Source organism: Metopolophium dirhodum, chromosome 2 (genome assembly GCF_019925205.1).
Source record: "Metopolophium dirhodum isolate CAU chromosome 2, ASM1992520v1, whole genome shotgun sequence".
Classification (NCBI taxonomy): Eukaryota; Metazoa; Arthropoda; class Insecta; order Hemiptera; family Aphididae; genus Metopolophium; species Metopolophium dirhodum.
In genome coordinates, this window is record NC_083561.1 from 42,162,177 (window position 1) to 42,375,815 (window position 213,639).

General features: G+C 28.5%; 8 protein-coding genes across 18 annotated transcripts; 3 read left to right on the forward strand and 5 right to left on the reverse strand.

Moving 5' to 3' along the window:
* Positions 1-64,372: 64,372 nt before the first annotated feature.
* Positions 64,373-106,390, reverse strand: LOC132938480 (zinc finger CCCH domain-containing protein 13-like). 2 transcript variants are annotated; one of them, XM_061005339.1, is made up of 7 exons: positions 105,915-106,390; positions 104,019-104,313; positions 101,870-102,054; positions 101,572-101,808; positions 101,337-101,508; positions 95,625-98,688; positions 64,373-71,525 (listed from the first exon to the last, which is right to left on the reverse strand). In XM_061005339.1, exons 4-6 carry the CDS (start codon positions 101,799-101,801, stop codon positions 98,545-98,547), a joined length of 546 nt encoding a protein of 181 aa, XP_060861322.1. In that variant the 5' UTR covers positions 101,802-101,808; positions 101,870-102,054; positions 104,019-104,313; positions 105,915-106,390; the 3' UTR covers positions 64,373-71,525; positions 95,625-98,544. The 2 variants fall into 2 exon arrangements, with proteins under 2 accessions (XP_060861322.1, XP_060861321.1); XM_061005338.1 differs by lacking the exon at positions 104,019-104,313.
* A 2,449-nt stretch (positions 106,391-108,839) lies between these two features.
* LOC132938725 (F-box only protein 25) lies at positions 108,840-128,028 on the reverse strand. 2 transcript variants are annotated; one of them, XM_061005732.1, is made up of 8 exons: positions 127,705-128,028; positions 127,197-127,250; positions 115,627-115,712; positions 112,914-112,966; positions 112,542-112,728; positions 112,293-112,465; positions 111,967-112,223; positions 108,840-111,879 (listed from the first exon to the last, which is right to left on the reverse strand). In XM_061005732.1, the coding sequence occupies exons 1-8, from the start codon at positions 127,833-127,835 to the stop codon at positions 111,681-111,683; spliced, it is 1,140 nt and encodes a 379-aa protein (XP_060861715.1). In that variant the 5' UTR covers positions 127,836-128,028; the 3' UTR covers positions 108,840-111,680. The 2 variants fall into 2 exon arrangements, with proteins under 2 accessions (XP_060861715.1, XP_060861713.1); XM_061005730.1 differs by having other exon boundaries at positions 115,621-115,712.
* LOC132938724 (piggyBac transposable element-derived protein 3-like) lies at positions 117,803-120,758 on the reverse strand. Of its 2 annotated transcripts, XM_061005728.1 has the most exons (3): positions 120,467-120,758; positions 119,939-120,140; positions 117,803-119,874 (listed from the first exon to the last, which is right to left on the reverse strand). In XM_061005728.1, exons 2-3 carry the CDS (start codon positions 120,128-120,130, stop codon positions 118,669-118,671), a joined length of 1,398 nt encoding a protein of 465 aa, XP_060861711.1. In that variant the 5' UTR covers positions 120,131-120,140; positions 120,467-120,758; the 3' UTR covers positions 117,803-118,668. The 2 variants fall into 2 exon arrangements, with proteins under 2 accessions (XP_060861711.1, XP_060861712.1); XM_061005729.1 differs by lacking the exon at positions 120,467-120,758 and having other exon boundaries at positions 119,939-120,252.
* A 6,530-nt stretch (positions 128,029-134,558) lies between the features above and the next one.
* LOC132938205 (nuclear receptor coactivator 5) lies at positions 134,559-139,659 on the reverse strand. Its single transcript, XM_061004905.1, has 9 exons — positions 138,945-139,659; positions 138,771-138,878; positions 138,587-138,674; positions 137,992-138,021; positions 137,048-137,140; positions 136,688-136,887; positions 135,438-135,655; positions 135,159-135,234; positions 134,559-134,968 (listed from the first exon to the last, which is right to left on the reverse strand). Exons 1-9 carry the CDS (start codon positions 139,075-139,077, stop codon positions 134,733-134,735), a joined length of 1,182 nt encoding a protein of 393 aa, XP_060860888.1. The 5' UTR covers positions 139,078-139,659; the 3' UTR covers positions 134,559-134,732.
* Positions 139,660-139,876: 217 nt separating this feature from the next.
* LOC132938203 (puromycin-sensitive aminopeptidase) lies at positions 139,877-158,834 on the forward strand. 4 transcript variants are annotated; one of them, XR_009663884.1, is made up of 12 exons: positions 139,877-140,108; positions 140,723-140,897; positions 153,770-154,008; positions 154,085-154,250; positions 154,508-154,799; positions 154,862-155,280; positions 155,343-155,583; positions 155,642-156,345; positions 156,424-156,531; positions 156,586-156,708; positions 156,815-157,092; positions 158,681-158,834. XR_009663884.1 is itself a non-coding variant. In XM_061004904.1 (12 exons), the coding sequence occupies exons 1-11, from the start codon at positions 140,548-140,550 to the stop codon at positions 157,031-157,033; spliced, it is 2,727 nt and encodes a 908-aa protein (XP_060860887.1). In that variant the 5' UTR covers positions 140,322-140,547; the 3' UTR covers positions 157,034-157,079; positions 158,681-158,834. The 4 variants fall into 4 exon arrangements, 1 of the variants encoding a protein (XP_060860887.1); XM_061004904.1 differs by lacking the exon at positions 139,877-140,108 and adding an exon at positions 140,322-140,588 and having other exon boundaries at positions 156,815-157,079; XR_009663882.1 differs by lacking the exon at positions 139,877-140,108 and adding an exon at positions 140,327-140,588.
* A 4,671-nt stretch (positions 158,835-163,505) lies between these two features.
* On the forward strand, positions 163,506-171,845 carry LOC132938708 (protein LSM14 homolog car-1). Of its 3 annotated transcripts, none has more exons than XM_061005703.1 (9): positions 163,506-163,893; positions 166,728-166,879; positions 166,944-167,157; positions 169,009-169,213; positions 169,283-169,382; positions 169,456-169,741; positions 170,341-170,593; positions 170,661-170,989; positions 171,078-171,845. In XM_061005703.1, the coding sequence occupies exons 1-9, from the start codon at positions 163,779-163,781 to the stop codon at positions 171,080-171,082; spliced, it is 1,659 nt and encodes a 552-aa protein (XP_060861686.1). In that variant the 5' UTR covers positions 163,506-163,778; the 3' UTR covers positions 171,083-171,845. The 3 variants fall into 3 exon arrangements, with proteins under 3 accessions (XP_060861686.1, XP_060861685.1, XP_060861687.1); XM_061005702.1 differs by having other exon boundaries at positions 163,507-163,893; positions 171,075-171,845; XM_061005704.1 differs by having other exon boundaries at positions 163,507-163,893; positions 166,944-167,088; positions 171,075-171,845.
* Positions 171,846-176,713: 4,868 nt separating this feature from the next.
* LOC132939744 (inositol polyphosphate 5-phosphatase K-like) lies at positions 176,714-181,700 on the forward strand. The gene is made up of 9 exons (XM_061007083.1): positions 176,714-177,468; positions 177,561-177,674; positions 179,301-179,378; positions 179,453-179,600; positions 179,663-179,835; positions 180,203-180,457; positions 180,524-180,671; positions 180,749-180,895; positions 180,951-181,700. Exons 1-9 carry the CDS (start codon positions 177,455-177,457, stop codon positions 181,269-181,271), a joined length of 1,398 nt encoding a protein of 465 aa, XP_060863066.1. The 5' UTR covers positions 176,714-177,454; the 3' UTR covers positions 181,272-181,700.
* A 128-nt stretch (positions 181,701-181,828) lies between these two features.
* On the reverse strand, positions 181,829-209,734 carry LOC132939742 (phosphatase and actin regulator 4-B-like). 3 transcript variants are annotated; one of them, XM_061007081.1, is made up of 14 exons: positions 208,791-209,734; positions 204,976-205,152; positions 204,801-204,908; positions 203,406-203,531; positions 185,407-185,661; positions 185,061-185,318; positions 184,702-185,002; positions 184,492-184,524; positions 184,288-184,430; positions 184,023-184,179; positions 183,861-183,916; positions 183,689-183,792; positions 183,448-183,620; positions 181,829-182,651 (listed from the first exon to the last, which is right to left on the reverse strand). In XM_061007081.1, exons 1-14 carry the CDS (start codon positions 209,059-209,061, stop codon positions 182,636-182,638), a joined length of 2,178 nt encoding a protein of 725 aa, XP_060863064.1. In that variant the 5' UTR covers positions 209,062-209,734; the 3' UTR covers positions 181,829-182,635. The 3 variants fall into 3 exon arrangements, with proteins under 3 accessions (XP_060863064.1, XP_060863063.1, XP_060863065.1); XM_061007080.1 differs by having other exon boundaries at positions 184,492-184,527; XM_061007082.1 differs by lacking the exon at positions 184,492-184,524 and having other exon boundaries at positions 208,791-209,733.
* Between the last annotated feature and the right edge of the window lie 3,905 nt (positions 209,735-213,639).

The following is a 213,639-nucleotide window of genomic DNA, read 5'->3' on the forward strand; positions in this document are numbered from 1 at the left end:
TATCGATTTACAATAATCTATAGTGATATCCATAAGTCACTGATTAAGTACATACTGGGATAGACAACATATTATACGTCGTATGTGATCTATCTCAAAGCGTACATCCAGTATTAAATAATTAATAATTGTAAACACTTTTTTAATGAGTATTTTATATAATATGTCAAAATAATATTATTATATTATATAATATAACATAGTGTAATGGCAAAATTATCTTTCAAAGTTTCAAATGGTCTTAATTTATTATAGACACGGTTGCTTGACGGTTGCACGACGAATGACGATATTATGGTCATTTTGTATTATGAACGTCGTATATTATAACCTTAGATCATATAGTATATCATCTATACCATATTGTATATCATATTGTATATGATCTAAGATTATAACAAGGTAGATGACAGATAACAATATGATATAATAAATTAGATAAGTTGGTAGGTGCCTACAACAGTACTAGTGTACTACCTATGCAATATATCACTTGATATAATGTAAGATATACAATCATTTATAAAATAATTTTCTAACGATGGGTGACAAACTATATAGCATAGTCAAATTCTATGAAAAACAATTTACAATTAAAAAATGTTTTGCTTGAAATTCATAAGATGTATATTATAATATATAGTAGTTACTGCTCATATTAAATAGATTTATTCTGAATTATAATTATTATAATTATTAAAAATTGGAAATTAAGTAATAAAACATGATACTGTAAAATATCTATAGGTAGGTACCTAGTTACATAACAACAAATCGGAATAGATATTGTACAGTGGTATAGGTACTTATAATTAGCATTATAATAATTAATTAATAGTATCAATATGACATTTTAAAATCAGTTGTAAAACATAATCCTTAAAAACACTTTTAACTATTTTTATTAGAAAAATATTATGCAATATTGCAATCTATATGCATTAATTTTCTTTCAATAACAATATTGCGTAGGAATGTAATGGTTTTACAATAATGTTTATTTCTTTTTTATTCTGTAAACACTTTTTCTCTCTCTAAACTTGCTCAAAAGTATCAAGTATAGCATATTTTCTGAAAGGTAATGTTCTTGAGCTGATACTTTAAAAGAAGTCATTTTTCGATTTTCGAAACGCTACTCGAAATAAAAGCGGTTAAAAAAGAAAAACGTATGATTTCACGATTTTATAATATTAAATAATTACGGGCGACGTTTTCTACCAGAAATATTGCTTCAAATGAAATATGACAAGAGATATTTTTCGTTGTATTTTGGATTTTGTTCCTTACGGTTTAAAATTTGGGAAATTTAAGCCATTTTTGAGCTATTTATAGACATTTTAATTTTGGGAGTTTTTTTTGTTGTAATTCGGTTGAAAACATTCGTAAAAACTTGAAATTTGGGTTGTTTACTTATATTAGCCTTACCTAGACGACATTTTGAGCGACTTATGAGCTTTTTCTTTTATTTTATATTTTTTATCATTTTTATGATATTTCCTAATTATAAATTATAATTATAATTTTATAAATTACCTATTTATATAAATCGTTCTTAAGCTGTTCTTAAAACGCTTTGTTTATCACCATAGAAACGAATAAAATTAAATAAAAAAGATTCCCTCGTCCGCTCAGAATCGCTTTTTATCGAATGCAATCATTGTATTCAAATCGAATACAGTAAAATTACACTATCCAGTCCGAGGCCCGAAGGGACGATGGACAAACATCCACCACCAAAATGCGCTGACCTACTTTTTTTTTTTAATTTAAAATTTTTTTAAATATTATCATATTAACATAGTCTGTGTACACAATAAGTAGTCGCAATAATGCTTCGATTTACAACTTCAGTATCTTGTTCGATGACAAAGTAAATCTAGTTGGTGCATTGAGAGGGTCAACATTTTAACAAAAAAAAATTAGATATGTACATATTATGAGTAAGTAACAAAATATAATAATTGTCATGAAAACGAGTTCTTCAGCTTATTATAATGTAAGGATAAATAATTTAAAGGACATCGTAAAAGGTTAGTTGGAAATTCGTAATCGAAAATGCGGAAGAAAAATTTAAAAAAAAACGAATACTTACTTACAAAAATATATGCATTTTAAGAGTTTATATTAATATACTAATACTAATTTATATTATATTATTTTTTAGTTTATACTAATATATTGTTTTAGTAAATACTTTTAAAAATACAAATTTAACTAAACGAGCGATAGTATTTAACGTGATTTAAATATTTTTAAAATCAAATTAGTTAGTTTTTAAAATTGAATTTCAAGTATTTTACTCCTACATAAAATATTATTTTAAATTATTTCCTTGTGCTTATACCACAACAACATAACTCATATATATTACTAATATTTATTCATATATTCATGCAATTAAGATCAAATGAACACGAAATTAATTTTAAAAAGACAGAATTGTAAAAACCAAATCATATAACGTTATATCGTTGCTACTTACCGACTATTATTAATGTCTATTATAGAGCCGTGCCAAGGCATTCGGAGGACGTGCCACTCGTCACGGATCGTAGTCGTCAACATTTTTCTCCACTAGTAAAAGAACTCTTGGTAAATCGACACGATTTAATACTGAAAAAGACTTGTACATTTCTTCACTTCATATATTATTGATTTATGATGTATACATATTATTGTTAATGTTAATCAACGTGCTATAGTAGGTATTTATATAGTTATATAAGGGTATTCTCTAAAAAAAAAAAAAAACAATCGTCATTCAATATTTCAATAAATAATGTATTTATTTTTGAAAGCTGTTATAAGCCCTACTCATACAATTAATTATTTACTTAACATTTATATAATATACATTTACCCGTATGTATGTAATATAATATCACTTATCTTATGCAGGTACGAGAATATAAATGAATATACAATTCGTAATTATGTCGGTACAACATGGGGTACCTACATATGATGTCCTTATATGAAGAAATTGTTAATATTATTTGTCTACTTCGGTGATTATATATATAGGTAGATCGAACGTATATATACTATCGCATATAGTATTGGGTGTAACACTTCAGTAATATATGTAAATTGCCTATACCAAGATAGTAACTGCTGATGAATTTGTATTTTCATTAAATTTTCTCAGTTGACCGCCTAAAGAAAATGGGTTAATGGTTGAGCGATTTTCTTGCAATATATAGATTTACTTTACCGTGAAAAAATTCTATTTTTTTTAAATATGCTTTTTTCTACACTTAAAACATATATCTGAATAATAATTATTAATTATCTTTAAATGTCCCTATCTAGAAAAAATAAATCGTTTCATAAATCAAAATTTACATATACCTACTATATATTGTAGTACCTATATGTCCTACACGGTTTAGGTATAAATCGGTAAGTGCCTAATACATATATAATGCACATCATGAGTTATGACTAACACGTGCGTTTCATCATGTCGTTTCACGTGTAAATCAAACTTGAAACCGGTAATATTATGTATATTATGTAGGTCTCGGCTGCCTCTCATTTGCATTATTATCTATTTTTTCCCACGAATAAAAATTACTTAATTAATAAATAGGTAGGTATATGAAATATAATTTATACTAGTTTCATGAAATCAATGTGATCATACTTCGGGTGACCATCATATTACCATATTAATAATATCATATATGTACCGACACTTAAATTATAGGTTTTTGTTGCTACAGTACTGCTTATTCGTAATATCCTATACAAAATTGTGATAACATCGAACTAATAATATTTGCTTGAGCTGGAACAACATAATATTCAACATGCAGTGGTGAGGTACAGCCTACGAAATGGAAGTTGATAGATAAAATGCGTAGATAAATAAGTGTTAATGTGGCACAAACAGAATTGGACGAATTTTGGGAAAATTTAAAGCAAAAAGAAAATGGGTTAAAGATAAACGGTTTTTACAAAATATCTGACAAGGAAAAAAAGTAAGGATAATTGTATACCTAACAATAGTAATGCTAGATGTGATGTAACAATAATAATTAGGTAAATGTATAATAAGTAATAGTTATGTATGACTTATGAGTAAACTATATTTTGTTTTAAATAATTGTACCTATAAGGCTATAACCTGGGTACGAAATAATAATAATAGCAAATAATAAAATATATTATTTGTTTCTCTGACTTCAATTGGGTTGTTTTACCGAACCTTTTTCCTTGGCCTCCCCCCCCCCCCCCACCATTTTTACCTCCGTGCATAATAATTTTATATAAATAATTTTATTATTCTATAATTGTACTTACTGGTTATAATTTTTAGGTAGGTTTATTCATTTTTAACTTTTGATTACAATATATTATGTACTTAGGCACCTACATACTTTAAAATCGACCAAACCAAAGACAATCGAAATTGGTGGTAATCACCGGTGGGTCGATCGTTGTGTTATAAGCTTGGCAGATAATCAATAGTCAATACTTAATTATTAACTACATAAAATAATAATTGTATTAACTACGATCTACGACCAGATCTAGCTGCTATGCAACGTAGGTTAAAGATAAGGTTTTAGAACTTTTATAACAACGATCGTCGATCACTCATTTCAGACCATGGTTGTATTATGGTAGTATTTAGTAGGTACCTATATACATAAATAATATTATAGTATTATACCATAGAGTAAGAAAATAGTCGGTAAAAAACACTGTTATATTATTTTCATGATTCACGAATATTTCCATATCACTATAAGTTTGATATCCATGTGAAAAATAGAAAAGTTCATTTTTTTTAAATTTACTTGTGCTTTTAGTTTTTACTAATATTAGTTTGGTAATTAATTCAAATAAAACCTTAACTGTAATTACTACGGATGTGTAATAATTATGATAATGAAAGAAAAATTAAATGTGCGGCAATAACTAATATTATTTTTATGATGTAAAAATTATATGAAATCGATTATAATTTGTTTAAATGGAATTCATATTGTATTATAGATACATTAAAATTTTCATTTCCGTAAGTATTTTAATTGGATTATATACTATCATGAATTGTTAAACTTTGTTAATTATTTAAACAATTAGTGCCTATACTGATTCATATTTCTCGGAACGAATTTTGATTACAATATATTATTATGAATTATGATAATAAAATATTTTGTTTTTATATATACGCACAAAAAACGTGTACCTATAATATAGTATATAAAAGTAAAATTATCTTATTTTAAATCATTTTGATAATGTGTAATGATTAAATTGCATGATACATTTATACTACAAGTACTATGCCTACCTGTATACAAGTGACTAAGTAAGCAATTATTTTTTTCTCGTGTAAAAACATTTTATTATGATTTAACGGTTGATAAGGAATATACTTAAAAAACAATATAAAATAGTATGAAACATTAATATTGAAATATTTTCCTGATAGTCCAGAATATTGTCTATTAATGTTTGGACATTCGAAAAATTACTAAGCTCATAAGATAAATAACGACCAATGAAAATAAAACCGATTATTTACTCGTCAAGTAAGTATGTTACTACAATAATCGCATTGCTAGGTACTCGTACGGTCTTCACTCTACGATAGTTATGTTTAAAGTTGGATCCGACGTACCAAATCTAATCGAAATCGGTAGTAGAAATGGTTCGGACTTCACTTTCTAATCGTAATGCCAAAATCAAAATGACAAAATTAAATAAGATTAGCTATATAATCTTTTCTTACTGAAGAATAAAATATAAAATTAAATAAATTGTGATGTTTTAACCTAACTTATCTAAACTTTTACGAATAGTTATTACATCACTGGCCTACCTATATCTAGTTATATCACTTATAAGTTATATGTATTTGGAAATTAGCTCAGAAATTTGCGAATGCAGTTCCTCGGCAATGCGCGTAAAATAATGACATTATGATACCTACTAGTATATGTTATAAAATACTAAAATAGGTTTAATAATTCATTTAAATTTAAAAATATCTGCATATTTCCATTGAAAGAATTATAGATATATGTTGATTTAATGGTAATATACTCGGGGGTGCGGGGGTTGAGCCCCTTTATGTTTCACTTTGTCCGGTAAAATACTATACAGCCCACCTAAATTCTACCAAATTTCCATCTATACTGAAATTTTGCCTAAAAAGAAAGGTAAATATTATTTATTAAATATGTAAGTATGTTTGACTAAAAGTTCTAAACTTATATTTGTTCATAATTTCTATAATTATATTTTCTTATGTGTCGTTAAGTTTCATTTAAATTAAAACTGTAACACAAACTCCATTTATTAATTTTGTTTTGTCTAGTGTATCTACATTTAATTTCAATAATTAAATGTTTCGTTACCATGTTTCTCAACAATTTTTATTTCGTCCAATACATAAATATAAAAAAATTAATTTCATATTACAAGAACAATTAATGAAGTAATTACACTTGGTTAGGTCCACAATGCATAAATAGTTAACCCTTTACTCACAGCTTACTGTCTGGTCTCGGTGAAAATCCTACTTATAGACTATTATAGTATTACTTATCAAGCGATTATTATTACTATTAGGACTCAGATTTCGATGCGTTTGCGTCTTTATTCTGGAATGCTTGAAACTATGATTTCCAAGATACAAATGTGTTTACAGTAATCACTATGCTTACAACGAATTAGTTGGGTATTTTTTTTGCATTTTTCGATGTTTTTGATGTTTAAGTGCATTTTCAAATGTTGTTAGGGCATTGTTAACCTATTTCTAGTAATATATATAGAAAATTAAATTAAAAAATAATATATAAATACACATTGTACTAAAACAATATAAAGTACTCCGGTTTTTAAATAAAATAATTCACAAATTTATCTTGATTTCTAAAGAAATCCTGGGAATTTTTTTTTAGTATTTTTAAGTTATAAATGCATTTTTTATGGGCATTTTTCGATACTTCATAGAACTTTTAAATCCGAACGTAAAATATTCACGACGTATATAGCGTATTTAACGTATTAAACGTGAGGAAAAAAATGTCTGTTACGACTAAAAATTGTCGGGAAGAGAAAATATGTCCTTTTAACAGCCATCGTCGATACTCGAGTGAATATTACAGTATTCCACCTAGTTACAAGGTAATCATCGTAGACGTCGTACACAGGCTACTGCGTGCGAACGCTTATCACAATATTATTCCGCTGAACGCGTTTATATTTCTATAGACGGCGGGCAATGAGAACTATTAATTCCGGAATGCACTGTTCAGTTTTTTGTTATCGACGGTTTTTTTGGAATTTGCTTTTTGATATTCCCGCAGGACACCACATAATAATGTTATGATAATTATTGTTGCTATACAGAATGTATAATGTTATTATGTTTATACGTAATATAATATTTTATTATGTTTGTTCCCGCTGCTTCCCACACATACGCAGACGTTGAATAATCTTATATTATTATTGAGTTTGGGAAAATATTTGACTCTGAAATGTGTTTTACGTGGTATAATAAGCCGACAGATAAGAGTATAAGACCACGTGTCGAGCGTAAAATGAAATAAAATACACACTCACACAAAGAAAAGGGTCATGCACATGCGATTCGTTCTGGCGCAGTAGAAATATATTATGATAATAATGCGAGTAAATAATGGATTCGAGATGAAAAATCTGGTAAAACCTATTAAGTTAATGCGTAGTTGTAGTCACTATTATATATATGCCTTGTCGAATCGTCTACCCGCGCCTATGAAAATATATTATTTTTTTTTTTCCCATTTCCTCTTCCTCGGTCGCTCCCCATCGCCATTAACATAATATATCATTAAATCTCTCCGTCTCCATCACGATGCATATCTCTCTCTCCTCTCTCTCGCTTTTTATCGCTCTCTTGCTCTCGCTCTCCCTCCGCGTAGGCTCTCTCCGTACCTGTTGCAGCTGCATAATTTTATATAGGCATGATGGTAGTTAAGTAAATCATTCTTCCTCTACATGAACGCTCACACGCACACAGCCCACAGCCCACAGGTGCTTCTGACCGTGACGGGCGGTAAAGTGCGGTCCGTCCAAATGGAGGCGGGGCACCAACCGGAGCCCGCAGGCGTATCGAAGATCCCATCAGCTGCCTCTCCCGGACGATTCTGCGTCCGCCGCCGACTTGTTCGGCTGGGTCGCCCGCCGCCCCGCCGCCCACCGCGCCCGAGCCCCAACAACCCTATTCAACCAGAACCATGGCCGCACCTGGTTACTCCGCATGCAACATGTCATTATTGTTGCTATACGGCCAATGATCATATTTTATTCATCCCCTTTTTTTTTTTTTTTTGGGTATTAGTTTTTTTTTTTTTCATAATCGTTTTCTCTTCGCCGACCGACAGTTGAAACATTTTATATTTATTACTATTATACGTGATATTATTGAATTCCCACGACGTGTTCAAAATATGCGCATTGGCTTTACAAGTTTTATTACTTTCTATAATACTACATCACTATACCTATATGTATAATACGATGTAGGCACATTGCCTGCATTGTCAAACGTTTTTCAAAAGGTATAAGCCGCGTCGCATGCCCTGCAGGGCGCGCGTTATTTCAATGGACGTCGCTTATACTACAATATAGTTACTATATATATATATAGTATAATACATTATATTTTCAAATAATAATAGGTACAACTGCTCCAGGCTCCTAAGCATCAGGTGAAGAATAGTTTATGACGTTCTAAAGAAAAATATTATTAAAGGTACATTTTCAAATAATGGTTTAAATCGTAACAATATAATGAAATTATATTATAATCTCTTAACGGATAGGTTAGGTTTTAAAATATGAATTATACCTGCATGTTAGGGAAACAACGATGCAATACGCGATAAATGTACCAAAATTATTATTATATTTTTGCGACGGTGTATATAATAAAACATTAAAATACTGGTCATTGCCCATTGGTTAGTTACATTTTCGCAGATAAGTACATAATATTTCGTATTTTAATATTTTCCTATTCACAGACATAATATTGACAGTAATCATTATTCTGCGGGAAAACTAATGTTCAATTTGTCGTAAATCGTAATAAATTAGATAAAATAGGTAAACGATATTTAATATCGCCATATAATAATATGTTATAGGAACTATTAATCAATTGTTCTAGTGACTGGTTGATCTAGTTAATTTATTTGTTTTTCGATTTAGTACTTTTCTTTTTTATATGGCATAAATTTTAAAAATGTATGTTGAATAAAAAAAATTTGTTAAATATTTCATGTTTTTTAATACTTATTTTGGAAAAAATAAAAACATTCATATTTACATATTTTGACCTTTTCATTACCTATATACATAAAAAACTGTGCCCCATATGCCCCTATTAAATATTAATAACTATATATTGCTTAGTTTTATAATAGTTGTGTTAAATGTTCATGATTATAGCCTAATACATGCAGCCTCTAAATTAATTATTTACCTAAAACGTTTTCTAGAAAAGAAAGTTTGGCTTAACTATAAAAATATATACATATAATAATAATATACATTACAATATTACATCAGCCCGTATCGCCTGTGTGAGAATATAGACAATCGTGATAATATTATGTAGTCGATATCGATATTTTATCAGTTAAATAATAATGAACATCGCAGTTATAACTATAAGTAATAACTAAAAAATATTGTGTATGTATCTTCTATAATCACTTCAATAAACACTATTAAAACAAAAGTTAAATTACCATCATTTTTTTCGAAAAAAATCAACAAAAGTCGAAAAGACACGATATAAAATGATCAAAAACAAATTAAACATTGTCATAACGAGTTTCGAAATCGGAAGGAGGCGCGTGGTAGTGGCGTACGCAGTGGTAGGGTTCTGGGGGTCTGACTCCCTGAAATTTATTTTTTCTACAAAAAATCTTATTTACCACCATTTTAATACACAGATTAGATTGATTTTTATTTTGAATAGATATAAAATAAATTGTTAAATATGACAAAGCCGCAGTGGTGCATTTAGAGGAGAGTGAAAGGGACAAATGCCCCAAGCAGAACATTTTTGGGGGTGGCAAAAAATGATAGCTTTTGCTAATGATGTAGTGTTTATGATTTTTTAATTTTTAACATGTTTGGTATTGTTATATGTATTTAAAATACGCATACCTAAAAATTTTGTATTTTCAAAAATATTGTTGAGCATCTATAATTAGAAATTAAAAATTATACGATATCTAGGTAAAAGGTACCTATATTATATTATATATATTATACAACAAGATGTAATATTTTCGTTCAATGGTCATAATAATTAGGTAATAACTAATAATTTTTAGACAAAAGCTAACTTTTATCTGTAGGACCTCGAATTTGGCGATCGGACCTGGTAGGTATAGCGAGCGAGTAACGACTATACAGACTACATGTCATACTTTGTTATAGTATATTAGTATACTAATAAACTATATTATTATGTGCTGTTCTTAACTCGTTGAAATATGAAGGATCTTAAAATCAAAATTTATTCAAGGTGCTGGTGCGTGCGGTAGCGAACAGCAACGTTATGTGCATACGTAATAACAGAAAATTGCCTACTTCAGAAGGATATAACTTCCAAAATAATGATTTCCGCAAGTTGTTTTTCTTTCCCCCCCCCCATCATTCTTAACTCGTTGAAATACATATTTCAAAAACAAAAAAAAAAACAGAAAAACGCGTGGAAACTAAAGTGAATGTGTTCCTTTATTTAAAATACAAGTAATGTTTTATAATTGTATATAGATAGATATTTATAATTTTTATTTTTAACACTGGACATCACCCTCCCCTCTGCCGACCAAAAAGAGAGGCGGAATTTTATGAGTGCCCCGGGGCGCATAGTTTCTCTATACGGTCTTCCAAAGACGTCGATAATCATAGTTTCAGTTTTTTTGGCTGATTTAGAACATATTGCTAAACGTCTGCCATAATTGTCATAATATAGTGTATCATCTGCGGTCGCTACACCTTGAAAATAAGGGGTGCGTGGGTATAATAACATAAAATATTGAAATATGTTCATTATTAATCACAGATTATATTGGTTGATACCTTAATATTTACTAATATTGTCAATTAAAATATGATAATATGTATAAAATAATAAAATGTTGAGTTCGTAAGGGGGTGGGTGGGTTGGTAAAATTATTTCTTGCTACACCTGAAAAATATATTTGTGTATCATCATGAATTATCGTTTATATTATCACATTTATTATGACCAGAAGATACTCTAAATAGATGACCAGGTTATACACTCTAAATTTAGACTAAATTTGAGACTGACTATAATTTGTTATAACTTATAACCAATTACATAAAAACTGTTTAGAAAAAAATAATGTAAACTCGGGTAAAATCCTAACTGAACTAAAATCCTGCGAACGCTATTGCGTACACCTAATAATAATGCATTATTCGTCATGACGAACATATATGTAACATAAAAATATATCAAAATTTAATGAAGTACAATAATTGATATCAAACTTTCAATAGTGTTCATTTAAGAGGACGCTACCCGTGCGTTTGTTGTCTCAATGTCTCCGTCTTACAAACGTACGACATTCGTTCACTAGTTTTAACAGTGTGCAGTTAGTTTTGATATTATAGAGTGAGCTGGCCTATTATAAACATTTTAGGTAAGAACATTATCTGTGCTTAAGAATCGGGTGAAATTTCCTATATTTTAATTTTCAAGCAAGAATTGGGTATGTGAAATATCACAAATTAAAAATGCTCATATCTCGCTTGAAAATTAAAACATTGAATAAAAGCCGTCGTTTAAGCACAGGCATGTATTAGCGTCCTCTTAATCTATAGGTAATCAATAATTATATATAATATATAGATACACTAAAATCTAAAAATAGCGAAGCATTTCTGGGTCAGCTAGTATAATTATATATTTTATTAAAACGAACAATTTTTATAGATTCTTGTCGACTTTTTTGTTGTTCTTGGTAGGGTAGTCAATTACTAAATTTTTAACTATTTAGTTTTTACCATAGCTGAAAAAATTATGTTTTATTTGTATTTTGAAATGTCATACCTTATAATAGCATGCACACCCGCGTGCGTGTTGTTTGCATCCGTCTAATCTTACATACACACGACTGGCCTAAGAATTAAAATATATTAAAAAACCAACGAGAGAACACAGAAAATATGACGTTCTTAGTACCTACTTACCTACTTCTGATAGTTTGAAAAATTGTATAGTTTTATATTTTACATTGGTCAACTCACTACACTAACATGAAATTGTAATTGCTGAACGTTAATTGATTATGGTATGTTAAATGTGTATAGACAGTAAAACGGATTTACGGATACAACATTGGTCCAGGCCATGTTACATGTCTACACATCAATATCTGAGCACCTATATTATATTAAAGAAAAATATATAACATATTTTTGTTTATAATACTGTTTGCACAATTAAAATATTTTGTAAGAATTTAGTAAATATTGGAATGGCAAATGTAAACTCGGCCCGTTAATATATAATATAATATTAAATATATATATATATATATATATATATCAGGTAATCAAAAGGTCGATTGTAAATTTACTCTGTTAATTTTATTGTACAAACACGACCTTATTTAACATGCATGCAACAAAAAACATTGCTTCTTATTAGATTCAATTGTAGATTCAATCGTATTCAAAGTTGAATATTTCAGGAAACCACGCTTAAATATTCGGTATTAGTGAAATATAAGTTGATGAATATAGCATTACAGATTTACACTATTACCTCCGGTAGGTATGGGTATAAAATAAACTACTTGGCGGGCTTACTTTTTAAAAGTTAATAATTAAAAAATTAATTTTGAAAAAAACAAATTATTCGTTTAAACGATAGTTTTCCTAATCGTTGTGTTTTCTCTGGCTAATGATATATAATTTTTAAAAATAAGACAGTTCAAACTCAAACCTACAATTTTACTTTATTAAAATAAAAAAAGCTGTCTATAATACCTAGTTATATAGTTATATAATTACAATACTGTATAATATAACTATGTACGTTTGCGACTTCACGTGTACAGTGTACGAATTTGATACGATGCATTGACAATTCGGGTGATTGTAAATTGCACTCACATTGAACAGGTGTTAGTAATAATACAAAATAGTAAAATGCGCCGGCATTTTTCTATTTATAAAATAGGGAATTATAGTAAATTGCGCTATAGTATCCATAAAGTGACCCTAAATTCATCGATATCTATTTTGAACACTGTTGTACATTTATTGGTGTAAACAATTTATTTTATATCATTATTTACCCTATACATTATTAAACTAACAAATATTTTTTTAACAACGGAAATAGGTATATAAAGTATATTTTAAATTCTGAGCGAAGCGATGAATATATTGATTTTACAATGATGTGTGTTTTTTTTAAAAATTTTTTTTGTGTCTGTCATCAACTTTTAGGATAGAGTAAAAGTGCTTGGATTTTCTTCAACATAACCTTTTCTGATAGGAAAGTGAATCTAGTTGGTACTTTGAGGGGGTCAAAAGTATAAATTACCCAGTAGTTTTCAAACGTGGCGTGAAAAACAAAAGAAAAATTAAGGACAAACGGGTATTTTTACGCAAAGACTGTTTTTGAGAAAATCGATTTTGGTTTTTGGTGCAACTCTAAAACAAATGATCGTAGATACATGAAATTTTGACTGAATGTTTATATTAGCATTTTCTATACACCATAACATTTTGACTTTTTTTGAGCTGTTTACGGACATTTTCAGTTTCCATTTTTTTTAGTTTTTTTTTCTATAAATATCTATAAAATTTTATTTGTTGGTTAAAAAAGCTTGAAAATTTAATAGAAGGCTTCTAGGTTATTGTTTCAAAGGCAGATGAAAAAAATTAAAACTCCTTAGTCACAGTTTTTATTTATAAGCATTTAAAGTTCAAATCTTGACGAAATACGGAAAAATCACGTAAATTATTAAATTATTTTGAGTTGAGAATTCATAAAAATTTTTCTTTTTAAATCTAAGATTTAAAAATGTAATACAAGCTTGTCCATAAGTTTATCTACCTTTATCAAAAAAAAATGTCTACAAAAAAATCAAATTAAATTTTTATGAGCGTTTGAAATTCATATTTTTAGAACATTTGATATTCACTCGATTTCTCATATAACTATTTTCTTATTTTGTTGTTATTCAAAAACGAATAACTGTAGATACTTGAAAATTTCACTGAATGTTTGTATTAACATATTCTATACACGATAAAACTTTGAAAATAATTTGACTCTTTTTGAGCTGTTTACGGACATTGTTTTTTATTAATTTTTTAGTTTTTTTTTCTATAAGCAGTTCCCGCGGCGCCGTCGGTTATAAACTGAAAAAAAAAAAAGTTTTTTTTTCTATAAATATCATTAAAATTTTATTTGTGGGGTAAAAAAGCGTGAAAATTTAATATAAGGCTCCTGATATATCGTTCTAATAGCACTTAAAAAATATTAAAAATACATAGGCACAATTTTTTTTTATAAGCACTTAAAGTTCAAATTTTGACAAAATTTATGAAATTTATAATGTAATAATTATTTTGTAGTTAAAAATTTATAAAATGTTCAACTTTTATAGCTAAGGATTGAAAATTTAAAACAAGGCTCCACGTAAATAGGTTATATATAAATTACTTTATTTACAATAATATCATCAAATATACTTGGTAATATCATATGTTGACTGTCCGTTTTCGCTCAGAATCGTATTTCTTATACAATGATATTATATCATTGCATTCAAATTTAACACCATCCATTACAGTGACCCACTTGTAACCTACTGTACAGCAGAGCGACATCCACTTATCCACCTTTTTTTATTTTAAATTACATTATTCCATTTTTTTTATTAATTTCTTTATTTTAACTAATCCAAAAAATCATTTTTGGAGGACAGTGACAGTTGCCTCCTCGTGGTGCCCTCGAGATAATGCTAAATGGCCATCATACGAATAATATTATATACTTATATAATATTAATAGTCTCTGCCGGGCTCAATTTACTACACAAAAACATATACCTGAAAGGTATTGGACGCCACTAACGATGTTTGTCCGACAATAATTCGGATGCGTTCGTATTGTAGCGATCGAACAGATTTAAAAACGTTTTATTCTAATTTTCCGATATTGAAATCGCGTGTCTACATAGCATGTTAGGTTTGTGTGTGTGTGTGTGTGTGTGATAAGAATCTCGCTGTTTAAATTACATAATCAGGTGCTGCAACAATCGATAATGTAATATTATTATTATTATTACTTTGAGGTCATAATTTTTTATAACTGATTTACGTCACGTGATTTTCGGGATATGGCCAGTGGTCTCATCACAACATGCACAGAATCCCAACCATATATCATATCGTCTCAGTATACGTATAATATTGTTATAATAGATTATTATAAATTCCCCAATAATATTTTTTCTCGGAACTTGATATCTGCTCATGCGTGACTGTCCGTTTCGATTGCAACGGCCTGGGATGAATGCGTTATTTCCGCCGGCGGGCGTTAAAATATTATGATTTGTGCATTGGAAAAAAGGTCTTCCGGTTTTCTTCCATATTCGTAATAAATGTATTATTACACAATAGCGAAGCGCGAGTCCTTGAATATTGAAATCTTTCGTTTAATAATCAGAATACTGTACCCATATAATATGTCTATAGTATTATTATATAGATACCTCATTATCGTGCAGGTGTTCTTATTGCAGAGATTGCAGTAAAACACGCACAAACACGCGTACTATTACATTTTATAGTTCATTTTTTTATTTACATTTAAACGTAAATACAAATTACAAGACATCATCAATGAAACGCGCAATTTAACATTCTGTAAAACAGCGACAGCGCAGTAAGGTATATAATACGTGTTTTGGGTTTTGCGATCTATCGTCGCGTAGTAAATCTACCGCTGCAGTGCGGTGGCGAATTGGCATATTTTCATTATTTCAATATCAAACAAATATAAAAATTGTATTTTTTATTTTTCGGATAACGCATTTATCTGTCTTACGCCATCACTGCTCATCTCTGGCTGCTGAAGTGGTATAATATTTTGTAAAACCTCCGGTGAAATGTTTTCTTCGGCTTGGGACGAGCAACGAAAAAAACTTGTCAATAATTTTGTCCATGCGCGCGGTAACCCAACGAATATTCTTTAAACTGCCTTAGATGGATTTGTGCGAAGTCTGCACATTTATAATAGGTAGGTGTTCTGAGAAATGTAAAAAAAAAAAATGATAAAACTGGATCAATTACCTATACCCACTTGATAAAAAAAAAATGTTTGAATAGGCGTTTTATAAATGGCGATGACTGGGTAATAACGGAAGGGCTAAGTATGGAAAGCGAAATGGAATTATTGTTTCTAAGAATGAATGAAGAATGCACTCGATGAGTATGGCGAGTTTTTGTCACTAGAATATGCTCGGAATGTAAAGCGGTTCGTATAGGTACTTGGTCGGTTGTACCTACAAAACACGTCATAAAGACACAACCGTTGAATGCCGGAAGGTCCCTGCAGCAATAATAACGACAACGGCACTCCATGCGAACTGATATCCTATATATGCGCCACTGTACGTTCGAGGCTGTAGGTGAATTGGGTCCACGATTATTTGTGAACATTTTGAATGCGATAAATTGAGTCCTGGGGAAAAAAAAGGTATAGTAGGTAATAGTTGGGCCCTGACTTCAAACCCACTGGTTAGGTTAGCTACCAACGTTTATACCGCATACTCATACAATTTTACATCAAATAAAGATTAAGTATAAATCGCATAAAAATTAAATTTATTTTTTAATATATATTAGTTTTTACGATAAGATTTTTTTTAATTTATACAATGTATGCACCATAAGATTTATAAAATTGATATACCATAATTATAAAATTTGACTTCTAATAAAAACCATTTTAGACTTAAAAGAAATGTGGTGAACGACCAAACCTTTTTTTCGGAACTCTTCTTACTTATTTGCTACCTTTTTTCCCGGGACGCAATTTACTGAGAAAAGGTCATTTAGGATCCTATTTACCAATCCCGGTGCGTCGTTATGCGTATAACATGTGCGACCGACTGCATCAAAAAACGTCGACGGAAAATGATAAATTACATGTACCTACGGCGGTGTATAACCTAACTATATTTTGCCGCGCGTTTGTGCATGGTCATCAGAATTATATTGCGCGGTGTCTATAACAAGTTGGCTGATGTAATGCAAACACACATTTTATAATAGACTCGTTACAGGTTTATATATATATATATATATATATATATCGATATCGTTAAGAAGATCTGTGCTCCATACGTTTACGGTTTACAAGTCGTCGACTGAGTATAGGTTTCTTATAATAATATTATAAAGTACCTATCGAAAAACGTTAAATTGTACATAGGTATAATGTAGGTATATACCTACCGGCCAGGTCTATAATATGCGATACTCCTAATTTCGTGCACACTGTATAATTTGTTTTTCATTATAAATACAAGGCCTCGGCCGCATTGGTCATTGGCCGCTATTAGTGCGTGTTACGTATTGGCTTTTAGTACCTACATCATAAGAATACAAGTTTTATTTTTATATACCATCGAATAAGTAAAGATGAGTAATACAATCAAAAATTTAAAATACATAGATATTATGTATCCGGATTCGGCTGGTAAAATCAGTGGGTTAGGCGTAACCGAGGTTTAAACTATGATTGTAAAACGGGCCCTTAGTCGCTTAAACTTGGGTATGTATGCGATACTCCTGATGTCTTGTACATCTGTAATAAATATCCATTCGACGGGTTGAGGCTGAACAGGACTCTGTGTAGAATATATTGGTATAATATTATACTAATTTACGAACATTATAAGTTGTTACGAGCAATACATTTTGTAAAAATAAATTTACAACAAAATACTACAGTGACTATAATATCGTTATTTAATTAATAAATAATTTATACATATTATCATACTGCATCGACGACCATCATAACATTATAACTGCAGCATGAATTGGCAGCAATATACAATGCGTAGGTACATAATAATATGTATACAAAGCGTTGAGCGGTACCGCTTTGTATGTAATGTACCTACGCAACAGTAATAATTACCGTCACTACATCATAATATAATAATACGATGTATACTATGGTATAGTGTCATCCATGATGTGTGTATATTCATAGTTCTTATTATTAATATGCTATTAAACGTCTGCAATAAATGTTGACGTATTAGACCAGATTATGATATATTATATTACGTAAAATCCTAGGGACGAGCGTCATAATTCGTATACTCGTGTATATATTATGTATTAGTCGTTTTAATTTATAGGTATTAAAAAATAATGGCGAGTACCTAATTTATTAATTTTGATTTAAATTTGGATTATATTCTAAGCACTGCAGCTATTGCAAAAAACACGTTTTATGAATCAATTCCAATGAATAATATCATACGCATATATCTGGTATATTATGACGAACTAAAACGTAGATATATCACATTGTGACCAAATACCCAAAACACACCGAAGCACAAAAAATCCTTATTAACCCAGCTGCACTCCAACGACATGTGCACTTGACAAAAAAAAAAAAAACACGGAAGCAATATTATACACGTTTGTTTTTCCATGACGTAAATTTAAGTCAAAAATTTGAAATAATTGAATTTCGTTTTACTTAACCAGCTGCAAATCTATAAATAGGGTAATAAATCATAACACTCGTCGTCGTTAAAGCCTTAACAGATAATGGTAATAAAAAAAAAAAAGACAAAACCTAGGTATCATATTATATTAATTGGTAACATAATGAAATAGATTCAAAAAACTATACGCGTAGACGTACCTCGTCGTTGAGTTGCTGGAAAAAAAAACGGATACAACCATTTATGGGGACACCGTGGACAACGACGTTGTAAGCGATACAATAATAATTATATTATTATCGGCCGATAAAACTTAAACGATGGCCATTTAAGATTTAACACACGTGTTTTCCGCATGGAAGTCGTGTAAATACTATAATATAGTGTAGTGGACATTGTATAATATATAGGTCATGACGAACTGAATGAATTATTTTTCTCGTTCAAAATAACTATACAAGATCGGTGTATCGGGTGTTATGTATATTATGTACAATTGTGTAAGGCAGATAATACAGTGTTCATCGTAGGTATGCTCTAAAGTCGAGAACGGCTGGTCCGATCGGAATGATTTTTTTTTTTTTACCACGTTTGGTGAATGCCAAGGAATTAGGTTGAAGGGTATATTTTATTATCTACTGTTTAGGTAGTCGCAGAGGTCAGCTATGTCGTATGTACCTATACATAACATCATATATACATAGGCGTATTATACACTGCAATAATGTTGCGTTTGTCGCGGTTTAAATTTTCGTGGCGTATAGCGTTCGTTCTATATGCGTTTTCGTCCGTGAAATATTTGGAATAAATACGAAATAAAGTTAAGAGTGAATATAGGTTCTACGAATATCTCCCACACCGGAATAATATCGTTAATTTAACCGATATTGTCAGCCGCGTACTATAAATTACGGATTATAAGTCGTACCCATATGATATATTATTATGATTATTTTTTTTTTTTTAGCGTGACAACTGACAAATATAATATATACAGGATATGAAAACTTGTGAAGAGTAGCTATATATTATAATATAATATGTATAATGTTTATTATACATTATCGGCGGCGGCGGCGGCGGCGGAGACTATTGGTTGACGTATAGTGATGGTGATGGTGGCGGTGGCGGTGCAACCCAGCAGAAACACTCGGACGTTTGTAGATATTATTAGGTATAATATTATAATATTATAGTACGCGAACATATTATGACTCAGGGAGATATTATTACCTATGATATATTATTATGTTATAGATAATTGTTATTAGTTCAGAATTATTAGTAATTATAATCGTTATGTCGTAAAGAAAAGCATGCCTAATCATTTTGTTAAATGACTGCTTCAGTGATTGATCTTTATCATATTTTATTATTCGTGTCATTAATTATGACATCATAATATAATATTATTGTACATATAAAGGTATCGACGATCGTTGACCGATGATTTTTTGCCAAACGACAATCTGTGATTATTTAATCACGCTAAATAGGTGCTTAGCGATGAGGTCGCCGGGTCGGCTTTTCATTAATCTCAATATCCCGTGAGTCATGGACGTACGATACATCCAAACAATATAATGCTTATGGATATGTAAATTTGTTCAAAACAAATACAAATATTTAGAACAAAAACGATTTACCATTATACCTAATGTTTTAATGGTTATAGCAGTATAAATACGCCAAACCGATAATTTATAGTCTTTGTCTTTTATAGGTACTTTTTATACTATAAGTAGACTTGTATAACGAGTTATGACTACTGTTCCTGTAGCGAGTACACTTTACAATATTAATATTGAAGATTTTAGGCGTATTCTGTCAGACATTTGTTTTATTATAGAATTCCGCCAGTACCTACCGGTATTAACATTATAAAATATAAGCTTCCCGAAACAAAAAGTTATTAAGTCGTAAATTTTATAAATGTTCTTAAACTGTCATAGATACCTACTACTGATAATATTATATAGGCTTTATTGGTTTAAATCTATAACCTAAAACTGACTATTTAAATTTGACTTTTTGAAAAAATAATTTATAACAAATGTATACCACTACCACATGACGTATTATCGTTTATATTTTATAATATTACAATATTGTTTATTTCATTTATATTTTAATACATAAATGATTAGTACTTAACTTACTTCTTGTTTTGTAAATTATTAATATTTTATTTTTAAACTATTATTATACATGTACATTTTGGTTAGAAATAAGTACCATGTTTATGTACCTAGACGTAAGAAATTATTTTCAAACATTTAAATTTACGTTTGATATTCCATCATTATGTTTGCCAGAAATGTTTATAGAAATGAAAAATTATATTATTCCATTAACGTTAAATATAAATATTATTTAAAGTTAAGGAGTAACTCGGGTAAATAGGTTGTTTTAAAACTACTCATAGATTAAAAAGAGCCAAAATATTTTTTTTTAATTTAACTACGTCCAGAAAACACTAATAATATAAATATTTGATGATAATTTCAAGCACCTGCCTATCTATTTATTTTGTTATTATTTGTTTAAATATTACCTACAGTAAATTGACCAAAGCTAAAAATATCTCGTCTCTTGTTATAGTTGACTATACAAATATTGTATTAAAAACATATTTTCTGCTTATAAAATACCTACATTAAAACAAAAAAAATATGATAGGTTGTTTATTAAGTGGTATAAATATGAAACAATTAAAAGACTTTTAAGCTCAAACTGTATTATAGGTACCCAAGTCCTAGATATATTGATTATACATATTATGAACAAAACGTGGACATAAACGAAATACAGTAACAGTAGACTAGTTTAATTAGGTAAAATTGTCATGAATAATATATATTTTAACGGAGCTAATTAAACAAGTATATTAAATTTTTTTACGGGATATCTCTGATTATATTAATTGAATATGGAGAATTGGTAAATACGGTAATATTGTACAGTGGAACGTATAATCATATTTTTAGTGACAAAAATATAAATGTATTGTATAGTGAGTGATTGTATACTTTAAATTTTACTACTCGCGATGACCAATAAGCATATATTTTCTTATAATGGTATATTAATGTACCCAATACAACGTTATACTACAGTTTTATAGATGATAATATATTAAAAAATATACATGTTATAGTCGGATATTAGACAACGATTGATCGGTTATAAATGCAACGTATTTAACATGGTAACATAAATACGCAGCTATGAATTTGTATACAACGTATATTACATTTTCGTGTCTGTATAGATAATAGAACCACGTCGAACAACGATTTTTATCCATCACCTGCAAAATAGAGGCGGGACCATGGCAGAGTAGCAGCTGCAGCTGCATATTATAATAATGCAGCCTCCTCTTCCATTTCCAAGAGGGCCGGTTCGACCGGGTCGACAAAAAAATGTTAGATATATACTTAATGTTTAAGCCTATGGTATTTGGGCGATACGGTCTGTTAATTTATTTTCTTATTATATTTTATGTACCTAATATATTATTATTATGGTAGATACCCCGTCACGTATAAACCAGCCATCGGCCATTGCAACGAGCTGGCTGGTAAAAGATTTTCGTTCTGACAGTTTCATACCGCACGTATACCAGTCACAGTGCAATCAGTGCATTATTATTGTTGTTATTATTATCATCATCATAATTATTATTATTACTTATGTACTACAACAATATTGTCCCAAGCATGCTGCATACTATACGCAAATGTTACAAACAGAGATAAGACTAATAAATGTAATCGGTACCTATACAACTATACAAGTGTACCTATACTATGAGCTAAGATAATCTTATCTTAGTTTATCTTAGTTCATGACCTATACCAGACATATTGTTATACTGATCACTGGCATCTGGTACATAGTTGAGATTACATTTTTTGATGTGGTACAGTGGTCATTTTGGTGTTATCTATTGGTAAGACCACGCAAAACGAAGATATTTCGTCTCAATATCTTTAAATGACTCGGACATGACTCTATTATACGCCTGTCGGTTTAAGCGACGTTTGTACTCATAATATATAATTTAGTTATATAAAATAGTTATATATAAATTATGCTTCATATAAAAATAACTATAGGTACTTAAACCATTCTAATTGCTCCTTCTCAATATTTCAGTCATAGCTACACTTAAATCAGTAATTTATAAATTAATCAATATAGAAAAAAAATAACAATGTTGTCTAAATTTCAGTTTACATAGAGAGTTGATCGTTTCTATATACCTAATTTGTTTTTAATATTTGATTTGACTCCAAACATATAAGTTCAAACTTTAATAGTTATTATACTAGTTAACAGAAAATAATAAACTATATTAAAAATAAATACATAATTGTTGCAAATGATTTTTACAGTAAAGTTAGGTTACATTTTTATTATTAAGTTACGATCTTCATTTTATAGGTATTTCCGCATTACACAAAGAATTGATTCAACCGATTACAAAATTCACATGCAAAAATAATAGTTAATAGCCAATTGTTATAAGATTAGTACACAATAATTTAGGTATAGTCCTTTTTTAGATTCTGAAATAATTTTTAAAATATTTCAAACAAATCTATAAAACATTTTATACATATAATCCATTATTTAATAGCATATAGGTGTGCCATTGAACAAAAAATTGTAACTTCTTAGATAGTTATTGTTTCTTAAAACCTAATCATATTATATTGTAGGACAATTCAAACCTACTGACTTATAAATCGTGTAGGTTCTGATAAATAATTCATTAAATTGTTCAAATATATTATGGTTTTGTCCGAGTGTCTGACAATGGTATGAAATGTAATTAACCCGACGTGACGTACGGTAGTCAATATCAAATATTTTAATAAACACGAAACATGCATAGTAAATTTGATTTTTAATCACATTTTAGGATGTACGTTTTATATAATATATATATATAGTCTTCAATTGCTTTCCAATTAAACAACTGCGCAGTTACCATATTCCATCGTGCCGTTTTCGTGTGTTAAATATTTACCAAAAGATATGAATATATGATTAACTATCATAATTTGAACATCTTATTTATTAATTGGCGTTAATAATTAATACAGTCGACTTTTTAACAATTGTTGTAGGTATATTATTATTTAGTAAATACCATAATCTGATAAAATTATTAAGGTCCGTGTGGTGTTCTTTGGAAACTACGAAAATGTTACGCAATGACTTAACATTTACTATTTATTTTTTTATTATTAATTAACCCGCGGCAACTATTAGGCCATTGGGTGGTTTTTAACTGTGTGGGAGGGTATACTGTAGGTTTAAACACGTTTACACAGTTTGGTAGATTTTTTTTTTAGTGGGCACCTGTAAGTATATCTGCTATGCCCGGGTGGAGGATTGCGGCACTTCTCTCCGGACACCGTGACTTGCCCGAAGAAAAATGCCGCCCGCGGCCGAGGTTTTAAACCGGCGTCGGCGCGAGTCGCAACCGACGCCTTAGTACGCTCGGCCACTCCGTCCCCCAATTTATACTATTTGTTGTTTACCAAAAATCAAAATGGGTTTTTTCTTAAATCAATATATTATAATGGAAACCAATATGATCTGATGTATGAATGACAGTGTGCCACTATATATGCCATACTGTAATCAGTAATTACTGATTAGTAAGATTATATTGTTTATAAAATTAAATATTTCTATTTTATTTTTAGGACTTAAAACCTAAAGGCACATTCTTATAGTGTAGTTAATTTTTATACTAGAGTACCTAATAGTTTAGTCATTTTAAGCGGTTCCAATATCAAATTGTAGCTTGATATATTATACAATGTATCTACCAGATAGTTATTACCAGGGCTCGATACATTTCATATACATACACTTATATTACCGAAAAATTAACAAAATATGGTTTAATTTTTAATGACTCACATTTTAAATGAACGTATAAATATTACATGTTTTAATACAAAATTATTTCAAAAGCTGGAAATGGTAGTTTGCTCTCGAATTCAGGTATCTGATTGCGTCCCAAATATAAGTGTAACACACTTGCATGGCTCATAAAATAACGTTTATAATTATTTCATTTTTTTTTTATACAATACAACATAGAATATCAGCTTTTAAATATTAGTCAGATTAGATAGTTACAAATAAACATAACAATAATACTAATACAGTCAACTCTAAAGTCTGAACTCATAAATATAGTATATCCGTATAGGTAATACAATTATAATAATGGTCGATAATTTTCGAAAGTTTTAAATGCATTTTTTATAAAACAGAGTTATAACATATAAGATATAAATATTAAAATATCTTATGGTACAGGTTATAGGTACATATAGTCAAATTACTATAAAAGGCATAAATTAATAAACTAAAAACAATGCATTTATTATGTTCTATTAATTATCAGTGATATGTTGGTTTTTTATGACTTATTTATTTTTTGACCTTTCCATAATAGTCTGGGAGCCTATTTTCGAATTTAATAGAACGATATTCGTATACCTGTATACATAAACCGTTCTGCTGGTCGTTGTTTTACTATACTAACGAAAAACTGTATACTAAATTCTTGAATGCCAATAATCAATATAATAGTGAGTAGTAGAACTTACTGTTCGTGCACAAAATATATTATAAGAATGGCACGGAACAGCAACATAGCAATGCCGTCCATTCATTGGTCAAAATGTGTATGTGCACGCACAATTATTAGTAAAAATTCAAAATAATTATTAAATAGTTTAATGCTCATAATATTGTCTTATCACTACGGTTGGTACCCATATAGTATGGACCGTTCAAATTAAAATATATTGTTTTTTCCGTATTTTCTTAGCCCTTTTGTCTCTTAGATTTAATTTCGCTTGATGGTGAAGAGGACGTCTTTACATCATCAAGAAAAGAAGCTTTGGTGAAATTTATGGAAAACCACTATGAAAGGCAAGTTTTTCATACAGTTCGTCATCGCGGCCACGTCCAAACAAACGTGGGAAGAATGTCGAGATTTTTTAAACGGTATCCCTTGGACCAGCCAAATAATGACGAAAAGTAATAATTGATATTTACTATTTTAAGTTTATAATAAATTAAATCAAAATATTGATGAAACAAACTGAAATTTCAAAGAAAGATATAAATGTAATATCTGAAATAAAATAAAAAATAAATACGTACCTCACTACCTCAATATAATTCAAATTTTTTTAGAAATGTTTAAGAAAATAACATTTGTCTTAATTTCAATATACCTAATTAACTCAAACATTTTAAAATCTACCTAAAACAATATTTATATTAGGCAATTCTGTATTGGAATATTTACAAATACTGAAATACCTATTTAACGAATTGAATCATATTAAGTTTTAAAAGTAATTGTCATAGGTAGTCGTACTTTGATGTTTGTAGTAACTAGTTCATTCACCGGTACTATTATAGGGACTTTGGCTTTATAAATATTAATAATTATAAAACGCAATGTCCTATTAGTATTTGTAATTATTTTGTTTTACAAAGAATGCGTTGAATAATGAGTAAATGTTTAAACTGGTACAGTATGATATACTAATTATGTATTACTAATTTAATAAATAATCGAAAAAACAAAATTCTAATGTTCAAACCAAGCACTTAGCACACTTATAGTTATATTCCTAGAACGGTGGACTAAATATACATAATTTAAATTATCACAGTATATATAACACTTACATTTATGATAAGGACATTTGTGGTGTACCGAGTACTAATGAAAATGATGATTCAATTCAATACAACTTCTAACTTTTATTTCAACTTGAATAAACTTGTATAACATGACATATTAACGTGGTGTGCGAACTGCGAAGACTATTACATGCGAGTAAAACATAGTTAAGTATTACAACATAACCTAAATCTACACCATTTTCACGGAACAAATAACATACGTCACAACATTGAATTGTAAACATTTTCTAACACATTCAATTAAATTTTTATCACCTTCATTAGTAAGTAGTAACTAATTAGGTAATTCTCATATAGTTAATTTTTTAGTTATTCATTTGTCTTATTACATTGTTCATATTACTATATTTGTGTAAATATATTTAATTTAGATTACATTGTAAATATTTTTAGCAGTTATGTTGACAATGTTTAACCAACTCATAGATATTATAAGACTTATAATATCTATGAACTAACTATAATAATGTCTATAAACATACAATAATAATTAGGTATTATAATATGTTATAAGTTATAGCTATTATAAGGGCGGTGATCGAGGGACTGTAGCATACATGTCACACGACAAAATACATGTTTTGGACTATTTCAATATATATAGCTACTCCGCTATACTTTAAATGTATATTATATATTTTGCATATTACATATTGCGTAGGTAATTTTACAATAATATGTCAACCATTGTAAAGTCTCTCAGAATTACCCTCAGTCGCGTATGAACTATATAGGTAGCTTTGCAATCTTGCAGTTCATCTGCTTTTTTATCTCTAATGGACTAGAAACCACCATTCGAACTAAATACTGTAAGCTCGTGTCAATGCGCTATCGGAATATTAAATAATATTTAGTTTTAATAACCACTGAAAACTGAAATTCCTTCCTACGCTGTAGTTTGTACCGGCCGTTACCGGGATGTCTGTCGGGTTTTAATAACCACTGAAAACAGTATTTCATACCTACTTTGTAGTTTTGTGAGGGTCACAAGCGGGATTTGACAAAGGAAAAAAGGTCACTTTAGGACGCATTCGGCCGATCCCCAGCGACGAATATTTGTACGAAACACAATGACGGGTGCAGTAACAATGGCGTGCGCAGGGTGGGTCCCGGATGTGCCTTGGGGTACTGAAAGCAATAATCTCATGATTCAGGTACCAGATCTTTTGTTGCACGCACGTTTTCTAAAAACATGTAAGATTATAAATAAGAAATAACATAGTCCCCAGACCCCAGTTATTGTATACGTTTTTGCAGGTGAAAACTTAAAATATCTTGGTAACCGATGGAATTTACTTGACCCTGAAATTGAAGACCACCCGAAAACTGGTGGAATTCATATGCGCCCAAAATTCGCTTATGGTGTTATCTTTGTAGTTCTACGTTCAGCATACTATAGTATAATATAACATAATGTAATATATGTAATGGAGTGAGTTAACATGTATAATGCATGTTACCACTGTAATATGCGCGTTATAATTACTACCTAATCATTATTATTGCAATCGTCTGTTATATTGTTTGTATAAGACCTATATGTGTTTAGTGCGCGTACGTGTGTATGTAATTATTATGAAAGAAGACCAATCGAAGTATAATTATTGATGCACGCCAGCACACTTTTTATTATGTATTATTATTTATTAACATTGTATAATATATCTCTATATATATATATATGTATATAATATGTACTTAGGATGTAATTAATGATGCACGTTAATTGGGTCAAAGTCAAAATATAGATATGATACAATGTATACTATAGTGAACTGTATCGAAATCTAATATACGTGCTCTTGGCGTGGGAGTCAAAGACTGCTGTTCGTTCGATTACAAGTTATAGCCGTAAAAAGACGTGTTCTCGAGTCATTAACTTTCCGTTAACCGGAATAGGTAGACAGTATCGTCTCAACACGATGATCAGAGTCCGATTCGTTTGATTTACATTATTTACATTTAGAAGTACCTACTTATAACTAATCTAGCCGTATTAGGTGTGAGTGTGTGACGCACTACTAATTAACATCGAAGTACGGTTGGTTTAAAAACTAATAACTTGTAACTTTGTAAGTAATAACCTATATAGGTAATCCAGTAAGTGTAACAAATACACGAAATCGGGGAGACTTATTAACTAAGCAATTTTGTTTAAACGAACTATCGAGGGGCTCTGGTATTAACCGAATTATCTGCCAATAGCCATTTTATGTATTTCGTTAAGTGTTTAGGAAAAGAACCCTTTCATACAAAAAAATTATTTGAAACTAGGCCCCGCAGATCCTCGAGCCGGCTACTGCACATAATATGTACCTACAATTTACTTTCTTGAAAATATTTACCTATTATATTATACACAATTATAATTAATAAACATGTATGCATACAAGTATACACACTTGGACTTTGGTCTACCCTTCCCCAACCCACCTACCGATCCACTGATACGTTCATTCATCGTTGGTAATTCGTGTTTTTTATTCTACATAGTATAATTTAATATTACTCAACGATTGTATAATATACGCTTTTGTTTTATAATACTACTATGTGTTTTTCTTTTTTTTGTTTCGAAAAATATTTACTAACAGAATACGTCACTATGTTTTATGCATATGTGTGTATATATGTATATACATATGACCGTCACCGATAAACATGATAACCTATACGTGCAAAAAAAAAATAAATAATTTAGTCGATTAAAAATAGTAAGCTAATATTGTAAGTTAATTGTTACAAGTCATCATCATTCATCTTGTACGAATAAAAATAAAGTGAAATTGATGACTTATATTTTTTAATTCACATTTTAATCGGTAGGTACAACAAACTGACGTGTACATTTAAGTAGGTTCATGCATAATATGATATATTAAATAACGTGGCTTACCGTCTCATCTGCAGTTATATATTTAAACTTCGCTGTATAGACTATAAAATTAACAAATCCGCATAGTATATTTATTATTTACTATTCAATAATTTCATATTACAAGTCATTGAATGAATATTTTTCCTGCAATTAAGTGCAATGGTTTGCAATTTTCATATAATAAATACATTGAAGTTCGAATAACCGTATGCATAGGTAGCTGCTATAATGAATGAATACAAGATATATTATATTGTTAAAACATTATTTTATAAAAAAAAAAAAATCGTAAACTTAGAAAATATTAAAAATTAAAATAATATGAAATCCTGTTTATTGAGGATAATATACTATTTTTGTTTTCTGCAGACTCCAGGAAAATGTATAATAGGCACTTGTACATGGAAATAAGCAATTTTGATCAAATTATGTTTTTTTTTTATTATTATTATATTTACAATCTATACTGCAGGTATAATGATTAAGTGTGGTGACATACAATTATCTATGGATGTACGATTCGTAAAGCTACTAGGTTATAGGTAGGTTTATAACATATTATAGGGTTTCAACTATCAAAACGCATATAAAAGTAAGATGTATTATACCTACTTAAAATAATTATAATATTATATTTTTTTTATTTATTTCTTTAGAGTTTTGTACTTGCAGGCGGGGAACCACCCGGTATATTTTTTTCCACAAATGTCTATACTTAGAATACCTAGGTACTTAACATTCGTCCAGCCTTATGCCTAGGTAGTACACGAATTGGAACCATCGTATATTTGTATAATAAACAATAACTGCAGTAACTATTTACTAAGCAACCATCGTTTTACTATAATAAAATAACTTTAAATATTAAAAACAATTTGTTTGGTGAGTACAGTTGGAATGCGGGTAGAAAAAATGATTTATTATGATGACTAGTCTCCGTGCAAAGTCTTGGCCTTTGTCAATTTTGTAATGTTCATTTCAATTTCAAATTAATTGGATTTTCACAACTATTCAGATTGGAGGTTGATTTAATAATAATAATCTTTAAGACTGTTATAAATAGGCATACCTTAAAATTGTCACTTAATTTTTTTACAGATTTTAAAATACTGAGAAAATAAGAAAAATGTTTTTTTTTACTTGATGTAATCATATTACACTTGTTATTGATGGAAGACATTTTGTATCAGTTGTGTGTCTATTATTTAGACATAGTTAAAAATTTACTGAACTCAGATACTATGATAGTTAGGTCAAGAATAAATAAATCAAGAATATCATGATTTATGTCTACGTTTCGAGTCGAACGGTTGGTATATACCATCTCCATGCGAACGGGCTTGGTTCCTCATTGGCTTGTTATTTGTTGAGTGCTGCAGATAAAACGTACATATATATCTATATTTTATTATGTTTTACACTGTTTAATTTAGAATCTAATATTATGATACTAATATTTAAAATGAACCTACATGATATGAAAGTGAATGTTTTAAATTATTTCCTCGCGTCACAATTTATATGACACCATAAATCAAAATGCATAATAATAATACAGAGTCGATCGCTGCTGTATAGTAGGTTTTAAGTGTGAGTAATGTATAAATCATTTCACACAAAAAAAAACGATTCTGAGCGGAGAATGTGTCAGCCTCCATTTCTATGGATATTTTATTTATATTACTATTTGTAATTTATTTTTCTCTGCCTTGCACGCCAACCCCCTGGGATTCAAGACCACCCGTCGGCACACACCGACCACCATGGGGGTTTCTATTCTACGATCAAATAAACACCACTCTTTGCACCTTGAAGTGTAATATCTGTAATTTAAAATACTTCTTTAAAAATAAAATCAGTGGTAGACCAAATATAGGTATGCAGAACTTTTTTAAATAATTTAGAGAACTTAAGAATTTAATATATGATGATAATTATTATTTATTCATTTTTTGGTCTCCGTAACAATAATATATATTGTTGAAGATGAAATCCAACAAAAACCTAACCGTGAAAAAAAGCCCCTAGTCCCAAACCCGTTCCCAAAAATGTAGTGATATCTACATTGCGGCAAAGTCTGCTATTTCTTTGGTCAATAACCTATTAATATACAAATACATTAATTTACAACAAATCTCTTTTAATTTTATTATTTATCAATTGGCTAGTTTCCGATTTTGATTCTGGCGTTATTGACGTCTGAAATAAATTACAACTATCCATTAGGTATTTTTCTATATCTATTTTTTTTAAATTATTTTTTTGTGTCTGTTTTCTGATAATTTTATATCACTTTTTAAAGCAGTATGAATATGCTTAAATCATCAGCTTTGATAAAAAAAGTAAAAATTAAACGAAGGGCAGGAGCCCTTGATAAGACAAAAAACGCAAAACCAGTTTTCAGCAAAATTGATTTTGTTATTTTGTTGAAATTCAAAAACCAATAATCATCGTAGATACTTAAAATTTGCATATTAAAATTTTCTTGATAAGGTATAATTTTCAAAGTATTGTCTTTATGAGCTATTTATAGACATTGAAAATAAATTGTTATTTGTAGTTTTGTCCTAAAATAAAAATATTATACGGAGTCAAAAAGCTTAAAAATGTAATCTTTATTGTAAATCTCCAATGTTGTACGTGCGTTTGAAGTTAGAATTTTAACGAAATTCGATATTCATATACCTATCAAATATTAATTTCTGATCAACGATTTTAGTTAATTAAAAAGTATTAAAACTAATAATACAAAAATAAAATAATATAAAATATTATATAAGTATATACTATTGTAATAATTAATTATAAAATAAATAAAATGTTTTAGTAACAAAAATAATTCGACTTACCATGTAGGTATTAGTAAGTAATAGTGAAATTAATTACTGTATCATTTTTCCTGAACAAAAGTACATAACCAATAGAAAATAAATAAATTATACATAACTCAAATTGTAATTTACTAAACTAATACTACTAAAAAAATAACGTCAAATATCTTGGTATTATTCTAGATCAGCTCCTAAAATGGGATTTTCAAATTAATAACATCAAAATCTCGCAACCCTAATATAACTTGACTACGAAAACTAAATCATTTCTACCTAACAGCGAGAACATTTTTGAATAATTATGTACTTAAATAACATATTACAACATTTAGCAAAATCGATAATACAAATTACAATATGGCACCATAGCTTTGGGTGGTTTAAGTATTACATTGAATAATAAACTATTATAATAACGCAAAAAAATACAATTAAAATAATTCCAAAAAAGCCTAAAACTTATCCATCCGATAAATTATTTTAAGATTTTAATTTACCTACATAATATACAACATTTGTACTATTACAATTCCTTCGATACCTAATATTTAAACATAAAAGAAAAATTATACACACAATAATTACAATGTACGCTCCAAAAATAATTTAATAATATCACGAATACACTCCAGTAAAGTGAATATCGTAGTTATATTCCATGTTGACTCAAATTACTTAGTAAAGTTATATAATATCATATAAGAAGCTGTAAACAATATATTTATTTAAAAAAATATTAAAACAGTGATTATATACGTTACTTGAATTAAATACCTACCTCATATTAAAACAAATCATATTGGTTTAAAATTGTATATGCGTTTTTATATCATACAAATTTTTATTTTAGAATTTATACATAATTACTTCATATCACCAACATTTATATTCTATTATTTATCTTTGTTTATATTATATTCCACATTTATATCACTTTATTTTACTTTTGTAAATTGCACACAATCTAACATCAATTATTATCCAGGTAATTAATATATTAATTTTTTTTTAAGTTCAGATTAGTTTCTCCTATATCTCCAAAATTATTGTAAAAAAAAAAATGACTTGGCTGAAAATATAAATGTATTATTATTATTATTATATTTAGGTTATTGCAATTTAAATACACCTATTATAAAATATTCTATAGGCCTAACAAGACTATAATAATAATATATAATAATAAAATATGTTACTCTCCTTGCCGCAATCGTATAATAATTTATTATTATGAAAAGTTATGATGTGTGTTGTAGTATAAGGCCGTGGCCGTCTCTGCTCAGAATCGTTTTTCGAATGCAATTATTTATCATTGAATTCAAATTTAACACCACAACCATTACAGTGACCTTACTCAATGACGTGGTATACTCGACACCTACAAACTGCAGGGCTAGCAGGTTAGTAACGGGCAAATACCGCTTTTGATTATTTTTTTAAATTATTATTTCAATTTGATTATCCCGAAGAAGAACCGCGATGGCACTTCTCGGTGGAATATTATACATTTTTTATTTCCGTAAATGGTGTATATTATTTTATTTAAATGGCTGAGGATGTCATCGGCGTTTCGTCGGAGGAAGATAAGTGGCTATGATGTGTGTTGTAAAATATTTTTTTCTACGGTGCACGTGATAGGTACGTAACTGTAAATTATTTGTATATCCTCTAATTATTAGTAAAATATGCAGTCTTACTAAATGAAAAACATTATGATAAAATACGAAGGCATCGAGTTAAAAATTGTTATTAGTAATCACTTAAACTGCATTATCTAAAAAATAATTTTTTTTACCGAATAAACCTTGAAACTCGAGTTTTCATTAACAATCAATTATTTTGAAATTATAAGATTTAATTATGCCATTAACATAAACCACAATAAATTCATTAATGTAAATTCGAAATAATATTTATAAAATGTTCGTTCTCCACTGGTAATATTCTTCGAAGAACAGCAGACTGACAGACAATGGGTTTTCAGTGATTATAATAATATACTGTATGGATATAAAAAACTAAATATTATAAAGTTACCACAATTCATTGGTGAATTACCGTAAATGTTCCGGTATCAACAATCAGTTATAACAGTGTTGTTCAAATTTTACTGTAAATTTGAAAATATCCTGACACCCACTGCAGCATTCGACAAAATATTTATAAACATTTTCAAGATTCAGCACAATCACAATACACATTATTATAATGTGTTATAATAATTGGAAGAAATAATTTTCTCATAATCTCATCGATGTTCTGAATGAACACGTTTGTATTATTATATTGTTTAATTATTATATTTATTAATTATTGTAGTATAATATGAATACAATATACGTTCTTTCATTCTTTGTATAATTTTCACATATATTTAATATTATATTGTAAACATCGTTATCTTTTTTATTATAGCTACGCCGGTGGGAATCGGGATTCGGGAATCGGGATATCGGGTTCGTATACAAATAATAATTAGAGGCGATCCCGTTTATGGCTGGTGAGAAAAATATTCTGAATAATATTGATGTTGAAGACATGATTGACGTTGTTTAAAGATAAAAGTATTTTATCAAGCAAAAAAAACCACATTTACATTTCTTTTTTAAATTTAATATTATATTAGTTTTCCAAAAAATGAGTAATATTTTTAGTATTTATTATTTATAAAACTTCAAAACAACCATGCATTTATACCCCGCACAAAGACGACTAAATATATTATGCAAGACGAAACAAATTTGGAGGTCAGTAAAATACATTTTTTTTTTAAAAAATAGTTCTTAACTACCTACATGAACACATTATTTAACAAACGTTGTATATTAGTTTTAAAAATAATTTGTTTTGTAATTTTTATAAATATATTATTATTTTTAAATTTAGTATATTGCATGCTTTTACAATTCAACTATAATGATAAGTTGTTAAGCGTCGAGATATAAGAATTTTAATGTATAAATGTCAGTAAAGGAAAAAAAATTAAAATGTTATAAATATATTGTAAGTATTTTAATTGTTAATTCATTATTGATATTAAATCTCTCGTGCAAGTATTAAACATAATATTACGTAATGTTTGCATAATTGCTTATTAAGATTTGGCTATTCATAGTTTTGCTTTGGAGCAATCTTTCGTCTACTTCTTGTCAGATAATTGTTGTTTATCAGTATACCTACATTTTTCGATCTCACCTTTCTATAAAATTAAATAGATAGAACTAAAATTATCTAATTTTTATTTTTTGTTAAGAAATGCCAGGTCTAATTAACGGGATAATGATTTAGAAATTACATATTGGTGCTATCAATTTTTTTTTATATAATTAATTCATGAACATAATAAAATCTAATATCAAATTATAAGTAAAAGTAGGATATTAATCATAATGTCTTAATTAAAGACCTTTTATCAAATTTCAATAAACGGAAGTAATAAATTAAAATAAATACGTACACTACGTTGTCGAAAATGTAGCCGAACGAATACGAATTTATTATTACTTACTGTTTGTTAATTTTCCCACATGTTCTCTTCACAGTAAAAAAATATTTTCTTACATTTGTTTTTATTAAAATATATATAGTTAATTGTCACACATAAAAAAACACACATTTACAATCATTAGATCATACTATATTATGTTAACTTTTTAAATATTTAATATGATATGTACATAATAATTGTAAAAGGTATATAGTACTACTTATACAAAATACAAAATTTTTAAATCTAAACAATGAAATCGGGGAACTCGGTATATGTTGTAAATGGGATGTCGAGTGTACTTCGTTATGTTCAGTGATAAATCATTGTAAACGAAGAAAAAGGATACTGAACGGAGAATGTATATCACCCAATATTTTATTATATTATATTACTATATTGCTAGTAATTATCTATTGTTCCGTAAGTAATACGGTAGGTTGAGATAATTTTTGTTAACTACAAATCACATAGGTATCTATATATAGTATATATTTAAGAATATACCCTGACTAATTAATCAACGTAGCCAAACTGCCAAAATATTATGGCAGGCAGCTATAGATCAGGTGTGAACTAAAAAAGGATTTTTAAAAATGCATGTTTTAAAGATGGGTCTTTCAATCCACAGTGATTTTATTTCGACTCACAGTAATCGAATATTATTTTTTTATAAATTGGGTTGCCATTATATTATAGTTACAGATAATAAAATAGTTATTATGATTGGATATAATTGTCTCATGTCTGTATTATATTTTGTCATTTAGATTAATTGTTGTTCTATATAAATTTGAAATTGAGTAACAGCTACTATATATTTAGGTATAAAAGTCAAAGTTTATGGTATTGAGGTTTTAATAGGTACTAAAAAAGCACTCGGCCGATTTTGATAAAAATAAATAAACAATTGAAAAAAACTGGCTATGATGGATGGTTTGTTACAGGAAGTCGACTAATACAGATATTATAAGTTGCGACTCGGGGGTTATATATAAATGTTACATATTTTATGCAAATCCACAAATTTTAACCAATTTCCACTAAATTGTGCACACATATTATTTTGGATCCCGGACGTAAGTGTATGAGAATAAAAGCTACGGGTAACGGGTATATAATATTATTATAGAAAAATTAAGTTCTCGACCGATTTTGACGATTCAATGAAGGCACGGGTAATAGATAAATGGATTGAACCAGTTATTTTAGGATGGCTTGCCGAACTATGGTAATTATATGAAAAACATAACCACGTGTTCGTTTATTTTTGTTTGCGATTGGTTATAAGCACGTAAAAAAAAGTTACTTTTTAGTTGTAACTATCCGCCGATTGTGAATTACCCACTTCAATTATTATTTATTACCGGTAATTGCCGGTAATACATGCAGATAGTATTATATAGGTAGTAATATTATTATTCCATATAATATTTATATACTAGCTATTATTAACGTATAAGTAAATAGACTTCAGACTTGGGTGCTATAGAAATATATAATGAAATATATATATATGTACCTTATAGGTTCACCGTAGCTTAAAATGTATTTAATATAAATATTTTAAATATTTCATCGAATATATTATAGTAAATAATAATATACGTAATGGTGGAAAGCTTAATATGTCTACAAATAATATTTTTTAAATTATTACAAAATAACCAAAATCACCTGTTGTTAAATATCCTATAATCCATCGATAAAAAAAAATATATAGGTATCTATGAATTATATAAAGTTGTGTTTTTGAGATTTTTAGTGTTCTACAAGAACAAATTATAAGAAACGTAGAATTACATTTTCGAGCCTTACTGATTAAAAAAAATAATTTTATACATTTTAAACTACCAAAATAGTGTTCAAATTTTCATGATTTTGAACAATTTTGTCTACATATTATGAACTAGAAAAACGTAAAAAAAACTGTACTTATAATTAATATTTTAATAATTTTAAACTGCTGTAAGAACAACAGTGCGGGGTCTTGTGCCTATCAAAAATTGAAAATGTTTATAAATAGAAAAAAATATGCACCATTGTAAAATCAATTCATTCTTTGCCGCACTCAAAATCTAAAATGTGTAAGTACCTGTAAGGTAACACTGCATTACTGCATAAGTATTCCAATTATTTATTTGAATAATTCGCATATATATAATTTAATACTCACTTATTATAGGTACTTTATTTCACGTAATGACCTATATAGTTATAGTTTATTAATAATAATTATATGTAAATACCATACCTTGTAATATGCAAATCGCCAGTGGATTGTAAGACCGATTTGACAGCATTAATACTTGATGTCCAACTGTCCAAGGTATGCTAGTGAAAAAATCAGATGACTGTTATGTTGGGGTTCTCAGATTGCGGCCCAAAGTGACCTTTTTTCTTTTTTCATGTCCTAATAATGCTACAAGGTATAGGTCCATACAAAGGTTGGTAGAAATACTGTATGAGTAGACATTTATAAATACCTAAAACCTTATTTCTTCTAAGACTCAACTTACGTAGGTACTAGGTACCTTTTTTCCCGGGATCCAACTAATCGAGAAAAGGTAATTTGGGACCAAATTAACCAATGATAGGACGCAATCTTCAGTATTTGGGACTTTGCAACCATAGGGTTAACTGAATTCGGGTCACAATCGGCCGGCATCTCTGGTTATGTGTAGGTACCTTTAATAAATCCCTTGAATTGAAAATATAGACCATATAGGAAAATACCTACTATTGTCAACATCGACATAAAACTAGATGAAACGTAGGTAGGTAGGTTAGGTTAGGTCGTACCTACTTACAAAACACGTGTCACTGATTTGGATAATACCGGATGGTAGGTACCTATATAGGTAGGTATATCGGTAAAAAAAAAATTCGCGTGTCTATTGGTCGATCTCTGGTAAAACGCTCTAAGCGTACTTGTGGATGTGGGACGAGTCATCGAGTGCATTTCATTTTAAAGCACGACCATGGTCACGTAGCAGCAGTGGCATAATATTATTATATAGAAGAAAATAACATACCTGCAGTTGTGTGTTTATTATTGTATAATTATATTATATGTAACATTATGCAGTTTCGTTCCATACAATTTGACTACTCTTAGGTACCTACAATAATGCTATACAATTTAGTAGGTAGCCATAATATAGACACTTTTTAAATTGTATATTTACTGAATAGGTAGTGTGGTAGGTATAGCTTTAACAATAAATCATTTGTGTTCTTCGACGTTCATTATTAAATATACCCTATATCGTCTCTGTCTTCTGGACAATAACCGCGTATAGATAATATGACAAAAAAAAGTCGATACATCCATTCGCAGTTATATTTTAATATTTGATATATTCACCCATGGCATTATTAATGTTATCCTGAGTCCGACGAGAACGTCAATGATATAGGTAGTAAAAATATGTTAAGTGTGTTAAAATATTATGTCTATTAATATTGTTTCCACTGAGTTTCAAAAAAAAAAAAAAAAAACTGAAATACTGATTCAAAAATACTGATTTAATAATCAAGAGCGGTCTGATCAAATCGAGTCAGTATTTTAGAGATATTTTGTATACAATGAACATTTTACACGAATAACGTCATATTATACTCATATCTGTATATTATATTCCACAGGTTCGCCGCACACACACATATTACAGACTTTATTATTATGACATTTTTAACATGGTTTTTTTCACTTATTGGTATCCCGTGCTAAGACTGTTAACAATTGAAAACTTTTTAAGGTGAATAATACTATAATAATATATAGTAATTAATAAGTAATAACTATTAATAATTACAGTCACTCACATATTTTTACTTATTATAGGTTTGTAATAGGTTTGGGAAATTATAGAAACTTCATTACCTACCTAAATAATACAAATTTATTTAGGTCTTTATTTATTTACATGGAAAATAATACTAATAATACAACGAAAGAATGCATAATATAGTAGAAAAGGTGGATAAGTGGGTACCGCTCCGCTGTACAGTAATTGTCGAGCATGTCATTGTAATGCATGTGTTATATTTGAGTTCAATGATAAATCATTGCATTAGCGTTTTTTGGAAAAACAGAAGTTCTTATTACCACTGCAGGGCACTACTTAATTAGTACAAAAAACAAAAACAATTCAAACATTTAAAAAAAAAAGTCTGAGTACATTATTTAAAAATTCTAAAATCAGAATTTGAATATTTTCATTATCAAATTAAAAAATGGGAATGAGAGCATGCTTGGCTAATCGCCCTGTATATAGACATATTTATATGTGTTTAGTTTAAGCTGCGACGGGAAGTCAAATGTTTTATACCGTTTTAATGAAGCTATAGTAGCCTTGCTTTACTACATATAACACTAAAGACTAAATAAATGATGTGCGCAGTTTTATCATTGTATTCACCTATATAACTATGTGAGTATTAATTATTATTACATTAAAAATATGAAGTCATTGGTGGTTTCATTACGTGGGCAATACACAGGAATCATTAAGTATGTATAGGATAGATATTTTATGTGGTGTCTATAATACTTTCATTGATTAGGTACGTAGTTATAAACTATTTTGTTACACAGGTAATAACCAGTGTTCAATAATTATTCTATTTAACAGATATACTGTAAGTGATTTCAAATAAGTCAAGATAATTAAGATGAAAAAAAAAGATTTTAACCGTTAAAAATATAAACCGGTTCTGTGGTAACCAGTGTCAAGGTCCGGTACAAAAAAAAAAAAGTAAAAGTATTACAAACTACAAATTACATCAAACGTTCATAATATAACTCATTCAATAAATGTCCAATGAATGAATCGGAAGTAAAATTGTATGTTTCATATTATAATACAACAGTGAAATGGCAAAGAGCCTAAACGCCAGTGCGTACAATGGTTCTTATTGTACGCATAACTAAACAAGTTAATTAATTTAAGGCTGGATGACGAACATGCTATTTTTTTCATTTTATATACTTGAATATTTCCATTTTCAACCACTATAGAAGTTTGAATATGGTAGAAAATTCCTGTATGGTAATAGTTCATTGCCAGTTTATTTTTTTTTTTTTAATTCATGTTATAAAACAATAACTTCTACTGATCGTATCGAACTCAGTGGATGTTGTCACAAAATGTGTATTTTTAATGCCAGCTGTCGGATGTCTTATATTATGTTAATTAATTGATTATTTTTTTTTATATACTTAAATTTTTATTTCACAATCTGTTGCAATAATATTATAATGAACAATAAGTGAGTGTAATATCCATGAAGAAAAAATACACGTTTCGCGGAATGAAGAATTGTCATACTCAAGGAACTTTGAATAATATGTTGAATTTAAAATAAAAATATTCAATTTTGTTGGTTCTTATGGACACGATCATTATTGTGTGAGGTTTGAACAAAAATTACATCTGTAAAATATTCGTTTCATTACTGTATGAGTAGAAAATAGGTAATTCAATTATAAAACATAAAAACAAATTCTATGGAATATAACTCATAAGTTATAACTTAAAATAGCGTCAGCGCTCAAACTTTTTGCCAAGTGTAAGGGCCTTAATGGCATTTTATACCATAATGGCAGAATATGATAAAATTACGAATCGTATTCATTTGAATGTATAGTATAATTGTAAGATAATTATTTATTGTTTAACTAAATAATAATTCGTAACATACTTTCAAATTAATTTAAAAAAATATTTGATTACTGATTCAGAAATTGATAGACATGTTGAATTTATATAAAATAATTGGCACAACGATGATATTATTAAACTTAACCTTATTAAAATTTCACTTTAATAATATAATCATTAATGATATAATATTATTATTAAATAGATGATTATAAATGTCTTTCAGGTATTTGGTTATGACTTTGCTAGTATCTAATCAAAAACAATAATAATAATAGTATTAAGGTAGATAAATGAAGATGATTATTTAAGTATACATCAAATGAGATTATACATCTTATAATACATTTAAGTATGTAACGGAAAATAATTTTTTTCAATATTATATGAGTAAACCTATATGGCGTATGACGCGTTAAGTCATTTTTTTAATCAATATTTGTTTAATAGTTATGCAATTTAAAATTAATATTAAAAAAGTATTAAATTAAGTTAAAAAAATGTGTAATCGCAGGGTTAAATCAAAATAGCATGTTTCTAGATATTTTTCTACTGCAAGGAAAATTGAGGAATCATAGATATGTTTTTGGGTTTAGTGGACAAAATATATAGTAGCATGTTACATTTTCAATAGTCAATAGTCAAAAGTAAATAATTCCCAATAGTTTTCAAAAGCATTGGGAAAAAAAAATTAGGGAATGAAATTTATACGCAAAGCCAGTTTTTGATAAAACCGATTTTTGGAATAACTCTAAATACTTAAACACGACACTTTCATCGAATGTTTATATTAGCACTTTATATCAATTTTCAAAATATTTCGACTCGTTTTGAGCTATTTATATAGAATTTTTCAATTTCAATTTTTTTTTTATGAATGTCAATACTTAAAATTTTTTCGTTTTCTAAAAAAACTTGAAAATTTAATACAAGGTTCTTCTTAAGTTGCTATAATAGCAGTTGAAAAATATTAAAGATAAGGATTAACGAATAATATTTTTAAATTACAACAAAATAATGATTTTAGTTATTAAAAATAAATAAATAACTTTAATACTTAATCACAATAATATGATAAAATATCATATGTACTTATAGTAAATTAGTAATATTATAGGCTGACAGACAGCTTTCGCTGAGTTTTAATGAATTCAAATTTAACACATCCATTACAGTGACTTCCCTAGACACCTATAATGTACAGTACTATAGTATGCGTTAACCCCATTTTTTAAATATTAAAATATAATTTACATTGCATATATAAATGTTAATTGCATATTATTATTGCTATATACTTAAAAGAAAAAATTATTTAATTTTTAAATTATTTTTATTTTTCATATCATTATGGTGACCAACTAACGACATCGGCAGTGGTACAGAGTAAAAATTATGATGCATTATTTTTAATTATCGATCCTATTTTAAATAAATGTAGGTACCTACTCTATGTCTCTATTACAGTAATTCGTGTTAGGAAAATTATTTTGGCGGAAGCGATAGTACCGGTGGAAATGGGGAAAGTACAATTTTGGTGGAAACGATACGGCGGCCTGAATGCCGTTTCTGCATAGGGATTTTACACGAGTAAGTATTATAATGCTACTCACTAGTGTATTATACTAACCTAACCTATAACCTTTTTATAGTAAGAACTTTTGTTTGAAAACAAACAGCGTTCAGAAATATTTATTTTATTTTATTTGATATTAATATTTTGTTGTTAGGCAATACGAAATCTGCGATTTTCTCAAAGGACCGTGACGACGATCCTGTAGCCAGGGAAAAAAGGATAATAAATAAGGATGTTGGCATTTGGTCGCCGCGGGTGGGTCGGATGCGAAACGAAAATTATCATTGTCGATCGTTCGTGATGCGGTCGGAGAACATTGCTGCGTGTACGTAATAATAATGTGTGCACAATACGCTCGCGTGCGCGCGCACACACACACACACACATACGCACGTGTAGTATGTACCATATATACCTTATTACCTACGCATCGCGTCGTAAGTATACCACGTGCGGTCATTCAGGTGTATTTCTAGATATACATAATATATATTATGAACCCTGGTGGAATACGTGATGGCGACCACGGCGAGAGTAAGAGATGTGTCGTTAACGTCGTACCGCATAATGATGACGTGCTTAGTCACGCGTCATAACGTTATAGCCGAAGCTGTTTTGCTTGGTTTTTTTTGTTTTTTTAATCAGAGTGAATAGACCTACAAGAACATCACAAGGATGTTATTATCGGAGGCCCTAGGCGTTTTGTGATATTTTCATTTCGAAGAGGGTTATATCATGAGCATTTTGTAAATTGTCTATTTTTGGTAGATGTCGAAATGCTCGTAACTATAGTTCCAAAATTAAAATATCATAAAAACCCTGCGTATAGGGCTCTATAGCTAATGGTATCGCAATAATTCACTATATTTACTCTGACATTGCAAATAACAGTGTAAGACGGATTCGAGTTTGCTAAAACGGAGACAACACTATAGTCCTCCTCTAAACGGCGTAACTAGTACCTCATATACCTTACCTATACTCGATGCTCAAACGCGCACACACACACACACCACACACACACACACACACACACACACTCACACTCACACGACTCGTGTGACTCACGGGCTATTTGTTTGGATTCGCCGAACGCTTGAATGTTACACCGTGCCCGCGTTAATTATATTAATAATAATATATTATGCGTACAGTGCTGGTTCGTTGGCGGCGCCTCTCACTCTCTCCGTCACTCCATTCATTGACCGCCTAGAAATATTTTTACCAACTACGACGTAGTAGTAAATGTCGCTGGCACGGCTGGTACGAGTTTATCGTCGTCGTCGTCGTCGTCGTCATTATTATATATATATACATCAACAATAATAGTAACATGATTTTTTTGTTTTCCTGACCGCCGTACGCCGGTCTGGCCTGGTGTCGGTCAGTGGCGGCCGGGCAGGAAGCCGACGAAAAAAATATGACCGTAAATAATTAATTACGCGTCGCGCGCATGCCAACGATATTATTATTGTGTCGCGCCCGCGACATTATATTATTATGCGAAAAAAACCGACCCACCATGACGTACGCGATACGACGCGATATTAATTGGCTCCCGGACCGCGATATTAATGAGCACGGCGAAAACCCGGCAAATCGACACGGCGAAAAAGAATACTATTATTATAATGTCGCGATAAAACTGTACGCGCGTCGGCGGTCGTGTACGCGACACCGTAACTGTTATTTTCTGTAAAAGTAGAGCGTATATACGCGTGATGCCCCTGCGTATGAAAATAATTATTATTTCATCGCCAAGTCGTTATAATCATTATTATTATTATTATTTGAAAACCAGACGTCATAATAATAATTTACATAATTACATTATATTATGCATAAATATTATATACGTTTTCAAGTTTTCAACACAATGTTCCGATTTGCCAGAAAACTGTACGACAAAGGCCGCGTTCATATTTTGATTTCCACATAATATTATTAAAACGTCTGTGTAAGTCTGTGTATAAGTCTGCCAACCATGACACGATATTTTAACAATATTATCGCCAGCCAAACGCAGATTTCTTCAACACGCAGTGCAGTTGACGGCAAATATTACCGAAAAACAGAAAAAAGTATTTTTTATGCGCATTGATGTGGTACATTATGTTCTGTCATAGGTGTATTATCTTTTAGGATATAGACCAAGGCTGGGCATTAACGAGTTACAAAGTTAAAGTTAAGTTAAAAAGTTAATTTTATTTTAACTTTTTAACTTAACTAGTTACTTTTGGCTTTTCATTAACTTAACTGTTAACTTATTAAATTTCTTTCTTAATTAACGTGCAATTAACGAGTTAATTTTTCATTTTAAGAAGTAAGTTAAGTTAATTTATTTTGTTTTTAATTTTATAATATTTCACTATTTCAATCTATTTCGTTTTCATGTCAAAAAATATGTATTGTAAATTGTTTAAAGTTAAAAATTTATATCATTCGAATCTTACTTATATGGAAATCTGTATGAAGTATTAACACTATATCCAATAATTTAGTTTTGGGTTGGAAAAAAATTAAGTACGTTAGCGTTGTATAAACAAATTAACTTTTTTTTTAACTTAATAAAAAGTTAACAAAAAATGTGTATTAACTTTTAACTTAACTGAGTTAACCTATAGTTAAATTAACTTTTAACTTTTAACTTTTTGTTATTGGTGCATATTAACTTAACTTAACTGAGTTAAAAAAAATCATTAACTTGCCCAGCCTTGATATAGACCACCGAAAAGTATGAGTTAAAAAAATACAGTACCCGTATAATTAGATAAAAGGAAAAAGTACCAATTAGTGTTAATATAAATTTTACTTATTATAATATTAATTGTATTATAATATATCGGACTATTTATGCTTAAGACGTTTTTACTCTGATTTTTTTTTTTCTAGGAATTTTTTACCTCGGACTTTTTTTTACCACGATTCATTATTTAGAGGGTACAAAATAGTTACTCGCGATAATCGCGATGTGCACTGCCTATGTGCGATGTATGTAATTGAAATGATATACCTATTATACATATTTAAATATTTTATATATATTATCAATACAATAAATGGCGGACGTGTGCAGCGGTGTGCAGCCTAATGTTTTTGAAACTTTTAGAATTTTTCCAAAAATGATGTACCTAATGCTTTTTATGGGCATACGGAAACAGGGCCCAAACGACCTTATTTTTGTAAACTTTTTATCTATAATATCACAGAAATTATATTTGTCTAATAAACCAAAAATCAAAATACCAACACGGAAACACATTATCGAATTACTATTGCAATAATACGACAATTGATAGTTATCACTATATTCAGCATAAGTCTGCTAGTACCTATCGTACAACTCATCCAAATTATTTTGTGTTTATAGAAAAGTTAAGAAAAAATTAAAATAGAAACGTATTACATAAAATTAAATAGTAAAAATGAACTCTTTGAACATCAAAATTCTAAAACAAAAAAAAAAAACTTGAAAAGTTACAAAGTTTAATTAACAAATATAATAGGGGTGAAACTCCAGTTTATGAATATGTATCAACAACATATAACTATATAATTTGTCCTATTATTGTACTTTTTAAAATTATATTTATTTTTTAATTACTAATTTTATTCTATTTATTATTCATGATATTATATGTCTGTAACGAATTAAGTATTAAGTATTGTAGATTTTTGAGATTTTTAAGATTTATTATATTGTTTGATTTTGTAAAAATATACCTATACATAGATTTTTAAATTTTTACCCGGGCACAGTTTACCTTTTTTACACTTAATAAGAACGGCGCAGCTCACACGTGTGATTTTGTGTTTACCTATACCTTGAGTGCAGTCTAGAATCGCCGCTATTTATTTTAGATTCGGTGGAACGATGAATGTATTGATTTTACAATAATGTGTGTTTGTTTTTTATTTTTTATTTTTGTGTCTGTCATCACCTTTTAGGACAGTAAAAGTGCTTGGATTTTCTTCAACAGTAACTTTTCTGATAGGAAAGTTAGGTAGTTATCAAAAGCGCCGTGAAAACAAAAGAAAAATTAAGGAAAAACGGGAATTTTTACGCAAAATTTGTTTTCAAGAAAATCGATTTTGGTTTTTGGTGCAAGTCTAAAACATATGACCGTAGGTACATGAAATTTTGACTGAATGTTTATATTAGCATTTACCATACACCATAACATTTTGACTCTTTTTGAGCTGTTTACGGACATTGAAATGTCAGTTTTCAATTTTTTTAGCTTTTTTTCCTATAAATATCAATAAAATTGTATTTGTTGGGTAAAAAAAAGCGTGAAAATCTAATGCAAGGTTACTAATATATTGTTACAACAGCAGTTTAAAAATATTAAAAATACATAGGCATAATTTTTTTTAATAACATTTAAAGTTCAAATGTTGACAAAATTTATCACATTTAAAATTTAATAATTATTTTGTAGTAAAAAATGTATAAAATGTCCAACTTTTATAGCTAATGATTGAACATTTAAAACAAGATTCCACACGAATAAGTAAATATATCAATTACTTTATTCACAATAATATCATCAAATATACTTAGTAATACACTAATATCATAGGCTGACTTACCGTTTCCGCTCTGCAGATTCGTTTTTCTTATACAAATAAATACAATGACATTATATCATTGAATTCAAATTTAACACCATCCATTACAGTGACCCACTTGTAACCTACTGTATATCAGAGCGACATCCACTTACCCGCTTTTTTAAGTATCATTATTATTTGTCGACATCGCAATGAACGCGCTTGATGGACATTTGGACGCCATTTGGACCTGCAGGTCTGTAAAACGACTTTAATATATATATATATATATATATATATTATAACGTCTACATCGGACTTTTAGAAATCATTTTTCTCCTCTCTTTACGTCATAATCTTAAATATATAAACCAACATAAAAACTCACGGTGATGTACGTTTATTATAGCCGCCAGAATATAATAATATATTTATTTGTGCGTGTCATTGTGTGTTTGTGTGTGTGTGTACGTGATGATTGAATGATGACGATAATATAAGTGACTTTGGCAGTAGTAAATGTTGTGCTTACTTTGGACCTTGACAGTAGATAGACTCCTTATTCCAAAATATAATATATTAATATATATACAGCGTTTAAGCGTCATTTCTTTCGTTATAACCCATTATATTCGGCCATTATAACCATTATATTATATTGATAATAATATGTATAATAATTCAATAAGATATGGGCCACGCGTATATTCATCACTTTATTATCACTTTTTCGCAATAGATATTTCAATGTTTTGAAAACCATTTTAGGTTTTTCTCAAGGATGCAGAAGTCATCCTAACACGTTTTTAAAAATAAACGACCATCATAAAATTATTATTATATAGGAATTTGATTCTTTGCTATACTACAGTTTGTATATGCGTCAATTATTAATTGTCAACTACATATTATAATATTATTATAATTTGTAGAAACCTATCGTGCCTATACATTACAGTGCCTACTGCTACGAGTGCAATTGTGTAATACCTATTATACCTGGGTACCTAGATATAATAATATCGGAATTACCGAAAATAGTGATCGTGATGTTATGAACATACTGTTCTCCGTGCAAACAATGGCATATGATAAATTGTTTTTCGAAATTCTGGTTTGATTTTTTTTTTTTTAATACTTTTACCGTACATAAATGTTTTAAATGAATCAATTAGCAATAGGTACTCATTCTGCAGATTTCATGCTACGACGTTATTATGTTTCAATTGATATTTTATAAGTTCTAATATTCCGTTCGCATAATTAAATTATAATTTAAGTAATTTGACTGATTTTACAATAGTCATCGCTATACCAATATATTTTTTTAAATATAAAATTGTTTAATGTATTGTTGAAAGCTGGTTATACAATAATTATATTATAATATAACTCATAGTGTTAACTTTGGTTTTCGACATTATAAATTGTAATCAATATTTAATTTTTAGGAAATAGTTTAAATAGTTTAGTCACTTTTAAGTGCCTACCTAGCTTATTGACATGCAAGTAATTTTCAACTGCAGCATATTACTGCAGTAGGTACACATTTTCCGGGCGTTAATTGAATACCACACGTCCACACCTATATAATATCAATATGTTTAAGTTTAGCTGTACTAGATATTGTACTACACGATGTCGTTTGACTTTGAAATTATAACAGTAAATATACGATACAAGGATAATAATATTCGTTTATACTACGTGTGTGATACAAAAAAAGGAAAAATTTCATCATGCTCTGGCCGGAAGTCGTTACTCGTTTGATATAATATATACATGGTTTATACATACAAGTATTATACACGTTTACACAATGTAAGTATACATATATATATAGTATAGACCATTAGACCCGGCACCATTATGATATTTTACACATGGTCTCCAACCGCTGCGTTTACGGGCTTACATATTATTATTTATTATTATATTTTACCGTGAAGGGGAGTGAGCGTGGTGGTGTTCGTGTAAGGACGAGGGAGAACGCCTCGAGAAGAGCTATACCGTCGTGGTCCTTCGACAAGGGGTGCGTGCTATGTATATAATATTATATGCCTACATATATATAGTAAATTATGACCTATAGGCTGGTTGGGACACGATCGACGTCATTGTTAACTGAAAAATAATAAATCATGTGCTGCAGAGCGTGTGTGTGCGAGTATATACCTACTAGGTATATAGAAGTATATATGATACGTACACACATATATTACTATATACGTAATACATGTATATGTATGTAGACGGTATGAGGACACGGCCGATGTGATACGACCGGCAAGAATGTGGCGTCTAAAAATAATACGCTCAGACATACAGACAAAAAAAAAAATTGTGACCCGTCATCGCGCGAGCTAGTGCCCCACACATCGGGATTTGTCCGTCGTCGCCAGGTAGCCTATATTTAAAGAGAGAGAGAGAGAGAGAGAGAGAGTGACAGAGAAAGAGAAAAAAAGTGGCTGACGAAACACCTTCGGAACATTGCATGAGATGCAATCCCGCGGTGCATTGTATATTATTATATTCATTCACTTGGAGGCGGTGCCGCGAGACCCCAACGCGGTTCACCCCGTGTACAATGAACGCACTTTTATTATTAAATAACAACGCCGACCAATACATAATATACCTTCCTATTATGTAGGTGCATAGCGAATACAAACGTATTATTATATTATATATTATATTATGTATTATTACACTGTATAGGTATAATACTATAATATTATACAGGTAACCTACCATTTTATATCGAATACGTTCCTTACCTTTTAACGAATATAATATGTAGGCGCGACGAAAATACAGCAATTTGAAATTATTTATTATATTATGAACCCAAGTTGTTCTCACGAAACACCCGCTCTTTTGTAATTAATTATAAACACAATATATGTACACCATTATATATATATATATTAAGAGGCAGCTACAGTGCGTTTTCTACCATGTTTTCCTTTTCCAATTGCATCATGTACCTTTAGGTATTGTTGTACAATGTGCACTGCAATTGCAACTTAATGTGTTTCTTTGTAACCGATTTTTGATTTGTAAGGAAGATTCAATTGTTGAGTTTTAGATATATCACTGTACCTATACTATGTGTCAATGTAATATGTATAGGTACATTAGTAAATAATTATAGATATTATTACGAGTGTTATAAATGAATGTATGTATCTTTAAATCCATATTATGTCAATGATTGACACTTTAATAACTGCAAGAATACCTATAGGTACTATTATCACTTTAACAGCTACAACGAAACTCGCAACATTTCTTTCTGCTGTTGTACGCACACGGTCGTCTGTCACGCTGATGGATTATAGTTATAAAATAACTAAAACTACACTTACTCATTATAATAATTATTTATATATATCTACGGCTATATATTATGATTATAAACGCATATTGCACATAATAACATAATGTATACCTAATATATTTTTTATAGATACTACTATATTATATTAATAAAGTAGTTATAGTGGATAAGACAAAATAGTGACGCGCAGTAAACGAAAGCTATATTATCATATAGACGCAGTATACTTTTCAAACTTTCACAGTCCACATTACAATATGGGTAGTTATAGGTACCTACAAATAGTTAATAATGATTTTATTGAGATTTTATAATACGTAAATAAGTAATAACCTTATAAGACATCACTCGCGCAATAAATGTGTAGTCTTCTTAGAAATGATACAACTTATTCATTTATAAATACCCATACCTACATTTGTGAATATTTATATTATATTATTATATCACGATGTCAGGTTAACGATGTATAATGTTCTGTTAATTTAATAAAATAATATAAAAAAAAAGAATATTATATTCTCTCGGTATAGGCAGGCAGGCATCGAAATTATGATTTTATACTAACGTAGTTCTGTTAAAACTACGCAATTTACGCTAATTGTTCCAATTAAAAAGAAGAAAACGGTTTATGAACACAATTGATTAAAATATTAAATAAAATACCTACTTCTAAAATTCTGAGTATTAGCCAAAATAAATGCCGAAGACCTTTACCATCGACTTTTATATCACAATATTATAATATATACGTTATTTGTAGTTTCCGGCTAAGATAATAATAATATATTGTTTTATTCGTATATTTATCATAATATATACCTATAAAACATTATAGCGTTTAAACGTTACAATATTAATCATTCATATTATATACGTATTAATGTGTTATACAAACCACAAACCATATTATATTGTACTCAAAGTTTACAAACGAAATACAATACTTAATAACTACATATATAGAAATAATGTCGACATAATAAATAGGTGAATCGTACATGATATGACATGAGCAATTTTAATCAAAATACACGTGAATTCCCCGGTATACTAAAATTTTTAACTTGTAAAAATAAACGAATAATGATCCACTAATATTTTAAGACCATTTTAATTATAATTTTAGACTCGGAGCGAAGCGATGAGTGTATTGATTTCACAATGATACGTAGTATGTGATTTTTTTTGTTTGTCTGTAAAAAAACTCTTATCTGGTAGGAAAGTGCTTAGGGGTACTCTGGGAGGCATGAGAAATTTTCGATTTTTTTTAGTTTTTTTTTTCAATTATTGTCGATAAATATTTTTTTGCTCGGTTTAACAGTTGGTCAATTCAATGCAATGTTCCTCATATGTGTGAAGAAATTTATTAAAAATCGAGAAAATTTGTAAATTATATTTTATTCACAAAAAATTTTATTGGTACGTAAGTTTTTCTACTTTCAACAAAATAAAAAATTTACCGAAAAGTCAAGTTAATTTTTGTTTTGTGTTTTAATTTCAAGGTTTTACGACATTGGATATATTCACCAGAAAAACTATTTCTGATAAGAAATTTATGTTTTCAATTGATATATTTTGAATCTTTTAGATTCTGAGCGGAGCGAGGTACTTTTAAGACGTCATTTTTCAATTTTCTCAATAGTTATTTAATGCCACGAGAAAAACTACTGACAAATTACGAAAAACCACTTAAAATGGGATTTTAATATCTAACGATTTGTGTATCACCGTAGCAACGAATAAAAAATCATAATATTATAATATTAATTCTACTTAAAGGCTATAATAAATAATAAAAATTTAAAAAATCCAGACTGATAAACCGTTTCCGCTCAGAATCGTTTTTCTTACACAATGATATTATATCATTGAATTCAAGTTTAATACAATCCGTTATACATTGACCCACTATTGTAACCTACTGTTCAGCAGAGCGACATCCACTTACCCGCTTTTTTTTGGTTATTTATAGACCTATTTAAATATTTTCGATGTTTCATTTTATTTTCTACTAATGTTGATTAAAAATGATAGATCCGTAAAAATGCTTGAAATTGTAATACAATTTATAAGTTTTAAGTATAGGCAATAAAAATATTGAAAATACATAATATGCTGCAAGCATTTTTGTGACAAACATTTGAAGTTAAAATTTTGATTAAATTCGTCAATCCAGGATAACTAGCAAATTATTTTGTAGTTAAAAACTTATAAAAATGATCATTTTTATATCTCAACCTTAAAAATTTAAAACAAGTTTCCTCATAAGTAGTTTATAGTTTATATTAAAACCAAAAATTTTAAAAGATTAACATTCACAATTTTTCTTTATAGACATTTGAAGTTTAAATTTGGACGAAATGACATATTTGGAGAAAGAATAACGATATCATTAGTATAGGTACTTATAGTTATATTTTTGTAATTTAAAAACATTTTAGTATTCATAGGGACTTAAATACAGGAACAGGACTACAACTACGCTGTAATGTAATTTTTTAACATTGCAGATTGTTCAGTGTTTTACGGCAAAGTGATATTGGCTCAAAAGCTGATAACAATATTATTATGACATAATGCACTATTAATTATTATAATAATATCTAAATATTAATAAAATAATAAATAGAATGTTATCTGCAAACATTAAATAAACCATCGTAATACTAGTTGTAAAATAAATTAATCTGCAGATATCAATATCAAAAAAGGTAGGCAAGTGGGAACCGTTCCGCTGTACATTAATTGTCGTGTGCAGGGTCACTGTTATGGATGTGTTCAATTTGAATTCAATGATTTAAAATCTTTGTATACAAAAACGATTTTGAGCAAAGACAAGTCTATCAGTCTATATTACTACCTAGGTATATTTTACGATATTGTTCTTATTGCTATTAAACGTTTTTTTTTATATAAATATCGTTAAATACATTTTTAGAAAAAAAACTAGTTTCAAATGTCTATAACTAGATCAAAAAGAGTCAAACTTATATCATGATTAGATAATGATAAAATAAACATTTCGTGAAAATGTCAAGTATCTACGGATATTTGTTTTTAAATTACAATAAAATAAAAAAATCGTTTGACGAGAAATTGGGTGAATGTCATAAAATTTAAACGCTCATAAAAAATTAATGTGACTTTCCGGTAAATAATAAGCACAATTATATTTATATGGCTTTAAAGTTCAAATTTTTACAAAATCTCAAAAATTTAAAAATTATTTTTCAGTTGGAAATTAATAAAAAATGTTCTACCTTTAACAACAGAAAAAAGTTTACCGGTTAATAAATTTTATATACCTAAGCGTTTGAGTTTAAAATTACGTTATGTGTATACTTAGCGGTAAATTAATAAATTCCCATTAAGCGATTTTTGTTATTTTTTTTGTCATGAGAAATTTTTTAAATTTTGTAAATTGTTTTTAGTTAGAAATTCATAACAGTTTCGTTTTTATAGCTAACATTAGAAATTTTAATAGGAAGTTCCCCACAAATTATTTACAAAAATTATTCACATACATTTAACAAAAAAAAAAAGTTTACTGGAAAGTCACGCAATTTATTGCAATGAGATATTTTAGATTTTTATTAATTTTCCGAAATTTTGAAATTTTATTATGTGCACAAGTATGCAAGGGTGACACAATAGTACACAACGTCTCCCCTCAAAATCGTTTTTCTTATGCAATATTCAGTCCCTAAGATTGTGTGACACACTTTGTGTAGTACGAAATTTAAATGTGTGTTATTCTAATTAATAATTATAATTAATAATTCTTTATAGTAATATTATTTATAATTGTATATCTAATCTTCACATTTTTTTTTATATTTTAATGGTTTTTTTCCAAACCACGTTTTAATTATTATCTGCTACACAGACGCACAGTAAACACTATTTTGTGTTGTTACGTCTTTACTATTATTATAGTTAATAGTTATTATTATTCATTGTTATTGAGAGTAGCTATTTTTATTATTATCATTTATCAGCTTAGAGGTGAACTGTGGTATATAGTATACTATAGTGTTTATCTAGAAATAATTTAGATTTGACCGATTTGAGACTATGTGTGTAGCAGTGGCATATTTACGGGGGGGATATGGTGGGATAGATACCCCCCTTGACCCTTTTTTTTTTTGTTAAGTTAATTTTTTTTATTTTCTGTATTCCTCGATATGATATCACTTTTGATAGTATCTCTGTTTTCTAAATGTTCTAGGCGTGGTAATCTTACCGCTCTGATATACTATACGCCACTAGTCATTCACGGCATATACGTGACAACATATTATATTGGACAACAAAAACATATACCTCTATGGTAGTAATGATGTGCTATATTTTTTAATTTTCTGCGAATTATTTTTCAAAACATAGTTGGTAAATAAAACAAAATTGCCATGAAGACTGTATAGATTTGCCACGGGGCGTGGGTTTATTTTTAGATTTTTAGTGACTGAAAAATTTGTATTCACCTCTGGGTTACATGCTTTAGATGTTTCTGATAAAGAGTTGTATCCAAATATTCATCAACTCTTGAAAATATTTTGTACTTTGCCTATTATCAACTGCTACACCTGAACGACGTTTTTCAAGTTTTTATTAAGTCTTATCTAATAAATAGTATGACAGAAGAAAATATTTTATCGATTTCCCTATCTGATATTAAATAATAACTAGAAATTAAGTTGTAATTATTATATACTTTGTTTATTAGAACCTACTCAGGGCCCGCTTTACGATCATAGTTTGAACCTCGGTTACGCTCAGCCCATTTTACCGGTCGAATTCCGCGGTTTAACATTAGTTTAACTATTGTGTTGGCTTTATTGGCATGTCAGTACAATAATCATGCCAGATGAAGTTATCGATGAACTGGGCATCCAAAAAAAAAAAATAGAAAATTGGATTTTGTATTATAACTATTTTCTTTTTGTTTATCGTATTAAACACTTAGTATGAATTTATAATAAATGCTATTAGGTACTATACAATTTGTGTTAATTCTTGTTTCGACTTGATCCACACTAACTTCAACAAAATAGGGGATTTTAATAATGTATATTATGTACGTATTTATGGATGTACCTATTATTATATATATCATCCCCCCCCAGAAAAATTCCTAAATACGCCACTACAGGTGTGTAGTACGAAAATTTGGATATTTTAGGGACCGGCAATATTGTTTATAATTGAATTCAAATATAACACATCCATTGACAATTTTTTGTTTATAACGAACATATTCGTCGAAAATGTTCTGTAAATTCAGTTTTTTCCAGTTTTTAATATTTTTTATAACTATGAAGTACATGTAGACACATTACACGTACGTTTTTTTAATGATACTAATTTACTAACTGTGTGTAGTTCTTATAATATATTATATTATTATACATTATAGATTAATGTAAACAAATATTTTAGAGAACTATTCCTTTCAAAAATTAAAAAAATATAGCATTGTAAAAAATTTAGGTAACTATATATTCCGATTTCTGACCATTCGGAATTCTACTTATGACCTATACAATTACAACTTAATGTATGTCCTTCTATATTCAATTTTTCCAATGAAATAGAAACTTTAAAATAACTCTTGGTATATTAGGTATACTAGGTAAGTGTATATTATAGTTAATCAAAGAACATATTAAATTCCTCTAAAATTTATTACAGACGGAATGTGGTAGACTATCTGTATTATTAAATAATCAAAATTAAGTAGTCTATTAAAGAAAACACATGTTTCAAATTCAAGTGGCACATTATGCATGTTTCTGATTAGAAAAATATGTTAATTTTGTTTTTTGATCAAATATAAATTCACGTAGTATTTATCGTATAAATACTATATACTTAAGTAACTATTATTTTTTTGATTTATGACTTATAATATACGACTAGGAAAGTGTGTACAGATTTGTGTACAATAATAATTATAATTTGCAAACCCTCACTCTTAAATTGAAAGTACATTTCAAAATCAAATTTCGTAATATTCTAATAATTTGTACCTATAACCCACAAACTAAAATATTACTCTGAAATTGAGGCCAATTACGGGCACAGATCAAAATATAGCAAAACAACAAAAACTAAAGAACATTTACTCATTTTTCCTTTTATTTAATATTTACGTAGTTCACATATTATATATAACTTCGATAATTTGATACGACTGTTTAGAAACTTCTAACATTAGAAATTATGTTGAACAAACAGAATATTAGGTAGGTACTTATTAGATATTACCTATAACAAATGTATGGCGACTTTCTTTATTTAAGTTATAATGGTTATTATATATTAGATTCTGAGCAGAACAGATTTTACAATGATGTATTTTTTTATTTTTTGTATCGTGTACACGACAAGTAGTCGAAAAAATGCTTGATTTTCAACTTCAGTGTCATTTTCGGTGGCAGAGTGAATCTAGTTGATGCATTTTCGGGAAGCCAAAGCTTAAAATAATAAATAAAAATTAAGAAAAAACGGCAAATTTCAAGCAAAATTAGTTTTCAGCAAAATCGATTTTGGTTTTTAGTGTAACTCTAAAAATATTTCTGTAGATATATGACATTTTTATTGAATGTTTATACTTCAACAGTACACACTATAAAATTAACAAAATATTTTGCCTCGTGTTGAGCTATTATAAGAGGCATATGAAATTTTCGATTTTTATTAGTTATTTTAAGTTCAAATTTGGACGAAATTAAATACATTACATTAATTACATGTAACCAAGAATAACGATTTTAGTTATTTTGCTGTAATTTAAAAATATTATTCGTGGGTAATTGAAATTTTTAGATTAGGTATATTATTATATTTTATACACACGCATTAGTAACAAAAATAACAATATTAACATTAGAATGCAATTTTTCGACAAAAATCAATTTAACATTTTTAGTACTAATGATGTCTAATATAGTAAAATAAAGTACTTTGATCACAATAATATCATAAAAATATCTCCCATCGTAATATCATAAGCTGACAGACCGTCTTCGCTCAGAATCGTTTTTCGTATACAATGATTTTATATCGTTGAATTCAAATTTAACACATCCATTACTGATTCTCTAAACACCGAATGTACAGCGGTAGTGTGTAACCCACTTAAGTACCAAGTAAGTAAGTACCCGTAAGTACTTATAGTCAAAATATTTTTATAATAATAAAAGTTTTTAGATTCTGAGCGGGGCGATGAATGTATTGATTTTACAACGACGTGTGTTTTATTAATTTTTTTATTTTTGTGTCTGTCATCACGGTTTGGGGCAGTAAAACTGCTTCGATTTTCTTCAACAGTATCTTGTTCGATGGGAAAGTGAATCTAGTTGGTGCATTCAAGGGGTCAACATTTAAAATTCCCAATAGTTTTCAAAAGCGTCGGGGAAAATAAAAAAAATTAAGAAAAACGGGAATTTTTACGCAAAAACAGTTTTTGACAAAATCGATTATGATTTTTGGTGTAACTCTTAAAAAAAAAATTAAGAATTACCGCCTTAAGACGGTAGACAGAAGTGAAAACTTTTACCTTTACATTTTTACAGAACTTGCCTACTCCTTGGTATAGTATATACTATGTATAAGACACGATTTAAGATATTATATACCTATAACATCCCATCGACTTGTGATAACAAAGCCAGTACAGCGAAAGTTCCGTGAAGTTAGCGGGAGACTAAAAAGCACTAATTACCGCTGCACCACCAATAGTTTTAGTGCTCAATTAGTGCTTTCATGATATAGAAAATTAAAAATTAGGCTCCAACCCACAATCGATTATCCACGATTATAAAAACGTCCCGCTAACTTCACGCTACGGGAACATGAAAAGTACTAATTCCCACTTTACTGCCAACTTTTAGTGCTCAATTAGTGCATTCGGGTTACACAAAAATAAAAATTAGTGCTACCTCCAAACCATATAGTTATCGCTACCGCAAAATTTCTTTCAACAATATAGAATACAAAAATGAATGATACATTTTTTAAATTTGTAGAAAAGAGCCACGGCGGAAATGGTTATTTTAAATGTTTGCGGAAACAGTACATGCCCGATATTTCATCAGCCGCGGTGTTTGGTCAGGTCAGGAATTTCAAGTTTTACGATTTAGTAAAATACAATTTAAATACAAGTTTAATCATTGGTCATAAAATATTACCTAATAACAAATAAACATTTTTAAGAATTTTAATTTAATTTTCAGCTTGCATATATTATAACTGCCTGTACATAACTATTGGCTATATATTTTATTAATATGTACATACCTATATATGTGTAACTACAAAGATTATCTCATGACATTACTACATTGGTATGACACTTAACTACTTCCTGTATTATATTATAATTTAGCTCGTGTACCAAACAGACGGATGTACAATGTACATGTATATACATTTATGTCAGCGTACTGTTTTCTCTCTCCAGATCAAGCGCACTTGGACATAATGTATTCACGCAATATCATTTTTTTTTATGATTTTGATTTAGAGTAAAATAACAGAGGGTAATATTTTTGAGGGTTTATCGATTTGTCCAAATATTGTCTCAAAACAATAAAGTGACTTTACCCTAAGGTAACTCAAATCAACTATTCATATTGATAATAGGTAATTAATAACAATATCAGTATTAAGTATAATATAAAATATTTTAAGCAGACAAACCGTCTCCTCTCAGAATCGTTTTTCATATAATACAATGTTATTATATCATTGAATTCAAATTTAACGCCATCCATTACAATGACTCACTTGTAACCTACTGTACAGCAAAGCGTCACCCACCCACCCGCTTTTTTATATTAGATTGAATTGACTTATCATTAAATTTAAAAATACGGAAATTGTCCTGGAGGCCCTCATAGAATCGTTTTGATATTTTAATTTTGGAGCAATTTATGAACATTTTAAAATGTACAAAAAGTTACAATTTACAATAAGCGAGAAAGTGGCTCAGCTGTACAGAATGTGTATATATCACGTCAGTGAGTGCCTAAGTCACTGTCATGTATGTCGTATGTACAAAATATGTACCTATGTTGAATTTGAATGAAAAGATAAATCGTTTGCATAAAAATAAAGATTGTAAGAGAAGACGGTCAGCAGTCAGCCTATAGGTACAATTAAGTATATTTTATGACATATTTATATTGTTATTAAAGTAATTTATTTTATTAGTAGTAATAGGGTAGGTTAAATTCATTTTTATCGAAAACTTTGATTTTGAAAATATTACTGCGTATAGGGAAATACAAGAATATGCGTAATAATTAATATACTACCTACTCAATTTATAAGACTATATCGACGTAACTACTTTGATGTATTGATTAAATTATGATGATAACAATTTATAAAATATTTTGAATTTAAATGGATTCTGTTACCATTTGTTGTCTGTTTTAAAAAGTGTTTTATAACCAACAATATGGTAAACCAATTCCTACAATATACAATTCGTAATGCATTCTAAATGCAATTTTAACTATCTACATTATTGAATTTTAATTTGATTTTAATTAATTGTACCTATATACATACTTAATATGTAGTTTGAGTATAACCTTCCTGATTACCTATACGGCTAAACTTACTGAATTACCAACTTAAATAGAATTATTATTTTTTTTTTCAAATGTATTTTAAGTTTATTTGCAATACTTTCATAAGATAATAATGTATGATTCATCGTAACGATATGGAATCTTTTTGACAGTTTCCAGGAATGGGGCCAACAAACCAAACTGCTGCAGTTGTCAGATCTTTGTTCGATAAAAAATCTTTTGTTGTGGAAAAGGAATTTATGAGTTTAATAGGACAAGTTATCAGGAATTGGGTTTTATAAGGTTACCCTCCCATTACAATAACATAACATATTTCATCCTGTGCGTCCTGAGTGGATAGCGTCAAAAAAAAAAAATATCGAACGTATAATATATTTTTATGGGCCTGTTCGAGTATTATGTATTAACTACCTATATAGTATTATTTTAACCCAACAACTTCAAACGTTAAAAACGACTAGGGAGGAGCGGAGGGACCGTCTCGCGTGTGTGTATAATATGATGCATAATATACATATATATTATAAAATATTACGCTATATATGCCTGTAGGCGTACTGTGGATACGCGATGCCCTTCATTTTTTAAAACCGTTGAGATCCCTCGAACTGACGTGTACCTCGTCGGTGTACCCGCTACAGTTTAATGGTCAATCCACGTGAATATAATATAGATAAAAAAAATCGAATAAAAATCCGGATTCCGAATGCCGCGACGGCACTGTGGCGGGGGGGGGGGGAGGATAATCAGTTTGGTGAATCACGTGGAAAAAGAACTCTAATCGACGCCGCCGTGTAATGTAATAATCACTACAATAACGTAGCACGTCCGTGCCGGTTATTTCTTGTAGACGACCGGTCGCAACAGGTATGCGGCTGTGGCGGCGAACAGGTTGTTTCATAAGTAATTGATCGAAGAAAAAACCGTACAGCCGACCAAATTAATAATATGTGTATTGTGTGTGCAATGCTATACAGCTGTATGCGATGATGTTTTGACAACTGAGTTAGTTAGTTCGTTCCGTTTTCACCTCGCGTCTGAAAGCTACCTAAATAGGTTGTTTTTTAACTATAATATATTCAGCCCACCCACCCGCCTCATACCTTTAATCCGCACTTTACGTGTATACACCGACATTTCACACAAGTTATTCATTCCGCCGTGACGTGATCGTAACTACAGCGTAGTAGACAGTAGTGTACCTATAGGTAAATGCTGCTCAGTTGCCCAGATAAAACGATCGAATGGCCGAGCATAATTTTATACGCTTGCAGCATCAACATATTTCAACTATTCAACTATAATAATTTTAATATTGTAAGATAATATAACGAAGTCATGGTAGGTATAGTCATTGCAATATTGCCTGTGTCAACTAAGACCATTTCGGGGTGTCTTGAGTCTATAGACGGATAGTGTTAATCTTGCAAACTTCACAAGTTCATCAGATCGATTTTATCCGTCGTCATCTTGATTCATTCGTCAGGACTAGGATTGAATCTCTTCTTTTACGTTACAGAAAAAAATCTTCACTCCATTGGTTAGGTTAACCGTGCACCAATCTTGTATTCACCAGATGTTGAAAAAACTGTGAGAAAATGCTCGAACCGGGTGTTTAAGTTTTCCACTTCTCGCGTATACCTCCTAGACGCGATTGGTACCCTTCGCAAAAATACCATATGCTCGACGATCCTAAGAGAACGCACACAAAGTATCCCCCCTCCCACGCGGTTTGTTTGAATCACAAATAAAGCAATATAGTAATAATATTATATACTCGGTATGAGTTGGGTATTAATGTATTATGCGTGTTTGATAATGAGTCTTGGTATAAAAGTTAAAATGTTCGGACAAAAAACAAAATGTCCGAAAAAAGTTAATTATGAAGATTAATAAAAAAACTCGACAATACAATATAGGGCCGGTAATCGGAATAAAATTCCCAGGAAAAAAATCCCCGACCCTAGGAAAAAAAATCCCCAGACTACAATATTACTCACAACCACGTGCAAATGGTAGAACAAATATTCTTTAAACGTTAATTAGTATCTATAATTACCATATTTTTAATATTTAATTACAAATAAACCGCGAACGTTTCGCCCTCGCTGTTTCGTCCCCATACAAAAAAATTAGCTCACAGAAGTTTCGTCCCCGTCTATTATTAAGATAGGACATTTGGCCTGCGGCAGTTCATATAATTACCGTCGTTGTCGTCGTCGTCTTTGTCGCCGAACAACTCAAACAAAATTGGTAATTTCACACGTTAGGAAATTCTCAAAAATAATATTTTGAAAAAAGTTATTGGTTTTAATAACAATATAATATTTATTAGATAAATAAATAAATATATGTAAAACCCCAAAGGGTAAGAGTATAGTATTGAAAGACTAAAATTATTGTTAATTTAACACATGAAGACAATAGTTGAAATAACTGAGAATAAATTAAACATCAATATTCAAATTATAAATGCAAGTTTTTAGCTTCGAGCAGGAATCGAAAAAAAATCAAAATTAGAAATCTTACTACAAGTTGTTGGTAGGCCATCTCCACATATTAATATAAATTATATTGAAATTATACGTTTTTTTTTTTTTTAAACAATTAAAATTTTAAATTAAAAAAAGCCATTTAAATGTAGTGATTTAAAATAAAAAAAACGTCCTATGGGTAGGTAAATAACATCACATAACTCCCGAGGGCCAAATGTCCTATCTTAATAATAGACGGGGACGAAACAACGGGGGCGAAACGTCCTTTTACCATTATAAATACGTATATTATATTATACCAGATACCTACTATATTATATCAATCATAAAAATTATATTTTATTTTAAATTGCGATGTTATTTTTTCGAAATTTATTTATAGTATTATATATTATATAAATTTTTTTAATGATATAATATAATATAATACCTATACATATTTGTAATTAAATATTAATAATGTGGTAAATATAGATACTATAATTAACATTTAAAAAATATATGTTCTACCATGTGGTTGTGAGCATGAGCGTCCGCGGGGGGGGGGGCAAGTAGTGGTAGTTGCCCCTCCCTTGGATTTTTCTAGGTTGATTAACATATATTATTATTGATGATTTTAATGATCTAAAAAAACTAAAAAAAATGCCCTAACAATTCTAAATAGTGCACTAAATTATTTATAATTTTAATTTTTAATATTAATGGTTTAATAATTTAAAACTACATAACAATTAATTAAAATTAATGCTGTAAGATTAAGTTTTAATTAACTATATACGTATAATTCATAAATATTTTTACTTTCTTTGTCTATATCAAAGAAAATATGTCACAAAAATACTTAATAACTAATAGGATAGTGAGACAAAAAATGTAAAAAGGAAAAATATTTTACCCTCCCCTTGACAAATTCCTGCTGGCGCCCTTCATTATGAGTAATATGGTAGTTTGGGGATTTTTTTCCCGGGGGTTTTATTCCGAAATTCAACATAGGTATCTAAAACGACATTTTGAAAACGCTATGACATATTGTAGGTATCTATTGTTGGCAGTGGCGCAGGAACTATTTTTCATAAGGGAGAGCAAAACCTAAGTTAGGTGACCTAACAACTATTAAATATTTATTTGTGATTTATAGCAGATTTAAAACCTTTCTTAATATTTTATTCTTTTAATGTTGATATAGGTAATATATTGTTATAGTATAAGAATTACATAAATGTGTTGATAAAATTATATAGTAATATAATACTATAGTATAAATATAAATACATAAATTTATATATTGAAACAAAACATAACACTTGGGTATTTAGTTTATATCCGAAGATATATTCAAAAGAAGTATACTTTTGCCCCTCCCCCCTCCCACTCCTCAGATTATATGTGAGGGGTAAATTTCCCCATTTGTCCACCCCCCCCCTTCTCCGACGCCACTGTCTATTGGGAGAATATAAATCGGGAGCGATTGTCATTAGCGATTTTTATCCCGATATGGTGATTTTGTACGGTGCATAAAAGGGCGAGACCGTTTTCGACCAAAAACGTACCCTTCCCTTTTCGGCCGATTCACTTTTCGACCAAAACAAAAAGTTTTGTAATATGATAATATGTAGAATAAATAATTTATATATAATTTTTGTAAAATAGAATACCCATATATTAAAATTTTTTTTTTTTTATTACGATTATTACGATGTATTATATACGATCGGTGATCGTCGACTGTGATGGTTACTACCATAATATATAGTTATATCAGTATATGTAGTATGTACCTGCAAGACTGATCGTTATACGTATTGTAGAAAGTCACTATATCTTTCTTAATATTATATTATACACATTACTATTAGACTTAATAATTATTGACAACAATTGTATATTATTATGTTATTCTTTTTATAAAATATTATGCACGGTGTGACATATTAACACAAAACTAATGTTAATAATATAATAGGTGTTTTTATGTTTAATTTTTTTTTAATATTTTATTTTACAATACTTTATTTTACAACATTTTATGTAACTTATACTTTAAATAATTTTTAAAATTATAATCGCCACAATTTTACAAAAATTATATACCAATTATTTTATTTATTTTACATATCATATTACAAAACGTATTGTTTTGGTCGAAAAGTGAATCGGCCGAAAAGGGAAGGGTACGTTTTTGGTCGAAAACAGCTATGCCCGTATAAAAAGATCGTTCGAGATCGGTCTGTCTATATACTGCATAGTGCATGCACGTGTTGCATCACTCGTCGTCGTATTAATACCGTCGGTTTTTTTCTTCTCCGGTTTTTTGGCGGGAAAAGTTCCCGGAGTCGTCGAGTAACGCATTCGGCCAAATTAAAAACCACCGCGCTCGCTGATCAAGATGACGTACGTGCAACTCGAAATACATCTGTCGAAAGTAGTGTTGTTGTCAGTGCACACGCACGTCGCGTCATAAGCATGTAACTATATTGTGTACATTTTATTATTATATGCGTCGTCGTTTATTTCAAGTCATAACGCAGCGCACAATGAGGGCACATGTGGTGTCGGCGTGACGGCGTCGTCGTCGTCGTCGTCGTCGTCGCCGTCGGCGGTGGTCCTCGTCAGAAAGGGGGGGAGACCCGCGTTCCGAGAAAACGGGACGCCGCGGCCGCCCGTAAGGTCTTCCGCTCCCCGGTGACAACTGCGGACGGGCCGATAATCATTTTTTTTTTATTATTATTATTATGGCGCGCATTCCGCACGGCGTTAGTCACACGTCGCACGCACGCAACTCGTGGCCGGTACGTGTGAATCACGTGCACGGTGTACCGGTGTGCAGTCGCCGCCGCCGCCGCCGCCGCCGCCGCTCAAAGGGCCCGACCGGCTTTTCGTGTCGCTGGCACCCGACCGCGATGAGTCGTCGACGCCGCCGGGGTCCTCGACCGAGTGCGAGCCGACAGTCTAGACTACAATATTAGGAGGCGTACATTATCTCATACGGTTGCGTTATATTGTTAAATAATTATCAAGTGTTTGAAATATTTTTTTTCCCCCCCGAGTCGAACACGCACCGAATAATAATAATAATAATGATATGTCATTATAATATCTTGTACGTCTCTACGGACGATCACCTGCACAATCGCCCGCAGAGTTTGTTATAGCCGTGCAATGTACTCGACTCGCTCGTCGGATCCTCCAGACATCGGCTTCGTTACACATTTACGTCGCTTACACGACATTATCACGTCGCGTTTCACTGATGCTTCGGTACATTTAAATATGAATACAAAAATTCTTTGAAAAAAACCCAAGTGGATAGTTATTATTGAAATATTAAGTAGGTGCATCACTCCCTCCGTCGCCGTTAGGGTTATTACAGGTCTAAATGTCCAACCCCGTACTGTTACATGACAATTATTCGGAATTATAAGTATAGTTATGAGAGTGTAATTGGTGAATATATATATATATATATAATATAATACAATACTATAATAATACTTCCTATACCTAAATTACTTGTTTACCTATTCGTAGCACGGTTTATTGCCAATTTATTTAACATGCACATAATATATATTGTAATAGATATGCGTAAGTAAATTAAAATGAAGACAAAAATAGAATTACAGTAGACATAAACTTTAGCATACCAAATAGATAATGCTAAATGTCAAAAACGAGAACTAAATATTTCGTACAGAAATACCAAGAAAAGTATTTAAAAAACGCCTCATTGCTAGGTCATTAATAAAATTTAAAAACCAACTTATTAGCTCAAAAACTTTTAACTAATATTTAAGTTATTTAAAATAGGTACTCTCGAGTTCTGATTATTGTTCTGTACAAATAACACAAAATATACAGAATCGGAAAATTAAAAAAAGTTTTTAAAATTGTAATACTTTACGAGTATAATTATTTACTAAGACTAAGTCTCGAAAATTAAAAATTGTTCATTTTATAAAATAACGTATAAAGCAATGTCTTGACTCTAGTGATGGGCAAACCAAGACCAAGACCAAGACTATGGCGGTCTTGTTCTTGCAGACTCAGTCTTGGTCTTGCACTTCAAGTCTTGGTCTTGCTGCAAGACTCTTGCAATATTAAAAAAAAAAAAATCTCTATTTATGCTGTGATTTTGTAGAATTTGTTAATTGGTTATTATCTCTAAGGTAGAACTATATTGTACAATATATACATATTATATATAGAGATTACGTATATATATATAAATAATCTCTCTCTCTATGTATATATATATAAATATATAATTAAATAAATATTGCCGTTTATATAATATATACCGTATCGCCCGTACTGGTGACTGGTGTTATTATTATAATATTTGTATGTGCTCACTGCTCGCACATCAACGTTTGTGTCATATTCGGCATCTAAAAATAATTCCATTAAATGTCTGTATTGCAGCTATTTGTTACAAAACCACTTTATACCGTTTATTATAGTGGTGCCCGTAGACATATATATTCTATTATAATATGTCTATGGTGGTACCCAATTATTTCTTATCTTGTTTTCAATAATTCAATAATTTTTTATTTCCTCAATTCCTGGAACGTGTTGTACGTCAAATACAATATTAAAATTGCATTATATACCTAATAAATTATTCCATTTAACCTACACTAAATGACGTGTTTTCTGAGAACATTTTCAAAAAAAAAATTACAATAAATATTGCAAGACTACAAGACTCTTGCAGTGTGAGTCTTGTTTTGGTCTTGGTCTTGCAGACTCAGTCTTGGTCTTGGTCTTGCAAAGCAATTCGTAGTCTTGGTCTTGGTCTTGCAGCAAGACCAAGACCAACACTGCAAAACCAAGATAATTTTGCCCATCACTACTTGACTCTTCAGCAGTTAGTGGTGGCATGACGTAGTACATAGAAGAGGGCATTGGCACGAGATGAACGAGACTGAACTTAACCTAACTTAACTTATAGTTAATAGTATTATATCAGTAGCACAAATATTACAAAAATATATAATATATCAAAATATTTTTTAAATTGTATTAATTTTTATTTATTTATACGAATAGTAAAAATTACCAAAGGGGAGGGGTTGGACGACCCACCCCCCCCCCCTACCGTGTATACACTCATTATCTAACTACTGCATTATCTGCTACTGTTATTGTGTTTTTGCAAAGCTTTCCTTAAGATTTCGATACATCCGTCACCGTTGTCTGTAAAATCAATAAAATAAATATTTTTCATAGTAAATATGTAAGTCGTAAATCGTAATTCGTAAATATCATAAAAAAACCAAATTGATCTACTTATAAAATAAATAATATAATAGTCGGACTATAATATAGACTATATATATAGACTATACTGTTATAATACAATAATTATGGCCATTAAATTAGTTGTTCATAAAAATAGTTATAATAATATGCTAAAATAGTCATAAGATAAGATTTTAATGTTATCAATGTATGAGGATTTTAATTTTCATCATTATAGTGTTGCATTTTAAGTGTCATCACTGGGTGGCTGCTTTTATCAAGATTATTCATGTATTATTTGTATTTTTGTATTTCAGCTTAAACTCTTATTGTACACATGTGGTACAGATTGTGTATTTAACAATAAAGGAAACAAAAAAAAATCATTAGTGTTGCGAGTTTGTAGCAAAATGCTTTAATTTTAGCTTGTTGTAAATAATTTAAGCTTTTCTTTTAACACAAAGTTTGTAACTTTTATTTTTCATTTTTTTTTATTGATTTTTAAATTTTTGGTATTTTGAACTTAAATAAATTTAAAATGTTATCGTATTTAACAAGAAGTAAAAATTCATGTTCATAATTTTGTCAAGCAATTTCCCTGAAAAAAAATGTATTTATTTTGCATTAAGCACCCAATTAAAGGTCCCCACACACTGCAGCAGTGGGGTTAAATTCTATTGTCTTGGCTTTACCACCGCGGTGAGCGGTGAAATGTGTCCTGCAGCAATTAACCGCCACCGCTGCAGTGAGTGAAGAAGACCTTAAGTTGTTAAATTTATTTTGAATTATTTTAATACTGAAATATATATAAACGGTTATCAAATAAACGTTTTAACTAATTATGTAATTTTTTTTTATTATTCTTTAAATCCTTTTTTGTATATTTATTGAATATTAGATGGCATATTATTGTGATATTTTTTAGTGCATAAAAATGTACGCTCTGGACATAAATTTGACTGAATCACCTACTGCGGTGGTGGTTAACATATTCCTAAAACCGAATTAAACCATCCATTTTTAATGATGGTTGTTCTTAAAATATTGTGATTTTATTGCTGCCGATTCAATGCTTTCTGCATCTTAAAAACATTGTTTTTGAATACTCTCTATCTATAGCAAAATAAAAATAATATAAAGAATTTTTTTGTTTTTTTTTTTTTTATTATGTATAGTTTAACAATTAAATGTTATCTTTGCAGTTTTGTACACCTTAATAAAAAAAACATCATCATTGACATTTTAACAACTTATAGGCGTGCGCACAGGTGCAGCAAAATGTTTACGTACCTATATGTGCTGCATCTGCAACATTTGTTGAGCCTACATGTTTCGTCTATAGACCGTGGCATAGCAAATTATAGCCGCTTAGCGACAGTCGGCGGCCTCCTGGGAAAATTCCAGAGCTGGTGTTTTTTTTTTCATTTTTGAAAAAAACAAAAAAATGTATTTTTGTTTTAAACAGTATATTTAACAAAAAACTTAATTGTAATTTAATATATAATTTACTTATATGCCAATATGCCTTTCACTGTTTATTGATTACTTATTTTAAATCTTAAAAGCATTTCAAATGTATTTGAAATATTTTTTTTTATAAGTTGGTATCGTTTATTAGACACGTAACTACGTAAATACCTAGTTACTTGTATATTATGTTATTTATAGGTAGGTACGTAATTTGTTTTATATTACGAAAATTAATAATTGAATTTAAAATTTACTTTAACGTTCAAACGGTTTTTTTTTATTGTTACTAACATTCAATATAATAATTTATACCAATGCATACAGAAATTTGGCCTTTGGACTGCTTTATTTTATATTTTATACACAATTGGAAATAATTATTTCAAAGAATACAACATATTAAAATATACTTATGAACGGTAAATTACATTTTTCAGAAATCATTTTTCGAGCAATAATACAATAATATATTAGTTCCTTAAAAAAAAATTGTATTTCTTTAGCAGATAAGCATTTGAAAATAAAAACGGTTAAATTGGTTTATTAACATTACGAAACGCGATAATGATGTTTGAAACGATAAATGTATACACAAGTTGTATTATATACATCTAAGACTAACGCACTTAAACACACGTGCACGTACACCGTACACGTGAATATTTAGATCATCAATTTCATTAATAGTTTACCGACTACATTGAACTTGATCTCGTCCATTCATATACAATTTATTGATAGAGCATGCCACATTAAGCGAATGTTATATACAATAAATGCTACAACATAGTGTTTATACCATAGCGTGTACAACTAGTGTACTTACTGTACTTACTGTACACCGTGCCTGATAATAATATTTAATGCATTATGTATAATGCCACACACTAATGTATCATGTAAAATGTGTATAAGTATTATGACATTATGTCATTTACGTGACACGCTGGGCGTCGAATTTTCAGCACGAAGATATTAGATAATGTAGTTTACATTACACAGATTTCAGCTCAAGGGGAGGGGGCGGCGAATATTAAAACGCTGCGGAAGTCACCGGTGTGGGTGACTTGATTCCTGAGTTCACTTATAGGACGCATGAATTGATTTCCCCATCACCAGTGGCGTAATTGCGGGTGGGGGGGGCAAAAGTATCATTTTGCCCCTCAAAACAATCCACATTTAAAAAGTATTCTTAACTGTTAACATAATATATTATAATATTAAAATATTTTTTTCCTCAAATTACTTAATAAAAATTTATATTTATTTTAGGTTTTACTTGTTGAATAATATTATGTCGACGTAGGTATTGTCAGTGTTACCGTTATTGCAATAATCGCATTATTCGTGACTATTATTATCCGTGATTTGTGAACATGTTATTATCTTGAAATTTGCGATTATGACTACAGGAACACGAAGGGTTAATCTTTTTGCCCCCCCCCTAGATTTTTATCCAGTTACGCCAATGCCCATCGCAATATATATATGATATATAATTGATTCACAAACTTCAGCCTATTAGCGTTAGCCAGGAGACACCACGAGGAGGTTGGCCGGACGTCTCCCAACTTTTTTTTTAAATTATTAAATTTGGTCATCATAAATACTTCTTTTTCCTTGTTTTCTACTGACAACAAAAAAAAAGGGAATCAACAAATACACCTCCAAATTTCCCTGGAATCAATTATGCCAGGGTCTCCTGGTGAAACACCCTGTGAATTACCTTGTACGCCGCCAGGATTACCAAGTTACCAGGCCCGGATTACCGCAAGACAATGCAGACGGTACTGCACGTGAACTTCACCCCCAAAATTAAGAGGACTTAATTTTTTTATTGAATGCCTGTAATTTCAAATAGATATTAATTTTTTTTTTACAATTATTACAATTAGATAAGTGGTAAAGGCTCAATATTATCAGATTATAATTATATCTTATAAGTAAATCCTTTAAAGTACTTTAAATTTTTTCCCCTTATCCCCCACCCCTGACCCCTTGCCCCTACACTATATGACTGTATGACTGTACGAGTCACCAAAATATTTTGTAGGGTAAATAATGTCGTTTCGTTAATACCTTGTTCATACGACCATACCAGCCACTTAGGTATATGTAAAAAGAACAAGACACCAATTTAACTATAATAAAGTCCAATACTTATTAAATTAATGCCTTCGAATAATCAACTTGTAGTAGAATAGCACCAACTAATGAGCATACAAATGTATGCAATAAACACATCAATGAACATAATGTGATCCATATCATAATTTACTCATCCCAATTGGTCAATTAACATTTAGGGTACCTTTGCATATTATTGCGTGCGACTGTTTGCGTACAAATAATCTAAGTCTAACGCGTTTTTTTCCGTTGAATATTTATTGTTTTTATCCATTTTATATACCTATACGCCCAATTATAATCCATGGCAATATGGAATTCCTATCTTCTATATTATACTCATTAGGAGTGCGGTTGACTTCCGAGTTTCGATAACTATAAAAGTTCAATAGGAATGATAAAGAATTCAAATAATCTAGAAATTCGAGAGAAGTAACGAAAAATACAGTGAACACACAGCGTGAAAGAGATTATTTTCATTGTGATCCATCAAGAGTTATAACTAGGGCTCGGATTTATATGTATTTATTTAACCAAAATATGTATTTATACAACAAAAATATGTACATAAATATGTGCTAAAAAATGGATAATATGTATTATCAAAAAAAAAAAAAATAATAATAATAATAATTAATAATAGAATGAAATGTAATAAACTAATAAAAAAAAATATTTATCCAACTATCTGATTATTTTGGTTACAATTAATAATGACATGCATTTTTAAATTTTCGAATTCGAAAGATCGCCGATAATGTCGTAAAATTGATTTATATCGACTGAAAGATCTCTCAACTTCGACTGATGTTATTTTGTTGCTTTGCAAGTCTTAGATGATCGTACTTTCGGCATTATTGGTTACACGTAAATTAAGACGTTGTTTAATACACAGATTAAACCCACGAAATTAAAACACGGCCCGTTCGTTACTGTAGGTACACTGTCAGAACTGTCAGAACTTCAAACGCGGACACGTTTTAATAAATCGTTATCTTTATGAGGTCATAAATATCAAACATAATATATCGACAGTAGATTAGATTAAGTTTAAGAATTGGTATTATTTTGTTACTATTTTGTACTTTTGGAAACATGGGCAAGTCTGTATTAATAAATAATAAATAGTAAATGAAAAAATTGTCGAAATATGTAGGAAAAATGGAATTATTGAGAAATATGTAAAAACATGTACTTATGGCAAAATATGTAAAAATATGTAAAATCAAATATAGCTAATTTTATCAAAAATCTTGTGAAACGAATTCATCACTTGCCGAAATTAGTTTGTCATGTCTCAGAGAAAATATGTATTTACATATAAATCCGAGCCCTAGTTATAACTTATAAGTCATCGAGGTTCGAGTTACCTGCAATGTAACCGCCGATAATATTTATATTACATATTTTGATTTGTGTATAGCACTGCAGTCTAGCACTCGTTCTGAGGTGACTATATAGTTTATAGTGAATCGTGATCCATATACACTCTGGAGCTCTACGGGACCCCCCCCCCCCCCCCCAATGCACCGTGTGATGTTCCATATTTTAGTCTTAAATACAACTCACGTATTTAGTATTTATAATCCTAAAATATTTGTAGCAAATACAAAATGTATTTATCTTCCACGTGTTTATAAACTCTTTAAGTTAGTTTAGAGTTAATTTCATATTTTGTTTGAATCAATATTATTATTTTTATTCAATTATTATGTAGGTACGATGCCACTTTAACGTGTCTATACCGCGGTCTACTATACCTATACTTTATACACACAATAAATTGTTCTCGAATCTAATTTTACGCTTGCTCGGTCGATAAGTACATACAATTGTCGATATGTACTACGTAAACTGTTTTCAGATCATGCAGATTATCAATATGGAACATTTAGATACGATCATTATTGCGTATTTGCGTATAAAATGTTTACATACTGGTGTCGTATATATAGCCATATAGGTACCAGATGTGTACCTACTATTCACTACATAATATGTCTACATCGCTCTACATGGGTATCAGAAAACCATAAAGATGGGTTCGCATTGTGATGTAAACTTAATAAATTCATAACCGATAATAGTATAATATTACAAATTATGTGGTAAGAACGGACTAATTAACTCTGAAATTATCGATTGTGATAATGATTATCAATTTAATTACCTCCTAATTTTTATAATTATCCTACACGTCATTAATACTCATTAAATACGTATTTATTTATTTATTTTTAATTTTTAACTGTATATCACAATCTGTTTATAAATATAGATCAATAAGCGAATGGGATGATGAAATCATGTGAATAAAAAAGATATAATTCACAGAATGAAGAATCGTTACTGTATAATAATCTTAATTATTTCGGGAAAAAATATAAATTATAAGCCCCGTCCTAGTTCATGATAATGACACTCTTTAGCCATATATTTTAGGTTCGAAAGTAGAAATACTATATTGCATTCAGTAATGACTACAATATATATTTTTAATTAAACCAACTATAATAAATTATATTTAAAAAAAAAATAAGGCTGATAAACTTTTTTTTTTACATGATCAGTGTGCAGGTAATTTATATTTAAATTAAAAGATTACCTATAATATACAGGTTACATCATGTTAAAAAAAAAAACAGCTCTAATAACGAAAATTCAAAAAACACGTTTTCATTATAGTCATTATAGACGTATATCATAGTGAGTAGCTTATCAAATATCATAAATCATTCTTTTTTCTTCACCGACAACTATAAATCCTATGCCTACTTTCATTCGAAATAATTTTTATCTTATGGGTGGGTCTTGTTTCGAGGGAAACGATGCTCCGGGTAAAAACCTTATTTCCCATGTTTTCATAATATCGTCTATTCATTATACATACAGATAAATTATAATTATATATAGGCACATGTTACATAAATATTGTATGCCTATAAGACATTTATTTTTTCTAAATGTACCTATATGGTTTTCATAGAAAATAATGTCTGCTGCCTGCTCGCTCAATGGAAAGAACCTAGCGGTCAATAATGTATTCTTTCTTGTATTTAATATATTCAAACTACTAGTGTGTTTCCATTGGTGCAGCAGCCATGCAACAAGAATGGAATGGAAAGCCCTCGTAATGAATTCAGAACCATTAATGCAGCCGAACACCATAAAAACGTAATAATAAGGAAATGAAATGTGTTTTCATTTTTTATATGCCCATATTTTATACAGCAGGTATAATACAGGTACGACAAAAAAAAATATATTAGTATTCATAAGATTAAAATCTGGTATAATGACAAGCCTACGCCGTCAGTAAATTTAATAAAATACAACTTCCATCTAATCCATTAGTTTCCATCGTGCGTTCTATGAGAATAACTAAATAGGTACATTATTTCATCATCGAATACAAAATATAATACAAATCTAAGACTACGACTGACAATATTATATGTTCGCGAATCATTACAATAACACTTTTAACCGGAGCTCTTAAAATAATATGTATAGTTATATTTCATTTTATTTTATTTTACTTAGCACGTAGCATCAAATCCAATGTTTCATCACACAAATACACAATACACATTTCTTAAGTAATACCTATATTTTAATATCTTATATAGAATGTAATATTCAATATTATGCTTATCATTCGGCTCCAGATGTTGCACAGAGTTTGTGGTACCTAATTATATGGTGACTGACACAAGGTATTCGAACGGAAATATAATATAACCTACCTAATTAATAGGTATAATATCGTATATTATAATATCTAGCCTAGTACATAACAAGTGTGTATAACATACACACACTAATATAATAGGCACAGGTTTCTAATTTTTTCCAATGGTTATGTATACAAAGTTGGGCATTGACTGATTCAACTAGGTAGGTAAAAAGTTATTTTAGATTCTGAGCGGAGGGATGAATCTATTGGTTTTACAATGATGTGTAAGTATTATTTTCCTGTCAGTCATCACCGTTTTTTAAATTTTTAACTCAATCTGTTAGGTAAGCCGTTTATTTTCTATAGTTAAGATAATGAATCAACTGCTTTAATTTCCATCGTAAATTGTATTATAATAACTTAGCTACTTTCAGTTAAATGATCTTGTTTCCATACATATTTATAGGTAACAGTTTAGTTAAAAACCAAACATTTCATCCAATATTGTTTAATCACACATTTGAATACAATATGGCTTTAAATAAAAATAAACCAATAAATATAAGTGTTAATTAATATTAAATAATTACATTTTTATAACTTAATATTTGTCTCTGTGTTTATTTTAAGCTGATGTATTTTTTGACAACAATTAGCTTTGAATTCAACCTAACAACAATTGTAATAATAGTTGTTTTCTTTCGAAAACCGAAATTTTCAAGACATTTTTGATTTTGATTTTCCGTTAGCAAGTTTTGTAAGTGTACCTAATGGCTACCGCCTGCCGGCCACTACTTTATTGGTTTTGGCATAATGTTAATTTCCTTGCTATTAAGTAGGCGCAAGCATGTCAAAACCAAATAGTATAACCATGCTCGACCAGATCAATTTAAATAAGGGGCCCAATTTAGGAGTTTAAATTGGAACCATTCTCGTTTTATCGATAATTATTAATTTCATCGTATTACTGAGAAGGTCTTAAGGTCAAGCCTTACTGGAAACTGCTGAGGTTAATTATTTTTTAGATTACTTAACTGTAATACATATTATAATATTATACGGTATAATATGACTACAAACTACAAAGTATATACACCTATTTGCGATTGATTCAATATTTCAATGTGCACAGTATAATATGAATACATTATAATTTTCTGTTTAATTTAATGAGTCATTTATGCAAAAAGCTTTAGTTTTTTTCAACTTTCTAAAATGATTCAATTTTAAATATTATTGGAATCATAATAACATACGTATTATGTAAATATTTGGTAATATTTGTATTCACTATTGTAATTATTGTAGGTAATCGCTAATCAGTATGGCAATAAGTATAAAAATACAAAGTTAAATATGCAAGTTTATACACATCTTACTATATTATCTTAGTATATTCAAGCCGAATGTTTTCAAGGTTTTGAATCATATCTAAACATGCTGACTGGCCACATATTATGTTATAATCCCGTGGACACATCTACAGTTGAACATGTGTAGTAGTAATAATAATTGTTATATAGGTAATAGGAATATGCCGGAAATGGATATTATAATATAGTCGCCCAGAGGCTGGAGTAGTGGAATGTTTTTAAAACCATTTAATATAATGTCATCATGCGTTTAAAAACTCAAGGTCTTGGAAACGGATTCATGATTTTGTACCATTTCGAAAAGTCGCGCTCAACCGATCAAAAAATACAACATTATAATAGAGTACATATACTTTTAAGTGTATTCGAGTCATGATTTAAGTAGGTACGAAAAACTGCGTTTCTATTTAACGCGACAAGTGTCAATTATAGGTCACGACGAGGCTAGCCCGAGGTAGATGCGCCGTGCGCGGTTGATTGAAAAAAAAAAAAAAAAAAAAACCATTGAGATAAAGACGACAGCGATCAATATGATAACAATACAATATCAATATGTCATAATACATTATATCATGAATAATTGATTGTGCGTAATTGCCGATAATTGTCCATCCTAAACGGTCTAAACCTAACCAACGAGGCACGAGCATCATCGCGAACGCGCCGCGGAACCGCCGCCGATATGTATTCCACAACGTTTAAACAAACAACAATCACACACACGTGTCGGACTGCCGTTGCAGTTTCTCTGTGAGATAATAGAAAATGTGCATCGGTGGTGCACGAATCTATAACAATGCAAATGCAACAATGCAGAGTGACCAGGAAAACTACACGACACCACGAAGATACGCGTATTTTTATGATGCACTCGTGCTGCACCGAAAAGTAAAACACCTGTAATACCTTGAACGAAAAACGTTACGATTGTTACGGTCCCGACGTAACCACCTAACCTACTGCGAATTTATTATAATATACATTATACACATGATTATTGTATACAATGATTATTGTATAGGTACAATATCAATATCGCGTGCATAATAATATTGTCGTGCATATTATTATTATAATTATTATACCATAATAATACAACACGCGTCGTATTATGCACGGTAATCACACATTATTTTATTATCATTTACGATATTATGTTGTATACGCTATACGACTCAAAATCGAATAACCTTCTAGTGGTCGTTGAACTAGAGGAGCCCATAGTCTTGTGCGCGCGTGTATGCAACTATGTATAATAATATATAATATCTGTGCGTCCGTCCCGTATTGTATTTGATATTTTTACGAACGGCGAACAACATAATATTAATATTGTTTACGAATTTTGTCGACGGATGGGAAATTCTTCAACACGCGCGCACAACAGCTTTCGTTGCACACGATAATATTATTTATAATGGCTCGTGCGTCTTATTATGTGACAATAAACTACACCGGGAAAGGTTCGCGTGCACGGCGCGACGTGGAGGTATACATGCACTCTCCTCATTCATGAATCCTCACGGCCTATACGCGGCGAACCGAACGCATCGGCACGTAGTACGCAATTATTTTTCACGTGCACCGCGCGATGACATCGACGCCATAATATTGTCTGTTGGGATATACACTTAAATATCATTAATAATTGTATTCCCGTATTGTGCACGCTTCCTAATAGGCCATGTCGCCGGGTGCCTAGGCCGCGCGTTCGAGAAAAAGACGCAGGCCCCCGTGAGCGTCGACGAAAACCGTACAGGTATTAGGTGGTGGTACCCATAGATAATATAAGAATGGATAGGACATGCCTATACCAGTTCCATATGGGGCCGTGTGCTTTTTTGGGGGAGAGAGAACGTAAAGAGAGAAAGACGATATGGGGCTTTTTAAGGTTATGTGCAAAACTATTTTATTAAATAATAATGAATAACATGATAGTCAGTTATATTTAGATATTTGTCAGTTTGTATTTTGATTGTTGTACCACTTGTGCCTGGAAAATTACTCTAAGTTTTGTTAAATATTTAAAATATTAAAAATATTAATTATTATTTATCAATATTTGCCCCATATAACCTTAAAAATAGTATCACTAAAGTTTCATGTGATAAGTTCTTATGTTCTATCCATTCTTATATTATCTATGGTGGTACCTACCTATTACAGTGAAACTTCCATATAACGAACTTCCATTTAACGAAATTATCTGCTTAACGAAATATTTTTAAGAATTATATTATTATAACACGACGGGTGTTATTGTTATTATTATACCATTCGTGTGTACCTACTGATCGTACTACAATACTACATAGACATAATGTATGATATATATTTATATATTATGTAAAATTTAAATAATAAATGATTGGGTATTTATCATTATGGTTAATATACTGCAGTCGACATACCTACGTACACAAACGTTTTACCTAATTTACCTATATTATATACTTGCGTATTATATTATACAAGGCGTAACAGATAGAACTGACTTTTGGAATAACGTCTGTTCTAATCAATATTAAAATTGTTTTTTATATATATATAATTTATAGTCACTTGCGCTACACGTAAATTATACAAAAATTATTTTTATTTTTTAACACTGAAAATAAAAAAAATTGTAATTTAATTAAAATATTTTTGGATATATTCAAAATAGCCAATTCGTGAATCTGATTATAATAAGAACAATTTTGATAGTAAAATCATTTATCCAAGTCAAGTGCTTTATTTTTTAGAATTTTTTAAAATATCAATATTTTTTTGATTAAATTAATTTGGAACGTACCTAACAACTTTTTTCAAAATATTTTTTTTTTGGGAATTTGCTTACACGAGTAGGTATATTTCTTAAATTATTTACTAATCATATAATCTTAACAATTTTTGTCATACGTTTAAGTAGCATCATTTTTTTTTTCATCAGGTCTTTCTGTTACACCTTGTACGTTTGCGTCATAATGCAGGATAATTTGTACGCAATTTATATTATTATATCTACTAATATACCGGGTGATTCTTTTAAATCATTATTTTTAAGTATATTATATTATACACAATGTCTGTGGAAATATTTTTATAATATTATGTGATATGGAGTCATTAAAATCATCAATTTTGAAAATATGAATATTTTTCCTGTATTTATCGTTATCATTTTTTAGCAGAATACAAAATTCAAAATGAGTACATATTTTGATTCAAAAAGTAAAAAACCTGAAAATTATAACTTCAAATTATAAAACTTTTTCAAACGTTAATTTAATTGTTTGCTGTTAAAATTGTTAAAACAATCACCCGGTAATCTGTACACATTGGTACACACTACACATCACTGCGTCAGAGACTGATTATATATAATAATATATTGTATTATATTAGATACCTAAGTAGGTACACTATTATTATTGCAGCGTTATTATGACGATTCTAAAAATCCCGTGTAAATCCTTAAGTAGCACAGGTTCGAAACAGATATTATTTATTCATTTCATAACGTATCCCGTGTACAAACTTATTAAATACAATAAACTGTACTGTTAATGTAGTAAAATTGTTAATTTAAATGTACTTATGGTGTTGAGCTTTTGATTCAGTACCTATATACCATGTACAAGATGATTCACCAAACATACTCACCGCATTGGTCCCTTTAAGAATGAATTTATACAAATTCTGAATTTTAGGATTTTTCAGTATATTTAAGGACCATATTTTCAAATATTCAGATTTTAATGCCATTTAGATTAAGAAAGCAGTGTCATGTGATTAGACAACTTTGTTTTTAAATTATTTTTTTATGTAAATTGTTAAGCAGATAAATTTTTTGAAAATTTCGATATAACTAAATCAAAATTCCAACGAGTATTTTTTAAGTTAGGTATTTAACTTTTTAAACATATCAAGGATGAATAAGTTTTGAATATAATATTAATATTAATCTATTACCATTTTACAACTTATTAAAATTGCTTGAGTATAATAAGTACTAGGTTAAATATAACTTATACAATTTATATTTTCGTAAAACCATGTTTGAGGACTATTTTTCTTTGAATTTTATGCATTTTAAATTTTAACTCATAAAACTACTCGTTAAAATATTTTGATTTAGTTACATTAACTTTTCCAACAAAATCATCTGCTTAACAATTTACAATAGAGGAGGTTGGTTCTCATTTGAACAAAAAGGTTTGTATCGTCATAAGGCACTTCTTAAACGGAAAGTATAACACTTAAGTACTTAAAAAATATTTGATAAAAATTATTGGTCTGGAAAAATAATATCAACAAAAAATTTTACTTTAAATATAGTCCTTTAAAATATTTATTCTTTTAGTATAATGTGAACAAACTTATATAGGTAATACACATTATATTATTCATATAACTATATACTTTAACCTTTATATGAAATTTAAGATCAATTATATAGCAAATAGTAATAGGTACAGCGATTTGAATAAATTATTCTATTTCAACGACTAGTATATTTAATTATTATTTACTATATTAGTTTTCTTTAGTTGTATTATAATATATCATTTATATAACATATCTGTATAATTAAAATAACACGCAAATACACGTCATTCGCCATTAAATTTGTTATAATAGGTAATATTAGCTAAGATATAGCTATAGGATATAAGAGGAATAAGAAATATATAAGAAATCATGTACCTAGACATACATTATAATTTACGTTTGATTTAATCTTGTGATACATTAATATTTATGTGTTGGAATGCAATCCTATTTTAATGGTGTTACAACGGTGGATAATATGCACTATTCAACCAGATAATAGTTTGGTCAGTCATTAGTTGGATATATTATCTACGAGACTGCTACGCATAGTGTAAGTTGATATAAGATATTAAAATATTTAGATATGTACAGACATTACAGAAAAAGTTAATTTTTACACCTGCAATGGACTTTCTCTAATCTGCAGACCTTAATGAAACAAATAATCATTATAATTACTAATTAGGTATATAATATAAAATGTAATTTATTCATTAACGTTGTTCCATTAACGTAATTCGTATTTGTAAGAAATTAAAATTAAAATTTTTTTTGGTTATACATATTTGGTTCAAGTTATTGTACGAACAATATTATAGTATTAAAAACATAATAAAATATTATTTATTTATTAACTTTGGATAAGTTATAGAAGTAAAACACGTGTAGATGGTATTTGGTTTATATATTATATATATATATACAGAGTGATTCACCAAACTCATCATTATTTTAGATTCTGAGTGGAGCGATGAATGTATTGGTTTTAAAACTAATATATAATGTGTGTTTTTATTTTTTTATATTTGTGTCTGTCATTACCTTTTAGGGTAGTAAAAATGCTTGGATTTTAATCAACAACATCTTTTCTGATAGGAAAGTGACTCTATAGTTGGTACTTTGGGGCGTTAAAAGTAAAAAATTCCCAATAGTTTTCAAAAGCACAGGAAAAAATAAAATTTAAGGAAAAATGGTAATTTTTACGGAAATTCGGGTTTTGACAAAATCGAATTTTTTTTCTATAGATGTCAATACAGTTTTATTCGTTAGGTCAAAATACTTGCATATGTTATCAAGGCCCGTAATATATTGTTACAATGATAATTCAAAAATATTAAAAATATATAGTCACAATTTTTTATAAGCATTTCAAGTTTGAAGTTTGACAAATTATGTAAAACCCACGAAAATGCGCAAATTATCTTTAGTTGGAAATTCATAAAATATTTTCTTTTTAAATCTAAAAATGTATACTGAATATAAGATTCCTCATAAGTTTGTCTACCTTAATCAAAAAAAAAAAAATGTCAACAAGCAAATCAAATTTAATTTTTATTAACGTTTGAAATCCATATTTTTACAACATTGGATATTTACTGGATTTCTCATGTATATAGCGTTATTCTTATTTTGTTGTATTTAAATAACAAATAACCAAGATAATATATAGATATATAATGTTTATATTCATATAGATATTATAGTGATAAGGCCGCTTGTTTTGTTTATTATAGCTTAAAATGGTATAAGTAATAGCCTGCAGAGTATTGCGGCTTGAATTTAAATCGAAAAAAGAACTATCGTTTTAATATAGGATAGGTAAAACTTCCTAAATCAAAGCCATTCATTCCCTTATTTTTAGTCGTAAAGGTAATAATAAATTTTCCTAATAATTAGATTTTGATGGATTATTTTATATAGGTATAAGAGATGGCAATTTTCGATAAAATAAAGATATGTATAAAGATAATTATAGCACCACTGCAGGTAGCCGAAAATAGTGTTTGTAATTTTTATTAAAATGAGAATATATGTATTTGATTATCAAATATTATGTGTCATTAGCTTTTTATATATCAATATATTATACTTTACCATCGAAACCTGTACGTAGGTACTAATGTACTATCAAAGAATAATCGATTTGAATTTTGGTGCAAATTACAATTTCAATTTATCATTACATGGGATGGTGCAAATCGACTACAGCTTTTTTTTTAAGTATCTACCTACAAGTTAAAACTTAATTATTAAACAAATATGGTACCTATTTAGTAGCTAAAATATTGTACGGGTTAAAATAGGTATATTTTCTATATTTGTAAATTATATTATATTATTATGTGTATGTATGTATAATACAAATGCTGAATAGTTAATACACAGACTTTTTATATTCAATAACAATGGTCTATGGTAACCAGGCATATAACGAGAATAATATGTTGCATTATACAATAATAATATAATATGTTTTGTACTCATAAGGATATATAGGTAGGTACTGTATCGTGTGTATAAGCTAAATGAAATAAACTACAGGAATTACGTTTTAATGTTAAGTATTACACTGATGTAACAATATTCATAAAATTACTCATTATTCATTAAGAATAAGATAGGTTGGGCGAATAATGAATAAAGAGTAGGAATACACTGTGTGAAACATGAATTGGTTGTTACATTATGACGTATTGATGTAGGCACCTATTTTAAATATTAGTTATTAATACTAGCTATATAATTTAGCCAAACGAAAAAAAACATAGACTTGTATTTCTAGAAACCAACTGCGGCGTTAGTTCTAAATAAACAACAATGTTGTAAACTGTATTAATAAAAAAATTGAGAAATTTAAAGATACGAACAACCGTGTACGCACGACAGTCTTTTCGACGCTTTTAAAATATAATATTATAATAGTTTATAAACTTATGTATTGACATTTTATCTGTACAGAATAGATACATTTTAATGTAATTCAGACACATTCGTGAACCGTGCGTCAATTCAACAGATGTTTTGCTTTTATGTAGGAATCTATTGTATAGATGTGTTATATATGTGTACACAATATAATATGTTAGACCAATAGAATTCATGGGAATTGTGTATGCCTACGGTATGAATCTAATAATTTTTGTAATAAATCATTTGGTGGTTTGACGTACAATCTGATATATATATTATAATATGTGTACTGCGCAGTAAAAATATAAAAGAAAATTACTATGTATAGGGGACCTACCCTTCGAAAATAACCCATGCGAACGTTTCTTTGTTATATACCTACGATCATATATATAAATATAACTGTGTAACGTTTTATACTCAATAATTATAGAATATATTTCAATAGGTACGCGTTATATGATATATATCTACCTATATTATTTTCATAAAGCATCCAATGGCAGGTGCTTGAAATATTAAACTTATTGTGCATGCAGTTTTTTTTGAAACTAACCACCCATTTGAAACCTCTCTTCAACGTATTCGTTGAAAAAAAATGTTTATTTGGAAAATCAGGGATGCAGGAAATGAAAATCTAAAACACGCTGAATTTACGTTTAAAATGTTGTTATTTTTTTTTTGTTCTAGCAGTGTTTCATGCAATTGATAATATTGGGACATGTACAGTATAATAATAATATGCAGGTACTATGTATAGATATTATGTAAATACCTAAAAGGTATTAACAAACAAATAAAATAAAATTTAACAAGAAAAATAAATTTATATAATCCAAAGATTTTTGACACTGTACATAAACACAAAAAATCTTTTTATATTTTATTAGAGATTAGATAAGTATAGGCACTTACTAGTTTTATACATTTAATCAACTACCCTCCCCCCCTAAATAGGTATCGGGTAGTAGATCAGTGTAAAAGAATTATAATTAAGATGGAAACTAAAATATAAAATTTAATTTTCAAATTTTATAGAATTGCGGAAAATTTGAAAAATTGGAACCGGGCCCTTTTAAATGATGTTTGACCATGTATACACTCTGCGCAGCAGAGATTTATAATTTTAAATTTCCTAAGTCAAATACAATTTACAATACATCTGTAAAATTTAATATTTTAGTGGTTAGATAATTTTGTGTGTTATAGTGTGTGGCTTACATTATGAGTCTAGGTTTTATTGTATTATATTATTTATATTTATTACTTTTAAAAGTGATATGCCTACCTATTCCTACTAAAATATTTTTCTTGGAAGCATAAATTATTTTTTTTTTTTTTTTTAATATGGGGTTCATTGTGGGTAAAATATAGTATCTATTTCCAATTTTTTCCCTTGATTTTTTTGGCTAACAGCCATACTTGTCCACCCATAAATTTTGATTATCGAGGTTACTTAACCACGTAATATAATAGTTTTATTTTTGGTTTGATTTAAGCGTAAATTACACTTGAACATAAAATTATATACTAATAACTAAACTAATGATATATATCAATACTATAACCAATGTCTAGTTGGTATAATATGTTATTCTAAGAGGCAAGAATAAATAATTTTAATCAACTGTACCGAATATACGTCAATCATAAAAAAGAATCGTTATAAATGAATGAATAATATAATAATATTATAAAACATGTTTTATTCCATGAATTAAAATATGTATTATTTAATTTGTATACACATATGTATAATCATGTTTAAATACTATAAAAGTGCACTATAATACTACCTAAATAGTAATAAATAAATAAGTAAAATATTTTAATACTTATAATGAATCAAGATCATAATATTATTTAAATTATGTGAAACGAATAAAAAATGATTTTTTTTAATAGCTTTTAATTCGTATACATTGTATAGTAAGTAGTAACTACCTATAATAAGCACTACTGCAACTGGTATACATAAATCAATGCATCATCGTACAATTTAATATACGCATTAAGTAATTCTTAGTTCTTACAGTAAATTTACGTTGTGGTATACAATGTAGCTATAGTTACTACTTAATACTTATATTATGATTAATGAACTGACTTAGTTAGGATAAATATTTGATATTTAAATGGAATTCTGAGTACAATAACATAAAGAAACGAATACAAATTATTTTATTTCAGGTACTCGTGTAAATATTATAAATTTAAATGAAACCCGATGAGAACATTTTCTTATGATCCATGAATTCAATTGTATGGAACCGTAGGTCTTTAAATGAGTGCATAAAATACTACTAGAAATCAAAATGAGAACAATTAACATCATAATGTAACACGAGAACCGACAAAAAAAGGCATAAACTAATTAATATACAGCTCAGTTGTCTTTAATAGTGCCCACACATATAAGACATAATCGTATAAAGCGACAAAATGTATACTGCGTATTGCCAAATTGAATGATTTCGACCATCTGGAAGACGTATGTATATTCTAAACGAAGATATAGGTATAGGGACCGAAAAACGTCAAGATTGTGTGTTGCACAATCTACGTGATATATTTTAAATAAAAACTGCAGCGTGAACAATTGAAGGTTAATATTGATTATGTTAATAGTATACCTATATATCCGTTGCACGTACATAGTGTATTTTTTTATTTGCAGTCTACGAAAGATTTATAGTTATCATATTTGGAAATCAAACAAATTTTTTTCATGAGGAAAATGTTAAATTAAATTTAAAAAAAACGTAAAAACGTATAGGTACTTACGTATACCTAGCTAATGTTGGAAAAGTTATTGCTCAGTTAGTAACAAAAAAAAATCACTATTTAGGTATCATACATTTGAGACAATATACTTCTCTTCATCTATATATAGACGAGGTAACCAAGGGCGTCCGCGGGGGGGGGGAAGTAGGGGCAGTTATATACCCTTGCCTTTTTCTGGGTTGATTATCATATATTATTATTGATGATTTTATGTTCTAAAAAAACTTTAAAATGCCCTGACAATTCTAAACTATTTTTTATTTTTAATATTAAAGATATAAATTCTAATATACAGACTTTAAACCATATATTTATTATAAAAATCATGTAAACACATGTGTAAATTTTAAAATTTAGAAAAAACTTCAAAATGCTCCAAAAATCTGCAAAAAATGACCTTAAAATTTAAAACTGTCAAAAAATTCAATGTAGGTATGTTATGAACCGAGTATCGCGTAGCTAGATTTGTAAAACAATGCAAAGTGCATCGTAATCCCAACCTAATATAAAATATAAAATATCGCAAAATAAACTTTTTTTTTAAATTAAAAATAAAAACATTTATTTTTTTTTTCAGTGTGATTTTTATTACATTCGATTCAGAGTCAGAACTAAGAACGTTGCTTTTATAAATGATTAGATATAGTGGTGGGACCAAATGCAATACTGCAGTGTCAACCAAGTTTTTACTTTTTTGATAAAAAAATTAAATGTTCATAGATGTCATACAATAGGCACAACTTTTCAAGTTTGTGGTATCAATAACTGAATAAGGTAGAAATATTTAATTTTATAAATTACCTAAAATTATAAAATCAACGGTAGCATTTTATCTATTAAAAAATAATGTATTTGATAATTTTAAATGACATAACAATTAATTAAAATGAATGCTGTAAGATTAAGTTTTAACTAACTATGTACGTATAATTCATAAATATTTTTACATTCCTTGTCCATATGACTGAAAACATATCACAAAAATACTTTATAAAATTATAACTAATAGGATAGTGAGACGAATTATTTAAAAATATTGCCCTCCCCTTGACAAATTCCTGCAGACGCCCTTGGAGGTACCTATACTATATTATGTATAAAAATGTTCAATTCGATTCAAATATTACGTTATATTTTTTATGTAATACTATTAAATGTACAATATTACAATATATGTTTATAAAACAGGGTGCGGGCCTACCAGGACTACATGCTGTGTACGATAATACATACACAATAATACACATAAATGTGTGCTACGCACATTTTTTTTTAGTTTAATTAAAATTATTTGAATATTATTCAATAGCAAACATTTTAAAGATAATCGGAGAATAAAATTAAAATTTAACGGATGCCTATAACGTAAATAGCGTCTTTTAATAGTTGCATCTGTTATTTTTTCAAATATATTTTTTTAATTAGATTTGTTTCTAAGAATTTTTTGCTACCTATATATACTATACAACATACGAGTAATATATACCTACTATATAGTACCCATTATACAACTGTCTTACCAACAAGAAGCACAAGTACTCACATTACAATTATAATCAAAATATTTTTTAACGCAGGCTACTTTTTTTCAACATTTAATCAGAAATCAAAAATCTAAATGATCTTTTTTTTTGAAAAAATATTTTTCCTACGATTATGCATTGTGAAACGAACTGTGAAAGTTATCATAATATTTTGTTTATAGCAGAATATAATATACGAATATAAAGATGAATATTGTCAAATGATAACCATAATAGTATAGTAAACAATAACAATAATATAATATGTATTGTGTAATATTATGTATCCTGAAAATCCCACGATCATCGTCATCGATCGATAAAGACAATAATCATAGAAGTGTAGTAATATGATTGGTCGTTGTATACATCATATATTCATACTTATTGACGTCTTTGGTGTAACGTACAAAATACTAAGAAATTAAGAATGCACATCTATCATGATACTTAGATATTATATTATATTGTTATTGGGGAACAGATTTTATCGTAAATACATATTTTTATGCTGTGATAAAAAAAATGTGCATAGTTTAGATTATTATAATTACTACAATCAACCTATTATTTTATTTACATATTTTGGTATGAAAAGAAATAACCTATCTTATTTAGAAGTTGATACCATACTTAGAATCACAATATTAAGAAATTTCCAATTTTTTTTACAAAAAACATGTTCAAAATTTCCAAGATCATAATGCCTATTGGAAATGTATTAAAAAGAAAATTTTATAATACTTGTGAAAAAACTTCCTAAAATACATTAAAATAATTAGAGATAATAGGTACCTACCAACATTACCTTATATTAATTCTTTAACTAGATATCTTATAAATTTAAGAAACAACATAAAACGTATATTCAATATTATTGATTTTTTATTGTAATTTTGATCTATTTTTAGATGAAAATTTGAAAAAAAAATAAAACACATTTCAATAAGAATATTAATAATAATAATATCAACTCCACGTGCATCAACACTGTTCAAATAATATGTACAAAAAAGGATTGACGAGTCCAGGGGCAAACTTGACAGGTTGTGAGTGTGATATATATAGCTAACTGGGCCGGTTCAATTTGTGGGCCAGGCGGCTGCTGAACATTTAACAATATTACTTATTATTGAGTACTATATTAGTTTATCATTGTAGAATCCTGGCCCGCCTCTGTTGACAGCATTTTATTAATTGATTTTAAATACGATACCGCATAGTAGAATAATATGATTCATAGAAAAGTAATTTGCGTCAATATCGACGACCTCAAGCGTAACCCCAGCTTCCACAGAGCTCTCTATAATATATATTACATTATTATGACGTATTTCATATGTTTATGTGTATGTCAATGCGTGCGTTATTTTTTTTAAAGTGCGTTTTTGTACGTCCGATCGAATGAATTGTTATTATAGCAGGAAGATTATACGGATATTTACTACCTACGCAAAGACGTGGTTTCATATGCAGTCAGAACTTTTGATAACCCCACAATAATAACATGATATTAAAAAGGTACCATTATCGAGAGAGCCTTAGAGGTACGTGTCTAGAAAAAAATTCATGAACGGGAAACCAGCCAGGGGTTGTATACTAAATAATACATAGAAATTAAGTAGAAATATAGATATAATATAATTTTCGGTTATTCTATAATTCTATTATTGGAGTGTAATCGTAATTATTATACTTAGCTCAAAATAATATTAAAGATATTCAAAAATATTCAAGATACCTACTTAAGCTTCTTACAGCCATCGGCCACAATGGACTTAATGAAAATAGCTATTTTTTTGAAAACTTGAGTGTGTTGTCATAATTACGAAAGCACGTGGAACTTTGAAAAAACGAAAATTATTTCAGGTCTAGTAAATGCCAATATACCTATTATACCTACATTTTATAATAAATTGGTGAAAATTTCACATTTTGCGTAAAAATTGCCGTTTTTCCTTAATTTGTTTTTGTTTTTGTCTTACTTTGTATACTATGGACTTTTCCCTTTTGAACTTCCAATGTACCAAATAGATCCTAGAATTTTCTAATAGAAACCTCCTTCCAAATTAAAAATCCAAGCATTTTAACTACTCCAATAATAGATGGTGACAGATATACAAAAAAAAAACAAAACACATTTATCGCACTGCTCGTAAGCATTCTTGGTAAATCACCCTGTAGGCCCTGTAAGTATAAAATACGATTAGTACCTATGTTCATTTAAATTAAAACGTTTACAAAAACATTCAAACTGGTAGGATAATCGAAATTATCTTAAATTTCAATATTATCTTATAGAACTGTGTTGAAAAATGAAAATGTATTATTAAATTATTAGTTACTAATTAGTAACCTGATTGAAAAAAACGTATTCAGGTTGGAGGGATATAACTGATCCGTAATTGCCCTTTTCGGCAATATTTAATTATAATGATTATTACGAATAATGGTGCGATTATTAAGAGTGTGACGTCAATGCAAATAATCACTCTGATTTTATATAAAACCATATACCTACTGCTCCTTTGGGGTTAGTGGGTTAAGACCAAATAGTTGAAACGATAAAAGATTATTATTAACAAAAGTAAAAAAGAAAGATTTTACAACAGGTATTCGTACCATTATTGTTGTTATAAGTGTTATAAAAGACTAATAAAATTAATTAATTGATATAAATTATAATGATTTTTGTTTAATTTTTTACGGAAACCATAAATTGAACAAAGTCTAATATTTTGTATAAGTAACACATTACCGATTCTAAATGCAATTAAAAAACAAAAACAGGGGATTCCGACAGCTTGTTCCCTGCGGAATATATAACGCAGAAACGGATAGGTATAGGACACGCTCGAATCATCGAAACAATTCATTGCCATTCCCATTAATAATAAGGTGGGCAAGTGGGCACCGCTCTGCTATACATTAAATGTGGTGTGGGTCACTGTAATGGATGTGTTAAATTTGAATTTAATGATTTAAAATCACTGTGTACGAAAAAATATTAGAGTATAGACGTTCCATAGTTATCCTATAATTACGAAGTATATTTTATGATATTGTTCCTATTAAAGTATTTTATTTTACTATTAGCAATACGAGTAGGTTAAATTAACTTTAAATAACTTGCCAAAAACAATGCATTCTAAAATGTCATTACGATTTTTGTGTATAAAATATATTATTACGCTTTAAAAATTTCAAGTACCCGAGACTAATATTTTTAAATTACAACAAAATAAATAAAACCACTATTCATTATTTAAATATCTATGAAAAAAAAGTTTTCCCTAAATATTTTTTAGATTTTTTGGTTGAGATATGAACTAGCTTACGAGGAACTCTGTATTAAAATGTCAAGTTAAAGCTATATAAATTAAATAATTTATAAATTTTTTTGTGTGCGTTCATAAATGTTTTTAATTAAAAAAAATCATTGTTTATATGATAGATTCAACCTAATAATATTCAAACTAGAAATCGATTCATCTATCGGAGGCGATTCCAGATGATCAACTGCCTAAAATGGGAGGCAATTCAATAGAATGATATTTCTAAAATCGGAAGGCAATTAGAGAAGCTTTATATTAAAAGAAAAATGACCGGGAAGCAACTGGAGGGTCTAATGAGAGGCAATACAAGTGTGTCAGTATATCTAGTCATATAGATACCTAGAACCTACCTAACTGTTATTGCAATCATTATACCTAAAATAATCTACTCAAAGATATAGTTGTAATATAGTCAAACTTGGTTAATTCGAAGTTGAAGGATCAACAAACAAATTCAAGTTATCCAAGAATGTTTAACCAAAGTATAAATTAAAGAATATTAAAATTGAAATTTTAAAATACAGCGTATGCGTTTTCAAGTCGGTATTACTCACAAATTCACAAAAAAATAAAATCTTAAAAACACGTATATTTGAAACGCAACGGAGCGCTGAAGTCTCATACATGATACACGCGAGTGGATAACGAGTTGTTAACTAGTGGTAAACCTGTTAATAAACCACTTATCTGTAACAATGACTTTAATGACTTTATTTTCAATAGTAAAAGTATACATTTACAGGAATAACCCGTGTATCACTGATTTCAATAAAATTGGACTTAAGTTAAACACGATTTTTTTGCATTGCTAAATAGGAAATTCTAGGTATTGGAGAAAAAGTTCGAGTTATTGACGATTTCTATAGACTATAGTTAACCAAGTTCGACTGTAATACGTAATATAATAGGTTATAATATAAATAATATGATGTATATTACCTACGTATGAGTAGCAGAAAAAGTTACCCAAAAATGATTGTCGTGTTTGTGTACTTGTGTGCGGTATATAGGCCGACTTACGTAGCTGCAGTGACTTCCGCTGGCCAAATGTTTTACCCGATGTGTTTTATTCACGCTAACAACACGCCGAATCTGGGGATATTTCTTTTTATTTTTTTTTATTTTTACACATTAATTGTGTTCATCAAATGACGGCTATAAAAAATGTTTCTACAACCCTGCAGGGTTCAGCATTGAAATATATAAATCAAAATCCTGTATTTCTTAAGGTGCGTTCTATTAATATTTAGTCGTATTTATATTTTCAATCGTAAGTACTGATGAACTGATATTGATCTGACTAATGACTAAGTAGTCTGAAAAAATTTAAATCTACCGCACAAAGTAAAAAAAAATCAAGCTGTCCGCTTTTTTTTTAAATTTAAGTTCCCCAAAAATCAAATAGGCCGATTAAAGTATTTTCAGTGTTTAAATTAATTTTTGCATAATAGAATAAAAAATGTCAGATAGTCGTTCTTTTCGAGGAGGCTTTGTGGTGGATTCAATCCATTTTAAAAATATTTATGTCTATGGCATCACTCAACACTGTTAACGTACTCAGAGGGAGGCGTACTATTATAATACACCAGTACCCCCAGACCAGTCAGTAACGAGATTTTACGAAATTTCAATAAATTATTATAATAATGTTGGTATTATAATATTTAAATTATTATCACTGTTTCATAGAATTATACACAAAATTATAAAAATTTAACCATATTAGGTACAATATAAGAAAATCTATAACACAAATTACTAATTTTACCTATATTAAAACAAACTTATGAGGACTCCGCCACTCATAAGTCTACGCCATACTAACGTACAATAAACCAAATGTTCGTTTACCTAGGAGAACAAAATGTTGTATTGTTAGCTTTAAGAGTGAATTTTCCTATGATCAAACTTAATAGTAAGAACTAAGAACATTATCTGTGTTCTGGCGTTCACTCGCTGGTTTTTACGGTGTTTTAATTTTTCAGCTAGTTATGAATATTTTTATATTTTAAAATTTACACTCATGAACTATAGGTATAGGTACTTCAAAATTAAAACCATCATAAAAACCAATGAGAGAATACAGATAATGTTCTTACCTTTAAGTCTGATCATAAGTAAATTCACTCTAATAATATTAAAGGTAACCATACAAAATTGATTTTCGGTACGTTATATGGTTATAAGTCGAAGATAACACAATACACGCGTGTGTGTGGTATGCTTGGGGGATTCAATACAGACAGTTTTTAAGGAGTTCAATATAGGCAATATTATAAATGCGTATGACCATTTTGTGTTTATAGTATAATATAGATACTATATAGTATGATTATTAATTGTGACTGTAGCGTAAAATAAATAGCGGAACGCTTATGTGCACGCTTATGTCAATAACGCATTATCCCAGGCTAATGAAAGATATGATTGATTTTGTTTTTTTTTTAAGAGGGGTAAAAGTAACAATCTTTTTTCAAATGTAATAAGTAATAACAAACCAAGTTTCCAATAAAATTTCTGAAACCGAACTTCATTTTTAATTCAATTTCGATATTATGGTAAAAGGTTAGTATAATATTTAATAATAAAAACGATGAACTGTGGAGTGGGGACGTAAGTAACCTGGTTACAGTAGGAGTCGAGTGTACCTCATCATTGAGTAGTCAGTGTAGTATAATGCAAAGCTGGGCATTAACGAGTTAAAAAGTTAAAGTTAATTTTATTTTAACTTTTTAACTTAATTAGTTACTTTTGGCTTTTCATTAACTTAATATACTATATATCATTCGAATCTAACTTATAAGGAAATACTGTACAAAGTATAAACACTATAGTCTATAATATTTCGTTTTGGGATGGAAAAAAATTAAGTACGCTATTGTTGTATAAACAAATTAACTATTTTTTAACTTAATAAAAAGTTAACAAAAATTGTGTATTAACTTTTAACTTAACTGAGTTAATCTATAGTTAAATTAACTTATAACTTTTTGTTATTGGTGCATACTAACTTAACTTAACTAAGTTAAAAAAAATTATTAACTTGCCCAGGTATAATGACTATACCTAATGGATGTGTTAAATTTTAAATTTGTTGGTATACGACGAAAAACGATTCTGAGCGAAGATTGTTTTAATAATAATATTCAAATTTTAACAAATTTTCGTATTTTTTTTTAGTTTTCTTATAAAAATTATTAAACATTTTCAAATATTGGCCACTCAAAAAATACCAACCAAATCCAATTTGCTACCTCATCAAAGTTGATGATCAGATTTTTTAACTAAAAAGTGTCTTTCTATGAAAAATATTTAATAAAATAAAAAACTAGGAACATCGTAAAATCAATACATTCATCACTACGCTCATAATCTAATAATATTAACATTTCTTAATTCTTATTCAATATGGTAAATGGTTTAAGTCTTTAAAGAGTTAAATTTCAAAAAAGTGGAAAATTAATTTTTAAAAAAACTTTATGACGTATTCATTATTCTTGTAGTTATGTATTATTATGAAAACGAACAAAATCTTTGTAAAAAAAGGATCCGATTGCATATGACATATACAAATTTGTTGATGTAATTAAAATTGCGCCTATGTGTATAAGTATAATAAAAAAACTGAAAAACACCCTAAAGTGTTGAGCAAACGGTTCCCCAACTTCCCACACAAAAAATAGATTTTCCGGCCAAACGAATTAAAATAAATTGAATTATGTACCTTCTTAATTTTTGGAAGAAAAAATTTACAAAAAAGTTGTTGATGGAAGCTAGGGAAAAACGTACGTTAGAAAATAGTAACGAAATTGTCAAAAACTTTAGATAAGGCCCGTTAAAAAAAATTTTAGTTTGCGGTGATATTGTGATAATAATAAACAAATACATTTGGTTATTACCTGTTAATTAGTGTCCAATAAGATGACCTCCCGGCCGCCTGTGCGCTCGTAATGCGTATACTGTATATTATAATCATTACGATCTCCAATGGCCAATGAATATGAGATGCACAAGACATGCCAAAACTGTAGACGTGGCGATTTTCTTAACGTCGACAAGCCAACATCTTTTTTCAACCGAATACTTGTAATATTTTGATCCTCCTCTTCTAATCAGTAAAAAAACAGTACCGATTCATGATTTTCTTACAGACATTTGTAAATGACATTGAAATTTATACGCAAAATAGCGTACAAAAATAGACGAATGATTCCCTAAATCATGAGCTTTGTCGCATAGATGGTTTAATACTAATTATTAGTATTGAAATTGTATCAACATTATTGGTTAATCTAAAAATGGACGATAAATGTTTGTCCTATATCCCGTTAAAAACATTAGTTACAATAAATGACTGTCAACCAATTTATCATCAATGTCCATAAAAATGTTTCAAAATTCGAAACGGAAATTACAGGCATCAGTTTTAAAATCACAAATTGGTACAGTTTTATCTAACTAAAGGTATACAAAATAATAATTTTTGGTCAAGTTCCAAAATATTACTTGAATTGAGGCTGATCCACGATAAAAAAATCAGCCCGTATGGTTTATTTAAAAGTATATAACACGAGCTATAATTATTTATAAACAGTAACTATTATTTGTTATAAAGAAAGTTCTGTCTTTCAGTCTTATTTAGACTAGTTTTCTCAGTGAACGTTTACTATTGTTTTGGAATGGACTTTATAATATTTTAAGTTTTGATTTGAACTTATTAATTAGGTACCTAACAATTATTAAAACAAAAAACAATATAAATTCTGAATTCATATTGTATATAATTTTAGTGGATGTGTGTCCACCTAGGTCTTAGTGACAAATCTCAGCACATATACATGTGTTCCGAACCAACCGTACCCAACTACCCCCTTACAATAAAATCAGGCTAATAACCACGCAGTTGATGTCTTTAAATAAATAAATAATTTTAGTGGAGACAAAATTATTTTTATGCGTTACTTAAATTATTAACTCTGGATAGTTCGACAGTCTCTCTTTGAAAACAGATCAAATTCTTGAATTATATTTTTCTGAAACATGAGCCAAAAAGTCAAACATATTATTCATGTTTCTAGAAAAATATTACCCAATGCAAAAGTTAATAATTATAATTACAACTCTTGAAATTATAAATAAATAACTTTTATCTACTCATTATAACAATTTGTGGATCATCTCAATGTATATTATTTGTACACATTGTGATTACAACTTTCAATACTTTAGCAATGTTTATAAACTATAATATTTTAGTAGATAAAACAATTTTTTATGAAACTTTTTCATTAAATAATAAACAGACAGTGCAGTGATAAGTATATTGTAGTATAAGCTGCACATCTTCGTCTTTCTAATTATTCTGCAAACTTTTGATTTTCGCCAATACAGCACGTGTTATGTCTAGGTAAATTTATACCACAAAAAATAAAGTAAGTATTATGTATGGAGTATTTTGTATAATATTGAATAATATGTAAACATACCATAACAAAAATAAATGAATACATTATTTATACAGTAAAAATATAATAAAAATAAAATTGAGATCAAAATGGTTAGAAATAAATGTTATTTAATCCACAGTAAGTGAAAAATTATTGAGCAAAAATAAAATGTACAAAAGGTGAGAGAATATTAATTATGGTAGTGATAATTGATGTCTTAATTGAAAATGTAAAATAATAATAAAAAATAAAATTATACATAATAAACAATATAATTTGTTTAAATATTACTATTTGTAAACATTTTGAAATAGTCATGTTATCTAGAATTTGGACATTAAATTTTAAGCAATAATGATATTTTAAAATTATAGTGTTTTAAAGATTATTTAATTTAAATAAAAATTATAAATGTAACATTTATAAAATAATTTTTAGATCCAAGTTGTGTTTTTCTTCACATGTGCACTACGGAAAACGCCAAATGGCTTCATTTAACATCGTTCACATATTATGCTGAATAATGTCAATTGGCGTCATGTACCTTGTTATAAAATTCTCTACAATTTGGTCAGCGTTAAGATTAAATTATTCGTATTTTGTTAATGTCTCCTATAAAAATTATATCATAAATACATGAAACACGTCATTCATTGATTTTTTAATATTATGATACGCAGCGAATGTGTTAAAATAGGAATACCTATAGATATTGTTTTACTTTTGATAAATATTAATACCTTTAATTTAGATAAGTACCTTCTAATTTTCTATCAAAATTATTTGTAAAAAAATTAAAAAAAATATTTGTAACGTTCAACATGTTTGCTGTGTACGTCTTCTTGTGGTTCTCATTTCAATGCGTTTATAGAATAATAACTTGTGATGAATAAATGTATATTTTATGCCAAATGGTGTCGCTGAACAACCCTATGGATACTAATATGCATCAGAACACAATCAATGTGTTAAGCTGTTTAAGAATATTTAATTTAAATAATAATAATTATAATTTTAAGTTATTAACGTCCAAATTTCTAGTTACAATTGATAGTTAACAGTAATACAATGGTGTACTGTTAACAAAAACATTTAAATTTTTATAAGTTAATCTATTTATAACAACACACATTCTAATACAATTAATTAATTGTAAAATATTATGTAAAGTTTTAGTGTGATATCACATTTTTCATTTAAACTTAATACACACATAATTGTATAATGCATAATAAATAGTTATTTAAAAAAAACAAAAAATAAAAAACAATAATAATTTCAGTATGTTTTAACTTTCAAAATAAATGTTTGAAAATTTTTTTAGAAAATTGTATGAAAAAATAAAACTTAATTTTGATAAAATAAAAAAGTGTTAGCTATCATTCATAGTACCATTCATGACTTTTTTTATGGTACTATTGGTAACATCAATTTCGTGGAGTTCGACTGATAATATGTTGGAAAAACATACATGGTCACTTTCTATTGGTTCTCCACAACATTCACAATTTAATACCTACAAATATATATTAATTAATTGAAGATAAATTCAATATTGATACATTATTTTCTTTTAATATTTTTTAGTGAATGTCCTAGATAACAGGAAAACAAATTTTCTTTAGTAGCTATATAACTATAGTTAAAACTCAACCTGGCTCCTTAACTAACTTTCCGAAAGTTTGGGTTTTTAAAAATTACAATTTCAAAAAAAAATGCACCTAAAACAGAGAATGGTCTCATTTCCCATAATATTTACTATGTTTTAAACATTTTATTAACTATTTATTTGTAAGTTTTAAGAAAATAAAATAAATATTGCCCTACTTATTGTATTTCTCTTAAATCAAAATCTTTTTGTGATTGCGTAAATTTAAATTAAATAGAATAAAGAAATTACTAATAAATTATAATGACTAAATGACCAGATACACTCAAAACTATCAATGCAACAGAAACGAGTTCTGTGATTTTTCATAAATTTTAATTTATCAGAAACTCAATGTGATTTTTCTTAGCGATATATAAAGTTATTTAAATGTAGTAATAGTTGTCATTACTGTGACTTATTGCATTTGGTTAATAATTATGTATATATTCTTAAATTTAAATATAAGAACATTATTCATGGTATTTGTGCATAGGTTTCCATAATTTTTAATTTAGCAATTGAAATATTCTAAATAATAGATATACCAACGCAGATATTATTATTTATAAGTTTCAAATTTTTGATAATAGTCAATTCACTCTACTATTTAAGTCAACAAGATAAAATAATACCAGTAGTACATTATGATCTTGCAGTACCTAGTCAAAATCGATTGTTAAAAATAAGTGTACCTCCTTGCAATTTTTCTAATTATATGTTTGATATTATTATTGCATTCCACGGTTAAATACTGCCATTAAATGCATACTGAGGTTAAACATAATATGAGTAATCAAGTATATCAAAATCATAATTAAACAAGAGTTATCTTAATAGAATTGTATACAATTATACATACAAATGTGATACAATTTTATGAAAAACACTTTCAGTGTGTGTATATTATGTCAGAAACATGATTTTTTTGTACGTTTATCGTATTAGATAAGTTTTTTAAATGTTAAAAACGTTAAGTGGTGACTAGTGGGAGGATCAATTTCGAATGATGGCAGGTTTATTATGCATGAGTACACACAAAATTAGTTCTACTGAACGCATATTTACTATGTAGTATGCTTGTATGTTCATTATGACAGAGGTAGCGTATTATGCAGGTTATAGTGGTCCTTTAAAGTTTAAGAGGATGCCATACCCAAATGTATTGTCACAGTCTTACAGCTATACTACATAACAAAGTACAGCAGTTCCGATGTTGTATTATTCGTTTTAATATATTAGATTGAATTGACTAACTATCAAACCTAAAGGTCAGAACATTATCTGTATTTTTATTTACAATTTTATAATTTTAGCAATGTATATGCATTTTTAAATTATAATATTTCACATACTCATCAATCAACTTGTTTTAATCATTTGACTACTGCATTAAGTCTTATAATTCATTAATCATTTACATTATTGGACAGACTTTTTTTTTTGTGGAGATTTCCATTCTACAATGTCTCAAATAAAATCAACCACAGATTTTCAGTTAGACCATAATCAGCAATTTAATCAGTTTTTGTAGTCAGCTTTAATTTCTGACAATCAGCCAAACCTAAAAAATTGCTTTACTGTGTTAATCTTAGCAAAATGCAAGTTAGGCAATTATTAAAATAATAAAGAGACGCTCCAGAGAGAGCAGCACTTAGCACATGTTAGCCATACCCATTTCTACCTCCTTGTGCAGAAGCTCACCGCCTGGGGTTACTCTTAATTTAGACAGAGTATATACGTCACCGCAGGATGTCAGCAGTGTTTGGTGCTGTCGCGTACATGCCAACAGTAGTAGGGTTTACAAAATTATTCAATTTGGGTACTTTTCCGTTAAACCGACTACCAGCCGATGCCACGATTACTCAATTCTATTATCTTGACTACCACCCTAATACTATATCAGCCAGACTTTAGAGTTGAGACTTGTGGATGTCGAGATGACGGTAAAGTACCTTAATTTGAGATACTGTTATTTTTATAAATAAGAAGAAAGTGTATATGTGACAGCAGTAGTCAAAGGGTTAAGATTAAAATACCTATACTCTATTACAAATAAGATCAGGCTTCGGCGGCGACAAGTTTTCGTTTCGCGACGGTCAGAGGTCGTCCCCACTACTGCGGCGTGTCATGCGCTGTCACGCCCATGTGCACAACTCGACCGTCGAAGCCTGATCTTATTTGGAATAGAGTATAGGTAATAAAACAGATAATGATCTTACCTTTATATTTAATTATATGTAAATTCACTCTTATACTAATTACACCACAAAATTGTAGCAGCTGAACTCAAATTTAGTATGGAGTACATTTTCTGAGATTCTGTGTCCTTTTAAGGTGTTAAGGAGAATATTTAAAATATTAAAAATATTGAGAATGAATATGAGCTAACAGGGAAATTAACAGGTCAATTTAGGTGAATTTTTTCTTAAAATGATAATATTTATTTATGTGTTAACATTATGGATTATCAATACTTTTCTGACTACTGATATTATAAAACTAAAATATTGTACCTCTAGAGTATAAAAACTTTTTTGTCGAGCAATCCTTTTCAATATTCTATTTCTTGCACGTTCTTTAGCACGGAATTCAGGATCCATTCTTCTTTGACGTTGTCTTTCTTTATCTCTTTCTTTTTTTAATCGATTGAGATCTTCCAAATCTACATTAACTTCATTATCTAACCTAAAAATATAATATTATTAGTTGAAAAGTTAAAAAAATTATCTACTTATTTATATATCTTACAATGATGTGATTTTACAACAGTCAATATTAGCTTCTGAATATAATTTATCAATGTTATCACCATAAAGCCCTTTAGATCTAGATAGTCTTTTAGCAATCGTGTTTTTTCCTCGTTCAATTGCTCTTAACTCTGGATCCAAACGCCTTTTTCGTTGTCGTTCACGGTCACGTTCTAAGCGACGTTTCCTAGATTGTTCTCGTTGTTCATCTGTCAATGGTCTTCTGGGCATTTTTATGCTGTGTAAACATGAAAACATTTAACTTTAGTATAAATTATTATGTTAGTTTAAATACTTACAATCACATAACTATGTAGATGGATAATTTATATTGTATTTGTATAACATTTATATGGACTAGATTAAAAAGTACTGACTTCGTTTTTTGATATCAAATACAACAATGGCAAGGTTGTATTTAATTGTCATGACTAAATTTGTTTTAACATTCATAAATATTTATTCAGTCTTCATCAAAATTGTTCTGAAAAATATGAAAATGTATGCATTTAATTTAACATGAAAATTTGTTAAATTAAAAATTTTTTTATTTAACATTTTTCGTTAAACAAGACACCTATAAGTAGTTCTTGGGTGAACTTGCATATTAATAAAACGTACACTCCACAATGTCCCTCATCAGTCATCATAGTCAACACAGTGGTGCGCAACCTTTTTTGATCCACGACTCAAAATTATTTATTTTTCCCTCTTCCTACCAACATTATGTAAGTGTATAATATATATATACTTAATAGTTTTAGTGTATACAAAAATTTATATATTAGTATTTTGTATTCATATATTAAATCGTTAATTTTAGCCAATTTTTATATTTCTTTAATTTAACTAATCCAAAAAATACAAAAATACAAAATTAGTTTTATAAAATATAAAATCTAAAATTAATTAAATGACTGCAATTATTATAACTATAATCAACATTTTAGTATATTTTTTAAATTATAAAATTACTATTATATAATTTAATGAGAGACCTAAGCTTGCATTGTAGACATAATTGATTATAATGTTTGGTTTGATATTTGATACTGCTACTCTTAAATCTGATTAGACATTTAATCTGGAGCGATATTAGTTTTTATTATCGCTAGTGTTGAAAATGAGGTTTGGCATAAATAAGTTGATGCAAAAGAAAGTAAAATCGATATGGCTTGTTTTGATAATTCTGGATATTCAGACTTGATGGAAATTCAAAATGTATCACATGCATCACATGTATCTCAAGTCAATAATTTTTTTGCTTATTTTATTTCTTTGATACCTATTAAAGTTAAATGAATTTCTTATCCATGCTAGATTTTTTTCTAGAAAATCTTTAAACCGTGTGGCACCGTGAATTAAAATTTGTTTGTAAACTTATTAGAAGAGCAGTTATAATTTCTTTTATCCTATTAATATCAATACCGTTATCCCTAAAGAATTCTGATAAGCATGGAAACATTACAAATTTGTCATCGTCGATATAATTTTTCTACGGAAGTATTTTATTTTTAAAACCATCGATTTTGTAAGAAAAAAATACAAAATAAAAATTATATAAAATTATAAGCATTAATACAATTAACTCAACAGCTCGTACAGGCTAATACAACATAATAACCGTGAGATTAAATTAAATTTAAAAATAACCCATATACTGCAAGATTCAATAGAACTTGTCATCTAAAATATAAAATAATATACATAGTATATAATTTTATTATTTGGTGTTATAGTATTGTCAACCCTGCAACCCCCTAATAAATATTTTTGACTAAAATAGATCTAGGTAGCTGAATCTATTGATTCAGTGGCGTAGACGAGGGGGATGACTTGGGGGTCTGACCCACCCCTCCTGGCTTTTTATTACCTTGGTAAAAAGTTTTGAGAGGGTGGGGGATTCCCCTTCTATTTAGCTATGTCGTTTTTTTTTTTTATCCCTACCCTTTCAGAAATCACGTCTACGCCACTGTATTGATTATGATTTTATGAAAATCAATCAAAAAATGTGGATTTGGATGAGATTATACGTTTTAGGCATTTCATTTCATACAGTAGATATATTTATTAATTATGGCTGATCGTGTATTTCGTTGCCTGTGTTAAATTAAATAATGCCAGTATATTTACCCAGTCTTACACAATGTTAATACTATAGATATATATATAACAGTTATTTGGGTGGTTTTCACCGAATCAAGAAAAACTTCCATTTACTGTCACCTCTATAGGGACCTCAATGAAACGGTCAATTTTTTTAGTCCCGTTGAGTGTTATCCTAGTGTTGTCCTACCTCTATAGGACGGGCACCTCTAAATAGCGGTCATTATTTATAGTCCCTTCAGTGACTGCTATTTGGAAGTTCTACTGTACTATAATAATATTATATAAGCCAAATACCGCTCACTCACTCACTCATTTCTACATTTCAAAAACTACACATACCTATGAACTTGAAATTTGGAATAGTGGTTCCTCTAATGGTCTAGATGTGCAATAAGAAAGGATTTTCCGATACTCGTATTTCAAAGAGATGGTCAAACAGGGATCTTGAGATTCACGTTTTAAATTGAAACTTTTTTGTTTGTTTATAAATGGTTGCCATTGGTTGCAGATTATAATAGCAATAATAGAATAAATAATTATACAAGTATTTTTTTTTTTTTTGTATATAAATGGTTGTTATTGGTTACTTAGGCAGATCAGGTACAAGCATGCATCAAATTGTTGTGCTTATGGCCTAGAAATAAAGAAAGCATATCTTAAAACCAAATGTATGTGTGTAGCTAATATGCTCAAAAACTACTCAATTTAATTTGACGAAAAAAAGTTTAGAGAGTAAGTAGTTTAAACCACGTTAAAAAATATAGACGGTGCTAAATCTAATCCGCGACTTGTAGTTGCCCATCTAGGTTGAATTATTTCACAAAGCTGATTTGTCCGTGAACTGTACATTAAAATTGATATACACTCAGACAGAGATATACCTTCTAAATTAATAAATAGGATTCGCCACAAAAAAAACTACACACAGATATTCAGCTTGTATAAAATTAAGTTCTAATATATAGTTCTTATATACATATTATTATGAAAATTAATAACTATTTTATTTTATACAATCAATCACAACCCTAGACTAACAAAAAAATATATTTTGGGGGGCACATCCTCGGGTATAGGATTACCTATGTGGCTACGTACTAAATATTTTCAGAACCATAATATAGACTTGGCTGTGGATATTTACACTCACAATTCACACACCATTGCATTTTAATTAATATAGATTAGGGTTCAACTAAAATGTTAAATTTAATATTGAATCTTTTGCATAAGTACCTGTATTATTTACAATTTTGTAACCAAAGCGTCAAATGAAAAATATTTCACATATTATATTCCCATATGCACCTCTGCTGAACATTTAACAGAATTTCATAGTCTTTCTAGTTTAAACACCATTGATACAATAGCTTATCAAAATGACCCGAAACATTAGTATAATCCAACATCATGAAACATACTGACCTACTACTAAATAATTTTAGGATGAAATGTCTGATAGGTTAGGATCATTTGGATAGTGCTTGGAGTAATATCCATGTACCTAAGCAATTCTATGGTTTTGGATGAAATGTATTATGCTATGGTGCACGGAAATTGATTCAATTGTATGGTTCACTAAAATTTAATAGACCAATCGTGGGCCACTAAATTTTGTCAAAGGGACGACCATAGGCTCTCTCACGTATAGTGCAATCCGTTGCCATTAGTATTATAAATTATAATGGTACAAAACGTATAGAAGAACGGCAATGATTTGTAACCCAAAGCCATCTTCAGCTACCTCCTTCTACGTATAGGTGCATTGAAATTTGCAAACATAAGAATGAAAAGAAGCCTCAAGTACCGACAAATTACAAAACAACGAATCGCATATTCAATATTGTACTTATGCGTGTTATTTTCATTAAATCAACAATGGTGCTCATTGCCCGTTGGTCACAACCATGACAACGAAAGACGAACGGGCACAGCTGAAATGCTATACGCGACGAATAACAATAAAAGATATCGTTTAGCCAAGATTCTGACAAAATGACAAACACAAAAATATCGGTACGAATGCACGATCTGTGCGTCCTTATCGTTATTATAACGGCATGTTCGTCTCTTATTCGTCGGATTGCGTAATAAGTAATAAGAAAATGTACGACCTGTCAACCCGAACGGACCGAGACGTGGTAAGCCATGTCAAAGTTGTCAAGTGCGAATCACGTAGGAGGTGGTAGACGAAACGGATCTATATTCTATCTCTATGGTATAAACGTTAATTACCTGGCATTGGCCCAACGCGACATCACATCGTTTGACGTCGTCGGGGACCGGCATTGCGGAATCCGACGATAAATTTATTGCCTTACAGCGTCGCACACGTTACGAAAACGGCCGTAACGCGGCGTCGCGGAATGTCGGAATACCTACGAAGAAAGACGAGAAGTCGAGAATATAACTACTATAGTCACTCGACGACGACCGACGACGACGACATTAATAATTGCGGAATTATTGTATGCACATTGCACGCCGCCGCGTCGTCGCCACTCGTCACTGTCTCGCCTGCAGGCCGCAGTTTAGTTGAATTTACTATTTACATATTAATATTAAATATTTACCGATTTTCTACGCACAGGCATGCGTAAAAAAACTAACGTAATAATGATAATAATAATAACAACAACAACAACAACAATAAAATATATAATCTCTTTTGCCGACGCTCCGGGATTCGGGACTCGTGGTCCATGGACGGAGCATTACGATTACTGGTGGGCGGGGTTGGGTGGAGCGGTCACAACATTTGCTTACAGCGGCTACAGATTATATAATCTGTGTCTGTCACAGCCATCATAATAGCAGTGTCGTCATTTCCGACAACATAAAATATGTTTATTCGCATATTTATACAATATATTATTAAGACACAAAATTAAAAATGCATATTTTTAAAAAAAACATAATTTCCATAATGATTAATAAATAAATCATAAATTAATAATTCATTCAGAAACAATATAGTTGTTGTATATTATTCATCAATCCATTATCGTACAATAACATTGTTAAAACCCAATAACCGATCGCACAACCTGAAATTCTATCGCGCATGTGCGTAGTAAATAGTAATCGAGTAATAGTCGAACAGCGCACTCACGCCGCTGCATAGGGTATTGACTATTGAGTAACACCACAGAATATATGAAATTTCATATTCTGTGGTAAATTTCATATTCTGTGGTAACACTCTGTCACTCTAGGGCCACTAGAACCAGCCCATTACCACGATTAAAGATAGCTATCTATCTAAAAAAAATGGAAACTAAAAATGTCCGATTTTGGTTTTTTGTGTAACTCTAAAACAAATGACCGTAGGTACATGAAATTTTGATTGAATGTTTATAATTGCATTTCCTATACACCATAACATTTTCCAAATATTTTGACTTATTTTGAGCTGTTTACGGACATTGTCAATTTCCATTTTTTTTAGTTTTTTTTTCTATAAATATCGATAAAATTTTATCTGTTGGGTAAAAAAGTGTGAAAAATTAATATAAGGCTCCTGATATATCGTTCTAATAGCAATTGAAAAATATTAAAAATACAGGCATAATTTTTTTTTATAAGCATTTAAAGTTCAAATTTTGACAACATTTATCAAATTTATAATTTATTAATTATTTTGTAGTTGAAAATGTATAACATGTTTAACTTTTATGACTAAGGATTGAAAATTTAAAACAAGGCTCCACGTAAATAGTTTATATATAAATTACTTTATTCACAATAATATCATTAAATATACTTGGTAATATCATAGGCTGACTGACCGTTTTCGCTCAGAATCGTTTTTCTTATACAATGATATTATTTATTTTTTATAGATTCTGAGCGAAGCGATGAATGTATTGATTTTACAATGATGTGTTTTTTTTTTTTAAATTTTTGTGTCTGTCATCACCTTTTAGGACAGTAAAAGTGCTTGGATTTTCTTCAACAGTAACTTTTCTGATAGGAAAGTGAATCTAGTTGGTACTTGGGGGGGGGGGGGGGGGGGGTCAAAAGTAAAAATTTCCCAGTAGTTTTCAAACGTGACGTGAAAAACAAAAGAAAAATTAAGGAAAAACGGGAATTTTTACGCAAAATCTGTTTTCGAGAAAATCTATATATATATTAAGTTATTTATAAATTACTTTATTCACAATAATATCATCAAATATACTTGGTAATATCATAGGCTGACTGACCGTTTTCGCTCAGAATCGTTTTTCTTATACAATGATATTATAGCATTGAATTCAAATTTAACACCATCCATTACAGTGACCCACTTGTAACCTACTGTACAGCAGAGCGACATCCACTTATCCACCTTTTTTTTAGTTTTTTTTCTATACCTAAATATCAATAAAATTTTATTTGTTGGGTAAAAACCGTGAAAATTGTATGCAAGGCTCCCGATAGATTGTTACAATAACAGTTGAAAAATATTAAAAATGCATAGGCAAATTTTTTTTTATAAGCATTTAAAGTTCAAATTTTGATAAAATTTATCAAATTTAAAATTTAATAATTATTTTGTAGTTCAAAATTTATAAAATGTTAACTTTTATAGGTAAGGATTGAACATTTAAAACAAGGTTCCACGTAAATAGATTGTATATAAATTACTTTATTCACCTTAATATCTTCAAATATACTTTACTAGTAATATACTAATATCATAGGCTGACTGACCGTTTTTGCTCAGAATCGTTTTTCTTATACAATGATATTATATTATTGAATTCAAATATAACACCATCCATTACAGTAACCTACTGTACGGCAGAAAGACATCCACTTACCCACTTTTTTTAATTGTCATTCAGTCCAATATTCATAATCCATAATTTTTTATTTATGGTCATCAACACATGATATAACTTATGTAAGAGTTTGAGTTATTTCAAAATCTAAATTTCAACTTTAAATAAGAATTCTGAAATTTCTAATGAAGCAAATTTGTTATTCAGATGTGTAGAACAATTAATACTGCTGAGTGCTGAACAAAACATACACAAATATATTTTCATTTCAAATAAATCTCAAGGAAGCTGAAATTGTTGTTTTGTTTTACCCATAGCCTATAGGTCAAATGGCTATATGAATAAATAAAAACAAATTAAGTAGGTACTTTTAAGTCTAACAGTTAAAATCTAATTAAATCAGTTGGAAGCTATATTGAAAGTCTTAAACAAAATTAAATTCTATTAATGAACATGTTATTTCATTTCATAAGCTAACTTAATTTGTTTTTAACTATAAAATAATAACAAATTTAAATAACAATTTTAACAACAGCATAAAACAGTTGGTACCTATATAAATATAATACAATACAACTACAATTTGAAACTGTATAATATTTAGAAGCCTATTAATGTACCATTAACAATTAAACTTGTATTGTTTATTGTTCGCCATCTACATGTGTCTCAATCAATGTATAAACTATAAATTAACCAATTTATGAAACCGTTACTGAAGAACAAAAATAAAGACATCGTAAGAGAAAAAAAACACAAGTTATTAACATAATAAAAATAATATATGACTGCTAAATTAAGTCCCCATTAAATACAAAAAAAAATCACATACAACAGATAATAACTAAAATAAAATCACAAATCAAATGCATTTTCACAAAACAAAATATAAAAATGTTTCATTACAAAAAATTTATCTTAAAATAAATTCAAAAACAAAAATTAAATCTATATCACTTAACAAATTATAAATGTATGATATAAAACTTTTTGTATATACTTAGATAAACAATATGTCAATACCTAATCTAATTAGGAAAAGGGAAATTTATTGAAATTACTAGTTCAGTAGGTTCTAGTTACCTTGGCCTTCTAAGTATGTTAAATTAATAAGATTTATTTAAATTAAATCTGAAACACACTAAAAATAATCTACATATTAGTTTGTTTGAAATGCATTATTTACAAAAAATAAAAATCCCATCAATATAATATCAAGATTTTTAAGAAGAAAAATTAGATACTTATCGATACATAGTAGTTACTAACAGACTCATATCAAGGCATGACTCTGGCACAGGTCAGTACATTTCGCTAGTATATCGCACATGTAACTTCTAGAACCCTCAATTTTGAACCTTTATGTATTGATGCACTCTAATATCTTCCTTAAAAGTCTTGAATCTTTATGGGTGATTTAAGTTTAAATTCATAAGGCTTAAGAAATACAACGATAGTAACATAATATGAGTTTTTAAAATAATATTTCAGTACATAATATCCAATAATATATTATGATTTGACCTAATATCTAACTTAAAATATTTTGATTATATATATTATAATATAAGTTATATGATATTTTTAATTAAAAAATAAACAAATATTTTATTTTATTAAAAAAAAAAATCTTTTAGCTAGTAAATTTCAATGAATTTTACCTTTAAAGTGATTTTAGATTGATATATTTAATCATATACTTCATAGAAACTAAACAATTTATTACATAAATCATAATACTATAAAAATATATTTATTTCATATATAGCTATAACGGTGTGTAGTTAAAGTTTTGATAAAATAGAAACAATCAATAACATTATATATTGTTAAACAATGTAATTTAGAAAGATTAAAGGTCCTCTAATTCATAGTATGTTGCAAGGGTGTCCGCAGAGGGTACCTAGTGGGTGACAAGTAGGGACAGTTGCCCTTGGTTTTTTTCTGGGTAAATTATCATTATTATGTTAAATAAAAGACATAATTTGTATATCATTTTTACATTCCCTACCAATACGAAAAAACCCTACTTTATAACTAATCGGATAGTAATTTAAAAATTTAAAAATTAAAATATTCTGCCCTCTCTTGAAAAATTTCTGTAAACACCCTTGTTATGTTGACCTTTTAATGCAAAAAAAATAATGTATTCAAAATATCAGAACATTGACTCAATAAATCATTAAACAGTAGTCTGTTTAAAATATATATATATCACACATTTTATGTTAATATTTTATTAAAAATAAGGTTATCTATAATTATCACCAATGTGTACTTTTTATTTTGTATTTGCATTAATACTATTTGTAATATATTTTTTAATTTAACACTATTTACTTGGATAAAATAAAATAAAATTCTTTATTTTGAAAAATGAATTTAGTATTTGAAACATAATACCTATTATTCTAACTTTATATGACTTTGTTAAAATAATATTGGAATCTTGAATGTATTGTACTATTATTTAAAAAAAACTTAAAAATGTCTGAAGTGAAATGAATATTAATTGATATTATCTATATTTTATATTTAACAAATCAATATACATAAAGTTTGAATACTAATTTCAGCTCAGCTACACAATTAAGTAATGATTGTACATTTGTACCGCAATATGTTTACACTAAATAACATTTATTTAACTTTTAAGTATATTATTTGGTATTTAATTTCAAGACCTAACTAGTTTAAATGGAGGGAGCCACAATAATAATATACTAAAAAACTATGACTAGAAAATATCAGTTGTTTTTTCACAGAAAAAAAAGTAAAGGAAAATATTGAAAAATTGTAATTTTACTTTTATATTTTATTACTGAAAATTGAATATGTAACTATGCAATATTAAATATTTAAATTGTCATTAATGAACTCTGTGTGCTTTAAGATTGTCAAAAATATATACATTTCAAAAGTATATTATACACTATATTATTATCATGTGCATTTATTTTCTAGAAAAATAATTTTTATTTTTATTTTATAACTTTTAAATTTTAATACATAAATATATTTTGATTTATGTTTCAGTTTTTATTATAATCATGTTTAAATGTCATTATTTAATTTAATCTTACATTTTTAAACAATTTATAATACCTATACTTATTCTATAAGTTTGAAATTTCTATGAATAAAATTGTGCAAATAAAAAAATGTAATTATACTTCTAGTTACCATAGTCCATAATATTAATAAACTTGATTCAACTTCATTTTTATTTAAGATCTTAGAGTGAAAAAAATTTAAGAAAAGCTTGTGGTGGTATAGGTACATACAATGAATTTTTATCAACATCTTCAAGTTTTTCCATAAAATGAGGATCAGTGTCTGCAATACACGGATGTCCAATACTATGCCAAAACAAACATCTACAGTTTCGGCATAGCTGTATCATTTCAGCATATTCTTCTCGTAATCCATAACATCTAAAATTTAATTTTCGTAATTAAAATAAACCAAATCTTTTAAATAATATTAATAAAAATAAGAATATTGAAATATGATAAACATACTTTCTTAACTTGTGATATATTAGCTGCCAGTCTTCACTGGTACTTGGTGAGCTATCAATTACTGACTGTATTTGACGTGGACTAAAGTGAAATTGACATAATTCACGCCAAATACGTAATTCATCTACTAAACGTGCCATTACTCCCCATGCATGTGCTGAACGCTCCAGATCACGATGATCAGCTAACCTTAACAATACCTCACGAACACACTCCTCTGGAAGTTGATCAAATTGTGGTTCTTCATTATCACCAGGCTAAGTATACAATTAAACATTTATAATAACATTTATATTTTTTTAAATTACTATAAAAATGAATCTTACTTGACGAATTTCTATTTGATCAGCTATTTCATGAATACGATTAATAGTAGTTAAGTGTTGTTCCCATAAAATTGTTGATCCCAGTGGTCTGCCCCAACATGCACATTCAACAACCTCACGAAGTTGTCCTAAAAGACGGTCTAACATATGTTTGTTTTGTTGACTTTGAGATACTAAAAATCAGTTAAGTTAATTAAGATAGGTAATTAGGTACCTATATAGAAACAATCATTTTTAATAAATACTCACCTTGGTGAGCGACTTCTTCAATTATATTAAATAGAACCCTTTGAGCACAACCAGACAATGCATTTAGTCTATGAGACACTAGGAGATCAAGGAGTTTACAAATATAGTGAAAACGGCGGACATCGTGTACAGCAGAACGAAAGTCTAATCGTTTGAGTGCCTCACTTAAACCATTAAACCCTGCAATCTAAAATATTCAATAATTGTAAACCTACTTCAGTTTTATATAAACAGTCATAATATGTGAATAAAAGTTAAGATATTTTGAAATATTTAAGAAAATAAAATCATTGAAATGTTTAGAAAGATTTAAGTTTTTAATTTATATTACAGTAGGTAAGCGTAATACATATTAATTATTATCATTGTTACCTCTTTTGTACATTTTATTGTAATATGGCAATGAGGCTGGATAACACCATCATCTAAAAGACAATAATTGTATGTTATGTAGATTGTAGGTAATAATAAGTACATAATAAATAAATGTTGATATTTATACACAAATAGTTTTGCCCTCCTACTTCCAAAGCCACCGTAGGGGGGCAATGGAGCCGTTACCTCCCCTCCCCCCCATCACTTTAGATGATACTTTTTGTACTATTTACGTTATATATAAGTTATCTATTATCTATGGTAAAGATAAAATATCCCCCACCCCCGGAAGAAATTCCCTTATGCATAACTAAACTAGTATACACAACTGTAATATATCTCAATACAAATTAAAGACAAATTAGCACAATACCAGGTGATCCATTTAAGTGTCCTACACTCATTATTATGAGGTTTTATTTTTTTTGAACATTTTCAGTTTATATAATTTGATGTCATTTCAAAATAACATTTCTGAAAAACACACACGTGTGTTTTTGGTTTTGGCAGAATTTCAAGTTGGGACGTTGGGTACACGTAGGTTTCTGCTATGCCCAGTCGGTAGATGTCGGCCTCACTCTCTAGACAATTGCTTTCCCAGAGAGAGGAGCCGCCCGTGGTCGATATTCGAACCGGCGACGATACGCGTCGGAACCGACGCCGTAGTCCGCTCGGTCACTCCACCCCCCACTAAGTCATTACTTATTGGTATTGAGTTAATATTAGTGGAAAGTAGACGACATTTTCCGGGACTGTACCACTGTACTCCGCTCATCATAACTTTAAATGCTTATAAGTATCTTTCAACCGTATGTTCGCAAGAACGCGGTACATTCTAAAACTCAGTTACCTACATTACTCAGTACCCTATACATATTTTAGAATTCTTTCTACGGGAGATTGATAATCCAATAGTCTAGTTTCATGTATAAAAATAAATAACTATTAAACAAAAAAGTCAATATACGTACATCTTTGTAATGCCTAGGTATATTAAATGATTTGCCCAATTAATAAATAACCCCAAAAATGTAGTCTGCGAAAAAAACTCCCAAAAAATAACCCTATAATAAAAATTATGTGTACCTACCTAACACATATTCAAGATATTTCAATGACAGTCGATGTATGATTTCAAAAAAAATAGTTAATTTTTGTTTTAGACAAATTTGTTTTGAAATGTCAATAATGTATCATAAACATTTCCATAGGTGAAAATATAAAATTTCATTAAGACAGGCCAAATGATAAATATGAAAACAAATAAAAAGTAAAAATAAGTTTTGAATTTAAATTGTATTAAGTTAGTATGTTATCCAGTCAGTAATCAGTATATTAGGTCAGGCCATGGCTTGACTGGCCTGAATCGTAGTTTCACCTATGACAGTCCCTTTAAATCATTAATATCGTTTACAATAATTTATCATTGAATCCAAATTTAATATTATTTGTGGGGACATAATGATTTTACATAATATGTTATAAATTTTACTATACGCAATGACATACAAGTACCTATTTAGATTAATTTTATTTGTACGATAAGTCGGTAAGGTGGTATTGACTCAAAAGTTAACAATAATAATCATATAATATGATAGAAATATACACTATAATAATAATTAAATATTAACCATTGTCCCCATGACCACCTTGTTATAATTTTGCAAAATATCATTTGGGTTGTTTTTTCAGGGGGTTATTTATTCGGGGTTTTTTTTCACGGTAACATATTAAATAAAGTTATATTAAAATAATTATAATCAGTAGAAGAAATAAATGTGTTCTTAATTTATTTTGTTTACATTGGATGTAGTATTAAGATGATTAAAAAAAAAGGTGTTTAACTTATAAATATGGCTTGTTGCCCATAGGCGCAAATTGGCTAAATTTTTTGGGGGGACTCAAGCCCCCCTCCTCATAGGCCATATTGCTTAGTACCACGGAATATAAAAATTAGTACTAATTACTAGATTTTTAACTGGGGGGACTTGACCGACATTTGGGGGGACTTAGTCCCCCCCATATTTGCGCCAATGCTTGTTGGTAATTTGAGTTTGAGACTTCTGCCCTAGGCCTAGCATTCCTCAACCACAACCACAGGTAATGTCAATAGCCAATAAGACAACCTACAGTAACTGCGTCTAGTGTCTACTGAGTACTGATACAGACATACAATGATACCTATATTTATTCCTATATTTTCATAACTTGATTGTAAGTGCCCGGACTGACAGACACGTACGTAGTTGCTGAGAGAGTCTGTCAGGCCGCGGGGGCATAACATTGATGTTATAGTCGTAAACATTGTTTTATTTCAATAAACGATGGGAACTAGAGGAGAGTCTGTGTAATGCTAACGCGGTTCCTCCTCTGGCTCTAGATACAAATAAAAGGTACCTATATATATATATTTATATACTTTAGTCATAAAAAAGTTACACATAAATGATAAATATCTAACAAAAGCAGTAAGGTTTGCTAAACTATTGTTGGACTATGGCGGTATAAAGGTACCTAATCTTATTATTTTAAATTGTTTTTATAAAAAGAAAACAAAAATATATTCTATGAATACCACCATTAGGCCATTCGCCCAATGAGTCACTTTAGTAGTTTAGTACTCTACTTTGTGATTTAAAAACACATGTGGTTAAGGTAAAATAGCTCGAATCTATATTTTTTATATATAATATACACTTACACTGACTTTCACTGGAATATTTAGTTCTGGGACGTTTGAAATGGTTAGTAGAGCCTTTGTTTTCTTTTTCCTCGGAATTTTCATCTTCATTCCTAAAAAAATATACACAAATATTGAAATATAACAACAAAAATATGTGTATTTTTAAACGCACGTATTACCACGTAATAAAAAGTTTTATTAATCAATTAAAATAGCCTTGTGCCCTTGTATAACGGTTGAATAGACAGCAATAAACTACGACAATGATGAACCAATATAATATTCCATTGTGGAATATTACATTTATTATAGGTAATATTATAATTTATTTTAATCACATTAAATAAATAAGCCTAGTATTTAAATAACTTAAACAAATACCCATCAATTATGACTTTATATAATATAATTAATTATAAACCTACTATAATCATAAAACATAAGTTAAGTATATCCTTTTGTCTAGTCCAAGAATTTAATTTAATTTATTTATTATGATTAAACGGCCGAACCCAATTACAATAATAATATGGAAACATTAAATAACAGTATACAGTATAGAATATGTTGTGAGAGGTACAATACAATATAGATTTAAGAAAAATTAATGAAAATTATGAAGAGGTTATTAATTATTTTCATTGTAAATATTTAACTAACAGTATCATTTAATATATTATTATTCCTAAATGGCTCTTACGAACCATGTAAAATACATATTAATATTATAATTACAAAATAAATTAGAACCACTAAAAACGCTCAGTCACAAAATTATGTATAAATAAAATTTCTCTTAGCTGTTTCGTTTCAGCTAGGAAAATAGGAAGTTTTATAACTGGAGGAGTACTTAAAGTAACGTTTTGAATTTGATATAACATTGATTATAAATAATAGTAATAGTACAATGGTATTATATTATATATTCTATACAAAATTAAAGGTAATTGTAAAGCCCATTATTATAACTTGCAGATGAGAAATTTTGTTTAAATATTAAAAAAATATTTTAATTTCAAAAACAATTTATTTAATTTATTTTAATAATAATTTTTAATCGGACATTATAATGATAGTGATATCAAAACATACTAATAATAAAACATAGGCAACATGTTACCAGAAGTTAAAGCTTACCTACCTACAGTGAACAACTGAACAAAAGCTATTATAATTTACGACAAATGCGTAAGTACCTACTAGCATTGATTAGGTAAACTTAATCAATGGTACTAAGCAGTAAGCACTGCCAACCCATAGTGGTTAAATATAAAACCGTTCTTTATCACAAGTATTTGAAACTATATATTATTATAAAAAAAAAAAGAAGTTAGGTAAATAGTAATAGTTAGTAAACTAAGTCAGAGAGTGATACATTTAAAAAAAAAACGTCTATTGTAAAATAATAAATAGGCACAACAGATGTATACAACATTTACAAATTTATTATACCTAGTGGCGTAGCTTCGGTGAGGGGTGGATGGCCCCATTGGAATTTTTTATCGGGGATGTTTTAATAACGATTATAGTCTATATGAATAATAAAATTATGTAGAATTTAAATAGCCCCCCTCCCTTAATTTAGCTACAGCTACGCTACTGATTATACCTAATAATGCAATTACTGTTACAATATTTAAATATAATATAATATATCCCAGTAATTCGCTGTATTCACAATATTTACTAAGTACCTAGGTAACATAGTAAGTACTAACACAGAATAATAAATCAAAAATAATATTCAACGTATAAATATTTTCATTTTAACCCTTAACTTGGCAAGCATTAAAATATTAGAATGAAAATTTTAAAGTAGATATTTTCAAACTAATTTAAGGTCGCTGAATTCAAAAATGTTGTCAAAAAAAATATTGGACTTAAAAGTTCAAAGTTATGAATTGTATCTAAAAAGATACATAGCCATAAACTAATACTAATATTCATGTATCTAAAAGGATACATTGCCAGAAATCATGTACAAAAAACCAAGTATAAAATGATGTAATTTTAACAAAAAAGTACCTTTTATTATGTAAAATTTCAGTAACTTAAAACTTAAACTTTTAATATAACAATTCAGACTTGTCTTATTAAGAACAGTATTAATTATCACAGGAATTAGTTTTTAATTAATACTAACATAGGAATATTTAAAAATTAAAATTAAAATTACCAGTATGTAGATATAACAAATTACTACATCAAGTTCTTCTTGCCAAGTTAACAATAAAAATCATATAAAAATTAAAAAAATAACAGATATTATTCAGTTACAATAAAAATTCAACAAATCAAAATTAAAGTTATTAACATAATATAGATAAAATAACCAATTTCTATAGCAATTTCTTTTTGCCTAATTAACAATTAAAATAAAATAACAATTAAAAAGTAATGACAAGTAATTTTACTTTTCAGTCTTATACATAGGAACACAAATTTATTTTTTAGTATGAAAATCATTAAAACAGTCTCTTTTTTTCAGTGTACATAAACGTGTATCACATTTTGTACAGATGTAGACTGTTTGGCCTTTTTTACAATGGCGACATCGACCTTTTGATACACGCGTTGGAAAATGATCAAATCTATCGAATTTTACATCACTAATAGGTCTAGGAATCACAGTTCGTCTGATCTTTTGGATATGTTCCATATGATTATTTTTGTTAGATTTTCTACCCACTTTAGGTTTTTCTTTTGCAGATAGTGCTATGGCCACATGTATTCGAAACTCTTTTAAGCGCATAATCTTTTTTTCTTTTAATTGATTACAATCTCTTCGATATGTCAACCAGGCATTATTGACACAAATGTCAAGTAATTGGGAAAATACAGCCATATACCATTTATGTGTTTTTAGTCCTGTTCTATATAACGCTACCAACATGTCAGATAAGTCAACACCGCCCATGTGGGTATTATATTCTTCAACTATTTTTGGCATTGGTACATCAACTCTATTTTTCTTTTCTTTAGAATATCTTTTTATGGTCTTAATAGGGTCAGCAGATATATAAGAACTTATCAAACATACTGGTTTGTTATCTAACCATTTTAGAGTTAGAACTTTTTTTTTCTGTCACACTTGTAGCTAAAACTGCCTCTTCCTTGTTTTTTTAATTCTTTTTCATTCAATAATGGACATTCTCGAAGTCGATTTTGTTGAACAGTTCCTAGACTCAATATGCCATATTTTTCTCTCAAATAATAGATCAATTCAGGAGAGCTAAAAAAATTGTCAAAATAAACAACACTTAATATTTTGTCTGGTATTGTTGAAACTAGTGCAAGGATAACTTTTGGTCCAAGTCCAAAAAACTTGTTTTCATATTCACTAAAATGGTAATCATTAAATGTATTTTCTCCACAATAAGGAAAAAAATCATAAACTATACCGTTAATACCAGAGCGAACAAAAAATTTAAATCCCCATTTCTTCGGTTTTGATTTAATATATTGCCGTCGAGAACCAGCTTTTTTCCCTTTATAAGGTACCATCATTTCATCTATTGAGAAACGATTGCCTTGTTCTTGGTTCAAACAATTTCTACGAATAATGTCAATGATAGGTTTTACCTTATAAAATTTATCTTCTTCATTATACTCGTCGTTATTATTGAAATGTAAATTTTTAAGTATTTTTTGATATTTTTTGAGTGGCATTATGTTTGAAACTTTTTCATAACTCATTAGATGAGACCAGTAGTCAGTATAGGCTGGTAACTTAGCCACCCCCATCCACAATTCTATACTTAAAAAATCTTGAAGTTCACTAACAGTTAAATTAATTGACCTATCATTTTTTGTTACTGAATAGAGATTTGTTTGTTCTACAATAACTTCAAATAAATCATCAGAAAAAAACCGTTTAAAATATTCAACAGGAGTCAGTACATGCTCTTGTTGTGTATAAAATTCATACTCAGGAACATTAACTTCAAAGTTCATTTTTTTCCCATCTACCCATTTAAATTTCATATGTTCAACTTTTCTATTTTTTTTCTTTTGGTTAGGAGTTATACTAACATCCTCAATATCAGGTGACATACTTGGTAATGGAATTGGAGGTGTTTTTAAATTTCTCAACAAACGTTTAGACCTTCTTGCAGATCCAGGTGATGCAACTGTTTTCCTACTAACTTGTGGAGATATGTTAGACATAGTAGAAGTATGTGGCTCATAATTTACTGGTGTTTCTATTTCCACTATATCAGCAACAACATCATGACATGTGATAGAATGTACATCTTCAAAATCTCCTAAAAACTAAATATAAAATGTAAATCTAGCTATAGTATTTGGTACTGTATTACAATGTAAATAAAATAACCTCATCTAATGGATTTAACTCTATCTCTCTAAGAAGTTCATCTATATCGTTTTCAATTGCCTCTGCAGGTAACGGTGAATTACATATTTCTCCAATTAAATGATTTTCTATATCATCATCAGAACTTTCACTACTATATTTACCAGCTGGTGGAAGCATGGTTAAAATTTTTTCTGCTCTACGGCGTTGCATTTTTTTGGATCTAAAAAAATATGTATTATATAATACTTATTGCATAAGTTGATTAATATATAAATATGTATTCTATAATATTTATTGTATAAGTTGAATAATATATAAATATGTATTCTATAATACTTATTGTATAAATTGAATATGTAATTTCTAAATTACTAGCATAATAAAGAAATCAAGCAATGTATCTTTTTGGATCCATATACAATAATCATATTAAAAGATAATTCTAGCAATGTATCTTTTTGGATACATACTTTTAGAATTGATATAAAATAAGCATTATTGCATATATTATTAGATATTTTACATAAAAATGATAGTTATACTTACCTTAACTGAGTTTATGTGAAGTAGACTCTAGCAACACATTACAATTTGATGAACTTAGCAGTTGAAGTCAACGAGTTTGATCCAATTTAAATTTTCAAAAAATGATAACAAAAAACAGTTATTATCAATCCCAATCATCATAGAAACGTTATCAGAGTGTACTCACGTGGGAGATATGACATTTATCAGAGTGTACAAATAATAAAAATAAAAATATTGTACATCGGATTCCGTACAAAAATTCACAAACTTTGTGTATCCAAAAAGATACAACACCAAGTTAAGGGTTAAAATTAAATATTAGTTAATGCGGACATTTGTATCTTTTGTTCTAAATTTAAAATCAGATTACATAAACAACAATCAAAAACTTCTGACAATATAGTTTAATTTTATACAAAAACAAATCTTTGCATACTAGCTGGACATGTTTTTAAGTTTTGGAGGTCATCCAAATATTTTTATTACGTCTAAAAAACGCCATAGTTCAACAAATGGCTTCTAGCCAATTATACTTTAAATCAAAAGTGTAACCGCTAAAAGACTGTAAGTAACAGAAGTTATTTTTGGATACAAATTAGGTATTACGCTTTGAGTTAGTGAGTTACACATTTGCAAGCACTTTGAAAATAATTTTAATGTTTGATATTTAATTCTATAGTATTAGTGTATTTCCTATAGTTTATTATTGAATAAATGTAAATTCACATACAAATAAGCTATTTTAAGAGTAATTATTTTAAGAAAAATGGTGTATCGTGGTAATAGGCATTGTTGAATGTTAGTAAATATTTAAAATTGATTAATTATATTATATTGATATCAAAAAAAAAAGGATTACGTATCATTGATTTGTTAAAAAAGTTATCAAAAACAGAACAATATAAATTAGTACTTTTTCATTAGTTCATACATTTCGATTTCTATACTGTGAAAATAATATCTAAACATAATATTATCATTGTAATTTAAAATAAAATAAAATATAATTTTATAATTTAAAAAAAATATTACATGAATAATTTACACAATTATTATTTTACCTACAAACCAACAGTTACATAATTGGAACACTAACAATCTCTTATATGATATGTTTCAGTACTTATGTGAAATACAGAAATAGTAACATTATTGTACGTCGTATATGTGTAATAGTCTAATAAGTAATAACGGCTTGCGTGTATACTAAATGTATAATTCTACGGCAGGTATATAAGGTTATGTTACGTGTATCCATTTTCGTTACACATAGGTACCTATTTCTATTCTCGTTTTCACTATAATGTTTCCATTCTTTTTATGAATGCATATAAGAGATCACTAAATGGTGTAGAATATAATATATTATAGGAGTACATAACATACTTTAATACTTAGCATAGATAAATAGATTTATATAAGAACATAATATTAAGTACATTATATACTATTTTTTAGCAAATCACTAAATCAAATTTAAGGGATCATTAGCTTCACTATTCATTAATTGTCTAGTGTCTAGTGATTGTTTGTGCTTTATGCAACCCGGCATGACTTTATTTGATATATCAATATATATTAATATATTATATATATTTAATATATTAAAATGTCTTAAACGGATGTCAGTGCTGACTTGTCTCTCTCCGACTCACGCGCAATACTACAATGTGTAACAAAATTGCGTTCATCAAAACGAATATTTAATAATATTGTATTGTTATCTATAATACTACAGTGAAAAATGGTAACAAACTTTAAGTTAAGAAAATGATATGCATTTAAATGTTGGTTTTTTACGACATTTCCATTTTTTAGCAAGATAGTAAAGTATTACAATTTAAAAACATTTACATATCGAAGAAAAATTAAAATATCATAAAAAAAACTAAGGTACAATAACAGATTATGTTTTTAACTTCAAGTTTGATAATAGGTCAATTCACTAAATTTCATTTAACAAAAAAAGTTGTTTGGTAGAGATTGGGTGTTGCGCACTACTGCACTAGATTCGTCTTGCTTCAATCACTCCATACACAATTACACAAACCATTATTATTTGAATTTTGAAAGCAATAATAAATCATAACATAAAAAAAATATTAAGAACAGAGTATAGAAGATTAGTTTCCCCAAAAACAGTCAAATTTCTCTATGAAGGCTTTTTCAGCCAAAAAAAAAAGTTCAATAATAATTTATATTACCTAAATACTTCAGATCTTTATGTTATACATATAGAAAATTATTTATTATTTATTATAGGTATCTAAATTGTGTAAAAAAATATATAAATAAATATATAATAATTATTAAAATAGGTAATATGAAATTGTTGTTAATAATTATTAAACATAATGTTAATAATATATTATACACATTACTATTATATTAATTAATTACAACATTATATGACAACGCAATATTAATTATTGACAACAATTATAACTATTATTAATTTTAAATAAATAATAAAATAAATAAATTATTTATATTTTTTTTATGTAACTTAAGGGTAATATATATTTAGTCATTTTCTATAAGTATAACGTAAAGACCTAAAGTATATAATATTAATTATTATTATTATTTCGTTTTGGTCGAAAAGTGAATCGGCAGATAAGGGAAGCGTACGATTTTGATCGAAAAAGGAATCGACCACTTAGATAGTGATTAGTTAAGTACTTTAAAGTATGTATAGTTTCATACTAATCTAACATTTAAACACAGTAGATAACTATATCCCATACGGCCATACCGTATACGAGTATATAGACACTCACGACTCACTACAGTTAGTACTTAATAGTAACATAAGGTTAGGTACCTACTGCATTAGGTTACCTACCCACAACCCCTGTCTACCCTTAAACGATTTGAATTTAATGTATTAATTTTATCCATATTGAATTCTCAAATTCATATTTATTATTTATATATTGCATATAACATTTTTAAGAACACATAGTATACCTATAACAATAGAAATAAATTAAAACTAGCTACATTTGACTATATGCCTACGACAGATACATGGTGTCATCAAACATTTTCGCCACCATTGTCTTATTGTAATAAATAATTACAATAAAATATTTAATATTGTATGAATTTTAGAATTTTTAAATTTTTTTAATGACTAACTCAGCAATTACACGATTGAATTTTGTTTAAGATACATCTCAATTTTCGAATAAATCTATTGTTAACGACATACGCCTTATAGACAAAAATGTTTTTTCTCATTTGAAAAAGAGAAGTTTGTATACCGCTATAGTAGATTCCTTTTCCTTAAATGGTATAAAAAATATCAACCGTTGAAAATATTGTGCTAAATGTGTGAGCATGATTCTTGGTAAACGCCCTGTATATAGTATATTGTACATATAATTTGTATACATGCTATAATAGTGATTCTCAAGTTCTCAACCTGTGCTGGTGTGTGTAGTTTTTCGAATTGATTTTATGTATTATTTTTGCCTACATTTTTTTTTAAATATTAGTGAAAAAAAACTAATAAAGAATTATACCTAAGAAATTCAGGTTTTATCAATATTCAAGCAATTTTTGGGTAAGTCAAAACCGTTTTAAAAATTAAATTTTTAGTTAAATATGAAAAAAGACAACGCCTAACAAATAATACAATATAGGTATGCCATCGCGCCGATGTGTGAACATTTCAGAAATGGATTTTCAACAAAGTTGCGTCGTAGTGTCCTACTATGTATACGTAGGTACATAATTATGATTATCGTGATGTTTACCTAGATCAATATTTTTTGAAGGGTGTTAGAATAATTTATATTTATAACTTATTACAAAGATCATACTTATAACTTTCGCATATTATATTGTTTGATGGTTATTAATTTAGCTATTTAAAAACCGATGAGAATATAGAATATTTTGCTATTAAAAAAATTCTGTACAGTAATACCTATATCAAGTATATATTTGTATTAAAACGTAAGTGTATTTCCATTTATTATTTAACTCGTAATGTATGATCTTTTATAGATTTAATATTTCAGATTCCATGTGGAGGAAGGGTTTATAATAAATTGGTTCATTTTGTATTATGGCTGTCATTTTAAGGAAATTGCCAAGAATTGACACTATACTTGGAAGAAGTAAACATTTAGAATAAACTAGTAATTTTCAATATAATAACCATTAACTATGACAATTTTAAATTAACGACGAACCCGTTATGAATAAAATCTTTTTTAGTTATTTTAAATAAATTGTAAATAAAAAGAGGAAAGTAGGTGACCGCTCAGCTTTATAGTAGGTGATGAGTACAATACGTCATTGATAAAGCTGCACGGTAAATTGTAATGTCTCCTATCTATGTTAAATTTGAATTCAATGATATACCTATATCATTGCACAAGAGTCACGACTAACGATTCTGAGAGAAGAAGGATGGTATAATTATATTACTATTAAAGTTTTTTCTTTGCTATTAATAATACGGTACCCTAGATTGAATTAATTTTTGCCGAAAACATTGCATTATGCCATTGTGTGTATAAAATATAATTATATACGTTTAAATTTCAAGTTCCCAAGAATAATATATTTGAATTAAGATTTAAGATTCAAAATAAAATAACTATTATGCTCTTAGTTTACATATCTATTGTCGTCCAAACTTGAACTTCAAACATTTATAAAAAAAATTGTGCTTGTATATTTTTTAAATTTTTTGATTTCAATATAAAAAATAAACTTACGAAAACCTTGTAATACATTTTATAGCCTTTGATAAAAATAGAACATTTCATAGATTTTTAACTACAAATAAATTTGCACATTTTGATGAAAACAAAACGAAATGAAAAAACGAATTTTGTCAACATTTGAACAGTAAAACAAAAAACATATATAAAAAAAATCGAGCTTATGTATTTCGTTTTTTTTTTTTTTTTGACAAACAATCAGTACAAATGAGCACAATAAGTTTATATGATAATAGTAATATACCACATGAAAAGTATAATTAAAGTAGCCATCTATTAGTGAATCTTTAATATTTTTTAATAACATATAAAATTATGATTTTAAAGCTTTTTGACAAGTTCAAAAAATTTTTGTCGACACTTATAAAAGAAAAGATCGTGCATACTATAAATGCCAGGTTTCTAAACATACATTGTTAGTACTTATGATATACCAACAATCATAAGTATATGTCTAAATAAAGTAACTATACGGACAAATAACAATAAATTAATATCATCAAGAGTCATAAGTCATAACTAATTATATTATTTAGGTATTTATTGTACTGATAAATAACGAATGAACAGACGAATTCACGGACATAACGGTCATGGGGATAGGTATAAAGTGTTCTAAACGTATACTTATAAACCAAAAAATGTAATTTAAAATGTCTATACAGTTCTCAAAATATTTTAAAAAGTATACCATATATATAGAAAATGGTAGGCAATATAAAAATTTAGTGAAAATTTAAAATATCTCTACGATATTACGTTTTTCAAAGTAGGTATAGGTACACCAAAAAATATTTTTTTTCAAAAACTGTGGTTGCGTCAAAATTCGCATTTATCTTAATTTTTGTTGAATAAAATCACAGTGCACGTAAAACCTAAATGCACAAGCACAATTGCTATATAGGTATACCAGGTGCACCATTTCAGACTTCGGTTTATTTTAAGTGGATGCAAACATTATATGAAGCCCCCCCCCCCCTAAGGTATATTATTGTTAAATAAAAATTGCAAAATTGTATTAAAAAATGTTATCATCTAAATTAAACATAACTATATTGTATATACATATTTATACCTGTTTATACCTATGTATTATAATATAAAAGTGAAATTGGAATACATGCAAACTATGTCTAATATCTGTAAAATATGAATATTGTCATCAGAATGATAAAAATTTGGTCAGACTAGGTGGAAATCTGGGTTATAAAGTCAGTAAATATAATATACTATATACTGATGTCTAATACATAATACACAATTTATAATTTGTACAATAACAATTTAATATTTAACCCTTAATGCCAAATCCCTTTGGCATATCGATATTAACACCTAGGTCAACTATGGATAAAAATTGCACACACTGCCTTCCCAAAATGGCGTTCCTAAGGTATACGATCAATTTGTTTATATGTATTATACATCAACACAACGCGGCGTATTTATAAGGGGGCTAAGGGTGCGTATCTAGTTGTCGTAATATATTTCTATTTTCTGACCTTCCTATAAGAAAAAGTTCTAGCACAAATTACGAAAATTATCTTAATATGAATTTTGTTAGGTAACCAGTGATCGATCGTTTTAGACTTTTGAGCATAGGATAAAAACCGATTAGGTCAGCTATAATTTAAAAGATCGATTTTTTTTTTTAAATATTAAAATTAATTTATCGAATACCTATTATTATTATGTATAGTATTAATAGGTATATTTACTTATTGTTTAAAATACAGATTGTAAAAAAAAAATAACAGTCTTTATTATTAGTTATATTTACCTACTATTACCTACATAAAAATGATTGTATTTAATAATAATATTATTGTTATTTTTATTTAAATCATTTTAGAAATCATTTTGAGATAAGCACACATTTGAATAATAAACTGAAGTGTGGAGGTGTGGAGGACACAATTCGTAATTCGTATACCTTTCTATTAAATATTCAGGATATAGAATGTATATTTTTACTGTAGGTACTAGGTAGGTAAAATCAATTTTCTTACCAGTTATCTATATTATCAGCCTTCTCTTCATCAGAATGATCGGAAACAGAATATCTGAAACATAGTTGCCTATAGTAAACACTGTATGTCGAATTAAAAGAACATTATACAACTTATTAATAAGATAGATAATTGTATGTATTCATAATTTAAAAAAAAAAAACATATTAAGTAGCAGTTTGATTCAAACAATGTATCCAAGTGGCATGGCGTACACAATAAAGCTTTAAAGCTGTAGAGGAAAATTCTGTGAATTTTAATTCGAACAAAATTACAAAAGTAATGCAAAAATTAGTTCAGCGACGTCGTCGGTTCCAAAACGAAATAAAGTAAGTATAGTTATTAGCTACCTACCGTCCTAATTTAGACTATTATTTAATGCCGATATTATTACCGCATAATTGTTTGTAGAAATTTAACTATTGCTACTTGTACAAATGTACAATCATTAATTGTACCTATACCTACCTATACATTTAAGCTTTTGTAAACATACTACAATTTTTACCTGGTCAATAAATTATCTTGTTGTCCTAGTAAAAAATTGCAGCATTCCAGGATTTTCTTTTTTTCCCATCCTTCTTCTGTTTTCACCCATACTTCCCCTGGAGATCGCCAATCCTTCGATATAAATGGCATTATAATAATACTATGGACAAATGTATAATATTATTTTCAGGCGAGTGTGTAAAGAATTATGTAATACTATTATATTTGTATGCTAGGATTTAGGAATAAAGTTATTTAGTCGTTTAGAGGAAAAACAACTGAGAATGAACCGCAGGTGCATACACCAACACCGTACGGAATGAGAACAAAGACTGAAAAAAGAAAAAGAGTGACAAGAAACTCGAGAGTCGAGAGAACTGACAACGGCGCAGTATCAAAATAATAACAAAACATTATTTTGCACATGCGCAATGTACTTAATAACAAAAATATAAACATCATGAATCCCAGTGGTTCGTAAAATGACTAAAATGTTCTGATAACTACACAATACATAAACGCGGAGTACATTTTTTTTATTACTTACCAATCTCGATTTAAAAATTAAAATAATATACTTAGTACCATGATAGTACCTATACATGGCTTCTACGTAAATTGTATATTATCTTAAGCCATGCTTCCACATAAGTTAATAAAATATTATGATTAATTATGTTATATAGGTATAAATATAAAATACAATATTAATATTCTACATAATAATATTATAATGTATTAAATAACACTGATGTTAAATAATCTATGAGAAAGCCATCTTTCATCAGCGAGAGACGCGAGTGCGCTACATTGCTTATTTCGCTAATTACCTACTAATTATGATTTATATGATCCTGCAGTATTACTGATTAGTGATTAGTGATTACTGAACACAGAACAGTGAACACTACTTTTCTGCTGATTTTTGATTTGAATAATACCTATATGGCTATATAACAGTAGATAGATACTATTTACTGTTATATAATAGAAAAACTCAAAACATTTGTTGTTTACGAAATATAACATTTAAAAATAAAAGTAATAAACATTATTACAGTTATTTTGTTAAAAATGTGGCAATCGAAAAATATTTAAGCAACATTTGAATCAACTGCAGTTCTGTCAGTCTATTACATCATTATAATTTATAATGATTATCTACGTAAACAAATAAATGGGCAATTAAAAATATTTATAAAAGTTATACAATACAACCGTATAATATAATTAATAATATATTCTATGGTGAGACAAAGTAATTACATATATTATATTATAGTCTATATGTCTATATTATGTCTATTGTGTATATAATACAGCTGATTATTATTCACTATAATTTATATACGTCATAACAATTACAAAATAATGCAGCATACTAGCATAGGTGTATAAATTATACTTACTGTCTTACTTAGGTACCTATAGTGGCGTAATTACATGAGGGGATTTGGGTATCGTATCCCCCCATGATTTTTTTTAACTAGCGAACCAAATGTACCTACCTATGTACTTATATTATTTATTGTTACTAATAAGGTATATTTTATAGAAACAACAAATAAAAACTCAAATCCCCTATGGTAGCTGAAACTAAGATAATATTACTTCGTAGTTCGTAATAAACACTACCTAATCACTATATATTGCAAATTGAATATTGCACAAATATATTGAAATAATGCAGTTTAGCTCGATTTTTGTGAATTCTTTTCGGAAACCTATAAGTAATAGGTTATAGGTATCTATATTTCAACGCACAATGGTACAATCAGAATTTGTCGGTCAGAGTTCCAAGGTTATACAATTTTGATGTTCGGGATTTTGCATTTTTGCGTACCTATATTATGCATTTACGCATACGCAAATTAGTCCACGAATCTACATAGAAAATTCAGTTTAGCACCCAAACGATTTTTGGAAATCTATATATTTCAACGAGTTAAGTGCATGCATTTATACATGTACCCTTCTTACATTATACATGGTTAGTCTCAGGGGCGTAGGTAAGGGTGGGGGGTCAACCCCTCCCCCCTATTAAAAAAATCCCAATCAGTCAATATATAATAATAATAAACAGGAAAAAATTGCATGTAGATACTACAAGCAACAACAATTACTTTTAATATATTGCTAAATTATAATCAAGAGCGAAGATCAATATTTTTGTAATACAGTTTATAAGTACGCGTTAGTTACGAAAAATAATGATAATCAAAATAGATATCTAATGTTATATTCAATATTGTAATAGATTTATATATAAAATATTAACTACAAAATTGAGTTACTCGACGCCCGTATCTTATTTTGACCCACGACCACGGACTAAAATATATCTTAGTCCGTGCCCACGACGCATACGGCCGTACCAGAAATACTGCTAATAATAGTTTATTAATACTTAATAGTATAAGAATTTATCACCGTGTTTGATATTATACGTAATTACCGATTTACATCAGGTTATTTATCCTGGAGCTGTTGCGCATTGCAGTCGTCTCGGACCTCAGTTTGCGTGTAACTAAATATAAATACAATCAGAATTATTTATTTAAAATTGTTTTTCGTTTTGTCATTTATATTTAAAACGTTCACTGGCTCATAGTTGACGTTCGCGATCTTGCCACGGTGACCGACGTCAACACAGCACGTTTTTTACGCTATCCATGTTTACGTATTCATTATATTTTGGTTTTTTTATATTCCTATGATATTGATATAAAATTATTCCTTATTATCTGTGGGTTATAATGGTACATCGGGTTTATGTTACATTTTTATGGCCGTCACTTCTACGTTTTTTTTTTTAGTTTACTCGCGACACACGTATTTTATACGTTTACCGTTTCAAATAAAAATGTAGTTTAAGTCGAAATCTACCCTGTTTTATAGGTATACCTATACGACAATACATTTATACGACGTACAATTAATATACAATACATAGGTACTCAGTACTCACGTATCACATATTATAGATATCATCACAATATGTTCATAATATTAAAACATTATTGAATTATAAAACATAACATTTTGCAGTGATCATTTATATAATAGTTAATACCTCAACGGTTACCTCTACGGCTAGTATACGCCATACGGTACCTACCTACCTATCTACATTCTATGGGCCATGTAGCAGTCAGCAGACGGCGGTACTGTAGGTACTAGTGGCGTACTACTGCAGTAGCCTGTAGCCACTAGCCAGTACACTACGATCTATTATACATTTATGATTTATATTTAAGCACTGATCAAGCCATAGCTAATGTAACCAAAATGATCTATAGTACACTGGAAGAAGGAAACAAATGCGCAACTATTTATCTTGACCTGGCGAAAGCCTTCGATAATGTGGACCATGTAAAGCTTGAAGCTTCTAAAAAAATGCACGACATAGGTATTACTGGTTCGGCTCACTCACTATTCGAATCATATCTGGAAAAAAGGAAACAGAGGGTTAAAATAAATGATACCATCTCTTGTGAGCAAACTATTATATGTGGTGTTCCTCAGGGTACAACACTTTCTCCTGTACTCTTCAATATCGAAATGTGTCATGATATGAAATGGAAAAATCAAATTATTAATACTACCAATAAGTTGAGAAAGATGATTTTCATCAAGAAATCTCTACGTGAAATACTATATTGTAAAGACATAAAACTTATAAACTTAACTCTCTTTGAACCTTTAATCACATATGGCATAATTGGTTGGGGTAGCGCCTATGATAATATGCTATTACGACTTCAAAATACTATTATTAGAGTTACTTGTAACAAAAAATGGAGATATCCTACAAAACAATTATATGAAGAATTTAATATACTTAATATAAATAAGCTATACATAAAAACCTGTACCATTTTCCTAAATAAACATAACCTGTTATCCCCTGTAAATCACAAAGTCAGCACTAGATATGCTACTAATAACTATTCGCTAAAATTTCCAAAAAAAGCTGGATGTCGTAAAGTGTATGATTTTGTTGGGACACATATACATAATATAATGCCCAAAGAAGTGGCTAATACGTCTCTTTCTATTTTCAAAAAATACATTACTCATTGGCTTCACCATGAATACGATGCTTCGATATTGAAGTTTCAGGATTAATTTATTTTTTACTCTACCATTGTTTGCTTTTTTTTTTTACACATACAACTTATTTTTTTTTTTATATTAGCTGTTCAAACTTATACTCCTGTTTTTCTGTTGTTGTTTTTTTTTCTTTTCTTTTTTACTGTGTATTTGAGTAGCTATTTAAGGAGAAAAGGATAAATATAAATGTGTTGTATATAAGATAACTCCTAGGCCTCCACACGAGTTTTACTCAGTGAGGCCTAGTAATCTTTACCGATATTAAATAAAATAAAATAAATAAACAAATAATATTTATAATGTATACCTACCTATTCAAATACCTAAATTATAAATTATAAATAAATAATAATATATTGACGTACATACATTACATAGGTATATACCTATAATTTATCCATTCAATTCAGATCATCTAGTTCTATAGATTTCTTCTAGAAAATCTTAGATTTAAAAAGAAAAATTTTTAGGAATTTCTAACTTAAAATAATCTGCACATTTTTGTGATTTTTAAGCCTTTTGTCAAAATTCGAACTTATATAAATGCATGTAAAAAAAAAAATTGTGACTGGATTTTTAATATTTTTCAAATGTCATTGTAACAATATATTAAGAGCCTTGTATTAAATTTTCAAGGTTATTTAACCAATAAATAAAATTTTATTGACGTTCATGGAAAAAAAATTAAAGAAAGCCGGGAATTTTTACGCAAAATCAATTTTGGTTTTTGGTGTAATTCTAAAACAAATGACCAAAGATATATGACATTTTCACTGAATATTTATATTAGTATTTCTATAAACGAAAAAAATTTCAAAATATTTTGACTTGTTTTGAGTGGTTTACTGATATTTTAGTTTCCAATTTTTTTAGTTTTTTTTTCTATAAATGTAAATTAAATTTTATTTGTTTGTACACATTGTAAAATCAATACATTCATTGCTCCGCTCAGAATCTAAAATTGTTATGAATTTCAAACCAAAATAATTTTTGTGATTTTTACGTATTTTGTCAAAATATGAACTTTAAATGCATATAAAAAAATTGGTGACAGACGGTTATGACTTAAGGTTAGGATTACGTTTACATGTAGGTGTTTTTGTGAATAATAGTAACCATGACAACGAAAATCTTACAATAAATTGGTGAAAGCTGAAAAGTAAAAATATGTGTATTCAGCCAAAAACATATGTTAAAAAAATTGTGAGTATTTATTTTTAATAATTTTCAACTACTGAACTACCATCGTAACAATATATCCTAATATTCTTGTATTCAATTTTTAAGCTTTTTGACCTAACGAATAAAATTTTATTGAAGAAAATTGGAAACTGAAAATGTCCGCAAACAGCTCAAAACAAGTCAAAATATTTTGAAAATTGTATGGTGTATAGAAAATGCTAATATCAAAATTCAGTGAAAATGTCGTGTATCTACGGCCATTTGTTTTAGAATTACACCAACAATCAAAATCAATTTTTTCGAAAATCAATTTTTTGTAAAAATTCCTGTTTTTTTATGTTTTTCCGTGCGCTTTTAAAAACTTCTGAAAATACCTCACGAATGCACCAACTAGATTCACTTTCCCATCGAACAAGATACCGAAGTTGAAAATCAATGCATTATTTCGACTACTTATTAGTACACACACAAATAAAAAAGCGGGTAAGTGGATGTCGGGTTCTGCTATACCTACAGTGGGTCAATTTAACTCATACATTTCATTATCTTAATCATAAATGACGAGGTATACTCGACATCTACTGTGCACTAGAGTGGTTACCTGCTACCTCCTTTTTTTTTTGTTTTTCCCAATTTATTATTAAGAAAAGTATTAGTTATATTTTACTTAGATATCAAAGTTGAAGATTGGAAATTTTTTTTTAATAAAATTGTCATGAGTTAGGACCAAAAAAATTGCAAATTTAATACATTCATTGATCTGCTCGGAATCTTTAGTTCAAAATATGAAAATACTAAAATACAATTTTTGCACTTATACTATAAATTAAATGGGAGCTATAATCTTATAAAACCTAAATAAAAAATTATTAATATAAAATCTCTAGAAGACCTCAATAAACAAGGATATGAAATATTTAGTTTTGAATTTAAATACTCATGGAAAATATATTTAATAGTTTTCTCTTCAATTATGTTTAAACTATAAATACATTTAAAATAATGCGCTGGAATCCCTTGCTTAATACTAATTTAAACATTTCTCCCAACTTAAGACTCCTAAACAATTTACAGGGGATTGTAATTTATAACTGCATACCTTACTTATAGGTTATTAATTATATTTATATCTTATATGTTATCTTGTTCAACTAAATAAGAACTCTCAGGGATGAACATTTTCACCCCAATGGTAATTAATCATTTTTAATATCCATACAAATATAAGATCTATATTATCATTTACCTAATTAAGTAAAAACTTAGTTATTTAGTAAATGGTTATGAGCATTTAATTTGTATTTTTGAGAAAAGGTGAAATTTTGCTACTGCATATACTATATTAAACATTCATCGTTACACTGTTATGCTTACTGGTTATTAGTAATTAGTAAAGATGGCTTCTTATTATATTATACACGAGTCATGAATATAAGTATATATTAACTTTAACAGACACTTTATAGGTCTTTAAAAAGTTTTTATTATTTTGAAGTGACTGACATATTTAGAATTTTATAACTGCAGGGTACATTCCCCCTCTATAAATATCAAGTTTATACAAGATTGAACAAATAATTTAATTTAATAATATTTTATAATTTAATAATTTAATTGTTAAAATAATTAGCAAACTCATATAAACAGAAAGGCTATAAACAAAAAATTTCTACCCATGATAGATGTTTTGAAACGTGACAATAAATTAAAATTATTTATTTACAAGAACTATTTTTACATGCACATTAATATTTATTTTCTAAGTAACGAACCACCCTGAAATAAACTTTCTAATGCTTTTTTTACATTAGGTTCTTGAAGAATACTCGATGGCTCTTTTTCAGTTTGATTAGATTCAATGGGTTGTTGAGGTTGAGCACTAGTAGAAAGGGATGTATTCAAAATGTTCAAAATACGATTTTGTAATTCAGCTGCTTGCGGATTTTGAATGGCAGTGGCTGCTGGAAGAATTGGTATATCAGCTATAGCTAAAATGAATAATTAATTATTTATTATTGAAAAGTTACAATTATAACTACATACAATTTTCTTAATTTATAGTATATTTTTAAGCATCACAAAGGCTAAATATGTAAATAATAAAGAAACAAATGCATATAAACTAATTCATTATTAATATTAAAGATTATTTAACATGAAAAAAATTTATATATTTACTTGGTTTAAACGTTGGCAAGACTCCAACTTCCTCTTTGATATGTTCATCTTTTTTCTCTTTTAGATATTGTAGTATCTTAAAAAAAAATAATTAGAAATCCACATATTATTTATTTTTAATAAATATAAAAATAAAATTTTTTTTTTATTTACTAATTATAAAAATTGAAAAAATATTTATTCTTAGTTTTCAGATTTCAAATTTAATAAAAAAAATATTACTCAATTTTCATGAATAAATCAATTAAAAATCTACAATATTAAAAATTTAATTTTTACCATATCATACTGTAGTACTGTTATATCTCTTTGATCCTGTAATAAATTCAACAATGTGCTAATTCCTTCCGGATGTTTATCACCTAAAGGCAATCCACATTCAGATATAGGAATGCCTGAAAGTCCAGGTATAGGAGTCATTTTCTCTCCTCTAACATATGCATCAAAACTTTGAACAATAAATGCCAATGCGTCTTTATAAGGCATGTTTCTGTGTTCTGGAAAAATAAAAATAATAAATCAATATACATTGTAAAAATATATTTGTCTTACAAAACCACAAAAATAAGTATGTATAACTTTATATAACATTTTTTAACAAAAATGATTTGTTATTCATATACATTTTAATTTTGAGAAATAAAAATAAAATGTTTCAATGATTTTAAGTTGGTCTAAAACTGTTAAAATTTTTTTTGAGGAACAATACTTCTTTACTGGGCGGCCTTTATATTAGGATTTTCTTAAAGAACCTACATAAGAGGAAGCTACACAGCCATTTGTTGTCTTCGTCTTACAAGTGAATAACATGTTTAGCTCCGTTGTTTAAAAATTAGAGTGACTCGAGCTATTATGAAACTTGATGGTAAGTACATTATCTGTGTTTTTATGTAGGTTTTTTACAATAGTTAAATTTTTTAGTAAGTTATGCGTACATAATATGGCGTTAATTAAAAATAATCATAACTCACTTAAAAACTGAATTATCGTAAAAAACCCACTCAACAAAAACACAAATAATGTTCTTACCATCAAGTTTCATAATAAGTCGATTCACTCTAACTTTTAAACTAACTGAATTTAACGTGATCTGCTGAGTGTAAATTTGTTATGTTATGCACTTGTAAGACAGAGACCCAAAATATATATGTAGCGTCCTCTTAAAGAGTTCGGAATGTTGAGAATGATAGTGCGAAAAAAAAATTGGCAGAAATCTTAAGTTTATAAGTTAAAGCCTCTGAAGTTCCCGATGTTTTGTTTTTTATGCATGCCCGAAGTATTGTAACCTTGCAAGTTGAAGTATGACAAGTAATAAGTAGAAGCTTCAGTCTACTTCACAAACATGAATGAAAATATGTTGTCACAATAAAAAGTTAAAAATACTTTACTTATTAAATTATATGAGAACATTATTTTAAGATTAAAACTGACCAGGATGATAGATGTTTGGCATTAAAACAATCACCCTATACAAGCATATAATATATAATGCTATTTATGTATAGTCTAAAATACACATAATATATTACCTTCAGGTATACCATGAAGTATATCAACAGTAACGCTTCTATACAATTTATTTTCATCACGTACAACTAAAACATACAATGTCCCTCTTTGTGCTAAGGTACCAAGAACACGATTGATTGGTATATCAGGATTAGGAAATAACAAATCAACTTTCATATTCATTTTTTTTAAGTTCACTTCTAAAAACTCTGCATATTCTCTATAATATAAAAAATAAATAAAATAATTATATCACTATTATTTATTTTACTTACATATACAGTGGATTCCACTTAATGTGGACAAGTTGGGACCAAACTCATCTGACCACATTTGACGAAATTCACTGTATAATAAAATGTGAATGTTTTAAAACTTACGTTAAAGAATTATTAGTGACGACAATTTCACAATCATTAGGAGCATTTGGATTCATCACATTAGGATTGAGTCTGGCTGGTTTAAAATCATCACTAAAATTTAAAAAATAACATTATTAAACATGAATATCAAAGTTTTTACAAATTATGCTAAATAAATGCATTATGCATAATTTTAAAGCATAATACTTAAGTCTTCATTGGAATATTTACGAGAGGTAATAATAAAATATCATTCCCTAAATGTAATTGTCTATAACTCTAAATAAAGTGGTTCCTAACAAGTACAGGTTGCATTTTAAGCATTCTAGTTAACACTTGATTAATTTTTTCTTTAATTATGAATTCTGATACCAACTAGAAATTTGTTCATTTATTCCGGTACGCAAAATAATTACACCGGTATACTAAATCGGTGTATATCTGTATAGCAAGAAATTTTTAGGTACAAAATAATAAATACCAATAATATCCCCTCCATATTTAATTTTAGTTATCACTTGATTAGTTAAAACTGATAACCGATAACATTAAGAAACATTAAGAAATGAGGGGATTACACATTTATACTGGTACAACTGTTTTAACCCAGCTCGTGAGGTGGGTCAGAAAAATTCTACCGGTATAACAAATATTTTAAGCCGGTATCGCAAACAAATTTCATTACTTTATACCGGTATTCATTTTAAGGGGAAATTTATACCGGTATGGACCACTGAATTTCTGGTAAAATTCATTATTGAGGAAGTAATATACGTGGACTAAACAAAATTATGTCACTCACTGATAAAGTTCTTAGTTATAAATATATTTTTGATTCTTATTCCTTAGTAATCAAGATTTGGTTATACTCAAAATAAATATGTATTTACAAGAAATAGATTTGTCACATGTACTATAAAATATTGTGTATTACAAAAATAACAAAATAATGCTTTACTTACTAATCTCTTGGTTGATTTCGGTTGTCATTTCTGAAATTATCATGTTAAACAATAAAATCTTTAATAAATCTAGGAGGAAAAGATTAAAATAATATTCAAGTTCTAATTCACTTTTGTAATTAGTCAAATATAATCAATTTGATTGAATGCACTGTTTTTAAAACTACATACAAATTCAATTCCAGTTTAGCATTACATGATCCATTACTACTTGGCAAATTGTAAAACTTATTAAGTCACTGGAAATTTGTAGAACTATGAAGATTTGTACTTGCACATTTTTTAGGTACTATGTAGTATGTGAAGTATTTTATTTTCTGGTGGTGGTGGTGGAAGGAGGTGCTGAGCCAAGAGTAATAAGGTTATGTTAGGCCTTCTCATAAATTTCTTACTTAACTTAATCTTTGGAATAGCCAAAAAATTCATTTTTTAATATAATTGAGCCGCATAGATAGTACCATTGCTTTCAATTATCAGATGTCAAAACTTGTATGCAGTACGCAACTTACAAATGTGATTTGAAATTTTGAAAACAGTGCATTATATCAAATCGTTTCCATAAACTATATAATTTAATAAATCAAATATTATATACCTTTTTTCATTAGCATCAAAATTTGCCGCTCTTTCATTTTTTACTAATTCTCCATTTCTATAAAAGAAAGGTCTTACTGGTTTCACATCTGAATAAAAATTAGAAATAGTTGTCATAAAACTGGCTTAACAAATTGCAATGCATACAAATTTATTTTTAAACTAAATAAAAGTAGCATATATACCAAGTTTCTTGCTCATAATATAATCTGGAGGATTTTGAGCCAAGGCTTTGAGAGCAGAAGACTCTTCTACAAACTGAACAAAAACATGTCTAGTCTGTAGAGAAACATCTGAAAAAAAAATGTATTTTCTTACAAAATCATTGAACATATTAAAGTTATGGACAAACATCTTACTATCAATTTCGCCGTATTTGTGAAATACGGACACCACTTCCTTGCGAGTCATACCAGCCTGAGGTATATTCGCTACATATATGCGAGCCCTGGCTTTCAGTTCTTGTTCAGCTTGGTTTCTCGGCCTGTTCATGTTAGTGTTCTCGTTACTCGGTTATGGTGTTCACAACAAATCAATTAAAAACGTGTGAATCTAGTCGATGATAGTGGTAAGTAAAACACAAGTACACCAACTAGCGGTTGAGCAATGTACGCAGGAACAACAGTAGTTCAATGATCTCAGACAACTGGTTGATCGACAACCAGAACAATTATTTATTAGTGTTAAGTGTAGTTATTGTTATTATTGTCGTTATTCACTTTGCGTCTTTCGAATTTCGAGTGAATGACGATCGTTGCATGATAAATAAAAAATTATTATTTATTTTATCCCGGACGAGGATGATGAACAGTAAGTTGATTTGACAGTAACTAATAACTAACAACTTTACTATATAGTACCTATAATAATAAATAATAACTAATTTGTCAATACTGATGGGTAGCTGCCGCTGGTAGTATTATTATTTATTATTATTTGATTTCGCGTGCCCTTATCACAAGACCGGGAGAGTGTCGCCACATCGTATGCGTGTATCGGTGACGGACGTCTGCGTGGGGCCTACTATATAAAACTAAACTCGGTACTATGTGGAGCGGCTAATGGGTTGTGGCCCGACTGTTTGACGCCGACGACCAATGGAACGCTACGATATTGGATCGGAGAGAGAAGGACGGACAATCGGGCCGCGTTTTGTATTACGTTTTTCTTCCCTTCCACAGTTCCGCTTCCACTCTCCGCCATCCGGAATAGGCGAGTTATCCTGTACTCATTACGTATTTACGTGTTCCCTCGTCACTGCTCGGCGTTTATCTGTTAAAGTGTTAACTGTTAAGTGTTAACCGTGTGGTGTACTGGCGTGGTGGCGTGCTGTGGTAATGTGGTTTCATTGATTCATTCATTCTCGTCTCTCCTTCGCTCTAGTTGCCCGTGCTCAAAATTGATTGGGTTCTATCGTCATCCGATTAATTATCGCTACATATTATCCCGAAAAATATTGACGATATTAAAAAAATTTATAACAAATACCGACTATATAAATCAAATTAAACACCGTTTCAACAGTGAGTAAATTTTTCTAATTTTACACGTTTTTGTTTTCTCTGACAATAACTTTTCTCTCATAATAATATCACATTATTATTATTATTATTATTTTGTTTGAACGTGACGTTTTGTGTAAAGGCGTATGCAGTACCTATGTACTTTATGATTCACGAGATAAGTTCGGTGAAAAAACGCGTGATTTATCAATGTTATTGACCCTCGGGTTTCGGGTGGACAGAAATTCGATTGGATTTACCTTCCAAAACGCGTCTCCAATATTATATATTATTATTACGTCGTTTGCGAATTTGCGATTGATTCGCGTTTCGTGAACAACATTATTATATAGGTGGTGTTCACGAAGGATTTTTTTTATAGGCCTACTTTTTGAGCATAAAACCGGTTTCTGTTTATACGTATATAGGGACTTAAAAACAGCAAACTCGGTTTACCGTTATGTTCTGTTGGGGTATGAAGAGGAGGATACCTAGAATCGTGTTAGTGTGTTAATGTAATTGAAAACCGTATATGCGCGCGAGCGTGTTAGTGTATATAAACGCGAATCTGTGACATCATTGCGGAGAATATATAGTTTTTGTTGTTGGTGATTTATTTTGTTGTTGTTTTGTAGGTGTTTTCGATTGTTTTTTTCGAATTCGTTCTCGAAAAAATACTGTAAAATGGCCGGGGACAAGAAACCGTTTGGACGCCTACCAAAATCTGTAAAACCAGTGTTATATGATTTATTTTTGAAGCCGGATTTGCAAAAATTCACATTTGAAGGCAAAGAAACAATTTCCATTAACGTGAGTATAATAAAATCGTATATCATATATATTTTTAATTTTAATTTCCTGTCAAGGTTTACTTAAGTCAATAATAATGCGAGTAGTAATAATGTAATAATATAGGTACTTAATTATTGACTTAACTATTTTTATTAGACTACTCAATAGTACTTACTACCTACCTAATAAGTCATTTAGCAATTACTCTTATAAACTGCTTCCAATTATTAATACTTCCATCAATAGTATAAGGTAGAATTTAAATATAATAGTTTTTTTTAATTAGTGATGACTACTTACATTGACAGTACCCCGTATGTTTTGGACAAATAAAAGTACCTGTGTTATGCAAAATATGTAACATGTTTAAATATTAATCCTTTAGATTCTAATTACCTATACATATCTCGTATATAGAACTAGAATCTAGATACAAATATTTTTAACTAACCAATAACTTATAAAACCTAATTATTCTAACTTTGTTTATAATTTTAATTTGGAAACTTTTTTTACGTATACTTACATGTTATACAAAGAAACAACAAATTAAAATATATGATTCTTTAATTATTTAATAGTTGAAAAAAATAAACAACAGAAAGATCCCAAAGAAGTATTTTTCTTTGTGTATTTTAGATATCTAAAAAACAAAGGGTTATTGTGTATGAGTCATGTTTTAATTGTAAATTTATTCTTATAGAAGTACCTATATCATAACCTTGTACATATTAATAGTATGATCAAATAGTATTTTATTCTTCAAACTAAAGCAATATTATATTGCAGAGAGCGTATAAGATACTTAGGTCATTGTCACATCCTAAATATTATCTTAAGAAAAAAAATCTAAAATTACTTAAGATGCATTGTAAAAAGCCAACCGCATGAAATTACTCAACATTTAACTCTATATTCATCTATTGTTGGGTCTATTGTATTAGCCATACATTTTTCTAGATTCTGTTCTGTGAGATGTTATACAACAATTATGAATCATTGTATAAGGTCTTATTTAGTATATTAATACATGTTTCTGGTAAAATGAGATATCCATGAGCATAGCTGGCTTGAGGAGTGTGCAGGAAGTACAGCCACAAAGGACTTCGTGCTTAGTGAGACAACAAAGGGCCTTTGGGAAGGAGCCCAGTGCTTGAACTCAGGGGACCCTGCCGTTGCATAAAATTTACGCCCTCTCCCTAAAAAAATTGTAATGTAGTACCATTACCTATTTTTTTTAACATAATAATTCACATACTATTTGGTTCTTTTATTATAAGAAATTTGTGAAATTTGTTAATTATTTTCTCATTATGATGAGTTATGGTTAATTTCTTGTTTTTATTTCTATGTTCAAAATGTTAATATTATACTCTATTTACATCAAGAAGAAACCTCGGCGGCGACCAGTTTTTGTCAGGCAACACCTGTTTGTCACTCCTACCAATCAACCATCAGTATGATTAAGCCACGCAACTGCGCACAAAGGTTCCTTCTAAATGTGAATGGAGTATAGATAAATTTTCTTGTCCACACGAGTTTCTTACAAAATTCTTTATTAGTTTTAGTCTGAAAAAGATTCTTTTGCTTTAGCAGTCCAGCCACAGTTATTGCAGGTATTGTAATAAAAATAACGCAAGCACTTTAAACGTCTGTAAAACCACTTGAAAAATTATTATTCATAATCATACCTAACTATCCAGAATATGTTTTATTAGGTATTTGTAATTTTGTATCTTTAATAACAGTTTTTATACATAACATACCATTTTCTGTGGGAAGTTACAATTTATATCATCTAAATAAGTTGAAAAAATAATATGGTTTTAAAAAAAGAGGAAAGTAGGTAACACTGGACAGTAAATGTCAAGACATGTACCTCATCATTGGGCATGAATAAGTTACTGTAATGTCACCTATGTGTTAAATTTGAATTTAATGATACATCATTGCATACAAAAATCGATTCTGTATAAATACAGACCTTCTGTATTACTATGCACATTTTATGATGTCCCCATGTATCATTAGACTTCAATATTTGAAATTGCTATAACAACTACTTATAAAGAACCTTGTGGGTACTACATTTTAATACATTTTAACAGATAAACGACAATTTGTTGAAGTCTGAAGTAGGTGATTGTTAAATAAGGTTTGATAGTTTGTTTAATTTATTGTAAGAAAGGCAAGCAAGTGGATACTGTTCTGGTGTCGAGTGGGTCACTGTAATGTATATATTCAATTTTAATTCAATGATATTAAATCATTGTATACAAAAAACAGTTCTGAGCAAAGAAGCTGGTCTGTCAGCATATATTACTAAGTAATAAGTATATTTTATGATATTATTGCTATCAAAGTAATTTTTATACTATTAGTAATACATTTGGTTGAATTAATTTTTGCCGAAAACATTGCATTTGAAAATTGCATTATGTGCATAAAAAAAAATAACATGTATACTTTAAAAATAACCACAAATAATATTTTTAAAACAAAACAAAATAACTAAAATTGTTATTCATAGTTTAAATACCTCATTTTACCAAAAATGGTAAACTTTAATTTTACTAAAAAGGTAGAGTAATTTGTTGTTCACAGTATGAACTATTTATAAAAAGGCAAAAAGCCGAGTTTTAAGTTTCAATACTTAACTATAAAAAGGTGGGTAAGTGGATGTCGCTCTGCTGTACAGTAGGGTACAGGTGGGTCACTGTAATGGATGGTGTTAAATTTGAATTCAATGATATAATATCATTGTATAAGAAAAACGATTCTGAGCGAAAACGGTCAGTCAGCCTATGATATTACCAAGTATATTTGATGATATTGTGAATAAAGTAATTTATATATTATAACCTATTTACATGGAGCCTTGTTTTAAATTTTCAATTCTTAGCCAAAAAAGTTAAACATTTTATACATTTTTAACTACAAAATAATTAATAAATTATAAATTTGAGAAATGTTGTCAACATTTGAACTTTAAATGCTTATAAAAAAAAATTGTGCCTATGTATTTTTAAATTTTTCAACTGCTATTAGAATGATATATCAGGAGCCTTATATTAAATTGTCACGCTTTTTTACCCAACAAAAATTTTTTTATTGATATTTATAGAAAAAAAAACTAAAAAAAGGTGGGCAAGTGGATGTCGCTCTGCTGTACTGTAGGTTACAAGTGGGTCACTGTATAATGGATGGTATTAAATTTGAATTCAATGATATATCATTGTATAAGAAAAACGATTCTGAGTGGAGACGATATGTCAGTCTAGGTATAAGACATATTATACACTTATCTATGGTATTAAAAAAAAAATTGACCTATAATAAATTCCAAATTAATCATATCACAATATCCATTAGGTACATATAACGCGTTATACATCAACAACAAACCGTGATACTATCATCATAATATATCGATGAAAATATTACAAATTAGAAGTTTCAAGTGCCCACGAATAATATTATACAATCACAACAAAATAACTAAAATAGTTATTCTAGGTTTTTATGTAATTTCGTCCAAATTTGAACTTAAAATGACTATACAAATAAACTGTGCTTGTGTATTTTTTAGATTTTTTGGTAACCGAATTATCTATTTACATGGAATCTTGTTTTAAATTTTCAATCCTTAGCTATAAAAACTGAACATTTTATAATTTATTAATTACAATGGTTGATAATTTTCGAGATTTTGATAAATTCTGTCCAAATTTGATCTTTAAATGCTTATAAAAAAAAAACTGTGCCTATGTATTTTCAATATTTTTCAACTGCTATTGTAAAAATATATCAGGAGTCTTGTATTAAATTTTTACACTTTTTGGCCCAACAGATAAAACTTTATTGATATTTATAGAAAAAAAAACTAAAAAAATTGAAAACTGAAAATGCCCGTAAACAGCTCAAAAAGTGTCAAAATATTTTCAAAATTGTATGGTGTATAGGAAATGCTAATATAAACATTCAGTGAAATTTTCATGTATCTACAGTTATTCGTTTTTGAATTACAAGAAAATAAGGAAATCGGTACATGAGAAATCGAGTGAATATCTAATGTTGTGAAAATATGAATTTAAAACGCTCATAAAAATTTAATTTGACTTTCTTGTAGAAATTTTTTTTTTGATAAAGTTAGACAAACTTATGAGGAATCTTGTATTCGATTTTAAAATCTTAGATTTAAAAAGAAAATTTTTTATGAATTTCTAACTCAAAATAATTTGCAAATTTTCGTGATTTTTCCGTATTTTTTCAAGATTTGAACTTTAAACGTGTATAAAAAAAAACTGTGACTAAGGATTTTTAATTTTTTTCATCTGCCTTTGAAACAATAACCTAGGAGCCTTCTATTAAATTTTCAAGCTTTTTTACCCAACAAATAAAATTTTATTGATATTTATAGAAAAAAAATTTAAAAAAACTGAAAACTGACAATGTCCGTAAACAGTTCAAAAAAAGTTAAATTATTTTCAAAATTGTATTGTGTATAGAAAATGCAAATATAAACAACCAGTGAAAATTTCATGCATCTACGGTCATTTGTTTTAGAGTTACACCAATAACCAAAATCGATTTTGTTAAAAATCGATTTTGCGTAAAAATTCCCGTTTTTCCTTAATTTTTCTTTTGTTTTTCACATCGCTTTTGAAAACTACTGGGAAATTAAAATTTTGACCTCCCCAATGCACCAACGATATTCACTTTCCCATCGAACAAGATACTGAAGTCGAAAATCGAAGCATTATTTCGACTACTTATCGTGTACACAGACACAAAAATAAAAAAATAAAAAAAAAAACACACATCATTGTAAAATCAATACATTCATCGTTTCACTCAGAATCTAAAATTGAAAACTGACAATGTCCGTAAACCGCTCAAAAAGAGTCAAAATATTTTCAAAATTTTATGGCGTATAGAAAATGCTAATACAAACATTCAGTGAAATTTTCAAGTATCTATAGTCATTCGTTTTTTAATTACAATAAAATAAGAAAATTGTTACATGAGAAATCGAGTGAATATCAAATGTTGTAAAAATATAAATTTCAGACGCTCATAAAAATTTAATTTAAGTTTCTTCTAGACATTTTTTTTTTGATTAAAGTAGACAAACTTATGAGTAATCTTATATTACATTTTCAAATCTTAGATTTAAAAAGAAAAATTTTTATGAATTCTCAACTCAAAATAATTTGCTAATTTTCGTGATTTTTCCGTATTTTGTCAAAATTTGAACTAAGCATTTAAATGCTTATAAATAAAAACTGTGACTAAGGATTTTTAATTTTTTTCATCTGCCTTTGAAACAATAACCTAGGCGCATTCAATTAAATTTTCAAGCTTTCTTACTCAACAGATAAAATTTTATTGATATTTATAGAAAAAAAAACTAAAAATATTGAAAACTGACAATGTCCGTAAACAGCTCAAAAAGAGTCAAAATTTTTGGAAAATGTTATGGTGTATAGAAAATGAAAATATAAACATTCAGTCAAAATTTCATGTCCCTACAGTGATTTTTTTAGAATTACACCAAAAACCAAAATCGATTTTCTCGAAAACAGATGTTGCCTAAAAATGTCCGTTTTTCCTTAATTTTGGGTTAGGTTAGGTTAGGTTAGGTTAACCTAACCAAAAAAATTAGTAATTTTGAATCCACGACAATTTTATTTCTCTTATTACTTTAACATTATTATTAAAACGTTAGGTACATACTTTGATTAAATTATTATTTCGACAAAAATGTCATGAGAATAAATGATGAATTTTTATATTATTATTTACCTTCTGTTATACCTATTACATTTTCAACAATAATGAATGAAGAATTTTTAAAAGCAACAAATGTATAGAATCATATTAGAACATCTTAAATAATAAGCAGTTTGATCAATATTAAGAGTTTATTAAATAATTATATATAATATACTATATTGGACAAAAATTTCGTAAGTGCGTTGTTTTTGTTGTTTTGTCATACAACGTTATTATAATTATCTTAATTAATTAATATTACATTACACAAACCAAATTAAATAAAAACATCTTTACATTTTATCGGAGCAATGAATCTATTAATTTTACAATGATGTGTAGTTTGACAAAATATGACAGGTAACTTTTTATAGTAGCAAAAATGTTATATACAGTGGTTTCTGGTAGAAAATTGGATCTAGCTGGGAAAGAGGTTCAAGAGAACAAATTTAGCAGAATTTTTCTAAATAATCAGGAAAAACTAAAAAAAAATTACAAAAACAGGAATTTTTACGCTAAACCAGTTTTCAACAAAATCTATTTTGGTTTTGTATTATTTTAAAAATTGTAACTGTGAAAGACTTGATATTTTCACCAAATAATTATATTACAGTTTTCCATCCATGATAAAATTTCCAAATTTAGTGGCAGTTTATAGCACATTTGAAATTGTCCCCGCTTCGTTTAATTGTTTTGTCAATTATATATAATAATATAGTAAAATTGTTGTTTAAAGTAAAAAACCTTGAAAATGTAATACAAGGCTCCTCATAAGTTGTGCTTACAGCAATTAAAAATATCGAAAATATAATATCAGGTATTATTTATAAGTGTTTGAATTTTGAATTTCAAACTTCGACAACATTTGTAAAAATTTGATAATTATTTTGTTATACATTTCAATATCTAATGTTTGTAAATGTAATACAAGATTCCTCAAATATATGCATTGTATAAATTAGCATAATCCCACATTACATTTTTGTGACCGTTTAAAAATCTAATTTGATATTCAAACGTAAACTAACAATTTTAATTATTTTGTTGTAATTCAAAAAATATTATTCTTGGAGATTTAGATCAAATTAAATTTTTTAAAACTATAATATTATAATTTATTAAACATAATGACATTTCCAAAATATTTAGTTTAATGTGAAATATTTATAGATTATATTGATCTACGCTTCTACGATACGATGCTATAATTGACCTATAAGGCTATAAGTTAATACCATTTAATAGTATTACTATAAAATGTATGTGATTGTTTTTTTGTAACAATTAATAAACCAATAGTATTTCTAGTAATAATTTAAATCTATATATATAAAACTGAAATCAAGCAAAAGAGGAAATCTTTGTTACGGTTTGTCTTCGAAACTTCTTATCCAATTGTCATGCAGTTTTTTTTAAAATGAAAGAGGATATCACGGAACAGGTTTTAGGCATAAATAAAGTCCGATAATGTTAGTCAATAATTAGTTATCTATACATATAAAATCCAAATACCACTGACTCACTGTATCTCAAAAACTACTCAACGTACGGACTTGAAATTTGGAATAGAGGTTCTTCTCATATTTTCACCGTGCAATAAGAAAGGATTTTCAAAAATGTTGCGTTTTAGTGGAGTAATTAACGATTATAATTATTCACTGCCAATACGTGATAAAATTCCTATCGTAAATCTCAAAATTCCTGTTTGAGCACCTACCGGGGGTGATCACTTCCCTTTTTAAATTAGCCTATGACACTCACAAAGAATGTGGCTTTGTATTGGTGAAAGAATTTTCGAAATCGGTTCAGTAGTTTCGGAGTTTATCCCGAACACACAAACAAACGCTATAATTTTATAGTATAGATAAAAATGAATATTTGTGTGTAGATTAGACCTCTGGGAAGAAGATAGGCTAATTTAAAAAGTGTTAAATTTGTTTTATTTTTATTCGTCGGATTTTAGTACGGTTGCGTTAGGCCTTTGTATTAATTCATCATATTAATCCTCCGAAGGTGGAATTAAGTAAAAATGACAAACTTTGAACAATTTTGATACTTTAGAGGTAAGTCATACACTTACGTACAAACAGCACGGGGTCCGCGATCTACGGCAGGTAGATTGCCTACCTGATAATAAACTGCTTCGAATCAGAATTTTTATTCCGGGCAACAGAAAAGTTAAGATAAATTTTGAACACCATACACCGAATATTAAACAACGAATTGAACAAAGTTTGAGTCATATAGAATTGGTTAGGTTTACATTTAACGGGCAACGAAGTGCCAGCGGGATCAGCTAGTATAATATAATAATGAATATTCTTGGAAAAATGGGCTGGCCGCTCAGAATCGTTTTTCGTATGCAATGATTTATCATTGAATCTAAATTTAATACATCCGTTGCATCTACTCAATGACGATGTACCCCCCTAACCTGACACCTACTACAGTGACTTCTCCGGTTTTTTAAAATTAATTTAAATTTAATTTAAAATTATTAAAATGTAATGTACACAAACGTAATGTTACATTTTATTATTTTTCAATAACAACAATTATTGTTAGGTACTTTTATAGTAATTTTTGTTGAAAAATTATAATACTAGTTGCGTTACTTATTATTTTGAACGTTTTGGTGATCAATTATTATTGTTACAAAATTAATTATCGTATTAACAATAAGGTTGCTTGTTACAGTGTTTGGGGAATTACGATTGCCTACGTTATTACATTATCTAACTAATTTATGAACATAATTTATTAAATATATTTATAAATTCTAAGTTTATAACAATATAATATACAATTATGTTCTAATAACGGAATTATTTACCTTTGTATTAATAAATATTAAATACATTGTAATGAATAATAAAGTTGGTATTACCGATATTATATATATTTATCTACAAAAATTAGTGCTAAACAAGTCATTACTCAATAATCATACCATATTACCATATTTTGTTATCTACAATATTAAAGAACTCATTAAATAATATGTTGTATATCCATTGGTTACATAATATAAGTTTAATAATATTATTATATCATTATTCATATTAATCTTATTAAATTATTTTTTGCATTAATTCAAGGAATAGTACATAAACAACAGTCGGAAAATCTGCTGTTTTAACCATAGTACCGATCTATAATTTTGTAATTTATAATTTAAATATTCTCAATTTCTCATTAAATATAATTTTAAGTTATAACTTATAATTTATAAAATAATTAATAAGTTTTGTATCCTAAATTGATTTACAAACACCATATTTACACTAAAACCAAAAACCCTATAAAATCCAATATTAGAAAGTGTTCATTTATATTTTATATATTTAAATATTTTAGTACTGAAAACCTGAAAATTCTTATAAACAACATTTTATAACTTCTAATTATATTTTAAAATACTATATGTAATAGTCTTCTGGTGATCAATAATTTTAAAATATTATACTGGTTAGTAGTTTAAGACACTTCTTTCTTTGACTATCAAGGTCAAGGATACTAGTTTATTTAAAGAAAGATGATATGGTATTATTATGATACACATTTATTACCAAGGTACCCTGTATTATAATATACGTTGTATACTTGTATGAAATAATAATAAATGTAATATTTCGAAAGAAAATATTCTATACATTGATCACGCAGGTGTCCAATAATGTGTACACAATAACATAACTGTACCAATGAGGCTCCCTATGCATATGCACTTCACTTCTTTTATACACGAATAACTGTACCCTATGAACAGTTATAAGCAGATAGATTTATCCAAAATGTGTACACCTGTGCCAGTTACCTTAAAATTAAATATATTCTTAGATAATATTTATTTGTTAACCTACCTGTACATTCTTCTTCAAAATTTTAAATTACGTAGTTTATTCTCATATTCGACAAGAAAAAATCATATATTCATTTTATAATATTCATGTTATAATATGTCATAAATATTAAATATGTTATATCTACGATCTATCTATATTGTTCGCCTAGGCGTAAATGCAATACAAATGTATATTATGATAGAAGACTATTAAAATAATTATATGTTAAAGGTAGGGCTGAGCCGCTGAGGTCTTCTAGTACTTAAAAACCTCAAAATATTATGCACATAACATGCAGTTAGAAAACAAATAATATGCTCTAAAAAACTTAAATGAAATATAGAACCTAAATTATAAAATTGATGTGAAAAAATATATAATTTTAATCAATTGATAAAAACTAGAAAAATTAATTGCATGATAATCAACCAACAGACAACAATATATAATTAATTTGACGGATAACCACGATTTAAGATAGTGTGGTAAATAACTATCTTAAATCGTGCGGATAACAACTGATGATTACTTCCTAATTCCGACACGCGTCGCGATGTTATCGGCCAGATACTAGATAGTGAATTACCTAACCGATAATATTTATATTATATCATATTATAGATTATAAGTAGACATTCGGAATATAATATTTTTATATAGATTTGTATGTTATATTATACCTAAATACCTAATATCAACATTTTCCAAATTGTCACTTTATAATTGTAGCTCTCAATTTGTCCAATTTACTGAAAATCGAAATATGCGATAACGACAAAATATGCAAAATTAAATTTTAAATATGGCCTTGTGTAATGGAATATATTTAAACATAACTCACATTGTTCTGCGACTTTTCTAGAAAATATATGAAAAAACTAGAAGTCCTCGTTCCTCTGTTCTATAGTCTTATAGGTATGACTTTTCGTAATATATTGAGCCAGTGTTGCACACTGTACATAGGGAGTCACAAGGTATAAATATTTTACATTGGTGATCTTTCTTCATAAGTAGTTGGCATGTATTCAAGATTTTCAAGGAAGAAATTGTAGTGTATCAATTGTAAATACATATTGACTATTGGGTAAAATAAATATTGAGCGTTCAAGAACTTGCACTTGCAAATCTGCAATATACAAGCAAGAGTCTTAAGAGGACGTCACCCCCGCATGTGTTGTCTCCGTCTTACACAACATGTACGACTAAGACAAAACGCGTTAACGCAGTCTGAGTAGAACTCGCTCAGTTTTGGTTTTAAAGTAAAAATACCTATTATAAAATTGAACTGTGACAATATTTCTAAGGGCAAGTCGTTGCGTTTTTTCCATTATATCGTTTAGAAATAGAAAAAAATTCAACATTTTTAGAATACCATTAACTTTTCAAAATTAAAATTTTTTAAAAAAAAACGCAACGACTTGTCCTTTAGAAATATTGTCACAATTCAATTTTATAATAAGTATTTTTACACTAGAATCAAAATTAAGCGAGTTTACTATCAGACTGCGCAAACGCGTTTTGTCCATGTCATACATGTGTAAGACGGAGACAACACATGCGGGTGTGATGTCCTCTTAACATAACTATTCTCTGTCGATACGTATAGAATTTTTCTTCTTGAAAAACTGGATTGCCTACATAGGTTAGGTTGCACTTACTGTAGTGCATTGTCGTGTCCGCAATTCACCGCAGGACAGCACAGGTGGATTACCTAAATGATTATATACTGCTTAAAAATTGTCTGAAGATTGCCTACCTAAATGACTAAATCGATTTTAATTTGAGGTGGCTAGCTGTCTTGCTAAACAATCAAACCGGGTTTTTGATATTACACCTTTTGTATACAAAAAAGCACTGGATAGAGACGGCATAAAAATTATTTAATCCGTCGTATGAATATTGCATATACATTTAAAAAAATATCTAATCCTTCCCGGGGCAACACCCGGGTAGGACAGCTTGTGTGATATATTAATCGAAATATTTATAATAAATATTAAATTCAGAATATGAACTCGATACTCGGAAAAGTACTATGTTTATTATATAATTAATGATTTTTTTATAATGTATGAATACATATGATAATATTTAACTTATAATTATTATCCTTAGTACATAAAGTTTAATAAGATAGAAATTACTCGTTTAAATTTTGATTAAGACACGTCAACATTCGGTGGTGGCTCTAGGGTTCGAGTTTTTTTTTTTTTTGGGGGGGGGATCCCCTTAGAGCTGCCACTGTCAAAATGTATAAGAAATCATCGAGTGACAGTTTACAGTAAAAGTGAATAATTCACATTTAAATAAAAGAAGTTAATCCACAGGATTCTCCTAAAATGGTGAAAAAAATCCATGCATATGAAAATATGGTCTTTAAACTTAATAATTAATGATTCAATGCCAAATCTATCTTCATTCTCTTCCAATTTGTATATTTATTATACATTTATACATATAACCGTGATTCATGGGTATATTTTTGAATTTTTGAGGGGAACTAACACCTTGATTTGTGAAATGTTTAGCCTTTCCTTAAATTTATACTACCGTATATCATTTTTTTTAATCTTTCAAAATAAATTTAATTTTCCCCTATGTTACTGTTCAGAAAAGGATTTCCTTGAATTGCATTAAATCTTTAACTATCTTTTCTTTAAACTAATGCCAAGATGTATTAAATAATCACCCACTAAAATTATTACCCCCATCCATAAATTTCTTACTCATTAATTTCATAACATAATATATTAATTGTTGTGATACTAAAGATAATACATCTATTCTAAACCCGTTTTTATCACATTACATTTATACAAATAATCTCGTTTTGATGTATGAGTTATAATCGTGTGATACAAATTCAAGTTGAATGTATTTAAATTTTAATATTAATCACAATCACATTAATAAAATTCAAAGAAAACAATCTGTAAACCAAACATTTTAATAATAGTAATAAAAAAAATGAATATTTATTTTCTGTAATAATATCTCTGTATCTGTATTTAAGAAAATAAATTTGTACACAATGTAGGTGCTACCATCAATATATTTTTTAAATATTAAATATTAAAAAGTTATTTAAGTATTTTTTATTGACATGGTACATCATGTGAATTATATTGATAATGTATTTAGTTCATAAATTTAAATACTGATAAATATAAGTATTTATTAATATTTAATTTCAAATGCCTATATTAACATATTATTGTGTATTGTGACATATTGTATTTAATAAATAAAGTTTTTTTTTTAATTTCATAGATTCTGGAATCAACCAATAAAATAATTTTACATGCATTGGATTTAAAAATTGAAGAAGTCGAATTAAAAGACAGTGATGGATTTATTTCCAAACCTTCAGTTACACTATCAGCGGAAGATGAAACAGTCACTTTGGGATTTGATAAAGAACTACAAATAGGCGAAGCATTTTTAAAATTTATATTTGTTGGTGAACTCAATGATAAAATGAAAGGATTTTACCGTAGTAAATATGTCAGGTGAGTAGGATGAATAAAATTCTTTGTCAATATGGCTTTGCAATTTTTTCCTTCTTTTTTAAAAATAATTGCATAGTGTGAATGATAGCGGCAATCAGGTTGAATTCTACTCGGCTGTTAGCATGTTGTGTTCAACTCATGCACGTAGAATGTTCCCTTGCTGGGATGAACCAAATCTGAAAGCTGTATTTGATATATCTGTAGCTGTGTGTAACACATCTCACCGAGCTTTGTCTAATATGGTAAGATTATTCTATTAATATTATGTAAATTTTTGTTTGAAGTCCAAGTGGAGAGGAAAAATACTCAGCTGTTACACAATTTGAAGCAACTGATGCAAGGAGATGTTTTCCCTGTTGGGACGAGCCGGCAATTAAGGCTGAATTCAACATTTTATTGTCTGTGCCCCAAAACAAAACGGCTCTTTCCAACATGGTACATTTTCATTAAATTAACTTTTATATTATATTCTATTATTATATAGTTTTTTTATTTATAGCCTGTGGTTTCTGATACAACTGAAGAAAATGGAGATCGTTTACTTAAATTTCAAAAAACTCCAATTATGTCTACTTATTTGGTTGCCGTTGTAGTAGGAGATTTTGATTATGTAGAGGACAAAGATTCAGATGGTGTTTTAGTGCGGGTCTATACACCAATTGGAAAAAGTGAACAAGGAAAATTTGCCTTGGAAGTTGCTAAATGTGCATTACCTTACTACAAGGATTATTTCCAAGTAGCATATCCTTTACCAAAAATGGATTTAATAGCTATTGCTGATTTCTCATCTGGTAACTTTGTTTATCATAAGAATTAAATATTAATAACCATTAATTAATTAATATATTTTTAGGGGCTATGGAAAATTGGGGTTTAGTAACCTACAGAGAATCATGTCTCTTAGTTGATCCAGACAATACGTCAGCGGTTCGTAAACAATGGATAGCTTTAGTTGTTGGGCATGAGTTGGCTCACCAATGGTTTGGAAATTTAGTTACAATGGAGTGGTGGACACATCTTTGGTTAAATGAAGGATACGCTTCGTTTGTGGAGTTCCTGTGTGTGGAACATTTGTTCCCAGAATATGATATATGGACACAATTTGTCACAGACACATATATTAGAGCACTTGAATTGGATGCTTTAAATAGCAGTCATCCCATTGAAATACCAGTAGGCCATCCATCTGAAATTGATGAGATATTTGATGACATTTCATATAACAAGGGTGCTTCAGTTATCAGAATGTTACATAACTTTATTGGAGATCAAGTAAGATATTATTAATTAATTGGAAAGTTCTTTATCTTAATTTTAATGTTTTTGATTTTTAGGATTTCCGTAAAGGAATGAATCTGTATTTGAATAAACATCAATACAGCAATACATTTACTGAAGATTTATGGGCAGCCTTAGAAGAAGCCAGTAATAAACCAGTTAAAGATGTCATGTCTACATGGACATTACAAAAAGGATTCCCTGTAATAACTGTTGAAAAAGAAACTCAAAATCCTGATGGATCGAGGGTTATTAGTGTATCTCAAACTAAGTTTACTGCTAACGGACAAGTTGATGGTAATTTAAAAAACATTTTTATTCTTTTTTTTTTTAATGAATACAATTATATTTTTAGGTGATGGTATTTTATGGATGGTTCCATTAACATTTTCTACATCTCGAAATCCAGAAATTGTGTGTCATAAAGAAATAATGTCTGAAATTCAAAAGGATATAATCATTCCTGCTAATGCAATTTCACCAGGAGAATGGGTTAAAGTAAACCCGAGTACTGTTGGATATTACAGAACTCGTTATACACCTGAATTACTTAAAAATTTTGTACCATCTATATCGTCAAGAACATTACCACCTTTGGACCGTCTTGGATTACTTGATGATCTCTTTGCTTTAGTTCAAGCTGGTCTCTCAAGTACAGATGAAGTACTAAATTTAATGTTGGCTATGACGGATGAAGATAATTATTCTGTTTGGTCGTCAATGAGTAATGTGCTTGGTAAATTAGCTATATTATTGTCTAATGTTGAAGGAGATACAGAACAATTATTTAAACAGTACAACAGAATTCTTTTAAAAAAAATATCATCAAAATTGGGATGGACTCCTCAGCCTAATGAAAGTCACCTTGAAACAATGCTGAGAGGTTTAGTAATGGCTCGATTGGTATCTAGTGCTGATCCTGATGTTATGTCTGAAGCTAAGATAAAGTTTGCTAATCACTTAAGTGGTAAAGAAACTATTGTAGCTGATTTGAGAAGTCCTATTTATAAAGCTTGTTTGTCATCTGGTGATGAGACCACTTTTAATCAATTATTACAGGTTTGATATAAAATTAACTACATATATACAATATCATAATTCATAATTAAGTATCTTAAATTGTAATTATTCTTTTAGCTCTATAGAGGAACTGATTTACACGAAGAAAAGGATAGAATATGCAGAGCAATGGGAGCATCTAAAAATAAAGATATATTAAAAAAAGTGCTTGATTTTGCAATGTCTGTAAGTTATTAAATAATGACTATCGGAATATGGTAATATAATTTTGTTTTTTAGGATGAAGTTCGTTCACAAGATACAGTATTTGTAATAATTTCTGTTGGTGGATCTAAAGTTGGAAGAGATTTAGCTTGGCAATTCATTCAAGACAACTGGTCAAAATTATTTAATCAATACCAGGTAAAAATGAATTTTAATTATAGCTTAATTTAGCTGATTTCTGATAAGATTGATTTAAATTATTTCATTTTATTATTGCGTTTAAAAATAACAACTTATTTTTTAGGGTGGTTTCTTGTTAACTCGTTTGGTGAAAAATACAACAGAAAACTTTTCTTCTATTGAAAAAGCTGAAGAAGTAGAGAATTTCTTCAAGCATAATGGTTGTGTAGGTGCTGAAAGAACAATTCAACAAGCTTGTGAAACTATCCGATTAAATGCTGCGTGGTTAAAGAGAGACTATGAAAAATTACAAAATTTCCTTCATAAAGTCGTCCAAAAATGACTTTAATGTCTAATGGCTTGCTCAACAATGCTCAATAACTGTTCCAGTTAGTCAAAAAAGTAATTATTATGTTTAAAAAAAAAAATGATTTGTTTCTATTTATATATTATATTAATAAGTTTTATTTAAATAAAATATACAACATTGCTGCCTCTATTTTATATTGCTGCTATGACGTACTCAATTAACTGATCTATTCAATTTTTAATAAATCACTTGCTGAATGGGTCTTTCCCTTCATCAGCAGAAATGCTGCCACGTTACTCAGGTTTTAAAATCAGGAAATCCAGCACATATTTTACCAACTACCAACCAATTTCTGTTCTTCCATTCTTAGGTAGGTATAATATTCGAGTCAATTGTACTTAAAACATATTGAGAGATCATTTTTGTCGACTCTTAAACAGGACCAATATAGTTTTTTCCCTGGACACTTGATAGTAACCAGTACCGTCAACTTAAGTTCTTATCTGCACGAGTTTTTTAATTCAAAGCAGCAAGTTGACATCATTTACACTGACTTCAGAATTTCAGAATTTGAGTTTTTTTTTAGTTTTGATTAAATTTACTAAATGGTGTAATGCTGTGGGGTTAACTTTGAATACTAATAAATGTAAAGTAATAATTTTTCATCGCATCAGGGATTTTATTATGTTTGATTTTTTTTTTTTTATTATTTCCCCTCTTACGTGTTACCGAAGTTAAAGTTTTGAGATTCATCAATGTTCCCTCACTGGATTTTTGACCTTTCATTGATTTTATTGTCTACCAACGGTTCGTGTACTAGGTTTTATAAGGCGATATTCATCAAACTTTGATTCTTCCAAATGTTTTTGAGCACTATATAGCTTGCTAGTTAGAATACGGTGCCGTTGATTGGTCCACTTATACCTTAAGGGACATACAATATCTTAATAAAGTTCAGAACTGTTTTCTGAGTTCTGCCAGTTACTGCTTCAATATTGCCCACCCACCCCACTACTATAGTCATATCAGCGATTTTTTTTATTTTTAAATCATTATCCAAACACCGTAATATCGCCAGTTGTACTTTTATTAATGGGTTATTTGAACTATTGATGCACCAAGTCTGTTAGAACAACTCAACATTTGTGCGTCTGATTAAACTAGGGTTAATGGGATTATTTTACCTAAAAGTAAATCTTACTAAATTTGCAAATAATTTTCCTCTAATTAGGATGATGTTGATAGACAATAGCAATGTATAGTTTTTTCGTACTTTATATATCTTCTATATCTTATATTATAATTTTAAATATAGATTTATTCTCTGTTCAACTAATTATAATGTTAGTTTTATATGTAATTTCAATTAATTTTGTTACGTATTGTTTTTGTTATTAATTCATAAATTATCATAAAATTAAATTTGTGTACTATTAACATTGTTCCGAATGCTGCATGGCATTTATTCTAATAAAATTTAATAAAAATTAAAAATAAGATTAGATGAGATAAATTATTTATAAAATATTACATTACTAACTATACCTACTTATACAATTAACTTAATAATTTGTTATGAAAATATTTAATATTAATGAATATTTGGAACACATTTATTTTTTAAACCAAATTATTAAAAATTAACTATTTAATAATCTTGAACAAACCATTTATTTTCAGGCTCGACATAATACAAAGAAGAAGCAGCATTTTATTAACGGTTTTTCGTTAACCAAAGTCATTTTGTTACATTAATGTAAATTTTTAATGGCATAACCTATCTTATATTGGGCATATATTCTTTTTTTTTTCATTAATATAAATGTATTCTTTATGTTTAATTGTTTTATTTTATGAATAACCTCCTGTAGTTTTCCTTAATTATCTATTTATTTACTTTAATTGAATGTATATTTAATACTTTATTTAATTGATTAGTACCGGGCAGCGATGAGTTTTTGTTGTCGATGTCAGGTGACTTCAACCACATTCCCCCTTTTAGTAGCTAAAAGTCAAAGTCAAAACTTCTGAACTTATCTACGATCCTATGGATAAATTGAACATCCAGCACTGATCTTATTTGGGATGAGTATATTTCTTTTTTGCCAGAGGAAAGTTAATTACCTATAACATAAACCTCAAACCTTTCCTTTATGTCTTAAGCTTATTTACAAGCAAACTAATAAAGTTACACATTATATTTTGAAAGTATAATTGTTACTTGTTTAAAAGATTATGATTTAGAATTTAGAGTTCATTTGTACATCTTCAAATAATATGTGAATTAATTAATATTATTATAAATAGTAATGATACAGTCTTGAACTGAATATAAAGTGGTGCCCAAGACATATTATTTAGGTGTAGCCAAAAGTTATTCAATATTTTCTCCCCATATATCCAATGTATAACAACCTTTACACCAAGTAATATGGTTGGGTCCATCCCCCCCCCCCAAAAAAAAATTGTCAGTTAATTATGACCAAAATATCTATTAATTTAAGTGGGTTTTAAATTTTATTACCTCAAAATGCAGTAAATATGGTGCCGGTGAATGCACTAAATGTAATATTTCTGTTACAAATCTTACATATTAGTACCTATAGAACATAACAATTGATTAATGAAAATGTATCATATGAGAAGATTTACTCTAGGAAAATTAAATATGTTATTATTGACCAAAATATAAATTTATTATGAAATAATTATTTATACATCTTGTGAGATGTTAATGAATTATGACAATTCTATTGGTTTTACATTGTGTTTTGTTTTTTTGTGTCTGTCATTACTTTTTGGTGCAGTATAATTGTTCAACTTTGAGGATGGTTTCTTATAGGAAATTGGATCTATAATTCGTTCTTTGTGGAAAATGTGGGTATTTTTACAAAAACAAGTTTTTGTTAAAATGTATTTCGTTACCTACTTTATTGCAATTACAAAACTAATAACTAGAATTGAATTTTTTAACAAATATTTATATTATCATTTCTTAATATAAAAATATTTTGGCTCTTTTAGTGCAAATAAGGAATTTTAAATAATTTTTTTTTTAAATTAGTATGATAAAATAACATTTTTTTTCTTAGTAAATTAGTCTTTTGCAATAATTACTATTGTTATTTTAAAAAAAATTATATTTTTATTGTTTTGATTAATGTGGAAATAGATAAATAGGTATCCTCGCGTATGTTAGGTATTTGGGAATTAATTTTTTCTTATAAATTAATTTACCAACAAAACACAATTGATTCCTATTTTTTTATAGATTAAATAAAACTACTTACCAATCACCCATATTTTAATGAAAAGTATTTTTAGTAGCGTTCCATTATTTTAATTAAATATTCAGAAAATTATAATAATTAAGTTTCAGTCCATTTCAATATAATAGATTAATAACCTAATATAGTATTCGCTTACCCTACACCTAATAGGTATTTAACAAAGCCACTTGTAAATCTTTTTGTTTATTTTTTATCTATAGTCCATAGACACTATTTTTGGGTAGCAAACTTTGTCCAAAAGTTACGTTCGGTCACTATAGTTCATAAATTTACAAATTGTCCCTTTGAAAAGGTTTAGGTACAGCATTTAAAACATTACACATAATATATCTACAGTGTAATTCTTAGTTTTAAAACTCTTCATAAATGTATTATATTATAATTTATTTATGTAGGTATGTAGGTACAAAGTATTATTTTATCCAAACAATTTTGCACAGCGCCCCGCACTTTGTAGTGCCGGTCCTGCTCCGTTAGTTTAAAAATTAGAGTGAATTGACCTCTTATAAAATCTAAAGGTAAGATTATTATCTAGACAACCTCACCTTAATTATATTTTAATTTTAAAGCAAACTATGAGTATTTTCAAATTGGAAATTGTACATTTTAAAGTACTTACTCATAACTCGCTTTAAAATTAAAATAATTTACTTTGTATTTAAAGCGTAAAACTGTGCTTAGGTCTTAAACTTTATGGTTGTGCACGTGATCAACTAATATTGGTGTACTTAATACATTTTTAATACAAACGCCTGATATTCCTCTAAAGATCGATTTTGACCCCTAAATTATAATGACCTGAGGCGTATTTTCATATTTTTATTTTGCGGGGGTGGGGGGGGGGGGGGTATAAAAAGTAAGTAAGTGTATAGTATTATAAAAATACATTTAAGTAGAGTTCAGGACTAATTGTTGCACAAAAATGATCGATATATGCAGTATAATGTTATCCAAATATGATTTTCCCATAATTTTACTCAAAAATATATTAAAAAATACGAAATATGCTAAAGATTGGTCAAATTATGCATTTTTTCTAAAATTTTCAAAGTTGTGCAATATCAAACTTTGTATTTAATTTCACCATTTTATAAAACAAATTTATAACTTACCTAGTATAATCTACGAGCACTATACAAAAACATATGCAAATGTAAGAAGTCCCAAACCCTACAAATGAGTTTTATGGAAAGTTATTTATTAATAATTATATTATTCCATTCTGGGGGGTCGAAACCCATTCCCCCTAAAATTTTCGGGGAATGGTTAACTTCTACAAAAGATAGCGTTAACTCCTACAAACGATAATAAAATAATAATTTTTATAAAAAAGCCAAATTCATTTTTAAAAAGGTGAACAAATGGGTATCGCTAGAACCGCTTTCATGTCCTGCACTTATATAAATTACCTATCAAATTTAATAATTTCTTCCAGCTTAAATCGTTTAATTGCCATACATTATTAAATAATGTATTACAATATTAAAAAACCAAATGACAGGTATATATAGGTAAAAAAATCAAAATAATGTTAAAAAAGTGGGCAAGTGGGTGTCGCTATGCTGTACAGTAGGTTACAAGTGGGTCACTATAATGGATGGTGTTAAATCTGAATTCAATGATATAATATCATTGAATAAAAAAACGATTCTTAGCGAAGACGTTCAGTCAGCCTATGATATTACTAAGTATATATTTGATGATATTATTGAGAATAAAGTAATTCAGGTATATTATATAACCTATTTACGTGGAACCTTGTTTTAAATTTTCAATCCTTAGATATAAAAATTGAACATTTTATACATTTTTAACTACAAATTCTCCATGTAGTAGATTTCAGTATCTTTGATTTTCAGGTAAAAATGTTATTCCTGTAGGACTGTAGGAGTTTACATTTGGCCAAATACTCCACTGATAGTGAGTAGTGACCTACTTATCCACCCTTTCTTATACCTAATAAATAGTATAGGTAGTATAGTGTAGGTATTGAGTATTATTTTCATAATTAGTTTTACAACTTGAATTTGTTATTTAATCATATTACAGGTAATAAAAATAATTTAAGGTAACAAAAACATGTTGTTCTGGATCAATTTTTAGGGTTGGCCAAACTAGTAACTATACAAACTTTAGCCCCCAATAAAATCCTCTTCTGTACGCCCCTGTACAGAGTATACATAGGCACATTCCCATCAATATTTTCAGTGCTTATATAATGTGAACATCACTGTCAGTCAAAAAACATTTATTGAAGTAGGTATATAATATAATATGTACAATTGTTTTCTCTAAATTGATTGTTGCTAGATACTTAGTAGATAGGTACACAAACTAACAATAATTATAATATAACAATTTATATTTTCAAATGGGAATTTGATAAAATCAAATTTATTAAAAAATGTTATGACATATATTTTGAATTATTTTTAAACTGTAAGGTTTATAAAAAATTGTATTGTCCAAAAACTAAGAAGTATTTCATCGTTTAGCGAAAACAATAAAATTAATCACGAGCTTGTTCAGTGAGACCCATGATACGCTGAATTATATTATTACGTTATATTTATAAGTAATATTCTGTAAATTAATAAATATTAAGTAAATAAATAACATTTTTCGTCATTGAATTTTAATTTTTGAGGGAATTATAAACTTGTGTAATAGACTATTACTATTTTTACAAGCTGTACAGTTTAAAAACAAATTCAATTTTAACCAAACTAGTGGCTAAATCTATGACTAAATAAATCATTTTTTAGTTTGTTTAGTCCTATCATTTAGTATTCTAGTATTTTTTCAGTCCAAATTATTATTTTGGGCGTTTGGCGGATAACCCCATAGTAGACTTATAAAATATAATATAAGTCCATGGATAATTCATCAGAATTTTATCAAAATAATGAAAAAATGTATACCGGTTACCGGTTTACTATCCTGCATCCAGTAACCACTATCAGTTACTCTCGTCTCGGTAAAATTTAATCACAGATATTATATCGTACAATAATATTGTATATTATTATCGACTGTGAGTGTTGTACGATAGACCGACAACGACAAGCCGGCACTATAGGCAGACAATGCAAAATATGCAATCCGTTCTGTGTTGGCCTATGCGCAGTTCCCTCCATAAACCGCGCATACCATGTGATCAGGTGGTTGGCCAGACTGATAGACACCTACCAGGAAAATGGCGACGGCTGGCTTTGACGTCATTTGCGTCGTTTTGCTTCATTGTACGTATCTCGTTCCGTGAAGGAAAAAATATTTTCATTTCGTTTGGAGATGTAACGTTTGTTGTTCGCGTGCCGTATTTTTTTTTCTTCACCGTATGATACGTCTCGTGCACATCGGCCCTTATTAGTTTACTTCGGTTTCTATCGTGTTTAGAATAATTTCTCCGCGCTGACGTTTTCGTTTGCGCGATAAATTAGCGTACTTGCCGCCATAAGAACAATTGTAGTAGAACATCTTCCGTCAAGATGAGTATGCCGGAATTGGGAAGTAAGATCAGCCTAATATCAAAGGCGGATATTAGGTACGAGGGTAAACTGTTCACAGTCGACCCACAGGAATGCACCATCGCCTTGTCTCATGGTAATATACATAAGACATTTTAATGAACTCTTTTATATGTAGTCGACATTTTACCCGCCGGGGTGCTCTTTGTCATTGTTGTTTCCGATAAAACTTTTCGACATATTTTATTTATCTAACCTAAAACCAACATTATTATACATAATAATAATCACGTATAAAATTTTAAATTTTGGAAAGAATTATGAACTCGTGTATAATACGTCATGGAAATAGTTTAATAAATTAATAATGTTCTATGTTACTTCAACAGACGGTGTACTATATTTAGACACCTTATCTTAAAATTTGTGTAATTTCCCGTCTTTATCTTCATTTATTTTTCTCCAGTATTTACGATTTATTTCAAAGGTATCTTAATGATTTGTCATCCAATGCTGAATTACCACATTATTGGCTATTACGTTTATGAAATCGATCTATTTTTGATTAGGCCCTTATATTTTTCCCATCGGTATAATAATTGTTCCATCTATTTTTGCATAACATTGAAATCTCAAATATAATACCTTCATAAAACTGACAATATTGAATAGCTTATTAACCAAGTATCTACTTAACACATCCTATTTATATTTAATATTTGTACAAATAATTAATTTTGTAGATACTTAGTTGAACATCATGTATATTATTAAAAAAAATTACAAATGTTTTTTATTTTACAGGTTATACCTATTTATTATTAAGAACAATGATTTTTATATTTTAATACTTATGAACATTACCTGTATTACTAATCATTCTATAACAATATATAAGTGTTAAAATAGGTACTATTCATAATTTTAAATTAAATTTGAATAGTTTGATCTTGTAACACTTACTAAAAGATGAATTTATGTCCAATGTTTTTATATTATTTTTAAAACTAATACAATAGAATGTGGTTAACTTGAAATCGTCAATACCTCAAACTTTTTCCCCGGTCCCTATAATTTCCTATAATTGTATTATCCTTGGATAACTCGAACTTTATGGCCGGTCTCTTCAACTTCGAGTTAACCACGTTTCACTATACTTAAAGCTAGTGGTAATGTCTGAAATTTTTTTTATTATTAGGTATTAAAAATATTAGCATTTAGGTACCTACCTAGTTGATAATTTATTAATGAATACCATCTATTTATGGTTTTTTTTTAGTATTTTATTTTGTACTAGATGTGTAACGCAACTTAAGAGGATGTCAGCGCACTATTGGTTTTCTCTCTCTGGCCCACGCGCAACATTAGACAAAACGCATTTGCACAGAATCGTTTTTTCTATGTTTTTAAGTAATCTTAGAGTAAAATCACCCATTACAAAAAAGATAGAGAATAATATTTTTGAGGGAATGTCATATCGATTTCTCTAAATATTGTTTCAAAACAGTTTAAAACATTATTTAAATTTACAACATTTTTTTGTTTATTTTGAAACTTAAATACAAAGTCAAATAACAATAAAATCTAAAATCAATATGACATTCCCTCAAAAATATTATTCTCTATCTTTTTTGTAATGGGTGATTTTACTCTAAGATTACTTAAAAACATAGAAAAAACGATTCTGTGCAAATGTGTTTTGTCTAATGTTGCGCGTGGGCCAGAGAGAGAAAACCAATAGTGCGCTGACATCCTCTTAACCTAGTGGAAAAATGAATGAACATTCTATACCTCTATATATATAGTTGTATCCTGGTTTTAATGTATCTCAGTTCACGAGAAAATCGGCATTGGTATACATTGTTTTTATCACAATTAGCTTTATGAACTGGTTAAGCCCAGATGGATGATCCAGATGGCTATAACATTTGATATATTTTAGGATGTGGATAAACTACTCTAATCTTTACTATTATTTCTAAGAACAATCTTGAAATTTTGGAGTATTTGTTTTAATTTTAAACTTCTAGACACTGCTTTTGTAGTACAAACAATTAAATACATATTATTATTTTTTTAATTAAAAAAAATCCCATATAAACACACGGTGAGTCAGCTAGTCCAGCAATTTTTAAACTGGGAGGTTGCCAATACATAAACTTTTTAATGCTATCATAATAAAAGGGTCGACAAAAATCTTTGTGACATCATGGAGGGTCATGACCTTACAAAGATTGAAACCGCTTAACGAGTCCATACTATTTAAAAAAATAAAAATGTATCTTTGTAATCAATGGACACTTCCATATAAATAATAAAATATATACAAATAAAATAATTTGATTTTCATGAGCCAAAACAAAATTCATGTGTAACCCTTCCTATAGCAACCTTTAATTGTTTGAAAAAAAGAATCGAATAAATAATAAATAAACTTCCTGAGTCTCAATGAATGTGTGCAAAATGTTGTGTCAATGGGTTCAGTATAGCTTTCAAGTCAATTAGTCCCCATACAAACATACTTTCATTTATTTATATATATATATATATATATATAAATGCAATTTTAAATATATATAATCGGCTTCTTCAACAATATGTTTTTGAATATCGATATCGAAAAAAAAATGTAGGTATCGATATTCCGATATCTCTATGACTTATCATAAATGTCAATACTCAAATAATCAATTTACTAGGTAGTAACTAGTGGGTATTATATTAACAATTAATTGTTTTGAAATATATTATTCAAGAGCTTTGACATTAAAATCAGTTTATCTTGCTGTACATCAATTATCGAGACCTAAATTTCTGAAAAAAAAAGTTTGCAAAATTGATATCGAATCAAAATATTGATATTGTTGAAGCCTAATATATAATATAATCTGTATTGTTTTTTAAAATAACTTAATTTAATTAAAACATTTAAAAATATTGTTTGCTAAATATATATTAACTTACTTTCAGTACAATCTTTTGGAACAGAGGATCGTCCAACAGAATTTAAGGTTCCAGCACAAAGTCAAATATACAACTATATACTATTTCGCGGCTCTGATATTAAAGATATTAAAGTTATCACTCCTCAAATAGCTCTCAATGATCCTGCTATTGTACAGGTAACTATTTCATAAACAATTGTATCATTTCAATGCCAACTCATTATTGTATAATTATTTATAGCTATCAGTACCTCCAAATACTATGGGTGGCTTTAATGCTAATTATCAATCTATGGATGAACTAGGTTCAGTCAATCAGGTTGGAAACTCTTATAACCCTATGTCTGGTGTGAACTTAAATGCTGGACCATCACATAAGCAAGCAAGTGAGTCTCCTCTGATTTTAGATCCACAACCAGTAATTCAGCAGAAACAACCGATGACTGCCCAATCTGGTATGTACACGCATACACAAATCCAAATGCTTGGGCATATTTGGCATGCTTGTACATATTGCTATTGGGTACTATTGTAAAAATCTTCCAAAATCTTTATGCATGTCAATCACCTTTCTGAATGCTTTTAGTGAATTTTAAAAAGTGATACATAAGGTTATTACACAAATTTCACAAACCAAAACAAATCTATATGGACTTATTTATTTTTATCAATATCTAAACAAAAACAATGCTTATAAATAATAGAAAGTATTTAATTAATGATAAAATATCTACACCTTAACGTATCTCATTAATTTCTTAAGTTTCTTATTTTGTTGAATAGTACATACCTACTTCAAAACCATATTTATTACAATGTTAACAAAATATTAAAAATAGTTTTTGCTTTTTTAAATAAAAATTAATAGAAACATACTTTATAACTTGGAATTCTTTAACTTGATTGTTGTTGCTAAGCTTGTTGTTTTGTACAATTATTTTGTAAAGACTAGGAATTGTTATGTAGTATTATATATAGATTATAACTATGTATTAAAATGCATGATAAGGGCTTAATCTACTTTAGATTACAAACAATAAATGTATTGGTTTTACAACTAAGTGTTTTTTTCATGTCTGTAGACTTTGAAAAAGTGCTTTGATGTTGAAATTCAAGAGTAGTTTCTGGTAGTGAATTAGATATAGTTGGTATTTTAGTTGTGGTTTAGTTAAGTGTAATTTTTCAAAATAATCAAGTTAAACTGCTCATTACAATTCGGTACAGAAAACTAAAATTTTTAAAGAAAAACAGTTTGGCAAAATTGATTTTTTTTTGTAATTTAAATATAAATAACTAAGACTAGATTTTTTTAGTTTCTCCAAAATCGAAATTTTATGTAATTCTTCAAAATCATGAAAATATTTTAACTATTTGCAGTTTTATATTTTAATTATAAGACTTCAGACTAAAAAAATTATTACACTTGCTAATATGTTTTTTTATCTGGAATTTAAAATAAAGTTCAGTGTGCATTGAATCCATACATTTTTATGGGTGATTGAAGTTCAAATTTTATATGACATAAAATATTCAAACACATATTAGGAATAAGAAATATTAATATTAATTTTAAAATATTAATTATTGAAAAATTTCATTATTATTTAAACACAAAGACAATTTCAAAACATTTTAGATTAATTCTAAGCTATGAGATATGACACAAAAATAATCACATTTATCAAATTAGTGAACTCTTATTCTTCGATGCCAAAGTACTTTTATTTTTAAATTTTAAACCAATTGAAAATGAGTTCTTAAGTTAAAAACCGTCAGTCATATAATAACTACTTGATAATATTTATGATTTGTTATTGGCAAAGGTAAGTTCAAGTTCAAAGATCCAAATCACTTATGAAAAATAATTACTAATAGCAACACAAACACAAAAAATATTGACTTGCAGACTGCCTGTTTCCGCTCAAAATTGATTCTCATTGAATTCATATCTAACATAATATACATACCATTACATTACATAAAATAACTACAATGTTTCAGAGCTAATTCCTTTGTTTTTATTTCTTGTAGATAACTTAAAAAAATACAACGTTAAACTTAACTTTCCAAAGTCTAACTTAAAAATAAAATTATATTGTATACTGGATATATATTAATGGCTTGAAAACCTATTGTATCACGTCATATAGAACGATTAATTTTCTAGATTTGTTGAACATTAAGTTATAAAAATTGCATTGTTTATGAATACTATGCTTTTTATATCCGTAGTATTGCTTTTTTTGAAATATTAGATTTTCAATGTTTATTTATTTTCATATACTTATGAAGCCCCTATTTTAAAGATGTCCTAGATTTAATATCTGGTGGTTCCCGTTCATCTACACCAGCACAGCCAAATGTATTTAATGGTCAACGTAATAGCCCAACTTTTGATCAAAGTATTCAAACCGGAAATCAACAAAGTCCAGGAAATGGAAGAGGAGGAAGAAATCAGCGTAACAGATCTACGTCTTCTTCTGATACTCGTAAACAAGTTAGGCAACAAGGGTAAATATTTCGTTTCAGATTAATTTGAATACTCTATAAAAGAGGCAAAAAATTGTTTTATTTTTAAAGGCAAAATTATCAAAGGAACGAACAGCAACATTACCAACAACGTAATGACCAACAATATCAAAGGAACGATTTTCAACATCAGGATAATAATCAACATTTTGTAAGTCTTATTGTATTGAGAAGGTACTTATTTGTTCATTGCAAACTAAATTCTAATATAAATTATTTTTTAGGCTAACCGTCAGGGTGGAAATAGGAATATGAATGGTCGTAATTGGAATAATCACCAAAATAATCAGCAACAACAGCAACAACAACAACAAGTTAGAAGACCAAATCCAGTTCCGAACAATGCTACAGGAGGTCGTTCATTTTATAATAGGTCTACTGGTCTTCCAGCTCCTAGTAAAGCACAGGGACCAAGAACAAATTCGTTGAAGTTTGATGAGGATTATGATTTTGATAAGGCAAATAGTGAATTTCAGGAGATTATAAAAAAACTATCTAGAACCAAGATAGGTAAGTAAATACTAATATTTAAAAATATTAAAACTCAAATTAAGAAAATTTATATATTGCTTGAACTTATGTTACATAATAATGTGAAACTTAAAAGATTATAATATTATAACCTTGAAATATGATCTAAACTGTACAACTCAATTCAGAAACCTTGGCGGGGACCATAGACATATAAACTAATGGACAGCGCTCTGAGAGCGAAGAGTCAGTGGTATATAGAGTGATCGAGAAAAGTAACAAAGTAGTAAAATGTATACAGTTTCTTATGTGAGCCCCGTCACTTTATGTTTTTTCTCTCTCAGTCATATGGTTATATGGATCACCTGGCATTAATGTAAAATGCGCTGTCCAATTTTTCTTTGATGACAGTCAAACATGACCTGTGGTTTTGCCATCCCCATTTATTGTAAATCCCCTGCGCCAAAATGCCTTCTGAATGTGTTAGGAGTATAGATAGTATAGTATACCAAAGGCAAGATAATATCCATTTAAATACTAGAATTTAGGTAAATCTTCTTACAGCCTTTGTGGTTCAAGGGGATATACAATAAATTATTATTTTAAATTGTATAATATTTTTATTTTGACATCTTTAGATGATGGTTTTGATGATTCAACCGAAGAAGTAACTGTAGTAAATGGTGCTTCATCAGTTAATGGTGATTCAATACCCCATTTAAATGACGGAGATTTAGTTCATGTAAAAAAAACTCATCGTATTGAAAGCGGAAATGAAACTGGTGTTGTAGAAAATGAAAATGAAGGAGATGATGATCAAAAGACATTTTATGATAAATCCAAATCATTCTTCGACACAATCAGCTGTGAAGCAGTTGAAAGAAGCAAAGGGTAACTATAATATATTTATTTAAAACATTAAAATTAATTATACTTTTTTATTATTGTATTTTTGTAGACATTCACAAAGAACTGATTGGCGTACGGAACGTAAATTAAATTCAGAGACATTTGGTGTAGCAATGGCAAGGCGTGGTCAATACCACCGTGGCCGTGGGGGTTATTATAACAATAATAACACTAATTACCGTGCCAACCCTAACGCCTACAATAATGGTAACAATTACAACAACAATCGCCAAGGAGTAAATTATAACTACCGTCAACAGTCAAATAATGGATATATGCGTAATAATCCTGGTAACCGTGGCTATAACTACCGACCAAGAGCAACCAACAAACAGGATCAACGCCAACCAAATGCAGTATCTCCTCAACGAGTATCAGGTTAATATTGATTTTAAATAAAATTTATGTTTTGTACCTTACATGTCTGATATCGAGTGGAATTAATTTTTTTTTTTTTTTGCAGTAGCCTGAAGAATTCACAGTCTAAATTTCAATATCGCTGTATATTTAACTTACATAAAAAAAAAAACAAAAACAAAAAAAAAGTTTAAAAAAATTATTTCCCATGGAAAAATTACTTTGTATATAGTTTACATTTCTTCTCTTTATAAACCCAAGATTTTAATTGTTGCCGTGCATAATTTGTGATGAATTCAATTGGTAATTTGGTATATTTTGTTAAATGATATCCGGTTGAGCGGAAGTTTTTGGCCGCATGCACACTTAAAACTCTGGGACTTAAGTCATCATATTCCTAAGTATATTTAATTTTTATTTTTTTGAAAGAACATAATTATTATTAATTTAAAATTAACTTTCCCAGACTGTTCTTTATCTTTAGTTTTAGTTCTGTTTAGACAATTTTTTTTTAATTAATTCTTTTTTGACGGCTGTTTTTAAAAATATAATAATTTATGGTTTGTTCTTCATTTCATAGTTTCTGCATTAGGTTTTTCTCATTAAGGTGATCGGTTTCATCTATAAATAAATATCTAAAACCAGATTCTAGGTTAATAGAACCCAAATTTGTAAGAAACTATATTAACTAGATGTAAAAAAATTTGTTAAAACTTTAGCCTATGTAAGAAAAAAATACAAAGATACTAAAATTTAAAAAAAAAATGTGATTTTGTTTGTTTAAATTAAACAAATAACACAAATATATATAATATATATATATGTATTAGATTATATCATTTAAAAAAAAATATATGTACATTTTTTTTTACCATTAGTTGTGCGTTTTTCTTTTAACATTTATAATTTATTTAGTTAATGTTATATTAAAAAAAAATGGTGAAATCAAGTATGACTGAATTAATATTTTTTACATACCAGCCTTGCATATTATATTTTAAAATTATGTATCTGAAGGTATTTCCTGAAGCTAATGAAGTATCATTTCAGATTGGTTCATTGTACATAAGAATCCATACTACTGAACTTATTAGTATTTAATAAAAATGTGTAAGTTTCCTTTTTTTTCTGCTTTTAAATGAATGCATTTATGAAAAAGTTTATATCGTTTAAATATATGAAATAATTTTTAATTTCACTCTACTTGTATCCTCTTTTTGGTAAAGGTAGATTTGGAACTTTGTCTTAGGTCCTCCTTGTGAGTTAATATTATTCAGGAACCTCTTTAATATTATGTCTTATTGGTTATTACTCAATAAAATTGGGTATTGTAAATTTCAGCGATGTTCAAAAAAATATTTAACGATACAATCTTAAAAGAAATTTATTTATATTATTATTAATAATATACTAAATACGTAAAATAAACAATGCATTTGATGTTACACGACATTACAATAATATACCTACTATATAATACCTGTTCAGTGTCATTTTTTTCATGAAAGATTTTTGATTTTAACTAATCTTTTGGGTTGGTTAAAGATTTTATTTTTCAAAACAATTTTGCATAATAGATGTTTTACTTACATTGCTTGTTCAAAGTTAAATTTTTTAAAAAAGTGGTAATGCTGCTCTGCTATGTAGTGTGCTACATTTAAATGGAATGCTGGTGTTTCAGCCTATATCTAGCATATTTCTTCATTTATTTGTATTAGTAAAGTTAGATCGTAGATTGAATTATAACTTCATGATCCATAAAAATAAAATTGTGGCAATACATTTTTGATGCTTTTTTATAAGTTATAAGAACAACTAACTACTAAGAGGGTGGTTGAATTCAATTTTCAAGCTTTTTGACTACCTAGCAAATAGAAATGTCCAAAACACATTTAATATTGTATAATTTTGTATTTTAATCTCGATACCATGGCGTCATTTGGACCGCGGAAGGTATTTGTGATTTGCATATTTAAAATACAATACTATTGGGCCCACTTCCTCAATTTTCTAGAAATGATTTGTATATATTGTACATCTTATACATAAATATGCATATTAAAATAAAGCCACTGTATTTGAAACGGTAACGCGCTATACTGCCTATACTATATTATAGGAATACGATTACCTTATAAAAAGTAATTTGGTTTAGCTACATGACGTTATGTATAGTTACTACCTACCAGTCTTGTAAAGTATTTAAATTAATTTATAGTATTTGCAGGAATACTTTTTGAATTAAGTAAACCTTGTTTTGTTTTAATATAGTTTTATGATTATAGTGCAATACTGCTATTAGATAATATGATAATAATTGATAGGTAGTTAACAATACCTATCTATTTACTACAATAACATGCACTGAAATGATATATACCTACTATATTAATAGTGAACAATACCTACCAGCTAGTACCTATATAATGATCAAAATAAATATATTAATTGCACGATTAAAAAGTTTAAAAAAAATTCAATTAGAAGGTCTTACGGGGAAAATAATGCTATGTTTCCAGATTTCAAACTAATTTAAGTCTTGCGGTACCTCGTCTATTTGCTTTAAAACTTTAAAATTATGTTATTTTTGCCGCAGACGCGTATAAAGTTATGTAAGGTGAGAGTTTTGTAGAAATAAATATATTAGTCGAAATTAGCTTGTGAGCAAAGAGCGAAGTGTTTTTTTTTTGGTTCGGTTATAATATGACCAGGCAGGCCCGGCGTTAAGCATTTGTGAAGGGTCGTGGACCGTGGTTAATGAAATGTACGACTTCAAACCAAGCATAATTGCACAATTAATAGTAAATGCATCCTAAAAAAAGGTGGGTTAGTGGATGTCGCTCTGCTGTACAACTTTCGTCATTTTTCCGTATTTTGTCAAGAGTTGAACTTTAAATGCTTAAAAATAAAAACTGTGACTAAAGATTTTTAATATTTTTCAAATATCATTGTAACAATATAGTAGGAGCCTTGTATTAAATTTTCAAGCTTTTTTACCTAACAAATAAAGTTTTATTAACATCTACCTATAGAAAAATAATTATAAAATACTAATAAAATTGGAAACTGAAAATGTTCCTAAACAGTTAAAAATCAAAATATTTTTAAATTTTATCGTGTATAGAAAATGCAAATATAAACAACCAGTGAAAATGTCATTATATGCGTTCATTTGTTTTAGAGTTACAACAAAAACCAAAATCGATTTTCTCGAAAACAGATTTTACTTTAAAATTCCCGTTTTTCCTTAATTTTTCTTTTGTTTTTCACGGCGCTTTTGAAAACTACTGGGATATCCCAAAGTACCAACTAGATTCACTTTCCTATCAGAAAAGATACGGTTGAAGAAAATCTAAGCATTTTTACTGTCCTAAAATGTGATGACAGACACAAAAATTAAAAAATAAAAAAACACACATTGTAAAATCAATACATTCATGGTAATGCTCTAGCTATGCTCAAAATATTGAGATTTTGTTTTTACAATTCCATAGTCCATACAATATCTATTTTGATTTTAAATGGGTATCAATAATAAATGAACTAAATCATATACAAGGCTGGCAGAGGGCACGTGCGACCGCATACAGGGCGGCAAATTTTTTTGGAACCTTAGGAGCGGCATTGTTTATAAATAAAAATATGTATTTTCGCCATTACTCCTTATATTTACTCATAGTAAATCTAAAATAAAATAATGCTTATTATATTCTTTCGACTGGTACTGTGTCATATTATATTATGTGGTATTAGCTAAATAATAGTATCTATTAATTAACAATATGGTATGGGCTAGCCGAAACTAGGGTCAAAATTCTGGGGGGGGGGGGGGGGGGCTAATAAAACTATTTATTTAAAACAACCCATAGGGGAGTTATATCTAAATCAATAAGAGCTAGCCTTGTTTATTGCTATACATTTTTTTTTTGGCTATTTCCTTATTACTGTTTGCTCTAATAGCTACATTATTATTTTATTATTTGGGTTGACTCTAAATTCTAATAGTCAACAATCAATAATGATAAATTTATTGGTTGGGGTTTTGAAAAAATTTATTATTTCCATACATTGTGTTCCTATCTTATGTAATTTGACCGTATTATATACGGATATTTAATACAATTTAAGTTATGTTATCCTAGCTAGGTATCTTTTTTTAAAACTATCAAATTTTTTTTATAAGAAATTCCTGATGATTTTTATTAGCAAATAACAAGTTTCAAGTTTCTCAGCAAAAAATAACCAGACAACTTGAATTTATAAAAGTTATTAGTTTTAAGTTAAAGTATAACAATGAAGTGTAACAATGTAAATAAATAAGTTGATTATTTGTATATTTGATTTAAATAAAGGTATTGTTGTGCCTTAATTGAACCTACTCATAATTAATTGAATTTCCTTAAGTTATTTTAAATTTTCTGAAGACAATACATTTCACAGTTATTGATCTCTTACAATATAATCCAGCTTATAATTAATTTCGTTAATTTTATATAAATACTTATGTACTTACTAACTAAATATTTATATGGCAACAATTTGTTGAAAGGGGAAACATTTTTTACCCCCTCCCCCCCCCTGAAATTTAATGGATTTCCGCTTTTGCCGCGGATGTGTAGCCTGTTTTTGTCGATATAATACACTCTGTCAATCCCTCATTCCCTCCCAAATAGGTATCGGGTAGTAGATTAGTAGAAAAGTATTATAATTATTAGGGTGGCAAGTGGCAACTAAAATATAATACTAACCGGTCACCGGGTTCCTTACATATTTTAGTTTTCCGTTGGAAATTCAGTTGGGCCGCACTAACAGGGTTAAATATTTGCTATTCCAGGACTAATATTATATTTTACTTTAATATAATTACGACCATGCATTTTTATTCGATGTTTACACTTTACGACGATAGTCGATAGCGTTTAACTAATATTCAATTTATATTATTTTAAATGAATAAAATAATATAGTAATATGAATATTAGGTATGTTTTCCGAAATGGATGCACGTATTATAAAATTACGTATTCGAATTTACGTTTTAACTATTACAAATTTCCAAATGGGGCATTAAAAACGCAACAAAAAACGCTTGCCAAGTCAGGGATCGGTATGTAAACTTTCTTGATTTTTAATTTTTAGAAATCTATTAACTGATACCACATCCAAGCGGCCAAGCGGTTTAACAATTTGAATCCAGAAAAATGTGTATAGCCCCACAAAAAATCATTTTTATTTTCATTTAGTGAGATAGATTTCCGAAACCGGACAGCGGATTTCGTTGTTTGGGTTCTTATTAGATTCACATTGGTTATGAGAAGTACAGTGAAGATTTTCAGAACTTTATCTTTAATAGTTAATTCACTACAGAACATTAAAAAAAATTAAAACAAATTTTATTTGGCGTTTTTTGATGTTTTTCAGCTTTACAGCTTTATAGTGAATTAACAATTGGAGATAAGGTTCTGAAAATCTTCACTGCACTTCTCCTAGCCAATGTGAATCTAACAAGACACCAAACAACAAAATCCGTTCTCCAGTTTCGGAAATCTACCTTGCTAAATGAAAATCTGCAGCTGCTGCTGCCGCGTAGTTATCCTGTGGGCGTACTATATTACGACACTAGGTCGCTGACGGTCAAGGTCGCGTCGTCGTCGTTATCACCGCTGATATCACGTACGGTTGTCGTGGGGGGGGGGGGGGTGATTTGAAATATAATAAACAACGACTATCGTGTTTATTAGAACGTCGGGTGTACAAAAATTTCCCGGACGACGACAACAAGTGCAGCAGCAGCAGCAGCTGCTCGCGGGACGCGTAACATACTTATAAGAGTAATTAGTAAACAGTGAGTGTAATAGTGAAAAGAAAGTTGTGTACACTCCTTCCGCAAATAATAATAATAATAGCCCGTTCCCAATGTTGTGATTGTACTGAACTAATGTGTTGTTCGCGCAACGCGCTCGAATATTCCCCACCTAAGGCGGCGACAGCGTAAACGAAAAAAAATAAAAATGGTATTCCACGACGACATTGGATTCGCAGCGAATCGCCGCCGCCGCAATAACAATCGTCGTCGGCCTACAAGTGGTTTCACTACTACTATTACTACCACTGTTGTTGTTGTTTCTGTTACTAGTTTTACTACCGCAACTACGAGACGTAGTGGTCGTACTAGTTTTACCACTCGCGCGACAGCCTGCTCGCGGCAGTAGTCAAATGCACGCAACCCGAGGACGATCGGCCGGCGCTCCGTTCTTGTCATCGTCGACGCGACTATAGACGGTGTAGCTGACGCGTAACAATTGAAGACGAGGTGGTGTCTTCTGATCGCCTTGATCGTCGCGACCGGTTTCCCATTTCCGTCCGGCCGTCACTGTAGTGTTGTCCGCCGACCAAGGCAGTCGGTGTCTCGCGTGAAGACCGTCCTGTCCACAAGGCCGTTGACTGCGTAGCCAGGCAGTCATCCATTCTCATGGACGAGCGAAAATGGGCGATTTAACGTAAGCGTTGTGTCACAACGGTGCTGATGATACGACCATTCACCCATTTGAACCTAACGCTATCCTTTTTTTTTTTGTTTCTGTGCAACCAGGTTCTACACCGTTACCTACAACGTTGCCACTAGATCTCCCAGACAACCCCTAGAAGATTTGCTACAATGGAACGGCCGCACGGAACACCAGCTACCAGATTTTTGTTTATTTGGGTGAGTTTGTTTTAGGTGTACATTTTAATGTTGCACATATTACGCAGAAAATGTTAATAATAAATCTACCTATAACTGTTGGAGAATTGGCCTCGGTGATACCTGATGTCATGTCACCTGTCACATATAAATAAGGTGTTGCAATCACATAGTAAATTATTTAAATATATTTCTGAATTTCAACACAGTATTAAAAAAAAAAAACCATAATCTAATTAGTCGCAGGTACTTGAAAATATTTAACATGGTTGTGTGAAAAAAAAAAATAATAAATGAAGCATTACAATTCAGAATTCATAAAACTTGTTGGCAATAAGAACTAATAAAAAACTTAATTTCACGGCACCCATGATCCATATAGTTAGATATTTGTTTAATGTTGTTTTTTAAAATTTGTATGATTCATATTTTATGAACTTATTATGTACAACAATATTGCATTACCTATCTAGTTAATTATTTACTATCTGACAGAATAATACTTATAACTTATTTATGATAATAGTTTCATTTATTTTATTTCATATACTTATGCAACAAAAATATTTATGAAATATTGTATTTTGTCTTATGATACTATTGGCAAAAATCTGTTTATAACATTCAATATTGAATGATACTCTGAACTTTCTTACTTGAATGTTTTAATGTTTAAAATATTAAATTGTATACTATTTATTGTATGACTTACATATTTTACGATAATCATAATTAAATATATTATATTCTGTGATAATTCTAATTGATTATAAAATATATTTTTATGTGCATGCATAATGTACGGATTCGTAATGCCACTATAAATTGAAACTTACATTTGGTAAATATGACCTTCAGAACTCAAAAAATGTAAAAACGCTTAAAATGAGATTTTTTTGATATTAACAAAAGATCACATTACTCAATAGTTTATCATGATTTTAAACTGGATCTTCATTTAAAAATATTTCTTTTAGATTCAAATTAAAATTATACTGTATTATAATATGTATTTTCTGTATATTTGCAAAAATAAAATAGAAAATTATATTTACAATCCACTTGAATATATATTTACTATGTATGCGATAACAAGTGGCCCAATGCTATTATAATATTCTAAAAATTAAATGTCCATAAAAAGAACTTGAGATTTAACGTGTTGTTTTGATATATAAAATTCTCGAGTACTTTATACCAACTAAAATAAATATATTTAAATGTTCTATGTTACCTATATTGATATATTATTAGGAAAATTGATGTCTTAACTTATATCTTATGTTAAATGTATGGCTATTAAAGGGATAAAAAATGTTGCTTAACATACAACATACTCCTCAAAAATCATTGATTACCTACCAAATATTATTACACACATTATTTCATAAATAATATATTATGTAGGTTCTATTTTAATTTACTTATTTTAAATAAAATATTTTTATATCAATAAATGAATTGATCATTTAACTGAGCACAGTTTGGTTTTATAGATGTAAAAATAAGATCAATTTTGTATGTATAAAAAAGTAATGCATTAATATTTTTTTAAATAAGATTATTGTAATATTTGCTATTGTCTTTAGCAAAATGTAGTAATTTATTTTCGATTTATTATTTAAATTGTTTATTTTAAAATTTAAGGTTTCAAGAAATCAAGGCTCAACCTCAAAACTTATTACTTGATTCAGTATTTGATGACCCTTGGACAGCAGCTCTTAGGTTCAAATAAAATGTTTACCATTTTAATTTTAAAATGTAGTTAAGTATAATGTAGTTAAATTTGTATTTTATAGGGATGTGTTAAGTGGCTATCATTATGTGAAAATACGTACTGTAAAAATGGTCGGATTGCTGTTAAATATATTTTGTAAACGAAAACATGTTCCTCTTTTAAAAGAAATGCAAACTTCAGAAACACGTACTGGACTTTTGGGTGTTTGGGTAATTATTGTTTTATTATTAGTTTGAAAAATGTTGAAATTGTTGTCTTTTTTCATTTTTAGGGAAATAAAGGTGCTGTCAGTTTTAGTTTTAAAATTTATGGGGCAACAATATGCTGTGTGAACTGTCACTTTGCCGCGCATGAAGAATATTTAAAACATAGAATTAATGATTATCACACAATCATTGGGAGTCAACATTTTGGTTCATCTAGAAAAGTTATTTTGGATCACGAGTATGTAAATTACTTTTGTAAACTAATTTCAGCAATAAATGTTTTTGTATTATGAACATTTTATATAATATTGCACGAAATTCTTAAAAAAATTAATTTTTTTTTTGAAACTAACAGTTTTAAATTTGACTGAGATTTTTAAACAATTGTACGTTTTATAAATGGGTTACGGCAAATAAAATTAAACAAATAATGTATGCCAGCAAAATTGAAGTACATTTGAAAAAAATTTTATATCAAAATATAATTTTTTATTCTGACAAATAGGTACTAACATTTAAATTACACAGTTAAAGAACTACCTTTATTATTATTTTAGATATTTAAGAATTAATTTTTTAATGATTTATACTTACTATTTCTTTAGTTATGTTTTTTGGTTTGGCGATCTCAATTTTCGTTTAGACAATAGTAAACTAAAGTCAGCTGAAGAAATTGCTCGCCACGTTAACAATGTGAATTTATCACTGAGAACTGCAACAACATTACCTGACATCTGGGCCCAAGATGAGTTAAGTTCAGTCATGCAAAAATCAAAAGCTTTTAAAGGATTTTTTGAACATTTGCCAATGTTTCCGCCTACCTATCGATATATTTTCGGGTCCAGCAGTTATGATCTCAAGTATGTTTTACCTGTAGATATAGATATATGTATAAATATATTTCTTATATCAAATATTGTTATTAGGAGAAGACCTGCATGGACAGATCGCATTTTATACAAAACAATTGATTCATCAAATGAAAAGTGTGTACTAGAGGTATTATCGTATAAGTACATTGAGTCAATACGATTAAGTGACCATAGACCAGTTTATAGCGAATCCAGTGTTCAAGTAATATAGCTTACATCTCCATGACTCCATTAAATGGTTTGTTATTACATCTCCATATATAAATTTTTTTTTTACAGATATCTAGTGAAGGACATTTCAACAATGTTGACCAACCTGTAATTTTCCAACCAATAAAGATATGGCAATTAGAAACAGAAAATGAAGTTAATTTGCAGATTAAAGAATATATTCCATATGTGAATGATTGGATAGGAGTATTCCAAGTATGTAGAATTATTAGTAATTTATAGTCAGAATCTTAATCAACATATGTTTTAGGAGAAATATACTAGTCTTGATGACTATATATCGTATGTGTACTTACCTTCAGAGATCATGGAATGTGATGAATCAAATGATGAATATAGACGATTTGATGACATGACATCTGTGTGTAGAGTAAAATTTGTTCCTGAAGTATTTTCAGATGGTTCAAAAAGAGTGTGTTTGAAATTTTCAGAAACTTCAGTGCTCAATCCAGGCACTTATAGACTAATATATTTTAGTAGTACTAATAATTCAGTGCTCGGAGTATCAAATCCATTTATTGCTACCAAACAAACATGTGCGTTAAATACATCTCATGAATTTGGTTGGTAGAATTTTTTGATATATCCCTATGTTGTATCATTTAAGTGTTATGTACTTAATTAGAAGGGAAAATTATTTTATGTTTGTTCAAAACGTCCACTAGTTATTAATGAAATATTGTTTTAAATTCTGTTTCTGTTTCAACACGTGTTTATTAATTGCTCATACTAGTGTTTAGAAATTATCTGTGATTAAGGCTGTAGCTATGCAGGATGATATTTTATGCTGCAAACCGTTATGGATATAGAACAATCATTGAAATATCTTTCTAGCTATTTGCTGATAACATATAACTGCTACATCAGGTGTTCTGTATAGTTCCAGCAATCCAGCTTAGTTATTAAGATAGATGACAATGTTGAATATAAGATGTTAAAGTTTTGATATTTTTAATGTGTATTATATTTTTATTATTAAATATATTGCAAACCCATTTTATATGCTGTCTGTGACGAAAGTTTCTTGACTTCAATTTTATTACAATTTAAAAATAAAATTACTGGTATTTTATCAAATTCATTGTAAAATACTATAATAGGATGTTTGTTAGATGATACAAACAAATATTATTTTAATATATTTTTTTTAATTTGTTGTTAAAAAAACATAATGTATTACAATTACAATTTTATACTACAAAAAATAATTGGTATAGGAAGAGAATTGTATATCATTGTGTAGAAATAATCTACAACTATTTACATGTAATAATAATAATAATAATAATAAAAATAATGATAATAATAAATAAATCTAATTCTGAAAATAAATAAGATATTTAATAAATACAATTAATTTCTTTTCTTAGTTACAATTACAAAAAAAAAAAAACAAACAAAACAATGAGCTTTTATTTTCAACATGGTAATTGTACAATATATTATTTTTATATTGAAATTATGAACAATAACAAAAAATAAATAAAAGAAGGGACGAAAAATTATTTAATAAAAGGTGGGGGCATTTGGGGGAATGTAAAAGAAGCAGAAGTAGTAATTATTAGTACTTTAATTATTCTTTATATATATATTTATAATATATATTGGAGTTATTGCATAATAAATATTGCACATAATCACTATGTGGACGGACAAAAGCTTCTCGTCAAAATAAGATATTCTAATATTCATCATATATTTATATTTTTGTTCTATCGCCTGATAAAAATTGTTTAATACATTTTTAAGTTATTAAATATTTTTGTTGATTTTTAAATATTTAATTTACTAATATATGTGTATTTAAAACCTACTTTTTATCTAAACAAAAATAATGAATAGCCAATTCTGACTAATATTCTTTCTTCTTGCTTTTTTTTTTTATAGATATATATATAAATTTAGCTTTATGACATGTGAGAATATCTGTAAAGTTCAAGGTCTATGAAATCTGTAAACAAAAAGTATATAAAATGTTTTAAAATTATATGAATATGGTTTTACAATTTTACAGAATATGATCTATAAATAAACACCTTACAACTATAAATTTAATGAATTAAAACTATCGAAAATAATTTTTTATTTTTTCGGCATTAGACTTTTATCTGTCCTTAATACATTACTAATATACTTTGGAGATCCACAAATTAAATTTATAGTTTCTTAAAAATAAATCTAGATCAAGATCATGAACAACTATTATTTATCAGTCATATTATTATATTATGATAATGTAGTATTTACTAAATATTATAACATGGTAGAGAACCATTCAAATGAGCAGAATAATTATACATACAGTAAGCTTTCGATTATCTATGGTTATCCGCTCAATTACGTTTAAAATTATTTTAAATCATAGATTACGTCCAAATACAACAAATCATTATGGTTCAACGAATTGGTCTAATATATGAGTAAATAAAAATACATTAAACAAAAAAAAATATTTTTATTTTTTTCATTTAATACACTACAATTAATATGTCTCACATAAGAGTTACCTCCAACATTTGAGGAGGGGGGGGAATGCAACATGGCTAACATGCACAAAGTGCTAGGCTTTCGGGGGTGCTACTTTATTATTTTATCAACCGTCTAGCTTGAATTTTCCTAGGAAGAACACAATAAAGCAATTTTACGTCTGCGGTCGATCACCAGAAACAAAAGTTAAAGAAAACTGATGGTTGATCTAGGTTATTTTGTCTATTATAAAATACAGTATCAATAAGTTTAAAACTAACCTGGTAAGATGTTTACTTTCTTGATGCACTTCCATTTCTGAGCTTTTAAATTCATTTAGTTCTTTTCGTATAGCTGCTTTGTCTTTGGTTGTCAACCGTGTCCATGGTTTATCGGCACGTCGATCATAGTCGTGTGCTTGAGTTACTTCTATGTAATCATTGAATCGAATAATCTAAAGTATAAAAAATTTAAAAAATTTAAAATACATATTTATAATGTTTAAAATTAAATAACAATTACTTTTTTTTCTTTCAATTCGTCAACTGTTGGCCTAAAACTTAATTTTCTTAACAACATGCGTTTCTTTTCTTCTTTTAATTTTTTTTCTTCCGCAGCAGTTTGTTCTGAAATTCAATTTAATAATGAAAAATTTAATTTCAATTATATTACTATGTTAAAAAAAATAGTTTACTTTTTAAGATATTTCTTTCTTCAAGTTCTTCCTGTGTTGGACGCATGCTCAAACGTCTACAAAATTTAAATTTATATTAATTTAGTAAGAAAAATAAACTAATATTTATTTTAGTTTTGATAATTTTATAAGGTTTTAACAAGTATAATATTATGTAAATACCTAATAAGACGTGCACCAATAACTTCTTTTGTCTCTTGTCGCTCCTTATCACTCTGAACTTGAAGAATATTACGATTAATGAGCTCTTGTCGATTGGGACGCAAAGCCAATTTAATAGCAAGACTGTCTTTCCTTGCAATTTTTTCAGCTAATCGATCTAAAAATAAATTATAATTGTGAATTGGTACCCAAGTTACTAGTCAGAATCATAATTGAGTTTGGTCAAATGTATGTAAAACTTAAATTAATAGTTAAATTAACTTACTGTCTAAATTATCATCTCTGTACAATATAGGTCCATCACCAGAACTGTCATCATCACTAGACTCATTAGGTCTAGCATTTTCTTTATTCTCTTGCAATGAACACGGTAGTGAAATTCCAAACACTACTGGACGATTAGCACCACTGCAATTTAATTAACAAAAACATAAATAGTAGAACAGTTTAAAAATTAAACTAAATTTACCAAAAACGTATCCTGGGCTTAAGTGGAGCCCTTCTGCTATGCAGCGATAAACAAATTAAGAAAAAATAAAATAATGAAATGAAGAGCCAAACAATTGCCAAATAATTGGCAAAAAGGCAAACTATTCACTTTTCTTTCTTATAACCTCGACTATTGCAAATTATTTTTATTTACTTCTTTTAAATTAATATTTATTATTCAACAACATACTTGAGCAATTGTGATGATTCTTGACTTTGATTAGGTGTAGATGGTTTTTTCAGTGCTGACTTAAGAGGTTGTGCATTAAAAACAGGTTCTTTAGCAGGAATCTGCTCTATATGACTAGGAAAATTGTGACGACTTCTTATTCTAAATCCATTAGAATCGTCGTCATCATCTACTTCTTCTTCATCATCATCATCATCTTCTTCTTCATCATAGTCCTCATCATCATAATCATCTTCATTAGTTGCCATTTCCATTTCTTCGTCATTGTTATCATTGGCACGATGATTTTGACGATTGTTATCTATTTAGACAAAAAACTTTAAATATTTGACAGTATTTATTGTTTATAGTTTTATTACGTTGGTATAAGTATGATTGTTGAGCTGGTGAGCTGAACATGGGTGGTGGAGGTATTGGGCCGACTTCAGACACCGGTATAGGGGGTTCAGGTAAATCAGAAAGCATTAATGATGAATGCCCAGGATGATTGTTATACATCATCCTAGGGCTGGAATGATAATAGCCTGTCCTAACACCACTGGCCATCTGAGACATATTTTGTCCAGGCATAATCATCGAAGATGTCCTATCACAATTTAACTTCGGAGATTCACAACCTATAATCAGAAAAAAAAAAAATATATTAGAAAATGATTTCATGTACATCCGTGTACATATATATCTACCATTTAGTAGTTAAATTACCTGATGGCAATAGTGAATTTGGAGGTCTCGTAGGTGACTGACCTGATCCTACCAATAAGGACTGATTAGGTGCATGGTAACAGAACAGGCGTCTGGTGAGCGTGCCACCAGGACCCGTGAGCGAGTTAGGTCGTTCAGGTTTTGAGCTACTAGGCTGTTCAGCAACATGCTGCTGCTGCTGCTGCTGCTCAAAACTTAATTCTACTGGCTCATTATGGCCTTGCACCGTTTCAGTCTTGTTATCTTTGTTCAAGTCTAAGATAATGAAAGATATAAAGATCAGCATGGTATACAATTATTTTCACGAAATTGTATTACCTAACAAATTAAACTTTAATTCAATCATAAAAATAAATTTTAGCAAACATTTCTTAATAAAAAAATGTTATAACTCGAAAAATAATGTAATTCAAGATAAAAATGTATTTAGAAATAACAAAAGCTTACATTATAAGCAATAGGTATAGAGTTATTTATTAATTATGTAATAATATAGTATTCAATATATATTTTTAACCTCCTGATGCGCAAAATTTTTTTTTATATAATTTTTTTTTGTTCCCTTAATAAATGTTTTTCTTTTTCAATATAAAGGAAAAAATATTTAAAATAATTTTTTAGTTCTGTAATATAAGTGAAAACGGAAAAGTAACATGCGACCATCATATGCGTGTAATGTTCAATTTTTATTACGTGGCATCATGGCATAATGCCATAAAATAAGTGACAATATACATCAAGAGGTATCGTATTATTTAATTTTAATTTAAAACAATAGACTCTACTTCTGAAAACTTTAAGTATAAGATTACCCACTACTAAGAAGGTATAATATAATTGTATGAATAATTATGTAATAATACTAGATCAACAATAATTATTAGTCTAATTTAAACATTGTTATTTTAGCATGTAAAATATTGTAAATAACCGATAATTATTTTATAACAAAAATATGATATGATAATAATTAATAATTATTACATACATTTTACGTTTATTGCTTAATAATACTTTTCAAATAATCAGTAGTTTGAAAATGTTATTTGGCATTTTCATAAACAACTATTACACTATATCTACAATCTACAACAACACAATATTATTCAAGCTAGAAGTCATGGCCGCTAAATATCGATATTTGGCAGGTTCACATTTTTTTTTTTAGCAAATCAGAGAAAATAGAATACACTCAAAAATAATAATTTTTGATGTAACTAATCATTCCTTATTATTCCTTGCACAAGGCCTAAATATTCTAAAATTAGATAAACACATTCCATTTCACGTCACATAACTTAAATGGTCCAGAAATAGTTAACTAATCTATGGTCCCGCGAGTTGCCAAATATACATTATTCTCTGCAAAATATCAACACTTATCATTAATGTTGTCTGTTATTTGTTTTAATCTGATCAAAACATTATTTTTATTCAGAGATCTCAACAATTATAAAGTTGATAAGTATATACAATATATTATATAATATTATCCTAAATTCCTAAAATACGGAATCAAATTTAAATTCAACGTAGTCAAATAAATGTGCACAAAAAAGTGTAGAATGTAAACTACTCAATACATAAATATTTAAAACAGTAGGAGCACAACAACATCAGTGCAAACATTGGTTAGGTCTACGCGTAGATATATAATGTACTATTTATTAAAAATTAAAAATAATAATTCGGCACATAAAATTAGATCGATAAAGTAAAATTTACATGGATAATTAATGATATTCAATAGTGTCGACGTAAATGTACATGCTTATTATTAAAACGTAATAACATTTGGCAATGCATAATGCACATATATTTTTAATGTTTTGATACAAGTATTAAATAGATACTGAAGACAGGCTGATATAATAACACAGTATTCTGCTTGAGTATGATAATAGTTGTAAGTTATATAGTTATATAGAATACGTCACTAGATTTAAATTTTTTAAATTGTTTCTTAAACATTTTAAATCAGTGAAAAATATACTAATAAATGTGTACGTACGTGTATAAAAGCTATTTTTTTTTATGTTCGTTAAGAGATCATAAAATTAACATTTTAATTTCAAAAGTTAAGAATCTAGTACCTACCAATACAATCATGACATTTAAAATAAATTGTTTCTAAAGTAAAAGTTTAATATATTTTATGCCAAAATATTTAATTAAATGTAATGTCATTTAATTCACAAAGACACAAATTCAAAGTGTGCATACGCTTAAAAAATTTTTTTGCAAAAATTAATTATTTCAGTGACTTGCGTAAACTTGCGAAAAACAAGATCTATTAAATGTACCTACTCAACATTAAAAATAGCTGCATTTAAATATAACTAGGTGTATTTTAATATACTTCCGCGTGTAACCAAATTACTATCGGTAGGTACCTATATAGTCTTTGCAATAATTATATTTTATACACAAATCAATTAACTGTTAATTAAATATTTAATTTTATTTAATTTTTACCAAATTCGAAATATTTATGTAAATATTCATAAATTTATAGAAAATAAAATTTACTTCTAAAAGTATATATTGCGGTCAAATGTTGCTTGAATAGAGGTAGGTTAAGAGGCTTTAAGTTTGAATTGTAGGGAATAAATTTGTTCTTGGTTTTATACATTCGTATTAAAGTGGAATTGCAATGTTTATTTAAAAAATACTCGAATAATATAATAATAAAATAAAACATATCAGATATGAAAACATTTTTATTTTTTTTTATGGGTGGGGAGGGGGGTGTTAACAATAATTTATTTTACGACTATTGTTCTTTTGGCAATATCATAATGTTCTGATTTAATTTTAATAAATTATTTTATAACTCGAGAGGGATGCATCTATGACCATGACACGAATAAAAACTACACGAGACTTAAAACAAAATAATCTAATAATAGCTAGGCCTTATAAAATACGTATTTTTCACTTAAACGTCTATGACAAATTTCTTGTTTCTGTATAAACGTTTTGTGGTTTTATTATAAGCAATTTTAAAGCACCATTGAATACAACGCTACAACGCTATATAGTTACACGCTTAAATTTAATTTATTAGTCGTTTAATTATAATATATTTATATGATATACATGACTATAAAACTATTATTTCATATAGACTAAAATTCTAAAAAAGTTAAAAAGAAGGTTATATTAGCATTTTAAATTAATTATAGAATAACTAGCAGTTATATCGATCTAGAAATGTAAATATCGTATGCTGCATATATTATTGCAATAGTTTGGATTTCATTACTATTTTTCAATTTTAAAATGTTTGTTATAGGCCTAATATTATAAGTTTTATACCTAGAATGTAAGTGAATAAAATAAAGATAAAAATGTACAAAAAGTAAATAAAATATGTTTGTAAACTATTATAACAGATACATAATCAACTTTCGTTGCTTTCAACAAATATTTTTTTTTTGTCATACATTGATTATTGATTCGTTACAGTAACGTAATTTCATAAGTACTTACTTACAGACTAGCTCCCGAATAAGTATTATTATTAAAACCTTTATTATAAATGTACGTTACAAGAATAAATACTTTTCCGGTATACAAACATAAATATCATTGTTTGCTGAAATTTGAAAAATTAAATTTGTATTCCGTATAACTAATATAGTGTGGTCAGATGAAGAAGTAAGTTAATTAGATTTATTATAAAATGATGAAAAAATATAGTGAAAGATATGATGAATGGCGATGTTATATAACATAAAGAGTGAAAATATTTAAATAGTATGTAAATTGATGGTAAACTATTTCATAGTAGGTAGGTTCCAAATCTCAAACCATTTATTTTTGAACAACTATAACATTTTAAATGTATGAACAAAATGATTGATTTTAAAGTAAATTGTGGGTACATATCTACACTTTAAACATAAAATGTCCTAGAGAGTTCATAGATGATACAAAAATAATAACTTAGAAATTATAATAATTATATAACAAACGAAATTTAGCTAAATTCAGACTTGTGAAAACGAGAAGAGGACCTCTCATTTGTAAATAGCTGGAAAGGAAATATTAAAAATCGACCCACAGATTTATCAACGTATAATATACATAATTGAGCCAACTTTTGAATAAATTCTGTACATTGTACATAGCGGAATGTTTTTACACACGTGAGTAATCGTATGGTATAGTTGCATCGCTATGCAGTAATATATACATAAACCGTTTTCTTAAAAATATTTGGAAAATGCTATAATTTTGATATTCGTACGTGTGAAACACGAACACCGCAGCACCAATTGCAGTCGCGCCCAACAGTAATTTCCACACCGACAGCGTATCTTGACCGCACTATAGGTGCATGACACGCGCGTGACGATACAATTATTACCGTTTGTAAATAATTGGATTTCCCTCAAACCGCTCGGCGCTCACTCAACCGTCACGGCCCACGGGTACAATAATATTGAATTTTACCTGCAATCCTCCGGACGAGAGCTGTCGACCGGGCGACCATCGCGAGCAAAGGCGGCGATCTCTTCTTTTTTGAGGCGACGGGCCCGTACCTGTCCATAGGAAAACCCGTTCGGGTCCGAGGTCTGAAGTTATCGTTGACTACCGAAGTCATTTCAACACGGGAATTGATTGCCGACGATGATGTTATATATTTTAATAATTTTATACGCGTGTGGCGGATTTTCGATTATTGTGCAGTTGTGCACTGTACAACAGTATGCCAGCATACGAATAAATACGACCACGAGCGAAGCACGGATGGGATATCGTCTGCTGTGCAACAAAGATATTATTATGGTATATACAACGAGTGCGATGGAGAGAAGAGAGAGGAGTAGATCGATCACCGAGATGGCTGCACGAACGAGCGACGACTAATAAATATATCGACTGAAATTTGTCTAGCACGCGCGTTTGTACGAGGGAATTTTAACGCTACACTAGTCGCCCACCCGTTCGGAACACCGGCAACGGAGGCGCCGGGGTACTGGGAAGTTGCACCTCTGCCATATAGCTAATACACTATTATAATAATATTATGTTCTTCCGACAAATATGCCACTGCTATGATATAATAAGGTATATACATATATAAACAAAAACACGCCGGCGCGTGCTATAAGATTTTACCACAGTATAATATGACATATGTCATTATTAATTATTATTATTAATACCGCAGCTAAACAGTTTTCTCGTTATGCCGGTGTTATTGGCGCAAATAATCTACTTTACTACTAAAACACATTTAGTAAGCGCCAAGCAAAATTTATGGGCTCACCTAAATTAGACAACAATATTTTTTATTTATAAAAAAAACCTGTTTAGTTTATTTTGTACGTCAACGTTTTTAAAAAATTAGGTATTTTACTTCTAATCGTGAAATAAATAAAAATTATAGAAGGTGCCATTTAACAAAAATAAAAATTATTTCCCGGAAAAAAAAATATTAGCCAACACCTTTTGAAAAAATGAGTGTTCGCCGTTTAAATAATCATTATTAATATTATGAATATATGTGACGTAAATTAAAAAAAAAATCATAAAAATTAATTATTGAAGTTTACACGAAGGCAAAGGTGAGACTAGAATCCCGTAGGTGGTAGAGTCAAGAGTGCTGCCTATATACACACTTATCTTAAATACATCCCTGCGATTTGTACCCATGGGCCACTAATGGCGTCTTCTCCACTAATTCATGTGTATAGCAGTGGCGGATATAGGGTTTTTAAAAGGTCACGCAACACAAAAAAATATACCCATCCACAGACCATTGTGAAATTTAAAAATCTAAAGATCTGAATTATAAAAATTAAACGTTTCTTTCTTTTTTTTATTAAAAATTAAGCCTCGGCTGCTTGGCCATTGGCTGAAATTTGATTTAAATTTTGTTTACATGATTACATGTGTTTTACAATATTTACTTAAGTGCTACTAAAAATTATATTACTAAAACGTTCCTTTCATAATAATATTATACGGTAATAATTTTCAGAACTAGCTATACTATATAAATATGAACTCTAATATTGTTTTCGTTATTATTATTATTTTTTTTTTTTATTTAAGTTAAAGGTTCTAGAGGGTATACTTACATAAATAAAAAAACTAATTAAATATTAGGGGGCAACTATTAGACTTATACAATTTCCCTCGCACATTTTTATATTGACGTTAAAAAACAAGAGTTTCAAGTATTAGGCATAATAGAATAGTTCACAAACACTCAATACACATATTATATTTATTATATATATATACACTAAATAGATAACAAGAAAAAATGATTTAATATAACTGTAGTCCAGAATCAAATAACACTGGACGTATTGTCTGGTTTACATTTAAATTGTATGGCCTAAATATATCGTAGTCATAATATTAATATACTACTCATGTGTCATAAATCATAATATTATATTGACACAAATACACTAAATTGTAGTATAGTATGAAAATATTATTATTATTATTATTATCCTATCCCATATTATCCTACGCCGCCGGTGACGCATCGCACATTGGTTAATCAACGGCACGCGGTGGCGCTGCGGAATTTCTAAAAATAAACAACAAGTGCCAATTTATTATTTGCATGTCACGCGCCGTTGATGCGCGGTTCCAACGTAAACGCAAAACGCTAAAAAGAGTCGTCGTGTCGTGTAGTATATATATATACGCGAACATAGGCAAGCTTCGGTACTATACATTATCAAAAATAATCTTACTTTAAACCTGAACACGGATATAATACTAGACAAAAGAGAACAAATACCTAATATCAAACTACCATGTACCATGTACAGACAATAAACGCAGTCCAACATAATTTTACTATACGATATACCTACAATTGGTCCACAATTTACAATGTAATTTATTATTACATTATTTCATAAGACATTAAATAAAGTAACTCTTTCAAGATTCGTAGAAAAAAATTACACTGGCTACTGCAAGAACAAAATTATAATTGAAGTTTTATAGCTTTATATTGTATAATTTAACTGCACAATTATAGATATAATATTACATTATAAAGAAATATAGAAAAAAATATGTATTTATATAATATATATATATTACATATTTAAGTTTTGTGTAAAAAATGTATTGTAATTTTTTAATTGTTTTAACTAATCAATTGATAACAATTGCTTTTCTTGATTGTAGATCAAATACATTTTTATACAACTTATATTTAACATGGATTAAAATTTAAATTTGGGAACTCATGGTGTACACGAACATGTTCATGAGGCCAATTATCTTCTTGGAGAATAAGTAAAAAAAATATGCGGCGCATACATACAAGTACACGCCACCCGGCCACCGCATAACATTAATTGCATAATTAACTATGTACAATATACATATATATTTATTATATATTTATATATATCAGAATACCTATACGCGATAGCGTTGGCGAAACTAAAGAGAACTCTAGTTTAATTTTAGCACCCCCAGATCTAGGCAGCAGGGGTTAATGTTAAAAATTTAAATGTTTTATTTTTACCTAAAACCAACTACTATTTTATAAATATTAATAAAAATACTATGAAAATCTACTACAATAATAATTTTATAAGTACAATGTATTCTACACAAGTCTCTATAATAATAAACAACAAAAATCCTATTTTACAAACAGAAAACGATACTTTTATTAACTAAAAAATTCTCTAAATAATTATAGTCCGCGACACGAAAAGTGGCCGATTTGTACCGCGACCCGTTGCGGCTTCCCTACCTGTTAGCCATTGGTTCTCAACCTATACCACCTCCTGCCCGGCGCACGGCGGTCGCAGTGCCATGCATCTGCGCGCAATGTGTATTCCATACATTATAGTAGACTGGTTTTTTTTGTGCACCCTTAGCTGATCTTCTGGAATGCCTGGAGGGCAGCTGCAGAATGTGCTGTGGTAGGGGATACAGTAATGCACATAATACAAACACGTTTTATGGCACTCGTGTTTTATCTTTTTGTATGTTGTGTACTGTGCGCTCGTAAACAACTATTTTTTTACACTGTTTTTTCTCCTGCGTTACCGTGTTAATCCATTTAAAAATGTCGTTTTCCGATTCAGATACTCACAGTCAGAGTAAAAAAATTATTCATAGTGTGTATTTATTTTTAAAACAATTATCAAAGAAGTCAGATTTAACTGCTGATTTTTTTAAAAATGCGCAAGTTGTTACTGCCGAAGCTTGTGGTGTGGGTTATCGTACTGTAAGACGGATTTGTGCTGAAGGAAAAAATAATATTAATCCAGAAACACCAGGTGCGGAACCTACATTTGTTTCTCCACGTAAAGGGTATAAACGAGCAAAAACTGTTTCGGAGCTGGATGATTTCGATTCCGATGTTGTGAGGAGAACTGTCCACGAGTTTTACGACCGGGGTGAGTACCCAACGGCTCAATTAATATTAAATGTCGTAAAAAAAAAAACAAATTACAATGGGTGCGTTCGATCAATGCAAAGGCTCCTAAAAAATTTAAAATTTACTTACAAAAGATGTAACGATGGTCGTATGTTTTTAATGGAGAGGAATGATATCGTCGCACTTCGGTGTAAATTTTTACGACAAATGTGTACGCTGCGAAAAAATAAAGACGATCGTCCAGTGGTTTATCTCGATGAAACGTGGGTAAACCAAAACCATTCACGCACCCTTATTTGGCAAAATGAAAATAATTCTGGTGGTCTGAAGGTGCCGACGGGTAAAGGAGGCCGACTTATTGTATGCCATGCAGGATGTAGTCGCTACGGGTTTATAGAAGGGTCAAAATTGGTATTTCGAAGCAATACCGGAAATACCACGGATTATCATAATCAGATGAATGGTGAAGTATTCAAAGAGTGGTTTATTCAACTGCTTAAAAATCTAGAAGAGCCATCAGTTATAGTCATGGACAATGCGCCTTACCATTCAATCCTCAGAGACAAATATCCGAAAAGTAATTGGAGAAAAACCGAAGTACAACAATGGTTAAATGAAAAAAATATTGAGTTCCATCCATTGGAAACATTACCTGAACTTCGGCAAAAAGTTAAAAACCTATTGCCACGTGAAAAAAAATATGAGCTGGATGACATTGCAATTGAAATGGGTCATGAGGTAATCCGTCTTCCACCATACCACTGTAAGTATAACCCAATTGAGTTAATTTGGGCTCAAGTTAAGGGCCAAGTAGCGAAATTTAACAATACTTTTAAAATGGTTGATATTGAGCGGTTAACACACGAGGCATTAGATGCAGTAACAATAGACGACTGGACGAAATGCGTTCGTCATGCAGAAGAAATTCAGGACGAGGACAACAAAAATGAAATAATGAGGGACACCATGATAGAACCAATAATTATGACAATATTACCAGATGACAGTGACTGGAGTGATGATGAAGAAGATATTGACGAAGAAAACCACGGATAACATATGTCTTAAATAATATTAAATTAAAAATTTTTTGTATTTGTATTTTTTTTTAAATTTTTTTTGTTGTTTGGTTTGAATAAAAAAATTAATTATAGTAATTTTAGTAAATTATGTTTAACTCTTTCGGTCCTGATTTCTATCTAAAAATTCATAATGGTGTAAAAAAAGTAATTATAAATAGATAATATAATGATAAAATAATAATAAATAATGGTTATGGTGTATAACGTCTTTGTTAACACTATTAAAATTGAAATATAAAATCATTTGTATAGGAGTTTTGGAGTTTAGGAGTTACCGTGTTGATTACGCGTTGAAATGGTTAATTTAAAAAAACGCGGCAATTTATTTAATTAGATTATGAACCACTTAGGCGAAACGGCCGCTAGGTTCGCGACGGTCATCGGCCACATTTCATGTCGCGGACTATATAATGAGTAAATCATTGATAAACATGACGTTGGTGGATTTTTTTATAGTTCTCAAAAGAGATGTAAGCATCTCATATTTTTACTAAAAATGAAAATTATATTCCTTATAAAAAATATCTTTATATTAAATTTTATATACTTTGACGCTTTTAATATAAAAATAAACAAATCAGTTGGTCATAAGTTGCACTGGTATAATATCTTAATAATTGTACTTGAGTCTTGAGGACACAGGTTTTTTTTTAATTTAGTTTGAATCAATCACACATCAACAAATTATCCATATTGAAACATTTTCTGTTTTTATTATTTAGTTTTTATAGGTCACTTTTCCGTTCTTATTGCATCTGAAGGTGATTAAAAACCGTTCCAGATGAGAGGAACTACTACTTGCCCATCAGTAAGTCATCAAAACTGTTAGAATTGCGAATGTAATCGATTTATTATGACAGAATAATTGTTCAAATTATATACATATTATATAAAACCTAAGGTTACCTATTAAAAAAATAAGTTTTTTTGTTTAGTCTTAAGTATAGTTAATTTTTATGGTTTTAAGAATTCTTAGGTTTTGCGGTTCTTGGGATTTTAAACACATATTTTAGTTTTGAATATTCTTTAGTGCCTTAAATTTACCGCCTTATTAATTGTAATTTATATTTCCCAACATCGTGGATATAATGTCAACGGAACGGTTTTACTCTTAAGCACATTTTAACACTTGTACGATGTGTATGAACGTATACGGAGGTGATGACGAATTTTAAGGCTGTTGCCATATTAGAATCGAATACGCAACAATATTATAATACGTACTTAGTGTCCTAGTTTTATGTTGCATACACTGACAATGTACATAGTATTATATATTATATAGGTATATACTGTATGAAATATACACTCAAATATATTTTAGAGCAAACAGTGAAAAAATATGATATAATATTTCTATTATCTATTTTCAAATATTAAATGATTTTTGATGATTATAGTTTTTGTTAAGTAATATTTATCAATGATCACACGAAATATACTGAATCACCCATAAAAATCCACGCAGGGATATATAATAAAATATATTAAATTTTAAAATACTTCTTTAATAGATTTTAGGTAGGTAGGGGAAGAGAAATAGTCATTGCAGTTTTACAATTGCACGTTTTTCTTTTATAGCGCATATATATAAGGTTAGTAAAACTTTCTCAAAAGTTTATTGGGTTTAATTCTAAATATGATAGAAACATGTTGAAAGTTTTTATTTATAACATTTGTACAGAACTAAGTAAGTTCTTTAAAATAAATGCATAGGTATGGTCGTTTGGATGTAGTATGGTAGTTCTATTCTATATTTATCATAATAACAATAATATTTTACAAGCCGATATCAACTTTCCATTTGCAAATTGTAGTCAGTAATTTAAATGTAATGTTAATTAAAACTATTTTGAAAAAATTTATCTGCATTAACACAAGCGTAAATCTACGTACCGAATACTTAATTCATGTAACACAGACAACTTAAATACAATAGAATTAAGATTATTTTTCTATTTCAATAAATTATCAATCATTCAATACTTTTATAATTATTAAGTAGTAAATATTTAATTATATATAATATAACTAAATTATAATAACAAACTTTTTAGTTGTATTTAAACTAAATGTCTAAATGCAAGAAAGTAAAACTAAGATAATGTGCAATGTGCATAATATAATAAATGTTAAGAAGAGGTCTTGACTAAGGTCACTGCTACGTGGTTTGGCACATGACGCATGAATGAAATCGGCGACACGAGTTTTTATTTATATATATTAAAAGAACTATTTCATGAGAAAAAGAAACTAAAACAACAGATTTCAAATCTCGTCAATCTCGATTTAAAATTATAAAAGGAAGTAAAAGTACTTACAATTAAAATTGGAAGTAAAAAACGATATAAATTGTCATACTAGTTGTTAAAATAAATTATTTTCAGGATTTGTAACACGGGGTGAATTATTATTAAGTGTCCGATTTTAACTCGCTATGAGATAATGAGAATTTATAAAAGCTTACAAACATAATAAATTAAATATAGATATGATTTATACAAAATTAGTTAAAATAAAATCATCAAAAACAACGCTAAAATTAATAAATGATTATTATTAACTTAAATATTAAGTTTATATTGAAATAAGAAAATGTTATTTATGTTACGTTTATTTTTGTATACCAAAAAAAATATGTAGCTACCGGAAGAGGACATTTTTGTTTTGGAAATATAAATATAATATTATGTAATCCACCTAATCATTTTGTTATGATTTTATTTATTTATTTGTATATTTTGTGACACAAATTAATTATAGTGTACAGTTACTTTAACTGTTAATGCTTTTATGTTTCGCATACGTAAACGGTCATATAAAGATGAACATAGGCACATCGCTATGCGAACTGTGAAACATGGTTGAAATCAACGTTCCATTATTAGTTCTTACCAACCGTGACTTGAGTTTATAATCAGATCATAACTAATAATACCTACAATTTCGGCTTCCGTCAAAATCACAATACATTAAATTTATCACACTTAAGTTACTAATTTTGTAGAATATTTATATTGTAGGGCACAATACAAGTTTAATAAATACATAACGAAACGTTTTAATATAATTGTGATTATTGACTTTTGTGCAATTTATTAACTGCTTTTAAAAATACTATCATTAGGGTTCTTCGTTCTTTTAGTTATTGGTAGTATATAATATTGAATGTCACGCAACGTAACAAAATATTCGATTTTTTAAATGGATATAAGATTTCCACACATACAAACAACCAACAAATATTAAAACATTAGGTGTATTATGAACGATTCGATATTTTAATAAAATACTAGATTAATATTCTTAAGAATAATTAAAAGAATAACTACGGTCTGTCGACTCTTATATTTCTTTTTTATATCATATTAGTCTTTATATAGGTAGTAGATGCCTAATCTGGATATATTTAGTCAAATAGGACATAATTCTTAATTTAAAAAGTTAGTCCATTAATCTATAAAATCCGTCAAAATTTCAATCATGACATGAAAGTTAAATATATAAATTAAAAAATATTTTAAGAATAAGTTTTCAAAATAAATTAAAATAATTGTTTTTACACACAAGGTTGATACATTATTGCCGTGGAATACAAAAAATTATAAAAATGTTTATAATTATTTTTTTTTTAAATTTTGATTGCAATAAAATATTAATCAACTTGAAAAACTACTGACTGGCGTTTACAAATGTAACATACCTCTGTGAAAACAAGAACATTTCATTATATATCCCATCATTGGTCGTTTTGGGGGTAGTTCGAGTGTTAGGTAACATGAATAAATTAGCTACAACTCGATCTAAAGCAGCCTTATACTTCATAAATAAAAAAACGGGCAGTTGTTTGTATTTTGTTCAAAGTTGACCTTTGTAAATCGTCTAGTGGTATACTGTCAAAAGCTCATAAAAAAAACAAATTAACCAGCGATGAAACGGCAGCGACTACACGGCGGGTCACGTCACACGAAGTTTAAAAACCTAACTACCGTTGCCGTGGATATACGATTTGAGGGGGCCCCATGGCATAGTGGAGAGTGCACGACATAACATTACTTTTTCCTGTGTGTAATAATTCATTTCCGCCTTACCTTAAAATCCAATCAGGGTAGCCAACTCAATAACGTCTACTGTGTAATAATTATAGGCGGGAAAGATATATTTACGGATTTAGCTAATATAGTAGGATTGATTCAGTAAATTACTTTGAAATAAAGCATTTAAAAAGTTTATTATAGATGAAGGATTAGTAAATGGTTTTTAAATGGATTTTATAAAATAATTATAATTTAAATTTGAAATGCAATAATAATAATATATTGCTTGAAATATATCGAAAAAATATTTCAAAATATATAGGTAAATCGTAAATCTTTTCAAAATAATAAACTAAATTGCCACCCATTTACGTAAAAAGGAATTCAAATACCCAAGTATATCAGTGATAATTTTTTGATGGCATAATCAGCCATTTAGGTAGATAGATTATTACAATATTTTTAGTAGGTTTTGATGTGTTTTAATACGGTTTTGACAAACATTTTAATGTCTTGAGTGTCCTTATTGGTTGGTGAATAGTCATCACTTAAATGGCAATACATACCTAATACATAATATATTAATATTAAATACTATTTTTTTTAATGATAAAGTCAACTATTAGGTATAATACGAAATAGTGTTAAGTAAATATGATTTTTAGGCTGTTAGATGTTAACTTCATTACTATTATTATTAAGACTATTAAGAAGTTAAGGTAGATCCAAAAGTAACCTTGACAAACAAACAAAGTCATACACCGGAGTACGAATGATTGCTGATAATTAAATCAAACGCATTATTGTATTAACCCGGGATTTAAACTTTTAACAATGAAGCAACTTGAACTAAAATATATAGGGGGTGTTAAAATTACGTATAGAAATCCGATTTTTCGGAACCTAGATAGAAATTAAGAAAAGGCATCTAAAATAAAATATACAGTATACAATATTTGTTTTAGATTCTATAGGTTAATAATATATACAATGTGTATTTTTTTTTTGTCTTTTATCACGTTTTGGATCAGAACAAATTTTTCAATCTTTAAATTTAAAGGTTGGCTTCTGGTAGAAAAATTTTGTCAGAACTGGTACTTAGGGTCAAGAATTAACTGTACAAAATAATCGGGAAAAACTAAAAAAGAAATACGCAACACCAATTTTGTTGAAATTCAAGAATAAATAACCGTAGATACTTGGAATGTTCACCAAAAATAATTTTTTATTTTATTGATATACTTATAATAATTTTCAAAAAAAGTTTGCTCATTTTGGGGTATTTGTACACTTGAATTTTTATTTTTTTATACGTTTATAAATGGTTTTTTTTAAGTTAACAAATTTAAAAAAGTGGTAGGTAGGTTTCTTTCAAGTTTTTCTTACCACAGCTAAAACATTTACAATTAAGTGTTTGAAATTGAAATGTTAACAAAAATGGATGAGGAAAACTTACGTATTTAATTAATTTTTATACGTATGTAATTTTTCTGTAAAACTGTTTGCTATTTCATATATTTTCTTTTCTATACACAATGAAATTTTCAAAATATTTTAAGCTAATTTAAAATTATTGTTACTATGAACCTATTACTACTGATATACAGTATGTCGATATTGACTTATAAGTTAATAACAATATTATTATGATATGATATAATATGATGTTGTTGATTAAATTCATTCAACCTAGGTACCGTATTACTGATAGTAGGTAATATAAATAAATTATAAAATATGCTTGGATATAGTTTCCGTCATCTGTTCAGATGCTTCTTTCATTGCATACACATTTAACATATTTGTTACAGTGACTCCTTTATAACTAGGTTGTAGGTATACTTGAAACATACACTATATAACAGAGCGACTTTCCCGGATTTTAAATACAATGAAACCTCTAAATAGCGGACACCTCCAAATAACAGATTTCTTTAAGATCAAACTACAAAACTTTCTACAAACTGAACCCTCTGAATAGCGGTCAAAATTTTAGTGACCGAGATTTTTCAGTATTTAGAGGTTTTGCTGTACTAATCCATGTTTATTCTATACAGGTAATTCTTAAAAATGTATACACTTTCCCTATATTTTCTCTTTTTAACTGTATTTTTAGAACTTTTTCATATTAAATATCAAGTCATGTTTACTAGCATAATTTTATCAGCAAAAATATTAACAAGGATGGAACTTTTTATTGCTTTTTGTTAAAGTTTATTTTATATTTTTAAACATGTCTTACAATAATTAGGACCAGTAAGTTACCAAAATATTTAAGGACTACAAATTTCGGTATCAATATTATGTCATCGCTGTGATGAAAATAAAGTAAATAAAATATAATACAATGATATTTTTCAAAAAGTACGATTTGAAAATTCTTTTCAAGGTTTCTATTCAGTTTCCCTCATCACAGCTTCAACATATTGTCAGTCATATTTTTTTTTTAAAGTGTCGGTCAACACTTATAGTAAAAAAGTGGGAATTACCTACTTCCAAAAATTTTAGAACATCAAATGCCAACTTATGTATTTGTTATTTAAACACCAATAATTTACTCATTATAATCATTTAGAGAATAACATATAGAACTAATAAAAACAACAATATTTTTATGTAGTGCAACATTTTAGATTTTGAGAGTAGTGAGGAATGAATAATGATTATGGTTTTTTTTATATTGTTGTGTTATTTATCAGGTTTTGGAGCAGAAAATGTTTTTCTATCTTCAACTATGATGGTAGTTGATGGTAACAAATCTAGTTAATCGGGTCAATCTAGTTAGGGGTAGGGCCACAGTCAGGTAAAAAAATTCCAGTATTTTTCTTAATAATTGGGAAAACTAAATACATTTTAATTATTATATTGTGTAAACTAATTAGGTATTTTGCATCATTAATAAATATCTACACTATTTTATTTTATTAAGAATTTAATAATATTATGATTTATTAAGGATTCCATGATATATTTAATAGTGTCTAATTACTTTCACAATGAATTAAAAAGGGAATAGGGAAAAGTATTTTAATGGCTTCAATTAGATAAAATAACATGATACTAGGCAAATAAATAATAAAATATCAAAAATAATAGATACTGAATTCTTACACAATATTTTAAAGTAAAAATGTTGTTTTATTATTATAATATTTTTTTTTAACAATTATGCATATAACATCTGGCGGGAGGAGGGCAATAGATTTTTCACATTCTCTCATATATTGTACTGTGTACATTTTGTTCCAAACAATGTATTTGAAAATAATTTTTTAAAAATTAACAAATTGGTTTCATTTATGATTTATTTAATACACAATATAAAATGTTATTCTATACAGTTTAGGTGGTTTGGTTTCAAATGGAATGATTTATTCTGAGTGACACAATACAATTTATTTTCAATGCATTTTTATCTAATAATTTAATTTAATGATTTTAAAACAAACTATTTAGGATAGATGTATCTTGAAATATTCATACACCACATAATATACTATCATAGGTTGGAAAATTAACTAGGTTAGTACTAAATTAAGAATGTTTTAAGCATATTCCTGAAAATAACTTACAAATTATAAAATATATGACATCCCAGTTATTAGCAATATTGAATCTAATCTTTTGTTTAGTTCAAAAATAATCTGAAACTTGGCAAAGGGTAGGACAATGTAAACGTTTTTTAATTTACCAAAAATCCCCAGATTCAACTGCAAATGATGATATTGATTTTATTAAATTATTATTTTATATTCTTAGTGTATTAAATTTGTTTAAAGTTAATTTCTTGTTTTGTAAAAATTGTCATAGTAAATCAGTGAATATTCTAATTGATAAGTTTTGTACACATACATAATTTTGAATATTTTGCTGATAAAACTGTCAATTTGTTACAAAAATATTAAAAGCATTAATTTGAGTCCAACAGATTAAGACAATTAATTGTATAACTCCAATTTACATTTTTATGTATATTTATTTTTATTTCTAACACAATTATTAAATTAAAACCAAACAAAACAATAATAGGGGGACGAGGTGGCCGAGCGGTCTAACGCGTCGACTGCGGCGCTGGCAGTCGCGGGTTCGACTCCCGGCCACTGGGCGGCATTTTTCTTCGGGCAAGTCACGGTGTCCGGAGAACAAGTGCCGCCATCCCCCACCCGGGCATGGCAGATACCTACGGGTGCCCAAATTGAAAATTCTGCCAAAACCCAACACACACGTGTTCCCCCCTACTACTACCAACAATACAATACACCTAACCAAAACCATACACCAAAAAGACCATACAGCTAATGGCCATAGTTGCCGGGCTTACGATCAAAAAAAAAAAAAAAAAAAAAAAAACAATAATAATGCAGCAATTGTTTTTATTCTCGGTTCTATTGACGAGGAATTTAAATTTTAGTTCTCTTAATTAATATTTTGATGATATTATTCTAATGTATTTTATTGTATTACTACTCTTTGTATTAATGAATAATTTGTACATACCATTCATAAATTGGTTAGAATATCTATTTTGTTGCTGTTGGAAAAGCAATGATGAACCAATATTAGAAGTGACGGTAACACAAGTAGTTGTTCCACTTGAAGTTTGATTTAGTTGGGGTGAATTATCTAAAAAAATTAAAGAAATAAATTATAAAATACTATTTATACAAAAAGTAAGCATATAATTATTATTTTTTTGATAATATTTTTTTATGACAGAAAAAATTGTTGTGACCTATACAGTGGCGTAATTTATTTGGTCATGTTTGGGGAGGGGGGGATTGAAACATTTACCCCCAACCCCTACCACCAACCACAAAAAAAAAATTGGATTTTATCATAAAACCTCAGTCTAACCATTGTAATCTGTAATCTGTATAATGTAAGTAGGGTACATGTATAAATGAAAATAAATAATTACATACTATTTAATACAGTATTAAATGTACTTTTTTGAGTAGATTCGTGAAATAATTGTTGTAGACTTAAAATACTCAAAATTGCAATCTTCAAAAGGCTATAACTTTGGAACTAAATCCGACCAACAAATTCGGATTGTATCATTGTGCTTAACTTGTTGAAATATACCTATTACCTATAGGTTTCCCAAAAATTGAGCTATACTGTATTATTTCAATATATTTGTGCAATACTCAATTTGAAATAGTGATTAGTGTTTATTACGAAGTAATAATTATCTAAGTTACAGCTATCATAGGGGTTTCGGGATTTGGGTTTTTATTTGTTATTTCTATAAAATATATTATATTAGTACCAATAAATGATAAGTGCATAAATATGGTTCGCCAGTTAAAAAAAAGTCATGGGGGAGGGTACGACACCCAAATACCCTCCCGTAATTACACCATAGGACCTATATCCCCCCAATTTACAAATTTAATTTACCATTGTTATCTTGGATATTATATTATGGATAGAGCTATTTCTTGGTTTTCTAAAGCACATAAAAGAAATTGATAACTCGTTCAGATGAACTTATTATGTACACGCGAAGTGAAGTATCACATATTTAACTAAAAAGATAAATATGGTTCAAACATAGATGGTTACATTAAAAGTAAATTGCTTATAACTACCTTGTATTTAAAACTTATCAGCAAATATAAATAAATAAGTAAAGGATTGTTTTAAGCATAGACACGTTAAATTAGACACTCATCGCTTATATAGTTACATGTGCTTTAGACTAATATGATATTATGTAGTAGCTCCACACCATCTATTGTATATGATTTAAGACTGTTACCAAAATTATGTATGTGAGGATGCAACTTTGATGTATTGACATTATTAATATTTAATAACAAATAAATATACAAACATTGTGTGACAGTTTTAATCATATAATATTATTTGTGTATATTTTATTTATACCTGATTCAGAGATCGTATGTGTTTGAGCCATTGGACTATCTAAAAACAAGATTCCTTTCTGGATTAATTCATCTCGATTTGCTCGTACTGAGATCTTCCTTTCCAAATCTATAAAATAAAAAAAAAAATAGATAATATTAATTTATTGTTGTTGATTTGAAAATTAAAAATTTACTTCTAGATGTTGTTTCAAATTTTTCCGATTTCTTTTTTCGTTTCCATTTCCATGGTTTGAAAAGTTTACCTAATGCAGAGAACTTGCTTGGTTGTTTTCGATCTAATTGTAATGGACTGGTACGTGTTCCTGATCCTAAGCTATTAGTTCGAAGTGCTGTACCATTTTGCTTCTTGGCTGAAAATATAATAACAATTATAATATAACAATATAGGTAATCATATGATAATATCGAGGATAATATAAACTATAGTACAATTATAATTATATTTACAATCGTGCAACTAAAAGTATATTATTAAAATGTACTAGTTTATAATATAGTAAATGTATTCAGTAACAATAAGCCCCAATTAACTACATGTTTAAGAAAATAATAGACAAAGATTTAAGATAATACTAATTTTACTTGCAAAGAATTTTATAAACCTTTTTACATATTATAATTATATTTAATTATAAAGAATTTGAGTATCTACCTGAAAAAATGATTTAAATTTAACACAAATTAAAAATGAAATCCTTGATTTATTTGTAATATTTAACAATTTTTATATTATTTTACAATTCTATAGTATGTTTATATTTCTTTTTAAAGTAAATAAACCTTGTATATCATAAAATTATTAAGGTATACATTTAAAATAAAAATACAAAATAATATTCAAGTAGGTATTACATTACACATCTGTTTATATTTGTTGTTTTTTTTTTTTTGATAAAATAATTTCTAAATTACTATGCTAATTTATTGAAATGTACTTATTTGTAATAGTAATATTATGTAGGTTTATATAGAAATTAACTTAATTTTTATCATTATAGATATTTAAGACTTCAATAACATTATAAAAATTCTTGTAAAAAGCATATAAATATGTATTATAATAGAATACCTACCTATGTCCTATCGCTTATTTTAAAATGTAATGCCTTACAAGATCACATAACATAACAATAGAATGACCAAATTATTTTTTTTCACAGTAATTTACCGTTACAATAGTATAAGAAAAATATCTAAAGATATTTGGGGAATGTGTATATCATGAATCATGATGTGTATATAGGTAATATCAATGTAGCTATAGCGTGTAGGTCATCAACATTAAAATAAAATAATCTTCATTAGATATTAGATATAAATTATAAAATATTATAAATAAATAGATACTGATATTATGTAAAAATAATTAACTATTATTAGCCTATTACTTTGAAATTAATGTTGTTTAATAGCATATTATATAATTAATGTAAGTACAATAGACCATCAGTTTCTTAATATATTTTTTAACTATATATCTAGTTTAGCAATATAAAAATAATATTTATGCAATGATAATAAACACTTTGATGAAAATACACTTGAAATGTATACTTTTATGACTATACATATAATTATACAATATGATTCACCAAGCATGCTCACCCCCTATTCTTCTTTAGTAATGTACTAATGTAGTTATTCAAGATACGGTTTTTGGAATATTTAAATCTCGGTTTAAATATACTAAAAAACCATATTTTTAAATTCTTGAAATTGATTGTACTATTTAAGGAGTGTCCTATGAAGAAACAAAATTTGGTTTTTCAATTGACTATTCCCCTCTTTTAATACAGTCAATTATTTAGCAGACATATCAAAATCAAAATTCTAATAAGCAGTTTTTGAGTTATTCCTTATTTAATTTTGTGTACTAAAGATAATTATAGGTCCATGATACTGGATTTGGAAGATATAGGGTGCCTATGGTATTTTTTTAATTGTAATAATTTATACTAATCTTTCAATATTTATAACTTTAAAAATTTCCAAGTATAAGACCTAAATACTAGATCCGAGACTAGATCCAATATTAATCAATTTTAAATTTTTGTAGGTAAATCCATTTTTAAGGACTATTATCTTTAATATATAAACATTTTATTATTATAATAACTAAAAAACTACTGGTTTGAAATGTGAATTAGGTACATCCAAATGTCCATAAATTTACATGCTAAATAATTTACAGTGAAAAAGGCAGTTTTTGTTTAAAAACAGAAGTTGATATCGCCAACAGTACACTCATTAAGTAGTACACAACATCTCAAGAATTTGAAAATATGGTCTTTAAGCACCTAAGTATATTTAAAAATTCCAAAAATCAGAATTTAAATAAATTCATTATCAAATGAAAGATTGGCAGGGAGCTTGGTGAATCACCATATATGATATGTAGGTATTATTATTAAAATAATAATCATAAACTAAATTATTCATTTTAAAATACACAAGTTCAAATATTTAGGCCTAAAGGGCAGTCTAGAGTGAATTATGTTACAAACAAACCTATTAGTGAAATTAAATTACCTTTATCCTATTTTTACCTACTAACAACTTTTGCCTAAGTTGGTTAAAATTACACTTTAATATTTCTTTAGGTAGTTAAAAAAAAAATATTTGCTAGATTAAATTGAAAAACTTAAAATATCTGAACTTTAACAGAGAATTTTAGGATTCAATAACATAGGTTACATATCTCACAACTAAATACAATTATTTTAAATGTCATACATGCATCACACATATTATCTTATAACTTATAATATATTGTATTAACTATTAAATAACAATAGAAATAACACAATTAACAACCTCACTTTGGCCTAGCTAGCACACCCACAATATTAACATCGCTAACATTTAAAGAATTTTTACATTTTACCAGATTGTATATTTTAAATTGTATACCTAACTATAGATAAAATTATAATAAATTAAATTTAAAGAAGATAAAAAAATGTATAATAGATCATACAGTTTACAACTACAAGGTGAATAATAACAACCTATAAGTACCAAACCTAGCACCAAACTTTTTGATATAGGAATAAAAAGATAGGTAGACAGTTTTAAAGAAAATATATGTTTAATACTCTCTATGTACAGCGTTATCATATATGAAAGTAGGTATATGAGTCATAATGTCTTAATGTTGTCATTGTAACATAATATTATAATTTTAATAATAATTTTATGTTAGATAACTTTTCATGATTACTATTATATTAAAACAAAATCAAAATAGCAATGTATATTTTAAGAGTTCAAAAGCTATTCAAATTTTAAGTGGATAGAATTGTGCAACATTTACACTTCACTGTAAATAAATAAATTGATGTCAATTTGTTGACCATGAATTAATCATTCAATGAAGCTTATAACATAAGCATCAATATTATAACTTAAATGTTTATTAGTATAAAAATGTATGGGCTGATAAGATAACTCAAGTGTAATTCTCTAAAGTATAATTTAAATTGCAATCCCGATGAAAAAAACAATAGGTATACAATAACTTGAAGAATTCAAATAAAATTTTACATGAATATTTCAAATCTAATAAAAACTTATAATAGGTAGTTATTTTTTAGTATAATTGAAGTACCTACTGGGTACCAACTTGTATTTTTTAAACAAGCAACTAAATAAGCGAGACTTATGATTTTAATTTTCTAACAATTATTGAATAAGTTCTTGGTTAATAGGCAGGTAGTTTATTAATTACTTTTTAATAAAATGTATATTAATATATATTAAAAATAATGTAGATAATCAGTAATTCAGTTTTTTTAAGAAAAAATCAATGTGTATAAACGAAAAAGATTTTTGCTTTTGAATAAAATATTTAATACTTAGGTAAACATCAATATAATAAGCCTTCTATTATAACATAGGAACCTACTAAATTTAAGTTATCGTGAACTGATGAATATACACTACAAGATTCTAAAGAATAGATCAAAGTACATTTTATAAATTTGCTCACCAATAATAAACTTGCCAGTGGTTGGTGATGTGGGCGTAGTAGCTGTACCACTAGTGTGCAAGAAATCCGTTAATGATAAGGAAGACGCAATTATTTGTCTTTTCTCCTCGAAGTTTAAATAGTCCATACTATTACTCCGAGGTTGTTGCTGTAGTTGTTGATGGTCCTGCAAATTGTTCTGTTGACCATTGGAATCGATCTTATCTGATGTGGGTGCAGATGGTTTCTCACCATTTGCGGGCAGGCACCCGCTGGACAAACGTACCGACATATCACTTTACCGACACATACTAACTAAAATTTCACAACCTCACTAATATTTGTATTACAAATTACATCGGTCTAAGTACAGAAACAAAACAAATACATATAACACAACTATAATAGGTACCTATGGTAGGTAAAAAAAAAACAAAAAGAGCAATATATCATATAATAATTAATACTATTTAACGAATTAACAAAACACTGGGGAAGCACTTTTGTTGCGGTGGACCTGGCGAACGAGTCCGCCTAATAGATCAGGATGGCACCAAGTTCCATTGGCGTTCTCCGACAATGGCATCCACGGCGGCCAGTATTTGATGTCTGGCGATGCCGTTTTCAGTTCTCGTGGGCATCATAGACGTACGGTGACCGACGACATTCAATTAACGGAAAACGATTTAATATAATAAACGTACGTACACCGATCGGAATTCGGGAACGCTCGAACGACCGTTGCGCGCGCGCGTCCAGTCGAGTGTTGCTGTCACGGAAAACCACCGCGGTTTGGCACACGGAAACACTAATCGGACTAATTTAATTTATTTATTACTATTATTACTATTACTATTACTATTATTATTATTATTATTATTATTATTATTATTATTATTGTTGTTATGCGGCGGCGGAAAATCAACGGGTTGATCGGCGGGAGGGAAGGTGTATCGGAATTTCGGAATTTTCCATAGATAAAGAGATTAAAACGATATTGCTGAGAGAGGTTCGTTGCGGACGAGAGGTGGGAGTGAAAATAGAAGGTGGGTACACAGTGCTGACGTTTGCACGAAATCTCCAAACGTTTTTTACCGACGATATAATATTCTGCATTCGTTCCGGTGTGTGCCTAGATTGGGTTATTTTTATTCGGTCCCGCCAATACGCCTTGAACAAGACTAGACCGCAAAATGACAATCCCTCGTAAGTCTTTGGCCGTCTGGGTCTGGCCATAGCATATTAATAAGTATAGACTATAAATGTATACTTTATATTATTACTATTATAGAACATGGGTCACTGAGCAATGTGTAGAAAATAATAAATTAAACTAAGTATTATCCTATTATATTTAAATGGAAACTTAACTAAAACAAGTCAAATACTGAACAAATTAAATAAATTAATAAAACAATATATAATATACCCACTACCCCACTACCCACTAACAACTGTTGTTAACACCATTCGTTCAAAATATCCAAACAAAAATATTTTTTTCTCTGACAATTGTCGATTATATAGTAAGAGTATACAACACAGTCATTTTATAATATAAAGAAGTTAATAATAATAATATCATAATCAAAACACATCAGGCTCAGTGACACTCACGAGGTGGGTCAAAAATATTATACCGGTATTAGTATTACAAGCGTCAAGCATTTCGAACCAGCATCATATCAGATGTCTACACTCAATACCGCCATACCGGAATTTTTTTAAGGTGACATTTTATATAGGATTAAACGAAAGAATTTATACGAATTTATAACGAATGTGTTAGTTATAATATGTGACACCGTGACATGTATTTTTGACATTATTTCTGTATACATGATCTAGTTAAAAATATAATTAATTCTTTGGAAATTTAGAAATTGTCCTTTTTAATGTTTTCTCTGTTAACTTCAGATGATATCAATATTGTCAGCGCACTGTTTGTTTTCTCTCTCTGGCCCACGCGAAATATAGACAAAACGTAATAACGCAGAACCATTTTTTTATGCTTTTGAGTAATGTTTAGGTAAAATCACCTATTACAACAAACGATAGAGAATAATATTTTTGAAAGTATGGATATATCAATTTTTCTAAATATTGTCTCAAAACAATATTTACATATACAAAACTTTATTAGATTCTGAGCGAAGCGATGAATGTATTGATTTTACAATGATGTGTGTTTTTTTTTTATTTTTTTTATTTTTCTAATTTTTTTTTTTATTTTTGTGTCTGTCATCACCTTTTAGGACAGTAAAAGTGCTTGGATTTTCTTCAACAGTAACTTTTCTGATAGGAAAGTGAATCTAGTTGGTACTTTGGGTGGTCAAAAGTAAAAATTTCCCAGTAGTTTTCAAAAGCGACGTGAAAAATAAAAGAATAATTAAGGAAAAACGTAAATTTTTACGCAAAATCTGTTTTCGAGAAAATCGATTTTGGTTTTTTGTGTAACTCTAAAACAATTGTTTATATTAGCATTTTCTATACACCATACAATTTTGAAAATATTTTGATGCTCCTGATATATCGTTCTAATAGCAGTTAAAAAATATTAAAAATACAAAGGCACAATTTTTTTTTATAAGCATTTAAAGTTCAAATTTTGACAACATTTATCAAATTTATAATTTATTAATTATTTTGTAGTTAAAACTGTATAAAATTTTTAACTTTTATGGCTAAGGATTGAAAATTTAAAACAAGGCTCCACGTAAATAGGTTATATATAAATTACTTTATTTACAATAATATCATCAAATATACTTGGTAAAATCATAGGCTGACTGACCGTTTTCTCTCAGAATCGTTTTTCTCATACAATGATATTATATCATTGAATTCAAATTTAACACCATCTATTACAGTAACCCACTTGTAACCTACTGTACAGCAGAGCGACATCCACTTATCCACCTTTTTATAAATTTATTTTTAATAATCCAGTTTTTGACAAAATGGATTATTTATTTTTAACATAATAACATTACTCAAAAGCGAATAGCTGTAGATACTATTGTAGTTTTGTCTATGATAATTTTCACCAAATATTTATTTTTGCAATTTCTGTATATGATAAAATTTTCAAAATGTATAGGCATAAGAAATGTTTGATTTTTAGTTTTATTTATTTACTGTCCATAAAAATGTTTTTGCTCGAATCAAAAGAATTAAAACTTTAATACAAGGTTTCTCGTAAGTTGTTATTAGTGAAATTAAAAAAAATAAAGCTGTCTTCACAATAATTTGTTATGACAGTCTCGGCGTCTCAAGTAAAACTTGATAAAAATATAAAGTTCGTCAAAATCACAAAAAATAGCAAATTACTTTTAACTAGACATTCATTAAAGTTTTTTTTATATATCTAAGATTTGAAAATTCAATAGCAGATTCTTCATAAGTTAATCTATCTACTTATAAAAAAAAAAGTTTACCGGATGGTCAAATTATTTTTTTATAATATAAGCGCTGGAATAGTTCAAATGATCTTGTCATCTTGACATTGGATATTCACCCCTAAATTAACGAATTTTCTTCGAACGATTTTCAATTTTGGTTGTAATTCAAAAACAAATAACTATAACCACTTGAAATTTGCACAACATTTTTACTTTAGAATTTTCAGACAGCACAACGTGTGTTTCCCTTTACGGAACACATAGGTATGGACCCGAGGACGCTCATGGTGGGCAAGAAAGGCCAAGGGTAGATGTACCCCTATAAAATAATAAAGTAACCAAAAAAAAGCATGTAAACCTATGCTTTGAATTTATTTACTTATTCCATACTTGATAGGTACACATATTTTATTATTTGTATACTTATTTTCCTAAAATGATAAGTACATTTTTGGTAAAAGCATTGACCTATTATAATAGGTTAATGGGTAAAAGTATGAACTGATTAACTACTTCTACGAAAGGTCTTGTACTCTTGTATTAAATTTTCAAGTCTTAGCTATACATATTTTATATTTTATTTAGGTATTTTTAGCTACAAATTAATTGTGGTTTCGATAAAATTTGAACTTTAAATTCTTATATAAACAATCGTTTCTGTCGTTATCGTGCCTATGTGGCCTAAGTACCTATCGTTAATATTATTAAATTGGTAGCTATAATACAAATTTATGAGGAACCTTATATTACATTTCTAAGCTTTTTTGACTGAACGAATAATTTTTATTGACATTTTTCTGAAGAAAAACTAAAATTAATCAAATATACAATTCAAGCGGAGACGATCCAAAAACCAAGGTTAGCAAACAATTTTAACAAATATTAATTTAATTATTTTTGTTTTTCCTGGTTATTTTAAAAAGTAATGATAATTTTCAATTTAAATCTCCCAAATGTACCAACAACCAACTAGATCCAATTTCCTTCCAAAAATCTCCATTGAACTATCTAAGTTTATGATCAGAGCATGCAAAATATATATATAAATGCATTAATTTTTTTCTACTAGAAAATTTGAGAAGTTGGAGTTGTACAAACACTTTCAAATACCTCACCTAAACATCTGAAATTATTAGACTGGACAAATTAAAATTTTAATTAATTTTTAACCTTCCCCTTCATTCTAATAACAATTCCTGATTACGCCACTGACTTTCAAGAAATACCACAAATTAAGTACCTAATATCTTAAATCATGAGAAATACTGATAACTTAATATTAATATGTAATAGGAATAGGTTTTGGAATCTAGGTAGTTTAACTTTGCCTCCCCCCCCCACCATGGAAAATTATAAATATACATTTTATAATTTAGATGTTTTTTTCCGTGGATTGTTTGACCTAAAATCTAAATCATTGAACCCCGGAACAATAGGTATAAGAGTTAACGAGTATGATAAATAATTAA

Coding starts and splice junctions, on each gene's coding strand:
- LOC132938480 (XM_061005338.1), bottom strand. CDS start 101,801: ATGCCCAGAAGACCATTGACAGATGAACAACGAGAACAATCTAGGAAA. Junction 101,509..101,571: donor TGTTGTAAAATCACATCATT/GTAAGATATATA, acceptor TTATATTTTTAG/GTTAGATAATGAAGTTAATG. Junction 98,689..101,336: donor AAAGTTTTTATACTCTAGAG/GTACAATATTTT, acceptor ATATATTTGTAG/GTATTAAATTGTGAATGTTG.
- LOC132938724 (XM_061005728.1), bottom strand. CDS start 120,130: ATGCAACGCCGTAGAGCAGAAAAAATTTTAACCATGCTTCCACCAGCT. Junction 119,875..119,938: donor AGTTAAATCCATTAGATGAG/GTTATTTTATTT, acceptor TTTTATATTTAG/TTTTTAGGAGATTTTGAAGA.
- LOC132938725 (XM_061005730.1), bottom strand. CDS start 127,835: ATGCCATTTATATCGAAGGATTGGCGATCTCCAGGGGAAGTATGGGTG. Junction 127,251..127,704: donor CAAGATAATTTATTGACCAG/GTAAAAATTGTA, acceptor ACTATGTTTCAG/ATATTCTGTTTCCGATCATT. Junction 111,880..111,966: donor ATATATCACAAGTTAAGAAA/GTATGTTTATCA, acceptor ATTAAATTTTAG/ATGTTATGGATTACGAGAAG.
- LOC132938205 (XM_061004905.1), bottom strand. CDS start 139,077: ATGAACAGGCCGAGAAACCAAGCTGAACAAGAACTGAAAGCCAGGGCT. Junction 138,022..138,586: donor TTTGATGCTAATGAAAAAAG/GTATATAATATT, acceptor TGATAATTTCAG/AAATGACAACCGAAATCAAC. Junction 137,141..137,991: donor CGAAATCAACCAAGAGATTA/GTAAGTAAAGCA, acceptor TTTAAATTTTAG/TGATGATTTTAAACCAGCCA.
- LOC132938203 (XM_061004904.1), top strand. CDS start 140,548: ATGTTCTGTTGGGGTATGAAGAGGAGGATACCTAGAATCGT. Junction 155,281..155,342: donor ATAACTTTATTGGAGATCAA/GTAAGATATTAT, acceptor TTTGATTTTTAG/GATTTCCGTAAAGGAATGAA. Junction 156,709..156,814: donor AATTATTTAATCAATACCAG/GTAAAAATGAAT, acceptor CTTATTTTTTAG/GGTGGTTTCTTGTTAACTCG.
- LOC132938708 (XM_061005702.1), top strand. CDS start 163,779: ATGAGTATGCCGGAATTGGGAAGTAAGATCAGCCTAATATCAAAGGCG. Junction 169,383..169,455: donor AGGATAATAATCAACATTTT/GTAAGTCTTATT, acceptor ATTATTTTTTAG/GCTAACCGTCAGGGTGGAAA. Junction 169,742..170,340: donor ACTATCTAGAACCAAGATAG/GTAAGTAAATAC, acceptor TGACATCTTTAG/ATGATGGTTTTGATGATTCA.
- LOC132939744 (XM_061007083.1), top strand. Junction 179,836..180,202: donor AAAGTTATTTTGGATCACGA/GTATGTAAATTA, acceptor CTATTTCTTTAG/TTATGTTTTTTGGTTTGGCG. Junction 180,896..180,950: donor ATTGGATAGGAGTATTCCAA/GTATGTAGAATT, acceptor CATATGTTTTAG/GAGAAATATACTAGTCTTGA.
- LOC132939742 (XM_061007080.1), bottom strand. CDS start 209,061: ATGTCGGTACGTTTGTCCAGCGGGTGCCTGCCCGCAAATGGTGAGAAA. Junction 185,662..203,405: donor TTCTAACCAATTTATGAATG/GTATGTACAAAT, acceptor TCATTATCTTAG/ACTTGAACAAAGATAACAAG. Junction 183,621..183,688: donor ACGAATTGAAAGAAAAAAAA/GTAATTGTTATT, acceptor TTTATACTTTAG/ATTATTCGATTCAATGATTA.